Consider the following 288,358-nt stretch of genomic DNA (forward strand, 5'->3'; position numbering starts at 1 on the left):
GTGTGAGGTTGGAAGCTTACCAGATGATGACTCCTAGGGCTAACAGTGCATACTGTTCTTGTCTCACTGTCCTTGGGGGCAGATAAATTATATAATGTGATGGCAAGAGGGGTCTGTAATATGACAGGCTTAACTCTTCACCCTTTTCACACTTGTACTATATAGGTTTTTAGCAAACCTTCTTTATCAGCTGATTGGTGTATGCCTTCTGACTGTATCACCATATTCTGTATAAGGGGGCCATGCCCGTCACTGCCCCTTGGCTTCTAATTCGCCCTCGCTGTGCCTGCCGCCAGTGATGCTGGCAAAGTTCCAGCTATGCCGGGCTAGTTGAGGACCATTAACTACAAGCTAGGGCAGATGGGTAGAGTTTGGCATCACTTCATTTTCACCCAAAACACCGAGTGTAGCTGGTGCTATTTCAGATGGGACGGTACCCTTTACATCCTCCACTGGATAATGGCCAGGTGACAGCTGCATCCCAGCCCAGTCTTTCTATTATCCAGCAGAGTTTTTGGGTGAGGGAGCCAGCACCTACTTGCGGGACCATATTGTTTTCCATTTTGGAGATTCCTAAGCTGAGTTTAGGACGAGAAGGGCCTTATCAGGAATGCTGTACCCACTGCCCTGCAGCAACAACAGCATGTGTCTGCCAGAGCTGCTGTCAGATTGCAATGAAAACGGGACAGAAGCCATTGTTTCCTATGGAGCCCAGCCAGTCCAAATGTCTGCATTTTAGCTGCAGGCTACTTTGGTGGCAGTGAATCCACTGCTGCTTTATAGCCTTTGAAATAATTTTAAAGCCCTCCAAGGACACACATCACCTCAGAAATGAAAGAAAATGTATAGGTAGGTAGGTAATTAGAATACGAGATCTATGCTATGACATAGGCATGTCACTATGGAGATACCTTTTTTTTGTCTGCTTCCTTCCTGTCTCCTTCTTGGTAGTGGATATTTGAAAGGGAATATAAACCCCTTAATAAACATGTTAAGAGAGATGTTGTGAGTTCAGACCCTGCCCAGCTGCAATATGACTGGAACCCAGGGTTTCCCAAGGTCCTGGGTAAGCACTCAAAAATTTGGTCTTTACGTGAAAGACCTTCTCCAAAGACGGCTGGGTTTTTTGAATCCTGAGTAAATGAAGACACTTTAAAATGGGAATTAGTTTTGATGTCTGAAGCCATTAAAATAAAGTGACACAGGAGAAAATTTTTTAGGTACACTTTTTTCTTTGGCATTTGTGATTGCCTTGTTCAGTCATCTGCAAATCCTGACTGGGGAGTGTTACTCTCTGCCTACCTCTGGACCTTTTCATATGTAAGATTAGGCAAACCATGAAGTTTGTTTTGTGACCTCAGTCATAGGCTTGGGCAGAGAAAGAAGATGAAAGGTGGACGTCCAAGGGAGATCTTGCAGCAGGGCCCCTGCATGCACCCCCAGGCTCTGCAGTCTCTGCCCCCCACGCAGGGGCTCGCTGCCTGGGCTGGAGGCCAGCTCTGGTACAGGGCAGCTGTGTAAGCTGGGATTGGGCTGCTGGGAACTGAGAGAGCTGTGAGATGCTTCTCTTGGGGATCTCTTCATTGTCTGGGAGCTGCATTTAAGCTCAGGCCCTCAACCTTGGTTCTCAGTGGAGCCACATTAGAGGTGTGGCTCTGCCTGGCCCCGATCCTGACCTGCTGACTTGATCTCAGACCTGCCAAGTCACCAGGGCTTTGCCTGGGCTGTGACCAACCCTGGTTGCTGTCACTGGACCTGCCCTACTTTCCTTGCTTTTGGAAATACCAGTCCAAGAAATCAGATATCACAGTGCAGGGGAAAAAAAAGCCTGAACCCCAGGAACCTGTAAGTCACTCCTGAACATCAGCTCAAAGACTTACTTTTCCTGTTTTCTCTCACATTCATACATTGCTTATTTATATTGTAAGGCCAGTTACAGCTGAGATGGGGTTAGAGGTCTTACCTCAGTATTCATTTCAGATGTTGTGCATTGCCAGATTAATACAAATCTCAGGAAAGCTCACGAGTTATTTTCCCAAAATGCCTGTCGGAGTCAGCTATATAACTTAACCTTTCCATGGAAAATATACATTGGTAAAATTGATGTCAACTATAAAATGTCACTGAAAAGAGGAGGAAATTACTGCATAGCTTTTCATTGTGAGGCACGGTAACCTGGTAGAGCACTGCAGCTTGCCTTACACAAGTAGGTTGTCTATAGCTCCTGTCAACAGAGGGATTGACTTTCTCTGCCAGCGGCTCTGTTGAAATGAATACAGGTCACACAACTTCCTAGTGGCATGGTGAGTTTTTGAACTTCTACTAAATGAGCAAACCATAGTTTCAGAGGAAGCTGTAACTAACTAATATGTGGAAATCCACCACTGACTGACTGACATGTCAAAATAATTTGGGCTGAAAAAAATAATCCCTCCTCCGGTATCAGTTGGGTTAGGAATTGTATTTAAACAAGTGTAACTATATGGCTATTTTGCTAGATTAGAAATGAGATTTCCTTATCTTGAAAACATGAGGGTTTGTACATGAGGATATCACCAGCTCCAAATTCCATGTCTGCCTCTTAGCAGTTCATTTGGGGATATACTGCGCTTCCTAACTTCTCCAAAGTCCACAGGAACACAGCACCCAGATGATGTTGCGTATCTCCACTACTAACAAAATCACCTTTGTAAATTTTGCTGTCAGAAAATTGAAAGAACCTGTTCTTTGAGCCCAAGTTGTATTTTGAGATCCTACTGTTATGCTAAACCGCTTTCTTCTAACATGGCATGCATTACATGAGGAGTCTGAACAGCTGGGATAACTAATCTGCTTTCAGGTTTGCTTTTAGAGCAGGGGTCCTCAAACTGTTTAACCAGGGGGCTGGTGCGCGGATGAAGTGGCAGAAGTCATTTGCAGCTGCTTGGTTCCCCCCCCCCCAACCCCCGGCGGGGGGCAGGGGGGTTCTGTAAATACCGGGGGCCGGATTGAGGACCCTGGGGGGCCGTATCCGGCCCGTGGGCCGTAGTTTGAGGACCCCTGGTTTAGAGCTTTGCTGCGATAGAGTCTTCAGTAATAAAAGCAACATTTTAAGATCCATATATAAAATCTTCCCCAAAATCAGTAAAATGTTCTTCATGAAAATACTTTTAAATGGGCAACTCTAACGATGTTATACTGAATATCTCCACACCCCCGAAGGAAGAATAAAAGGTACTACACAAATAGCAAGGATCAAGTGCCCAATATATCTCTTTCTTATTATATGAGGCTTGTAAAAGGTGACCGGGAGACTGGGGAGTGCATTTTTACTGTAGAGTGGCAGAAGAAAATTGAAAAATGGCTTTATTAAATGTTCTCACTAGCTTAATTAAGAGACATATAATGAGGCACTTCATCTGGCTGGTTTTTATAGCCAATGGCAATAGTAAGTCTTTTGAAAAGAGAATAAAAGAGAAGAAAGGAAGTATTGCATTCACATGTTGTGTGGGGAGAAGCTGTGGCATAAAGAGGATCAATTATCTTGAAATTTCATGGGTAGAAAATTAAAAAGATTATTTCTGGTAGCTACTTTACACTTAGAACTTTGCTATTTTATCTTGCAATCACAATATTTTTTGTGCTGCTTATTTTCATGCCTATTGACTGACACTTGATATCTTCAGGTACGTATCGCAGTCTCCCTTGGTAATGTCCTTGTGCTTCCAGAGTGCATATTCTTGCTTGGCACTTAGACACCACCCACTAAACATACTCATTAACAGTATCGACTGTCCCTTCACAATGATTATACATAAAGAAGAATCTTTGACAACTGAAAAAAAATATTTACATCACTTTAAAGACCAGTAAATGCATTAGAAATAGTTAAAGGAAGTTATGGCAGGTTGTGGCATGCTTGTAAAGAAAGAAATCAATGAGTTGCATATATATGATAGATTAAAACAAAAAAGGCATTACTCTGCAGGAGGTGGAATTAGGAAGGTGGTGTAGGTAAGCTTAACTTGGAGGTTCCAATTGGTTAGGAGACCTTAGTTTTCAGTATCACAAGGCAGAAGGGAAAACATGGCATCTGAAGATCTCTTTTCTAATATTGACTCTTGCTCCTGACAAAAGGTTTAAAACAGAGTTTATGTATCTAGGTAAAGTAGATTTAGACTGTCATTATTACGTAATTATCAGTTGGAAAAAGACCACATTAAAAAAAAAAGAAAATATAAAAAGATTACAGAAATGCAAAAAGGTATTATGAACATGCTAATAAAGTTATTTCATTGGCAAACCCTTTTTTTATGTTTTGTAGTGTCAGAGAATGAAGATTTTGTTAGTCTTCCTGGTGTTTAAGTAAACTGAGGCCTCGTAAAAATAAAGCATATGTGAGACAGAGAGCTTTTGCTTTATTTAAATATTACGAGGAGTGTAACAAATTATTCAATCATTTACTTGAGGATTTTCTTCTCTAGCATACTCTAGAGAAATAAAGGCCATAATTTTGATGATCTGACAGGCTATGTTTTTCCTGTCATTATGCAGAAGCTTAAATTCTTTCAAAATCAATCAACCTTTGTTCAGTGGGCTGATAAACACCATTAACTCATAGGGAGGTCATTGCAAGCTGAGCAGGGACTCTGCCTCTGAAGAGCTGTCTGATATGTGTGTTCTTCATCCCTTGGCCAAGATTCATCCTCTCCTGCCCACAAACACGGACACCTAAACTGGGAACTCTTTGTACAGGCGTCAGAAAAAGGCAGAAAGACAGACATATAGGGAAAGAGCAATTCCAGTAACATTCAAAATTGTTCTGTGGGCCTGCCTACTGCCCCTATTGATTACAGAATCACAGAATGGCTGAGGCTGGAAAGGACTTCTGGAGGTCATCTGGTCCAACCTACCTGCTCAAGCATAGCCACATAAGCCGGTTACCCAGGACCATGTCCAGCTGGATTTTTAATATCTCAAATAATGGAGACTCCACAACCTCCCCGGGCAACCTGTGCCAATGCTCAGTCACTTCCACAGTGAAAGAGAGTAATATAGATAGATAAATATCTCAAAGATGGTAAACATTCAACATGTTGTCTGAAAATTGGCAATTAAATAGACAAAAGAGTCCTAGATAAATGAGTGTGCTCACCTGAAGCAAGACAGCAAGAAGTCATCTGTTACTCGATAGCTGCTACTTAGCTAATCAATGTCCAGCCCATGTACTCTCTTCTGGCAGCGAAGAAAAGAAGGGCCTAGGAAACAAGAATGGGGAAGTGGGTGAGGTTGTGTGTGAAATGGAGCAGAGGGTTGTAGGCATGCTAGGGGAAAGAAAAGATGGTGATCCATAAAATCCAAATTGTATGTATTCTTCTAATCATAGAGTAAGTGCTGTACTTCTAATGCCATACAGAGTTCAGGAATTATGCTAGGTCCCAGGTACTTCAGGGGGATCATCTTTACGCAATGACCTGTTCCCACAGCCTGTGTGGGTCACTCTTCCATTCCCAGCTGGAACAAAGCCACTCGGAAATCCAGCTTTCTACACCACAGCAGGCACTGCCAGCTTTATAGCTACTCAGAGCTGGAATTAATAGTTTTGAAACTTTTGCGTGGAGTAATGGGGACAAAAGGAATGGATAACATGGCTTGTTATCTTTTCCCTTCTGTTTTTAGTTTATTTAAATTCTCAGGTGGATCTAAAATTCCAGAAATAGTGTTATAAACCTCCGTAACAAATAGAAGATACACTGTCTTGTCAGATTTGCTCTCCTGAACTTTTGGTCTGCTTATCTACAATTATAATTACAATGAATAAGCTAAAAACTGAGGCAAGAAACCAAGCAACCATATCACACTCCAATGAGCTGAAATGGTTTTAGATATCACTAGCAAAATTTCAGCCTGAATATGTGAGTGTTGCCTCAAAATGTTCTTCCAGCTGACTGCCAAAGGCTTTTTCTGTATGAAATGAGACTCCCACTGCTTGATCAATTTTTTCATAAAATTCAATCCTAAATTTTTGTGGCTTATGTAGTACTGCTGTTATGATCCCAGCTCTGTGTCTGAAGTACAGAATTGTATAGTTTGTTTATATTATTTCCTTTTTTAAAAATGTTTTCATTGATCTTCTATGTAAAAAAAGAAAATTCCTTAATTATGTTTCTAAACTTACAGGAATTATTAAAATGCAAAGAAATGGAAAAATGGAAATGATTCACAATTAATTTGTTCTTTGATTTTCTTTCAGCCTTGACAATAAAACTAGGTAACATATATCCACTGTAACACTTTGAGGCTCTTGCTGCAATCTGTGAGGAATGTTTCACTTAGAAGTAACTGTTTTTATTGGTACAGCCAAAAAAATTAAAATTTGTAAGACCTTATTTTTATAAAATATCCTTCAAATTCAGTATTTAATTTGACAATATTATCTAAAGACATTTAAATGCCCTTTTCCTTAAAATAATGTGTTGTTCAAAGGTTAGAACTTCAATTTTTAGGATGTTGATGAAGAAAGCATCATAATATTATTTACTAGTTAAAATAATACCAACCAGGAACTAACGCTGTGCTTCTTAGGCTTCTACCACTATAAATGCATGCATAAGAAATATCAGTGCTTTGCCTCCCAAGGTCAGGATGTAGATGTTTTTACAATAATAGTCACAGAACTTATCGCATACCAAACTATTATTTGTGCATTTTGAGATCTCGATGCTATGACATCTTTCAGACATGCTGCTTTGTGCATGTGTAATGAATTGTTTCTCCAAAAGCATGGCTCCTACACTCCACTGCAATACTAACAGCAATAAGGAAGAAAGATAATTTGCTTCCTTTATACAAATATTCTCAGCTAAAAATGTATCCAGCATACATAAAGCCTATTCCTTTCTTTAAAAGAAGCAAACCTCAGATAGTTGAAGAAATCTAACTCAGCCCTAGTCAGGCTTGTGCAGCAAGCACAGCTGGACTCCAGACACTGACTCATTCTCCAATTACCACTATCCATCTTTTTTTTCCAACAGGCTTGCCTCTGGCAATAAATCTTCCAGCTTCCCAAACGTACTGTCAGGCTGAGATCATGTCAATGTAATCATAAAAACTAAATCTATGTCCACGCCCATAAGGAGGAAAATAAGACAAGAATTTGGAACTAACTAGCACCAATAAAGGCATTAAAAAAAAAAAAAAAACTGGGAAAAATACAGACAACTTTAGAACTTCTTTGTACAGATCACAGTGGAAATACTCTGCATCTGTGTTTACCAGACCACCCTCTGTAAGTCTTCTGTATTTCAGTTGAAAGCAGGACAGGAAGGTGATTTATACTTAAGAAAGGCTACCCTTAGTTAAAAGCAATAAGACATCAAAATTTGATGTTGTAAGACGTTATAGCTAAACTATAGCAACCCCCCCCTATGTTTTAAAAACTATAAGACAATAAATAGTGGTCTCTACCAGCCCCAGTCTTGCTGTTATATGTAAGTAAATAATTATTGATCTGAAGGACTGTTTGCAACATCTAGCTGCAAATTTCAGGTATGTAGTACGTTGCATGTTCTTGTGAGCTCAGCGTGTGGGCTTTACTGTTTTGGCACAGCAGATCTCCCTTCAAGGTTACTTCAGATAATTTGGATTTGAGTTTAACTGAAAGATCCGGAGATCCACTCTTTCCTAAGTCAGTTATCTTAGACCAAAGTTAGTTGTACGGATCCATACAGTGGATGAAATTCTATGGCCTGTCATACGTAGGCAGTTTAAATATATTTCCTTCTGGTTCTAAAATCTATTAAAAAAAAAAAGCAGAAAAAGTAAATCAAAAAGCATATTCTATTTTTACTAATTGTATGACCATTATCTTTCTGTAGACCACCAGCAAGCACCTTACAATCAGCCCATCATCAGTAGACCACAATTTAAAACAGACAGTTGTCACTGATGGAAAATGATCTGTCAATCACAAAAACAATATAGAAAAGGTACTGTTGAATTTCCAGAGCTACCTCATTTTTTAAGGAGTTTCTACAGATATCCAAAAATTCTAGCCAACTGATTTCTTTGACCTACACAGCACGAGAAGGATAATATCCTGAAGTAAGTATGTGGCTGACAAACTGGCAGGTAGAGAGTCCCAACACCAAAAACAAATGGATATAAAAATTTGGTTGGTTTTACAAAAGCTCAGGCAGGCATTTTTTCCAGTCTTTTCAAAGTTCAAAAATGTCAGGGAGAATGATTTTCTGACATTTTCTTTGGCTGCCACTGAAAACTTGTCTATATTCAGGCTATTACACATGAACTTTAAAGAGTCTGTCACAGCAACCTTAAAAAAAAGCTAATGAGCTCAGCTTTAGTTTACTGAGGGAGACAGGAACCTTGTGAGTGAATTCAGGTATTTTTATGACAGGCTTTTAGGAGAATGCTCAATAAAAGTCACATAAACCACTATGAACAAGGATAAACGAAATGGGAAGTTATGCTAGTCTTTTGGCTCCAAAGCCAATAATCTGTAAGAGCAAATGTTTCTGTAATTATCTAAAATGCTGTTACTTCCCCTGTCTTCATTTATACATCACATCACTGAATTTTCAGAAAAGCCCTTTGTCTGAGATGTGCCTTTGAATTTCAGTCCTGTCAGGAGACTGCACCAGGAAGTTGCAGCTGTGCTGCTTCTGCCTACTTGGCCTATGCCTACATTTGGAGAGGCAGAGGGCTTGGGAGGTGGGAGCTCTTCTCCTCTTCCCTGGACAGTCTGAACTTCTTGGATGGCAAGGGTGAGATGGAGACAGGATGAAGAATAGGGTGTAGATCCCTTCAGCTGTGACTACTGAATGGGGAGCGCCTGGAGATGCAGAATAAGCAGGTTAGTAAGTCTGATGCTGGTGAAAAGAAGTGTGGGAAGAAATAGGGCTGGCTCAGGCTGCCAGTGAGGGGAAGAAGTGAACTATGGTGGCATTATCCAGGACACCAGGCTGGTTGGGGATGGGGTTGCTGCTATTACTCAACTGCTGAATTATTGCTGCCTACAAGTGAAGCCACATATTTGGAGCTGGGGAATCTGTGCAGGCAGTAACACAACTACTTCCTACGCAGGAAACAGAACAGGGGAAGGAAATAGTGGGGGAATGGGAAAAATAAGCATCACAGGTTTCTGGGGCCCTGAAATTGTCAGAGTGGACTGAGATGTAAGTCAACTGGGATGGGAGATGAAGAGACTGAGGAGATAGGGATGGCAGCCTAACCAGCATACTTCTGAGGACATCTGGGACTGTCCCTCTCTTTTTGAGACTGCCTGCAGTGTACTCCCCTCCTATAGCTTTGGCTTTGTCAGTGCCCTGTATAGAATGTGCAGGCTGCTGTGGGCATACAAAGCAGAACCAAGATGTTCCCAGGCCTGTAAATAAATTAACACTCTTGGCTCTGTTCCATAAGAGTATCACCTGCTCCCTCCTGCAAGCCCATGAGATCAGTCAGCATGGTATGTGTGTATCATGGAGGGTGTGCTGCCTGCTCACCACTTGCCACCAAAGGGATACTGGCAGCTCTGCCACTGCTATAAAACCGTGCTTTGTTGTAGGAAATTCTCTGTTCACCTCCATGCAAGAGGTCCCTGAGAGATGATAACAGTGGACTTTTAAATCCTAAACATGAGTTACTGTCACATAAAAGCTTATTTCCAATTACCTAATTTTCTTATTGTTCTTCTCATTCCATCAAATCTTTAACTAACTGGACTTTTAAATCAAAACCAAGTGTAGTTTTTATTTTATTACTCTTCTGGTATATATTTTTTTTCTACTAACCAATATATTATTGTTATGTGGTACCTCTTTGTACACCGTATAGGGGTTTGTCCTATGTAAGTTTTTGTACTAGCCTTGCCTCTCTACTGTGTGGACAACTTCTAGAGATACATGCAATATTACGAATTTGTCCCAAATGGTTGGTTCTTTCTCTCATACTCTTACCAGAGGGAGAACTGTATGTGAAGTTTAGTGCTTTGCTGCTGATGCTCTTCTGTTTATTTAACAACTTTTATTTATGATAAAGAAAGGAAGACAAAGAAATTCTTGCATTTGAAATGAAAGCATGGAAAACTGGCTCCTCAAGCCCCTGTCATCTTTTACATTGTTAGAAAGATGCTTAATTCCCGAGGGAGATAATTATTGACCTTAATCTTAGGTGACCCTTTGGCCATGGAAATTGTTTGTCCTCAAGAGTAAGAGAAAGACTTTGCATTCAATAGAGAGCCAGTACAGGGAACAAAGAAAAGGCAGAAACTTTTCTTAATCAATAAAATAGCAAACAGATCTGGTATTGTTGAAATACAACAAATTCAAAACTAAAGCACACAAACTAAACAAGTCTGAGAGCTGTTTGTGCTCTGTGACTCCCCAGGGCAGACTTTGTAGGAAAAAATGTCCTACATTGACTTGAGACATCCAGCCTTCATAACTGCTGAAAAGTTCTCTGAAATAGTAGGTGATTTTAAACTACAGCAGCACCAACACATGTGAATTTCCTGTTATTGTAAAACGAGACTTGACTGTCTCTGAAATGGAAAAATCAGTATTTTTGCTCCACAACTGACCATTTTGCTGCAGCTAAACTATATCCGTTTTATTTCCCTGCCCTCTAGAATCTGTCTGTAGGTGCCCAGTACTTGGCCGCTTTCCTCACAAGGTGAAGGTAGATGAGTGTGCACAGTCTGTACTACGCAATCAAGAGAGTGAGGAATCAGGAGAGTATTCAGGTTGCTAGAGAACAGCAAGAAGAGCCAGGAGAAATGCCAGCAGTGATTTTTAGCTGTGATGACTGCCATTGTAGCTGTTGCACCTGCTTTAGTGATTTTTGCTTTGTTCTACTTTCAAAGTCTACCTTTGTCTAAAGTCTGGTCTAGAAGACCTCAGAAGAACTTTCTTCCACTAGCATGGAATATCAAGTTATTGCAGAGATCATCATATTCATCATATATTGGTGAGGCACTCAACATCTCTACATGTACTCAACACTCAATATATAATTACATATCTACCATCATTTGTATCTGTATTTAACTGTATACAGTTCACTGGGAAGGCAAAACTGCAGGCACTCGAAGTGTGTAATACCATGCACTACATACATAAGTAATGGTTCCATAAAAATCAAATACGTATAAAGAGAACACAGTCACTTTTGAAAGCATTTGGCACCCTATATTCTAGGCAAAAAAATAATTTGCAGTTCTGCTGCTTTTTTTTGCAATGCATCAATATCCCCTAAAATATGGCAGTAAGGTATACTAGCTGGATTCATTTATATTCATTGTGATCCACCCTTGCCATTTAACTGTTACTAGTTCTGTTATAAAGATGTTAGGTCTTTATATCTAATAACCTTGTGGTTTTGAAGGCAATATGTTAATAGCTGTGCAACAGATAAGCTTGGTTTCCTAACTGGAAGTATAAACATAGTAATCTTTTCTTAGTGTGTCTATACTGTAGGCAATTTTAATGGTTATTTAAAAGTTAGTAGGATGAATCTCAGTTTCTGAAATTTATTATGTAAAGGTGCCATATAGTTTTCAAAACAATAATATGTGTACCAGATTTGTACATATTCACATAGGTGACCTGAAATAAGATTGCAAGATATTGGTGCCAATAGTTATCCTAGCTCTGTAATCTGAAAATAAATCAACAGTTTTACCAGCAAGCCCTGAATTTTAAGGAGTGTTACAGTAGGAACACGTCTACAGTGCTGGAGGATGGGGCTCGGGTTTTACATTCTGAGGCTACATTCTGCTTCCAGTGAAACCCGTGCAATTTTAGACAAGACTTAATGGCGAGAGAAGCCTTCATTTGAATTTTGCGCCATTACTTTTTGATAAACTAGTCGGTGTTGCTTCTTCAGCTCAACTTCCACACAGCCTCAGCCAAAGGAAATGCTATAACAAGGCAAAAGTAATATAAAGACAAAATACTAAGAAATAAGACAAAGTAGTATTTTTAGTTTCTAGTAGGAAAGTGGCTCAGAAATTAGCTAGTAAGTTAATAACCTTCATCTCATGTCTTGCTCAGGAACTTCCAGTTAATCTGGAATTTTACTTGCATAAGGAATGTAGGAGTTACCTCTAATTGCTTATGCTGGTATAAATTTATAACTGGGAACAGGACCTAGTATTACATACAAGGAATACTCTTTTTCTCTAACTTGCAAAAATACTGAAGTATCCACTCCTGCACATGGCTTACATTTCAAAAAGACCACAAAACCCCAACCCAGAAAACAAGCAAACAAAAACCCAAACCCAAGCAAACTTGAGGTAAACAAATGGAAAATAAACCAACTACTCAGACACCTAAATTTAGGCAGGCTGGATGTCCTTTCTGAGGCCAGCAGGATACATACCTCTTTCCAAGTATTCCATGGGAAACTGTCCCTTTAAAAGAAGAGCTTAAAAGGTAGGTGTGGGTTCAGTGGCTAGATTAGGCAGACCAGATCCCACCTAGACGTTTATTTTGGGTTTTCAGTTGTAATGGTGGAAGTGCACCGAGTAAGTCTAAACCAGAGATTTATTGGCAATTGGAAGGTGGCTAGCCACTTATGTTTAGGTTGGAATTTTGCAGAATGTTTTACACAGCGACTGGGTATTTGAAAACTCAGTGTGTGTCAGTACTGAACAGGACATTTTTTCACAATCAAGTCATAGGCTTAAAATGGGAAATCTGCCTGGGCAAGTCTGTATCATTCAATAGCCCTAAATAAACACTGAAAAGGCTGAAGAAAATCATTAAACTGCAGTAGGGTTTTTTTTGATGGAGACAGCATAGTATTTAAAAAATTTTAGACAATAAGAGATTTTCCTTGTAAAAAATATTTTAAACACTTTTTGCATTATTCTGAATCTTGACAATTAATTCTTTATATGATTAATAAAAGGATAAAAATCTTAGATACATATGTCTAGGTTTTATGTTGGATAGCAATACTTTTTGGGGTTAAAGAAATCTTTCAATTATGTACAGATTACTTGACAAGAAAGGATCCCATTTTCTTACTGCTATACAGGTAGAAATTCAATTCATCTCAAGAGAGTATTAAAAATGCCGCAAATCCTAAATGTTACATATAACAAAAGCATTTTCTTCTTCTAAATTAGTTTAGTGTTAATAATTTCCAAGAAAAGAAAACATCAGTATCTATACAGATAGACAGACTGAAAAGCTTCTTTGCACGTTTCAGAAGCTCACGATTCAAATATAATAAATACAGACATACTGGGGAAAAGAAGAAGGAGATCCTTATACAGCAGAATACATTAAGTTTACAGAAGAATTCTGTTTTCTTAGTCCTGATGCTCAGTAGTTCAAACCTTCCCCTGTCCACCTTTTTGGAGATGATGGAGCAGTGGCTGAACTCAAGTTATATTTACACTGATTGGGCAGCATGTTTGTGTTAACTGGCTGGTTGCTGCTGCTCCACACACGAAGGAGGCTGGTACCCATGGCAGAAATTTGAATCTCTTTCCTTTACCAGGATCTAATTTCTCAAAATTGTGAGTAGTTCTTATCTTTGATGCTTCAAGCCCTCTCTCTAACATTGATTGAATGCTCAAAAATTATCACAGGAAGAATAACAAGAGAAAAAAACCACCCAAACAGGTCAACCTGCCCCTCCCCCCCCCCCCAGCCCCAGCAAGTGGAACATCTTGTAATGGAGTACAAGAGTGGCATCCATTTGGAGAAGCCTAGCACAGGGACAGGACAGACTCTTCCTTGATATGTAGCCTGAAAAACTATCCTAAGGATTGGAAATATGATCTATAACAGAACAAGGATGCAGTGAGCATATTTGCTACAGCAGCCTAAACATACTGACGAAGATGCATGCAGTGAGAGGCAGAGGTGGATGACAGACCTACCTGTCAGGATAAATTTCAGAAGGTTGTGAAAATGTATCTAGATTTCCTCTGCCTGTGTACTAAAGTCTTGGGCAGGGGTCTTGGGGGATAAATCCAGGATCTGAACGCCCTGTATGAGTGGAGCCAGAGAGTCTTACAAGGGATATGACTGTTGTCACTCCCCACTTAAATTAACACTGAGAGACTGAGAACATATTCCAACTAAAATAGCCCCCTGAACCTCTCTTCACTGCACGATTCACAATTTACTCACTTCAGAGCCTGCAGAAATTAAAGGCCAGCTCAGAATATTTACCCTGCTATTCATAGTAAGTACAGAGATACCTGTGCATCATGGTCAGAAACAAAAATCTTGGTAAAACCTGGATGGCAAACATTTAAAGATGTAATAAAAAGCATGAGCAGAGAACTACAAAACAGACATACAAAGAGAAGTTGGTCTAGCAATGACACAAATACACTACAAGAAAAGTATAAACCTGTCAAGACTTCTGAAAAAGCCAGACCAGTAAAGGGATTGAGTTAAGTGATGAAAAAAATCTATAAATAAGAGGTAAAAACATCAAGTAAGCAAGTTATGAAGGCAATTACATCTAAAGACTGAATTACATGAGAATTCACTCAGGCTGATGATAAATGCAGTAAATAAGATTGTGGATAAATTAACAGTAAGAGTTGAAAGGGAGCTGGAAGCAGAGAAAGGACACTTTGTGCTAATCCCTGCCATCCACAGAGATCCAAACATGCCAAACATGATGGATGAAAGGAGCAGGTTGAAAGAGAGACTAGATATTGGCATTACCGTATTTACCCTTTTATTAGCAGTTGTAGTTACTCAAGTAGAGAAGAACCAGGCTCTGACAGATTAGCATCAGGCACTCCGCTAGATAATATAACAAAAGTGGCAGTAGAAACTGTGTAATCATTTATATTTAATGCAAATAAGGACTCTGGTTTTTGTTAATTAGGTAGCAGAACAGTTTGGAGTATGCTGAATTGGGCTGTGTTTGGATGTGATGATGGGGACAATTTCACATCTGACCATATGGATGTTGTTTTAAAACATTTGTGAGGTGGGTTGTTGAACATCAATGATTCTCTTAAAAAAATACTTAAAAAATCAGACCCTACTGGTAACGTTACTGTGGAAGTGATGCAAATATAGGTTTCAATAAATGCATCAGTAAGAAAATTTGGGTTATGAAATTTGGGGAGTTATTCCCCAAGGTGTTACCTTTTAACTTCTTTGTCTGTTTCCTTTTCCCAGTAAAATTAGTTTTGTATGAAAGGGCTGACAAACCCCTCTAAGGTTTTGCATTGTAAGATTTATTTGAGACAAGTAATATAGATGTTAATTTTGCTTCTTAATTTCAGCTGAAATAATGATAGTGTAAGCAGTTAACTGAAATAAAATAAATGGGGTAAGTCTTGATTTAATTACAGACAATTTGATGAACAGTATTCAGCCTTAGAGGAAAAATGACTACTATTAAAACAAAACAATAAAGGACAACAGCAGATGTAGACATAACCTGTTAAAAATCAGCAGGACATTGTTCAGGAGAAGAAATAGTGATGTACAGCAAACCGCATACCATGATTTTAAAAAGTGTGGTACTGCTTTTGTGCTAAACTCTAAAACATCAATTGAAATTAAATTAAAATGAAAATCATTGCTGTTTTCTGCAGAGTGCTCCTTAGCATTGTCACACCTCTCCCCCTCTGGTCCAGTCCCGGTACAGCACTCAAAGCAAATGTACCTACTCTTACCTCACTCCTCAGCCTGCCCTGGACGCTGCATGGCCAGTCTCAGTAAGCTCTCTTGGGTATTAACACACTGGTCAAAGGCAAAAGCTCTGCCTTCTTGCAGCTACTGGGTGGATTTTGGCAGATGAACTCCTACTCCTGAGTCACTTACGTAGCAGTCAGGTGGAGAAGGGAAAAAGCTGCAGGGATAAGCACTGGCTACTCGAAAAAAGTTGCTTTGGGTTAAATATATTACAAAACTATAAACATATAAACAGATATCGATAACATGATTTTTCCTGGAAAAGTACAAAGCAGCACTGGAGAGTGAAACTTGATTTTCTATCCTGTTCAGATGGTTCCTTGGCAGAGGTTTGGCCCAGACCAAAGAGCACACTTCACAGTTTAAGAATTAGCATAAGCACAGGAGTATTCTCTGTAGGTAATTTGGATGCGGCCACTGTTTTGAAGGGTGACTGGAGTGGATTATCTCACAGCAGTTGAACTCTGAGCCATGTTTAATCTGCTAGTACAGAGGCAAGCTGCAGTTTAAGGCTGGTGGTGTTTATTAAAGCTGCAATCAGATCACTCACTCAGCAATGTCCTAGGTGTTGCCCACGAACATGAGACTAGCATGTGTCGCTTCATTGTTCTTAAGAACTTGCTAGCCTATGCTACTGATTTTCTTCACTTTGTGGGCATAAACTGAATGTCAGTTCTGATTTTCCATCCCTTTACACTCTGAATTTGTTGCAAGATCATTAACCAATTTTTCTGGTTGGGAAAAATTGGCAATTAAGTGGCATTTTGAGGCAGGGACACAATACAGAACACAACCTCTGTTGCAGCAAAATGGTCAACCCAGTGGCAAAAATAGCAAATCCTGCAGTTATCTTGGAAAAATGACAAAATTATACAACTGTAGAATGGTTCAGAGTTTATGGGATCATGGAATTAAAAGGAAGTTCCTCAGTGTTTGAATACTGTGCTGAACGTTTCACTTTCAAACCAGCTTAACAGCATCGTGAAACTTAGTGATATTGTGATCCTCAGTTTTGGGTCCTGGAGTTGCCTAAGATTCGGATGACAGTGCTGCTGCTAAGGTGAGCAGGGGGCGACTGTAGATGACCGGTGAAAAACAGCAGTTGTGCCAATCTTGAGGACAGACATTGGGTGCCATGGGAGGACAACTTGGGTAGACACTTTGGAGACAGCAACACAGGTGCCTGGGCCACACGGGGTTCACGCATGGTGGCTGTGCGGCCAGGCCCTCCACATCGGCAGTGAGCCACCGGGGCTGGCCGCGGCCTGCTGCCACCCACAGGCTTTGCTTCGGGCCCCAGGGAACCGCTTTCCTGTGGTAACGTTCAGTATTTCAAACAAGGAAAATGCCAGCAGGCAGGCAGATGGTGGAAGCCACTGCCACCCAGCCACCCACCAGCCTCCCGGAAATCCAAAGGCTGGGGGGAAAAAACAAGCAAAAGCGGCTGTTTCATTTGGTGGCAACTATTTTTAAGGATCTTCAGCCCCGAAAACCACAAACTGACAGAAAGTTGGTTATAAAAAGCCATCCCGCGCTGTCTAAAAACCCATGGGACAAAAAGACCCGCTATAATCTGTTCAGCTACCTGGGCAGACCAGGCCGCCCGGCCGCCGCTGGGGCCGCCGTGCTGCCTGTGCGCACTGTTTGCTGCCTCGCGGGCGCCAGCCAATCGCCACGGGGGGGGCGTGGCCGTGGGGCGTGGCGTGGCGGAAGTGGGCGGGGCAGGCCGTGCGCGGGAAGCTGGGGAGCTCGGCCGCGGCGCGGTAGCAGGTGGGAGTTTCTGTGTTGCGGCGGCGGGCGGGGGGAGCTGCCGTGGGAAGGAGGGGGTTGGTGACCGCGGGAGGGGGCCAGCGGCAGCCCCGGGGCGGATCGGTGGCGGGCGGGCCCCGTCTGACTCGAGGGCTGGCGGCAGCCGCCGTCTTCCCCCCCCTCCCCCTCCCGCCATTGCTCGCGGTGCCGCCTCCCTGGCGGCTGAGCGCGCGTGTCGTACCCAGGCCCGGCGGCGGCGGCGATGGAGTTCTCCAGCGGCCGAACGCGGCTGAAGCAGGCGCGGGTGGCCGGGGACCGGCGGGAGCTGTACCCCCACAGCCTGCAGTTCTACCTGGAGCCGCCCACTGAAAGCATCTCTCTGGTGGAGTTCGAGAGCTTGGCCATCGACCGCCTGAAGCGTGAGTAGCGGCTCCACACCCCCCCCCTCCCGCCCCCCGAAACTTTTGATTCCTCCTGTCATGGCTGTATGTATTTTTGGCGGGCTTAGATGGTCTCTTTGCCTGCTGCTGATGGGAACTGGGTGCCTGCTCGTGCTGAAATGAACCATCTTTAAAGGCAAACGTGTCGCTTCAGGTATTTTTGAGAGCTCTGAGTGATTTCTTAACGAGTGTTCGGTATGTAGCAGCCGGGACTGTATAGTTTTGGTTTATACTGGTGGTTTTCACGAGCACCTTTCATTTTCTAGGTGTTGTGACATATCTGATGTGTCTCAGTACAGCGATTGTGGCTGGGAGTAAGGGTTCCCTTGAGCTCCTGAAAACTGCTGAATCCAGGGTTTCCTTCATTACAGTGGAAACCGATGTTCGAGACTGATCCGTCAATGTTAGCTGTTTCCCTTTCCCTGTGGACTCCATGGGTCTCAGAGTTGAGCAAGCTGCTCTGGACCTGTGGGCCAACTTTAATCTTCCATATTTCTTACCCTTTTGTTCCCCATACTGCTAAAAGCGATTTCTGTGGCCTTACCACAGTTTGTGCATTTCCCGAGACATGATATGGTTAGATTTTTTTTCAATATGTTGTCTCTAATGTGGACTTTTTCTTTTTTTTCCAAGTGCTCAAGGTAGTTGAAAACCTTGGTGTGAGCTATGCTAGAAGTAGTGATTTTTACAAAAGCAAGCTGGAGGCTGAGCTCCGGAAACTTAAGTTTCCTTACAAAGTAAGTAAAAATAAAAAAAGTGAACTCTCTTGCACTTTATCTTGTTTACACCATTCAATAATTCTGAATAAAAGTAGAGGTGATAAAGTACTATTCCTAAAACTTAAATCCTGCCATTTTGACAGAGAAAATGAGTTTTTCTTTGAGTGTATATATTTATTTCTTTAGGATAACCCCCTTCTTCAATAGTCTTACATTTATTGTCTTAAAGATGAGTATTAATACACTGTTGAACACCAATGATAGATAAATTGTGGATTTTTAATCTGGGAGAGATTATTTTTCTGAAATAATATGTTCTGTAGGCTTTGGCTGAGGATGACTATGAGGCAAGAAGAAAAGACCATATCTCCCATTTCATACTGCGCCTTGCGTACTGTCAGTCGTAAGTATTTTTTGGATTGTGCTGTACTCTTAATTTGAAATGTACACAGATATATTGCTTTATTATAGACATAGATATTTTAGAGTTGCCTGGGTGCTAAATAAAAAAGTAGGCTCAAACAGCGGGTTTTTTTTTTTTGGTAGGAACCTGATTTCACCTGTGATGAAAAGAGATACTTGGGATCAAAATTAATATATAGATTTTGTAGTAATCTTACACCGTTAACAACATGGTAGGTGCCTGCTACAGACCATAAGATCAGAATAGGAAGTAGCAGAGGCCTCAGAAGCCTCCAAATGGAGGAAACTTCACCGTGACAGGCCCTGGGTGTCTTTAAACACCCTGACATCTTCTGGGTTGTTCACATTACATCATGCTGCCCTTTCAAAAGACATCTGGGCTGTGGTGAAGGCGGTTTGTGGATGTACGTGATTGATGAGCCAGCTAGGTCTGGGATGCGTGTACAGTGAGGAACAGGTTGTGGATGTGATCAATAGCAGCCTTCACTGCAGTGACTCTGATAGTACAATTTAAAATCCTGAAAGAAGGGAGCAAGTTGAGTAACATTAGTACAGCTGAAATTCTTTCTGCCCTTTTCTGGTCTATGTATATTATTTGCGATTATGAATTAACAAGCATAATACTGGTTTCTTTCTAGTGCTTACGTTAATTGTGTATGTTTTTATAAATTCCCTTAGTCATACTTCTGCTTATTTTTACAAGAAAATACCTTGCTTTATCTATATTGTAAGTTTCTACAACCACCCCCCTGCCCCCGCCAGAAGGTAGTATCCTTCAGTAGCCTGGGACTGAAATGGCCTTGAATATTTAGAAGTTTCTTATTATACAGTTAGTGGCATTTTGAATAGTCAGTTTGGCTTTCATTGTCCTCTCTTGTAAAACTTTAAGTATTTAATTATTATTTAGATGGAACCATTGCTTTTCTCTGGGAGGCAAGGCACTTTGAGGGTGTTGGTAGTGACACATTTGAAGACAAAAGTTCTGCCATTCTGGAAGGTAGAATTGTCTGTTTGCAGGAATCTGATCTGGAATTCAAGAGGCATCTATTTTTGATTGGTCTGTGTCTTCAGGAAAAATGAAGACAGATTGGGTCAGATTCACAGAAGGCAATACAAGACATCTTGCAAAAGCCTGAAGGTTAGGTATTTGGTTCAGGAGTGGAATCCGCTGAGCTTTGTCTACTGTACTGAGAAGGGAGAAAGGTGGAGGAAGGCATATGTGAATGACAGGGGCTAGCATGCTGAGTGAAAGGCTGCCTCAGGCAAACATTTGCCTTTGTGACTGATGTGGTATCTTTCCCCCACTGCCCTGCATCTCTGTAATGACTCTGGAATCTCCTGGAATTAATGATAGCTCTAGATAATCAGACTGCTTTCTTTCCGTATGCAAGCTGTCTTTCTAAAAGAAGATCCTTGGCTTTTGTATGAGAATTTACTTGACTGCAGTGCTTGCTTAGGATATAAATGGGAGACATGGTTCAAACCCTGTGTTTTAGGGAAGTATCTTAAGAATTAGGGTATAGGTATGGCAGAGGTGGGCAGCTTGTTGAAGGTGAACCACTGCGCAGAAATGAATACAAGGTATTTCGGGCCACAGAATCAGCAGGAAAGAGCCTTTCTTTGTAGTCTAGGGGAAAGACCCCCTCTTAGGGAGGAGAGACCTTGGATAGAGCTCCAGGGCACTCTTTAAACTACTTGCAAATGTGTTTTTATGTTTCTGTTTATATACAGATGGCTTGATTCAGTGTTTCAATAAAGCAGCTTGATAGCGTCCACTTAAACTAGCTTTTGTTTGTTTCTTTGAAGAGGTGGGCCTAGTACTTACTGGTAAAATAGAAAATAGCCTCTTAAGCACGGTGAGGTGACCGTGTACTGAGCGTTCTTCATTCTCTCTTGAAAAGCAGCTATTTCAGGAATGAGAGATTTCTATGCTCTAAAACTGGCACGTTTCCCGAAAGATAAAATTGGGAGGCAAGTAGAATATACTGTTCTCTTAAGTTTTTATCATATTAGGTCAGAAAAGTAAACTTGGCACAAATAATTAGGTTAATTGATGAAAGCTATTAAGGTAGGATTGTTCGAAAAAGTGTACTTAAATGGACATAACTGTAAACTAGATTGAATTCAGTTCCGTTAGATTGAATTCAGTTCCGTGTGGCAGTTGTGTTTACCGTCTTGTTCTCCTGTGACACCATGGTTTTAAGTTTCCAGTTGACCAACAGTGCCACCCAGGGGTACAAGTTCACATCAACTTGTTTTTCTAGTCTGCATCAGTTCTCACTTATAAATTGGATTGTTTTGGTTTGGGTTTTACATGGTTTCACAGAAGCATAATCTTCACTTAAGATGGAGGAAATAAATCTTGCCTCTGGCAGCAAAACTCGTTTGTTCAGGAAACTTTCAAACATACTTCTGTGCCTTTTTTTTTTTTTTTTTCCCCTTTCTGTCTGTGAAACTTAGCATGGCCTTTTCTCTAATTACTGTTGTTTTTTTTTCCTGTATGATAATTTAGACTCATGTGGTGAAATTGCTGCCTCTTACATTGACTAGCATTTACTTTTGTGTGCTTTCTGTATCCATGTTCCCCTTGCTATATATCTTTTGAAACTTAAACTGAGGAATTTTCTGGTGTTAGTTGCTTGGTAGAGTAGAGCTCTGGCCCATGCTCAGGCTTTTCAGAAGTTAACATTAAGTTGTTGGAAACTGAACTCTCATATTTAATCATGGAATGTGAGCTACTAGTCTTAGGTTCCAGATTTAGGAGCATTTTCATGTCTTCTACAGTACTTCTGTGTTGATGCTTCATAACAAATACATCAGTCTTCCCTCCCACTCCTTGGGGGGTGAAGAGGACTTTTCCCCTGACCCTGGGTGTTGTTCCCTGTCATGAAAGAGCCTGTTCTTTCATATTATTTTTCTAGTCAGGAATCTACTGATGTGATTTAAACTGTTGAGTATTCTGCATACAAAAAAATTAAGTGACAGAAGACAAGGAGACATTCCTAACATCTATACTTCAACTACCTGCAAGTGTCTCATCTTCAGCAGCAGCAGCTTGGTTAGTTATCTAACGACAGTGACATTGCTTTTCAGTTAAGCTTGTGGTTTTGATAGTAAGTGTTATTACTAATATGTTCTGGAATGAGAGCGTACAATTTTTAAAAATGTAAAAAATGACTATAAGACGTGATTTAAAAATTGATGTATTAAGAAATATGTAAAGATATAAAAAAAAGTGTACATAGTAAGAAATGATGTAAAATTTTCCAAAAAACTTAAGGAAAAAAAAGAACATAAATAATGCCCTAATGATGATATTCCTAGGAAGGTCAGTTTTAAAGTATATGCTGGACATATACAGTAACATAAGCCAACTCATCAGTTAGTTTGTCAACTGTAGGAAGAATCTGAGTGGGTTGTGTGTGTTGTCTTAGAGGTAACAGTTGTATTATCTTGTTTTGGTAACTTAAGTGGCTAGATGGGATTGTAGCCTTTGATCTGCTCTTCTGAAGGACAGGAAGAACAAGACTGGCTGGGCTTCAAAGTAACTATATATGCTTGATTTTTTTTTTTTCCTCTTTTTCTTTTTTCCCCTTAGGAGAACAAAAGCAATGTAAAACTGATAAATTAGGAAAAGAGTAGCATTGTCATATCCTAGGATTTTGTTACAGTCTGAGATAATCACAGAAGAACTGCAGGAGATCAGTCATAAAGGCATTAACTTCCATTTTAAGTTGCACAGACTAATAATATATTCCAAGCGCTGAAACTGTCCACAGGGTTGTACTTTACAGGTTACCGTAACAGAGCCTTTCCATCTGGAATTATAATTTGAATAATAATTACTTTTCTCCAAGCCATATTTCAAGCAGAGGTTTTGTCCACAATAACACAAACAACTCTGTAGCAATTCACTGGTCCCCTGTGGGAAAAGATGCTTATATATTGTAAAGAGATCATGTAAGACTGCAGTATTTCAGTGCTCTGTGAATTGTCATGGCAGTAGCTTACAGCATGGCTCTCAGAGGACGATTTAAAAGGATACTCTCTAATAGCGAGATACATTATCATCTATATTCTCTGCTTGTACGTACAGGGTGGCGTTTGTTACTAGTATTGTGGTACGTGCTTGCTGTAGTCTTAAGTAATGTGCTGATGCCTGGGAATCTGCGTGCTGGGATGTAAAGAGTAACATGATTACATAGAGACTGGTGTCAGTGGTGTTTTTCTTTTAGGTTGTCTGCTGACTCCTGTCCCTGTGCTCTTGTTTATGCTCACCTGCAGTTGCTAATCCCCTTTTGCTCTTTTGACAAGTGTTAGAAGTTACTTGTGTTCCTCAGCCGAGTTTATTGTCATGTATTTTCCTTTGGCCTGCTTCCAGGTGATTTGTTGCCTTTCATAGAGCACTGTTGTTAGAGTATCAGAGATATGTGTGTGTTCCGTCAGCTGGAGATACATTATGATGCCTACTTCCTTTAATTCTCACTTTTTCGGGTAGTAGCCTTATTGGATTGTGATATTAATTTTACGATGAAGAAATACTGTGCTGTGTGAACGGAACCCCCCCCCTGTCCTTTAAATACTGAAGGAGAATGCGATCTGTAGTCGGTGTTCTTACCTAGAACAAGTAAGAAATTGTGAGTACCATTTAAAAGAGACTAGCAGCTTTGATACCTACAGAACAATTTTTAGTGCTGAGATTGACTACCTCTGTTCTTCCAAAACATGTACAGTCATGCTTCTTTGTGTATTGTCTTTTCTGATTGAGCATTCCTTCGTGAAGGTTTCCTGCCTTCTCTTCCAAGCTCCTCAGTTTGGGGGTCCCATGCAAAACTCGGCATTAATTTAATGCTGTATTTACTAGGTTTGACATCTAGTTTATAAAGAAAGAAAGAATGCAAAATCACCAAACCTATTATGGTTTTTTTGGTTGTTTCTTTGCAGAGAGGATCTCAGGCGTTGGTTTCTTCAACAAGAAATGGATCTCTTGAGATACCGCTTCAATGAACTAACTGACAGTTTAAGACAGAAATTCCTGGAACATGTTCACTTATCATTTGAAGCTGTAAGTATGTTACTTTCTGTATTTGTGTTATGTTGCATGTGCCTCTTATTTTTTAAAATTCTCATTAAGATAGTTTTAGTACTTCTGTCTAAAAAATAAAAAGTGCAGTTATGGTTTTAAAAAACAACCACACAGAACTTGTGAATTTGGAGAATAGTGTGCATGCCACAGAAATGTGGATTAAATGATGTAATTTTGTGCTGCAACAAGAGAAGCTCAGTCTGCTTCAGTCAACCAGTCTGCTTCAGTCAGCCAACAACTAAAAAAATGTGTAATGACAAAAGTAAGTTAACAATGTTTACGAAAGCTGATAGGAGGTATTTTTGAATCAAGATTCTGGATGGGCTAGCTCTGGTCTATGTTCTTCAGATATGACATTTGTATGTCTCATCTGTCCATCAGGGGGAAAAAAAAAGTATATAAAAAAATTTGCTTTCTTTTACATGTAAGTGATGAATTATGTGATAATTCTCTTAAAGGTTTCAGTGATAAGAAAGCAATGTCTGTGTGTTTTTCTGACCTGATGTGTGTGTGCAATCCATTCTCATCAGATTACTGATTTCACTCGGGAAATAGTTTTGGTCAATATACGTTTTTATGAATAAACTTTGCCCTGGAACCTTTGCAGTCTACTAACTACTTTTAAGATGGTGGCTTCTTGCTATAGTAACCAAACCAAACCACAGTGACCTGGTGACTTTGTACACAGTACCATTTAATGAATACTGATGCCTGGAAAACGATGTGAAAATTAAAAAGACACGCATTCAAGGAATACTTGAGATAGCTGTTGAGAACGTAATTAAAATTTCATAATCAAAGTTATGAAAATCCTGTATGGATTGCTCAAGAACATATCTTATTGTGTAATTGTCACTGTGGGTTAAAAATAATAAGCTGCTACTTTGCAAGTATATTTTTGATGCACAGTTGTATGTTTTTGCATGCTAAAAATAATTTTGATTCTGCTTGTTTATGCATATTATGTGAGTTACTGGAGCTATAGGTGTGTAACCAAGACTGATTAGCTTTAAAAAAAAAAAGCTGGTATTAGATACAATAGTTAAAAAATTGCTACTGTGTTTATACATTTATATGTAATTTTAGAAGAAATGATGTACAATTAAATAACAGTTTTATTGTTACGTAGACTTCATACATTCACATACATGTAAATTAAACTTTTTAATAGCCCATTTGATTTTGGCCTATTAGGTACCTGCTATGGAGAATGCAGAAGACAAGTTGTGTCCAAAATTCTGTAAATGCTCTTATTCCACAGTTTTTGCATTCTTGTTAGAACTTAGATTCAAAGCTTTTTTCCCTTTTAACTTAAACTCTTTCTAGTTCTTTATGAAACTTATGAAATCCTTTAAAAATATCAAATTTGTGTAGACAACTGTTTTGAAGTGCTTTAGGGGTATTGCAAAAGAGTTCCAGCTGTTACATACCGCTTCATTTTTCTGAGTGGATTAAAGGATTAAAGGAAAATTTCTATTGTGGTTTCTATGTTAATGATTTCAATAGTTTTGCATTGCAGTGATGAACTAGTTTGTTAGAAAGCTCCAGCCTTGTCTGTAGCTCTCAGAGTAAACTTAAATTCATAAAAATTAATGTATAGTTATCACTCTACTAATAGACTTTCTCATAAAATACGGCTTAATTAGAAATAACTTAAATGTTCTAAAATATGTGGGTGACATGCATTCTGTGTTGCTGGATTGAAATACCCGGCACCAATGCATGCTGCTGCTGAAAGATGATCTATGTAGTGTTGAGAACGAATTTGTCTAGCTAAACAGTAACACATGGGCCTTCCTAGGTCTATAGAGAGACTATCGGGAATGTCATTCTTCGGTTCAGTAGACCTTGCAGCGAGCAGTGTGTTTGTGCAGCTGTATTTCCGTTGCTTATTCCCCAGTCTCACATTGTCCTGTCACAGTTTCAGTATTCAGGCTTGTGAGAATAAATTAATGTTTGTAGGAAATAGCTAGGAGTATGGCTTGGTTCTGTGCTATTGAATGTGCCTTCAATATATCAAAATGATTAAGAAGGTTTTACTTCTTTACGTCTATTGAGGCAACAAAGCATAATTTCATTGAAAATGACTTCCCTGTTTCTACTTTTTTCCTCCCTTTTGATTCCAGTGGGAATTCAGGCAAAACGAATCCCTACTTGCACTATCATCCATGAAACATTTGAATACTAAGGAATTCCATACGTATCTGAAACAGGTCTAAACTTCATGGTGTTATGTAGGAGCCACTAAAAAGTAAGGCCATTGTAAATGCAGTATTATTTTTGTCAATGTATTTGTAAGAGGTTTTAGAAAGGAAATGATCTATCCTCTTCATACTTCTGTGTTGGAAGTTACAATGTTTTCAGGCCTTACTGTGCATAAAACAAGATGGAAATCAAACTTTGTGCTCCACCTGTTAGAAAAGGGTATGGTCTTCAGGAAAAAGAATTAAGTTCTGATACTACAATTCAGTTTCTATATTGGTAACTGGATGCACATTCTACTATGGGATTTTAATTCCTTAGGATATCCTAAGAAAGTTACTTGTATTTCTTTAAAGAGAAATGCTTTGCATTTTCTAGATAATCATTCTGCATTTCAGAATTGTAACCTGAGATAGGCCTGAGCTGCTGGGCTATCAAGACTTTGGTGTAGCTATGTCTCTAGTTAACAATTCTAAGAACCACTGTCAGAAGCAATTCTCAGTGTTTAATAAAAGAACTGGTCAACTTTTTGTGGGGAGGAGGAATAAGTGAATTGTCTTGTATGGTTTTGTCACAGTTGTCTTAATTTATAGCACTGACAAAGTGAACCTAACATTGAGTATTCAATCACTGTCACTTACCTCCTTTTCATGTTTGCTTACATGCATGAGAAAGTGAGACGTATTCATATAATATTTTGCAGACTAATTCCTGAGGTTTTGTGAATTATAGATTGAAAATGATTCTTTTATAGAATCAAGAACTCTTCAGTCCTATCAAGGATAATACTTAAGCAGCCATTAAAGTTCTTTGACGACTTTAGTGCCGAAGATCTTATCTAGCAACTTTTTTGGAAGAATGAAGTTGTTAACAACTAGAAGAAAAAAAAAAAATCAGACTTTTTGAATTTTTTTTTGTATGACAGTTGGCTGTGGAGAGTTTGAAATGATAGTAGTTCTGATCTCTTGATTAAAGATAATTTTAATAAAAGAGCAAGAGCTTTCTGAAACTGAAAATAGAAATGAAATTTAATGAAAATGAATGTTTTAATTTTTATAATAGGATTTCTCATGTCTTGGGACTGACATTTATATTGCTGATGGAGCAAAATGCACAGGAAAGGGTTTATTACAATTAAGTAAGTAGTTCCTCTGGGGAGTTTTACCTGTTTATAAAGATGCCCTTTATGTGCAAAAGGAGGGATATAAACTGTTCAAAGTATTAGATTAAAGATAATGACTTCAGTATAATGAATTTGTGTTTGAACATGCATTGGATTATGGTAATTCAAAATCTGTACAATGTGAAAATAAGCTTCTCTACATTTAGTATAAAGTACCGAAGTTTGTAGCTTATGTAAGTTCTTCCTTGAAATATTTTATAAAGCTGTCACTGGATTAAGTTAGTGCATCTTTAGTATTTCTGAGAGAAGCCTCTGGAACCTGGACTTTCTGAAAAAAATGGGAAGTTTGCTTTCAGTTTGTATTTGAGACATTTTTTTGAACCACTGAGAGGTAGATTGCATTTTAGTCACTTGTAGGAAGTAGCTTTGGCCAATTTGTTTTCTGGCAAACGAAGATGCCTGGACTGGTGCTGTGCAGCCTAATGAAACATTGCTGTGGTGCGCAAAATTTTACAGTCCTCTGAAATGTTAGTGTTTATATTATCCTACCAATTTATGCCAGCATGGGCAAGATACAGTGTGTCATGTTGAATAAAATATCAAGAAAGAAGAGTGTAGAAGGAAAACAAGAATCAGACTGGAGGAGCAGCAATGATGGACAACCTTGCCTTATTTATTTTTACTTTTTTCTGTGATGGTGAGGTGTTAATTGTACCGTAATGTGAAACAACAGCCTCATGAATGTACGGATTTCCCTTGTTGCAATTTCTGTACATTTTTAATTATTTACACTTTTATTTTGAACTCTGATGTAGATGTCTGTAGAATGTTACTGAGATTGGGACTCTGCTGGAGTCTTTGGCAGCTGTTACTCTTCTAGTTAGTTGTAAGTGGTGGTGGTGTGGTGGGGAGTTGCCTAAATTAAAGTGGTGTTTTCCTTTTGTTTAAGCATGCATATGTTAGGTTGGATAAGAAGAGATTGTCACATCATGGGTGGCAAGGGCTCATGTTGTGCTCAAGAACAGAGACTGATGGGGATTATTTGAAATTTTATTATTGTTACTTCTCAGAGTGAAAAAACTCAATGGTCTCAACTTCTGAGGGGATGTATTCAGCATCTCTGACAATAACTTGCTTCAGCTTTTGCTTTTTGGCCAGAATTTGGGACAGCAGTGAAGCTATTTTCTTTTTTCCTTTCGGTTAAAGCATTCTGTGTAGTGGAATGAGTGTCTGGCTCTGAATTTGAACATCAAACCTCAGACTTTTTTTTTTAGGGGGTGGAGGTGTTTTAAAGAAGTTTTTGCCTGCAAATAGTATAAAAAATAATATAGACTGTTGTACTTTAGTATCTGAGACTAGTTGTTAGTTAATTTCGATCATTTAGTTTCTAGTGTAATTTTCTAAACAGGTTAGAAGCTGTTGGTATTGAATTAGAAAATAAATTATTTAAGATTTGTGCTGTTCAGACACTTCTAAACTGTTTTAGGTATCTTTCTAAAAATTAAAACATTCAGTTTTGCAGGTGATTTCTATCTTCACAGTCATTTATACACCTTACATGAATAGCTTCCCCCTCAAAATTGTAGTATTGAGAACTTAAACAATTCAGAATTTAGCATCTTTTCTCAGAGATAAGTTGTGGTTGAACCATGGTGTCAAAGGTAATGTTAACAGTATAGCCTCCTTTCCAGTAAGCAGAAACACTGAAGAAATTTAACTTTCAAACTTTACATTTGACAGTAGCTAAAACTTTTAGGGGCAAACAGAAGTGATTTATTCAAATATTTAAAATCCTGCTGTCATGCATAAAGCATCTAATTGTTCATCTTAGAGCACTGGACTTAAAGGAACATTTGCTAAACTTTCTAATCAGTGCTTCTCCAGTTCTCTTGTTCAGTGAAACTTGTTTTTATCCTTATTGCACGCTGGACCTAGGTCTGTAATTTTGTGTGTCTTGACTTTTTATGAAATACTTTATAGATAGCTTGCTGTCAGGTGTCCATCAAATTTTGGGAACTGTTTAAGGGACAGCCTTTTGATTTTAGTGTTACGTGGTTTGTCAGCCTTTGAATATGTTCAGATGTGAGAGTTTCCTATTTCTGATGTTTCCTTGTCCTGAAAGAAGTGCTACATTGCCTTTCTTGACGCTTTGATGTGGGACATTCAGTATGAGAAGAAGATTCTGCTGTATAATTGTTTCTTTCTTTTTTTTTCTTCTTTTTTTTTTTTTTTTAAATAGAACAAGAAATACTTGGTAATCTGTTCCCTGTTTCTATCACAGTAACAGGAGAATCATGGAATGGTTCTGAAGGTATTTCAGAATGTTTTCAATCTATTCTGTACTTAAAAAAAAATAAATTAAGGGACAGTGCTGTCATAATCCAGATAAATAGTGAAACTTTTTATGTATGGCATGTAATTTTGAGCTCCCAAGGCACATTAAATAGTCTATGTGCAAAGTCAGTCATGTAGGGGGCACAGGAAATCCTTAAGCAGCACTCAAGAAGTAAATGCTGACATTTAAGATTACAGAGCCTATGAGAGAGAATATGCAAACACAGGTGTGCAGTTGAGATTTACATTAATTCAGGAAATTAAAGCATTAAAATCTTACTATAAATGAGTAATTACAGCAATGCTGCCTTGACAGTCTCTGGCAGTGAAAGCTACTAATACAGATTTTTCAGATATTTAAAGGGAAATATAATGAATATTTAAAATATTATAGTAATAGAAAATATTTAAATCTCAAAGTAAGTTCTTCAGTACTGAAGGAATTATATAAAGTAAATGGTTTTACAGGTAAGTGATACTCGGGGGTTTAACTAGAAAGTAGTTTTTCTTGCTTGCCACAAGCTGTGGGTTATCTGCTGTTTCCCTTTGTTTAAGTTAGGAGTGCCTGATTTTGTGTCTGCCAGTTTGGAGTTGGGTGACATTACGCCCAAGCCCCATTTTGTCATATAACTTTATCAGTGAGATTGGTTGTCTGTGTGGTTTTTCACATGTCCTGCTACATACGTACCTTGCCATTCATCCCCCTGTTCCTACACCAGCCTTTTCACTTGTCCTTTTTGCTTTTTTTCTTGTTGCTGGTTATGCATGCTGGTCTCAGAAGCCTTTGAGAAATGACCATACTTACACTTTTTTGTTATAATAGTGCTTTTAGACATTCATAGTGTGAGATAAGTCCTAGTTCATTGATTTGATATTCTGATAGCCTATTTGACATAATCAGAATATTTATGGTAACTGCCACAAGTTGTTACTGAAAAGCTTTCAGCGTGTCTGTAAGTTTCAGGAAAACTGCAAGATATCTGGGTCATTGGCATTCCTAGAAATTCCTGAATTAAGGTGTCAAGCTTGCTATATCGTTCAGTGTTTGGTCTTACACGACCTAACACTGGGAAGCAGTTATCATGATGATGATGATGATAATCTGAAGCCATAAAAGTGGAGCAGATTTATTCTTTCCTTCACTCTGCTGCTTACCTTTTTCTTGCCCTTCAAGGCTGTGTCTATGTATGTTACATTGCATAGTAACTCCTATATCTTACGCTGGATTTTTGCATGCTCCTGAAACGTAAATAGGCAACTCTACTGTATTTTGCTTCTTTCAGCAGTTGTTTTAAGATATTTATGAAAAGTGATGATAGTATTCTCTTTAGAGTTTTATTTATACTTTTTTTTTTCCTTCTAATATATGCCAACTTGTGCTTTATAGCATTAAAGGAGAAACTGGGTCAAAAGTTACTTAGTCACTGGTATCTTCGCTTTTGCTTAGTAGTGGAGTGCCCTGGATTGGCAACTAACATGCCAGTTACTGTAAATTAGTATTTGGATTAATGTTTCCTTAAAAGGAAACTCCACTAGCAGAAGTCTAAATTATCTTTCTTTTCGTTCCTTGTGAATTTAACTTATATGTTAATTTCTGTAATTTTTCACACTTCTTTCTTTCCATGAATTTGACTGTATTTCCTCAGCTGTTGCTCAATCCTTCTGTTTCTTAAAATGACAATCAACAGAACTTTACTCTTCAGTGCCTTTTCATTGAACTTTTCGTATAGGAACTGTCACTCCTCTAATTTATCTTCAGACAACTGCCACGTATTCTGGGACCTTTAACTTAAAATTTTGGGAATAGCTCTGACATACTAATTTTGTTGTTCTGTCCTGTTTCTCAAATCACTCTAGTCCTCCTCTTCTTATCACAAAGTAACCCTCTAACTTCCCCATCTCAGCATCTTGCATTTCTACTTTCTGTATACCCATCTCGGCAGAAGCAATGCCTAATTTTACTCTTTAAATATTGGGAGATTCTTCCACACTGCTTCAGTGAAACTAATAATGTAATTAAGCTGTTCATAACCCTTGTTTTAACAGGGTTTAAATTTTGAAGAAAATTTAACTATTCATTGTCTTTTTTCAAGGAATGAGCTCTCCTGCCAATATTATATTCAATACTTCATCACTAAATTAACTGCATGTAGCATTTTCAATGCTTGCTTCTTGCTGCTTCTTTGTCCTAAGTTCAGCTTCAGGTCTTTCTGGTTTTTCTCAGCTACAGCTTTTACTTCCTCTACTAAAACTACTTTCTAGTCTACTCAGTCATGATTCTCTTCTCTCGTTGTGTAAGGCTGTGGATATTTGAATTATTTTCTTTTAACTTCCTCTTTCTGTGTTGTGGTTCTGTGGTGAGTGCGATAGGATTCAGTTCTTCAAATTTTCTTCTTTTTCATGGGTGTGGTATCACTATTACTCTGGTCTCAACCCTTACGTGATAGCTAAAGATACTTTTTTGCTACTAGCTCTTTGTTTTCCGTTAGTTTTGTCTTTCCCATTTTCTCTTTTGGATGTTCTCCTAGCTTATGTTTGGTGTAGCAAGGCTGTAGTTTTCCTTAGAACACCATTTACTTCTTGGCATTGTCACAAATACCTGCTTTGAAGACCTCATTCTGAGTTTTAGCATTTTGTCTGCTTTGCCTTGCATAATTTTAACTGCCCAAGACCTCCCACTTGTTCTTAGGCATCAGATGAAAGATCTGTGCTTTCAGCTGCAGCTGAAGGTCTTCGAGTAGGTGATAGATCTTGTGTTGATTTGGAAGATCCAGTGAACTTCTGGTTCCTTTGCACTTGGTTCTTGTGAAAACTTGCCACAAAACTCATTCATCTTAACCAGCCAGACTTTGTCTCTCTCTGGACACTGTTCAAGTGTCTCTGTTCTTCCCACGTGGACCAAAATGTTCTGTGATTGTTTTCAAAATGCTGTGTTTCTTTGCTTTTTGCCTTTGCCTCTTTCAATAGCGCTTTGAAGATGACAGTTGTTTCATTTGCTGTGTGCATGAACACTTCACAGCTTTGCTTGCCAACTCCCCGTACCTGTATATTTGTGTCTCTCTGTGGTGGTCATCGTTCTGCTGCTTTACTTTCCTTGCAACCTTTTTTTCCTAAAAATCCTAACTCTACCTTCCAGTAACATAAGTCCATTTCTTCTTGTTCTGTCCACTAATTGAGAAAGGTAGGGTTTTTGTTTGTTTGGGATTTTTTCGTCTTCTTTCTGTTTGCCTTCTACACATAAGATGACTCTAATTAGGCTTTCTTGTTGTTTCTTCTTCTAGCCTTTCTTTGTGTGTGGTGGTTTGTAATTTTTGCATGTCCTTTGCCATTTTTAGTGGGGCAATGTCTTTTTCCAAATGCGGTGTCTGCTGGTCAGAATACTCCTGACCATTACCAATTCTAAGATGACATGGAGATCAAATAAATATATTCTTCACACTTCACCCCCATGCCAATAGCATGATACAGTGACTCCCAAGCTGGCGATGGGGAGGTTGCACAACTGCTTTTGTCAGCACTCCTGGTTAGTCGGGTTTTCCTCTGTTTGTACGGGACTGGCTTGGATGTAAAACCATGAAGCGTCTCTGCTGAAATACAGCCTTCAGTTTTAGACCAGATTCTTTTGTCTGATTCCATTCTTTAGAGCCCTTGCAGTGTCTCCAGTTTCCTGGCATTTAAAGGTGTAATCTGCCCCTATTTTAATATGCACGTTAGGAACAAAAATACTGGATTTTAGTTTAAAATTACATAATTGTGGAACTGAATATGTCCTTTTATTTCTGAGTTAAATTCTTCCATGCATGGCTTTTCTGATTGGTTTTGCACCCAGGTAATAGGAGTTTCAGTGGAACTGTTTGGTCATTTGCTCAGAGTGTCTTATGAGAGTGACTTCAAGGACTTTTGACACAATATGACACCTGCTTTTTTTTCCCCCTATCCCTGAGATCTGTTTCACTGTCATAAAGGCAGTGAGATTGGCTTAACACAGATTTTTTTTGACAGATCCATGTGGGCTGTTGCTTGTCTCCTGTGGTTTTTCCTAAGTGCTATCAGGTGCTTTGATTTGTTGCTGTACCTTTCTAGGAATTTAACTTCGTGTGATGGAATGTGGAGTGGAGTAGAATGTAAAGGTTTACCCTAAATTTATGTTTCAGTTACGTTCTGGTTATCATCTTGACTGTTCTGATTTCCTGGACCCGGCCTTCATCTTATCTTCAGATAGTTTGTTCCTTGAAATAGACATATTTCTTCTTTGTTGCTTTCACAACAAATGAAAATTAATAGTTATTATCATGTCTTTATCTGTGGTATAAGGATGATTTATAATTGAATTTAGATTCCTTGCAATGCTTCTGTTCTGTGCTATTTTTCTGCAGAGTGCAGAAGAAATAATCTTCAAAGTGTAGTATATTTCTTTCTGTGTTGCTGTTTCCTCTCCACAGAGCATAAAAATCTTGTGTAAATTATCCTAGAACTTCTTCATCTCTGAAAAGCCTCTTGAAATTTAAAAATAATGATTTTTTTTGTAACTTCTAAGTTACATGCTTTGGTTTTGGGTAACTGTCAGTTGTCTCAAAATTTAACCATCTTAATTTTTTTTTAATGCTGTTACAAAGCACATTATTTTAATAAAATGCTTTGGATCATAGTAATGGGGAAAGAACAACAGATGGGAATGAATAGTCAGTTGGGGGAGCTAAAGCTCTGTAGTGCATCTGCCAGCATTTGAGAGGAAATAGTAAGAACTGCAAAAATAAAAGGAATGAGCAAAATGCATTAGAGTTAATTTTTTTCCACAGTAGCCCTTTGATGTTGAGGTTGAAGTGCTTTTTTAGCAGTTTTAAGCAGTAGAAATTAAACTTCTTTAATTCCCATTTTTATGATCACAGCACTCCTATGAGAGACTTTCTGATATCATTATTACGCTTTCTTCAGAAGCATTTATCTCAGTAGTGGGACAGTTGTATAAATATTTGTAGTTTAGCATCTTGAAAAAATGTTTTATGGCCGCCTTTACTGGGTATGGAAGATCCTAAAGTCAGATTTGGATTAGTGAGAATGGGACTAGTTTGTGTCCTTAGTAAGGACAGATAAAGGCAAAAGAAAATGCTCAATACTGTGTCTGGCCACTAAAAGGCTGTGACTTCGTAATTATGTATTTTGGTATGAGGTGTATAAAGCAAATTCTTCTGTTTGGGTTTATGGTTTTGCATTTCAGAGGCATCACATAATATTTCTTCCTTTTCCAAACAGGATAGGGAAAAACCTTTAAAATTGGAAGCTGTCTAGAGCCTAATTTTACTGTGTGGAAACTTATGCCAAGCTCAAACAGTAACTGTGTCCAAGTAGGCTGCAGTTTGCATTTGTTAAGGAAATGATGCTGAATTTTATCTTTGTTTTCTGCTACTTGAATCTTACATTTGCTTGAAAACCAATGATGCTTGTCTTAGAGGTGACAGCAAAGGTCAGAAGTGACGTGTGTCTAGGTGGCAAATAATGCCTTATTGCCAAAGTTAGCTATAAATATGTATTCTGTCACTTGGCTCCATGCTTAAAATAACAATAGAAGTAAAATTATGGAAGGGCTTAGAGTAGGTCTTTTGAAACACGTATACCATTGGCACTTTAAAAAAACATGGCCGGGTTACTCTCATCCTAAAGTGTTTAATTTCAAAGGAAGTAATAAACTCAGTCTAATCATTTACATTTCAGAAGATAAATTTAAGTGACACCAAGTGGTGGCTTTGTCACAGAATTCACTGCTCCTTTTTATAAAATTGTCTTTTGTTCCTGATAAAGAAAAAAACCTCCACTGATGTTTAGGTTTATGGCTACCTCTTGCAGTTAAGTGTAGTTACATATTAGGGGAAGAAAATCCTAGGGAGACCTCTTTCTTCAGAAGTATTAGCAAGGAATCCAGTTCAACCAGTATGTAGTACTCTTTAGGCCATTGTACTGCAGTCCCAAGGATTTGGTAGGCCAGCTGGTGGGTCTGTTTGCATATTAATGGATTTCACAAAGCAGTCTTACTACCAAGCTACAACCCAAAATAATGGGCTTGATTGCAAAACAACCTGAGTATTGTAGTGGGCTAGCATTGTAGGGGATGGATAGATGATGTGAATCTTGATTAAAACATTTAGGCTTTAAATTAATTGTAGGATTCTTTTACAGACTTTTTTAAATAAAGCTTGATTCACAGGAGAATATAAACATAAATCTGAGAGGGAGAAGTGTTGCCTGGAAGGAGGGAAGAACATGCACTTGCCATTTCTTTGTGCACTGACAGGGTGGGTGAGGAGGGGTCTTTATTTACTCTTCTCTAATGGGTCCTTGAACAATAAGCATGACTTTGTTACTAGTCATGGAGAAAACTAGCATTTTGCTGCAGTAATTCTAGTTGCGTGTATTTATTTGCACATACGGTATTGGACATGTTCTATAAAATTGTGGAATTAAGTAACAGATATGATTGAAGAATATATAGCTACTGGGGATGTCCCTTTTCACCTTCTTAAACATAATGAACGACAGTTTGTAAATGATGCAAAATGCTAATTAAAAGATTTAATTTGGTAATCATCTTGGTTTGATTAGAAACAGATGCTGGTTACCTGCAGAAGTCTAAATGGACCCGTAGAAGATAGCTTTTTTTTCTTAAAATTGGCTACTGAAGCTAAGTAAAACTAAACCACAAACTGTACAGTTACTTATGCCCCCTTTAATGCATCAGAGCACTACGATTCTTACTAAATAGCTTTGTGTGGCGCATTATTTGAGTTAAATAGGACTGTTAGAGTCCACTGTAAGGTTGAATCCTTCTGTACTGGGTACAATACATGCTCTTTCTTGTTGGAAGTCCATTCTCTTCCTGCTTTGAAAAAGTTAGGGGCTTTAAAAAAAAAAACCTGCAAAAAAGGCTGCAATAAAAATGAGATGATGAATGAAAGTATCCTTCCTCCTAGTCTAGCTGAAAACCACCAGGCAACATTTGGAATAGAGTCTAGTCTGAGGCGGATGTTCTGCAGTAACCCTGAATTTCTAAAGTAATGTGAAATGGCAGCTATACCAGCAATGCAGTGGAGAATAGGTATCTTCTACACCATGTTCCTCAGCTTATGATAGAAAAGGTGGGAAGGGTAACCACACTGCTTGTGTGATAATGTGTTCTAGCACTCAGTAGTTAACCAGTTCACACTTGACTGCCACTTACCTAATGGTTTGGGAATGGTGAAAGAGAAGCAAGACCCCTGTAGATCCTCAGTTCTTAGCAATTGATAGTTTTGGATTCCTGGAAGAAACTTAGTATAGACAAAGAGAATGGTGTCATCAAGTTTGCCCTCTTTTTCTGTAAGCATTTTAGACATTCTTTTGGGGCAGAAGAGAAGAGAAAATTGGGAAATCAATAGTTTATTTTTTCAAATGTTATTCAAGAAGAAAAAATTCTTTGGATAATCAAAGTGTTAAGTTCTTTTGTAGTGGATGAGGTTAAGGATGTTTCCAAAACGAATTTATTCTTCACACAGCAGTGAATGCAGCAACTTTGGAAATGTTTGTATTGTTCCTTGGTACAGCAGCATAAAAGATGAAAGAATAGTTTTTGCAGGATGTAATTACATTGCAAGTAGAATTTACTAGCAGCTGTTTTGGACGTAAGCTTCATAAAATGGTCTGCCAACACTGAAATGCTCTTCCCTGCTAATCCTGTGATTGAGTCTAGAGAAACATTTGTTAACAAGTTTCTGTAAAATTGAGTCTGAAGTTAGCATCCTGATTTGTAAATGCAAGAAAACTTCTTGCTATATTTCTCATAAGGATCTTCTGTCAGCTCTTCAGTCATGTGCGACTCTAATATGTATGTGGTGATGTTTCTGGAGTAATCTTAAATGGTTTTGTTCAGTTTTCCTTTTCATGAACGTAGGGAAATTTTTGTCAGGAATGTAGGAAACTGGACCTGTGTCACTGAGTTTCTCTGTGATTAGGGTAACCATGAGTTAGCTGCATAGTTGAGGAAGATCTATAAAATGTCCTTTCTGTGCCCACTCCTGACTTTTTTTTTTTAAAAAAAAAAACAACAAAAAACCAACCCCAATCAGTGTTTCAGTTGATGGATAAGAATATATAATAATTCCAGGTGCAGCCTTTTACATTTTTAGGGATGCCAGCAACCTGAACTTGAGCTAAAATAGTAAGTTGTAGTACCGTGGAAATACAGGTTTTTTTCTTAATTAATCTGTGCCTGGCCAAAATAGAATTGTTACCTGTTAAGAAATGTCATCAGATTTGTTAACAACAGATTTGTGGGCCTCTGGAATGTTTTATTTATGGCCTTTCATGCTTTTAATTGGTAGGACAGCTGGGAGTGATGTCCTTCCCTAATTAAGCTAGTATTTGCTTAACTGCCTGAATACACTTTACATTTATATTCTTAAATGTAATGGTATCTAGGTTAATACATTTATGTTCTAGTTCTAGCTTAGTTTGTACTGTGATGTGTGGCAATGCAGAAGATTGACCAGGAAATTATCATTTTGTCCATTTCATACTTAAAATGGCAATGGAGTAGAGTGTTGAGAGATTGATGCTCTCTTTTTGAGGAGGGTGGTGTGCAATTTGAGTACCAGCTGCTCAGCTGTTTTAGAAGTTCGCTTTCTAAGGACGTTAGTGATGTGTGTACATAAATACCTGAAGCTGAATCTTGGAAAAGGAAAGGACTTGTCCATGGAGTTCTTGTTCCTTACTGGGAGACTTAGGAATGGCAAAATTAAGTAGTTGTGCATAATATGTGTGTGCATCTTTATCTCTTCATTAAAGCAGAGCAGGGATATCAAACTTACTTTGAGGTTGTTGGACTGCCTTACTGCCAGTGTTTGTTTAACCAAGCATTACATATTAAATTATTCATATTTTAATCTAAATGTATGTGTCTTTGTGTTTCTAGGACAATTCTGTGATTAAAAATCAATGAATAAACTGCACATAGAAAACAGGAAAACTAGAAATAATACAACTTGTCCCAAATTCTTGCTTGCTTCCTTTCCTCTTATGCCTTCCCTTTTGATGTCTTGATTTTTGTAATTCTTCTAAGTCTCAAAACCTTACGATGGCGCATTGAATTGTTTCAAGCTATGGTAGGTGACCTGCTGTCACTGAAAAGGGAAGATCCTTTTCCTGGTGGTATTGTTCTTTGCTTGAGTGAAGCGCAGACTGACTTGGTGATTAGCAGGTTCAGTTTACTAAACTGGCAACAAAGGTATTATTCAGGTATTAATGAGGCAAAACCAGTGTGTTGTTTTCTGTGGGGTGAGTTGAATCGGTTCAGCGAGGTTGGTCAGATGGGCACCAGATGACACCCTCAGAAGAATTCTGTGGGTTTTTTTTTCTTTGTTTGTTTTGTGTTTAAAACTTTTGAAAATCACAGTATTTTATGTGGCAAACATCATTGAGTGCTGTCAAAAGTTAAGTCTGTTTATCTTTCTGATCTTGATTAGAATCCTAAAAGCTGTATTTAATTGTGTCTAATTTTTTAATGATTACCGGAATGTGTTCTTGCAGGTGCCATTTAGAGATGAAATTACTAAATGTACAAATTGTTCTTTGTACATTTATACTAAATGTACAAAGTGTTCTTATTTCAATATAAGAAGAAAAGAAAAAGCTTTTCCCAGCTTCCTTGAACCAAGAAAAATTGGGATACATGTTTTATGATGCTTTGTATACAGAGGTAGAGGCATGACCTAACTGAAGGTCTGAGTCAGAGTTTAGACTATAAGGAGTGTATTTTCATTGCACTGCACCTTCAGTCAATTTTACACAATTTTATGTGAAAATGGTGAAATCTTTATGCCAGGTTTTTTTTAACATTCCAGTCTTTAGGAAAAGAAGTTTTATTTTTAAATGTGTTCTGGAGCCATCTCACAGATTTAGTTAGGAACTAGGGATATCCCTGTTTCTTCTTCCTCTGTCTCCATTAGCTGAAAACATCAAGGCAATGTGAATTTAGTGAAAAGGCAAGGAGCAAAGTGTTTGTAGGGCTGCTGAAGGTTTGCCTTAATCAATAAGGTGCTTGAGGATGTAAGAAGAAAATTATTGAACAGCTTTATAAGTATTAGGTATTTATATGGTAAATACTCTTTTGCAATAATATTTGTTTGTTTAAAATATACAATTTCTGATGAAACTGTGTTTTCAGTAACACTGTCCACAGTCTTATCCAAATCTTTACTTGTGGCCTATTAATTTGTTTTTCTGGAGGTTTCATCAGGGTCTTGTTTTCCCCAGCAATGTTAAATTTTTTTTGGTAGTGAGATGCAAGAAAATGTAAAATCACTGTGATTTTACATATGTACAAGTTCAATGTGGTCAAGTTACTAATGAAGTAGGATTTAGACATCTTGTGAAGTTTGGAGTCAGTATAACTATTGTATATTAAACTAAAATTAATATACAATATTAAATTAGTTGTAATTAAATGTAATACTGAATAAAATGGTTTTGTTGATGAAAATGAGCTAATTGTTTTTCAAAAAACAAATAGGCAAGGAATCCTTGCCTTTCCATCTTTTCATTGTCCCCCCAGTATTGCAAAGCCTGTCTGTAAAACAGTCACTGGACTGTTTTAATGGCTTTCTGTAAAAAAACCCAAATAGCTATCCTTGGCTCGGTTTGATGTTTTTTTAGTGAGATACTCTAGAAGTAGTAATACAATTGTAACCACCTAATAGCTATACAATATGTTGGGCTGTTTTTATTTGAAGACGGTTTCACTGAGGGTTTGGAATGACTTGGTAGACTGGGCTCTCCTAAGCAATTTCTATTGACAAAGCATAAAACTGTTACATTTGAAGAGTGGAAGCCACTACTCTGGAATTAAAATTAAAACTTTGGTCTATACAAGGTGAAAGGCAAGCCTGCAGGCTGATACCAGTGACATAGATTCCTACTTACTTAAAGAAGAAATGCATCATCTGGGAGGGAGTAGCACGGTTCTGGTAGCTCTGCATGAAATTCGTATATAGTTCCTGTGTGTCACATTTGAAAAGCAGGAATCTTTCGAAGACTTAACAGGAATAAGATTGTTAGTGGGAGTATTTTATAGGAGGTGTTTTCTTGTATCTTTTACACAAGCACATTTAGTTGTTTTGATACAGCTACTTTGTTAAAGAAAAATGGTTTCCTTACTTTTTTTTTTTTGGTTTTCCCTGTTTGTGTTTCCCTGCTGTTTTTCCCTGAGTATTAGATTTTCACATGCAGAAATACAATGATGCTGTGTATTTCCTCTGTCTTCAAAGTTACAGTCTTCTGACTTGCTGGCAGCTTTATTATTATTGTTTTAAAGCTGATTTTCCAGAGAGAGTACTACAGAGGACATCAAGATGTGGACAGGGTAACCATAAGCCTTCTAGAAATCACTGCTTTGGCTATTTCATATGCATCTATCAAATCACTTTCATAGGGGATTTGCTGAGCTACTTCTCCAAATTTGAAATTAAATGGTCCTTCATATGAGTCCCAAGAAAAGTATTTTCCTTCATTTTCTCAGTTTTTTCCAACTGAGAAGGAGGAAAAAAGTTTTGTGTAAATAGTACTTAACTGCATAGAAGTGTTGGTCAATGAATTTAGACGTACAGTGAAGAGACTGAACTGCTTACACATATCCTTTTTCATGGAGAGGAAAGCCACTGAGTGTCATCTTTATATCTTGCATTTGGACTCTGGATGTCTATTGCATGCAATAGCCTTCGCGTGGTTGCTGACTAGTCCCTAAAAGCTATCTTGACTGCAGCCTTGCATTACCTCTCCATAGGTTATTGTCCAGTTTATGTAGAGCAGTGTCACACAATGTGTTATATTTCGGTGACATCTGTGTTTTGGGAAGATATTCTGTGTGTTCCTTGATGCTTAATCCCTTTCAGTCAGGGACTATGTCCGTTATACTTTATCAGGAACTTGGTGTGCAAATATTTAAGACTTGTATGTAATGAAGTTACTAGGTATCATTGCTGGATTACCATCATGTATGATCTATTTTATCACAGTGCATTATTTATAATTTTATTAATTTATTACTTTTTTTCAAGTTCTAAACCCTGAGCTTAATCATGATTTAAAGCAGAACAATGCAATTTCAAATACTGTTAACTGTTTTCTGTTGAATGAAACCCCCAAATGATTTATTTACTAAAATCATAACAATATGCTAATTTTAAGTGTGGCTTTTTGACTGTATTTGGTGTGTTATTAAATAGCCAAAAAGCATAGTAACTATCTATTTATGTAACAGAAGTATTTAAGCTTTTATATTAGGAAGTGTAACATTGTCCATGATTTTTCAGGCTAGAAATTTTGGTTTAAATACTTTAAGCTGTTGAATTAGAGCATTGCTGCTTAACTTACATGTTTCAAGAATTAGGAAAGCACTAACATTTAGTGAACAGAAAGTATAACACTGTTCTCCTCAAAAAGAAAAAAGGGGAGAGAGAGGTAAACCTGTGACTATAAGATGATATGTAATTTTTTTTAGAAAGTCTGGATTTAAAAATGAGCTGAAACTGATGTTAAAAATCTGATGATGTTAAGTCCTTACTAATTGCTATTGGGTCATCATGCTTTGTTTTAATGCATACAGTAAATCTAGATATGAGCAGGTATTGTCACATTTTATTTTGAAGGGGTTGACTTAGTGTCAACACATGATAGCATATTTTATAGTTCTTGTGTTAATGTTTGAAAGTAGTGCAGATTTTAAAATACACTAATGCTTCAGAAGGAAGGCTGTTTAACACTATTGACCCACTAGTGTTTTGCTGGTTTCTGCTTAATAAGTGATCAGTTGCTGAATATGTAATTCTTTTTCCCTTGTGAACTAAAGTGATGATATATTTACAGATGAGTGATGATATATTTACAGATGAAGTAATCTTTTAGCTCATGTTAATTAAAAAAACCCACCACCTAAAGTATTTTCACAGTTTTAAAACAAGCTCTTAATTTTAGATTAGTGAAGACCTGAAAAGTGAATTGGCAAATGAGCTGTGTGCATCAACCCCTGGCCTCACTGCAAATAAAATGAAAGAACAAATGTTCTATAAGGTAAGTAGAAATTGCCAGGTTCCACAGGTTTGCATTTATTCTCTTTCAGTTAAACTTGGAGTTGTTAAATTTGCATAATACTATTGCTAATAGTTAATCTAAGTATCTAAATTAGCTGAGACTAACGTGAGGTTCTCTTCATATCAGTTTAAGGGTAGGGGGAGGGACTGGGAGAATGAAGGGACCTTTAAACTACTGTTGATGTCCTCTGTCCTGTCATCCCTTGTTTTTCCACAAAAATGGTCTTAAGTTTTAATGTTTCTCAGACAAATGACTTAAGTTACCTGGCTGACAGTTTGTTTAGGATTGGAGGCCTTCTCGAACATCTGTTGTTGAAACTAGGTTTGACCTGATTGCGTTAGTCTGAAATTCTTTTTGCAAGAGAACAAAGGAAGAGGAAAAGAGGTATGTAACGTAGCCCACTGATTCTTCTTTGGAGCTAAGTTGGTTGGGTTCGAGCTCTGTTTCCAATACCTTATGTACGTAGCTTACATGAATCAAATATTTCAAGATGTGTGAAACAGAAGGTCAACACAAATCCACTTTCAAATATCAGTAAGTGATGCAAAGCTACATACTTGGGCTAATAATCATAGATGCAAAATTTAAAGTAGCTTATTTTCCCTTTTAGTGTGACTTTTTGCAAGTAAACAATATTTTTCCATCAAAATACTTATCAGATATGTCAAAGTTAGCATTTAACTTCGAAGTCTTTGTTTTGCCTGGATAGAGTATTAAAAGACAGAGAATGACTTAAAGCTTTACTGGTCCATCTTGAATCTTAGGGTTGTAAACATTGTTACTGCATTATTTTGCTATTTCACAATGTGGGTTTTTTTTCTTTCTTAGGTTGGACTTGCAGATGCTGTAGATCTATTTAGAGCCAGAAGAGTGTTCATTAAAGACGGATTTGCATATGTGCCACTAAAGGACGCTGATTCAATTGTTTTGAGTAACTATAGAACAAAGTTATCTAAAGCACTGGCGGTAAGTCTGATAAAGTCTGATTTTTAACAACTTCTGTTGCATTGTTTAGTGACACTTTCGGATAGCAGCCTTTTGGATTTTTAGATTTATCTGTTTTCATCTGGAGAATACCAGAAACCTTATCAAAAGTGCTGTAGCTCTAAAAAAAAAGGTCATTATGAGCTGAAAATTCATTAATTTTAAATGGAATTTAGCATGTGATGTGCCTTGTGAAGAAATTTATGCTAGAGGATTTAAAAATGTTTCCCACATAGAGAGTAACATAATTTTTCATTGAAAATGGTAGGCTCATAGACACAACTGGGGTTTTTTTTCCTTTTCACATCAATCTTTTCTTCCACAACGTTTTGTAACAGTTTTTTGTTGAAACAAGTGAAATAGTAATTTTTGGCTTTTTTCTTCTTTCATTTGTTAGTAAGAACTGAAATGACGATAGGTCAAAACACGTCAGGCAAAAATAAAATTCTTCGTTGTACGAAAGTCTGAGGTATCAAATCTAGTTAGGACACCTATGGTAAATACTGCATGTGAATGTTCTATTAGTAATTTGGTGATCAATTTAGGAATTGCTACTTTTGCAATGTTAGGCCCCTCACAGGGTTTAAAAGTTGGTCATCGTGTATAATGTACAGAATTTTAGTCCTAGAAATACAGCATTGAATAACATGAAGGCAGTTTGGATTGCTTTTTAAAAATGTTTTTGAAGATTTATATTACTATGTCACATTAAGATCAAGGTTGACCATGAGTGTTGTAAACAGTGTAAAGTAAAAATGCAGTCCTTTAAGAAGCTGCCAGTATGCTAATTTTCTAACTTGTTCATTTTGAATATGCCTGGATTCTGTGGAATTATTTAATGTGCAGTGAAAATTGTGATACTCTTACGTGAACATTTCTGTTGAAACTGTTTAATACAACTGCAACTAGAGACATGCTTATTTTGGTTGATGCATAATGTTCTTGCTGAAAGCTGATAACACTTGTATGGGATTTAAAAATGATGAATGTATTCTATAGAAATATGCCTAAGTACGTAGGCTTTCTGCATCTATTTAAAATACTTTTGAGAAGCTTCATGGGCTTCTGGAATTTGCCTGTTGTGTGCGTAGCTGAGGAGAAGTCTGAAAAATAGTGGGAACTGTAGTAAGTAGACTACCCAGCTTTTCAGTTTGAGGAAAACTCCAACATTTTCTTACAAACACGTGCTATCTTATATATAATTCATTTAACCCAAATTACTTTGTTAAAGCCAATAGCCGCTTTGTAGTAAAGTACTTATGTTATCCTCTGTAATCATAGTTTAGAAATTTTAACACTCCTGTGAGCTTAGAAAACTATCTTCTATAGAACTGCTATGTCTTAAATTAATACAGTATTTCAGGTTTGCATTAGTTTTAAGTTTTAATACAAACATTTTTGTTTGTTAAAATTCACCATGTTTTTGGAGTAAGGAATAAAAGAAGATTAGTGATTTCTGTCCTAATCGAAAGCTCGTGATTGAAGTTGTGGGGTTTTGATTACTGAATTTGAGAAACCACCCTTAATAAGCTGTTTCAGTTAATTTTAGCCATCACAGCTCACTGCTGAGAGATGCTGGGAATATTACTAAATTGAGCCTTCTGGAAATGAAGGCCAAAAATCCAGCATGTCTTACAGAGGTCAGTCTAACGTTATTCTGTTACACCAAACAGAAGCATAACTGCAGCGTGACACTTGGTAGCTGGATAATTAATGTAGTTTTTTCACTGGAACAAAATATAATAACCAATTAAGTTTCAGAAACTGTAAGAATACACTTTTAAAGAAAGGATTGTACATAAGGAATCTTTTTAAGATCTAAAGATGGTAACGGTTGCTGTTTCACAGCATGCAAATTAGGAGGATAACCTTTAATGATTTTCCTCAGCCTTATTTGGAGTGCAGAGGCACATGTCAATAGAAGTTACGACACAGTAGCACACTTCCAGTATTGTTTGTGAAAAGTAGTTGTTGAAATACTGTTTGATTTAGGCCTAAGTTCTGCAAGTACAGCTGTTTTAGTAGTGCTTGGTAATGCTTTTATAGCACATGGATGTTTCTATGTGTCTGCTGCAAAGGAGAAATAAATCAAGGTAAATGTGCTGAATTTTAGGCACTATCATAGTATAGAGGTCTTCATGAGTTTGCAAAGTTGTGCATCAGGGCCAGACTTAATTAAGAAGTAATAGAGTCTTTAACAGCATCACTGATTTGTTATTTAATTTATCTCTTAATGAATGTATTTGATAACATTACCACTTTGGTAAGCATTACTTATGTGTGCTTTTGGGAGTATGTTTTAGTGTTTTGCAGCATCTGGCTGTTTACACTTTGTTCTCAGCACTTTCTAATGGCCAATCCTTCTTTTATTAGAATTTGAGAATTAAAGATCTTAATGGTGTGATAACCCAAATTAGGCTGTTTCTAAAGGAGAGGTTTGTATCTTCTTAGGGTCGTAAAATTAGGCTGAATACCTTCATCTCCTGTGGGGTAGCTTGACTTTGGCCAATACTTCTGGCTTTGACAGTGTTACAAGCTTCTAAGGCACAAAATACCTTGAATATAGGGAGATAGTGGAAAGATGGTCTTTCAGGCATGTAGCTTTGTGGAATCCTTCTTAGAGCTCTTGCAAGTGATTCAGTTCTTCAATGTTAAAGCAACGTAGTTTTCCAGTGTGGGTGGTTTGTGTGGTGTTATTATTTGTGCTGTGATGCATGTTTTGCCTCTCAGGTTATTTGGTGCTATTCCAAGCAGTTGCACACACAGGCTTTTGGAAGGGGTTATCTCTACGCAGGAATGATTTTATGATCAAGGTCTGCCCAGTCTTTTCCAAGGTGTGCTGAAACTGTTACACTTCATGGGAGTGTGCTTTTGCTAAAGCTACTCTTCCTCAAAAGCATTGAATGATTTGGGTGGTTGCATAGCCTTGTTATGTTGCTTTGCTTCGTTGTAGACTTGGGTCACCACTGTAACCCTGACTTGAATCTCCCTGTAATGTAACAGGACAAAGGAGGAGTACAAGAAGAGTGAACTGATATGTTGATACTGAGCTTTAAGAGAAGAGTAAATAATTCATAGCACCGACTTTTAAAAACAGTTTTATGTTGACACTGGCACAAATTCAGTTTAGTCAGAGTTATGCTTTAATCACTTAATGGGTAAGCCCACAAAGCGGTCGTATGTTTTGTTTCATCATTTCAAAATAAATTTGACATCTTGACTATGTGTGTATTTCTTGAGGCTTGATAATAGAGCGAGTTAATACTGTTCAAGCTTTCTTGACAGTTACAAATGCAACTGAAGAAGTTAATTTTATGCGCAAAATCAATACTGCAAGGACATTCTTTCTGTATTCTCTGACCCATTAGTTAATAAATAATTTCCTTTGTCCCATTAATGATGATTAAACTGTAGAAACCCTAAACATTTTCTGTAGTTCATGTAAGATGTAGTATTAGCTCCACTATTGTTTCATAACAAAACAAACTTTTATTAATTCAAATTGCACTGTATTTTATTCATTTAAACATTTCTGTAGTAATCCAATTTAAATATTTCTGTAGTAATCCAATGCTGCATTTTAGTGATTTCAGTTATAGGCATGTAGTGGACTTAGGCAGTATTGGATCTTCTTTTTTTTTTTTTTTTTTTTTTTGTGAGGATAGTTGTTTTAATTTTTGATTTCTTGAGATTGGAAGCTTTGGTTTAGTGTTGTGGTTCAGAGCTGCAGACCCGTACCAGAGCTGTGTTGTACTTGGTACTGCGCAGAGGAGGATTGCTCCAGCGAGATCTGAAGCAGGACAGAAGAGGCTGCCGGAGCATCAGCTGGGACTGGCCTTTATCAGCAGCGACCTGAAATAATTGGGAAAATCACTTAATGTTGCATTAGCAGTTGCCTGCCTTGTTTGAATATGAGTTTTCATCAGACAGCAGTTTGCCTCCACAATTCCCACTCGGTGTGGTTAACTGTGACAGGCATAGGGGTGGACAGCATCTCCCACCTGCTGAAAGTGTTGCAGTGTTCGGTGTGAGCATCCCTGTGATGTCTGATCCCCAGAAATGATGTAATTTCTGAAGATGCATTTAGGTTTTTGAACTACTTTTCTCATAGTACTGTTCAGTACTAAGTGTCTGATACAAATAGTCTTCCTGTGTGGTTGATCAGAAAATCCTTTATATAGAGATTATGGTTTCAGGTTGATCACATAATAATCATTCTCATCTTAATGAATGTTACAGTTCAGAAGATGATTTGTTCTAAAGTTTTAGTGCTTGTTGAACGTTACATTTTAAAGCTGGAAGCAAATGCTTGAGAATGTAAAACAAATGTAGGGAGAAGAGTCTGCCGGAGTCAAGAGACTACTCAATATGAGTTATGCATCTTGCTCAATTTTATTAGCTTCCAACATTTCTTATATAGCCTAATACACTATCATGCTTTCAAAGCTTAATCATGATTGGAACAAGCATTCGATTCATGCAGCTGTTTGCATCATGAATGAGCTGTTATGTCTCGGCCTTGCGGTTTGTTACTTCTTCTGTCTACCTCCTGTTCTTGGTTTTGCAACAGGATTCAAGAATAGATCAAAGTTACTTTCTTGTTAACTTCAGCACAATAATTTCAGCACAGTTCTAATTCCTGTACACTTCTAATTCCAGGCCTGGATAGTGCACTCCAGGCTTGGATTGTGCAGACCCTCAGGGGTTCCGTGGCCACGCTTCTGCAGCCATTCTTCTACAGTTCCCCCTTCTTTCTTTTGCACAAGCCAGGCCTGATTGGTTATGTTAAAAACTGCTCTCTTTAAACAAGAAAGAGCACAGCTAAGAACGAAGAGCATTACAATAATGATTACAACAAATAATATTCCTTCCAGTTTCCCGAGCGCTGACAGGCTTGAGAAGCAGACTGGCAATGGTCACACCATACAGACACCGAACAGGTATGGTGTTGATGACCTTTTTCACCACAGCAGAAACAAGCTCCGAGTGGACCCTTGGGCTTGGTACTTGGCCATACCGCAGGTTTGAGGGCAGCTGCCAACGCCTGGGTATGGGTTTTCATGGCTGTAGATACAGCAGAACTCACAGCATCAGAGACAAAAGCAGCCTGTTGGGCAGCTGCACTGTTTACCATTCTGTCTAACATTTCCTCAATTGAAGCGGTTCGAGGGAGGGTAGACAGAATTGTTTTGGCCCTTGGATTAGCATTTTCAAAAGCTAGCATTTGGAGCCTTTGCACTTTAAGGTCCTCCGTCATACTCGGGTTTTGATCTAAGGCTTGTACTAGCCGGTTCACAAAGCTGTCAAACGGCTCTGTTGCTCCCTGCTTGACTGTTGTGAAGGAAGGGGCCTTGTGTTCCGATGGGACAAGTGCAAGGGCTTGTTTTGCAGCCAGGGCGGAGGCATTATGCATCTCCATGGAAAACGTTAATTGCACTTTAGGGTTGGCATAGACGTTACGACCCAACGGCATGTCCTCATTTACATCACGCAGGGGGTGTCCCTGGGCCTTAGGCGGCATCAAAATCATCTGCACCTGTCATTCCCACTCTTTTTCAAAAAGCAAATACTGTGCTGGTGTAAGAAGCAATCTGGCTAGTGAGGTACAATCGCTGGGTGTCATGATTTCGGAGTCAAACAAATAATTCAGCAAGTGCTTGGCTGGTTCTGATTGCAAACCATATTGTGTAACAGTTTGTCGCAGCTGCTGCATAAACTTCAATCAAAAGGTTTCCACGCTGTGGCTGCTGTACCGTCTGGTAATGTGGTGGTCCACACCGGGCATGCAACAGCAGAGGCAGCCTGCCACTTTCCCTCCAGTATCGCATCCCGTGTAACCCCAGACCAACGATTTTGAGGGACAGCTGGTTGGAAGATGACACCTTCCCGAGTTTGAATTTGAACATTGCGACCACCGGTAGGCAAGTGGCACTCTTCCGTCTGCTGAAGCAAGCGATTTAAGGTCCAGTCGGAGGGTTTTACCCAGGGATGGGATACTGGAGCAGTTGGTGAGCCCTCATTCTCTGTCTCCCCACTCACATCCGGAGCAGCACTCGGTCTTATTTCGGTGCCCTCATCCTCCTCCAGTACAGGGGGTGGTTCCCAGTAGAGCTTTGGTCGGCACTTTGGACCACCCGCTGCAGCGGTGCCCTCAGATATCGGGTGTAATAGTTCTGTCGCAGATTTCTTAATAGGCACAACTATGCCTTTTGCAGACGGGGTGCCTTGACCAAATAAATCGGGTAGATGACATCGACTTGGTTTCCCGACCGAGGAGTTCTGAAGCAGCCATAGCCATCTTTTTCTCCACGACCATTGACCCTAAATGGTTCATGACCTCCCGCCAGGTTGGTCCCAACTCCTTGGCCGATTTGCTGCCTCTAAGGGTCGCATCCCAAAGGGAATCCCCAATCTCTCACCACTCAGTCACACTAAACATCAGTTGGGGGTCCTTTAAGTGTCCTTTTTCCTGCGCCCATCTGCATAGCTCTTGGAGCTTCTTTGTGCTCATGCTAGCCTCTCGCTTAGCAAGAACCTCAGATAAAAGTGTGAGTGCCACCTTCCTTTCCATTATCGAGGGAAAAGACGGTCTTACTGGTGCAGGTCTGTGCAGGAGCTCAATGCCGGATTCAGACGCCTTCTCTGTCGCGGGCACCTTCCTGCTCAGACTCCTCTCCCGAGTCTCCCAATTCGCAGTGCAAAGGCAGAGTTTTCCGCGCTCCTGAAGGTCGTCGGGGTCCCTGTTCGGGCGCCAGTTGTAGGGAGAGGAGTCCGCCGGAGTCAAGAGACTACTCAATATGAGTTATGCATCTTGCTCAATTTTATTAGCTTCCAACATTTCTTATATAGCCTAATACACTATCATGCTTTCAAAGCTTAATCATGATTGGAACAAGCATTCGATTCATGCAGCTGTTTGCGTCAGCAATGTCTCGGCCTTGCGGTTTGTTACTTCTTCTACCTACCTCCTGTTGTTGGTTTTGCAGCAGGATTCAAGAATAGATCAAAGTTACTTTCTTGTTACCTTCAGCACAATAATTTCAGCACAGTTCTAATTCCTGTACGCTTCTAATTCCAGGCCTGGATAGTGCGCTCCAGGCTTGGATTGTGCAGACCCTCAGGGGTTCCGTGGCCACGCTTCTGCAGCCATTCTTCTACAAACAAACTCTTCAAATTCACAACAAAAACGCTCATGCTACACAGGAATATTTACACAAAGACTTGTAATTATTGTTGATAGCACAATGAACTTTCCCTTCATAGTCTAATGTTGATTTGTCATACTTCTATTTAAGTTCAGCCCTTTTTCCGCCATGTTAAGCCTAGCAATTTCAGTTGTAACTTGGCTGGTCTTTGAATTATAACTTGGCTGCAAGAAGTTGCTTTTGTGAAAATACTTTGTTAGAACATCACGTAGGTTTTAACTGTCTGCAAATTAAAATGTTAGCTGAAAGTAATGCAAACTGGCGCCATAAGAAATCAAGATTCCGATGTTAATATCTACAATGTTGATAGCACGTGCTGCTTCTTAATTTAATACCTACACTTTTTTTGCTTTGCAGTATGACCTTGTGTAATCTGCTAAAATGTCTACAAATCAAATTGTTGGGTTTTGGGGACTTAGTACAAAAGGAAGACCTCACTGGTGTGTTCTAATTTTTTGTTTATTCCTTTTCCTATTTGGGATGTGATCTTCAAAACTGTTAGGAATGTGGATCAAGTAAGTTGCTTCTAGCTTTACTAATGTTTGTAGTAATTTGTCTTTAAATATATGCTATTTAGGTTGATTTATGCTATATGTTCAAAGAACCTGCTAATTTGAGGGAAGTATACATAACACCACCTGCATAACATTTTCTTCCTAAAATGTCTATGTCTTCAAGCAGTGAAGCATAAGGCTTTATGTAGTGGCATTAATGTTGAGAAAATATGATTGATGATGGTCTTATCACTTGAAATTCATTTCAGGTGTTGTGTTCCCAGTGTTAACTTAAAGTAATTCACTGTAACATAAATGGATGATTTTTATAATATGCACATACAAGGTTAGTAAGGTAATAACTTTGGCAGTGCAGGGTAAAATGTGATTACAGACTTTGTCCTCTGAGTCTCTCAGGTGAAAGTTTGCAGTGAGTGTTGCAAAGAAGCAGCTGCTCTTCATTTCTGAGTAGCATTATTAAGGCACAGGTCTGCTGAATGAAATGGTGGTATTTTGAGTGGGAGAAGCTAAATTGGGGAAGTGACTTCGTGTGTATGTCAGAGAGGACTCAAGCCTGTATGCAGAATGGTTACCTGCAAGACAGGGAAACTCCTTGGACTTTTCTTTGTGGGCAATTTTTTTGGCCATGGCCCCTTAATTGTTCTAGTGTTGGCTGTTCCCTGAAATCCATTGTTCGGTGTTTTATCTTCTCTGTGAATTGAAGTATGTGTGTTTCTTTTAGAGGCTACATGGATAGCTAGCAAAAAGTAATTGTAAATAATATTAGGAGGCTAAATGAAATTTGACTGTATTCAGTAGTTTGTTTCTTCTATCTGCTTCTTGCTTCTGCTACTAATAAGTTTTTATTAAATACTAAACTTGCAGCATAAACAATTGCTGTGGTCTCTGCATGGTCCTGTTTGATTTGTATGGAAATACTTCCAACTTCAAATCAACGTAGGTGTTTCATCATAGTAAAACTAACAGAGCAAGAGTACAGGATTTGAAGCATGTGGAAGACTTGCTTAACTGTTGTGATATTCCCCAAATGTCAGAAAAAATGTTGGAATAGAATATATTATCAGAAAATACAATTTTGTTTCTGTCTTGTATGATAGATAACCTGGAAATGTGTCAATTAAAATAGCACCTGTTTAAATGTCACCTGACAACAACTTATTAACATGGTGGTAACAGTAATTTGAGAATGATGCACTATAGTCGGTAAGAAAGAACTGGAGTAGTATGCAGTTGGTAAGTAAACAGAAATCTATTTCAGGATGACACTGCTAGAAATCTGAGTTTTCTGATTATTTTCTGATGTCCTTCTGTGACCCACAGGCAGTTGCTATGTAATAGCTGTAGTTGTATCTGTCTGGAGTTGGTTTACACTGGAATTAATGACAAATCCTTTCTTCAGCTGTGTTTTGACTTTTTCTTGGAGAAAACTAGTTAAGTTTCTCGAAGTTAACTGATGAGTGATCTAGCTGATGTTTACTGTGGACCAGGACCCTAGTGACATAGGGAGTCATCCAAACTGCCAGTGAAGATATAGCTATCATGTTTCTCAGCCTTCCAGTGTTTCACTGTCAAATGAGACTGCTTTGTGTTGTGCAGTTGTCTTCTGGGGAAACTTGATTCATGTATCTAATTAATGCTGGCTGAATCCCTTCTGTGATAGTGGGGACTTGGATTTCTAACCCACCTGTAGATTAATAGAGGTTCATTATTGAGATCCAAGTTTCAACCACTTACTAATTTTATGTGTGGTTCAAGAGAGCACGATGTACCTACCGATGCTATGTACAGTAAATCAGAAATTTCACTTGAATTAATATATTGAGTCTTGCCTACAACGTTGGAGGATTCTGTAAAGGAGCATAACTCTTAGATGTGCTTTGTCTAAACCAATTCTTTCAAGTGATGTAGTTGCTTTTAGAACACGACAGTTATTCACTGGGCTTAACAAATGGATTCTTAAATTCAGGACTGTTGAGAAGCAATGTTGCTGCCTCACTGACACTTGAATGAACATGGTCAAATCCTGATGGTTACATTTTGGTAACATTTCTAAATAGCATGCAACTTTCCTCCTAACTTTCAAATTGTTTATGACTTAAACTCTGCAAAAAATGATGCTAAATTTGCAGTTCCTGTAGAATTTAAATAATATGCTTTTTCATGCTTGCATCTTTGTGTAATCACTCTAGTAACTAGTTTCGTCACTTCTGTTAGACAAATTAAAATTTCTTCTATTTGAAAGCTCCGTTGAGTACATGCTCTTACCCAATTCTTAAAATTGGACTTTTTCTTGTTCTAGTTCATCCTTTCTGCTAAATCTGAAGCCTTGTGTGTTGAAAGAAATGGAGGATTTTGGGGTTCCCCCCTCCCCCCAATTTCTTCATTACAATTTAGAGTGCCTGCCTTGTATTTGCTTTTCAAAGTGATTCTTTTCTTGCTTTGCTCCCATGTTAAAAGCTGTTTTGAAGCTAAAGGGGAGAGGAACTTTGTGAAAACTTTGCAATGTAATCCTAAAAAATTCTGTATTACAGAAAAATCCCAAACAATGCGGGAGTAAACGCACCTGCATTCACCATGGTGGTCTTTCATTATCTCCTTTGTCTGTAACCGTTGTCTCTCATGATCCTTGGTTAGATGTTAAATTCTGGCTAGCATATTGTATGCTTTTATAAACCTACTCTATAGATATCCAAGAAGTTGCACCTTGTTTTTTAAATAATAAATCTTTTATAGCATACCAAATACAGTGCTCATAGGACTTGCTGTTGTGAGTAGTCACCATGAATGAAATGAGTAGGTCTTGTGGCTGTTGAAAGCAGCGAGTATAGCAGTTAGTGTCAGATTAAACATTCAAGAAAGAGTTGGGGTCATGCAGGTTATTCTGAGACTTAAATTAAGCTGTAGTATCTTAAATTATGATTACAGTCTGAATGAACAATTTGGATTAACAGCAAAAAAGGCTGCAACAAATACAGAATGCAGAAGGATAGGAAGAGGGTATGTTGTAAAATGTTTAATGCAAGTTTATGGAGCAGGCAAAAATAGGTTGAATCACTAAAAATTATGATGATTACTTTTCCAATTACATGATTTTTTTTTTCCCCATACATTTTTCTATGAAATAGAGGGAATGGCTATTCTCCCGAGTAAAATTTTACAATATCCTGAGCCAGTGAATGTACATATTCATGTGTACATATGTGATGTTAACACGTTTTTGCCATTCCTGCTAATGATAAACGTTGGCTGATGATTGGGAAGGACTAAATCTTAAATCCTTCCTTCAATTAGAAGGAAAAATGTGAAATGACTGTCAGTAGCTCAAAGTCAGACCTGGAATAAATTGAACAACTTATAGTTGTATGAGATGACACTGGGTTAATTAATGTATAGAATCTTCCTATAGGTTGGAGTACCTCTTTAAGCAGCAAGTTTAAGAATAAAGTATGCACAAGTCTCGTCAAGAAATGCTTTTGTCAAGACATCTTTAAAAGAAATTCTGCTGTAAGACTAATGTGTAATCAATAAAATTAGTGTCTCTTTCACAACTCAAGTGTTTTGAACTCTTCTAAGAAAAATGGTAGCAATATGCTTGTTGAACTTACTGAATATTTATTTTTAAACTTCTAAATATAGATTAAGTGAGTATTTTTAGAAGCTCTAATCACTGTCACTGCTGCTTCAGCTGATTTCTGGGTGGTCTTACTGCATGATGGTCATTTTACTGTAATTTCCCAAAGGGAATTTCATCTGTAACGATATTTCTTCTGCAATTAATTCCTAATCTGCATATTTATGCTAGCAAGGTACTAGCCATTTTTTGTAGTTCTTGTAAATGAAGATAGTCAGAATTATTTTTCCTGTTAATAGGCAAGAAGGGTATGTTTCAGAGGTAGTATAATTCAGCAGAATTTTTGCAATAAAAACACCTGCTACTGTTTTATGGGCAGTCTGTACAGGCTGTCACTGAAATAGTGGAGTCCTGTCTTCCTGAAATCTTAGAAACATGATTTAATTAGGCTGCAAAGGCAGAGTTAGGGTAGTTAAACTTGGCTCTAGTAATACTGAGTCTGTGGGTATACCCTGCCTGGCCCGCTCCCTTTCCAGCTGTGACTTCATTTTTGCGCCTCTGGCTTGTGAAGAGGCAGCTCCTTATTTGAACAATTGCTTGTCTCCAGGAGAACCTCAGGTGCCTTCACATTGCCTGTGCTCTGCTGCCAGGCTCTGACTGGATCATCACTTGCCTGGCCACCAGGAGGAAAGAAACTTAACCTGCCTGAGGAGGGTACTACTTTATCCCTGAATATCTTGACTGCAGGGATACATTTTAAAGTTGGGTAATCAATGTCTTACGCTCAACTGATTTCACACACACCCGCCCCCCTCCCCAAGCTGTTTTATTGTTAATACATTTTAGAGTTGGGTAATCAATGTCTTACGCTCAACTGATTTCACACATCCGCCCCCCTCCCCAAACTGTTTTATTGTTAAGTTTCTCTTGGGTACCTGACATGGATTGTGAAAGGCTTTTGTTGGTTGATTTGGGGTTTCTTTTGCTTATATCTCCTGCTGCAATATCTTGGGTTATTTTACAGTTTACTCCTAATTTTTTGTTAAATTCCTGAATTTGTAACCTATAGGGAAATATTGACCTACTGATAAAACCTACCTCCTGCTAGCGAGCATACTTTCTAATTAATTTTCCGTTCCTTATTGAGGAGTATAGCCTTGCATTTCCATGAGAGGTGTGCTATATTGTATTTGCATATTCAGTTATCTCATGTGATCTGTTCAGCCTGAAGAAAGGTATGAATCAGAAGCTGGGTGTGCAGACATTACTGAGTTAGCTTTCTTTGAGAGGCCTCGTGCTGCTGTGTTCTACCTTTACAGGTCTACCTTAATCTGCCAGTGTTTCAAGCCTGCATGGATTTATAAGCACTGGAGTCCTGAAAGGTGACAGTTAAATTTCTTTGTCTGAAGTGGCTTTCTTTTCTCTTGGGATATCTAAGAAGGAGGTGGTTTAGTAAGGATAATTTCTACATTAGTAGGTATCTCTCTATGCCCTTGCCTGAGCTGGTTTTTTGTTACTCCTTCAATCTCCTATTACTGTGAAATAGAAAACCAGCGAGGCTTTCCATAGATTCTATGTGAGTTATGTATATTTGGTAGTCTGTCAAGTTAAAGTATATATGTAAATGTTTTTGTATAACTTCATCTGTCTGAGGGAGGATGCAAAAAGTACTGTAATATAGATGTCTTGTAGTAAAAACGGATTTTTGAAAGGTGATGATGGATTTATTCAGCATCCAGGGTCACAGGAAGGTCTCCAGCTCTAAGTGAAGTTTTGTAAAAGCTTCTATATGCTCTGTAGATTTTGAAAGGACGCTGATTAGCTGTTCGGTGTCTGATTTGTAGAAAGGCTGAAAATAAGATGAAGTATCAGGGAAAAACAGACCAATGAGGATAGAAAGTTTCAATTTATATGTAGCTTGTGAAAGATCTTTTTAGCTATAATTTTTTTCTGTGTTTATGTAAACAAATTCCTTTTTATGTAAATACTACTATTTTTCTGTTTGTACGGGTCAATGTTTAAGTTAAATAATCTGTAGTCTTGAACAAATACTGGAAAGCAAAGGGGTTTTTTTATTATCATCTGTCACAAGTTAAGCAAAATGACATGATTTATTAATGACTACACCCTTTGTTTATATTTGTATATATGAAAGAAATAGATTAAATCTGGATGTAGTGCTTAGAGTTTTGTAAGTAATAGAAAACCCCATGATTTTTCCCTGTTATTTTCCTAGTTACGCTGCCAAGATGAGTTGAAGGTTGTTCTGTTACCAGCTTTGGTAATCCCAAAGGATTTGTGTTTCTTTTTCCTCCATCCTTTTGATGCATAGACAATAAATAAAAAAAAAAAAGAATAAATGTGGAAATCACACCCCCCCCACACACAACACACCCCCAAATTGAATTGTGAATCAGAAGAATCCTCTTTGGAGTACATGAAAATGTTGAATTACTTCTTTAAAAAGTGGGAATAATCCCGCCAGTTGTTAAAGTGAATGGATAAAACTGTTGGATTGGTTTTTATTCCAAATGAAAAGCTCTTAACTAATTTTTGGAAGAGTTGAGTTTCCCAGGCACTACTGTAGAATGCTACCTGTGTAATACCCTCTAGTGATGGCAAGCAAATATCTCTTTCTGAATAAAAGTTGGTATTTCACATTGCGTGAACAAATAAGTAAAAGAAATGTAACAGAGAATGTAGGGTAAAGAATAAGAGCTATGAATTAACTTAAAATATATTTAAATTTAAAATCAGTCTCTTATCTGTCACATACAATAACATTTTGCCTTGTTAGATATTGTAATAAGTGGAATTTCAAAGGAAAATTACACTATTTCTTTTGAAACACTCTTCTAAACTTTACTGAAATTGTTTCTCTAGGTTGTTGTTACTGAACAAATTAAAATCTTGGGGGTTATCCGTTTCTAAATTCGGTATGTTTTCTCGTGCTCCTGTATAAGAAACAAGGGCCATTGGAGAGAAGACATCTTGGTGCTGGTAGGTCTCTTTCCACCTTACAGTACTACTACACTCATTGTACAACTAGGCAATTTTAGAGTACTCAGTTATAAATAGTAAGTCCAGACTTTTGATCTGAAGCTATTTTGGGAGGAAAAAAAGAGGGGAGTGTTGTGGATCATCTGATGATGTGCATTTGCCTAAATGTAGGCTGGTGAGTAACCCCTGATTTTCATGATCAATACACTTCCTAGTGGAAAACTATTAGGTGCTTCTGTCCATCTATGTGTGTTTCTTATGGTGTAGGATAACGCTGGTAGAGCCTGCAATGAAAGCAGAGAGGTGATTGAAGTAATAATTAGAGAGGCAGTAATAAAAAATTCTTCCAAGCTGCATGGTTTTGAAACCAGCACTGTGTTTAAATCAGTGACTTTGGGGAATTTGTTCAGAATATGGTTCAGACAGAGGCAACGGGTAATTCTCGTGAAGTCCACAGCTTAGTACCTGGCTCTTAAAAAAAGTTGGATTGTTTCGTGAGAGGCTCTGGAGATACCTGAATTTAACTGATGCGAAGTAGAATATGTCAGATGATGCATGAACATAAACTTGTGCTCTGCTGCTGAGGGATTAAAAAGTAGCTGCAGGGTAGTGGAGAACAAAAGCTCCTGGCCTGCCCTGCACAGGGTGATCTGCCGTCATTGCTAGCAAGTCTGTGCGGAAGCGGTATAGGGCTCATTGTGAGCACTTTCAGGTGGAAGCCTTTCCTCTTCCTCAGGCATGAATATTATTATGAGTACTAGAAGGATATGAGATATTTGCAAAAAAGAAATCCATTTTTTTTTCTTACTTTTTTCATAATCTTTTGCCTTTGTGACAGTGTCTAGAAGCCACAGAGAAACCTTCCAGGAATAGAAAAGGAGCTTTTGCTCGTGTGTGTGTTTTTAAAGATAATGGTTCACCATAGAAGTTTACTACTTTGTATAGCAGGTGGTGACATGCTCTCGTCTAGTAAAGTGATTGCTCCAAGCTCAGGATTAGTCCTTCAGTGTTTTTCTTATGCTTTCTTGTGAACATTGGGTAGTAAAATTGAAATCTTAAGTCATAGTGACCAAGAACTTCACTGGCCACTGATGCGTGTTCCTTCAGCCACTTAAACGGCTTAGCAAAAGCAACCACAATGGGATTGTGTATCAGAATTTAATGATACAACTTAATTTATGTGATTCTGTTGCTTACACTTCTAGTGCAAGATTACAGTTTGGATTTAGTGTAGTTCATCTAAGCAAACAGTAGGCTCAACATGAGCCAGTGGAGCACCCTGGCAGCCGCGGTGGTCAACGGTGACTTGAGCTGGTGTCCCCCTTTACCAGACACTCATTAGACCACATGTAGAATACGATGTCCAGGGTTTGAGGGCTCACAGTACAAGAAAGATGTTGATAGACTGAGGCAGGTTTAGTAGAATTCTACCTTCTATGTTTTCTGCCTGTCTTTACTGACAAAGTTGAGCCCACTGTTTGCCAGATCTCCAGGTCTTTTCCAGAAGAGCTATTCCCCAGTGAGCTGGCCACCAGCCTTTACCAGTGCAGGGATTTATTTTGTCACAGGTACAGGACTTTTCAGTTGTGCTTTGTGAATTTCATGAGGTTCTTGTTAGCTGAACCCTCCACCCTCTTCAGATTCAGGGAATGACAGCATTGCTCTTCAGTGTATTGACTGGTTTCCTCAGACTGTTGTTTATGAACCTGATGAAAAGGCATATTGTCTTCTCTGGGTAATTGGTAAAGATATTACAACATAGCTCTCGGGATAGGCGCTTGAGGAACTCCACCTATAACTGGCCTCCAGGTAGTGTACAAAGCATTTACCACTATCCTTTGAGCCTTGTGACTGTTTTTCATCAGGAGTTGCTGGTTTGTTTAGATCGTGATAAGAAAGGCAATCGGACTCAGTGAAGTGTTGTTTAAAATGCCATTTATTGGAGGCAGTGTGATAGAGGATAGTACTGATCATCTTACTCCCTTTGGGTTCTGGGAATCCAAGAGTTTTGAAACATCAAATGAGCCACCAACCAGGGCACATCTCGCTGTGTAGGTCCTGTCTGTGGAAGGTTGCCCCATTTTGGTCTTTTGAGCTCCTAAAAGGATTCATCGTTTCTACATGTTCACATGAAGATTTCTTGCCATGCTTTTAAATAAAGGCAAGGATGTGCAGATGGTGCTGCTGCTGCTGGGAGTTGCCTACAGGCTCCTTCATTAGTTAGCCACCTAAGTTTGTCCTGCGGCCAAGGGATATTTGTGGCACAACACAGGCTGGAAAGCCAAGTTACACATGCAGTATAGTACAGCCCAGGCTTGCACCTGCTCCACTTTACTGTTAAGGGAATCCCTAACTCCTTGCTGTATAGTAATCTTCCAGTTAGGATCACTAAAATGATCCAATGGGTTTTCATTGATCTAGTGGTCAACTTACCTGGACTATAAAGTTGTAGCTTAGAGAGATACTGTAGAATGCTGTGTGGAAAGCCTTGTTAAAGCCAAGGCAGATGGCATCCACTGTTCTTTAGCTGCAGATGTACTCATTTTGTCCGAGAAGGCAGCAGAGTTGGTTAAAATTAAATTAATAACAATAAAAATTACTTACCCTTCGTAAATCCATGCTGGCTATTCCTGATGACCTTCTCCATTGTGTTACCCAGAAATGCATTCCAAGGCAACTTGCAATTTTGACTTTCCCAGGGTCTGAAATGAGGCTGACTGGCCTGTTCCCTAGTTATCCGTGTTGCTCTGTCAGGAGATGGGTGCAAGACTTGCCTTCAAGGCATTGGGAACCTCTCCTGATTGCAGTAGCCTTTCAGCAGTGATAAAGAGGAGGCTCATAACATCGGCTCTCGGCATCCTCGGGTATCATCCCGTTAGGTTGCATGGACTTGCCTGAGAGATGTCATGGTAGATCCCTTATTCAATCCTTTTAGACTACTTGGTAGTTCTTTGTTTCCTTGAATAATCTTTACAGGATATGAATGTCCAGAAACATCGTCAGTAAAGATGAGCAGAAAATGTACAGGATAGAGTGGTTCTCTAACTTGCATTTGTCTCTAATTAGTATCAGTACTCTTTGAAGCTAAAATACTTAAGATCAAATTTATTTCTGTTTAGTTCTGGAAATTTGAAAAGGCAATATGTAGTATTCTTTTTTTTTTGTTTTGTTTTGTTTACTGTGTCCTGTCACTGAGCAAACATAATTAAGCTATGCACTTTTAGTATTATTTGGAAATGGTATAGCAATTATACTTCATTGCTTGCATAATTGGACTCAAGGTAAAGTTCTCTGTATTTGCAGAATTCAAGATACAAAGTATGGAAGTGGCAAAATACTTCTGGGCAATTATGTCAATATTTAAGTTAGTGTATAAAATTTTGTTATGTTTTCTGTCTTTGAAGTCTTTATTCAGCTCTTTATAGTGAGCTCTGTGAAAGCGTAGTTTTCTGTGTTGGGCTGGAATTCGAGGAACCTTTTGCTTTCAGAAAAGCAAATTCAGACAAAATACTAAAAATTAAAGGCTATGTACGAGCCTTCTCCCCAGGTTGCTGCAGCTCAATCTTATATCACGCAGTATAATTGGACATTTTGCCTACTGAGTGTGGAGTTTGGAGCAACTTCGTATTTCATAAGCTCTTTGTAAGCTATGGTGGTGGTTTTAGTTCTGGTCAGCACACAGTTAACGGGGGTGAGGTTTGGGAGGAAGTGCTGGCTTGCTGTTGCATCTAGTCTCGCTGACAATCAAATTGTCAATGCATTTTTCTTCCAGTTCTTAACTGACATGTGATGCTTAGAATGTTATGTGTCCGGGGTACTTAATTGGTGTGAGGCTATAGATGCACCTTCTGGCCTTGGCCGTCAGAGGGCACTGCAAGAGTGCTGAACGCGTTAGCGCAGGAAAGTGTGCCTGAAATGCAGCCTGAGAAATATAGCACGGGTATTACTTTAAGGAGGAGATGAAGACATGGTATTAAATTCTCGATTTTAAAGAAAAATGTGTTGTATTTTGTCTAACGTGGAATTTACGTAAATGAGGTTGATTTTATTCTCTTGGTATACACCAAATGCAAATAAGCATTTTGCTAAATGCCATTGATTTTTAGTTCTGTGATTATTTTCACTGTATCTGTCAGTATGAACTGATAAGAAAAAGTTAAGAAATGGTCACCATTTAAAAATTCTGATGATATCTTAACAGTAGCCTCATGAATCTGCTTGCATATGTCATTCAGAATTACTAGGCTTTTATGTATTTGTGAGTTGTAGCTGATTCTGTTTGTTTAATCTGGTGTAGCAGATATCACCTGGTACATTCGAAGTTTTCAGTGTCTGCAGTAGCATTATGTTTTGTTCATGACATTATGACTATATAGGTTAATCTTTGAGTCATTAGATTTGATTCCATAAAATTTAGCATCAACTAAACTGAGTATCTGACCATAAATGAGCAATTATGTTTTTTCTCCTAATTATTGTCAAGAATGCTTAGCATTTATTTTATGGACAATTCCTGTTCTTGTTTTCTCTTTTTAGTGTCCTAGTTAATTTTGTTCCTATATGTTATGGTATTCTTATTAAATGGACACTTCTTGTTCCTTCTTTTAAGAAGTAGATTATTAAATAAAAACACTTTGTATCATATTTAGGTGATCAGTAATTTTTTTCCTCTCAAAATATTTTTTTAGTAACTAATGCTGATCTTGGAAGATGATGCTATTTGGACTTATCCATAAAACAGAAAACTGTTATTAATCATTTAGCTATTCATCCATTTCAAAACTCTGCTTCTATTTTCATGTCTTTTCAGCTTGGGCATTTTCCTTCAGCATCCTTTCAGGTTCCCTCAAGTCTTCTATAGCTTGAAATACTGCAGATGTATCATCATCAGTAGACATCTGGCTGTAAAAGTCATCCTGTGTTCAGAGCTTTGTTCTTGGCCTTGATGTGGTTATATTCATCACACCTAACCTTAATCTAAGTAGCATTCTAGACATTCTTTGAATAGTTTAACATCTGCTTGTGTGTTTTAATTTTCCTGGAAATGTAGCTTATTGGATCTCTGCATTTTACCAGTTGGATATTTAGAGGGATGTCCTGCATTTGATATTGTATGAAGAGCACAGACTGTTACTGCTGCACTGGAGTCACAGTGGTACTGTTTCCAGTCCCAGATTTTTATTCTTGTCAGCACAGTTACAAAATTGCATGTCAGGTTTCTTATAGAAAAGACATATTTCAGGTTTTAACTAATACTGCAGTTATGTCTAAAACTTTTCAAGGAGAAGATGTAACATTCACACCCCTAGTTCTGAGCTGTTCATATATTTTATTTTTTTACTGACCTGACCTTCCCAGACCCCTGTCTTCGACACATCAAGGGGAAAGGATGAAAGGATCTCACATGCAGAGTTTGCAAAACGCCTTAAATTTTAACTATATTATACTGGGTTATGCAGGCAACTAGGAATTTTTATTAGAGCTTGCGATAGCCTCAAGCTCTGTGTTTTCATTGAAGGGAGAATGTACAAATCTCACTCCTTATCTAGATCTCTCAAGACTGGATATTCTCTGGACATGCTTTACTTTGTCACACCGATTTTGGGTTTTGGTATTTTGATGGAGCAGGAATCCTCATTACAAAGTGCAAATCCATCAGGTCTTTCAGAACAAGCTGCTGGGAGGTGTTCGTGCATCCTTCTCACCCCGTCAGCTACATGTTTTCTTACGGATGAGTCTGGACAGGGGTCTTGTTTCATCTTTTCATGTAGAACAGGGCGAACTTATCAAGAACAACTGGTCTTACTATTAAAGACTGAGACAAAGACGGCATTAAGTGCCTCAGCCAGTTTTCGTCCCTGCTGGCTCATTTTTTGGTGCATGGGGATGGCCTGTTCCTGCAAAAGCCTTTAAGACTTCCTTCTTGAGGAATGTTTAGCCTTCCTGGAGCCCTTGGCCTTTCGGGACTGTCTCCGAAGGGGCTCTGTCTCCCAGGCTCTTAAACAGGCCAAAGTCAGCCCTTCAGAAGTAAAAGGTACCAGTTCTGCTGACCCCTCTCCTTACTTCTCTGAGAATTGAAAACTCTTACCATTTTGTCATCACTATGCCCAAAATGGCCTCCAACCACCACACCACCTACAGGCCCTTCCCTGGTCACAAACAGCAGGTCCAGCGGGGCTCTCTCCGGGCTGGCTCCCTCACCAGCTGTGTCAGGAAGCTCTTGCACACACTCCGGGAACTTCCTAGACTGTCTTCTCTCTGCTGTATTGTATTTCCAGCACAGGCCTGGTAAGTTCAAGCCCCCCATGAGAAGAAGGGCTAGCAACTGCGAGGCTTCTTCCAGCTGCTTATAGAATATTTCATCTGCCTCTTCATCCCGGTTGGGTGGTCTGTAACAGACTCCCATCAGGATACCTGCCCCGCTGGCCTTCCTCTTGATCCTTACGCATAAACACTCAACCCTACCATCACCATAATGAAGCTCTAGACAATCAAAACACTCCCCAACATCCAGGGCTACCCCACCACCTCTCCCGCCTTGTCTACCCCTCCTGAGGAGTTTAGAGCCATCCACTGCAGCACCGCAGTTGTGCCAGTCATCCCACCATGCTTCCATGACGGCAACTGTGTCACAGTTTTCCTGCTGCACAACGGCTTCCAGCTCCTCCTGTTTGCTGCCCATGCCGTGTGCACTGGTGTAGGTGCACTTCACTTGGGCTATTGGTCCTGCCACCTTTTGCGAGGGGGGGAGAAGCCCTAATTCCTACGTGACTGTTCTCAGGCGCTTCCATGGATTCTAACACATCACTAACCCTGGTGTCTTTGCTGCTGCATGGATCTGCATCCCCTGCCTCCACTGAGACAGCAGACACTTGCTGGCACACCATCCCTCAAACGTTGATGTGCTGCCCCCAGACTTACTGTCTCTAGCAAGCCTTGTTTTCTCCCTTTCTCCCTTCAAATCTAGTTTAAAGGTTTTTCAGAGAGCACTGTTAACTCCCGTGCAAAGATATTTCAGTATTCATGATGGATGTACATTCTTGTATGCAACAGTATGTTTCAGTGTTCAACATGATTGCATACTGATATGATCACCATTCCTTGCTCTGACACGTGGACACACGTGCAAGAATATGACATAAGTATGTCTACATAGTACTCAAGAGCAACATTAGAAGTTTTACTTGAATTCACTTAATTTTAATTTGTTTTGCTTTTCTGTTAACATTCTGTTATTCAGTCACTTCGGTTGCTTCCATGTTTTCTTAGCAGCAGGCACAGGAGAAAATCTGAGGTGCCAGATTACTTGTTGCAGCGGCTTTCCTCATCCTCAGTTTTCTGTTTGCTGCAGTCAGTGTTTGGTGTCCTGCATACTTAACTAAGCTGTCTACTGTTCTAAATACTTTATCACCTTATTTAGATCTATTACTGAAACTAGGTATTTTGTTTTTCATTGGGCTAATAGTAAGATTTGGGATCATCTTACCCAAGGCAGTTTACAAATAAAGTGTTAATATTACAATCTTATTTCCCACAGACTTGTCTTCTATTTGAATTCTGCTCGTTTTCAGATCTGTCTTACATTGTGTTGTGTGTTCCCTGCCTGGCAACAAATCCAACTGTGCAGGAAGCTTAACAAACCAAAACATAACTCTATTACAGAGGTCTACAATAGAAAAAAATTATAAATAAACCGCACTGCTTACTCTTCGTAGAGCCACAGCTTTTTTTTTAAAAAGTTATGCTTAGGTGGTAACTGTGCAGCGTACTGCAGAGATCACAGAATTAGCTACATGTGGCTCTCTTCCCTTTGGCTCCGTATCTGTGTTATGCCATGCTGTGACAGATAACTCTGAGAAGTGGATGAAAGTAATAACAGATGCAGTTTTATGCTAACATAATGATTTTATCCTTAGGATTTGTGGTGGTTTCTCTAGTGAAGGCTCTACATGTCTAGCACACGTGGCAGCAAATATGTTCTGAACGTGATTCTGCATATTATGACTTTATTGCATGTGAACTTGAATATAGCACAAACGTAGTTCAGATTTGCTTCTAATTTGGCCCAGGTCTACCTGATTTAAATGGCAATATAAATTCAGGTTGTCTCACGCAACAGCAATGGGCTGAAACCCTGTTACTGCTGACGTTCTGACTGGTAAACCAATGAAGAAGTAGAGGCTTGAGTAACAAAATACATCAGTTCAAAATGTGGTTATCTGCCTCTGCAGTTGTCTGCTCTTGTGGTAAGATAAAGCAATAAAATAGCCTTGAAAAGTATTTGACACATTTTCTGACATGATTTGTCTGTAAGCAGCACTTCTTATATAGCTCACTTTTGCAGTTTGCAATGGTCTTTTCTCAAAATAATAGAAGTAATAAGAGAAGTAGTACTTCCTCAGTAGTAGAGATCTAACTATCCATCAGATAGGATGTGATAGTGATACCTTAGTAATAAAAGTTGTCTTTTCCTGTGTTTTTCAGTTGGCTACTTGCATTTATAAGCCTTGTTTGTGAATTTTGAGTCAGAATAGCAGTGTGCTGTATATACTTGTGTACTGCATTGATTGAAAATATGGTTTAATCAGCTCTGTTATGATCTAGTTATGCAATGTTAGCTTAGAAGTCCCCACAGGGTACATCTGTTTAGAAATAGGCATTTGTTTCTAAAAAACATATATCTGAAGATACTTTGAGCAGTTGAAGGGATTTTTTCATGCCTCTAGTTGTCCATAGACCCATGAAACTGCAAGTCTTTCTTGAAGAAGGGCAGAGTCATGTATGCTCATTTTATTATTTGTTATTAGAAAGATAAGTTTTGTTTATCTGCAAGATGAAGTGAAAGATCTTTGGCATACAAAATGATTCTAAACCAACTCTAGTACAACATTGTATGAGTTAAAGCAAAGGTATTCTAAATTTTGCAAGCTAGTCCTAACAAAATATTTTTCTTTCTCACAGAAATGTTAATTACTGGTTTTTTTATGTACCTTACAGTGCATTTACATGTTTGTAATCATTAACTGAAAGAGTACTATAAATTATATATATTTTAAATGTATATGTTCAGGTTTTTTTTAATTATCTAAGACTTGAATCAAAAGAATATGTTAATTTAGGAAAATGAAACAGACCTGCCTGTGTAGTCACTGAATTTACTATTAATTTAATTAAATTTGAGCATATGTATCACTGCTGTAGTCAGACAGTCGTTGTGGAGGAGGCAGATTCATTTAGCCTTTGAATAGTGAAGTTCAGAACGTGTTATTCCTAAACCAAGATTTACCTCACTAATGAATAAGGTGGATGGTGAAAATGGTTTAAATTTCTGTTTGCTTATTATGCTTTTTCCCTTTACTGTAAGTCCTGAGTACCTTTCTCAAAAAGGTGAAGAGTTACCAGGTGTTCTCTATGTTAACTAAGTCATTTATGATTCTCTGGAACACATAAGAAAGATTGAAACATAAACAGAATTTCTCAAATAACGTAAAACTCGTGAGGTTTTGATAGTGCATAATAGGCTGTCATGTAAAGCTCTTTGTTGTTGGGGACTTTTTTTTGTTGTTTTGGGTGGGGGTTTTTTTGGTTTGTTTAGGCTTTTTTCTGGGGGGAGCTGCTTAAGTGTACTTGGTTAGCCATTAGGACTACCTAAAAAAAAAAAAAAGTTGTATTTTTATTGAAAACAGATGTGAGAATTAGCAGATTCTTGTTTATGAGTATGTGGTAACATGCAAAAAAATAAACATGCTATTTTAAACATCTCTGTTATATTTTACTTCTAGAAGACCATGAGATGTCTTACTTGATCACTTTATTAAGTCTTTGAAATGTTAGAGTTAAACAATGATGTTTTATGAATAGTATCTTGGTTTTTTAAAGGTTTTATTGTCTGTAGACTTGACTGATTAGCTTGTATAACTTATGTTTTATCACCTGTTTCTACCCAGAAACCCTGGTGAAAATTTGTGACTTCCCTTGCATGTTTTGTTGCTTCTGATCTCTCTATTTGGTGCAAAGTTGGCATATCTCATATATACCAATTGTATTACCACAGTGACCATTGTTCTTGAAAGATCTTGATCCAGCAGGAGGTTAGTTCACTCTGTTGAAAAGTTATTTAGAGATTGCCAGCTCAAGATCAAGGCAAATGCTCCTATAGCATCACTTTGTGTTAAAAATAAAGGTGGACTGGTTTTGAACCCTGGACTTGTGGGAACTGAACCTTCATATTCACAACTTAAATTGGGAAGATGATCTGGTCTGTGTTTCTGCCAGTGGTTCAGGAAAGGAGATGCATTTTTATCACCTGCAGGATGCATACTTTGTCATTGCTTGCTCTACTATCATCTCTGTGTTTGGTGAAGGCTGTTATCCTTGTCTTTATCCAAGTTTCAAACTGTCTCAGACAAACTAAGTTACTAGTAACCCGTGTTTGTTCAGGAATTCAGTCCATGTGTACATTACCTTCTTCATCTGGAGTACTTTACAGATGTGATGTTCAGTGAAGAACAACTGAAATAGCAGTGGATGGCAGGGATAGAGCTGGAGTGCCTCTTTCTGAAAAGGTACTGTGCGGCGAATGAAGAGACGGGATGCAGCTTGATGCAAGCAAATGTCAATTTATTGTACAGAAGCACAAGTTTATATACACTTACAGAAGCTGCGCGTTTTAAACGGATTGGTTCTTGAAGCTAAGCATTGCATACTAGGCAATCCCTGATTGGTGGTTAACTACCAGCAATTAACAGCAAGGTGTTACCTTTCTGGCGCCATCCGTCCCCCACTAATTGTCAGCTAACTGATAGCCACGCATGGTCCTAGTTTCCAGCCCACTCCTGCAGTACTGGGCCTTACATGGAAGAATACCTCTTGCTAGATGACACAGAAGAGCTGCCCATCTTCAATACTGCTTCTCTAGTAGTAAGGTTTTTGTACTTTGTGTTTATATATAGATTATTTCATTGAAGAATATAGTAAAAGATAAATTAATCGGTAAAATAGTAACCCCCTCCCCCGAAACCCAAATAAAAACCTAAAAAACCTGCATACAGCATGACATTAATACACCTTTTTGAGCACATAGTTAAAGACATTGAAATTTGTTAAATAAAACAAAACACTGCACATTGATTTTTTTCCCTTGCTGTCTTCATTTTGCATCCACCCTGCACCAGTTGGTAGAGATGGGCAATGAAGTTGGGAACACAGGAGTGAAACTGAGCCTGGGAAGAAGAGAGGAGTTGCGGGAAGGTGGTGTTTGGGTTTTTGTCTGTTTCTTACCATCCAGACCTATTTTAATTGTCAACACATTACATTACTTCTCCCCAGATTGAGTCTGGTTTGCCTGTAATAGTAATTGATAAGTGACCTATGAGCTTTTCAGTCTACTTTCTTCCACTCTCCTGTTAAGGAAGGGGAGTATGTGAATGGCTGGGTGGGAGTTTGGCCCTTAGCCAAGGGCCACCCACCAAACTGTTTCATGACCTGCTCACATGTTCTGTGAAGAGTCACATCAAACAAGTCATCTTCTCTTGTCAGGTTGTGACTGGTGCCATGGACTCTGGACAGGGCACTCCAGCTGGTTAAGGGGTTCGGATCTTGGGCAGTGGCCTGGCTTCTGTGCATGGTGCTTCCCCTTTTGGCTCAGCCTTTTGCAGTGTTGGATGTTCATGGATGTGTCACCTCCTCCTGCCTGGGGCTATTATTTTTCACTTATTTATTGTTTTCTAATTTAGACACTTCGCATAAGCTATCAGTGGCCTCTTGACCTTTTTGACCTTCTCCATATCTAAAGCCCACTTGCTGTTTTTATGTGAAGTGCTGTCATTGTTTGTCTTTCTGGCCCAAATGTGTTGTAAGAATGTAAAGCTGTTATGAGTTCATCCATGCTTCTTTGTTTTTGCCCTGTGCATACCTAAAACATTACAGCAAGGCAAAGGTAGTCTTTTGTGTAAGGTTACCCCCATAACAATTATCTGTGCTTTCCAAGTTTTCCCAGTGTAATCAAAGTCTTGTTTCTGAGTGAGACTTCCAGGCATGCTTGGACAATATACAATTCTTTTCATCTGTCACTTATTAAAGGCATTGGGTGCAGAAAGTTTGAAATAATAAATAAGTTAGAGTTTTGTTGCATGTGCGCTTCTATTTTGACTTATTGAGTTGACCTTAAAGAGCAGAGATAATCTTTTAGACAAATAATTTTGCATTAAACCTTGCTTTCTAAAACAATGTTGTATATGGACTATGGGGTCACTGTGATTGCTCTGACATTTTATCGGAGCCGTGTTCTGTTTTCTCCTAATCTCTTCCATTGTCTCTTGTACATATTTGAAAACAATTCTATTTTCCCAACATCAGTAACCTTATTGTCCTTGTCCCAGGTAATTTCTCTCCTGCTTGAATATTCTGTACAGGTTTAGTCTTGGTGAGGATCACAAGTTAGTGTGAAAAGGACCTGGTTTTCTTATGCAAAATAGATATTGGTGTTTCACATGATTTTCAGTAACTGTTAGAGAAAATGTTGTAAAAAGCAAAATAAAGAATTTTGCAGATTTGGAGTCAGGGTTTTATGGTCATAGGGATGATGGAATATTTTGAGAGCTACAGGAGGTACGCTTAGTAGGACTTGTCCTCAGTGAGTTTCAGGAAATAAAGTATTTTTTTAAAAAAGTGTCACTCAACACATCTGGTCAGTTTAGTGAGAAGATCACCGGAGCCTTTTTGGTGTCCAAGTGTTATGCCAAACCAATGTGCAAAAAAAAAAAAAGTAAACTGACTCTCATTGACGTTTATTTATTATTATTTCCTATTGTTGTGTTGATATACCACCCAGAACAAGACTGATCCATATTTGGGTCTAGTTGCTTCTAATTTTGTTTATAGACCTTATTTTACCTTATTTTTTTTTATAATGTATTTAACAATGGCTTTGCTGAACTATGTAGAAAGTAGCTGTTGATGTGTTTTATGTAATCTTCCTCCACACAGGCTGTTTTCTGTCATGAGAGCATGCTACAAGTAGTTGTGAGCAGTTTAGGTCCTGTAGGGCTTTACAGCCGCTCAGCTGCCACAGTGAAACAGATTTGATGCTAGCAGCAGGAGTTCCTTGGGTAATATAAATACCTGAACTAGTAATTACAGCCTCTGATCTTCTCTGGGTAGTAATTGTATCTTCTATTCCTCTGCCCCAAGGGTAGTCATTCAGGAGGAATGAAACCTCTGCTGTCTGTTGCCATCAGACACCTGGCCAATACCCTTTGTGTATTTTCATGGCTCCCAATGGATCTTAAGCTGCGGTTTGAAGACTACTAGAATAATACAAAGAATATTTCCTCACAGGTTTTGCCTAACAATATGTTGGTCTTGCTTTAGAAAATGGATGCTGGATCAGTTCAAAGACTAATGCTTGGGGATTACATTCTTCATAGTAACTTATTTTTAATGCCCCCTTTATTTGAGGACATTACTGTTAAGTAGCTTCTCTGAAATGCAATGGTAATACCTGGTTTGGCACTTCTTGAAGTTCAGTATTTTTCTTTTACATGTTCAGCTGACTTCAAACAGCCACTTACATCTTCCAGTCCTGTACACTTTTGGTTGCTGGACTACATAGTATTTTTCAACCCTTGTGCTGTGGTCGTTATGTGCATTTGTTTGTCCAGTGTCTAATTACTTTATCAGTCATCTCACAGTAAGTCAGATGCATTAGCTAATAGGAGCAGCTTTCAGACTTTTTTCCAGATGACCGGTAGTCAGAAAAAAATATGGACTGGTGAGAGTCATGGTCCTAATAGTGCCCTCTGATATTTTCCTAGTGTCCTGTTCTTTAAATCTGTCCTTAAAAAGTAGCAGACACATCACAGTTACTAGTTAATTGTTCTCTATTTGTCTGCTAATCTTTTCACTTGTATTGTTACATGAAGAGGGGTCTAGTTTCCTGTGATTATTTTGTTGTTTGGATACTTCAGAATTTAAGAAGCCTTTGAAAATTCTTTTGTAATTGACATGTAACACGTCTTCCTTGTAGGGTCTCTGGTGTTCTGTACAGTTTCTATTCTTTATTTTTTTTTGTTTTTGTTTTTATTTGGTAGTGTTTTGCTTTCTGAGAGGTAATACTGTCTCTCACCTATTATTTCCCCATGAAACTTGTTAGGACTGAGTGTCTTTCAGATTCTTTTCTCTATCAAATGTGGTGAGATGAGCAAAAATTATTAATTGTAACACTTGAAGATAAATGTAGATAGCAGGCTCACTCTAGCTTCATTTTCTCTGGGAAAAATGTACAAAATACTTGTCACTAATTATTTACCTTTTGATTTTCTAGACCTATATTGTTTGAAAATGAGTCTGTCCTGTATTGGGTCTGGCTGAGCCCCATAGCAGCCCCCACAGCGCTGTGCTTGTATCGGTAGCTAAAAGGTGTTGGTAACACACCAGTGTTCTGGCTGCTGCTGAGCAGCGCTCGCACAGCACCAAGGCTGTCTCTGTCTCTCCAACCTTCCCCCTATCACCACCAGCAGGGTGGGTGTGAGCAAGATCTTGGGAGGGGACACAGCCAGGACAGCTGGCCCAAAGTGACCAACGGGATATTCCATACCATACGATGCCTACTCAGCAATAAAAGCTAAGAGAAAGGAGCAGGGAGGGGGGCATTTGTTATTTACAACATTTGTTTTCCAGAGCAACTGCTACATGCACTGAAGCCCTGGGAAGTGGCCGAACATCACCTGCTGATGGGAAGTAGAGAATAACGTCTTTTGTTTTCCTTCACTTCTGTGCGTGCACAGGACTTCTTCTATTGTTTAATTAAACTGCCTTTATCTTGAACCACAAGGGGTTTTTTTCCATCTTATTTCCCCCCCTTCTGCCAAGGAAGGGAGTGATAGAGCAGCTTGGTGGGCACTTGGCATCCAGCCAAGGTCAACCCACCACATCAGTGAAGCTGTATGGAGTTATAGTCCAGAGGAGGCATGGAGGCTGAAAGATACAGTGTCTTGATAATATTAGATGTAATGCTTTTCATAGTATTCATCTTTAGGAAAGGGCTGAATTGCCTTTATACTCTAGTTAGGAAGGGATTTGCTAGCCTGTATAGAAGATTCTCATAAGGGAGGTCATTCTGTATGCTTCTGTGTGCAGTCGCCCTTTTTCTTGAAGAGTCATTGGCTTTCAGGTGCAGATTGTTTTCTGTTAAAATATGTATTTGAATGTAGTAAGAGGCTTATTAAGAAGAATATGTGTAGGATGAGGATATCATGTTGGATGGCTAAAAATAGTTGACATCTTTGCTTTATTAAAGCTCTGTCTAGGTAAAATTGAGTATTAGCAATGTGTCCTTGTGGCAAAGAGTTCTAATGGGAACGCACTGGGAGGACTGTTGCTGGCATGTCAAGGGAGGTGGTGATCCTTCCCCCCTGCTCATCACCGGTGAGGCCATATGCGAAGTACCATGTCTAGTTCTGGGCTCCCTCAGTACCAGAGAGAGATGGACATACTGGAAGAAGTCCAGAAAAGGGCTACTAAGATGATGGATTAGAGCATCTCTCCTGTAGTGAAAAGCTGAGTGAACTGGGACTGTTCAGCCTGAAGAAGGCATGGCTCGGAGGGATCTTACCAATGTATGCAAATACCTGAGGATGAACCAAACCCATGAGCACTGGCACGGGTTGCCCAGAGAGGTTGTGGAGTCTGCCACCTTGGAGATATACAAAACCCAGCTGGACACGGACCTAGGTAACTGGCTGTAGGTGGTCCTGCTTGAGCATGGGTATTGGACCAGATGACCTCTAGAGGAGGTTCCTTCCATCACCTCTGGAGATGTCCCTTCCAACCTCAACAGTTCTGTGATTAGGTGGAAAAGTAGCAGAAAGAGGCAGCAGAGCCAGTCCATTTGAGGGACTAAATCTGCCATTGCTATTATAGCTCATAACTTAATAGTGTTTTTTACTTTCTTGGCTTCTGTGCCATGGCTTCAGGCGGTCTTTAGCAGGTGTGTATGGAGTACAGTATTTGCCACTTCAGAGCGTTCTTGTTTGCATGCAAGATCTCTCTTCTATACCAGATGTATTCAGGAAAGTCATCCTAGTGGGATAGCCATTTTTTTTATGTGTGCTCCATGTTCTGCATCTCATTACAATACCATTGCATGCAGGACTAATTTAAACAAGCCAGGAGAAGTTACTGTCCAAAATTAGTGCTTTTCCAATGTTCATGTCTTGTTGCATACATGCTTTAAGATCCAAGATCTTGCCAAAATGTTTGGTGAAGCATTCTCAATTTGTCCTAATGCTTCAAGAGCTATAACTGAGGTTTTGTATCCATCGGGCCTGAGCTGTGCTGTGATTTCTTTCTGTTGTATTCTCTTCTTTACCTCTTCTGTAAGTGGTCTTTCTTACTGGTTCTGTAAAATACAGTGTTATTGCTGTTGTTATTGTTTAACATCAAGGGGTAAAACACATCTAATTCCTCAACACGGTGGTGTGGTTTAACCCCAGCTGGCAACTAAGCGCCAAACACCTGCTTGCTCACTTCCCCCGCAGTGGGATTGGGGAGAGAACTGGAAGAGTAAAAGTGAGAAAGCTTGTGGGTTGAGATAAAGACAGTTTAATAAATAAAGCAAAACTGTGCATGCAAGCAAAGCAAAGCAAAAGGAATTGATTCACTGCTTCTCATCGGCAGGTGCTCAGACATCCCCAGGAGAGCAGGGCTTCATCATGTGTAGCAGTTACTTGAGAAGACAAAATGCCGTAACTCTGAATATTCCCCTGCTTCCTTCTTCCCCCAGTTTTAAATGCTGAGTATGATGTCATCTGGTCTGGAATATCCCTTTGGCCAGCTGGGGTCAGCTGTCCTGCCTGTGTCCCTTTCCAGCTTCTCGTGCACCCCCAGCCTGCTCACTGGTGGGGTGGGCTGAGAAGCAGCAAAGGCCCTGTAAGTGTTGCTCAGCAGTAATGAAAACCTCCCTGTGCTATCACCCCTGTTTCCAACAGAAATCCAAAACATAGCCCCATACTAGCTATGGAGAAAGTTAACTCTATCCCAGCCAAAACCGGCAGGCATGGGAGGCAGTCTTACATTCCACATACCCTTATGCAGGCATATCTGGTTAATGGCTATTCCACCTGAAAAACTAGGACAAAAGACAGGACAAGTAATAAATTAAATGCCCAGATATGCAGACTCTGAAGAGTGGGAGATAATTAAGATACCAAAGACCAATACTGTCAGACTACTGGCTTATGAACCATTGAAGGAGCAGCTCAAAGCCTTGATGGAAACAAGATTGTCACATGTCTTGTGAAAAAGAGCAGACTTACTATGGGGCATTTGAGGGTGCTTGTGGGATTGTGTGAAAGTTATTATGGATCATCTAGCAGAAGATCCAAAGGCAGGAAAAGGGAGTAGATATATTGTAGTCCTATTGATCTGCTGGTAATTAGGCTTGTGCCCAGTGCCTTATTGCTGCAGTAATAACTTAATAAGAAAATCTGTCTTACTAAACGCTATTTCTAATTATTTTCCTCATCGAGGGTTCTCTCTGTTCTCTGTGTGTGGTGCTACTGAACTTCAATTGAAAGTAGCTGGTGGGTAGTTTCAGAGGTCTGAGAGCCAGAGCCCACGGGTCTGGGGGCAGGATACTGGAGAGAGCAAGAGGGTTTGAGAGTTGGTGGCTGGATGGGCTGATGTCCAAGCCAGCTTCCAGAGACAGAGTCATGGCTTTGAGAAACAGCCTCTGAAGAGACCACAGTGTGTGGCCAGCTATGAGAGGTTCATGAGCGTGACATCAGCCAACATACATGAGAAGATGAGGCCATTTGTATAGTTTGTATATGCATCTGCTGTTTGTTTGTGTGTGCGCGCGTGTGTGATGCCTGTTCTTGTGTTTGTCATGTTCTTTTGGTGGCTTGTGGTGTCTGTAAGTGTGTGCATGTGTGTGTATTGAGGGCTACGTGGTTCGTCTTGCAGCCGGCTGGGGCTAGGGTCAGGGGATGGTAGCAGCCTGGCTGTGGTGGGCTGGGAAGGAGAACATCCCTGGGCCTTGAAACCCACCAGCTTCAGCTTCACTTTAGCAGCTTGCTGTGTGCACTTCAGTTTTTACTTAAAAGCACCAAGGCACAGGCAATAATAGGAAGCCAAATGGAGGTCCTGCTGCCATAGTTAGGTTGTAAGGCAATAATATTATGTTTTATAATGAAGTAGTTTTTTTGTTGGTTTTCTGTTTCATGAACTTGAGTCCCGAGGGAAGTGTTCTTATGTCCAAGTGTGTTTTTCTTTGGAAGTAAAATATTTGTAATAATTGCAAATGCAAATAATCAACATTTTAAAAGGGAGTTAAAAAATTGCATGTTGTTGGAGTTGATAGTAGTTTTGCTTAATGCAAATGTCCTTTTCTGTTTTGGAAAGAAAATATTTAAATATTAACTCTTACTCGTATTTAGGAAGTATCATTGCTGTTGCTGGCAATTGACACTTGAGATTAAGTAAAATATTTGAAAATTATGATAAGTAGGCTCAGATTAATGCTGGTTTTTAGCAGCATGGAATTTGAGTGCCTGTCATGTTTTTAGCTTTATTCACTAAATATAAAAATGAATCATAATCACTCATACTTGAACATATGGGAAGCTGGGACTTAAAACTCTTTCAAAGGTTGATAAGATTTGAGTTTGCTCCTTAAAAAAAAAATTTAAAAAAATTGTAAAATATGCATAACTGAGCAAAAGGATTTTAAATAACTTTTTAGAACATGGTTCTAAGTCTTAGCAACAAAACAATTATTTCCAAGCAGTACCACATATTGAGAGAATAAACCACTGAAATTCAAATGCTTTCTGGGGTTTGAAAGTAAGAGGTTGACATCACACAGGCTGTTGCAATAAAATCTTTTCTATGTTTGTTGTTACTAAAGGTCAAGTATGGAATTCTTAAGGATTGTTTAAATTTATTTAAAGTTTTATAGTAACTTTCTCAAGGGAAGAAAGTGAGTATATGAAGATTTGAGGAGCTCATTAAACAGAAAATGCCTTGCAATAGAATCCCTTAGTTGTTAGTGTCTTTACCCTACTGTTTAAAGACTTTGTAGGAACATAGCCTTGGGCAGTGTTGAGTGTGGTAAATAATCCTGGACCTCAACAGCAAGTGTATTTAAGTTTTCTGTTAATTATTTCTCTCTGAAAGCAATCTAAGAGTAAAATGATCTTGTTTCTAAAAAAATTACTTAGTTTTGTCCTTAACTCCTGAAAAGGGATTTAACAGTCTTGCTAGAATTTGCGTCTAATTGCTGTTCACTAGTAATTTTGAAAATTTCACTACATTGCAGATGAAAATGTGGACTTTTGAGAATGCTTAGAAAATGGAAGTTCTCGTACAGAAAACAGGAATGCTAGTAGTTCTTCAGAATTATTTGGTACTGGAGGTCTGTATTATGTGTTGTGTATTTGGAACCTTCTGTGTGTTTTGGTTTGTGCCCATTGCCTCTCGTCCTGTCAGTGGGCACCCCTGAAAAGAGCCTGGTTCTGTCCTCTTTGCGCCTTTCCTTCAGGTATTTATATGCATTGGTAAGGTTCCCCCAAGCCTTCTTTTCTCCAGACCGAACGGTCCCAGCTCTCTCAGTCTTTCCTCATAGGAGAAGTGCTCCAGTCCCTTGATCGTTTTTGTTGCCCTGTGCTGGTGTCTCTAGTACGTCAACCTCTTGTACTGGGGTGGGGGTGCAGAACTGGGCTGAGTAATTGATTACCAGTAGTAAAATCCTGTTAAGAAAATTAAATATCTCATCTGAAGTTCTATAATAAAACAGTTTTAAAACTGATTTTTATACAGTAACAGACATACTTATTTCCCATAGCACCTTCTGAATGGCACAGAGTTTTAGTAATAGGGTTTGTCAAGGTAAATAACTACATAACAGCTTTTTAAACTTAAGTTTTTAAGCTTAACTTAAGCTACGTTGAATAGATGAAGCCCTGTAGTAGTAATGATGGCTGTGGTAAATGAGATTTTAATCAAGTGGATTGGATGGGTATATAGATGCTTGTTTCTTCTCTTTTTACTACATATTGTCTTCGGCATTGGAGAAGTTTTGCTAGCATTGGTATTGTTACTCTTAAAGCAGTTTTGGAATATAGCGTTAGTATTAGACTGATGAAGTTTGTGATGGGAAAAACCTACCATAGTTTCTGACCTTGTCTTTGAGAGTGCTTAATGAAGCAACAACAACTAATCTTTCATGCTTTCTAGCTGATTGCTTCTTTTGTAGTATTGACTAGTAACTTCTACTAAATTATGCAGAAGTGTTGGTTTTCTTAATTTTCTTCTCATGAATGAAGGGAAAAGAGGGGAAAAACTTGAAAAAACATAACATTAAAACTTTGGGGAAATGTCTGAGTGACCTTCTCTCCCTCCAATAATACTCCATTGATCCAAGTTAATTAAAGCAGCAATGTATATTTGAACTGAAGAAAAGGTTCCAGGTTACCTTGGAGTACTCAAATTTGTATTTAGTCTGTGAACCTGGGAGAAATACAGCAAGACAAAGAATCTTCTGTTCATAAATAATGCGAGAAAAAGAAACAAAAGATCTTCATACAGCTAAAGAACAGTAAGCTATATTGAAGAGATGAATAAATATTTGCATGTATCAGAAATTAGCAGTGAAACACAGTAAATTATTTCATTTTCCAGGCTTGCTGTGAAGACAAGTGTTCCAGTACACTGTTTACTTAGTTTTAAAATTGCTAGGCATCTGGAACTAGATACAAAAAAAGACAGAGGACTAAATTATAAGTTGAGAAAGCTATCAGTAAAGGGCAGGTCAGTGGTGAAACGGTCAATAAAATCACTGAAGAACCTTCACTGTTATGGAAAGCAGTATTAACAGAACGTTTGGATTTTGCTGACAAGGTAGTTTTCTAAGTGGCTACTTCAGTCTGCGTATAATTAAAGCCTGAAAGACACTATATGCTATTGTAAGAAAGATGGAATTAATAATCTGTTTTGGGAGAAAAACAGCTAATGAGCATCTTGGTAACTGTCAACTTTAGCTTTATGTTAGAATGCAAAAAATACAAGAGATGAGTTCATTTACATACTTACACCCCAACGTGTAAGCGAAATGTGCACAAGTAATAATGATGCAAAATCCAGCAACAGTTCACTTACCAATTAAACAAGGTAAGGTTAATTACTAAAAAATTTACTTTAAAGACTAAGTATTAATCTTCAACCCAGATGTTATTTATACCTCAAGGTGAATATGAAAGCTAGACATTTCCAAATGGAAAAAAGGAATCAATTACTTTCAGAAGCAAATGCCTCAGGAAAACATTAATTATTATTCTGAATGCATTTGACAAATGCTGAGCTGAAATTAGAGGAGTTTGGTGTTTTCAAAGTTCTTAAAGTATTAAGTAAATATTTAGGACAGGCTAGCAAGGAAGTTCTTTGCAACTGTTAATTAATTTCTTCTGCCATGTAAGATTTGCCCTTTGGCAGCTTCAATTAACTGGCTAAATATAAAACAACAATTATATATGTAATTTTTATAATTTAGAATATATATTTTATATTTTTATATAGCTTTTAAATTGTTAGATGGAGCATTTAAGCAACATTGATAATAAGTGTTGTGCCCCCCCTTTGAGTCAAAAAAAGAAAAAAATACAGTGCTAAGAATATAACTTTAATTCCTTTATAAAAAAAAAAAAGTTAGTGGTTGCCTTTGATTTGCTTTCCTTAAAACATAAAAGGCCACTTTCCATTCTCTTGATTTTCTTTGGGCTGATTTGTGTTATTGTGAAGGAGGTGTATGTGTGAGAAGAGTCGTGGGGAGTTTTATTCCATTAAAAAACAGTCCAAACCAAAACAAAAAAGAAACCTCAAAACCAATCTCACAAAAACAACCTCAGCCTTATATTGACACTTCATATCAACTCCTAGAGATTTGTGCTGGAATTCTTTTCCTGTCCTTTGAAAATGTCAGTTGTTACATTTGTACTAAGAGCACAGTAATGCCAATCTGTATTACTTACTTCTGCTGTATGAAAATAATCTAGATGCTTTATGCATTAAATTATATTAGCCCATTGCAAGAAAACATTTGGTAATGTGAAAAATATTTTGGTTAAATAGTTTCGTTAGTTTTGAAAAAATGTTATGTCCTGTCACATAGATCGTGTGCAAACAATTAATGTGGAATAAATGTAACATTAATTGTTTGCTTTAGTTTTTATTGAGCATATTTCAGTATAAGTGCTGCTGAAATAACTCGTAATAGCTGAAAAAGCCTTGGCAAAATTAGTTATTAATTTTGTACAACACTTGAGATTTGTAACATGCTCTGAAAGGTTAAACCCCAACTTTTTTCAAAAGAAAATTGATCAGCACTAAAATGTCAACTGTCTAAGTACAGCAGCATACTGGCATGCAAACACTGTTCTCTTATTTCAGGTTCCCTAGCTGCATAGCATTTGCATTGTGACATTTTGTTACAACATTAGCAAGATAGCTGAAGTTTCAAAATCAATCAGTTTTTGTTGGTATGAGACAGCCTGCAACTTAGTTTGATGTTGAAGGTGTTTCTCTGAAATGTAATTAAATTGGATTCTTGAGTTCTGGCAATATCTGCATCTCATGACTACTTAGTGGTGGCTGCAAAACTGTACAGTTTTGAAGACCACATTAGGCTCTCATTCTGAAGTATCTTGAGAAAAAAAAAGGCAAAAGGCAGCAATGTTAAAACTTTCTTAGAAGTACAAAACTTTTCTAGACATCATGTTTTAAGTTTAATTTAAGACAAGTATTTTTGTGTCTGGTGCATTTAAATGCAAGGTAGAAAAACAGGCTACCCTACTGGAGAGTTCATATTCTTTAAAACTACTTTTTAGGGAATTGCTAGCTAAAATTCAGGTTCTGTTGAAAACAAAGTTGTTTTAATTTTTAGACTTCTTATTCATCAACAGTGCTTCTAATTGGAGAGCAGTGTATCAAGAAATTTTTTGTGACTATCACTTTCCCCATGTAGGCTGTATTCTGGAATAAAAGGTAACACAGAAACTAGTATTAATCTCTGAAGGCAATCAGATTGCAGTGGGATAAAGGTTTTACCTGAGCGATTTATTTTTGAAATAAGATGTCAGTATATAGTAGAGTCTCCTTTTTTAAATAATAGCATGATCTTGATTATATGCATTGAGAAACACTTGTAGTTTGACTCATTATAAAGGGAACTGAGACATGAAGGCCTGTTATTTACTGTAACCATGCTGGGTTTGTGCATGGTTCGTGTCGGTCCTGAATACTGTAAAGAGTACTTTGATGTGCACAGAGTAGCTATAATGATATAGTGAATGTTACGACATAGTCCTTAAGTAAGTAGAATGTAGATGTTTCTACAGCATTATTTTTAACCTGTTCTGTATCTTAAAATGGGCGTGAGGGGAGGAAAGCCTCCTAAATGCTTTTGTAGCATCTCCTGGAGATTGTTTTTTTTTCTGATTAAGTAGAGACTCTAGAAAGGTAACTAATCTGGATAGACTAGGGATTAGGAGAAAAATTGTGAATTCAGGTAAAAAAACTTTCACAGAAAACAGCTTGTTGTCTCCTCTCATTTTTCGGATATCCCTGGTGAGGAGGGAAAGCTGGGATCTGTATTTCTAACTCTGAGGTATGTTGTGACTATGGTACTTTCAATAAAAAAAAAAAGTGCGTGTCTGGTTTTGGTTACATAAAAACTGATTCTCTGTAAGAGAGGTTACATCTGGAAAACAATTTAAAATTTTGCAGGCCAACAACATCTGTGAATAAGGCTTGTCTTGCATTAAGGAGTGAGTTGGAATAAGTATTGTGCCAGTAAGTTAAACAGTTATCTCTAAATGTAGTGTCTCTCAAAAAATTCAAGAGAAAGATATGAATAGGTAAAGTAGTGTTGTACTGACAGACTAAAACATGATTTTGTTTCATTCCACTAAAGGTAATTTCTAATTGCATATGGTTACTTTGGATGTGTTACTACTGCAGGTGCTACTACAATGTTGTATTTTACTCATATCTTTGTTTCTATTTATCTTTTTCTTTAGGTCCCTCTTGCACTTCACTACTGTGCAGGGTCATACTCAGCTGGGTGATGCATTTAATGGGAACAAATAGACCATAGTCAGAGGTGTAAGAATGAAGGCTTTCTGTTTCCAATAGATTTACAGCATAATGATTTTTAATCACTATCTAAGAATTGAATGGTTTGAGGAGCAACACAGTTAATATCACTTCTGTTTTCTGCCAAAGTTTGTTTGTTAGATAGATAGTTTTTAAATTCCTGAAAATAGGCTTGTTACTTAGTCTTTGATGAAGATGAATTGTTCATATCGGGACCTTTAACAGCAGGTTTGAAGAATTTCAGGAAAAGCTGTGGCTTGTGTGTGTGCTACAAATGAAAGAAGTTTCCCCTTTCTCTGTCTTACTGGTCATCAGGTCAGATCCTACTTTAAATCAAAGCTAAGCTAAGTTTGTTTCTGACTGATCACAGAAACATTCTTGAAAAAAGATTTATTAAAACTTCTAGTAGGATGCAGTCTTAGCACCTTTCACTTAAAATTACAGTAATCTTAACCGTGACCTTACAGAAACTTTGTGACATAATGTTGCCTTGAGAAGGCTCCTGTGAAGTCTACATCCCTAGAACTACATCTCTCTTATTTTTATCTAGTTCATGTATTTATTTTCTACTTGTTAACACTGATTAAGCTATGGTATAATTGCTATTGTCTACAAAAATAAAGTTGTCAAGTTTATGTTAGCATCTGCGTTTCCACTTTATTTTGTTTTGCAGAACTGTTGGGAAAATCCACTAGAGGTGTAAGTTACTGGTATGTTTAAGCCTGCTGGATAATAGTTGTGTGGTGGTTTGGTTTTTTTTTAAGTGTTGTTTACAGGCCATTTAGAAACAGCTCACAAGTTTAGTATCTTTTTTCCTGTCTGCTCCAACCTCAGTCAAAAAAAAATTCTCTTGTATAACTTTGGCAGTGTCCTGGTTTTGGCTGGGATGGAGTTAATTTTTATCTTAGTAGCTGGTGGAGTGCTGTGTTTTGGCTCTTGATGTGAGAACCATGTTGACAGCACAGGGATGTTTTTAGTTGTTGCTGGGTGATGTTTATACTAAGTCAGGGGCTTTTCAGTTTCTCAGGCCCTGCCAGCTAGAGGGCTGGAGTGACACAGGGAATTGGGAGGGGACACAGCCAGGACAGGTGACCCGAACTAGCCAGAGGGGTATTCCTTACAACATGATGTCATGCTTGGTATATAAACTGGGGGGGGTGGCCGGGACCTGCTGGTCACTGCTGGGGGCCTGGCTGGGCATTGCTCAGCAGGTGGTGAGCAACTGTACTGTGTATCACTTGTTTTCTTTCTCCCTTTCCCTCTGGATTTTATTCTTTTCCCCACCCTTTCATTATAACTGTTATTGACGTTATTGTTATTATTGTTCTTTCGTTTTTATTCTATTTCAATTATTAAATTGTTCTTACCTCAACCTTTGAGTTTTACATTCCTTTCCAATTCTCTTCCCCATCCCTCTGGGTGAGGGGGGAGCGTGTGAGCAGCTGCATGGCGCTTAGTTACCAGCCAGGGTTAAATCATGACATTCAGTAAGTTTGTAATACTGCAGTTCATACTAATCAAAACCAATTCCAGCAAACCTAGCAAACAATATAAACTTTAATGCTTTTTTTTTTTTTTTTCTTTTCCCTTTTAGGCAACACACCAGGCCACTGTAACTCTTTGGGCTAATAACTAATGCTTTTCTGAACCGTCATGTATGTATTGTGTCCTTTTCAGAGCAAACAGGAATTATCTAAGGAAATATTTCAGGGGAACAGTGAATAGGAAACTTTTTTTAAAGGTTTTTAAGATGAGCTAATGAAAAGCAAATGTCACAACTAAGTTTAAGACATTTTAACAAGAAAGGCACATTCTGTGAAGTGGCATATTACAAAACAAATGAAATAGAAAACATGTAAGTTACAGCTTATTCCTTAGGCAGCAATGAGAGACTGAAGTAGATTCTCTCTTTAAACTTTTGAAGTCCTAACTGTAACAATTTAATGTCTGTAATCCATACAGCATTATTAAAGAAGCATTTTTGTGATGTGTTTCCTCTGAATATGTTGTTAACATTACATAGACAATGTTTCTTTCGTCTCTTCATAAAAATTTTTCTTAGATTGCATTAAAGAAATAAAGAACAATCTAAAGCCTTCGCTGGAAGGCTGAAGTTGAAGTTCTGATGTCCAAACTGATTTTGGTTTTCTTTATGCTCTGTCCTTTCTTATTGGAACAACTCGGAAACAAATGCAGGAAAGGGTTGCCTGTACCACCAAAGGCATTTAAGTGCATTTTAGGAACAAATTGTTGGTGGGAGAATGGACTAAGAAGTACATAATACAATAAAAGAATATGCTAATCCATGGTTTGTTTATTTGCTTTCTAAATAGAAATTTCCTCTTTATACTTAAACTTTTAGCTAAATCCTTCATTTTTCTTTTCATCAGTAAACATAATGGGAAGACGCTAAAGGCTTCACAGTGTAAATTTTAATCCTCATAAAAATGTTGTCTGTAACCTGTGGTATAAGATTGAAAACACGTAGGCTTTTGTTTCTTTTCTTATTTCTAATTTCTGTGTTCTTACTATTTTCTAAAATTTGCTTGGTAGTTATCTAATTGAAATATAACAAAAGCCTGACAACTTTAGTTATTCTATGCTGCATCAAAATCACTGTTAAAGAATTTTTCTGCAGATGTTTTTCACTAATGTATTAATGACTTAGTTAAAGAGTTAGAGCATGGAATATAGGAGTGTTATTTCTACACTCTTACAATCAGCATATAATACTTGTCATAGAGGTTTTTACTTTGCTTAATCTACTGATTTTGTTACTGCTGCTATGAAGATGGAAAGACTTGGAATTGAGAAATGAAGTTTTATAAGGTAACCACTTTGCAACTCTTCTGCTTTTCTTTTGTCATCTTAGCTGTGTGCTTGGTTGCCACAGTATCCTGTTATTTCTTGCTACTGTTAATAGTGTAATCGCTTCAAGTCTGCCTTTTTTTTTTTTTTTTTTTTTTCCCCCTGGGGTTAGGAACAGTTCTTATGAACCTTTGTTGACCGATTTTTTCACCAAGGCTTAGAAACTGTTATACTAATGGTATAAAACATTTGTGGATAGTGTAAATACCATGTAATTATCTTGTCAGTGTTGTCCCCAGTAGCATTTAAAACTAGTTTTGGTACCAGTTTGTTTAATTAGAGCAATTAAAAATAAAATGGAAAAGCAAGCAACCTGGATGTGATCTCTCCAGTTTAGAAGTTGAAGCCCAGTAATGGAGTAATGAAGTATTAAGATGGTTGTGCAGGAAGATTGTAGGGAGATGTGCAATTGTAGGGAAGAATTTTCCAGTATTTTTCTTCGACCTTTTTGAGACAGTATAAAAAATAACTCTGAATTAGTATATTAAATTTGATAATTAAAAATACTGTGATTTGTTAGTACAGTTTCAAATGGATGTAGTGACTATACTCGTTACTTTTGGAGGTGGCTTCTATAGGTCAGGTCTCTAGATTGTTGGGTAAACAGGAGTAGGGGTTGAAGTTCATTTTTTTTCTGTCTAGATGGGATCAACTTTCTGTGTCTTAAAGGGATATAAGAGACTTAGTTTATAGTGGATTTTGACCCTTTGCATTTTAGTTTCTATTTAAACACATGTACTCTTTTTTATGCCCCCCCTGCCCCCATATTTGGAATATGATTTTTATTTTTTTTTATTAAATTTGCCTCTGTTAATAGGAAAGAGTTACTGTTGAGTGTAAAAGGTAAAAGGAGGTGGTGTAGAACCACCTTCAGTAGATTTTGTACAAACCAGTAGCAGCTCTTTTTGGATTCCTGTAAGATAGATGACTAAGCTTTCAAAATACTGTGAAATCTATCATTAATCTGAAATTTGCCCATTTCTTATTGGTGCAAAATGATTTTATATATGTTGTTGATTGACCCTGGCCGGCAGGAAAGCCCCCACCCCACCCAGCCCTTCCCCAAGGGCTGGGGGAGAGATTCAGAAAGGGCAAAAATAAGAGAACTCATGGATTGAGGTAAAGATAGTTTATTAAGCAGGGAGGGCAGGAGGAGGAAGAAGAAAAAAATCAGGAGTGATTTTTGCCACCAGCAGACTGATGCCCAGCCAGGCCCTGAGCAACGGCTACTGTGGAAAAACTGCCCCTCAGTTTTATTGCTGAGCATGGTAATTTGTGGTCACAGGTGATGGTAGACTTTTGCAGATGACTTTTTTTCTGTATATTGGTTTTGGGTGTTATTGTTGAAGCCTTTTCTTTAGTTTTTATGGCTGCCTTGATTAATCCTACTTGAACCCTTATTTCTTCTTTGCATTTGGATTAGAGCTGTTCCTTCACACCCTTTATTAGTGACATAACTTGTAGCAGAAATAGAGAAAAATATTCTGGGAAAATCTTTGTATCTGTTCTGCAGAAGGCTCCCAAACCTATGCCTGGTCTTAATCCAGACCTTGTTACACTGAGTAGCGAAGCACATATGGAGGTGGTTTGTTTTGGAGCTGCCAGTGGAGGTATAGGTTAAATAATTTCAGTAGCCCCTGTAGAGAAGTTTCTGTATTTCAAAGAACTCCAGCGTGCTTGTTGGGAACTGTGGGCTTGCCTTTAGAAGTACTATGTATTTCAGAGGTGCGTTTAGCACTTGAAAGAGCAGTCCTCTATTCAAAGTCTCTGCAAGCCTCCTTCAAGTAAATGTTATAAAGGTTGGAGTTACGAAGGAAGAAATTTTAGGAGGAAAAAGCAAGGTAACTTTCCAGGGACTGAGCATTCTTTGAGATACCCTGTCCCTAGACATATTCACAGTGCAGTCACCCTCCCTTTTAAATGATGTAATCCTGCCTGCCTGGGTTTAAAAAGAACTGAGGAGGCAAAAGCACACTAAGCCTGCTTGTACAGTGTTTGTTAAAATACGAAAGATATAGCATGAATGCCAGAACAGGTGAAAAAAACCCAAAAGTTGGGCTTGACAGATGGTGTAGGGGCAAATCAACAGGCTGTAGATGTGGACAGCATGCCTTCAGGCACTCCTTGTTGTTCTAGGAGTACTTGGTCGATAAGGAAATACTCTTGGTGGTAATTTACATTTTATGTTCTCTAATGAAACCTCCTAAAGGAACGTACATTTCCCTACACCCCCGCCCCCCCCCCCCCCCCCCCCCCCCCCCCGAAAACTGTAGAAACAGCCTGGAGTAATTCAGTAGCCTGCCTCAGCTAAAAGTAACCTTCATCACAAACCCTCTCTTTCTGTGCTTTCCTCCTAAGCTTTCCATGTAATTTTTCTCAGTGACATCCAACTCAATGTGATTTTTTTTTTCAAAAAGGTATTCATCAAATGGTCTGACAGCATATTAAATTTTTCTTGTGCTATACAGCTAATTAGGACATCTCATTTAGAAAGTAAACTCTTTGTGAAAATTAAAATTCTCTTATCTTTTGTGCAGAAAAACACTTAGAGAACAAGTAGCTCTCACATGATAACCTCAAAATCAAGAAATTCACGCACTCCTAAAAAATTGAGAAAAGTTAATTGAGCCATAATAATCTTGTTCTTAATTGCCATGTATAAAAATGTCATTGCCTTCCTGATAGCATGTGGAGCTGCTACTTCAGGCTTTGTGTCAAGTTAACCTTTTTTTAAGGTTTACAGTAAATCTTCAATACCTTGCAATTTCATGTACTGGTTTCACGTTTGGATGGGGGAAAGAAAAACAGACCAATTCATAGACATCAGCCTGTTAGTTGTCATCCTTTTGTCTTCATTATTACGTGAAGTACCACTGCCAATCTTAAATAATTCCAATGTTATGTAGTTTTCAAATCAATCCGTGCTTTCTTTGTTCTGAAATTGTTACCTTCTTCATGACATATGAAAATGTCCTGCAGCATAGTGAACGCTAGAGATGTGATTTTTGCATAGAGCTTGACAGAAAAGAACAACTCAGCTTCTTGCTCTTGTACAAGATTGTGTAAAAATACTACAGAATTTTGTCAAAATTGTAGAAAGCTTTTGGAATTCTGTTTATTTCAAATATATGAAATACCTGATAATATCTGGTTTGATTTTTTCCCACCAATGCTTGCGCTGCGATTTTTTTTTTAATTATTATTTTTATTTATTTTTGTACTGTTCACAATCTAAATTGCAGGAAAGACAGCTGGTGACTCTGGTACTAAAGCTAGTATGAAGTTGGACCAATGTATTGTCTCACATTTCAGTTTTTTTATTCATTTTCCTCATATTGTTAAGCATTCTTCCTCCTTTCTCAATTTTAAATGTTGTGTGATATTGATAACATGGTGCTCAATTTGCCTTTAACGATCCACATCACTCACCCCAGCTTTCACCATCTCAGCTCAAATTTGAGGTGTCTGCATGTTCTGTCTGCAGCTCACTTTGCCCACTCCTCTGACCATCCAGGCCTTGGGACAGGAAATACCTGAAGTCTGCAGTGGTTTGTGATCTCTGTAAATCAAACTGCTTCAGCATGATTGGAGTTCGGAGCTATGCTCCTTAATTGACAACATTTTGACATCTTTCATGCATCTAAAATATGTTGCTTTTCTTTTTTTTGGTAGGATGATCTTTGTGTTGAGTACCATATAGAGGTGAAGGCAAGGCTTGTGCCTTCATTTCAGAGTGATTGAAAACAATCTTCAGAATCTGTTTGGATTCTGTAATTGGGATTATCTTTTCCTTTTAGAAGAATATTGTTAAAAAAGGACATAAAATTATTCGCTGTTTGAAAACAGTAACATTAATTTACCACCACCTTGTAAAAACCAAGTGTGGCTCATGAGAAAAAACACAGCTGTGAGGAAAGATTTAATACATTAAAACTTTACCTTTTGTTTTTATAATCCAGGTAAATTAAAGGAAAATGTGCTCTTTCAGTTAAAATATTTTGATGGGCTGTCCTCAGCTGTGTTGAGGTCTCCTCAACTGTGTTTAAGGAAAACTGTCCATAGTTTTGGATTGAAAAGACCAGTTATGAAGATCCCACATCTTCCTGACAATAGACATTTGAACTAACCTAATTTGTTGTAAGGTGTATGATCTTGTTTTCATAAGAGCATTTTCTGTAGAGAGCTTTGTCTTCTCTTTCTAGACAATGTGATGGAGGAAATGGGGATTCATTTTACTACTAAAATTTGCATAGTTCCATAATTTTTGGTGAAATACAAGGCGGTAAGAAAAAAAAATGAAGAAAAACATTTGCCATATGGATTCTCCTGTGATTTCAAGGGTTTACATTTTTTTCCCCTTTAATGGTGGTTCCCAAAACAGCCAGCATAGGGCACTACTTCCATATTCTTTCATTGCAACAGCAGGAAAAAACTGGGGTAAGATCACTAGATCTTGGTTCTTCCACAGCTCCTACAAGTCTCCCAAATAAGTTTTAAAACAGTATTTCTGTTCGTTGGTAATGTTTATGTAACAATGTAGTTTATTGTATATATAACTTTGACAATAACATCAGTACTTTTGCAGGCTTTGAATTTTATTTTTTCCTCCTTTACTACGGTCCAGTGTGACTTTCATAAACATCATCTTTTTGTGAATGCATTGTTTATAATGGGGAAAAACTTGGAGCTTTTTCTGATTAAATGTAATATTTAAAGTACTGTATAGAGAAAAATACTGTATACTTGTCTCATGTAAAAATATACATATGTATGTGAGTGTGTACACAAATATTGTTTTCTGTATCAGTTAAGTTATTAATAGAAAGAGAAGAAAATGGTATTTCAGGTAATTCAGGCTCTGTTCTGATACTAGCCAAGTGGAATAACTTGGCTAGTATTTGGAGGGCTTCCAGTTTCTCTTCAGAAATAATTTCTGATTTTCTGGTTGTGTTTAAAACAAAATTAGAGGGTTACTTTATAGAGGATGTGAATATAGGACAATATGTGTGTTGGCCTTTAATGCTCAGGGGTAAGAAAATGAGTTTTTTATCAAGAGAAACTTCTGAGTAAATACAGAACTTACTGAATTTTTAGTATTCTGTATGCGTCTCAATCTAACTCCATAAAATAAGAAAATGTGGATAACGCTTTAATTGCCAAGATAGAAGCCTTTTTAAAAAGAAAGATGACTGGATTGCTGAGACTACCTGACTTTTACTACAGCAGTCAGATTGGATGAGCACACTTGGTTACCCAGGACAGAGAAGAGCCGCGTTCTGAAGCAGTGATTGCTGCAGGTCAGGGCTGGCTTAACAGCTGAAATGGCCCGTTCCTCCTTTCCCGCTGTCCTTGATTTCAGTAGCTTCAGCTTTCACTTGACTGACTAGCTGTTTTGAACGTACTCTCATTTAGGTGGTGGTTGATACTGCTCGCTTGAGGCACGAGTCTTAAAATTTGGCCCCAGTCTGACTTCTGCCTAGCAGCAAAGGTGATGAAATGGATGCGATGAATGGGTGATCTTTCAGGAAAATATTAAACTCTTTTCATATTCGCACAGTCTACCTATGTGCCAGTGAAGTCTGGCATGGAGTTTCTTACGGTTACAAATAAGCCTCCTGTACCCAAACACTGAGTGCAGCTTTTTCTGGAGTATATTTATTTGTGGGTGATAAATAGAAGTTGCAGCCTGCTAGTTAGTCCTCCTTCAGTGCTTGCCTTTACTGATGTGTTGGAGCCGGCAGGGTGAAGCTACACTGTTGGTGCTAAAAGGTTTCTGGCCTTGGTTTTGGATTTATTTTTTTAAAATAAGATTTTAAAAGAGTATGTATAACGATGCATGCTATTTTGAGACTGTCTATTTTAAGTCTGTCAAATACTTGAGAACTTGATGGTAATTTATACAATGTGAAATATGTTGAAATTTTAGATTTATACAAAGGTAGTTTTCAAAGTGCAGCCTAACTTGGTAGCAATAGAATCATGAAATGCACATTATATTATATTAGATGTATGTCAGCAGTATTCAAAGTGCTATGCTTGTAACTTTTACAGATTAAAGGTAGACGCCTATATACTGATATTAAGCAAATTTAATACATATAGTTTTCCAATCATTTTAGGGAATACACTAGTTAACTGGTATTATGCAATAGCGTGACATGTAGTTATTAATTTATAGACTACCACATTTGTCTTTCAAAAAAAGTTTAATCTTTTAACTAGTCAAATGAAAGAGGTACCTGAAAAAAAGTATGTATTTAGTTTAGAACAGGCCAATGACAAAATACAGGTTATGCCTATTTAAAAAAAAGTGTACACAGGGGAATGTCTATATAAAAGTAATATAGTGATAAACATGTAAATTTTTCTACACAAATATAAATTGTATATATTATGGCTTAATGGCCAATATTTACATTATGTGATTGCTAGAAGGCTGGCTGAGTGGAGTATGACTTCTAGTTCAAGTATGTGTGGGGAAAAAAAGTGTATCGCTTTCAATGATGATTTGCTATTTAATTAAAATAACATTGTAATTTTTTGTATAATATTTTTCACTGTTTGGCTTTATTAACTTGTAAATATTTCTGCAAACTTCAGATTCTGGAGGGTTGTGCTTAGTTATTTTTGATAGGAGGAAGTCTGTTTTATCCAATGTTGTATAAAGTTGTAGCAATGCAGGATGATTTCTTATATCATTCCTGCTTTGTGCTATCAATTTTTTTGAAGTTAATATTTTATTAATTGAACTTCTGTTTTCTTCTAGCTGACAGCACGATCGCTGCCTTCCATACAGTCTGATGAGAGACTACAACCTCTCCTTAATCATCTCAGGTAGCATAAACGGGAAGCGTGAATATATTCTTTCATACAGATTAAAAGAATTGTATTAGTAGAATGTTTTTAGCTACATTTTTTTTCAGACACTTCATCTGTGTAGTTGGCTTTGACTGGAAAAAAAACACCCTGGTAGTATCCCTTGAACTTAACAAAAGCTTTATAAATGATATGAAACATAATTTAGAAGTCTGATGTTGCATCTATATAACGAGAAAATATTTTAGCTTTTATGATTTTTTAAATAAATGTAGTAAGTGCAGAGTTGTTAAGCTTTTTATAACTAAGACAGATTCCAAGTTGCACTGCTCAGAGCATGTGCCTTCCTCATTGCAAATATTTTATTCTCTGTGATCTTTTTGGAAGATTTCACTGTCATTCACTCCATTGACATATGGAGTCCTACTTTATTCTTCTAATGGATCTATGGAGGGAACTGAAAATGTGAACCATTAGTGTGTTCTACAACACATCTGAAATAGTCATTCCTCTCTCTTAGTAGTATACAGTATATAGAAGCTTTCTACTTTCTTTGAACGTGTTTGTGGATGAAGAGTTAAGAAAAGATACTTTTCTGATGTTCTTCAGCTTAAGCATAGGTCTGGTCTCTTTCTTATATATGTGAGTGCTTCCTACCCCTTTATATTGTTTGGGAGAGTTTTCTTACTGTGGTAGTGTGCAGGAGAACAAGATCTGTACAATTAGAGGGAGATGCATTGGCTTAGAACCATTGAATAATTTAGCTTGGAGTGAACCTCTGGAGATCATTAAACCCAGCCACCGCTCAATGCAGATATGGTTAGATTGGGCTGCTCAGGTATTTATTCAGTTGAATTTTTAATATCTCTAAGGGTAGAAAGTTACTTAAATATTGAACGTCAGTAATGAAAGCTCTGTTTTTGAAAACATACAGCTTTGCATTAAGATCACTGTTTCCTGTGGCACTTTACTGCTCAAGGCACCTGTACCCAAAACCTGACATTTTATTTTGATTTAAAAAAAAAGTAATTCTTGTAACTTTTATTACATAGGAGCAGTTTCATCTTCTGTTGCTTTTAGTGTAAATCAGAAATGGAGAAATAGCTTTCATTGCATCTCTGCTTATTTACGTATGGTTGAACTTCGTTCAAAAGCAATGAATGAAAATATTGCAGTGTAACTGTTACGTAGCTGGTTAGGGGGTACTTCTGAGTGCCAATGACTTTCCTTGTCTTTGTTGCCATACATCTCACTGGGATTTTAGCAAAATGTCTCAGTGGCATGCCTTTCTCCATTTGAAGCTAAAGAGCAATTAGGTTAGCTTTTTATAAATTGTGCTTTCTAGCTGAGAAATTTGAAATTTATTTTGATACGTGCTGTGCACAGCCTTCAGTATCACAGCAATCACAGTCCTTTCTGTGTGTTTTGTTTTGTTTTGTTTTTGATAGTATGGGAAAAGGAAAGGTTGCAAAAAAAGGTAGCTTAATATCAGCTACTTTAACAGGAATACTGTATCCTACATTTATGCAAAAAGGTATTTTTTGCACATTCTTATGTTAACTTGCGTGTGTGTATGTGTGTTAAACATCTGGTAAGTTACTTCCATTTTGATTTTGCGAAAATGGAGGGGCTGTTCCCAGTACTTTTTGTCACCAACTGGAAAAACTACCTAAATGCTTACAAGCTGCCTTTTTGGAAGTTCCTTTAAAATAAACAAAATATGTCAAACTTTACAGCTTGAAAAACAAACTCTGTCAGTGAGCAGACAGATGACTGAACAGGTGTTTTTTATTTCTGCAAATCTGTAATTTCTTTTCGCTTCATCTTGCTTATAAGAAAGGAGGATATTGGTTAGTTGTACCGTCATTGTATGAATTCTTAGAGCAGTATTTTTGTTTTTGGCATATGTTAATAGAGCTTTATCAGGGGAGCAAAAGCTTAGACAGAAATGCATGAAAAGAGCATACAGTTGAAGGTTACAGAGCATTGTTTGGTTGTTAATGCCCCACATATTTTTTGGCAGCTATTCATATCTGCTTGTGACTTTAAATTAGCTAGTCCTCCAAAAAGGTCATTTTACTGTGGATTATCTGTGCACAGATATTTTAATCTATGCCTATTTTTTTAAATGGACATAACATATATTTTGTAATTGGACTTTTCTGGGCTAAATACATACTCTATCTGTGACTTTAGTCTTCTTTTTTTACCCTATTCTGTTTCGTTGGTGCTTTCTAATAATTGTACTAGACCAAAAAAGAGAACATTTTTAGTTAAAATGTTAAAGTATTTAATGCATGCTCACAGTAGGCTACAAGGAGATTTAAATTGCTAAAACTTCAGCAATGTAATAGAAATGGAAACTTTATGTCTAAGTGCATGAGAAGAACACTTGCACAACTCCAGTTTTTGAAGGAGTTTATATGGGTTTTGTGATGAAATTACAGGGTCGTAACACTCTACTGTTTTAAATCTTCTGCAGGCGTATTTTCGAAGATAGACAAAACCTGTTGTATGCAGTCCCATCAAACTACTCTAGGAGTGTCTGTACATGAATTATAAAAAGCAGAGTTGATTTTTAGTGTGGTGAAGAGGTTGTTTAGGGATGATCAAACAGCAGCCTATAACTGTTAGAAGGAAAACATCATGGTATTGGAATTCTCAATGGTGCCAGAGGATATAACAAATGACAGTAGTTACATACAGCAGCTTGGGAGGTTTAGATCTAATATTAGGAAAAATACCTTGTTAGAGTGATGGTGCAGCAGACTGCCAAAGGTGAAGAATCTTGGTTCATGGAGATTTTTAAGATGCGGCTAGAAAAAGCCATGGCTTATCTGACTAGTGTTGGCAGTAGTCCCACTTCAGATGGGTTGTGGGACTCAATGCCCTTCTTTTAATGTCCTTTACAACCAACATTTATACAATTCTGTTATTTCTGTCTTCAAACGATAGTTCATAAGGTTGATGCAGAAACCAAGTGTTTTGTGAGATGGGATTTTTTTAATGGATAACACAATATTTGTGCAAGCGTGTTCACTCTCCTTCTCACTTATGCTTATCTCACAGGCAAGTAAAGAAGAATGCACACCTTAATAGACTGGTGTCATTTACTGTCCTCAGCACCTATAAAGTGCCCTTCATATTCTCACTAAATCCCATTATATACTAGCACATCTGTGAATAATGCGGTATTTATCAGAACGATCCTACGGCTGTTCATTTGAAAGACAAAGGTCCCATTCTTGGAAACATCGATGTGGTGGAGGTTTCTTCTTGGTCAACAGTGGTGTGAATGTGTGTATTGATCTTTAGTTGCAAGATATGTTTAGAAAACTTCTGGTCACTGAGATTTTTGGATTTTAGAAAAACAAGTTTTGAGTGATTTAGTCAGGCTAAATGAAGAGAGACATGAATTTATATATAGAGGTAAAATCAAACAGGTTTCTTAAGTGAAAAATGAAGACGCTGCTGCTTGCATTCCAGTAAACTAAAAAAAGAAATTATGAAGAACTAGATATTTCTAGGTAAGAAGTTTAATCGGGAAGTAACCTCAGAAGCTATGTGGAATAAAAGGAAGGATGAGTCCAAAATAAGAGCTAGAACTGGAAGAAAGAAATAGGAGAAGAAAGTGAGGGTGCTCACAAGCCTGATTGGTTTGTGCTATAATGTGTTTTCAAACCAGCAGTGGGAAGCTGTTTGGCAACCTTTACTGACATGAAAAAGTGAGGACCATTGTTCACAGAATGAAGGATAGTCTTAATTCCCCACCCCCACCCTCCAAGGTTGCTGAGGTATTTAAATAGAAATGTGGAGAAAATAATGGCAATCTATGGAGAAAGCAGCGTGATTTTTTTGTGATGAAATCAAGGGACCTTAGGGAATCTCTAGTGTGGAAAATCAGAAGACCTGGCACCTAAATTTGCAAACCCCAAAGCTCTAGTACCTTAAGCTCCTTGGTACAAGAATCCAACAGCTTAGTTACCGAAGGCCACATGACTAGTGCTGGGTTTTTTATGCCCAGCTGCTGTCTACCACATATTCTGGATGGATAAAGCATACTCTTTTTCAGAGCACCACGTTTGAAGGTGGTTTGTACGATTCAGCCTTTTTAAGTAGTGTCAGGTATCAAGACATCTTGACCTTGCAAAGTTCATATGCTACTTTTAATGTAAAACTAAGGAAACATTAATGAAAAAATTTTGCTGTTTGCTTACCATACTGAGAATATTTGACCTTTTGAGAGTCTGAAAAGAAGAATTGCTTCTTCTCTCTCTACCCTGCCCCACCCCCCCACCCCCCACCCCCCCCCGGCATTGAGTTTTCTGTCCTCGCTGTAAAGTTACCTACCAAGTCCAGATGTAATGGTCTGCAAGATTCAGAGAGCATGCCCTCTTTTTAGCAGTTGCTCCTTAAGTCACACTTTGTTCACTTATAGGAAAACTTGCGTGTCTTCTCCTTGGACCTCCTATTTCCAGGCCAATCCTTTCTATGGATGATAATAAGAGGGTTTCTTTAGCTTAGCAATTTTTTTCATTATTGGTATGATTTTAATAAATACTATAGGATACAAGCAGATAGTCTGAAGTGATTATAGTAGAGGAGCTTAAGAAGTTACCAACATTCATCGGGGGATGTCATAACTGGCTGAACGGTCATTTTCCTAATTGGTTGGTTGTTTTTTTTAAAAAAAAAGCCTAAGCATCAGCTGGTTTTTGTTGTTCTGTGCTTTGATTCTAATATTTTGAGGACTGTAATTTTTCTTTTGTTTGTAGTTTGCCTAAGTAAAGTTGTGCAGATCTGGTTCTACAAAGGAATTTAGATACTTCTTCAGTAGAATCAGTAGTAATAGACACACACTGCTCAAATACTTTTAATTATTTATCCATTGCTGTGTAGTGAAACAAATCTGAGTACAGTAAGCTTGCCTAGTGCTCCAGTGTGTGCCAGATATAAGGCTAAAGAATAAAATGACTGCATGTACAATTAAACAAACTATTTGTACTGTAGTAAAATCAACTCTTAGCTATATGCTTTTCACACTTTACAGTATTAAAATGTCACAAAATGATCTGGAGCACCTAATATCATCATTTAGCTAAATTCCTTTTTCTGGAGTTAACTTCTATATGCCTTCAAAAGATTTACGAAACGATCCTTGTAAGTTAGTTGCAAAATCCTTCTTGCACAAAGAAATTTGCTCTTACCAAGACTTTGCAACCTGATTTTTGGATACAATATGCCATATCCAAAGCCCCCGTTTGCTTTATTGCCTTCTGTACTGTCAAGTCTTGAGTTTGGTTGGGTTCTGCTGTAAGCATTTCTCTTGGCCTGTTCTGCAGCCCTGCATATATCCTCATTCAAGAAGTCTGTATATTCAGAAGTAAAAGCTGGGCATTAGATGCTTGTACTTGATTTGAAATTACTTTTGTTGCAATGTCTGTGTAACTGTCTGCTGTAGTGTAGGGTAACCTGAACTTAGCTCAGGTATCACAAGCAGCTTTGTTGCAGTGTGAATGAAAGGTGAGGCAGCACATGCAAAGTCCTGTGCTAATTTGGTCTGACAGCTACTGTCAGGAGTTAACATGTTTGTATCTCAGTACTGCAGTAAAAGCCTTCCCAGCTTTTTATTGGTACACTTAAGTAGTTTTTGAGGTTTTACTTTTCCCCATGGTAGATGTTCATAGTGGTACATCAGGTTTTCTGTTTGTTAGTTGGTTGGTTTTTGTTTTTTTAAAATGCTAAACAAATAGCAAGTGGAAGAGATTCTTGATTACTGGAAGAAAGCAAAAGTGAAGCCTGCCTTCACAAAGTGTAAGGAGAAGTATCCATGGAACCATAGGCTGGTCAGCCTCATCTCAGTTCCAGACATACAAAGGACAAGAGCATGATCATGAATGGTCAGCTTGGATTTGTGAATGGGAAATTATGGTTGACTAACCTTGTAGCTGGTCATCTTATCATAGAAGGCTCAACAGACTGGGGCGGGGAGGGAAGGAAGGCAATCAGTGGATTTTATTTATCTTGACTTTAGCAAGGTTTACGACACTGTCTCTTGTAACATTCTCACCAACAACTGATGAAGTATGGGCTAGGTAAATGGACAGTGAGGTGGACTGAAAACTGACTGAAGTGCTGTGCTCAGAGGTTTGTGATCTGAGGCATTAAGACCAGCTGGAGACCAATCACCAGTGGAGTACCTCAAGGATTGATACTGGGTCCTATATTGTTTAGCTGTTTCTTTAATGTCCTAGGTGATAGGGCATAGTGTGCACTCAGCATGTCTCAGATGATACAAAACTGGGGGGAACGGTTTACACCAGGTGTGCTGCCTTTCAGATGGACTTGGATAGGCTGGAGAAATGGGCTGACAGGAACCCTACAAAGTTCAATAAAGGGAAGTACCAAGCCCAGCATCTGGGGAGGAATAACCCCATGTACCAGTATACACTGAGGGACGAACAGCTGTGAAACAGGGTTGCAGATGACCTTGGGGTCCTGGTAGACAAAAAAGCTGACTGAAGCCACCAGTGTACCCCTGAAGCAAAGAAAGCGAACAGTATCTTGGGCGACATTAGGAAGAGCACTCCCAGCAGGCTGAGGGACGTGATCCTTCCCTTCTCCTCGGCACTGGTGAGGCCACATCTGGAGGGCTGTATCCACCCTTGAACTCCCCAGTGTGTATGAGGAGACGCTGAGAGAGCTTACATTGTTCAGCCTGGTAGAGATAAATTTCAAGAGGCTCTGTCTTACCAGCATGTATAAATAGGTGTCTGATAAGAGGGAGTAAAGAGGCAGAGCAAGACTCCTCTCAGTAGTATCCAGAGATAGGCTAGGAGGCATGAACTGATACACAGGAAATTTCCACTTCAACATAAGAAAACATTTTTAATGCCAGTGTGGTCAAACACCGGAACAGGCTGCTCAGAAAGTTATGGAGTCACTGTCCTTGGAGATGCTTATAACCTAACTTGATGAGATGTTAAGGAACTTGCTGTAGTTAACTCTGATTTGAGCAGAGGGTTGGACTTAGATGATCGTCAGAGGTCTTTCTCAGCCTCAACAGTAGTGTGATCTTGTGATCTGAATTCTAAATGACCTCTCACCACTCCTTTCAGGTGAAAGGAAGAGAGGGTTTCTTTACCATGTTGACTCTAATAGTTGGTTTTATAAATCTTAATTACTTACATAACTGTCAAATATGGTTTCCTTGGTTTTGCCTGATAGAAAATATTTGCAGTCCTTAATTGGAAAAATAATTTCTTTCTAAATTTGTAAGTTTAAAAAACATCTTTGAACAGTTTTAAATTATGCTGAACTGTTTGCTTTGTTTTTCAGCCATTCTTACATTGGCCCAGATTACAGTGTGCAGAGGAACACTGGAAAAATTTCTCTAGAACAGATTGATGCTGTAAGTCCTCTGTGTTTATTGAGTTATATGTTGATCTATAACTTAAAATTCAAGTACTCTATGTACATACAACATATAAAGCCTTTATCTTTTTTGCTTTGTAACACTTGGGAACCACTTGAACAAAATTGTGATAAAGTTTGAAATAAAGCAGAATTAACTGAAAATGCATCTAATCAGGATTTAGACTGGAGCTATTATGAATTGCTTAATTTGCTACTTAATTTTGTGAACTTTCACAAATACCTAACATAATTATGAACAGTGTCTAACAGAATTTTCATATTAAATAATTTTGCAACTTATGATGTTTAGTTTATGATTATTGCATTGCAGTATTAGTCTTTTCAATGCTATTTTTTTTACTTTTGAGTTACAGAAGGGTTTTTCAAAACAAGGAAGTAAATACAAATGATTGTAATACCACATCAGTGGTGCAGAGGCAAAAACACATTACAACTACTTTATCTGAACTTTATAAATCATGTGTGTTTTCAGTGTCCATCTTAACCATGATAGTGGTTCCTTTGGTAGTGAATTCCATGGCATAACTCAGATGTTAAAAATGAAAATGCAAAGCCCAAGTAAACTTGAATGTTTCGGGTTTTTTAGTCTCTGAAACCTTGCTTTATAAGAAATAATATTCTTCAGGGAAAAAAAACAACCTGCAGATCAGTTGCAGTGGATTTTAGTCCTGCTTGTAGTTTTTCAAAGACATTTCAAGAAAAATACCCATCCCCGCCTGCAACCCCCAAAAACTCTTCACAAAAGTCACCTTGCCATTCCAGAACCTAAAATAAGGGAGAAGCAAGAAATACTGTAATGGAACTGTTGGTATGTTTTTCCTGACAGCCTTAAATCTGTGTTACTTGTAGCTGAAGATAGTCTGATACTACCACCTGTATTACTCTGTTATTGGATTTGATGGCTGCCAGACACGCTTGTGTTATCGGTCCCAAGGCACTCTGCACGTGCATGTCTATTCTTCCAGCCATTGGCATTTTCAAGTGGAGCTGATTAATAATCACAATAAACATATATCCGACAAATTAAAGGATCAGTATGCCTTAAACACGTTTTTTCTCTTGACAGCTTTCTGTGAAGTCATTCCCTCTTTGCATGCGCCAGTTGCACAAAGCCCTACGTGATAACCATCATCTCCGTCACGGAGGCCGTATGCAATATGGACTGTTCTTAAAAGGCATTGGCTTGACTCTGGAACAGGCACTGGAATTTTGGAAGAAGGAATTTGTCAAAGGAAAAGTGGATGCAGACAAGGTAATTCATGAAATGAAAAGTATCTAAATATGTGAATGTGAGGATGTGGTTAATGTGTACATTGTACTACACATTTGAATAGGTGCTTGTTAAAGTAGATAACTGGGCAAAAGGCATAGTAATGTCTTTTAAAGGTGGGGGAGTAGTTCTCTTTGTTTATGATTTTATTAATTTTGTTGGTCATTCTCCTGAAGCATAGGGAAAAAAGGCAAGCCCCAAAGAGGCTTTCTATAGATGAGGACTAGAAAAATCTTACTTTACCACTAAATCACTAGGAAACCAATGTCCTTTGGTGAAATACACTTAGTATGTGACTAAATTAATACACCCGGCAGGTAAGTGACCACAAACAGTACTATCTGAAAGGCAAATTATCCTTTTTTTTGTTGGTTAATAAAAAAAAATTATAAATTGGACAGCTGCATATGAGGTGAGCTTGCCTTAGCAAATTTATAGTCTAAGAATAAAAGAAGAAACTGGAGGTGAATGAAGATGGAAGAATATGTTCAAGTGAGAAAATGCTGTTCAGTGCAGTAGGCAGTATTATATTAGTCATTGTCCTAACACTTGCTAATATTTTTGAGAGTATCAAGAGTGTGGAGAGTGTAACATACATGTGCTGTCTCTTTGAGAGTGTGAAAAATGTATGCTAATTTTTTCAGGTTTGTGGCCTGCTCCTTACCTTGAACGGTGTATGTAGAATCGAGCAGGTTTTCTCTGTCATCAAGCCTGTGGCATGCGTTGGAACAGAAGTTTCAGACCTTATATCAGTTTTGTTTGGACTGTGATACTTTGCATTTATTTTTGCGAGATCTCGGCTTTCTAGAGTTCTGTGAAGTATTTTGGAGTGTTTGGTAGACACTCTTTTGTTAGTTTAGGTTCTCTGGGGCATGGCTATTTATAGAAGATACAGGGCAAAAAGTAATGCTTGCTACAATGAATTATGGTACGTTTGTCTCTTTCAAGTCTCAGAAGATATATCAACTGTCTGCAGTTTTTTTGGGAAGGCAAAAGGGATTTGAAGGTATGATTTGAGTTGAGTACCTAAATCTCTGTAAATCTAGCTCTTTAATTTGGATATGATTTAAGAGTAGATAGATATTTTGTTAAGAAAGAAATCCAAAATCTGTTCCCTGACAAAGATTTCAGGTGAGGTAATAAATTTTGCAGTTGAAAGCCAGTTAATTACTACTTGTATTAGGTTTGTGTGGCAAGGTTTTGGTAGCAGGAAGGGCTACAGATGTGGCTTCTGTGAGAAACTGCTAGAAGCCTTCCCCCATGTCTGACAGAGCCTGTGCCAGCCGTCTCCAAGATGGACCCGCTGCTGGCCAAGGCCGAGCCTGTCAGCAACAATGGTAGCACCTCTGGGATAACATTTAAGAAGGGGGAAAAATAACCTGAGCAACTGCCTCTAGAGAGAGGAGTGAGCAACAACTCTGCAGCCCCCCAGGTCGGTGCAGAAGGAGGGGCAGGAGGGGCTGCAGGTGCCGGAGCAGAGATTCCCCTGCAGCCCGTGGTGAAGACCCACGGTGAGGCAGGCTGTGCCCTGCAGCCATGGAGGGTTAACGCTGGAGCAGATCTCCACCTGCAGCCATGGAGGACCCCATGCTGGAGCAGGTGGATGCCTGAAGGATGCTGTGACCCTGTGGGAAGCCTGTGCTGGAGCAGGCTCCTGGTGGGACCTGTGACCCCATGGAGAGAGGAGCCCGTGCTGGAGCAGGTTTGCTGGCAGCACTTGTGACCCCTTGGGGGACCCACACTGGAGCAGCCTGTGCCTGAAGGGCTGCACCCTGTGGAAGGGACCCATGCTGGAGCAGTTCATGAAGAACTGTAGTCTGTGGGAAGTGCTCACGTTGTAGAAGTTCATGGAGGACTGTCTGCTGTGGGAGGGACCCCAGGCTGGAGCAGGGGAGGAGTGTGAGGAGTCCTCCTTCTGAGGAGGAAGGAGCAGCAGAGACATCTGATGAACTGACACTCATTCAGTGCTACCCCCGTTTCCCATCCCCTTGCACCATTGGCAGGGAGGAGGGAGAGAAAATCGGGAGTAAAGTTGAGCCTGAGAAGAAGGGAGGAGTGAGGGGAAGGTGTTTTTAAGATTTGGTTTTATTTCTCATTACCCTATTCTGGTTTGGTTGGTAATAAATTAAGCTAATTTTCCCCCAAGTCAAGTCTGTTTTGCCCATGACGGTAACTGGGGAGTGATCTTTCCCTGTCCTTATCTTGACACCCAAACCTTTAGTTATATTTTCTCTCCCCTGTTCAGTTGAGGAGGGGATAGAGTGGTTTGGGTGGGTACCTGGTACCAAGTCAGGGTCAACCTGCCTAGTTGTGTGTCAGGTTGTTGTTGCCTAGGTCAACTAGTATGCTAGTTGAGTTCAGGAAAATGCAGATTTTTCAGTTGCAATTTCCTATTCTTAAAGGAAACTGAAAGAATAAAACCAAGCTATCAGAAACAGTAACAATGTAAATATATACATTTACTATTTCAATGTAAGTATTTATTATTTCTGTTTTTAAAAAGTCATTGTATGAACAGGTGTGATTACACCATAGGTATATGCACATGTAGGACAACATGTATGCACCTTGGGTCTTTTTTTCAGTCACAGGGTTATAACTTTATAGCATCTCCCTTGATAGGCCCTAGAAATAAATGAAATTTTATGATCCTGTGTCTACCTTTGACAGTTAGAAAGTATATTGTGAATGAAGTAAGGAGTTGTAATTACTGCATTTTTCACAAGCAGGCTGCTACTTCCATGTAATTTTCATTCTTCTTAAGTTCTAGATAAACAGCTTCAGACTGGGGTAAAAAATAAGCTGATTTTTCACACCTGTACCTGAAGTCAGTAGCCTGTAGGTTTTCATAGTAAAATGTCATATAAGGTTTAATGTCCTGAAAAAATGAAAATTACTAAAGTTCTTCTTGGTACTTTCTTCTTTTGACATTTTCATTTTTTGACACTCATGCCATTGTTCCTTTCCTGTAGAGTGGAGATAATTGTACTTTTTTTGTCTTAACAGAGCATTGTGAAGATATATGCATTATACTTGCTAATTATTTGTTCCTGGCTGTTGTATTGCAACAAGGGAGTGTTCAATTTGCTGCAGTTTCAAAATTATGTGTTTACATTAATCTTTAGTGGCTGCAACATTTATGTCAGTTCTGAATCCTAAGAATTCTTGGCAGACAACTTCAGTCTTCAGCAGGGAGTGAGTTACCTTGAACGCACCAGTGGTGCACTGGAGTGCTTACCAGCAGGCTAAGCATAGGCTTAGCACAAGGAAAATTTGCACCGAAAAGAACTCATCCTGTGCCGTGAATCAGTGATGTGAACATACCCCTAGGCTCATTGATAAAAACTTTTCTACAGTGTTTTTAAGAAACAATATTTTACCTTTAAAAGTAAAGTGTATTGTAAGCGAAGTGTGAAACCATGTATTCAGTGGAAAAAAAAATTAAAATAGTGCCTACGAAGAAAGCACTGAAACTAGTGGAGATCCTCTGTTGGGGGGCAGATGATCACGTACTGGCATGTTCACAACAGCGACAAATACAGAGCACAAAATAAAACATTTTTTTCTGTAGGCACTGTAATTAAAATTACTGTGTGAATTGCTAGGCTAAGAGTGCCTAAATGGTAAGTTATTGTTGTTGAAATGATAGGATCAGCTGTGAAATGGTGGTAGATGTGTTGCTTCTTACTGAGTGGTTATGCTAGCGGGCTTCATAATCTCAAGTGTTATTTTAAGGCTCTTTTGGTTTTTTTTCTGTAACATGTAATCTTACTCTAAATAGATATTAATTCCCTTAGGTTCATTCACATCCTGTTCTTCTTGCTTAAGAAGCAACACCACCCCACCACCCCCAAAATAGGGAGGTAGCTCCAGTATGCTTTTAAAATACTTGAAAAAAAGAAAGTAATAAGATGAATGAAGAGAAGTTAAATAGTTACAGTATAGTTAGTTGTAAAAATGCTCTGGTAAGTTGAAAGTAAAATCCTCCTATAGTGGAGATGATTATTTGGCTGTTACTGTTTGTATCTATTTGTATGATTAGCTTGTGAATGTGAAATCAGAGACTTGAAAGATAATGTAGCGTTTGGAACAAAGGAAAGAATGAAAGCTGTATCAGTTTCTTTAAGGCATTATTCAGTTACTTCCTTAGCAAATAGCCTGGAATTAAGGTTTTGATACAGATGGATGGGTTTAAGGCAACCCACCACTTTTTTGCTTTCCTTTGCTACATATATACTTGTTGATATATATTCTTTTTCTTAGCAGTATTTGATGCACAGTGATGGGAAATGTTCTCTTCTAGTACTCTGATTATTTACCATTTTTTACAGAAGAGACAGTTGCTAGTTGTGCACTTCTGTGTTGAAAAGTAATTCCTTTGATAATTGCAATTTGAGATTGCAGATTTTTATTATTGTTGCATATACTACTGAAGAGCATCTGAAAATTGCACAAGAGTTTGTCTGTCTTTCTTTCTTTAATAAATCTCCAAAATTATGCATTACTATATTTACAAAATTATCCTTGTGACATAACAGCTGTCTTGTCCTTGTGACTTGTTAATGTGAGTGAGACGTGGCTCTTCAGCTGCTGTGTTCTAGCACTCTTTCCTGGGGGATGTGGTGGCATTCAGGCTAGTGAAGCCTTTTATTCATCCTGACTTAGCTTTCCAGATCATCTTACTGCAGTTTCATATGGCTTGTTGTTTTCTGTAGCGGTTGGTCGCAATGGCAATGAGCAGGATGTTTTCTAGTTGTCAGAGGTTCCTGTCTGAGGTATGCCTCTGCATCCCTTCCTGCTGGTAAAGGTCCTCATGACAGACATCTTCCTGGGAGACGCAAGAGGAAACATTACTCACTTAACCTTGCTCAGCATCTGTGACTGGGGAAGAAGCAAACCATTCACAGTGAAGCTTTTGAGCTTCAGTTGATTTTTAATATATTCTAGATGTTTCTTACACACGTGATGATCATGTATGAATCTGAGGACAGACAACTTGCCAGCCATATACTGCATCAGGAATAAGTCTCTACTCTGTTAAGAAGTGATGAGGCTTCAGGATGAAGATACGTCCCAATGAGATAGTTTCAGTGACTGGATTTTCCTGCCTCTTCCATTTCTTTTCCAGATGATCTTAGGGAGGTCCTTGAATCTGGATTCAGGAGTGAAGCTTTACCTTGACTGCAAACAGCTGGTGGTGAATGTTTCTACCAGGGCCAGCTAGAAATTCCATGAGGGGGAGCCTGGACTGGAGACCTCCTGAGGTCTTTTCTAGCCTGACTTACCCTGTGATTCTGCATACAGGTCTGAATACAGGTAGAAGTACATTTCTGTGAGGGCCAGCCACTAGGGGGAGACAAGATCATAAAGAATAAACAAATATAATGTAGAGATGTAAATTAGAAGTGCTTATGCTATAAAGCTTTGTAGGTCTATACAATTATAAAATAACTCCGTGTATTTAAATGAAAATAGAAATAGGCACTTCATAATCTGCAAGGCAATGCTTTTCAGCGAACAGGACTATCCCCAGTGCAATTTATAATGTTTGGATGATATGGTGGTTCTTTGAAACAACCTCCACCTCCTTAAATCCCTAGGAATATTTTCTTTATCGGTCGGTTGGTTACATTTGGTTTTGCTATTTTACTCTCTCATTTGTTTGAGACTTGGGGGTTGGTTTGCAGCTAGATTGTTTTTTTTACTTGCCCTCTTTATGTTGCGTAATGGTGCCTACTGTTTCGGGAACATATTTTGATTCATAAATCAGAGAAAGATCTTTGTTCTGTCACATTCTTAATTAGAATTCTCTAATTGAATGTCATTTGCTACTTCTATTATTCAGTTATTTAAACTTTACAAATCTGCAGCCTAAAGTGACATGTTGAACAGCAAGACACAATATTTAACCTCTAAAGGATAAAGATATAATCAGATTACAATCTGATCTTTTTTTAATTGGACATCAGTAGTACTATAATGCAAGTAGATGGCCAGGCTTGAATTTTCCTGAGATGTATAAAGGCTGTTATAGAACTTTAAGAAAATGTTTGCTGTCTTCGAGGATATAAAAAAAAAGTAATAAAAATGCAGCATATATTACCTGTAAAATCTTATCCCTCTGAATTCTGTGGAAGTGGAAGAGTATGTCATGGTACCAAGGCATTAATATAGTTAAGCATATTGCCTTTGTTTTCATTGGTTATCAGGGGACTTAGATAGTCTTGATTAAATTCTCTTTTTGTGTTAAACTTATCATAAAAAGAAATAGAAATTTTTTTTGCATTCTACCAGTGAATGTAAAAATTAGCTTCAGTAGAACGACTTGCTGTCTGTATTTCTCTTTCGTTATTTGGAAATTGTCATTTCATTCTCTAGTTTTAGTGAGAAAAAAAAAGTGAATTTTAAAGACTGAATCACTTTTATTTTGTATTGGCAAAATTACATTCTATTCATAACATTATTATATGTTGAATGGCTATGCTTACCTAGCTTACCTTTCTTTATGCTCAGAAAGTCAAAATACTTTTATGATATGTTTCCAGATGTTTTTTGTAATCTACAAACAGCTCAGGCTAGAAGTGATTTAATTATCAGAAAAAACATGAAAATGCATTTCCATGTACATGACTCATTTTGCTTCCCAAACTTACTGTTGAATTTGCATTAAACCTTTTCCTTAAATGCAATTTTGAAGAAAAAAACAGTAATGTGCAATTGTTACAGGGGTTTCAAAACAGTAGGTGGTCCAAGTGATCCTAGGCATGCAGGCTTGAAATAAAAATTAAGATTTAATTTTAATTTCAGCCGCGACGGCTAATGAAACAGACTTTCGGATTTCACTATTCCCAAGTTCTTTTGTGTGGTTTTGGTTTGGGGTTGGTGTGTTGGTTGGTTGTTTTGCTGTTAGTATAATCCTTTGTGGCATTCCTCTGAACAGCCAGGTCTATGCAATCAGAGTATTTGTGCAAAACTGAAGTGACTCAACCAAGATGCTAGTTGTTAGGAGTTGAACAGTCTTAAAAATGTCCATAATCTGAACTCACGTCAGTCACATTAGTTTTGAGAAATCAGCTTTATGGTAGTGAATCAATCATCATGAGATCTACTCCTTTCATATAGTTTCCTTAATGTTTTGTTTGCATAGAAATTGAAGCTTGGATGTTAACAGGTGCATTGTTCAAATGGGACATAACTGTTGTTGAAACTGGTATTTCATGTGAAGAGATGTCATGCTGAGATCAATTAGCTTGCATGATCTTGACTGAAGAGGATAGTCTGTGGTTTGTTTTACATTTTAATAAAAATTATGCAGAAGAAGTTTTTGAGTGAATTTGTTTTATAATCACAATTTATACAACTAGGCATGAGAATGAAAAGCATGACTTGAAGCCGTAAATGCATGGATTGTTGTTGCATCTGAGTCAAGCTGAATTAGTTCAGCTTTCTTGGTTGTAGCTGGAAAAAGATGTTTTCTTTCCTTTGGCTATGGTAATTTGCTAATAAGCAGCAGTGTGATGTTGGATGCAAATAACTGAAAATCCTGAGGACTTTACGCTGTGGACAGCTATTATTCTTCTCCATTTGGTTACATATGAATGGTTAGAGCTGCATCTGAAAATTAGGAATTTCCTGCAAAACCTCTGTGATCTGGCCATGGAGTTTAGTCCAAGTAATAATAATATCTGTCCTTAGCTGAACGGAAATAACCTTCAATTGCTATTAAAATTGGGTTATTTTTGGCATTAAGTGTATCACAGTATGTATGTTAAGTCTCTGCAAGATTCTTGTTATTATATATTATCATTTTGATTTAAAGTTGTCTTTTATTGATGGGAATTTGTCCTTTTGTGTCCGTGTGTGCATTCATTTATTCTTGTTAGCATTGTATTCCCTTCTCTTGTGGAGCACTGCAGAAGTTTGAATCAGATGAGTAGTGTTGGCATATTGCTGAAATACTAGTTTGCTTTGATTTCTTCGGTTTTGTATACCTATTAACCAAAGCAGTAGGAAAGAGATCTGTAATGGATCCTGGAAATGGGAGGGCTGAGAAAGCATGCTTATAGGAGTTGTATTTGATTGTATTCCAAGTGTGGTACTTAGGGATATGGTTTAGTGGTGGACTTGGCAGTGCTAGGTTAATGGTTGAATAACTGTCTTTTCCAGCCTAAATGACTCTGTGATAAAATGTGAATAACTTCTTCCAGAGTCCTGTTAAATTCTGCTAGGTCGTAGGAAGGAGCTGGGATAAGATTCCTCACTGACGGTATCAAATGTAGAGAATACTAGCAAAGCCTGTAAACGTATAACCCTCACCTGTGGCTAGGGGCAAGTCACTACCAGCGTTGTCAGTGTTAATTCTCTTTAGTGTTGTGGACACAATCATTCTGGAAAGGCTGCAGAAAATTTGCTCGACTCATTAGAGCTAGATAGAGATAGCTGTTTGCTTCCTGTTTAATTAAGCATCGTGAGATCAAATCAAAATAGTTGGAAGTTGTTTGCATCAGACTGTGATTTTTTTATTAGGACTTACAGTTAAATAATAATATGGAATTGCTGTCACTAAAAGTAACATGCCATCTTGTATTTATGGACATTACTGCATGATGTGATTAGTAATGCAAGTTTTGCAAAGCAGTTGGTACTATTTCTACTTTTCTGCCAGACAGGAAATCCTGACTTTGTTGCAAAGGTATTTACCACAAACATCTATGTTGTTCACAATACTTGGAGAAATGTGTGCAAGTTTGTAGATAATTGCTGCTCTGACCTTTTTATTAAATGAAGAATATAGACATGTGTACCGCGGCTGTTTCTCTCGTAGTCCATTTTAGGGTTTTTTTTTCAAATTAAGCAAGTAAATGAAGCATATCATAGTTCCAGTTGACATATAAGAAGTCAGACGATGAGAAATCGTATGTGAATGTAGATGTTCTTTGCGATACATGGTAGAAATGTCCTACCATTTCGGCAAAATATGAAAGTAATAATTTTTTCACAATTTCTGCCCATATGCAATGTATATTAGTAATCACTGAAAAGATATTGTTAACTTACAACTTTATACAAATATATAAATGAATGAATAGATATATATACTGTGTGTATGTACCTGTATAAATCATGTGGAGGCTATATATGCATAACTGTAGGCAGAATTTTTAAAAATTGGAGTAAGAATAGTAATACCTGGTAAGTGGTGCATAATGTTGTGCTATTGAATTGAACTAGTTAACTTGGGTGGTATTTAACCTTGCAGGTAGAATATTCACTGCTAAAGGGAAACTGCAACTTTACTTGGTTTTCTTTCAGTGTACATTAGAGTTTTGTTTTGCTTGCCACATCTGAAGTTCTGACCACTAGAAGGAACAAAACCAAACCAAAACCTTAACATTTTTTTTTTTTACCTTTTCACTTGTAAGGATGTATTTTACTTTAAAACAATATTGCCTGACCTTTTAAACCCAAGGTCCTTACCAGTTTATTGGTAAAGTTAAGGATACTAAAGAGAAATTATCTTTGGGACATAATTATGTAGATTTAAGAGAGCACTGTAGTTTATTATACCCTGTAGCTAATGTAGATGCATATTAAACTCAAGCATATTTTTGTGTATTTCCCTCTGAAACTTTCTTTTCTCAGGCCTTAAATTACTAATCAGCATACCAGCGTATCTTACAGCTAAGCATACTGAATATTGACAAGAATCTGTTTCTCTGTCATTTTATATAGTAACTTTTTTCATAAAACAGTATTTTTGTTACAGAAACCTTTTAAAAAACCCTTAGAATTTAAAAAAATGTTAATTTTTGTATAACAGATTCAAAACCTCAAAGCAGTATTTCTTAAATTAAATATGCCTAGTATAAAAACATTATTTTTCACCGTAGTTTTGTTTCATGGGTGTTACTTAGACCACAACTGATGATTATGTGCTAGAAAACATAAAATGATTCTAGACTATGATATACTGGGAAGTTACTGCCTGGGCACATAAATATTCTAGGAATCGCAGTAATAAGTAATATATGATATATATATAAATATAAAAAAATAGTAAGTGCTCTGTGTGTTGCTCTTTCACTGCAAACACAGTCCTTTTTTCGGTTGCTACCAGATTTCTCAATTATTTCTGTTAAAACTGGAATTCTCCAGTCTTTGTTTTGAAGCCAAAGTTATGGTGGTGTTTTCCTATGATTATTCACTTTAAACCAAAGTTATGGTGGTGTTTTCCTATGATTATTCACTTTAAAGTACTTTAATTTGTTCAGCCTTTTTTTTTTTTTAACCTGTTAAACATGTATCTGTCTTTTTGATTTTCAGTTTTCATCATCTGACTTACATTATAAGGGAAAATTTTGAATGGTCTTTCATCCTGTGGCATGTCTTAGGGACGGAGAAGAGCTCTAGCTACATAATCTCTCTTCCAGGACATTCATTACAGTGCTGGCATAATTTTAGTGATGTTTTTTAATTGTACTGTACTACCATAAAAAGAAATAGGAATAGTTTCCATAGTTGTTCCATATTAGGCACTGAAATCTGTATTTAGTAATCTAGTATATGAGCAGGTTAGCGATAAGGTTCTTGCACTGAGAAGAATGAAAGCAATAATTATCTTTCCTGTACTAAAACTAATCTGGATTAAGAGAATCTGCTCTCTTATGACTTGTTTCATTCCCAGCAACACACGTTCTCTTCCCATACTTTAGTATCTTTTCAGAATAGAATGTATAAAAATGGATGTTAAAGCTAGACTTTCAATTCTCTAAGATTCCCTTTGTACTCTTGAACCGCTTTCAAACTTGCACTTTATTATCACTGTAGAAAGACCATGTACTTGTCAGAAGACATTTCTGTTTTATTAGCCATCACAGCAGCAGCAAGGAAGTCTGTGACATTTAAAGAAAAGTAATAGATGGGTTTGCCTATCTGGTTGCCAGATTTCTGTGTCACTAAATGTGGTCTTTAGCAGGCTCTGTTGAACGCCTTCTTAACCATACGGCCCTCTCTTGACAGCCATCTGCTGAAAAATGCCTGCTGTATGTTGCCCCACACACCACCAATAATGTATTTAAGCTCTTCAGCTATTTACCCCAAGTTCTGGGGCAGGGCCTAACTGTTTTTGAGATGCAAGTCTGTTCATCTGTATCTTTTTGTTAACTTCCAGAACAAGTTGAATGCCACAGCACGTCTCTTTCAGTTGTGTTCCTGTGCTTTTTGAACAGAAAAGTTTTGATAGAATGGTTTATTAATCTTGATATAATTGTTTGAAAGAATATTTTAAAATTACTTTAGTCAATGTTCAGGTTTTCTGTAATCGCATAAACTGGCTTTGAAAACAAACCCCAGAATGCTGTGTACTTGGTCTTCTCTTTTGATAATGTGCAAGTAATTGTTGTAATATCATATAGCTGTCATATTCCATTTGTCTGTATTCAGCCAGTAAATTTCATATTCAGTCATCCAGAAAAGCAGCATGTTGCATCAAATGTGCACTCCGCTGATATACCGCATAGCCACGATGTAAATAAAAATGTATTTTTACTTTCAGAATTGGTTTAACTTTCTGCCGCATGTCTTTGAAATCTATTGAATCTCATGAATAAAGACAGGGCAGCTCTTTTATATGTTACTTGTGCTATGCACAATTTATGTTTCAGAAATTTAATATATTGACTTAGGGAAGTTGAATTACTATGATAGACCTTAAGTATTTCAACATTATAGAGGTTACTACTTCTTGAAAGGAGGTTAGGTTCTGATCTTATATTGAAATGTACAATGCTGTTTAGCTGTGAAACTGAATTCTGCATGATGTGGTGTGCTCTGAGCTTTTCCTGTTCCCGATGTCCCTTCTTAATTAAGTCCACTCACACAAGGAGAAAAATCTGCTGTACACTGGGGAGCAGAATTTAGTGGTCTTTATGGCAAGTTTTGCTGTTTAAATTTCAGTGGTTTTTTTTCTTTCATTTTCTAATTAATCTACTTAATGGAGTTGAGTTTGGGGCATGAGGACTGGGGCAGTACCAGTGAAACTCTGAGGAATTTTTTTTGTAAACAAGAAAGGTGATTTTTTTTTTTTTTTTCCTTAGGTGGACTACAATAGTTGGACTCTTTCTTGTATTTTGTTACCAGAGTTATTTCCCTATTTTTAGAACCTTACAGCAGGCACTAAAAAATGGGGTGCACGTTACTTTTCCTGAGACAGTTCAAAGCAGTCTGGCAGTAGAGCTTCTTTATTTTTGTTTGCCTTTTCCCTGCAGTTAATCGTCTTTTAATTAATGATGGATTAACAATAGTTTTTTTTTAAAAAAGCAAAATAGTCTTGTGTATTTAAAAAGAAGCTTTTTTCTGGCATTGAATGCAGAAAGACTCATGTTGTACTTGCAGTCAAGAGTTCAAATATGTCTTGATTATGGTGCACTCTGTGTATAACATAGACTATAAAAGGGTCTTTAACAAGCAGTTCTTATTATGACAGCAAGGACTAACATCTGGTTTTCTGCACTTCCATTTCCTTTGATCATCATCTTAAAATGTGATTTTGTCCTTTATTTTGCTGTTAATAGGGAAATTTTTTTTTCCAGCAAACTTTTTGCAGAGGGAATGCAGGTGTTCTTGAGCCAAACTGTGCTGTTCGGAGAGCTCTGATACTTGGTTTATGTTCAAAAGGGTAGGCAGACATCAAGTGTCTGTGTACAGTTTTGTGTTTTAATACCTTGGTTTTGTCATTCTTTTATGACTGCAACAAAAAAGTGAAATGTACCTATTTCAAGAGTAGACTTCAGGAATAGTTATCAATCTGAGGAAACGTTTTCATTACTCAGCCTCCTTACAGTTTTGTTTTAAAAATTATTTGATTTTTTTCTGTTTTAAATTTTTTTTTCTATCTATGCTTATATTGGGGATTTGTTGGTATGGCGAGACATTATATGATTGGAGACTTAATGTCTTTCTGTTCTGACCATGATCCTTGTCCGAGAGGTTTAACCATTTCTCAGTAAAAGGCAAGTTTTTTGCCAGAGTTGTATCACATTTTGATAACTTTGTCACTTGGATTGTTTGAAGGGATATTCTTCAGCTCAAGATACTTTTGAGTGATCTCTTTGAGTGATGCTGCCGCTTCTGCAAATCTGAGGCTTAGGGTAAAATTGAATTTCTTGGACATTACTGTATCTTGTTACAGACTAGATTGGGTCAGTCACAAGATTTCTGATGAAAGAGGACTGTTTTACTGGTGGCCTGTTAGAACCTGAGGGTAACAGCAATTTACCATTCGATCTTGGTGATCAGTGAAGAAGGCCTGCCTGTGTTTTTTTAATTCACCTTGCTTCTTATATACTTTTTGTCATCTAGTGCTGGACTTGGTTTCAGATGTGATTCTGATCAGTGTGTAGATTAAGAAGTAACAATCTGTAAAGGATTCTTAATAACATTACCACACTGCAAAGGTGCTTGCAAGGGCATGCAGTAATAAATTAATGAAGTAATTCAGTAATATAATCAGTCAAAGATAGGGAGCTCGCTCAGGTAAACTCCCTATGCAATATGCATGGTTTTAAAAGGGAAGAACACTTCTGTGGTTTAAGTAGTCCAAATGGTGTGCAAAACCTTCCAGACTCTGCCTCAAAGATTGCATATTTAGGGAATGCTGCGTAGTTCAACCAGCTTGTAAAATACAAACAGTTCAGTGAGCACATGAGGTCTTCCACTGTGTCAGGAGATGATTGTTCTTTGAAAACAAGACACTTCAGCTCTTGTGGTGAACTTGCTTAGATCTTTTGACTCTCTGGAAAACGTACCAAGTAGCACCAGAATATTGGATAATAAGACAGACTTCCTTGGATTAATTCCAGTATTCTGTCTTTGTCCAGAAGTCTTTGAAATTGAGACCACCCTAGCATAGGTGAATTGTAGCCCGTGCCAGCAGCAATGCTTTTCAAGAGCAGATCAATGCACTGTCCTTTGGACTCACTTCTGGTGCTGTGGTTGAACAGGTGTCTGTTGTTTTAATGCCAAGAGTCCTGTTCAAAATGAGGCAGGTCCGGCTAATTTTGATTGCCTGGAATGGCTGAGACAGTTTTTCCTCAGGACTTCTCTCATTTGTGAGTTTCTCTTCTGCTGTTCCAGCAACCTGGGAGTCGTCATACCCTATTTAATTTCCAGTTTTGTAGTATGGCTGGTTGGGTAGCTTTGCTTTCTGACATGCTCTTTCTCCTTCCATATAGGAAAAATTATCATTACTAGAATGAAGGAGCCTGCTATGCTAGAGTTATATGATAATAATTAGACATGATAACACATTGGACTATTTTCTGTGAAGCAGAAGATCCCAAATATCTAAGGGACGAGCTGGAGCCAAGTGTGGTGGCTCTCCTCTAAATCTCTTTGAAAGTCCATTTGGCTGCTGCTGTGGCCTATAACAGTCTGGTCTGCTGAATGCCTCTGTCTTTTCATCCACAGCTTTAAGGTGATGTGACGGGCTATTGAGAATAAACCCTCCGTCAGCATGCAGTTTGAACCTCATGTCCCAGTCCTGCATTTTATTGCTGATTGGTCTTATAACCAGAGGCCGATTGGATATATTTCAGGATTCTTCACAAAGCGACAACATGTCTCCATGCTGACGTCAGTTTTCTTTCCTATTCCTTCCCTATATGTTACATTTTTATTGTACGTGCTGATCTAGGTTACAGTACAGAACATCATATGTGAGCACTCTTGTTTAGAGTACTGATAGACTTTGAATAAGCAGTAGGAATTTAGGTTTTGGACTTTGCAAGACTCTCTGGCCAGTCTTTGCCCATCTTCCCTGAAAACCTGTATAATATGTGCTGCAGTGTTATGGATGTAAATATGGATTTCTCCCAATTCTGATACACTTACTGATTTTCTTTTCTCCTTGTTATGTGTATTCTTTACACTGAGATCCTAAGCTGCCGTTACAATCAATAGAGATCTAGCCTAGCCTATACAGTCAATAGTGTCTAGAGAATGATTTATTTAATGAGCCTCTAGGTGCCTACGTTAGGGTAAATTTAATCGCTCCCGAGGCCCCTCTGATTGCATTGACCTCCATTGACAATAATGGGAGGTGTCTGGATTTAGATGCCTGGAGCTGAATCTTACTTCTGTAGATGTGCACAGTTAGTTACTATTCTACTTCTGTTTAACTTTGTTAGTCGTTTTTTATTCTACCACATGCCACATTTCTGTCTAGTTTGCAATCTGTTAACACAGTTAATCTCTTTCAGTGATAATGCTTTGCGCTCTCCTTTGTCTGTGTATGTTTTGGGGACTTTTATTCTGTCTGCCACTTCTGATGAAATGAGTAGCCCTGCTAATTTACTGCTTATCTTCTACTGAAAGATACACTTCCCTCAGTTAACTTCTCTGAATATTGAAATGTGAGAAACACTGATTGAAAAACATCAGCAGAACAATCTGAGAGGTGTTGGTGTGCTTATAATTGATGGAGTACCAGAAGTATGGTGTGGGTTTTTTACCTAACTGATGAAATCTCTTGGTTTAGAAATTAGTTATTGGATATTTTTTCATCTCATACTAAACTTTCTAAATGAGAGTGTTATGGAGTAAATATTTAGTTAAGGATTCAAGATTGTTCTCTGATGTTAGAATGACTTTTCCTGAGCTCCTTAAAACTGTAGAGAATGGTCTGTAGAAATCTGTTGAAAATAAAACATGTTTACAGTAATCGGATTTATTGTTTATTTATTATTTGAAGGAAAGTGCCAATGTATTTTTACAGATACTTAAGAAAAGCACATACCTCTTATGGTGTTGTCAAATATTGCCATTTTAATTTGGCCTTTGTTTTAATTTTGTTTAAAATAAGAATAGTTTCTTCTATTTAAAAACAAAGTGACAGAAGTTTGCATCACCTGTTCTAAATACTTATTTTCTTGCTATAATTTTCTTACACATCTTGATTATAATTCATAAACATGACTGTTTCTTTGTGTAGTTGTTTCATTTTAAATGACGAGGAATTTACACCTCTGTGTTCAGTAACACTGAACTGCCATCAAGAAACTTGCAATATTTTCAATAAGATGGTGTATTAATTTGTTAGTGGAATTCTGATATGGGTGAAATTGTCACCCACAAACTGATTTTTGTCGTAAAATGGCAGTTCTTTTTCTCAGATTTTTCTTTTTTTGGTAGTCTTACTCCCTGAAAATTTTGCAGTAGGTTAAGTAAATATTTAGGAAGAATAATGATTCTTGGGAGGACAAAACCAGTGATATTCATAGCTACGTAGCATTTTTATCTTTTTCTAAGTTTGTATTTTTAAAAAAATATTAACAATATTAGAGAAAATGACTAGTATAGTTAGTGGAGTACTATGTGAAATGACTTGCACGTTGCAATCCCATAAAAATTAGGAGATTGGTGCAGTGTAATATGGAAAGGATTTATTTCTTTCAGATACATCTATTGTTTTATTGAAGAAAAATGCTATGTATAGGTGATATTATGCCAAGGAGCTAGGACATTATGCTAAGGGAATCAGATCATGTTCTGTAGAAACAATCTTCAGACAAAGACTGCTCTATAATTCTGTAATCACAATGACATTTCAGTTTACTAGAAGTATAAATGAGTCAAATATTATAATAATCACTTAGTGTTGGTATTTTTCTACTCTTAACGGTGAACATTAAAACGAAGTCATAATTTTACATGCTCTAAAGTGTTGTTTAAAGTAGTTTTTAAAGTATCTTTCACCTTTATGACCTCCACAAGCTGTTACACCCATGGAAACTTTATTTTAGTGTCAGTCCACAAAAGAACAGTTTGTTCAGTGCCATTTTCTTGTTCAGAGACTTCAGTTTGAAATCAGCTCCTCCATTGTTTGCTCCAATCAATCAAATCTGAATTGAAGTATCTCCTCTTTGGACCTGGAAAGTTTTGAAATGCCTCTTCTGTATCTGAATAATTTCAAATAATGTACATGAACCATTAAGAGACTAAAAAAAAAAAGTATTGATAACTTAGATACAGAAAGAAATACTGCAATGTCTTGAAGTAGCTAATACGATCTTTCATAGATGGCAAAGTATGTGTCTAAGAAAAATCACGTTGTTATAGGAGAGATGGCTTTAAGATGTGTTGTGCTGGTAACTTTATGCAGCGTCTTCAGGCAGAAGACAGCCTGCTGTGGTTTATTTTATGCGTTTCCTAGTTCAAAGTCTTGGTCCATGTAAATGCATGGAAAAACAGTGTATGTAAATTGTATATTTAGCTAAGCTATATTAAGGCAATCTTAGACTGCTGTAAATAAAAGCCTACATTGTCACATTTTTGCATGAGTAGTCTGGGGTAGCTGAAAAACTAGTTCATCGGCCACGCAGTTTACACTCCTGTGGGTAGTATACAAGGAGATTGTTAAACCTTTTGATTTCCTTATGGTAGATGGAGCCATCACCAAGTTGCCTTGCTTCATGTGGGTTGGAAAACCTGAAATTGGAGAGGAAGAGGGATTTTTTTGTACTTGATTTGAATCGGTCTGTAATGACCACCGTGCAACTTATTAGAATTTTCTGGCTCGATTTTAGCTGATATCTCTGAGCTGTATCTTTAAGGGGAAACTGTGCTATGGGTTGAGAACTTAGGATAAATTGAAATTTTTTGTTGTTGTTGGCAGATAGAGAAGCATTTATTTGTGCTCCTAAATGACAACTGTGCTTGGGAAAAAATAACCTTAAGATGAGGTTATTTTAAGAGTGAGCTTAAAAAAAAAAAAAAAGTTGCTTGGAAAAAGATATGCCAACTAAGCAGTGTCAGCAGTAATGATTTGAGCCTAGGAAATGGATGAAAAAGTGAACCAATTATTTCAGAAGATACACAAGCATGTGCGATAAATTTATGAGTTTGAAGCAGTTATCCATACAGGCTCAACAATTTTAGACAAGAAATTACCCAATGACTGTTTTTTTAAAAAAAAAATGGTTAAACCATTACTTCTTCAAATTTTGCAGAGTTGGAACTAATCTGGTGGCCAGCCAAGAAGCTAGACAAAATTACTGCAGTCATTTTGCTTAGTTGTTAGACTTTAAATAAATAAATCTCCCAGTACTGTAAGGAATAGAAGCATAAAAACTTACATGAGTATATAAAAGTAGTTAATATGAAACATGAAAGTTTTGCAGAAGTGTGAACCTGAGCACACAGGGCTTGGATGACCTGTCAGCAAATTATTTTCCACCCTAATATGCACACTGAATATCAGAATTGGTAACAAAATTTATGGAGGACCTAGTTCTATTTCCAGATACTAATATGCAAATATGATGAGTGATAAAAGGAAGGTAACTCTCACTGGTGACATGATACTTATTCTGCGGCGGCTGGAATGCCTCGGGAATGTCACTTGTTATTGTTCTCTTTTGAAAGTGTATTCAGTTGTATGACAATTACGATTCACACATGACCTGTCTTTTCTGTTTTGTTCAATGAAAACTTTTCTTCAAAGGAGAGCATATACCTGCCAAGTGGCCCATTTGATGTACATCATAATTCCATATCCAAAGATCTTGTGGGCATTTATGTGATCAGAATTTATTGAAAGTAACATTTTTCTTAAATTCCTATCTGGAACATAGTAATCTGGTATTAGGCTATACCAGTTGCAAATTTATAGCTTATATATCTTTCTTAAAAAATACCTTTTTATTATACTTATACCTTAATTTATAACTTGCATGTCTTCTCGTGAAGGCTGTCTAATACAGTATGTGTGTCTTAATGGTTATAAGGCAAATTAATCTGCATTAGTCTGATACTCATGTAGATACACCGCACAAAAGCAAAAGGTGAGTTCCTTGCTACGGTACTCTCATCTATACCCTGTGAACTGTCCCCCAGCATCCTTGATTCTGGTTTTGGCTACTGGTTCAGTGCTAAGAGCTTAGTTTCTTATAGGGAGAAGAAGTGTTAAGAAAGCCTCAGTGCTGCCTGTTCCGGGATGCCCAGGATCATCATTAGTGCGTTCAGTGTAATATACTGGACATCTTGGTTCATTACAACAAATACCGATGCATTAAAACTCAGAACTACCCACTCGTCGTCAGCAGTATACTTCAGACCAGGCGTCACGTGCATGCTACAGCCACGCCTGGAGGAAGGAGAAGTCCTCAAAAAACCTTGATATCTTCAGGGATCAAGTTAAAGTTCAGACAGTTGACTTGCAGTCTTTTACAACAAAAATTTACACTGCTGATAGTCCCAAGATTTGCACATTCCAACATCAAAGTGACAATTTTTGATAGAGATGCTGTTAAAGGGTTGTCTTTGCCTCAGCTTATTGGCTTCAGTGTGGGCCATTTCATTGCTTATGAGATCTGCCTCTTGATCCATTTCTCCCTGACCAAAGCTGTGGACCATCCACCCAGCACATAAAATAAAAATGTCTTGTAGGTTTTGGAAAGCTCGGAGAGCTAAGCAGGGGCAAAATAATGAAAATAGTTGAGATGTGGGCCATACAGTTAAAGAGCTGCCGCTCTCAAGTATTACCAGCAGTAGGTGATCTAGTACATGTAAATACTCAACGGTATAATGATGTTGCTTTAACATTGATGCTTTATTGTAACTTTGGCAGTAAGTTCCCATTGATACTTAGCACAGATTATGGTGGGATGTATATGCATACAGTTTTTCTATGATAATAGAATAATTTTTTGCCTTTGTATTCTTTTCTTTTGTCTTAATGGAAACTGGTACAGAGTATGAGGGGAATGTATGCACTCCTGCAGCATCATTATTATTGAGCAAGTTCATATCAAGCTTCAATAAAACCTTCAAAAATTGGTACAGGGCCATCACCAAGATTTTTCAAATCACTTAATTTGAGTTTTGACCTTTTACATTTTTTTGCCATAATGACCTTACGGTAGATTGCAGTTAAAATATACTGTAATAGTTTTACAGGTTTTTAAACTGGTTTTCTGAAGTAGTTTATAACGAAGCAATTTGTAAGCAGTTAGAATGACCCTGCAAACACCTACATGCATGATGTGTGCTGCACATAATTTTGTTCAAAGAACTGTGAAAATCCTACCACCTCAATTTGGGGCATTAGAATGGATAGGAAGGGACAGTTCCCTACCTGTGTCATCTTGTTTCTGCATATTTCAAACATGTCTAATTATACCTCGGTGGTTTTGCTGGCAAAAGGGATTGCTCTCGTGGGGGACTTTTTATGTGCACATCCTAGAGTAATAGTATTAGGAAGGAATGAGTCTGATCATTGAGTTCATCCCCCAATGTACAGAGAAGGCTGTTCCGCAGCGTGTTTTCTGAAACCAAATGCTGCAATTCATGGTTTCTTCCCACGAAGGATGACCACACAGCCTGTTGGATATTGGCACTACTAAAATCCTGTTTCCTTGATCATTGGTAAGAAACGCTGAATCACAAGGGTGAGAGAGCTCTCAGTGAAGCATGTACCTGCGCGTATGCTAACTTGCACCATGTAGCTGTGTTAGTTGCCGCCATCTGCCACTGCGAAAACTCTTTGAGATCCCAACAGGATTACAAGAAAGCAATGAGAAAATATCCAACCTGTCCCAAAGCTACGTTGTGTTATTATGTATCTGTTGATTCTATTTACTGCAAGAGCTGCTTCTCAGCATAAAATAATGAGTTAGTAAAAGTAGTTTCTGGGGGCATTAAGGCAAGTGATGTGAAAAATACAGCTCAAGATTTTGGTATACAGGACTTTTAAAGAGGGGTGTTGATTTTCTGGCAAACTAAGCAATACATCCTGAAGCATTCAAGATTTGCTTTTCCCTTACAAAAAAATAATTTAATTTAACTGCTTGCTCAAATAGCCTTTGTCAAGTAAATGAATTATGCTTTCATTCGTCTTTTGCAAAGAAGGAGGAAAGTTTCCAGAGCTGCTGGGTGGTAGAATAGGTAGCTATAGGAGCACAGACTCCATCTTCAATTTAATAGGTTCATTCAATGGTTGGGAATTAAAACACCCACATCTTTGTATTTGGTGTTTGCTGTATTTCAGTAGATACCCCGTTTACAGCTCCTGCAGGAGCAGCAGCAGAACTCGGCCAGCAGCTGCTGCTTGCCCTGCTAAGGGGAGGGTGCCTGTTGCCCCAGCCCTTTGCGGGTATGTGCACGCACCTAGAGCAGATCCTCATACAGTCTTAACCTTCTTTCTAAGGAAGAGTTGGTAAGCCCAAGTCTGTTGCTAGCAAAAATAGCGGTCATTTACTATTCAACCAAGCAGCTCTTTCCTCTCCTGAGCAAAAAGGTTGACTAGATAGGAATATTCTGATGTGCTGGATCCTGCCTGTGGCTATGCTGGAAAACAATGTTACGTCTTCTCACTCTCTCTTTTCTTCCCCCCTTTTCCTTTTCCTTTTTAATCTTTTCAAATAAAGCCACTTTGTCAAATGCTCAGGAAGGATTAATTAGGCGATGTTTGTTCAGAGCTTTGGATGTCTTAAAGCTTATTTGGAACGAGTGCTGAGTATTACTCTTGATACATTGACTTGATTATCACCAGCATCTTGATAGAGGAGTTTCTTTTTTACCCTTTGAATCAAGTGCAGTTTAGGATTTTATTAAAGGTTGTGTATATTTTTATATATATTATATGTATTACATATTTGCATATCACGATACGGATTTTGCATTATTTATATTTAAAAAAAAACATTAAAGTGTTTTATATGAAGAAAAATACACTTCATTTTTCTCTTACCTTGATCTGCTAAAACAAGTTGTATTTCATAGCTATATGAATATTTTGAATTACTATGTGGAAGTCCACAGGCCAAACAGGGAACTACTTTTATCTGTAGAAATGAGAGTATCCTTGAAGTAGCAGTGTTACCAGTTATATGCTTGAATGTTTTTTCTCCATATATTACATTGTCTTACATTAGGAAAATACCAGAGTAAAAAAATTACTCTAAAGTGGTTTTGAGAAGAAAACATAAATTTTTATGGGAATTGTTTTTGTTCAGACACAGAACTTTACATAAGGTTAATGCTCAAATTTTGAACTGAGCAAGAGCACAGTTGTTCTTTTATGTATTGTTATAGCTTCTTTGGGGTGAAGAGAGACTGAAGATGTGTAATTCTAAATATGATGCCTCATTATTTTACCCTATTTGGGTTTTTTAACACTATAAGTATGGTATTTGAACAAGTGTTGGTGTCTTACTAGTAGCTTATGCAACTCAATGGAATACGTATAATAAATTATCTGATTCTACTACAGATTTTATGTCACCTATTGTCATGTATAAAGTAACATGAACTCATGTCATTGAATGTTCTCCATGGGACTTAACTAAAATGATAGATTGATAGCGCTGTACTCAAGCTGCCAAGACAAATGTTTATTTACATCTATATTGCTTTAGGATATTTCATTTTATTGGAGGAGTTGTTAGTCTATCAGTAGATGAAAGAAATTTGCTAAAACCTTCGTCTTTTGTACAAGTGAAGTATACTCCATTTTAGAATTTAATGAATTGAACTTCAGTGCTGAAATAAAGTATAGGTGAAGCATTATGCTTTGGGAGAAGAAGAGTGTGAATCTGACTAAAAAAACCTATATTTCTGTTCTTTGTCCTGATAAAGCAATCAATTTACGGGCATTTATGAAAGATTTTAAATGACTCTGTTTCCTCCATTTACTAACATCACAGGGTTGAAAATTTGATCTTTAAGTCATCTTATCTGTAAAGCAATCGCCACATCAGCTGAAAAGGCTTTAAATCCATACAGTTAAACACTTTTCCTGTGATGCATCTGTAAAACATATACATGTGCATATACAAGTCTATGTAATATAAAGATCAAAGCTAGCAGCAAGCAACTCTGTTTTTATTTTTCTCAGTTTTAATGTTTGGAAGATTTATTTTGTTACCCAATATTTCTATTTGTAGAGCAGATAGAATCACTGGCACAATATATTAGAACTTTTTCTTTTGTTTTTATTTAGTTTGACAAAGGTTATGCTTACAGCATTCGCCACAGTTATGGGAAAGAAGGAAAGAGAACTGATTATACTCCGTACAGCTGCATGAAGATTATCATGTCCAATCCACCAAGTCAAGGGGATTATCATGGTGAGTTCCTTGGAGGGGGGTGTGTGGGGTGTGGAAGTTTTACAACAGTGGAAGTCCTTGGCTAGAGAAGTTACTCCCTCCCATAGTCTCTTAAATTATGTATTTAATTTCAAGGCCATAGTAGTCTTGCACTGTTGTCTTTAGATTACACTTGATAGCTTCTGGTTTTATATACATTGTGTCATGTAGTGCTAGGGGACTTTAAATGTACAGATGCTTTAAAAAGTGACCAATTATAAAGGTGTTTTGAGGTATGAATTCAATTGTACAGAAATTCTGAAGATTGCTAGGGTACTTTAAAACATTCTACCTCTGTGTGACTAAACATGAAAAACCTGCAGTGGCTTCACCATTGATATTCTATTACTTAGTTGTTTGTTCGATGTGTCTCAAAACTGATTTTGGGGGACACACACACACACACACACACACCCTCTTATTTAAGGTGGTGGAACTTTCTAAGGTATTTATAAAGTAATATTTTTGCTAAGGACTGTGCTTTTAAAGACCAGTTGGTGCTTATTACTTGTCTTTTCATTTTTTCCCCGCAGCTATTAACTGTACTAGTGCAATGGTTGTTAGTAAGGAACTAAGTAAAACTCTTTTCCTGTCAGTGAATGAGAACTGTGGTTCGTTTATGTTAGGATATTTTCTGTAACTCATGAGCCCATTGTGCCTCGATAACCATGCAATGGAGTAATTATTTAAAAAATACCCTGCAAAACCTCAAAATTAAAAAAGTAAGCAATTGTACACGTGGGCAATTAACTTTCATATTAATAAGCTGTTAGATAATTAGGAAGAGCTTAGCTAGTCTCTTGAGTGCCTTACTGCTCTAACTCCTGGGTAAACAGCCTTGTTTGTGAGCTTGCTTGTTTTTTACTGCCAGGGTGCCCATTCCGCCACTGTGTTCCTGAGCTGTTGAGGCAGAAGCTGCAGTCATACAAGGTTCCTCCCAGTGGAATAGCTCAGGTAAGGCATATTTTGTTTGGTGCTTTCATTAATAAGGCACTGCTTTTCAGTTTTACTTTCTCTTTGTGTAGGAATGCTGTATGTGATTTGTCAGTGTGTATTGTGAAGTATCTCTCCTAATAAAAGGTTTAAGCCAGAATATTGACTTAACTGGCTCCAGTGCTCCCACTGATATGTTGATTATTTTCATTACCTTTTATTGTTTAGTATCATGAGTCAGTTTATTGCTATAGTCGATGCAATACAGAATTTTGTTTTACTTCATTTTACTGCACTGTGATAAAACAAATGTTTGAATCTGGTAGTGTTTTAGAAAATCTATTTTTGTTTTTGCAGTGACTTGTTGAAGACTCCACTGTGTAGTCAGTAGACATAAGTGATTATTTTCTGTAATAAACTTCTAAACCCGTACATTTTTAAATAATCCATTGTGCTAACTTCCCCTAAACAAAAGCACATCAAATACCTAGTGAAATTAAGCAGAGATTTTTTTAGTAGCTTTTTAAAAGGTAACACTAAATTCAAAACCTATCTTATATAGCAAGGACAAGGCAGGAATTGGAAATTTTTGAGAGGTATACGGAAGGAATGTGGCTGGCATTGCTTGATGTAGCAAGAGGTTAAGACTATAAAAGGGTGACATTGTTTTCATTGGAGGAAGTTGTAGTGGTTAGAGTTAAGCTGAGACAGTTCAGCAAAGAGTCGTGAAAACTACTTTAGGTCTGTAGGAAAAACCTGCTTGAAGTTGTCATCGTTAGTTTGTGTGGAATGTCACCGTTGCTTGTCAGGCATCAACAGAATGTTGAACTAGATAGAAAAGAACGTGAAAGTTCCACTTAAACTAGTCTCCCTTGGAAAGAACAAGTAGAATTAAAAAAAAAAAATAAAATAGTTTTAGAGTGTTTGTTGTTCATTCATTATGATTCTTGACAAATTCTTGAAATACCCAGACTTTTTCCTAGGAATGTTGTTTCTTTTGTTTTTTCTTCTTTTCTCCTGGTTGATAGGAATAAGCATTTGGCTCTCTTACATGTATCTGATAGACACTAGAGATACTTTCCTTTGGCTTTTTTCCTTTCTATATGCATCAAAAATTGATGCTACTCTAGGATTTTTATCCTGCTAATCATTGGAAAGATTGGTGAGTATTTACTGTTTTAGCTGCCTTGCTATGTGTGGGTAGGATTTAGTAGAGGTTACTCCTTCAGTGAATTTGCACAGTAGGGCAGTATCTTTATATTTAACATAGTTCCTTACTTGATGTGAATTGGGTTTTGTTTTTTGTATCTGTGTTTGTGTGTTTGGGGTTTTTTTCCCCTTGTAAAGTAGGATTGCAATGCACTAGGAATCTTAAATTTTCTTATCAAAAGTGATTAAGAAAAACAGTTTCCATCACTGTCATCTTTGCCCAGATGTGGATGCCATCCTGTTCACAGATTTTGTGGTGTCAGTTTAAGTACAGTTGGGGTACAGGGCTTTGCAGTGGCTGTTCCTAGTGTTAAACCAAACTAAATCCAAAACAAAACACCTTCCACCTGAATAATAGTAATATTATTATTAATAATAATGATAATAACGATAATAATAGCGGTAGTACTAATAGTAACTAAACCCAAAACAAATGAACCTCCACTCAAAAGCTGCTGCTGCTAATAAATAAATAATAATACAAATAAAAAAGAAGTTGGCTATGGCTGGGTTTTCAGAAACTGGTATTTTGCATCAGACAGTCTTTGAAATATTCAGTAGGATAAGAGGAAGAGACATCTGTCTCCAAGATATCGTACAGACCTTACTGCTTGTTGCTGTTTTCATGGTCCAATAACATTTGCATGACTAATAACAGTTCAGGATCCTTCAGTCCAGACTGTGGCTTTTTAGAGTCTTCTCTGATGCTGGTGGTAGTTGCTGAGTATCAGAGATGTTGTTTTTCCTTCAGCTTAGTGAACGGTTATCAGTGGTGGGGGGTTTGACAGTCTCTTGAAGCCTCTGATGTTGTTGCTTTGCACAACTCTGGGCCTCAAGACTGACATTCGGTTCTCTCTGCCTGGTTTCTGGTAGAGATGAATGCCTTGTTCTAGACTGAGGGGACAATTAAGTGGCCATGTGCACAGGACAGCAAACAAAAGGAGCAGGCATTTTACATCAGTTTTCCAGGATTCTGAGGTGCCTGCAATGAGTGGAAGTCTCACATACACTTAATGAAAGACAAAATAGTTGAATCATCAACAAATGTGTGTCATGGTGTCATGGGTGAGACAGGGAATGACAGCTTGTAGTGGATCTGGATACTGGTTTGGTTTTGGTTTTGTTTCTTTTTTTGTTTGTATGTTAGTTGTAAGAATCAAGGAGGATAGAACTATACCTCTGCTTGATTGTCTCGTACAGTCCCTCATTTGCTCTCTGCTCTGGTGGTGTGTTTGCTGAGGTCTCAACTTTCCTTCCCGGCAAGGGAATCACTACCAGTCTGGGAAATTGGGGCAGAAAGTCATGCCAACGCATGCTTTGCAGCTGCTTGCAGTTAACAGTCTCAGGCATTACAGGCTGGTGTCCCAAGGCATTTTCCAGCATTCACCTCCATTCATCTCTGATCTCCAGGATCATCCTCAGCTTCCCAGGATCTTCACCCTCATTGTTCTGTGCTCCAAGCCCCTATTTTTCTTCATCTAAATAATCTATCTGCAAAACCTGTGGTCAGGTTCCTAACTGGTAGTTCTGCGTCACGTCTCTCTATTAATGGGACGATCAGAACATGTCACTTCTGTTTAGTCCAAATGTTATCAAAATTTACAACCAGTCCATACCAGTTGCAGCTAGCTAGCAGGTTCATGTTTGATGGTTTGAATATTCAGTTTGGGACATTTTACAAGCCTCTATATGAAATCTGTGCAAAAGTAACTAGAACCAGCTGTTGTTTGCTCAACTGTTTCTCAGCTTGCTTCTTAATGGGTGATTCTGAGGGAGTTATGAGACTCCCTGCAGTGGCAGCAGGTGTCAGATCATGTGAACAGTAGACTTTTGCTTTCCAGGTTAGTAGTGATGCATGCTTCTCTGTGGCTAAGGAGGTGCTTTAAGGAATTCAAATGAAAGCTCAAGACTTGCAGTCCCTGTTGAGTGCAAATTACAGTGTTCTGGAAATCACATTAAAAGGTAACGCAGTGGACCTTCTGTTCCTGAATCAATTAATCATTTCAGCCCTCCCTGCTTACAGCAGATATATCACTACCAAGTTATATTATATGTGTTACGTACACCAAGTTATATTTTTATATGTGTCTATAAATATATATATATTATAACTTGGTGTTCAATGTATTTTATATATCTAATATACCAAATTATAACACAAGTTCTGTATCAGCGAAATAAAATACTACAGGATCTGTGAAAGTAATGCACTGAGCAGTGAAAGCAAACATATATGTGAGTACATAGATTTACATATTTAATGGACTGCAAACTGTGGAATGGTATTTTAGAAGCCACCTTTCATCAATGAGGCACTCCAAAATGGAACTGTCCATCTTAGAATCTAACGAAGTGCTGATATTTCTGTTCCTGGGATGGATAGGTTGTGGGACTGCTGTCAGCTTCTCTAATGGGGAAAGTTATTCTGTGCTTTTCCCCTGATACTTTTCTTCAGCAAGAATGCTCCTGCTGCACAAAAAAATTAAAGATGGCTTGGGATCAGGCTGCTTCACTGTGGGATCCCGGGATTTGATCATGATTCCAGAATCTGGTCAAGTTTACTGTCCAATCCTGTTTGAAGTACTTCATGTTTGACTTTGAAAGATAGAGTATTCCTGCTCATTTCTTAAGAGGGTACCTTTGATTATCATCAGGAAACAATCTGCTGGGCAAAATTTCCATCCTGGTGTACTGGGTTTTTACTTTGTATATGTCAAGTTTGCTATGCTCCTAATAAGTGATTTTTTTACCTATAATTTATAGTATTTTACTGGACTTGAGAAGATAGGACTTTCTGAACTGACTCAGCTAACAACTGGCTGCATAAAATCCTTCCCCTTCAGACATAAATGTTTGTTTTTATTGCTTTTTTCCAAAAGTTTAGCTATGGCATTTCCTCTCTGAGAACCCACTCTCCCAGCAGCATATCAACTTAGCCATTCATTAATTTTTTGAACTAACAGGCACTTGCTTTCTTTCTGCCTTTCTAGGATTATGACCTTCAGTTGACAGTAATTGCAACAGAGCAGTAGAATCCTTCTTTTTTTCTTTCTTTTTTAATTCACCAATTCTATCCATTTGGAGATCATACTAGTTCTTAAAATGAACTGTAGGTTTTTGCTTATAGCGCTGTGTAAATTCTGGGTGATTAATCTTGGTTTTATTTAGTAGTATATTTTTCACCTAGACTAAGTGTTTTCAGGGCTACAGATTCCTTGTGTCCTATAAGCATGTATCTATAACTAGGAGACCTCTTGGGTAGATGGTTTCTGCCCTAGATTTTTTCCTACAATTATCTGACAATGTGTGAATCTGTTACATAGCCATTGTAATGGAAATGAATGAGGTTTTTAAAAGACATCTTCATGCTAGGTCTCAAGGAGCATATCTGTGCCCAAGATCATGAGATCTTCAGAGCTCACACCTACAATTGTGTTTGTGTGCTCACCAAGTGTTTTGTTCTTGTTGAAACTTGTGTATAGTCCATAGTTTTTGCTGAGCTAGATATTCCAGGGTATTCTTCTGGACAAATGGCATTTGTGAGAGTACGTCATGCTGCTTTCTTCAGATAAGCAGTAATAATTTTTTTCTCTCCTAAGCTAAGAAGTCCACTTTAAAGGTTTCAAAGGTCAACAGTTTCTATTCCTTACTAAGATTAAATTCTCATTGTGAAACAGAGATTGACTGGAAGCTCATCAGACCTCCCAGAAGCATCAATCAGGATGTCAATGCTGTCCTGGCCAGAGGGTCCAGAGAAGCGGTGGCAACTCAGGCCACACACTAAGGATTTTACTTTGCGTGGCTACTTTAAATCTGTTTCATTTGGGGTACAATTTCTGCAAGTGTGAATGCAGACACGCAAGTCTGAGTTTGGTGCAGGCTTAGAACATGTCTCTATCAGCAGTGCCTGGAAGCCTGTGTTTCTTGTTCAGGGGACTCTTGTTTTTTCATAGCATCTGTTGAACCCTTATCTGCAGTTCATAAGCAGTGATCTGAATCAGAACTGTTACTGTTTGAGGGTGTTTCCCTTCCATTTGTTCACAACATTTTTTTAATATTCATCAAGGTCCTGCTGACAAACTAACCTTGAGGAATTTTTTTTTTTTTTTTTTCTGATGAGAGTCCAGGGGGGTCTCATGGGACAATGCTTTTTTTGATGTTTTATGTGTTTCTCTTCAATAGTCTTTGTGCCAGCTGTCAGCACAAAATGCATGGCTTATTTCTGAATATATTGTATTCATCAAGGGGATATAGATGTTTGAGTGGTGGTGGTTTATCTTCCATGAGGTTAGTTCACAGTGCTTTAGACCATCAGAAAATTTGGATTACTCACATGAGTAATTCTTTTTCCTAGTTCTCCCATAACTTTCATAGGTTATCTCAGGAGGTCCTTGAGTCATGAAATCCAGGCCACTGTCTTAGTTGATTGGCAGTTGCTTCAGGTGGATTTGGTTGTTGCAGAAAAGAATTGCAAGCAGCAACTGCTTGGTTTGTATGCGTTTCCCTTGCTGTGTTTGCTGTTTATGCCATCTGTTTCTGTGCATTCTTTACAAATCACCTTGTGCTCCACCTTGATTTCAGGTCTGGTTTCAGGCTTGCCCTGTCTGTCCATTCAGAACCTGAGGCCATTTTTTGAGGAACATTGAGGTTCCTGCAAGTTATTGTTGGGACTTCGATCAAGTACTTCAGTTGTCCTTGAGACTCTCTTTTTTCCAGTATAGGTTGTAGTTGGTTCTCTGTGGTAAACTACATTCTTCTGTGGTCAAATGTTTATTTTTATTTTTATTTTTTTAACAGCAAGAGTATGCTTCCATCTGACGTTATCAAGATACGTCTATTAATGTTATTTTCAATCTTTTTCAGTGTTTTTACCTTGTTTATTTTGGGATATTTATTGGATTTGAAAAATAGCCTCTCAAGTACTGGACTTATGCTCAAAATTTTTAATTTCAGACCTGTCCATTTTTGTGTGAATGATGCATAGTTTTCCAAATGTTTATTTTGGATTTAGCTACGTGGTTATAAATTGTTTGTAATCTGTTGGCTTAGAGTACTCCTGTTTTCCCTTCAAGCCCACGAACAAGCTCCTTTCTTGTTTATAAAGCTTCTTCCTCATGGCTATTATGTGAGCCAGAATGTGGGCTAGTGTCCAGCCCATACGGTTGTGGTTTTACCCAAGATGGTTAGTTTTCCAGTGCTGTTCTCAGTCTTCTGTTTCTAGGGCTGTCCTTCATACTTGTGAGATAAGGAGTACACCTTTTGCTTTTAGGTTCATAGGAGAAAGGAAGACCTTCCTTTGTTGGACATTTTGTGAGCTTTTACTGGGGAAAGAATTCTACCACAAATTAACTAGTTAAATCTCAAATTATAAAATAGGGTGCTGTCGTGGTTTAACCCCGGCCGGCAACCAAGCACCACGCAGCCACTTGCTCACTCCCCCTCACCCAGAGGGATGGGATGGAGAATCAGAAAGGAATGTGAAACCTGAGGGTTGAGATAAGAACAATTTCATAGGTAAGGCAAAGGCCACGTATGCAAGTGAAGCAAAGCAAGGAATTCATTCACCACTTCCCACGGGCAGGCAGGTGTTCGGCCATCCCCAGGGAAGCCGGGCTCCAGCACGCGTAATGGTTACTTGGGAAGATAAACACCATAATGCCGGATGTCGCCAGCTTCCTCCTCCTTCCCCCAGCTTATATACTCAGCATGACATCATATGGTATGGAATATCTCTTTGGCTGGTTCAGGTCACCTGTCCTGGCTGTGTCCCCTTCCAGTTTCCCATGTCCCTCCAGCCCTCACACTGGCAGGGCCCAAGGAACTGAAAAGTCCTTGATTCAGTATAAACATCACCCAGCAACAACTAAAAACATCAGTGTGCTATCAACATTGTTCTCACATCAGAGCCAAAACACAACACTGTACTAACTACTAAGAAGAAAATTAACTCCATCCCAGCTGAAACCAGGACAGGTACCCTTACACATTTTCTGCCAGAAAATTTATAGAAGCATTGGACCTTGAATCCAGCAATGGGCATTCAGATTTCTGAACTGGTGGCCAAGACACCTTGTTCAGTGTCCAAAATCCCTCAGATAGTTATTGTCTTTATTACATCAAAACGTGTAAATGCTTTAAAATGATTAAGTCTTTCAAAGTATATAGTGTGAAAGTCTCAGAAGTAAGATTATTCAAAATAAATCTTTCTGACACTCTGGTGTAGATTTGTGTGCTGGAAGTTTCCACGTATTTTCTATAGATGAGGAACATTTAGTGATAGGAGACAACATTCAGCCTTTCCATAATTTTGAGAATAATAGTTGTGTGCTGAGGAGTATGTCTTCCCTATTTTATCTGACATTATACTTTCTCTAAGTTACTCTGTAGACCCTGTATCTTGACACTACACTTGTGTGGTTTCCCAGCTAAAATATGTGCCTTGTGTAATTGTCTTGTATTTGGGGTTTTTTTTCCCAGCACAAACATGCTTATTCATTTCAGTAGGACTGCTTTTGCATAAAAGCTGAACCAATACAATTACAGATTTAACTAGCCAGATCTAAGACTTCTTTTCTGATATTAAAATTCCCACCTGAATTTTTTAGTGTGTGTTTATTCGTGCTGTGATGTTACCATTACTTGCACCATCAGTGAGTAGAATATTGTAAAGTATTAACATGATGTGGCTTAAAATCTTAAGATGACATGACATCTTAACATGACGTGGCTTAAAACTGATTATTTTAAAAATCTGAGTTACAATATTTCTGACTACTATATTTTCCCAATCTTCAGTTTATTGTTGGTAAGTGGAGACAAGTATTAGAAATGAGAAGTTATATCAGGTTATTGTCAGGTGAGATTATAATGTTAAAAGGCTGTATGTGATTAAATAAGTGGACTGTTCAATAATCCAATTTAAGTACTGGTAAGAAAAAAGTGTAGACGTTGATTAATGAATGGGCTTGTGACAGTAAAACAAAAAAAAACAGCATAGGAAAAGAAAACTTGATAGAATGCAAGACATACAGAAACAGTGAGAAGCACAGCTAACCTGTTTGATTATAAAAAACTAAGAATACAGAAGACTTCTAGTGTATGTACACAGATGTTACTATACATAGAACACAGCAGAAAGTACATAAGGTAAATAGTTGAACTGGAAAATGTATTTCTTAAAGTTTGGATTTGATATTCTAACTACCAAAAGGACGTAATAAGAATGTACAGTCAGGTGCTATATTTATTATTGAACCACAGTGTGGCTGAGGTTGGAAGGTGCCTCTGGAGGTTATCTTGTCCAGCCCTGCTGCTCAGGAAGGGTTGTCTAGAGCCGGGTGCCCAGGATTGTCCCCGGATGGGTTCTGACTGTCTTTGACGGTGGAGACTCCACAACCTCACTGGGCAACTTGTGCCAGTGCTCAGTCAAATGGGCCTTTTAGAACAAATAATATGACAAGTAGAGTTAAAATGCATATTTTTTTCCTCTTGTTAAAGAGGTGAATGGCATTAATTTCAGTGTGTCCAATTTAGAAGTATTTAAATTCCTTACTCAAATCTCAAGCTGCAGTTAATTAGCGTAAATGGGCCCTGCTGGTGTGGAAGGCAGTTGTAGTTTGTTCATCCCTGCCTGTTGAGTTTCCATTCCTCTCCTTATGCTGGCCTTATGACTACGTGGTAAAATAATTAAAAAAAAACTATCCAACTATAGGCTTACTTGGGGAACGTGAGGAGGAATGGGGTTCATTTTCAGATGGCAGGAATGGGTAGACAGAATTAGGGGCTGTGTCTTCACACTTCGTCAGCTTCAATTTACAGTGTATTAAACTACTCGTGAATCTTTTATTTAGAAGAAGGAAAAAAGAAGCACACAAAAAAGTCTAAGGGATAAACACACAGTTCAGCATGAGAAAACAGGAAAACAATGAATGAACATCTGAAAAATATTTCAGGTCATTGTTCTTGAAACTGTTTTGTTGCAAACTTAGAATGTATATGAAGCAAATGCTTCAAATTTTTTTAATGTTGTAACTTTTATTTTTTTAAAGTATTTCAGGTGCTTGCTTTCATACTTGATAAGAATCCAGGCTTTGACTTAACCCACATTCCTCTGTTGCAATGTTATCTGTCATATCTAAAATCAGCTATGACTGTCTTTAAAATAGGTGGCTGTAAACTCATGCAGGACTTGTCATTTAAATGAAAACATGTCACTGAGAAATAGCCAAAAAAATTCTAATCATAAAATGTACATTTTTATAACGTTATTTTAAAACTATGTGAAAACAGAAGTGGAATACTCAGGTGCATTAACCCTTCTCCCATTTGATGCTCACACCATTGGCTTTCAGCAGATGGCTGTATATAACTTAGAAAAATAGCTCACAACCAAGCAAACAAAACCAACTAACATTAGAGCTGTTTCCTTTCAAAATTAACTCAGTTTAAATTAACATCTGTCTTCATTTAATAAGCTGCCCAGGGTTTGCTGCAGCAAATGTGGGCACATATTGACATATTCTTTTCATTCAGATACTCACTCTGTTGTTAAGTGTTTAATGAGTTTCTTACTGACATACATGAAGTAAGAACTTCAGGCTAGAAAGCCTATACATGAAAAATGGAGGAAAAAGTACAGGTATTTTCAAGACACATTAATAAAATACCACCCTCTGGATCATGACTGCCTTTTACTTTTTTGAAGTGTGCTAGAATATAATTAAGTTTTGTTGTTTGACAGTGTGATGGAAATTGCAGGGGAGAAATTGGTCTGTTACGGTGCCCTAAATATTACCATATTAAATGCTAAACACTGTGTGGTCAACTACACTACAAAAGGCAACTCAAAGAGTCTAAAAGGAAAAGGAGCTCTGGCAACGCTGAAACAATGATTTTCTAGCCTTTCTGTTTTTTCCTTGAGGGAAAACAAATCTGAGAAAATTGTGCTATACATGCATACATTATGAACATGAAACCTTCAGTATCAGTTTTAAATATAAAGGAAATACCTGAAAGCAGCAGAAAGAACAGATGGCTGTACTGACCGGGAGGCAAAGGGCACTGGGGAGTCCTGGGGCAGGACTCAGTGCAGAGATGGTGACAAAGTGACCTGAAAGAGATGAAAACTGGAATATGTTCAGATACGCTCCAGCAGTTGCTCCCAGTCATATCTTCAGTCACCTCTGAAATAAAAAGAAAGTTAGAAATTAGTTATACTTAACTGAATCTATAGTAGATTTTAATTTTGAAAATGTACGTTAATTCTGCAGTTTTCAAATAGAACTAACTGTGAGTAACTGAAAATAACAGTGAATAATCGTAGAGACCAACTTGTCGTGCTACATCTTAGCTTTGAATGCGAGGATCTGTAAAGCAGGAGGCTGCATACAGATGCCAAACATCATCTTGACCTCATTAGTAGTCCATAAAGCAACATCAGAAAAGCAAGTTGCAGATGGCAGTGAAAGAAAAGGCACATAAGAACTAATAAAAAGAGTCCTTGAGTATGTACCTTTAATTGCAAAATAAAGCAATTCAGTGTGAATGTTTTAATATATAGAGAGACAAGCTGCTGCTGTGAATTAAGGCAGTTTTAGGTGGAGATCTGTTCCTGGGTAACACTACTGAAAAACAGCTGTGAGCTTGTTTTCATTATGTGCATAAATGTAGTAGGAAAGATAGTATTTATTATGAATGATAATTCTGTTTTATTGAAATAGAGGATTGTTAGTTTCTCTCGCACAGAGGATTCCTTTCTAGCTGAGTTCCATCCTATTGCAATTTTTAACCTTCTCTTGTTTTTTCTTTTAGCAACTTGTTCCCTATTAAAGCCAGTTAATCTATTAAACCTGTTCTTTGGATATGTTTAATGTCCCCCTTATTCCTTAGCCGTGTCATATATGCAGAAGGTGAACCTGGTCCCCTGTGCTGTGGCCAGTTTAAACTTACATATGTGCTAAATATCAGGCTCATCATTTGGCTGCCTTCTGTCTGCCTCTCTGAGTAGCAGCTAAGTTATAACTGCTTTTGGCTGAATGAGCCACAAATGTTGTTCTGGATGGTCTACCCAACCACAACTTTTAACCAACATGTAGGAACTGTATAGCTTTGTCATCTCTACTTGTCAAATTTGGCTGAAATCGACTAACCAGTCAAAGCTGGGGAGGTGGTGCGGTGGAGATGATAAAGGAGCACAAGTAAAATGATGACTACCAGTGCAATCAAGTACATTGATAAATTTAACAAACTGGATGAAAGTCTCTGATCTGTTCTGGTGGGCATCTGTTTTATGGAGCACTCAATGCCTGGAAAAGAAGTGGCATGAAAACCTAGTTACCAGACTTCAGTGGAGAATGCTGGTAGAGGCCCTTCTAACAGCTTTTCTCAAAGATACATGTCTTGATAGTAGTACAGCAGAAGAATCTATGTCGTGACCTAATAGTCTCTGAGAGGTCTGAGAGGGGTCTCAGGGGAGTGGGACCGTATTTCCTTGGTGAAACAGCAATGTAGCTGGGCAACAAAGGTTCAGCTGCTGCACAATAACATGGTTGCTCTTACAGATTTTAAAGTCCTTCAAGGCCAGCTCTGATAACGTGACCATTATAGCTTTCATATGTCAGCAGCATTGATTCAATGGAGTCCTCTTCTCCACCCTAAGGGTGGGTCAAGATTTTCCCAAGGATGGGTCAAGGGCTGAAATGGGCTTGGTTTCAGAATAATTTGCTCAGAATAATTTCTCCTACGCAACTGGAATTTATTTTTAAGTGCCTCTTTATTCTGTGGTCTTCTGTGCTGTGTTGGTCTGTGATCCCTCTTCTGTCACTTGAAGTTAGGATATTTCTGCTGAACTGTCAGAGAACACAACAGTAGCTTGGTCTTTCATCCTGTGAATCATTGTGAATTAGTACATCGAAAGCTAGTTTTGATAATCCTTGTCTTTTCCACTTTTCAGGTTGGGTTCAGTTGGGTAATGACATCTTTGCTACAAAAAGCAGCTATAACTATGGTCAGTGATTCAAAAGTTGAAACAAACCGCAGAATGACTACTAGCCTTTTAACTGATCAGCTTTTTCAAAAAGGTCTCTTTAAATTACAAGAGGACTTCAATACTTTTGAACTTTTGGTGGTTTATACTCAGAATTTGTCCATATTGAAGTTTTTGTTTGCTCACTTAAGGTTCTGAGAGTTAAAATATCTTTGCACCTGAATCTTTATTTATTTATTGCACCTGAACTTTTTATTTATATAATTTCTATTAGGTGTAATCTTGATTAAACGAAGAATAATTTTGAGAAAACCCAAAGTATTTATGGGCTAGATTAAATTATTTAACTTATTTCAGATGGAAAATTCAGATTAGAAAAGTCTGAATGCTACAGAACATTACGAATGTTTCTTTTAACTAACCAACAGACTTATAGGTCTTCTGATCATTACTCCAAATTGCATGAAAATACTTTTTAAAAAAGTGCATACATACAACATGGTTAGCATTTACTGTAAAATAGGGATCACTCTTTTGCATGGCACAGATTTTATTGTAACGAACAAACAGGAAAACATAAGGCAACATGTAACTGAAGTGTTTAGAATAGACGAGTTTCTTCAATCCTAAACTACTTAAGGTGATGCTGATTTTTTTCAGTTAATTTTCAAAGGAGGAAGAAGAAAATAAAAAACCATGTATGTATACAGATAGTGCAAGATTTCAAACTTCATTGCCTATTGGCCTTGGCCTTGATCTTTTACAGAAGATTTAACAGGAGGTGGCAAGAGGGACAGAAATGTAATCAGTTGGGCTATTACAGTGGAACAGTGCCGCTAAGTACTTTCTTGGCAGTGTGTTGCTGGTTTTATCCATTCAGCAAATGTAATTTATTTATACATCTGTCAATAAATTCAATAATGAGTACAGCAGGGATTTAAGCTGGAGCGTATCACTGTGTTTGACACAAAGGTCAACCTTGGGAAAGGGGCTTGAAATTAACGTTTCTTTAAAACTATTTTTCCTTCCACTGAGGCTATCTCTTAATTCCAGCAATTTTCTCTGTTTGATAAGCAGAGGAAGCATGCATTTTGATTATATAAAGGAGAGGGGAGGTGAACAAACGAAAAAATTTCAACTGGCATTGCATTCTGGTGATAAGAATGAGACTTTATGCAGCACAGAAGAGATTACCTGAAGTAGAATTGGGAAGCAAATTGTATTTACAAAAGATGGCATGATTTTCCTAATAGGTGTTCAAAACAGGCTATTCACTCACATATTCTGCTGAGCTTGACTAGAAATAACTTCATTTCAAAAAGGACAAATCTGATTGACGGTAAAAGCATTCCCCTCTCACAGATACTTGTCTAAAGGATTTGCATTAAATTTTCTTGATGGGAGCACAGTAGTATTTTATTCTATATCTGCATGAACTGGTAATGTGGAAAATAAAAATACAAATAGTGTCTTAGATTGCTTCATTCTTCAACCACTTGAATTACTAGATTTATGTCTGCAATTATGGAAGAGATATTGCAGTATGATATATCGTTTGACAATGACTGTCACAATTATATTGCAAAAATAGAGATTCAACTTATTCTTGAAGTTAAGAGTGTTGAAATTATGTTTTAAGGACTAGGTGTGTCTTCCTGTGGTTTTATCTTGTTTTTAATGTAGCCAGGGTAATTTTAAGCTATAGTTGTCTAAACGTTGTCAGTTACTAGTAGGATATGCAGATATCAAAGATGTCATGTGCTGCAAATTTTCATGAGCTATTATACAAGGCTGTTGTGAAATACCTTGTCATGGTAGGTACCAACAAGATGTACGTGTGCTACTTCTGAATCCGTTACATTTTTCTCCTTCTGTACAGATCCTGGAATTGGTGAAGGGCATGCATTACCAGCTGGCCTGTCAGAAGTACTTTGAGTTGGTGCATGATGTAAGTAGCTACTGATTTTTATTAGACTATAGGCACCGTCTTTGTCTTGAGGAAGGCCTTGGAAATCATGCATAAAGCTGAGAGGCTATTTGCAGTTTTCATATCCATCGTTAACTGTCTTGCCTTGTTTTTTTCCATTTCAATAATTTCAGATATTTTGTAGTTTTATGCATTTATATATTGATGTTGTCAATACCCCAAACATTACAAGATGTAGTAAAAGATTATGCTTTTTTCCTAAAAAGGTCAATATTGTTGAATTTTATCTATTGCAAGGCATTTAATTTTTTCAGAATCCTGTTTTTAATAAAATTTGTGGGGTTTAACCCATTATGCAAGTTTGATGTTTTGAGATATACCTTGAAAAATAAACAAAAAGGATCTAAAAGATGTAATTAAAACTTTAATCTCCCAGCACATACATAGTTAATATTGTTAATTTTCACTTGATATTTTTGGACATCTTTAGTCATGTGTGATTAGTTTTCAAATATAGATGAACATTCTCAGAGCTTTCCCATTTGCTTAATCATAGGCAAAGTTAAAGTAAGATCCTTCACAAAACTGTAAGATTGCCACAGTCCTCCTCCTATGTGATTTCTTAATTTAAAGAACCAGCTTTTGCATTGGTTTAAGACTGCTTGTCATCAAGAAAAAACAACGAAGCACAGCCCTTCTTACACCTTTGTTCTCTCCACAACTCAAAAAAGGAACCATCCCTTTCAGACAGCAGGCTAGGGAACAGCCTTGCTGAGGATTAGAGAGCATGAGGATTAGATGACCCACCCAGAGACATTTACCTTTGATTTCTTTCATTCTTACTGGTTTTGACATTTGATTTAAATGGAACTGTGTGTCTCCCCAAATTTCCAGCAATCATATGAGTCAATGTATAGCAAAGGCATACTCAGTGTTGTTTTGGCAGTTGTAATTTGCGAGGAACACTGTCTTACAGTCTTAGAAAATGATAAAACAGTCCTAATATTCTGGAAGGAAAACAAAAAATATGTACAAATTTAAATTTAGATAACACTTGCCCTGTGTAAGGCTAAGTCAGTGGAAACAGTATTTGTCGAAGATGACTATAGAACCCAAGATCAACATTCACCAAAGGATAAATCAGCACGGTGGCGAAGAGCTGTTGTGTTTTAGGACAGCTGCCTTTCTATTGTTCTATGGCAAATTCCAGAACAGCATTATTTTTTTCAGTCTTGTGGTAATACAGATATCTGTCTTTGCTGCTTGCACTAAGAATCTTCTGCTTTGCTTTTGGTAAGTCTCTTACTTCAGTGGGAGAAAGCAGAACATGCAAAAAGGCACTTTCTGCAGTTTGAATAGCACATGCTTACAACGGTATGTTTTAAGGAGAGTTTAGCTGCTAAAGTTGTTACCAGCGTGCTCAGAATGATTTTTCTGTCCTATGACTATGCTTTAGTAGTTTTTTTCATGGGGTGATCAAGAGATGTGTTTCTGAAGCTGGTGTGGTGACAACTAATCAGACAGTCAAACCCTTGCTTTCCTGTATCACTAGCAGAGCTTTTCAGTGAACGAAATTTCTGAAGAATCAATCAGCATAACATTCATTGTTATTGTTTCTTCAAATAGGTTAACAATCTTAAGTAAAATTTTCCTGGAAATAATGGACTAGCTCACATGGACGATTTCAGCTTCAATTATGTGAAAATTTTACCGAGGAAGGGTTTGATATATGTTGGGCAGAGCTCTTAGTGTTACCTATAATTCTTGAAAGTTGCAGAGCATGTGTGGATTAGATCTACTATGAATGACTTTGTTGTGGGGACTTACTTAAGATTATGATATTTTTCTAAGTTCACTGGGTCAGTTGCATGCACACTGTCTCTGCTTAAGGGCTCTCTGCATTTCCTCCCCATCATCCTCTCTCAAATTTCTACTGCATCTTATGCTCACACTGGCAGCAGCTTTGCTTCAGTTGTCTAGTGCTTGGCACTGAGACTATGCCAATAAATCCAGCGGCACTAAAGTGAGAATGTTTAAATAAGTTTTTTTGAGGGGTTTGGGGGGTGTATCTTTGCATCTCAGTGCTACCGGTTCAGATAGCACAAATTACCTAAAAGCTGCTTCTCTGAATATTCTGTGGAAACTGGCCTTATTAGTTTCAATACTACACCTCTCTTGGACTTTGGTTTCACTGTCCTACAACCACACAACAAAAGCAGCCATGATATATGTGGTCTAGTACATTGTCTTCAGGCAGGAACTAATGTGTTAAGGAAATGTGCGCATCAGCAATTTGTTAGGTCTTTCAATAAGTGTAGGAAAGGAAAGCATGAAGTATAGTTGTTGTGGCTTAACCCCAGCTGGCAACCAAGCCCACACAGCTGCTCGCTCGCTCCCCATCCCCGGGGGATGGTGGAGAGATTCAGAACAGTAAAAGTGAGAAAACTCATGGGTTGAGATAGAGACTTTTTTTATCTAGCTTTACTAGGGAAAGCAAAAGCTGCACACGGAGGTAAAGCAGAACAAGAAATTCATTCACCACCTCCCACTGGCAGGCAGGTATCCCCAGGAGAGCAGGGCTCCATCATGTGTAGCGGTTACTTGAGAAGACAAACGCCATCACTCTGAATGTCCCCCGCTTCCTTCTTCCTCCCCCAGCTTCATATGCTCAGCGTGACGTCATACGGTGTGGAATATCCCTTTGCCCGGCTGGGATCAGCTGTCCCGGCTGTGTCCCCTCCCAACCCCTTGTGCACCCCCAGTCTCCTCGCTGCTGGGGTGCGGTGAGGAGCCGCAAAGACCCTGGCTCTGTAAGCCCTGCTCAGTGGTAACAAAACCTTCCCTGTGCTATCAACCCGGTTTCCAGCACAAATCCAAAACATAGCCCCATACTAGCTCCTGTGAAGAAAATTAACTCTATCCCAGCCAAAACCAACACAATAGTGCATGAATAGTTTTACATATTTTTCAAGTTCTGGGATATTAGGGCATACTCATTTTTGGGAAAGCTATTCTAAATAATAACGATGTGATTCGATCAAGACAAGCTGTTTGATATATGTGAAGAAAAGAAGGTCTTTTGACTTGATAAAAGACTGAATGGCCTGTAGGGTAGATATTTTCAAACGTTATCATATTTTAATAAGGATCAGGAATAAAGTACGCTTATGTGGCAACTAGAGTAAGCATTTAATCAGACACTACCAAAATATCTTTCTTGATGGTCAGATTTGGATTTTAAGCCATATGGAAAGCATCATAGCTCTTTGATGTTCTAATATTTGTACCTGAGTTTGCAGTAAGTTATTTCATGTTGGTTATCCCTTATAGATAAGTTTTTATTTTCTACTGAAGTGAGGACACAAGGCAACTTGCATAAAGTGGAAATGAGACACCCTAAAAATGTAAGCAGTGTAACCGTAACCCAAAGTAAATAGTCACATTCATGAGGAATGCCTTTCATGGTCACAATAGCAGCAAGATTATATTTTACTTTAGTTGGTAGAATTGGATGGCAACTCAAGAGGGAAAAATATTTCCAGTCCAAACAGTTTGGAGATCTTGGCTACATATATGCAGTCAAGTAAAACAGATTGATGATATCAGCTGTGAACTACTAGTAGGTTAAATAAAGGTCCTTGTGATGACAGCATGCCTGTAGGAATAATTAGTGTTTTCAAATCTGATTGTTTTAAGAGCCCCTGAGCATTATGTATAAATAAGAAAGCTTAACTGGCTAATATTCCAAAGGAACTACTGATGTTAATGTTGTTTACCTGAATATTGCTGTATTAGTTACTTTTTACAGATACAGCTGTAACAGATGTTACTTATTAATATTTATCTCTAAATACTTTATTCTTAGTACTGGTATTTTACAATCCATATGAATTTTTAAGAAGTAAACGAGATCTGACACATAGCAAACTTCGTTGTACAGAAGAATCACTTTTGATTAATTTATTTAAAAACATATGCAAAACCTGTTTTTCTTAGTCTTTTGTGATCAAATCACAAGAATACTGGATATTTTTTTTTTAAAGGGATGTGCTTAATTGATATCATTTACTGTAGCACCATGATCGCTCCGCATGGGGAGAGAGCAGTTTAGAACAAAATTAAGAGTTACAAAGCGACTTATAAATTGGTGTGATGAAAGCTGAAATTTTAAAGTAAAAAAACCCCAGAACTAATTAAGAGGAAAGCCAGCATTTCACTGTTATCGCTTCTTTTTAAGCCTTTTTGGTGTAAAGAAGTAATTTAGCTCCCACATAATGGAAATTGGAGCATAAGACTGAAATGAAATTCAGTGGTGGCTTTGGGTTTTCTGTTTGGTTTTGGGTTGGGTTTTTGTTGGGGTTTATTTTTGTTTGTTTGTTTTTCTTTGTGCCTTTGAGTACCAAATTAGTGTGCTGGGCCTGTCACTTATTTTTACGATTTTCAAGCAAGGTCACTTACTACAGTTGCTAATGTCTTCGTGTCTGAATTAGATTGTGTTATACATGTCTGCATTTTCTGATGGAGCTAAGCTAGGCAGCGGTAATGCGTTTAATCAGGATTCCATTTAGAGCGCACATTGATCCTTTGCTTTATGATTTCTTACAAGTGGCTGAAGTTTAAACTGATGGGTTTTGGCACATTAAATCAGCCACAGTATATACCCTCATGAGACACTGTGTGTGTGCAAAGTTGCTTGTTATGCTTGGAGTGGCCCAGCCCTTCTGGGAAAAAGAGGAGATAGTGGTAGCAGAAAATTACCAGTATATGGCTCTTAGACTTCCTTGGTTTTTTGTATCCCAGGTTTGTGAACCTTTCCAGTATTTTTTAAGAGCAGTATTTTTCTTACGATGTTCTTAGTATTCACATAAACTGACAGGCAGATAAAAGGTGCAGATTGCCTGAGTAGGAGGTGGAAGCACCTTTTAAAGTAAGCATTTCCAGCTTCTGAGCCCCTGAGAAGAGATACAAAGGTTGTAACTGAGACTTGTGGTGAGCATGTAAGAACAGCTTACTTTTAAAACTGAAAGCTTTGTTGATTTGAAATATTTGACGAGCATTAATTGAATGTTCATATATCTAATAATTATGGAGCTGAAAGAATGCACCTGCCAAGTAGAAAGGAGCAATAAAAATATGCCGCACCTTATGCTAGTTTTCTGTTTTCTTTTCCACTGAAGACGAAATGTTCTTTTGTATTCGTTGTGCATCTGAGTTTCAGGATGCTGATGCTGGCTGGCACTGATGGAGCAGAGATCAGCTTGATCTATGGGGCTGTTGCATTGTAAACATTGCATTTGTACCTACTGGAGAAAGCAGGGAAGTAGGTGAACCTGCCTGTTTCCATTCACAGTTTCACACTGATACTTAAGATCTAGATTTATACTGTACTGTTGTTACAACTTCTAGTAGTACTCTCTACCGCTGTTTGCAGTCTAGACTTGTCTCAGTCCCTCTTTTGGGTAGGGAAATGCTGTTTTAAGGTGTAGGTTCAATTGTCCTGCATCTGTAAAGGTATGCCATTTTACTTCTAGTGTTTTATATGTTTTGGGATGTTATTTTTACTTACTACAGCAAAGACAGTGTGAAATACTGTTTGAATATGCCGAAAGCACTAATTTTATTTCTAACATGAAGGAAGAAATTTTCTGATGAAAGTAAGTCTGTGTCATGCTAATACTTACTGGGATAGTATTTACAAACTGATGCCTTTTTCTTCAACAAAGTTGGAACTTACTAAATTGCTAATTAATTTGTGCTTGAGTGTGAAAAAGATGACTTTAAAAAATAAATATAATAACTCATTGTTCCTTTCCTATGCAGGTTGAAGACATTGGGTTTTCTCTGAATCATCCTAATCGGTATTTTACAGAGAGTCAAAGGCTGTTAAGTGGTGGTAGAGAACTGAAGAAGGAATTAAGTAATTCAGGAACCTCTCAACAAAAAAGTAATAGTCAGGAAAACATGAATTCGAATACTACTCCCACCTCTTCAAATACAACAGATGATGCAGAACTGGAGGGACTGGAGGCATACTTCACTGAGGACTGAGCAGCTGTGTTACTTGCGTTTTTTCATTCTGGTTTGGTTTTGGTTTTTGTGTGTGTGTGTTTGGGATTTTTTTCTTTCTTTCATTTTTTCCCTTCTCTGGCCGAGTTTGTCCCTAAACTAAGGAATATGCACTTCACTACCTGGAAGACACAGACATGTAGTGCTTTCAGTAGGCTGGAGAGAGAGATAACTGTAATTGCACCTAGTACTTACTCTTACTGCTTTGGGACATTGTTTTATGTGGAAGGATGGGAAATAAAAGTTCCTTCCCAATTATTAAATGATTTTTGTCTAACTTACCTTTTTTGGTTTTCTTCAAAATGTTTAAATATTTGTATCCCATTTTATGGTCACTTTTATATGTTTCTTCTTAATAAATAAATTGCGAAGCAGATTTTTTTTTTGTGTGTTTTCTTTTTAGTTGTATTTGGATGATAATTAAATAGAAGTTCTTATGATCAAAATTACCCTCTGGAGGAGTCTGTCTATCTCTCTTCTACATGAGGAGCTGAGGGAAATCAGCTTCCTAATTTGTGTATCTTGACACGACATTTGGAGAGCTGGTTTTGGTGCTTGAAATAGAATATAAGCAGAGTTTGGATACCTGTATGTAAGAAGGTAATCCAAAAAGCCGATGCATCTTGAAGAAGCTAAAAACTTACTAGCATATGTTCCTTTTAAAGTTTCCTTAATGTCTGAGTGTGGCTGGAGTCTCCTGTGTCCTACTAAGCTAAACAGCCATCTGAACGCAGCTTTGGGTTGCCCGAATTCCACCCATTCCTCCAAAGCCCACGTCATCTAACACAGCAGTGGCATTCAATTGAGCAGCAGCCACTGTCCGATGCGTGGAAGCTCTAAATAGAGCTGCTATTTTATATCATGCTGTAGAGTATTCTCCTGGGGATCTGAAAGGCTGAAATTTTATTTTATCTGATGCCTAAGGAGTTTCAAGACAGCATTACCCCCTCCCTGGAGAGTGACCTAGCTACTGGTATAGCCCTGTAACCACCTAAGCACAGAATTGTCGTTGCTGGTATTAACTCTGCACGGCCTTAGTATGAAGATTCACTGAGCCTGATTTTTCTGGGCTTGTCTTGCCCTACCTGAAGCTTTGTTTTAGCCATAACAGCAACTGTCAAATGACAGCCTAGCTTTGTACAATTGCATGGTGTACCGCCTGTGTTTATAATGATTTTGATGTATTTCTGTAGCTAATGAGTCATAAGTAGTTATTTTGTGTAGAATGAATTAATCTATGATCTTGGATGCCAGATGCCCCATGGGTATAAACGAATCATCCATGGCCGAGTGCTGATCCTTAAAGAAATACAACCTAAAGAATAGTGCAAAAGAAGTATTTAGGAATAGGAGAAGAAAGAACAAATATGCAACACGAGTAAACCACACGCTATAGATATATAATTATTTGGCTGCGATGTGGAATTGCCAGAGCATTGAAGAACAGCAAGGTTGGTTTTGGAAACGTGTAATATTACGCTAGGTGGACTCTAGGGAGAAGAAAGAACAGTTCTCACTGTCAAATGTCCTACAGCTCCTGATGAATGACTTGGGACCCTGACTGTGTGCTGCTGATCCTGGGACGCTGAGTGTATGAGTATGTAACATTTGCTAGTTGTATTATGTTGAAGGTTTTATTTCTTCCACAGTAATTGACTGATTTAGACTATTGTGACTGGTCTAAAGACTATTCCATTACTGTTAAGATTTGGGGCTAACTGTAAATTTTTGGCTTATCTTACGTAAAGCGTTCCTTTAAGTTCCTTTACCTCACATGGGGCTAATGCAACACCAGGCTTTAAAAATAAAACGCGTCATTTGTTGTTAAAGAGAATCTGCCAGGATTCATTGTTCCTTTTCCTTGAATTATTCCTAAATTTATTTAGGGACTGCTTTGTGTGAACTACGAAGCCTCTTATCTTTGGATATAATATAGTCAAAGGAGTTGTAGGAATCCACCCTGAGCAAAGGCTCTGCGTCTGGACCTGCAGGGTGGTGGTTGTTCTGGGCCCAAGAAACCAGGAGTTGCAAGAGCTGTCAGGTTGGTTTCTCCTGTTGGTGAAGCTCCTGGCAGCGCCCAACCTGATGTGTGGAAGTCCACTGCTTCTATCAGGTGGTTAAGAGACTTAGCCTTTTGAAGCGTCTTTGCAAGTGGTAACTCTCCTCTACTTCTGCGTTACTGAATACCTGAGTTGGAGGCACCTTGGTGAACATCGTGGATCTTTTTAAATAGAAGTGAAACTGCTTCAGACCTGCAGAAGAATGAGGTGGTCGAGGCAGTGAATGAAGGTAATATTTCCCAGCCAAGGGAAACTGTGAATTCTGGTTCAGTAGGAAAGTTTCCGTTATGCCCTAGCCCTGCTCGTGTAGACATTGTCACTGGTGTGAATAAAACTCCTAGCTCTTCCATTTCTGAGCTTTACATGTACCTTGAAATCTGTTATGTTGGGGATGGGCTGCTTGTTCACGTGTTCTACAGTGGATTGCTACATTAGCAGAATAAAGTTATTTTTAGGAATTCAAGCATAAAATTTTAAAAAAATCTCTATTACAAGGAAGAAAATATAACCGCACAAATCTGCTGAATGAAAAATCTTATCTGAAATGCAACAAACATAACAGTATGTGACAAAGCCTTTGTCCTTCAGTGGTTTACTTCGTTATTGTGAGTTTACCTCTCTTGATTAATAGTGCTACGAATTGCTTTAAACTGTATTTTTGTCTCTCTTATTACTTGTCAGGAGTAATAATAAACTATGTAACAGAAAAATGTACAAATTATAGCACAGAGTTATATGTAACTAGCAAAAGATTGATAGAGTTATATGTAACTAGCAAAAGATTGAAATTAATGCTTTTGTTGCTATTCAGGGAAAATGAAAATTTATTTTCATATTTCACAGCTTTTGACCATTTTAATCTTTCTTTAAAAGTGGAATATTTTATTTTAATAATATAGAAAAATCCAAAATGAGAATCCTCCTTTTAAGCAGTTGGGCACCAACTCCTACTGCTTTGTAAATTGCTTAAGAATCACTTGTTCCTTGATTACAGAGCTATTTGAGATCAGAAAGGTAAAATCACTAAGTATGTAAATCACTCATTTTAAAACATTTCTTGCATTGTAGTAGCACTATTAAAAATTGTATTTAGTTAGAAGATAAGGATTCTGAAAACCAAGTGACCCTGATATGATTATGCAGTAGTCAAAAATAACAACAAACCGGATAACCAAATAAAGCAATAACCAAACAAACACCCACAAAATCTCAAACCCTATTCTTTTGCAAGTTGAAAAGAAAATGAACAGTAAAGCATTGCAGATGGATCTATTTGCAAGCATCAACTCTCCTGCGTATCTTTGAAGAAAGTAAATTTTGTTATACTTTGCTACTTGGAAAACAAACGAAAAAAACCAACCAGGAGACACACAAACACTTAAAGCTTGAAACTGCTCTGGACAAGACACATCTGTATTCTGGGTCAGTAAAGGAGATACTAAGGTAATACCTGGTTGCATTTCTGAGGGGGTGCACTGTGCCAAAAGGTAGCCCTGTGCCGCCACGGTGCTGAGGTAGGAGCTGCTCTTCTTTACAGCTGATCTTAAATGTACCGCGGTTAATTCAGAGGCAGATGTTTGAAAAGGAGCGCTCTGATCTTTTGAAGTGCTAGCATCAAAGACAATAAAACAGTCTCCGACTTCAAAGCCTTTCAAGATGTCACGAAGAAGAGAGCTTTACTAGTGGGTGTGCTGCAGAGGGGCGGGCGAGGGGCTCGCGAGCTGGGTGTGAGATACAAAGTGCTCTGCTGAGATGTGGAGCGCTGCCCTGGCAAGGGGAATGGCGAGAGCGGCTGGTACCGTCATGGCACGGTAGGAGCGGACCCATGCAGAAAACAGCTGATGCTGAGCACACGGCGTTCCTCCTGTGCGTGCTTCGGGACTTCTACTTTGGGCTGATTTTAGTCTCACAGTATGGCTGGGGTGGTCATTAGACAGAAGAACATTGCAGAGCATGCTTTTTGGGTGAATTTCTTCCAGAAGGAATCCAGGTTGCATATGCTCAGGCCGATCGGCAGTGCCAGCCAAAGCAGAGCAAGTGGGGGTGACTGAGAGATTTCCTTGAAGATGCTGAACATCTCAGTTGGCCTCAACCAGTGTAATTTGTCCTGGTTTTGGCTGGGATAGAATTAATTTTCTTCCTAGTAGCTGGTGCAGGGCTGCATTTGGGATTTAGGATGAGAATAATGTTGATAACACCCTGATGCCTTGGTTGTGGCTGAGCAGCGCTTGCAGAGCCAAGTGCTCAGCTCCTCACCCCACCCCAGCAGCGAGGAGGCTGCGGGTGCGCAAGGAGCTGGGAGGGGACACAGGCGGGACAGCTGGCCCCAGCTGGCCAAAGGGATTTTCCAGACCATATGACGTCTGCTCAGTGTATAAACGTGGGGGAAAGCTGTTTGGGGGCTGCTGCTGAGGAGCAGGCTGTGGGTGGTGAGCAGTGGGTGCTGAGCAATTACTTTTCATTTGCATCACATGTTTACCTTGGGTTTGATGTATTTATCTTTTAAAAAAAATTTCTTCACGGTTTATGATTGTGATTATTTCAATTATTAATATTGTTACTACTTTTTCAATTATTACACTGTTCTTTTCTCAGCCCATGGGTTTTCTTACTTCTATCCTTCCTACTCTCTCCCCCACCCCGCTGCAGGGCTGCGAGCGAGCAGCTGCGTGGGGCTGAGCTGCCAGCGGTGGTTAAACCCTGCCAGACACCTGGCAGCAAGAATAGTTTAGAGGATGAGGCAGGGCAACATCTTTGCCATGCAGGTCCTTGCTCTGTGGTGCATTTTCACACGGTTGTGAAATGTAAAATTTCTTGTGGTTTCTACTATTGAAATACTTAGGGAAGTTTAATGTATCAAAGTTTGTACTATTTGAAAAAACTTTTTTCCCACAGATTTGGTGATATGCTAAATACAATAAAAGGATTCCAGAACCCCATGGTTAGTTCCTTGGGAGGGGGCGGGTGGGTGTTGGGTTTGGTTTTTTTGTTTTGTTTTGTTTTATTTGTTTGGTTTGTGGTTGTTTTTTTTTTTACTTAGACCTGTTGGGCTGGCAAGGATATTTCTGTTACCTGGGTTGCTATCTTCTTCTGGCTTCCTTGCTCAGATCTGTTGCAAAGATGTAAAACTTAGAGTTCATTTATGCTTTTTGTTTCTTCCCTAATGCACCTGAACCCCTAGGGCAGGGCAGGTGTAATCCAGAGCTTTTGGACAAGCTTATCTATCCCGATATAATTACTGATGCTTTCCTTGTTTTCCCATGTGCATATCAGAAACATCTATTGAATTACAGCTAGACAGATGTAGTCAAGGTCTCAGTATCCAAGTGGTTCTTTTGGGTAGATTTCACACCACGATTTCTATGCTTTTAAAAAAATTATATATATATATATATATAAAATATTCTAAAATCTGTCTATTTCAAGTCTCTTAAAAATCCACAGAAGAATCATGCTGTCCTTTTATGCCATTGTATGGGTTTTGTTTTGGTTGGGTTTTTTTAAATTGATTTAATGAATTTTCTTTTTTTTTTTTTAAAGTTTCTCTTACAACGCTGTAGGTCTACTGAGTAACTGGCATCTTTTAACTAACCTCTGCTGTTCACAGTCTCCTTATTTTACTATTCTGTGTATTCCTCCTTACCTGCTACATAGTGGATGTTATTGGCGGTGTTTTTTAGAACTTGTATGAAGTCAACTGCTTAGTTCACATTAGCAGAATAACCTGTCCTTGCTGCCGTGCTTGCCAGTTGCTGCCTTTCATGTTTTATTATCCCTTCTACTGTACAAAATGTTACCATCCTTCACTGGCCCGTCTAGTTCATGTCAGTGGATCCCTGTTTTGAACAGACAGTTTTGAGAATATTAACCTTTCTTTCCACCTGGATCTGCACTCTTGAAGTACTGTTGGTAATGGTATTACCTAACACTAAAAGTTTTACCTTTGGTATCTGGTTGAAAAAAAAGAAAAATAAAGGCTTTCACCCCTTAGCACACTTACCTGCTAAGATTCGTATAGATCCCTCAAATGCTGAAGAATCGAAGGCATTTGAATCAGGCAAAGGTTATGACAAATGGGTGTAATTGTAGTAAAATAGATATAAAAATGGTTGGATAAAGTCGAGTGAATTGTAGCTGGGAAATATGTAGGAATAGATACCTAAATACTGTTTTGTTAATAGAGGAATCACCGGCAGGCTTTAGGAGTAGGTTAGGGTAGGTGAAAAGTAGATTAGTGGCAGGTAGATCTCCTGAGGGAGAGCAGGACTTGGTGACTGGGCTTCAAAAAGGCAGGAAGATGTATGAAATCTCAACATCTCTTAAAACAAAAATGATAACGACAATGAAAGCACCACAAGGTGTGTTTCTAGCCAAAATGAAAGTTCTCAGCCAAGTTGAAGATGTTTTGTCATATAATCATAAACCTTAATGAAGATGGTTCACGAACATAGCATAATGAAAAGGACATTAGTATAGCAGAAGCAGATATGGCACAACTTTAATATTTAATTTTTAGGAGAATATGTGTTGTGGGAGGTGTTACGCGAACAGCCTGCCATGCTTAATGGCAGCACTTAGAAAGTGAATGTCAGTAAAAATCCAGTTAGATCAGAAGAAATGTCTTTGTTCAAACCCTGCTGGTCAAATTGATGCATGAACTACTGGATGAAATGTAATGGTCTGTGTTTCACTGTTCAAAGTAGATTATCCGACTGGCCCTTTTGGCCATTAAAGTCTATGACACTTGGATTTATTTTTATGTTTAATAAGAATTTAATCTTCCAAGCTGTGGAGTGTCCTTGGTTCAGATAGCTGCTGTAGTGCTCCTGGGTAGAATATAGAGGGAATCTAAATATAGAGACCTAAGAGTTAGAAACGTGTGATTCAGCCACTCATTGTTCAGGTCTTTGGAGTGTCAGTGGTTTGGCCAGCTACAGTTTTTAGAGAAATGGTTGGCAGTAGAAAAATATCAAGAAACATGCTGAATTACATTAATTCTGCTGTGATCTCTGGTGTGAGAACATAATTAAAATTATGTAATGTTCTTAACATGCCGTAGGTAAAAAAAAGCTGCAATTGCTGTTGGTATATGATTTTGAATGGGAAAAAAGAGAATCCTTTTCAACTGTGACTTAGAAAGGAGGCTAGGGGTTTCTTGCACTGTCTCTCTGTTAAACCAGGAGGCACTACTGAAGGTAATGGTTTTATTTACGTATTTATTTATGAACACATTTTTTTTCTTTATTATGATGTTCCAAGGGGTGACTGTAAAACTGCATTTTTCAGGATCTAGTATTAATAGAAATATAATTTTTGATAGTTGAGGGAACTTTCCACTTGGATTTAGGCATTCACCTAAGGTCTTGCTTCTCACAGTTTCAAACTATTACAGCATATCAAGAGTAACAAGTACAAATATCTGTATCAATGTACAAATAGCAAAAGTAAACTCTATGGTTTGAATATTGTTTCAAGTCAGTTGTAGGATGTGTAGTAACACTTACAATGGTTGACTGTGTCAACCATTGACTATGTAGTGCAGCTATAGTAGTCTGCTGAGCGCAAGCATATGTGAAAGAAGTGCAGTACCCCTTTCCCTGCCTATTTCTACTCAGTACATATAGAAATGAGCCTGAAAAAAAATTCTCCCCCTTTTAACATTCATTTAAAGGATATTATAATTCTGTTTTGTAAAAGTTTCAGATGTATTATGCAGTGGAAAAAGACATTTGAATGTCCTTGTAATTTAATCACTGGGTTTTGTAGACTTTCTACCTATTGTCTCTATATTTTGACTTAAACAGACTTCTATGAGATACGTAAGGCCTTACCTTGAAACCTCAGGGTTTTGCAACTTCGGATTAAAGAATGCCACTTGATTTATTCTCTCTCCATGCATCTGCCAGAAAAAAGTCCCTACACAATAAAAATTTTAATGACCTTCGCAGGCCATATGAAATTAACTCCTTCCTTTGCCTTTCTGAAGTTCCCACCAAACGAAATGATAAGTGCATATAGATAAAAAGAAAAATCTAAGTAAATTTTCTTCTGAACACATTTGACCAACTTACTGTAGGAGTCCCCCTATTACACCCAGGTCTCATGACAATATATTTATGGTAGTTCTAGATACAATGTTTTTCTTTTGATCTCCAAGTTGTTCTGGAGGATATGTAAAAGGGACTTAACCAAATCAACCTTACTACCTTTATTAGAAATAAAAAATGGTAGAATATTCAGCCTTCTTAATTGCTTCTAAACTGATCTGAAGCTCAGCCACCAAGCTGGCATGACCAAATTGATTATCAAGCAGATTTGATGGGATGTTCACTCTTTAACTGCGATGTGGGCTCCCAGCACATGCACATACTGAGTTAGATGGCAGAGGAGAGTCACTTTTTTCCTGTAGGTAGCCAAAAACTATTTTAAAGCAGTTCACCTGTGTGACACTTACTTAAGGTTCTTAAATACAGATCTGGGAGGGAAAAATTGCATCTCTATATATGATACAGCTGTATAACTGGTTCTGCTAAAGCGCTTTTGATAGATGTTTTTTGTGTCTGAAAAAACAATAGCTGGAGCGGTAACACACCTTTCATATTTTTGCAAGCGATGTTCTTGACAATTACTTCATTACATGATAAGCTCAATATTTATTAAATTGTCTGTTGTGCAGAATTTAAAACACCCTAAACTCAGTTCTCCAGGAATGCAGCTCAAATCTCTGCAGTAATCCCAGCCCCCAGCACTCTCGGTTCTCAGTTCAGATCCAGTTTCTCAAAAGGCTAGTTGGTAGTTGTTCTTATTCTTGAACATGTAGCAAAGCTTTTTTCCTTGTTATAATTTAGTGTCATTTCAAAAGTTTTACTTCCCCTCTTCAACTGTAGCAATCCAGTATTTCTGGGTGATGTTAAAAAAAAAATAAAATTTAAAGAGCTTTTAATCACCTTTAAGCTATTTGGAAAACGCTGCATTTCTTAATTACAATCTTTTACTAAAGTTTCTTAGAATCAGTTGGAGCTTATTGCCAGTGATGAAGTTTGTTCCCATTAAGTTACTTTTTTCCCCCTTCTACCCTCTGAAAGTGTTTTTTTGCTTGTGTGGATAATTTGCAGTGCTTCACTGAGCAGAATCTACAGCATGAATTAGCTGTATGGCCAAATAAAAATTACCTGAGGAGTGTTTCTGTAGCCTGCAAGAACAATATCTTAAAACAGGAAAGAAAGTAGTACCCCTATGTATAGTGTTATTTGTTCAGTTGTCACCTTCTTAATCATCATAACTGTAGAGAACATGTAATTACTAAGACCTGATGTTGTCCATAAACCTCAAAGGAATGTCTAAATGAGTGCATCCCCAGGACTTCACACGGACCATTTTTAACAGACATTGTTAAACTGACATTCTAAAGAGGTGGATTCACTCTTTCTACTTCACTGATCAAGATTTATACTGCAATTGGTAGGTATCAAGCAATGTCTTAAAAGAGCTGCAATTCATAGTGTCAGACTAAAGTTTGTTCTTCATGACTGTTTTCAGCCGAGGATTATGGACTTAGGTCTGCCAGGCAGGTGAATAGTGCAGCACACCTTGACCAGCAGCTTAGAAAGCTCAGAGGTCTTACATGAAGCGGAATGCTCAACGTATAGTAGCTGCACAAGGAGGTAAGTTGATTGGGATGGATGTTTTTAATCGTGTGAACTAAAGCGAAGTGGTAGGAATATACCAGAAGTATCTTATTTCCTCTTTCTACTAGTAAGCTGAAGGTTGTTGACATTTCCTTCAATTCCAGACATCTATATATTTTTATTAAAACCAAGCAAACATCACCTCCACATGCTATTCCTGGGTACTTTTGAAGCGTTTTAATTTTCAAATGTCGGTGAATGATTGTTCTGGGAATGAATAGCTGGCTCTTCTCTGTGTCTTCATGGTTCACTGTGGTGAGGGTCTTGCATGCAAATCCTTGAATGATGCTTAACCTAAATCTACCCTCTGAAAGTGTTTTTTTGCTTGTGTGGATAATTTGCAGTGCTCCACTGAGCAGAACCTACAGCATGAATTAGCTGTATGGCCAAATCATGCCTGCGGAGGGAAAATTCTTAAAGCCATGGGTTACTCTGCATCTGTTTGTTCTGCCAGGTGGAAGACTGAAGTCTAATAAATATATACTTCTAAAATAGTCTCTATGGGATGTTTGTAAGTAACTGGTAAAATCTTAGCTTCCCAGGGGTGGAGGAAGGATTGTGAGGTTTCCTTTGGCGGTCGCTCCTGATGTTGATCGTGACTCAGAGCAGTTGTTAGCACCGAAAGGAGTCAAACCGGTTCCTTGGGGTCACAGGGTGGCTTTGGGATGGGGAAGGGAGGGATAAAAGCATCAATATGTTTATTTTCTGCATGGATGAACTGGTTGTGGAACAGTGAGCTAAGCAGGACATGGGCTTTTGGCTGCATGTGTCAAAACCAGCCATCAGGTCCCTAGAAAAACAGGAGGTCTTGTAGGTGACATCTGAGGGACTTTGTTTATAACTCATAGTTATTGGAAGGCAAATTTCTTTAAAAAAAAAATCCTATTAGATTTGCATTTCTATGAATGCACAGAATCACACTATCAAAAGAATTATGACATTAAACCTGGTTGTTTAGCGTAAAAAAATTAAAAATATTAAGAACATCCTTGCCCATAAGCAAAATAGTATGGAGTGGTCATTTTGGGGCATAGTATTCATGATTGCAGGCTGCCGTTAGTATTCACAGCTACTAAAGGAGGAGTGATTGAAGCCCAGGAGCTTTTTCCCTCTGGCAGACAGCAGGCCTTTCCATTTGTGCGTGCTATCTCTGAGCAGGGTTTCAGTGGAAAATACTTCCTAGATGGGTTTTTGTTGTCAAGTTTGCTCGTTGAAACAGATTTGGCTTAATGGAAACATTCAGACGAACTTCACGCTGTCATTGTCTTGTTCCGTGTGTTCCGTGTTCAAGGAATTGGGGAAGAGAGAAAATACGCACCAGGAACACATGAAGACCTGCCTGCTTCCTTCATCGGTCTGTAGGAAGCTGAAGGTTGCTTAAATGATAACAGCTCACCGGAGTTGGCGGCATTTTGGTCAATAGATGTTGTATGAAAGATTGTTTTTTCCCACAGAACACATTTTCCATTTCTAATCTCCAGCGCAATACTGAGATGCCATGTACTACAGATTGCTGTCCTGTGACTTTTTAGAGCATCAACAGACTGGAGCATGACAAAAACAAGGTGCCTTTCCCTGAAGGACAAAACCTGTCTGGATTAATTTAATCTGCTGCTGCTACAACACACTTTTCTCTATGGAAGAAACATGCTGTGAGGAGCACAGGGTGCAAAGTGCAAAGAGGTGCAGTACTTGGCATCTTCTTCATGTTTGAATGCAAATCAGACAGCAGCTTCCATTGTTCTGCTTAAAAAATAAAGGAAAAAATATAGTTTGAATTCATAAGGAAATGGTTGGAAGGTTATAATAATATTATTACATGTATTAATTTCCAGAGGAGCTATTGTGGCAGCGTCTCATTGTTCATGGTCTCATTGCACAAGAATATGGAAGACAGAATAATTTTTGTCAACAGCTTAGAATTTAAATTATGAGATGTTGTGATGAGAGAATGTAACAAGTACGAGGGGCAGGTGATTAAAAAAAACCAACAGAAAGGATTGTGACCAGATGTTTTTACATTGATGTGTTGTTGTATAAATTGAAGGTTTGAGGTGGGTTGTCAAAATAGACATGTTAATTATGTCCATAGTCTCAGCTGGCCACTTGCCTATCCAACGTGGGCTGGCAATTTACCATAGCTATTGTGACAGAAATGGATACTGAGGAAGGCTTTGAAATCAATGAATACAAAGCAGGAAAACACATTAAATCAATTTACATGCTAAATAACCCTGAGCTGAGGTCTGTGCCTCCCTTACTGTCTGAGTTCTCTTGCCATCCACAAACTTCTCAGGATCTTTGGCAACGCAGAAGCTCTTGTTTGAATAGGGACCCTCACTTTCTGGCTCTTTGTTTTGCATTATTGATGTGACATTGCAGCAATAACAAAAGGTACAGAAATGTGCCTGTTTCACATCTATATCCATGAGAAGGATGCTTTTGTATCCGACAAGACCTCCATTCATGATGTTGCTCTTCTGAGAGTCTGGAAAGCTCAGTATTCCATTGCCTGGGACTTCTGGATAAGAACAGCCTGGGTCTTGTTTTATCGTTGCCCAGGTCTCCTTTATTCAGCTTTGTAATCTTTTTGTCATCTTATGAAATATCTTTTTATTAGCCTTTATGGTTTGCTTTCTAAAGGAATGCTTCTGTCATGTGAGCATTTTGATGCACAGCAGCCCTGCTCCCATGTCTAATATGAATGGCACATGCAGATGATTTATGGATTGCTCCAAAAGAAAAGCTTGAGAGTCAGGTTTGTCTTTGCAGACCTTTCAGCTGTGCCTTGTTCAAGGAAAAAAAAAAAACCCACAGTCACTGGCAATTCTAATTCGATATGAGTAAAAATACATCGGTTTTGAGTGACACTGGGCTAACGCGCATCATGAGATGACATTTCTAATTTGTCATTTCAGCTATGTTAGCTCTTAGGTGTCAGTTCATAATTATTTATAAAGATTACTTTAATGTATTGAGGTTTGGTGCACTAAATTGCATTTATGAGTGATCGCAAGGGCATCTGGAGCCTGGATTTCTTTGCTTGTTTCAATCCAGATAAAAATAAGTATTATGCACACAAACTAGCCATGATACCTTCTGTTTTGAAGGACCGTCTGTTTGCAAGAAGCTCTAATTCAGATGAGAAATACTGGAGCTGCTTGCAATGTCTCAATCCCACCTCTAATTCTCATAGCACCGAATGGCAATAACAAGCTTGATATATACTTATTGTTTATTCGGTATATTGTTTATTCTGATGGGCAAATCTTAAATTTTCATTGTTATTGCTGCTGCTTTGAACTCCCTGAGCATTTTGAATTGAGATGAGTGCTTTCTACCTAATGAAGCGAAGTGAGTGAGTCCTGTAACTTCCTAGTCCATATCTCATCCCTGGCAGCTGTAACTGTCTGGATGCTCAGGAAAAGGAAGAGGACAAGTGGGCAGTGATCCTTCTCTGGGTAATACATGGATTTTTAAAACAGTTTTTGAAGTAATGTATATTTTTTACATTTGCATGCTTGTGTAGCAATAGTTCCCACGATAGGGTTATGTGTTATGTGAAAAAACGCTTCCTTTTTATTGTTTTAAGCTTGGTGCCTGATTGTATCATCATGTTGTATGATGAGAAACAGCAACTAACTGTTCTTCTCACCTTGTCAGTGTAACAGGTCCTAGCTGTCCTTCCTCAGTTATTACTTTCCTAAACTGAAGAGTCCTCCTGTGTTTAATATTTCTGCGCATGGATGTTCTTCTATGCCTCTGATATTTCCTCTTCCTATGTCTTTTTTGTATGTGGTTTATCTCTACCCCAGACTTCAGGTTGTGTTTTCAGTCCCAGTGCTCAAAAGACTTCCTCGGTCACGGTGACAGTGCAGCTAACGAGTCTCACTGCACAGCCAGAGCCACGAGCTCACATCTCCTGTCGAACCTGCACGAAGGCTGCTGCCAGCTAACTCGTCTGTAATTGGGTACCTGGCTGTTTTGGCTGGTGGTGACCAAAGTTGGATGAACATGATGCAGAGAAAATGACCCTCTTGTGCTTTCTTGGTCTCAGAAACTGAGATGCCTCAATCACATCTGCCTGATAGAGATCTGTGCTGGAGACTGACCTGTGTGAGTATTTGTTAGGGTATATAGATCAGTGAGTTATCTAGGCAATGCAGTGAAAGCAAGTAATTCTGTAACTAAGAGTTTGCAGAGGCACATATTTTTTCTAATTTAGTCTCTCGTTCTAATATTTACCAGTAAAGAAAACAAACATTTGTTGTAACTAGAATATATGTGTAGGAGGAGGTAGTATATTAAACAGATATAATAGGAAGGATTTTTCATAATATTGTTTTTCATAACAGATCTAAGGCGTATTAAACTTTGTCATACTTCATGATGAATGTTGAGATTAATATAACAACTTAATTTATGTGAAGTATAATCTAGGCCACTCCATGGAGGCCGGAGTGCTCTGTTTCAAACACTTCAAACATCTTCTGCCTCAAGCAGAGGCTTCAGCTGTGGTAAGAAATCTACCACTAAAAAAAAAAAAAAAATGTCTATTAAAAAAGATGCTTATTGGGGTGGGGGGAAGGCGAGGTGGATTCTGTCTTCATTTCAGGCTCTCAGAGAAAGGATAAATATAAGGCATCTAGGATTCTGTAAATTGTTACATTTCTTGTTTTCAGAAAACTGTTTGTAGGTGTGACAAACGTGATTTGCCGGCCCTTTGGACTGCATAGAGATACTTGATTGATTTCGGTGTTGTGAAAGCCAAAGCCAGCCCCGTGTTTTATCACCGTACTCCTCTATGGCAGATCTTGAAGATGAGATTAAATGCCCCTAATATAAACTCTTGTTGTAATTACTGATCAACCAAAGAGTAGGATTGTACATACTTTGTGAACACTTTCTCTTGCTCTGAGCGTCACAGATCTCACAGTCTCTAAACACAGGTATTTAATGTTCATAAATGTCTTTCTATTTGAATGCTGTGTTTTGTATTCCAGTCTTGTGATTTTACAGCCAGAGTGCAACTCTGGCTTCAGCAAATTTGATACACCACCTTATGTGCTGCAGCAAATGATTTTGGATTGATGCCATAAAGCTGGTTTATTTTGCATTTTAATAATTATTTTATAATCATAACTAACTGTTAGCAATTTGTAATATGCAAATTATTTCACAACCAAAAAAAAGCAACAAAAATACCTTTTGCTTGGCAGATTTGGTTGACGAAGGAATAAAAGAACTCCTGTTCCTGTTGACTTACCTGTTTAAATGCAACCTAATAATTTATGACAAGCAATTTTTGGATACTTGATATCAAAAATGGATGCTTTATTCATCTTTGACATGATGACTGAATGGTCTTCCCCACCGTAGATATGTTCCCCTAAGGTGTTAGGGTTAAAGAGACATGTCTGGAGCTAATCAAGAAGCATAATATGATCTCAAAGGTCTTTTCCAACCTAAATGATTCTATATTCTGTCTCCCGTTCAGCTCTTCCTAGCCACAGAAGTTTTTATTTTCAGAGCTGTCAGTTGATTATGTTCAAGATATTTCACGAGCACTGGAATATACTCAAAACAGTACTCTGGTCACTTAATTAATTTTTTTCTGCTATTCCAGAATTGCTTTAAATAAAAGAATTTTTTTAAAAAAATACTTTTTAATAGTACTTTCAGGAAGAAGCTTGTTAGAGGAGTGGAATTGCAGAAGGAAATTTATGATCCATGAGCAGGCTTCCAGTTGTTTGGCTTTTACCTCATGTTTTTTTATTTGGAATGGGTGTTTGAAGTGTTACTTTGTGTTTCTCCACAGGTACTTCAGTAAGCAAATGCTTTTGTTCTTGACAAAAGACTTGAGAAGAATAAAAATTCACTTTCCTGTAGCTACTTTTTGAGCTTTCAGTTCCAAGGACACAGTATCAAAGAGCCTAAAAAGATACCAAACAAGAAAGTCAAAAAGACAAAGTATTTTTGTCACCTTACTCCCTTAAATCATGCCTGAAGTCTACAGGGGAGGGAAGGCATGTCCATCATCCAGGAGCCTGAGCCTTTGTGGGAAGACTCCTCTGCCTGCTGAGCAGCACCCGGGCTGGGCAGCTGCCTTGCCTTGCCTGGGGATGCTCTTGTGTGCAGAGTCAGTCACTTGCTTTTCCTTTTCAGAGTGGGGATATATTCTTATAATCTCTTACGATATGGAAGCAGTAAATTTTCTATTTTCGGAACATGTTTTATTTGCTCTCCACTGCTGATTAACATACAAAACACATCGTTCTATGCCAGATGTTGTGTCTTTTGCCTTATCCCTTGAATTTTAGTTGTAGGGAGAGGTGAACATTTGGGAGCTATTCCATAGTAATTTCTTTTTCTTAAATGATAGGGTAAGAAGCTGTACTAACAAGGATTGCGTAGCAGGTCACACCACCAGTGGCAGCTGTCAGGTTGCACAGTGAGCCACAGATGGGAACTGAATGCAGTCAGAAATAAATGCTTTGTCACCACGGACTGCAGGCAAAACTTACTACTTCTGTGTTCTGACATACATATTTCTTATTAATGCACCACAACATGGCGTATCTTAAGGTGTAAGTATAGGTAAAAGCAGCCACTTAACATTATTTTTTTATTTGCTTTACTCCATATTTAAAAAATGAAAATACCCTAGGGCCTGGAGGGGGAAAACAGTATTATCTACCAGCATTATAAAAGGATACAGAATGGTTTGCAAAGAGAATAATGGAAATCTGTGGAGTCACACTTCAGGCTGTGTAAGCAGGTACAGTATTCAGCTAGCATGATGGAGTATGGTGAGTAGGGGCTAGGTGGGTAATCCTGCAAAAAAAGAAGGTTCGCATCCCATCAGAGGTAGCAGGAACAGGGTTTTGCCTTGGTGAACTAGGCGATGACGGTGAGCCCATTAACATATGATGAGAAAAATTTTTCTTGCCCGCTAACCAGAAACTGCCAGGTTAATGCCAGGTGAGAGCCTGTAAGGCCAAATATTTCCAGAATTTCAACCTGATTGCAAACCCCCTCTATTTGTTTACAACAAAGTTTTGGTAGTGCTGAGCCTGTATCTAGACTTCCCTGGTCATACCTCCAAAACAACCTGCTCTCCCTGGGAGGTTGTGGGGAAGGGCGCAGATAAACAATGTGCTGCCTAAAGGTCTGAAGTGCTGCAGCTGCAGCAACAGATTTTGCTGTTGACACTGGCTTTCCCTGCTCCATCAACCTCTTCACGTCTCTGTGACGGTTTGAGAGGACGCCCAGCTCTGCTCTTGACGAGCTTGGCCATGGAGGCAGGGCCGCACAGCCGCCCGTGTTGTGCTGGGGGTGGGCAGGGGACAGCCTCCGACACAAGCAGTCATGTTTTACTTCCATTGCCTCCCAAACCAGAATTACACGATATTTTCTGCGTAACAGGAGCGAGTAGGAAGCAAAAGCCTCTGGTTGCATAGCCCAGGGTGAGGCTGAAAACCTTGTGGCTTTGGTTGTGCATGGAAAGCTGCCAATTTTGCAATGCTTTCGCATGTGCCGGTTTTGCATCTGGAGTGACAAATTTTAGGAAGAGCTTGACATTGTTAAAAATAAAGGCGAGTTGTTTGCAAGGCTTTTCAGAGGGAAAGGACAATGCCTTCCTACAAAGTGAGGGAATGGGAAGTGGCTAATGGAGCTGACATCTCCTGTGTGCCAGCAGCCGGCAGAGAAGCCCTTGTGCGGGGACATGCTGGAAATGTAGGGACAAGAGTGAACGAAATGTGTTACTTTTCCCTTCTTAATGAACATACCAGATTCACACTGGCTTAACAGGCACAACCCTGTTGCTGCTGTTAGCATTGACCCACTGAAGATCACCTTTCTTGCCACTCAAAGACCATGCTGCAGATGCCAGGAGAGCTTGTGTTCAGTTTGAGATGTGGCCATAGATTTTGCTGGTGACCTGTGGCAAATTGCCTGCCTGCCTCACCTGCAAGGCAAAGGGAACCATTACCCTTCCTTATCCCGGTTCTGGCCCGTTTGCATCGGTCTATACCATGTGTATTATGTCTCCTACTTTGTATAGCATATTGAGAGGATTGCCTGAGGTGGATTCTCCAAGCTTTCCTGAAATGACAATGAACAGTGATAAAAGCTCCCTTTCCAGGGGTTTGATGTGTGAAGGCGAATTTTACTTGAGCAATAACTTTGGATTATAATAGAAACAAATATTCCAGGTGACTGTCTCTAGCATCCTGATACTAAAAGTTGTGGATGTTTGAAGCATTCTTGCTAATTCTGTAATGTTTTGGATTTCACATTGGTCCATGGATGCTAGATTTCCATCTGCCATGTGATATTTCCTTCAAACCTCCTGTGCTTCTGGCAGCTCAACTGGAACTCTTCCCACTCCCCTGTCACACTGTACCCTCTGCTTCGCTCTGAAGGGCCGCGTGCTGTCTGTCTGTAAGGGCTGCAGCACTGTGCACATCAAGCAGAAAGCAAAAACTTCCTTCTACCTGCGTGGGTGCTGCGGGCTGCTCTTGACCTGTGTTCTCTCTTCTGCTCTGTCATTTGCTTTAATAGTCAGTTCAGATCCAGCCATGAAAAGTCTGCCATGAACAGCTCCATCCCACTCCTTCAGAGTGTGGAAACCTCTATTGAAGTCATTTGCAATGTTGTGGGTATCTAATTATTTTGATTGGTTTGTTTTTCTGTGCTTGCATTCCCTCCCAGCACAGCCGGAATGACTGTGTCTGCAGCTTAGGAAAGAGGTTCCTATCTGGATGCTTTTGACCAGCTCAGCTGTTCTGTTTGTTTCTGTTTCCAACACAAAAGCTCTGTAAGCTGGTTAAATACTTCATGAATTTCTTGCCTGCCTTAGCGAGGCAATGCAGGGACATGCAGGTCCAAATAAGAGCTAGGCTTAGTGTGTGGATGCCAGTGTCTTATAAGTGTTTTTTTTATATGTGGATGCCAGTGTCTTTTTTATATGTGTGTGAGATTTAATTACTTCAACTAAGTTTAGTTTTACTATGTAAACTGACCTACCAGCTAGGTTTGAGGGAATTCACAAGGCAGAAAGGAAGACTGGTTTTGTACGGACTAGAAAAAATTATAGTGAAGAACCCCAGAAGGAAAAGTGCAATAATCAACCTGGGACATGACTGCCTCCAAAGAGGAAAAGAAAAATAATAGATGGTAACAGATGTGACTGACACAGGCTGTAAGAGAGGGAAGGGGGAACTGAAGATGACCGTTGAGATATGGGCCCAGAAACTACAGCGTTGTGGATGTGACATTTCTAACAAAGACCTGGGAGAGAAGAAGACAGAGGATGAATTAAGCTTTTGATTTTATTTGCACTAAGCTTGGGATGTCAGGGAACCTTTCAGAGGGAGCTGCCAGTGAGACAGCACAACCTACAAATGTGAAAGGAATTCAGTTTTTTAATGGCTGGAAGATTTCTAAGTCTTAATGAGATGGCAGCAAGGTTGTTATTTATGATGTCTCTGGTGCATAGTTCAAAAGGAACTGGAACACAACTATGAATCCACTGCACTTAGCTCCCCCCCACCCCCCTTTCCCTCTAAAAAAAAAAAAAAAAAAAAAAAGCCATATGGCTTCCTAAAATGATGATGCCTTGGGGCTTCTTGGCAGAGCTTGTAACTTGTGATCCTGCTTTTTGCCTATTTTTGTTAGGAAACACTGAGTGTGGCTGTCACCTTGCAGATTGCATGGTATACTCAAACTCAGCTTAGGTCTGCCTTGCTCTCCCCAGCCCAGTGGGCACCTGGTACATTTCAGAGGTTTAACTGGCTTTGCATTTCTCTTTGGTGGCTCCTGAGCCCTGTAGATCTGGCATAAATTCATCCTTTTTCTCAGTCCTACTCAGCATCTGTTCTGCTCAGTGGGACAACAGGAGGATTAAAATGGATTAAAGTTGGGTAAAGTGCCAAGGTGCCAATAATAAATACAGGAAAGAACAAAACTTTCAAATCTAACTGATGAAAGGGTGGGGTGGCAAGGAGGGAAACACAGCTATATTTTTGGATGGAAATCCTGACAGCTCTATCAGTCAAGATGACGTCTCACATTACAAAGTGCTTGTAGCCCAGAAATTCCCCTAATTGCTGAAATCCTTACAAATTGATTTGCAGATTGCATTGAAATTTTTTCTACCTAAATGTCATTTTTGCTAATAATGGATATTTTGAAACAGTAAATGAATAATGTACAAACCCTTTGAAATTTTAAAGGTGGGTTCATGGAGGAGAATGTAATCTGCCAAGGAGAAGTGAGGTCATTACCTGTGCTTCTCTGATAAATGTTGCAGGGTGTTGAGCAACTGTGGGAGGGTCGGTCTTTGCAGCGAACTCATCCTTGTGATTTGTTTGTATAACAAATATATAAATGTATAAATACCTCGATTTGGAGGTTTTTGCACCCGTGTTTGTCATATTACGGATTGAAATTCATTGCCCTACAGTCTTTGGGCAGGCTTTCCTCATTCCTGTCAGGGTTTACTAACATCAGGCTAATTGCTTTCTTACTGCTGGAATAGGGAAAATGATTTTTTTTGTTGTGCTTATTATTATTATTATTATTATTATTATTGGTAGTATTAGGGTTTTTTACACAGCTTCCCGGAGCAGGACCTGCTGCGTGGGGTCTGGAGGGACCCACTGCTCTCTGACCTTCACCAAGATCTCTTCAGACAAGTCCTATGGGAAGTAAAAACAGTCAGCCAGGATTTTTAAGTCCAAACTTCCAAATCTTTTAATACAGCATGTGTACTAGTAAAGCTATATGCACCTATTGCAAAATGTGTTACTTTATAAAATGCATTTCAGGAGATGAAACTTTTTTCCATGATTTCCAGTAGATAATCAGAAAAATGCCTGCACCATTTAATTATGCCACAAGATGTTTCAGCTTTAGTGAAATGGCAGTGTAAAAGCCTTAAATATTGCTTACATTAAAGAGATGGGCTGTTGAACTTTTCGATAACAGCAGCATCAACAAGACTCACAATATAAGTAATTAGTTGCATTTGCAGACACTTGGCTATGTTGCAAATTTAATATAATTTCATTGATTGTCCCCATAGCTAATACACATTTATATTTATTTGAGCAATAAGGGGGAGAGAGCAGAGCTGGGAAGCCCTTACCTTAAAGTAAATCAGATTGATTTTTACTTAACTTTCTCAAGGAATACTGGATAGTTTAACAGGAATTGTACCCCAGTGATTATGATGAGAAAATAATTGCACTATTTAAAATAATTGCCATCTGGGATTTATATCTGAGTGTTTGCCTTACTTGTTCATATAAAACGGTCTAAACAATGAACACCAACATGTAATTATACGTATTCAAGTGCTGTTATGAAAAAATGGTTTAAATGTGAAATCAGACTTTACAATGTTTAAAAAGAATATGTATTTATTCTCATAATGATTTATGATAATTCTGTTTGGTTGTAATCTCTCACCACATCAAGGCTTTTTTCAGTTTTCCAGTTGAATTGTTGACTCTAAGCTTACAAAACCCAAGGACAGAAGCGCTTTGTGCAACTGTGTGTGTCAGTGTTTACTACAGGTGTTTGGAAAGTTTTTGATGTAGGGGAATCCTCATCTCTTGAAGTTAAAAGTTTTGGGCAAACATTTCAGGGAGACGTCTGTTACAAAGGCTCCTCAGGTCCTGGCCTGGTGCAGGTATTAGAAAGGTTGAGGGAGCCCTTGATGGCAGTGGTTTTATGAGACCATAGCTCAAGCCTCATGATTTCGGCTATTACCACTCCTGTTAGCCTATTTAAAACTGCATTTAGATAATTTCAATTTCTAGCAATCTGTGGCCATCAAAAAGCTCCCCACCCAACCATACGGAGAGTATAGGAGCTTGCTTTTGCAATTCTCTTTCTTGGGCAACTTAAAGTCACTCCATGGACTCCTTAGGCGTCTAGAAGCTGCAAATTGGAAACCAGTCATTTAATTTACACGTGCAGTGTGGAATATTGATCGCACAGTACCATGGCTGGGGAACTGCTGGGAAATCAGACATCTCAAGGAATGGTGATTTAACACTGGCTATCTGCAGCAATTATCTTCCCACCATGTTTTTCTCCTGCCCCTTCCTGAAGCCATGCACTGTTGTTCCAGCTCATCCTTATGACGGGCAAAACTTAGTGGTGAAATATGAATCACTTTGTTAAGCAGAATTTTTCTTTTCTGGCCAGCCTAATTATAAATGTCAGATGGTGCATATGATGCACCCAGTAGCAGGTACGTAAGAACAGGCAATTGCTCACAAAGAGATGTGTTTATTTTTGTGGCATTGCAGCTGGGCGATTAGCATGGCTTGTTTTCTGGGTAACACCAGAGTCACAATTCTAGCCTAAGGGACATTATTAGTTACTTGCTCATATTTGTTTTTTTTTTTTTTTTTTACTGAAAAGGATTGCAACTTGAGCTCAAAATGACAGATGAAATTGTTGTTTGTATATCAAATTGGTCACATTAGTGTCTGGAAATTAGCATAACAGATATGAAATCCTGCTTGAATTTCAGAAGGCAGCTTCCTTTTGCAGCCCCCTGTGGATCACATTTGAGGTCGTTAAGTCATTAGCAGGCAGCAGGGAAATTGTAATTTTGCTTTTCTTCAAACTAACTATTCCTCTGTGCAGCCCCTTTTCTACTCATGTTGCCACTTCTACTCGAGTTGATTACTAACACAATCTCAGAATAAACCTACTAGTTATACAAGAAAAGATGGGAATCTGAGTAAAGCCATTAAATCTACATTTATAAATTTATCTCCCTGGACTTAATTAGCATTATCCTGCTGGATACTCTGATTCTACACTTGCTTATCCCTTGACTTTGTTCTCTTGTTTGATAATACAACTCCTCATAATCCACACAAGCCTTGCAATATGTTTCACTCTCTGACATTTCACTTTGTTGCTGATATTCATCACCAGGTATCCCAAAAATGCCTGTCAATTAATCAGTCATCAGTCTGCAGAGTGTTATTAGAGCCAGGGACTAAGCACCCAGCTTCCAAATAAGGCATAATTTCTCAATTCATGTGCCTCTCACTTTGAAAAAAAGAGAATTTTACTATGTTGTTGCCAGCAGCCTTTAGGATGGGTAATATACGAGGCAAACTCTGGGCCAAAACCTACTGGATCTTTTGGAGGTATCTTTCAACGTCAGTGGGTTTTGGCTCCTTCTAGCCTTATCTGTTGTGATCACTGATTATTCTGTGTCATGATTTAAAAAAGTCTGGAAGTCGGTGTGGCCTTTAAACGCTGGTTTGACAATCATGATTTCCATGAATTTTAAGAGCATGAGCTGGCTGAAGCAATTGCAGAAATATTATAGGTTAAATTTTCTTCAGACATTGGAGGAAATTAGTAACTGAAAAGCCACTTTTTGGTAATCCTGCCCTCGCTTTTTCTGCACAATTTCATGCTTTCCATCTGTTCTACACATTGGAGGTAGTTTTTTAAGGGGAACAGCCTATTTCTGTAAAAATGAGCAGGCTTCTGAAAACAAACAGCAATGGTGACCACGGGGGGAGTGTGAGCTGCACAGCACAGCACAGCACCTGGGGTAGCGTCCTCCATCTGCTGTTGCCTCCCACCAGACTTAGCTATGTCAAAGGAGAAGCCAAGAAAGCATTGCTCTCTCCTGTAAGAAACATCAGTGTGTTCTGCTTAACAGAGAGCAGCTTCCTAGACAGTGGGTTGCTTTCCAGTCCCACTCCATTCACCCATTCGCTATCAAAGCCCCAGGCTCACGAATACTTGAGAAATGCGTAGCAATACCTGAACAAGGGTGTCCCTGTGTATCAAATATGTTTTTGTAAGTCATCTAAACATTGGTGTTCTCTGTCTGTGTCCAAAAGCAGTGTCATAATTAGTGGTAATATATTTGCTTCCCAAAAATGCATTCCCAGATGTGTTCCATCCAAGGAGTCTTATGGCTTGGTGTAACACGTAGTCAATGAAAGAAACGCTGTACTGGATCTGTCCATAAGGTAGAATTTAAGGGATACTGAGAGTTATGCAGGACCTCAGATTTATGAACCCAAGGGAGATAGTAAAGCTTTTGTTAGCACCAGTAGCTTGTGGTGTCTAAAAGTGTCTCCTCCATGACAGGGAGGAGCAGCCAGATCCTGGCTCCAGGGAAGGCACAAGTGACATGGGAGGGGAGACTGGGGCTGCTAAGAGCTTCATTCTAGTGCTGCTGTTTGGGGGATAAAGGGGCAGGGTCTAGGACATGCCGTTTGCACGGGCATGGGCACAGGCGGGTGATGGTCAGCTCTGCCTGCACTCAGGGCTAGCTCTGCTTTCAACAAAAGTTTACTTTAAATATATGTGTTTCTAACCTAAATGTGAGTTACTATCATTTTCTTCCTTATCTGATAGTCCAGAGCAGAATTTTTATGTTGGAGGTAAATTAAAGAGGCTGCTGATTTTTTTTTAAACTTATTTATGAAACATGTTGCTCAGAGAGAATGGGTTTCAAAGGAAAGTTCCTGGTCTGAAAGAGGCAGAGGGGGGATTTCATGCCCATCTTTCTCATTTAAATACATGTTCTGATTGGATTAGTAGTAATTTTTGAGAAATATATGAGCTCCACTTTTTTCCCAGATGCCTTTTCATCAACATGCAAGGCAAAAAACCCAAACACAAAACTTTTGAATTTTTTTTGCAAGATAAGAAAGTCTTATCCAGACTTATTTGGCTATTCACAATATCACTTGAAAGTCTTTAATTGATATAATCTTTCATGGATCCTTCTTCATCCCTTGTTTTTGACAACATGGAACAGTTACTCTCTGTGGTATTTGATGAGTAATGGTATTTGATGAGTACTCGAGCACTGGTTGCTGTAGAGATGGAAGCTCAGTGCAGAAGTCAGGGGCAAACAAATGCCAGTCATGAAGCTGTCAAGTGAGAAAAGTGAGATGTGTAATTAGCAGAGATGTAATTCAGATCCCCACAAAAGCTTCAGTGCTGAAGTGTCCAGTTGAGATGTGCATAACAACTTTGTATCCATTTGTACTTAATTGATCTGGTTCTGGGCAAGGCAGAAGTGTAGAGTGAAGGGAGGTGGCAGCGGGCAGTGAAGTGACTGTCACTGCTTTCGGGAGCTGCTGGGCTCTGCGTGCCCGAGAAGCAGCCAAAGGCCTTGGCCACAGCTGGAACCAGGACTTGAGAGTCAGGGTATGTACATACAGGTGCACGTTATCTATATGTACGCGCACACATGCATGCGGTTTGCATCCCGGGTGATGTATTGTGGAAGCGGCGCTGCATTGCTGCAGCAGCTGTGCTGGCATTGCATGTCTGCTGAGCCCTGCAGTAAAGATGCAGGTATAGATGCTGCTTTTGTTACGCTGTTTCCTCAGACAGCCCAACTCAGCTGATAAAAGCATATCTGTACCTACTCTAGGGGTTCCCCTGGCGGAGGTAAGCTGGCTTTGAGATACAATTTGTGTTTGTTTATTTATTTAACGCTCATAACCAACATAGCTGCTCCAGCAAAGCTTTACAAGGGTAGCTTTAACCTTGATAATAAAATGACCACTGTACTGCTAACCTTTGCACAGTGTCGTATTTTAGGCAGGGCTCACTCCATTTTTAATGGGATGTGTTCAATGTAACGTAGTACTGCAATCTGTCAGTCAATAAAAATGCTATTTCCTCCCCAGGCTATACGTGTGCTCACCTGTTACAACAATATTGAAATGATGCCAGTTGCATCGTGTTTGTAAACAGTGCCAGATTGGGAATGCATGCTCCATTCTGCAGGATCATGTCTGTCGGGGGATGTGAGCATCACTCAATTAACCAGCTCCCTTTGTTTTCCCTGAATTTCTCCTTGGCATTTACTCCTGGGGAGGCAGACCCTGCAGGCAGCTTTATTTGTAGCTCAGGAAAAAGACACACTTTAATACGCTTACGCCGTATTTGTCATCATCTTGCCTGCCTCCAGAAGGAAGCTGCAGACACTGTGATGGATGGAGGATGATTCTGCCAGGTTTGCTGTGGTTTCTGTAAGTGGCGTTCTCCATCTTTGGACAGAGAGACATGGTGTAATTTCTTGTGGCTGCGCCACGCAGCCGAACCCTGATCTCTCGCTCCTCACTCTCTCTGCAGATAACCATTGCCTTTTAAAGGAGGTTTTGCATGATCAAGTGCTGGAGTTGCTGTACCATGGTACTTGGCAATGGTTCAGATGAGACCCAGCTCTGCAGCCCCCAGCGCCTGGTTTTCTGCGGGTAGAGGTACTGCAGCATCAGGTCAGGGCTGTGTGTAGCAAAAAGCCCCCTAATAATTTAGTTGCAAATTAGGTAGATACATCCAGAGATGAGGATACTAATGAATTCACATTAATAGAGAGCTTTGTCATTTAAACTGAGCTCTGGTAACGGCTACCTCTTATTTATATTAATATGGTTTTGAATTGATTCCAGTGTATTATCACTAAAGGGACATATTGTTAGATAAGAATATTAACCTGCTTCCTGGATAACAGAGTTCAGCGTTGTCATCTTATTTGTTAACCTAGTTCGCTTCTCACCGTGGACTTACACTGTCCCCATCTGCCTCGTGTTCCTTTTAAACAAAGCTCCAAATAAATGACTCCAGATAGACGTAATTTTCCTCCGGCTTGTCCGTGTTGATGTTTCCTCGGTGCCTGTGGTGAGGAGGGCTTTCTCAGCCCCTTGCTGCCTCCTGGCTCTGTGGGAGCGGCGCTTGCTGTGGGGCCAGGGGAGCTGGCAGTGGCTGGTGCCAGCTCTGGGGGTGGTGGCACTGCGATGGCTGGGGTGCAGCAGTGCGGGGCCACGCCGTGCATGTCACTGCTTGGAGGGCTGAGCAGGGCTGATGGAGGCAGGTATGGCCCTGATGACTGAGACCCCTGCTAATCTGGCTAATCCCCCACTGAATGTGTGGCACTAGGAAATGACTTTTTCTCCTTAATCAGATGAATGAACACAAAATGTGACTGTTCCCTACTGGCTATGTTGTATTAAGTGCTGAAAAAACCCCAGAGATTAAATAACAGCTCCAGAAATCAATCTCAGTAGCTACTTATTGGGCTTCCCCCCCTCCCCCCAATATACAGTGGAGCTATAGAAGCCTTAAAACTGCAGTATAAAAAGTCAGAAGATGAATATTCTGCTTTCAGACATGGACTTTGTTTTTTAGAAGGAGGAGGAAATTTCTGTATGTAATTTAGAGCATTTTGTATTATAAAATGACAATGAAGTAACTGTGGCAGTAGAAAAATAACTGGTGTGTGTTCTATTTGTTCTTTACTATTTCTGGCTAGGGAATGAATCTTCTTTTTGCACCATGAGGCTCAGCTATAAGTTTTAACAAACATAATTGGGGATCAGCTCAGAAATGGCAATGTCTGCTTGCAGTAGGGGAATATCTCCTAATCAAGAGGCAGAGCCATGGTAGAAATTCTGCTTTTTCCAAGCTAGCAGCTTTAGGAAACTTGCCTTTCAAGATGTTTGATAGAATTGGTAAGTCTAGGGAATTAGCTAAGGAAGATTATGGATTTTGGGTTAGGATAGCTTCCAAGATTGGTCTAACCTGAACCTGCACCAGAACTGGGCACAGCCCCTCTCTTCCCCAATGTGGGCTGCGTTGCCAGGCCTTTGTGTGTCTCCGTGCCCCAGTGTGCCAGGCAGATCAGGGTGGTGAGGAAAATGAAAGCCAAGCTTTCTCCCACCCCTATTGAAAAGTTACTGCCCCCCCCAACACTAACTGGTGGCTGTTAATTAGGAGTTACTTTTACTTCCCACCCCCTCAAAAAAAAAAAATCAGTAAAACCCCAGGCTTATCTGAAGAAAAGCAGAAAAATGTCAGTCTTATTGTGCCGAGAGTAATGTTGGAGAGATGCACCGCTTGGTCGATTTGTCCCACTATGTACAGCCAGGCTTATAGCTACGTGCAGGCACTGGACTCGTCCAGGCGGATATCCATTAGGTTCAGCTGCTCCGCGCTGACACAAACTCGAGTGCTCTCAACAGGGGCTTGTTGTGCTGAGGCTGTCACCTTGAATAATGGCTGCTCATGTGATAACTCAATGTAACTATCGGATAGCGAGTGACTTACCAAGGCTTTTTGTCGAACCACTGTACAGCACAAATTCAAGTTTTTATAAATGAGGACCAGTGCCTATTACAATTAATCAGAACGTTGCTCCCTGTACTTACAGCATATTTAATTTACACCCGTAATCAGACAAACCTATTGTGATAACAGACTTATTTTTGCTGTTGTAGGTGGTGGTGGTGAAATGCACTTCAAATGATCTCGTCTTCAAAACTCTACAAAATTTTTGCCAGCTGTCCCAGGAGAAGCCAGCTGGCCAGCATGCTGGAGGACATGGGCTCAGCCCTGCTGTCCTCAGTAACAACATATCCGCTCACGTGGAAGGATGCCAAATTATTATTACAGCTAAGGAATGACTCTCGCCTTGCATGGGTATGTCCTTCATGCTATGCAAAGCAATAGGTTGCACTGCCGATTCCGGAGCTTTCTCCCTAAGTGTTGGCCTTTGGGACCCAAAAAGCAACGAGGAGAGAACTGCAATGAAGAGAGGTGAGAAATGGAGCAGGTTTGTGGTCACGGAGGGATGGAGAGGGTTTGAAGAATGACAGTACTGGTGCTCCCAAGGAATACTGTCTGATCCTAGGTTTTGAGGAAGGTTTATTGCTCTGATACAGTCAGCAATGTTAAATGAACATTTTGTTACACAACTTTTTTTTTTTTGGGATGTAATACAGTATCTTTTTCCAGTTTTACTAATGTAGGTTGGATACCTTTCTTTAATAGCAGTCAGGATATATGGGTTTGCTTTCTCCCTTCAGCTATGGCCTTTTCATGGCGTTCCTTAAACTCATGTGGAGGGAATTTGCCCAGGGCATTGTACAAAGTATTCATATAGTGCAGCCTTCTTGTGATTGTGGCTGGCAAGTCTGACTTGCATGGACAGTGATAAAATAGCTCTGGTGTCTCTGTGACACTGGTGATGGTGGAGTCCCCCAAAATGAGTAAGAAACCTAGGTGCTGACTGCCTTGGTTTTTTTCCAGAGTGGACCAGCATGTAGGCTAATTTGTAGCCTTAGGTATTAATTTTGCCACAGACTGTGGTAACAGCTACTGTTGGTCTCCCATGTTTCCAGGCTAGTGGGGTACTGGAGCTGGGCATACTGGCAGCAGCCTCTCACTTGTAACGTTGTGTTTGGAGAGTGTTTGCTCAGTGGGAATTTTGGGAAAGGAGGCCTGGACAGTCTGATGTGCACAGCTGCCATAGACTAATGAGGGTGTGTTTTGCTCACATGCTTATTCTGACTCCATAGAAATGATCCTGCTCACTGGCAACAGAGTGGGTTAGGCAGAAGAGGGGACAAATGTTTGGTCTTTGAGATTATTCTAAATTTAATGGCTTCTGAAGAGCATTTGCTCCCTCCAGGCTTTCTCCCTTGCTTCACTTCTGTTGTGACAAGGGAAAAGATGGATTTTCTCTTCTCTTCTCTTTCTCTTTCTTTCTTTCTCTTTCTTTCTTTCTCTTTCTTTCTTTCTCTTTCTTTCTTTCTCTTTCTTTCTTTCTCTTTCTTTCTTTCTCTTTCTTTCTTTCTCTTTCTTTCTTTCTCTTTCTTTCTTTCTCTTTCTCTCTTTCTCTTTCTTTCTTTCTCTTTCTCTCTTTCTCTTTCTCTCTTTCTCTTTCTCTCTTTCTCTCTTTCTCTCTTTCTCTCTTTCTCTCTTTCTCTCTTTCTCTTTCTCTCTTTCTTTCTCTTTCTTTCTTTCTCTTTCTCTCTTTCTCTTTCTCTCTTTCTTTCTCTTTCTCTCTCTCTTTCTCTCTCTCTTTCTCTCTTTCTCTTTCTCTTTCTCTTTCTCTTTCTCTCTTTCTCTCTTTCTCTTTCTCTTTTCTTTTTCTCTTTCTCTTTCTCTTTCTCTTTCACTTTCTCTTCTTTCTCTTTCTCTTTTCTTCTCTTTCTCTTTCTCTTTCTCTTTCTCTCTTCTCTTTTCTCTCTTTCTCTTTTCTTTTTCTCTTTTTCTTTCTCTTCTCTTTCTCTTTCTTTTCTTTTCTCTTTCTCTTTCTCTTCTCTTCTCTTTGTCCTTCTTTTCCTTCTCTTTCTCTTTCTCTTTCTCTCTTTCTCTTTTTCTCTTCTCTTCTCTTTCTTTCTCTTTCTCTTCTCTTTCTCTTCTTTCTCTTTTCGCTCTTTCGCTCTTTCGCTCTTTCGCTCTTTCTCTTTCGCTCTTTCTCTTTCTCTTTCTCTCTTTCTCTTTCGCTCTTTCTCTTTCTCTTTCTCTTTCGCTCTTTCTCTTTCGCTCTTTCTCTTTCTCTTTCTCTTTCGCTCTTTCTCTCTTTCTCTCTTTCTCTCTTTCTCTCTTTCGCTCTTTCGCTCTTTCGCTCTTTCTCTCTTTCGCTCTTTCTCTCTTTCGCTCTTTCTCTCTTTCTCTCTTTCTCTCTTTCTCTCTTTCTCTCTTTCTCTCTTTCTCTCTTTCTCTCTTTCTCTCTTTCTCTCTTTCTCTCTTTCTCTCTTTCTCTCTTTCTCTCTTTCTCTCCTTCTCCTTCTCCTTCTCCTTCTCCTTCTCCTTCTCCTTCTCCTTCTCTTTCTCTTTCTCCTTCTCTTTCTCTTTTCTGATTTACAATGGGAGATAACTTGGTTATAATGTAGTGTTACTTCTCTCATCTCATATAGTGTTTAGCAGAGGAACACTTACAGCAGCACCCAAATTCCCACCACACAGGCCCTGGATCTGGCAATTTCAGCAGCTTTAGATGAAACATTTTCTTCCCACCCACACAGTCTTTCTGCAAAGCTTCACCCATTTTGCTCCAGTGTGGATACCAGAATGGTTGGTGCTTCGCAGGTGTAAAGCACTGGCTCTCCTCAGCTCCACCTCGGAGATGCATGCAGAGAAGTGCTTTTGGTACCCAGTACAAAGTATGAAGCCTGCATGTAAAGTTCATTGACATTCCTGAGACTTACTGATGGCCACCTGATTCCCAGCCATTTGTTTGACACAGGTAGCGTGGGGTGAAGGACAGCACAAAAGGCTGTAAACCAGCTTTCATATTTTAATCTGGCTTTTCTACAAGGGGAGGGAGATTGTTTCCTGGCATTCCTCCACAGCTCTGCACAGCCTAAAATTAAATTGCTAGAACACAGCCCTAAGAGATTTTAATTTACATTTCAATAGTCCAAAGTAGCAGTTAGTAAATCTTCATGGCGTAAGCTTCGGCTTCTAGTTAATCACTGAAGTTTTTGATACTGGGGAGAAATAAGTGTTTACTTGTGAGTGTTAAGGTATCGTTTCCTTTGCTGTGGAAGGGTACGAGCACAGGAACGCTGCCCCTCTGTTAGAACAGTTTAAAAAGTATCAACCCATAGCTTTTCATTCCTTCCACCTCAGCCGAGGAGTGACACAGGAGGAGCAGACAGTACAAACTAACGCTGCTCACCCCATGTGCAGAGGAGAACTGCGGTCCCTCCTCCCCTCCCACCCCTACCCCACCTCAGGTGATTTATTAACTCACTGGAGACAAAAAAAGGGGCCAAAAAAGGTCAAGAACGTAGTTTCATGCTTATCAGAGGAAGCAGATGCTCTGGAACTCAGTCGTACAACCATGACCTTGTTGCCAGGCTCTGCCCCTGGGGCTCTGGGGAGCTGCTGCTGTGGCTCCCGGGCTGTGTGAGAGGGGCAGCCACCCTGGCCAGTTCTTCCTCCCCCTGCAACTCCCTCGTCCTCTTTCTCGCTAGTGAGTGGGGGAAGCTCTCCAACGCTGCTGCTGCGCTGATCCTCCATCTCATCACCAGTTCCTTTCTGCCCTCCTGCCTCGTCCCTGGTTAGTCCTCTATCCTATAGGACTGGATTGCCCACATTGCTGAAAGGCAGCAAGGCAGCTCCACACTTTTGACAGCCTGGACAACCTTAAACGGTGAGTTTTATGCTGAGGTTAGTGCAAGAGAGGCAGCAGTTGGTGAAAAATACCGAGATGTGTTCACAGCATGGGAAGCACAAGGCATCCTGTCCTGTCTGCTAGCCAGGCAGCTGCGAGAGGTGATGCTGCAGTGAGGAAATGGATCTATCGGACAAGAGTAAAAATCCAAATTACTGTAATGGGGAAGGAAATCTGTTCCTGGCTTACTAATGCATGAAAGAAGCAGGACTGCTGGTTTCTGCAGATCCTTTTCTCTTTTCAGCTTCTTCCCTTTCACAAGGGAAGCTTTCCATTGCTATCCAGACCTCCCTGGCACAAGGAAGATGCTGGGGGGAGTTATGTTCTGACCTGGCAGTGACTTTTCCAGTCTGTGCCTGTAGCATCCATGCCAAGGGAGGAGGAGATATGTATGTGGCCCTGACAACACCTGGCAAGGGCACCCTCAGCTGTAGGGCAATGCTGTGGTGTTTGAAGCTGCTGCACCTTTATCTTTAAAAGTCTCCTTGGACTGTGGCACATCTGGGACTTGCTCCTGTAGGCGGTAGGTGCAATGGGTGCCTGTCCCATTGAAATACCAATATCTAGAGGTACATGCAAAAAACCAACAACAAACCAACCTGAAAAAGAAGAGGGAGGGCATCCTGGTACAAAATTCTGTTACTAGGTTAGTCTGAAGAATCCCACTGAATAGCTGTCTGCGGAATTACTCTCTTTGTATGTTTGTTGCATTCTTTTTTCCCTTTGATAGGAAACACATACTGCAACTGTGGGAAAAACCCACCTTCCAATAAAACAATGCTGAGCAACTCTTATCTAGCATCAAACAGACTTTTGACAGAAGCAGCTGAAACATTAGAAGTTGCATTTCCATAAACTGAAAGTGCATGCTAGGCGGGGGACCATTCATCTAAGCATCAGCACAGAGTTTCCTCCAGCAGAAACAAAAAGGTAAGCTCCACACATCCAGCTGATTAGAAGCTAAAAGGACCTGACTCTGTCACTGAGCATGCTGTGAGGTGGCCTTTCAGGGTGTCCCACTCTTCCTCCCCCCTTTACCTCCCTTTATACTTTCTCTGTTATGCTCTGTTGTCCTTCCTTAAGATGTGCTCTGTGTCTTTTCTGGAAAATAAAAGCCCCAGTTTAATTTCCCAGACTCCCATGTGTACCACCTGCTCTGTGAATCCCACAAGGCATTTCTCTGTGTTGGAAAAATCAGCTGGGCTGACAGATACAAGTGTCATGTTTACCTTCAATCTGAAATCCAAAGCCCTCAAACCCAAGAAGCTGCTCCCTGAGCAGGACTATTATTCCTTGAGGATCACCTCCCAGGTTACCCTGGGAACAGCTACAGATGCTGACAGGAGCCATAAGAGCTGTATGATGTTACAAGAAATGGAGCCAGGTACTATATGTGGGTTACTGTAAAGAAATGCCTTAGATTTTTTTTTTTTTTTTAAATATAGCAAATGGATGTATCAGGCAGTGGGTGACCTCAGTAGTGTGGATCGGAATCCCCTAATGCTTGACAAATGGTTTAAACTCAGTGGCTGGCTTTGGAGGAATGGAGCATGCACTTAGCTCAAGCGTAAGCATTTTTTCCGGAATAACACAGAAGGTAATGTGCTAAAATAAAAGCAGCTGCATTATTTAATGACCCATTTCATCAAGTAATTCCCATCTTTAGCTATGAAATGCCAGCAGTTTTCAAGAAGGCTGGGAGTGTCCCAGCAATGATGTGCTTGTTATCTTATTTATGAGGGAAGGAAAGAAGCAAACGAGAGCTGTAAATGATTTCTGTCAGTGCTGGAGGCATCCTCTTCTGACTGGGCCTGGCATGGTGGGAGTCGGCTCCTCTCTATCTCACGCCAGGCAGAAACCTCTGCCTTGCCTCTTTCCCCGCTCCCTACTACACAAAACCATTGTGTGTTTACAGGTAAAATGGCAAAAAATATTTTAGTAGTGTTTTGGTGTTGGACTGCAGACTCTGTGAGCGGTGCTGGAGTTTCCCTCATGCAGTGCAGATGGGGGTCACTCAGCGATGCTGCTCTAACATTTGCCACTCCTCTTGTCTTCATCCTCTGCCACTGGGAATAAAAACTGAAGAGCTCTGCTTTTACCGTCCAGCAACTAATCTAGTGAATAATAGATAGCGATTGTACGTTATGCTTTTGGAATACACTGGAGCAGATGTGGTCAGTGCCTACAATCACACATGCTCCTTATTTCTCCAGAAAAAGGATATTAAAGAAATGAGATACAATAAAATAGAATTATTCAGCAAGTGTTACTAACTATAAGATAATGCAATGCAGTTGTATATTTTGTATTTAAAAAATGAGAACAATTCTGCACTTCATATACTTCTCTAGCTGTTCTTCTTAGCTGATTCCTTCAGACACGGCTTTATGGTTCTGCCGGACATGGGCTCAGTTCAAAACGGCCATAGCAGAACTCCCAGCAGGTCCAGAAAAAAACATGCAAAATGTGCAAAGCTACATAAAAAGATAAAATCTGCTAAGTTAGTTTTCAAACTGTAGCACACCTAAGCAGTCATTACAGATCTAGTTTTGGGGGGGCAGGGCAGAGGAAAAAAAAAATCTTTTAAACAGGCAATTGGTAGTAAACTCATGGCCTGTCAGGCAGCTCATCTGGAGGGTTATTTCAGTCTGGACCATTTCTGGAGTCCATTTCCTAGCTCAGTCCCACGAATGCCTGTGCTGTGCAGGTGGAGGGGCAGCAGCAGGGGCGGGAAGGGATGGCCTTCGCCTCCCAGTGTCACCAGAGGCCTGTGCTGTGACCCAGGTGTCAGAGGCTCTCCAGCTGGTGGGACCCCTGAGGACTCATTTGGTGGTTGGAAGTGATTTGCAGCTGATCCTCGGAGCTGTCATATGTGGTCAAACCCATACTTTTTCCAGGTGAGTGTGCTCATAGAGCTGTGTGTTAATAGGTGAGGTAAGATGTAGGTTGGCTAAAAATATACAGTAATCTCTAACCTAGTTAAACATACAACTTTCTTGCCTGATATGCTTTTCATAGTTTAACATTTACTCTGGTAGCTTTTATGATGTCCTGTCTACACTCTGAGGAATCAAACTTCTTTTTTTCTCCATTAACGCATTTCTATGAAACAGGCAAATATTTTTCCTGTATGCTTTTCTCCCATATAATGTCCTCTTTTTTTGTTGTCTTCTAGCATGCTGCAGTCACCATGAAAGTCTCTTGTGACTATTGCAATGGATCAAAGTTCAGAGTTGGTTGCTTTCCACCTTGACCTCTTGCTCATATATGTTCACTTGTTGACATTAAGTAGGTAAGATCTCTTTTTCTTGAGTCATTGTTTATGTTTCCCAGTTTGCCAGAGTCTGATAATAGAACTATATTAGGTTACTCTTCATTTGTAAGTAGCAACATAACCTTTTCTGCAATGACTGGAGGTGGAATAGCCCCAGGATAAAGGAAAAGTAAATGACGGCCCTATTATGGTGACATGACCTTGACAGTGTTTCTCTTTGTCACAAACTCTCTGCCCCTTGGGTGTGGGTAGGGCTGCTAGGGACAGTGTGCTGCTTTTCTGAGTTTTTCTCTTAGTGCCCAAGGTTATTAATTGGAATTTCATTCTCTCATTGCTTATGTGTGATGTCCAGAATTCACATGTTGAAGGACAGTTTATCTTTGGAGTGCTAATATATAAAAGTGGTGCATTCTTATGGAGCAATTTTATTTCCTGTGTGTATGCAGGTTTGGATTTAGTTTTGTTCATTGCAGAGGAATTTCCTGATTTTTTTCTGCTTATTTTCTTCTTGCTTTTGGCCCTGCAGATGCACCTGGAAAGTTAGGTTTGTGGTGCTAAGTTGAGCCCCCACTTAAATCTGTGGGAGGACACTAAAGGCACAGAGAAAGGATGTAGCCTGTGAAAACTTCGGTGATGGAGGTTGTGTATGATGCAGGAGTACCACAGAGGGAGCTCTAGGTTGGCTGGAGTCAGAAATACCCATGTCCTTATTTGTGAAATGAACAACTGTCTTGTAAATCATGAAGACATGATGAACACCTTGACGCTGTTTATGCAGAATTGGTTTGCAAAGTTGAGTTGTTTTTGAAACAAGATTTTGCTAGAGACATACCACTGAGACCCTGCCCTGAAGATAAATAAAACTTTCAGGTACGTGGAGGACACTACTTCATGTATGACCATTTCCTCTGCACCATGCAATAATGTTTCATTGTAGAAGGTAGGTCAGTTTTAAATGTTTTTTAAATATGTTGTGAATAGCATCCATCAGTAAGAGGAAACACAAGGGGCAGCATGTTTCCCCTTGAGTCCAGCTTTCGTGGTCACAGGTCTGTAGTTTCTGGGTAAGAGATGTGAAGGCAAAGACAGCGAGTGTTACTTTATATACATCAGATACCCTTTTCTTTTATTGGTCAGGTTTAATATCATCCATGTCAATGTCATGCCATTATTCCAGCAGGAAAAGAGCCTCCACTGCTCTAGTTTCACTCCTACAGGGAATGAAACAGTAAAGCAGCACTAACACCACAAAGCAGACCTTTGGTCTTCACACAAAGTCTGGTGGTATGCAGGAACTATTTGGCAAAGTTATTGAGGGAGGAAATTAAATCTGCATAAGCCTCTGGAGTTTTGGTTTATTTCAGGTTTTTGAACAGCACAGACTTACTAGGAAGTTTGTCAGTGTCTAATTCCCTCAACAAGCAGCTGGTTTGCGCCATAGCATCAGAAAGCAGGTATGAAAGATACCAACAAACATGGGTTTCGTTAGCCAGGAGAGTGCATGTTCAGGCATATTGTTTAAGGGTCCCTTAAAAAAATATAAAATGTGTTGTTTAAGCTCCTTACAAAATCGTATCAAATCACAGGTATTGGATCTGAAAAATGGGAATTTGTAAACCTTTCCAGGCTTACCTGCAAACTCTCAAAGCATTAGTGAGCTGAGCAAAACTCCTGTCTTTTTGACAGAGAAATTTGCTTACGAAATTTGTTTATGAAAAAAGTTGATATTAGAAAACTGAAATGCTTGTAGCACAGTCCTGTGCCTGGGGGAAATGGTGGCTTCTCAGGGCCCCAGATTACACTCATAAGAAACATTCTTCACCCAGTGATAGCGGGCTGGTTAATTCAGTGGGCACAGGGCGGGCTGAGGTGCCATTTTGCTCAGCTGCCAGCTGCAGCTCGGCAAAGCTGCTCCTCCCCGGTCCCACACTGATCCACCCGGACAGGCTGCGGAGTTGGGGCAGCCACTTATGGAGAAACTGCAGGCTAATCTTCTGGCAAAATGAACCTTTAATAACAGAAAGTGTCATGGAAACAGAGGAGGAAAGGTGGGAGAGGACACTGTGCGCCCCTTCTCCATCAGGCTGGGATTTGGGGCTTTCCTGCCTCCCCTGGTGGAGGGGCATGGGGTGGCTTCAGCTGCGTATCAAGAGCTGTATTTCTGGCAGGACATGCTGAATTTGTCATAAATGTTTCTCAAGAAGAGAAAAACTTGTGCACGGATTAATTTTCTTTGTCTTGCCAACCCCAGGCTAAGCTTGGCATTGCAGCCTCATGGACATTTCCAGGCACGAGTTTCGTGAGGCAAACATAAAGTGCTTCTTTGAAAATTACAATCCTAATCCATTTTTCTTCAGCATAACACCTTTAATAATTGATATCTTCTCATCAATTTTCGTTGTGGAGAACTGAAGTAGATAAATCTATATTCATCTGTAGTAACTACAAATTGGCTACAAGTTGCCCCTACAATTTCTTTAGAAAAAGATTATTATTTTTGTAAGTTTAAACTACGTGGACTTTGCCTTGTTGAAAAGAAATGGTAGATACCATTCTGGTTATTCTTGTCCATGTGGATATTGTACTACAGCACTATCTGGTAACACTGCTATATATAAGGTTTTCTTGACATTTCCTTTCTCATTCATCTTCAGGTACATTGCGCATAGTTGATGATAGCTGACACTTCGCTGCTTCAAAAACAAAATGAAAAGCTAAAATCTCAGATGTTCCATATCTGTTTCCAGTGCCTGAAATGACAAGGACAAAAATTACCCTCCTGCTCTGAACCACTGGACAGTGGTTGCGTCAAATAATTACCAGAACTTTCACTGCTCAGTTTATTGGAGCTCCTGAAAATGCTTGTAGGTAATAGTGGCACAATAATGATGGGTATGACAGATGAAACCCCACCTTATCATTAAATATATATTTATCAGGCAAAACAGCAGTGATAATGGACAATTTTGAGTTTGGGTCTCTGTTCCATATCTTATTGCAAAGAATGCATAGGTGTTCTGTCAAGCACTAGGTTGTATAAGGGTTTGAGAACATTGGCTAAGGAACAATGAAAAAAAGGTAATGTAATTTTTTTAGTCAAAATGTTGTATAGACTCTCTGAAGCAGCTGTTCATGATATAATGTCACTCACTAAATGCTAAAAGACAGAGCAAGGTGCTGAGAGTGTCCTGTACCTGCGTTATATGTAGGGGAATAATCTGTGTTCAATAAAGGCTACTGGTGGGTGTGTATGTTCATATATTCAGGATGACTTGCATAAAGGTGTTATTGGGTGTGGTGTTTTTTTTTTTTGAGTAAGAAGTCTATCTGTCACTGCTTTTTCTAACAGCGTATTCCAGCAGGGAGCCCTTGCCCCCACAGAGAAAACCCATTCCCAGGAGATAACCACAATTTCAAACAATACAGGAGTTTCAATACATTACGGAGTCCTGCACATCGTCTGGCTGCTTCTCGTGTTAAAGATTTATAATATGTTTAATATGGAAGGAAACTGCAACCATGAGTTGTAAGCTATTAATGGAGGAGCAGTAAACTTGTGCAATTGGGTAAGGTCACCTGCTATGCACCGTTGGGAAAGAATAGATTCAATATCATTCAGATCAATGCACTTCAGTACATTCTCTTAAAATCCCAATTTCCAGGCAGCCTGTAAACAATAACCATTTCCTGAAGCAATTAACAAAGTATAATGCAAAAGCAAAGCAGAAATGAAAACAAAAATGAAATATCAACTGTAAAACACGGAGTAACCCTGATGTCACTTCTCGCTTAGTCAGGGCTAAGTGCTCTTAATCTACTCTTTGTAGCGTTGACAGGTGAATGTCTGAGATTTTAGGTGATTTATATGCCAGTTGTTCGCTTTGCAATTCAAATGACTGGAAGTGCATGTGGTGTGCTGCCAAATGTCAGCTCAGAAGAGGTAACCTGCAGCTTTTTGTGCTCTGGGAGTACCTTGAGCTCCTCTTGAGTCATTCCCACAGGTTGTACAATCTTTTTCTAATTTGATCGTATACACCTGGTTGTGTAAGTACCACAGTGCTATCAGAATATCTCATCTTTCCAAATCCTGTAGCATAACTCTTTGGGCTGTAAATATTTACGGTACAGATATGACCAAGCACTGCGGTCATGCAGCTGGTGGTATTGCTACTGGCACTTACAGACCAAGGGCTGAACTTAAGCACTTTGTAAAGCTAAAGTAAAATGTGTTTGCTATCAATGAAACAAATAAAATGAATAAAAGAAGAATAAAAAGTAGACAATTACTTTTGAGTGGACAGACAGGATAATAGAGAATGCTCCTCAAAAGGAGAAGACAGTTCCAGTCCTTTAATTTTTCTTGTACAAGCACTAATTAAACCTGCTGGGCCAAATGATTCCCTCTCTGACTCTTCCAAGGGCAGCAAGTACCCTGAAGATCATATCTCTGTTTCAGAATTATCTATAGCAAAGTTCAAAGCAACGCCCAGCTTGAAATGTGGATGTCTTATATACGTTTATAAACTGTTAGATGTAAGGTCACACTCAATGCTGACAAAAGGATCTTGCCCTTCATCCTGCCATGGGGTAGGAAATCCCTGAAGGTGTTGGGCTGAAACCTCATGGTGCAACCCTCTGGTGCTACAGAAAGGCTTTAAAAAGATTTTTTCTTTAAGAAACCAAAAAACCTGTATGAAGTTAAAAAAAAGAAAAGGTGAAACCTTTAAGCAGTCATTATTGTTCAGGTGTTTTCCCTTTAGGTATTTCCCAGGACATAAAGGTAACTTTATGTCCTGAACCTGTGTAAAACCCCAATCCTCTCCCAATATCTGTAATATTGATTCAGTTATTTCCGAGTACCTAAGGACAAAATTTGTGGATCACAATAAAGCCAGGAAATACCTACTTGTTTCTCACCAGCTTTTTCTAGCATTGTGTTCTCTTCAAGCTTATAATTATCTAGCAATCCCTTAGGTAAGAGATAGCAGTTTATGAAACTTTTTACAGAAGGGAAATCTGTACATGTCTCAGTTACCGGGTTCAGTTTGGCACTTGACATGTGTTGTCTTTTAAGAGAAGAATAATACATTTTGGCTGTTACTTTAATGGGGGAATGTTGAGCTGCTGTTGGGTAGAGCTATGTGTTTTTTGTTCTCTCAGTGTAGTGGTAGTGTTGTCTTGCTGTTATTATTCACTTTTTGGGTTGCATTAAGTTATTTGTTAAAGGCACTAAACTCTGTTTGGCTGGAATGGCTATTTGACTACTTTGCTTTATCTGAAAAGAGATGTAATGCTATGAAATCCAAAACCCATTGCTGTCTGGAACAGTGATGGTCCCCAGAAGAAGAAATGTGCTCTAAATAGTGCCTTTTTACAGTTCACGTAGAAAAAATATTGTCATTTAATTTTGGAAAAATGCATATTCACATCCTATTGTGCAATTGTAAATCTTCATGCTTTTATGAAGATTCCTGACAAATTTCTGCTTACCTTTCTGGATTTTCAATTTGCTGAGCAACCAGAAGGTACATGCTTGTAGGTTTTTTGTAGTGAGGCTCTCAATGACTTGAGAAGTTTAACTTCTGTGTGTGTGTGTGTATATATATATATATATATATATATATATATATATGGATGCCTGCAGATTTCTCTGTATCTTTTCAGATATTTTTCCCCTCTCCCAAAGCTTTGTCAAACCTTCTTTTTGTTAATCTGTGGTAGTTTTTCTGTGTTCTTTAATGTTTTGTAAGACTATTTAATCAGTCCATTATACAGCAGTATAAAAGTCACTTGAATGATATGTTCCCCAATAGCCATAACTTGGCTTAATACCAACAGGATAAACAGCTCCATAGATCTTTCGACATTACCACCTATTTATTCTTTTCTCAGACTTGACTTATGGGATAGACTTTACTTATTTCTCTATATCTGAGCTGCGACGTCATGTACCTCTATGTAGTTAACAAGTCTGTGTGACTGCAGAGCTCTTCGGTTATGCTTTGATTATGTTTATCTTCAAGTTTTTCACTTCACATTATTTTATCATACACATTAAAGGTGGATCGAGAGGTGACTGAGGTAAATCTGAGGCTTTGCGCTGACTTTAGTGAGCCTCAGTTCTGTCCCCATGGGAACACCCAAACTCTTACAGGACAAAGATTAGTTGGAAATATCTTTGTCTGTTATCTGTTAAGTAAATCTATAATTAACGTTTATTATTCAAAGTAAAAGCATGGTATCCTGACATCTAGTGAATTCTGTGTCCTAACAACAGAACCTTTTATTAAGCTGACTCGTGTCATTCAGAAAAGCTGTTTTTAACTTTTAAATTGGTTCTAATTCTTCACACAGCTTCCTGAATGGTAGTAATACATTTTATGAAAATCTATTTTCTTCACCATTGACTGCTGGGATTCAATGCATTAACCTGTCACTAGACATTTCAAAACCTGACAAATTCATGTACCATTTGAAAGGCTACTTTCCCCAGTTCATATATATAGGAGGAGTTCATATTTGTTCTGCAAGTAATTTCTCACTTCTGAAATTCATTTCCTGCTGTGTGCAAAGGTTGTGTTAGGTTTCTGCATGTGGCTTCAGATTTACAGCTGCAGTGGTATTGCTAATCACAGGAGGCAAGTCTGAGATGGAGAAAGGAGCTCGGAATAGTTGGCAGTTCTAAAGTGCTGTAAGAAAAAGGTTAGCTAAAAGCATATTTGAAGTCTAAAAAGAGCAGATGTGGAGATTTGGTCAAGTTACTAAGGATGAATTGTAAAGAACAAAATGGGAATAAGAGAAAAAATCAGAAAACCCAAGACATACAAAGATAAGCAAACCAAGAATATGCAGTATAAAATAAATCATTATGTAAGTACCACAGCAGGAAGTGAAACCTTCCACTCAGTGAAGACGGAAAGCTGTGGACAGATCAAACCTTAAATACAGAAATATTTAAAGCTGTCTTGGCTTCGCTCCTTAGATTATCACTTGGCCAACTGCTATTTAGGTTGGCATTAAGTGGGTGAAAGCTCAGGTCAGACCAGTGGAAAGACAGTTGGGAGAACACTTAAAGCAGTTTAACAAATTAATCTGGATCATGACATCTGTGCCAGGATATTGGAAGAACTGGCTTAATCAATCATTAGTCATTATTAGTCTTTGCCAATTTGCGGAGGGTGAGTGAAATTCTGAGGGAATGAAAACTTGGTACCTATCTTTATCTTCTTAGGGAGAGAAGCTTTTTATTCTTTATTCTGAATAAGAGAAAACCAATCCCTCCAAACATTAATTTTTCTTCTCTCTGGATAGGACAGAAGGAAATGGGCTTTCAGTGCAGCAGGGCATATTTGGATGAGACAGTAAGACATTAAAAAAATCCACCAAACCTTTCTTATGTAAAAGGGGGACTTATTTGTGGAAACAGGTTGCTTAGAGAGGTTTTGATAGCATGATCGTGGTGCATGGTTAAGATTAGGTTAGACAAGCATCTGCCAGGAATGGTGTAGATACATTTGATACTGCTTAAATGTAAGAAATTGATCATATTGTCTCTCAAGGATCCTTTCACGTGAAATGCCTGTTTCTTATAATGTCATTATTAAAAATCTGTATTTTGAGTGTCCCTGTACCTTCTTTTATTTACCAATATATAGAAATCCTTGCAGATGAACGCTGTTGTGTTTTCACATCTGATACTGCCTATGTGAAAACCAGACCTTTTTAAAATGACAGTTTGTTGGTGTGTCCCCCCACCCCCAAATTGTATGAAAACATACCAAAACATTGTGGGAAAGCCTCCTCTGAATGACTAAAATAAAAAATATTAAAAATAATCCATGAAGAATACAGGGGAAAAAATACCACAGAAATGTGTTACTAGGCAGAAGGGGATTATCAAACAGGTAGAAACAAGAATAATCAGCAGTGAAAGCAGGCCAGCAATTAAAAGCATGTTTCCAATAAATAAGTAGCTAGCACTTTTACCTAGTATAGTGTCTCTGCCTGAGTCTGTAAGATGAACTTGGACAGTATAAATGCAAAGTGTGTCAGGGAGGATGAGTGGTAGCACCTTGACCTGCTCTCCTCAACAACCTTCCAAGGGCTGCATTTCATACAACAAGAGAAAGTCAGCCAAATATAACAGGTCGTGCAACCATCTTTTCTCTTTCCCCTTTCTTAAACCCTTGATACATCCTAAGCGCTAGTCAAAACACCTGCTCTGCTGAGGAAACTATCTTCAGTGTATGTTCAATTAGACAAATGGTATAATGCCTCCAATTATAGGTGTGCAAAAAAAAAAAAAAAAAAAAAAAAAGAGATTATGCAAATGGTGAAGATCTGATCATCCAACCTGTCCGCTGTCACCTGTGGGGACATGCCTCTGCTACTAGCATGGAGAAAGTGGCAGCAGGCAGGGCAGTACCCTGGCGCCAGGTGAGTGGATCCCATGGGACCTCCCCTGTCTCTCCGCTCCCTAACACGGCACAGACCATGAGCTGGCCGTGGAGGCAGAGTCTCCCTCCTCTGCTGATTACTGTAAAATGATACAGGGCTGGTAGTTTCCATCTTTTTTCAATGTATTAATGCTTCTGTGCTTTCCAGAAAAGCTGTGGATTCCTGCGTAGCCTATTTAGTAGTCTGTTCATAACAGAATGTTTGTTTTAGTTACTTTTTGTGGACCTAGACATTTTAATTTTCTGGGAGTCTGTAGGCCATAGGAGGAAAATCATTGCCTTAACCGTGCAGTGTAATTGGTGACTGCAGAGGGCTGCACAATTTCTGCAATTAATAATGGTCTTTGTGTTGCGGAACACCTGAGTCAGAAATCGTTGTTTCATTCTGCTAACTACAAAATTACCAAATCTTCATGTAAAAGACGGTCTCTTTTCTGAAGGGTTTATCATCCATGTTTTAAGCCAGTGGAAGGACTTGACAAGCAGGCAGTGGGCAGTGTAACACAGATGTTTACGTGCAATTAAGCTGACAGCGGCGGTCACAGACTGCCTTCTGCCCTCTCAGCTTCTGCTTCGCCGTTGGCTGCGGCTGCTCTTAACAGTGGGTCTCAGATTTTCTTATCCCTCAGGCCTTCTCCTTTGCTTTCTTCAGAGCCTTTAATTTCTTTTCTGGACCTCTCAGTTTCTTCCTACATCTTCATGCCTCCTCGTGGCCTTTTTACTATTTCCCTCTGGTATTTATATCCTTCTTAGTGTTGGTTTGCCAAAGTAAAATACCTTGCATTTCAAACAACAGTTATAGGAAATAATCGCTATTAACCTTTCATTGTGTGCCCTTTCTTTTTTGTATGTAACATGCTTGTTTTCCTTGGCTGCTTGTTATCTCTTTATGATTCTTATGGCAGAGATTGGGATTTTTTGCAGCACCTGCTAAACTAGGATTTAAATCTGTTGGCACCCAGATACCTGTTATAGTCCTTTGTTGGATGATATTATAAATAGAATCACTAGAAAGCTCTTGGTTTTGAATACACAAAAATCAAACTGTCTGAAGACTTACTGCAAAGAATATGGGGTTTTCTGGAGAGAAGAGTAAAAGAAATATTCTAATTTTGCTTGAAATTTAGTAGAAATTTAGAGAATTTTCCCCATTATTATAAACCATTATGTTATGTTTCCCTAAGCAAAAAGCTGAACAATAGTTTTAGCTTCTTTTATAGTAGAAAAGTCCTAGGAATGGCCAGGGTATATTCCAGTTCGAATTGCATTGATAAAAGCAGGACCAGCCTGAAACTTTTCTAAATGTTGAATTTATTTCACCTTGTGCGAGTCTTACACAAAAAACACTTACAGGATTCATGCCATGCAGTTCAGGCAATATATTTTGGCTAAGTCAAAGGTATATGTATGTGAAATAATAGTCACCTTCCCTGGAGGTATTTAAAAGATGTACAGATTTGGCACTTAGAGGCATAGTTTAGTGGTGGACTTGGCAGTGCTAGGTTAATAGTTGGACTTGATGATCTTAAAGATCTTTTCCAACCTAAACCATTCTGTGCTTCTATGATTTTGTATGTAAGGGCTTCTTTTTCTCCTTTGGTTTAACTTCTGTCTCAGCAACGCCTAACTAAAACCAAAACTTATGTCTTGGAAACATCCTTATACATCTGGAAACACTGCTGCAGTTGCACTGTTGTTATCATCCAAAAGATCAAACCTTTTAGGACAGGACAGACAAAAATCAGTAAGGGCCTTTGTACAAGTTCTGGTAATGTCATTCTGTCTTTAGAGGCTGGGCCAACTTCCCTTCCTCCCTTCCTTCCTTCCTTCTTTCCTTCTTCCCTGCCTGCCTGCCTGCCTCCCTTCCTCCCTCCCTTCCTTCCTTCCTTCCTGTTAAATTACTTTATTATTCACATATTTCTCACTGCAAGCATATTAAATGTAACGCAGGGATGATCAAAGCAGCTGAAGTTTAGATACTACATTTCCTTGCCAACAATTTATAGGAAAGCAGATGTGCATGCAAATTATACCTATCTTAATTCCAGAGATCACTATCTCAGTCAATTACTTTAAAATAACTTATATCTTTGAAACATAAAATGTGATAAAGAAGCTTTAATCCTGGATAAGGAAGGTGTCAGTAACTACCCAACCAAGTGCAAGACTAAAACATATGGTCACAATTTCCAGACTTTCATTGACCTCATGGGAGCTTTCAGTAACAAATCAATTACGAGGTCTATGTATAAGAGGGAGAATTGTCCACATGTGTGTCAGAGGTAATAAGGCATATGTCTTGTGTTACAAATTGTTTGCTTTTGGGGTGGATATATTCTAAAGAGCACGAAAACCATTGTTTTCTCTACCTGAAAAGAGCAGTGACATTTTAACTGAAAACGCATCAAAAGAAAAAAATCCATGATTCTATGCAGAAAAGTACAGAGACATATGTCCATGATACTTCATACAGTTGATTTTCCCCCCTTTTCCTTTGCTCATGTATGCCAATTTTATTGCAGTGCTGTCTCTGTAGAAGCCTCTTGTATTCTTTTACTTGCACTTCTGCCTTCCTCAAAAGTTCGTACCACCTCTGTTATTCTCAAGAGACAGACTCTCCTAAAGAAACCTGTCAGAAAAGGCACTCAGCAGTTCTGACAAATAACTGTCAAGAGTTTGATTTCACAGAGTGGAATAATTTGTAGTCTTAGCCTTTCATTCTGCATGTCCTGTTGCCTGCGCCCTTCTGTCCACAGTTGTTAAGCACATGTATTTAACCCATGATTCCTCACGTGGCAGAAGGTGTGGTTAAAACCATGCTGAGCACTAGCTACTTTCAGAGATCCCATAAATGCTTCCAGTCTTTCAATATCTTTTTTACCCTTTTCTCGAGGGACAGAGAAGTTCTGCAACTAGCACCATTGGCTGAGAAGGGGTGCTAGAATACTCCCAGTGAAACAGACCTTTTCTTATACTGGGCTGCTGGTGCAATGTGGATACATCACGAGCCTAACAGAGTCTGTTTAATTTTTAAAATTTTCTTTAAGTCACCACTTTCTATCTCCTTTTAATTTGGTACTATCTTTTCTCTGTCCTCTCCCTTTCTTTGTTACCATAATTACAGCTGGTTCTACAGCAACATTTTTAACATCCTGCTTTTCTGTTGGACATTGAAAGTATTGATTTAACATGTGCCTTGTGTGTGTTTCTTTTCTTGTTCTGGGGTTTATTGGAAGGCAGATTGGTTGTTAAGGCATGCATTTCTTTTGTTCTCTGTATGTGAGACCCTGACAGGACACCTAAACAACTGCTCCATTTCTAGTGAAACCAAAATAAAGGTTACCAAGTCATATTCCACTTCTATCTCTACCCTTGAGTACGATAATCTTCCTCAGGCATTTCTATTTGTTGGCAAGATGCTGTGAGTAGGAAGCATTTTTCTCCCATCATTTCTTCATATCCTCTCTTTTCATTCCCTGGGTTTTATTTGCAAACACTTTGACATTATGTTCTCCCCAAATCTGGAATATTGTTGCACTGCTACTTTTAAAAACCACTAGGTTCTGGTGGAAAAGATACATTTAAAAGCCCAGTCTGGTGTCCCCCCAAAAGTGGGTCTTTCCACTGATATGTCATCAGCCTCTGGTTCAAAAATGGACAAAACAGCTCCCAGGAAAAGGTTTTTGCATAGGAAGAATCCTCTCTATATGTCTGATAGAAACCACTTCTGAATAGTGAGGATATGATGCCTGATGATTTACACATGGTAATTCTCCCTTGAATAGTGTGATCAGAATTATGCCTCTTTAGCATTAAGCAAACCAGTAAAAAAAATAGTTTCAGTTTGCTATGGTATGTATACATCCTTCTAGTAAATCTGTTTATCTTTGATATTTTTCTCATCCTATTGTTCTCTAGTGAATTTATGCATGTAATCATGCATTGTCATAATGGCTTTGTCTTGCCCACTCTGTTTTGTTCTCACATCTTGTATGTTTGAAATGAGTTAAATATAAAAAGAGAGAGAAAACCTCTGTGGTAGATTTTCCTTCACATTATCTCAGAAGGGAGTAGTTCATTGCTATGCTAATAGGGAACACGTGGCACAGGGTAATTGTTACAAAATATTCCTTGCAGACGTCTATCATCTTTTATTGTCGAACACTAAATGTTCTGCCCACAGTAAGGATGTAATTTACTCTGGGCAATAAGACCAGACTGCACGGTACTTAATTATAACAAACCTCTGCAGCGTTTAGCCATGGTGGTGCATGAGTAGAGTCCACTCTCAATAAACCACGGTGCTGCAGTGTGGGTGCTGTCAATAACATGTACTCAGCTGAGGAAGGTCAGCTGTGAAATGAATTTATATAAGAGACTGTCAGGTCACAAAACCTCTGATTTGATTCTAACAGGACTGATTTCCTTAGACTGTGTGTATGGCATGTGTTTATTGAGTGTATAATATGTGTAGTAAGGGTATGGATATAATACTGCTCTACAGAACTGGAAAATTTCCATATTCTAGCTAGAAAGAACAGTCTTGTACTACCCATGAGGTCAGACTAGATGATCATAGTCATTCCTCATGGCCTTAAAATTTATGAGTAAAAGGCAGAGTGGTCCACAAAACCTATGAACAACTTAGCTAGGCAGACCTGGTTTTCCTTGCAAATACTTAGATGAAGCAGTAACGGTTGCTATTGAAAAAAAACCCCGACCTCTTGAAGCTCATTTGTAAAATAAAGGAATAATAATCATTCTGAACTACCCAAGGGTGTTTTGTGGCTTATTTAGTGCTTTCACTGCATGTTCAAGATTCTTCTATAAAAGGCACGGCTATATGTAAGTGCTGAGTATTGCTATTATTAATAAAGGACCATAATGGTTCTAAATTTAGAGTTATAGTTCAATATAGAGCTTAAGCTCTTTGCCTGGGTTACAGCCATGAGGGTCTGCAAGTAAGCAGTCCCTGTCAATTACCGACAATGACACGTTTAAGATAGTGCCTGCTTGTGTCTCATCATTTTGATTTGAAGACACTGTAGCAGGAACATTCAGAATACTAAAACCCCCAAGAGAAGATGAACATGCTGATAACATGTGCATAAAGCTGTCAAAGGCAGAAAACCTTGAGTATGTCTCCAAGCAGAGCTTTTGCAAAAGCAGAAGCTGAATGTGCCCTTCCAACACTGTAACGTGTATTATACTTTACATCTTAAACATACATGTGCTAGCAAATAAACTCCACCACCCTATAAAAATGCTAAAAAATGCTTTCTGTTCTGTTTTTGTATGTTATATGTTTAGACTAGCCATCATTTGGAAAATGTAAAGGTTAGCTTATATAGGCATTTAATGCTGTCCAGAAATGTAGGGGCAGCATTAGGAATTTTCATTAGTTTGTAATGGGCTATTAAGTATTTATTAGGCCACATCATTGCTTGTTTGGTTTTAACTCTGATGTACACAGCTGCTGGAACAGGTTTGGAGCCTGCAGTTGCCCTAGGGTGTGGAGAGGTGAGAAGGCCCTTGAGAAACACAGGCAGCAGGCAGGCAGTGGTGGCGCAGTGATCCAGGTGGAGTAAGAGCAGCAGGAAAGGGGCACAGTCCCTGTGGCTGCCACCATCACGCCTGGTGTGGTGGTCCTGCTCCTATTCTTGGTGTGAAGAAGGATGTGTTCAGGGAAAATCTGCCTGGTGGGTGTAATTCTGTAGAGCAATTCCTGCCCTGCAGGGACAAGAGTCACAGAACCTCCCATTTAGCACAAGCTGAGGGATCTCTCAGGATCTCTTTCAGTGTTCTTTTCTGCAGATTTACTCTAGAGTAGCTCATATGAATTTGGAGAGCTAATCAGAGAAATCTTGAGAATATGGTTAGCGCTGAAGAGTTGTCATCAGCATTCCTCCACCAAGTACTTTCAAGTCAATTTGCTTAAGGGGGAATTAAAATGACCCTTCCATGTGTTTATGAGAAATATTTTGTTTGATGGGGGCTAACATACACCAGATGTAAAACACTGCAAGTACAGCTTCTCCTGGGAAAGATGTCAATGAGTCCATGTTTAGTGGTTAAATACTTTTCGTGCTGTATCAAACTCTTGCATAAGAAGAGACACCTGCACATCCATCGTCTGATTTGGAAGGGGAAAAGAAAAGGCAAAAGTATTTGAATAGCACAGATACCCTTCTTTAGTAAAGGTTAGACATGCTGTTAACTTACTCGTGTCCTCAAAAATAAGTACATGTATTTGACAACCACTATTTTTCCCCATAAAAGAAACATTTGTGCTTTTATTTTTGGAATTCACACTTTGACTTATTGAATAAAATATAAATAGGCACTACTGTGGCACACACTCACAGCAAGAACAAAACTCTGTCACAAAAGTGATCTACCACACAGGAGCCCACTGCTACCATTTCTCTACTCTGCAGGCTCATGCTGCTGAAAAAAACATGAGTCAAACCTAACTCTTTGCAATCAGAAAATAAGATAGTTGAATTATTTAACATATGAGAGACTGAAGTGATATGAATGCAAAAGGCCAGCAAGCAAGATCAATTACAATGTTGAGGACTGTCAAGAGTTTCTAGTCTCTAGAGACATCTGTAAATCCTGTATCCACAGAAATGATACACTGTTTATCTAGGCCAGGCTGCCAGATGAAATATATATTTATATATTTTCCATTCCAGGCCAAGCTTTGTGTTCAAAAATGTCGTCAGGAAGTATGAACAAACACATGGTGATAGTACCCTTCAGCTTTGTGGTTTACACCAAGTTTTCCTCTCAAGGCAGTTCATTTTCTGTGTCAAGGTATGCCCGCTCGCGTACCTCATTTTCAGGTGCATGTAACTGGCTCTGCTGAGGTGTGTGGCTGAACTCATCTTGACTCTGAAGGTGCTGGAGTTTTGATAAAGGGCTTTTTCAAGCCAGGCAACTCTCATTTTCTGGAAGATTCCTGCGCTTCATGATTTCTTCACACTCGAACATTACAAACAACAGCCATTGCAAAGGCTCCGGCCTGGAGGGTGGCAGAGGGCAGGATGTTTCAGGAGGGAGCTTCAGGTTGCTAATGGAATGAAATGTACATTTGTGTGGAGTTTGCATGGCAAGGTTTTGGTAGCAGGGGGCTATGGGGGTGGCTTCTGTGAGAGGCTGCCAGAAGCTTCCCCCATGTCCGACACAGCCCGTGCCACCCAGCTCCAAGATGGATCCGCTGCTGGCCAAGGCCAAGCCCATCAGCGACAGTGGTGGGACACTGGGACACGACAGTGCCTCTGGGACAGCATGTTTCAGAAGGGGAAAAAAACCCTGCACAACTTTAGCCAGAGAGAGGAGTGAGACTATGTGGGAGGAGCAGCCCTGCAGCCCCCCAGGTCGGTGCAGGAGGGGCTCCAGGTGCCGGAGCAGAGATTCCCCTGCAGCCATGCAGGTTAATGCTGGAGCAGATCTCCACCTGCAGCCTGTGGAGTGTAGGGGCCCTTTGTGAGAAAAAGCTTTTTTCATTGTCTGGGTGCCAGGTTGCAGAACAATTATGCCTTAAAACGTGGTGAGGAAACAACCAGCACTAAAGTGGCTCTCTGAGCTCACCTGCAAATCTGTTCTGTGCTCACCTGTCTGCAATGAGGGGCTGCCCAAAGCCTCCCACACTTAAGTACTGGGGAAGAGGAGCCCTCCTCAGATGAGCCTGGAGGGAGCAAATGGCTCGGTGGGGTGTGAACTGGCTCAAAGGTGCTTTGCTGTGCAGAGGCATATTCCAGGGCAGAATTGGGTGGATAAGTGATTGTGTATAACCAGCCCTGATGTATGCAATAAAGGTCTCACTTGCGGTCCGTGCCCTCGTATGCCACAGCAGAGGACTTCATGCCTGAAGGTGGATGCCTGAAGGAGGCTGTGACCCCGTGGGAAGTCTGTGCTGTAGCAGGCTCCTGGCAGGACCCGTGGACACATGGAGAGAAACCTGCACTGGAGCAGGTTTGCTGGCAGGACTTGTGACTCTGTGGGGGACCCACACTGGAGCAGTCCATGAAGAACTGCAGCCCATGGGAAGGACTCATGTTGTAGAAGTTCATGGAGGACTGTCTGCTGTGGGAGGGACCCCAGGCTGGAGCAGGGGAAGAGTGTGAGGAGCCTCCCCCTGAGGAGGAAGGAGCAGCAGAGACAGCGTGTGATGGACTGACCACAACCCCCATTGCCTGTCCCCTGCACTGCTGGAGGGGAGGAGGGAGACAAATTGGGAGTGAAGTTGAACCCAGGAAGAATGGTGGGGTGAGGAGAAGGTGCTTTTAAAGTTTGGTTTTAATTTCTCATCATCCTACTCTGATTTTGATTGGTAATAAATTAATTTCCCCAAGTCAAGTCTGTATTGCCTGTGATGGTAACTGGGGAGTGATCTCTCCCTATCCTTATCTTCGACCCACCAGCCTTTTGTTATATTTTCTTTCCCCTGCCCAGCTGAGGAAGGGGAGTGATAGAGAAGCTTGGTGGGTGCCAGGTGTCCAGCCAAGGTCAACCCACCATTATATTATTATATTACATTAAAATGAATGTCTTTAAAGGGGAGGGATTTTTTTTTTTTTTTTTTTTTTTTTTGGTCTCAGACCTGGCCAGGGACAGAAAAAGACAGTCCTGCTAAGACATGGACTGAGGTTCTTAGAGGAAACTAAGCATGTGATTTTCTAGAGATCTTGACCCCTCTCTTGACAGCCTTGTCTGTCTCACTGTTTTCTCAGACTGCAATCTGATCAGCTCTCCAGCCTGCTTTTCCATTGTTACAATGAAGATGGTAAACACCTTTGAAATTGCTATAAAACCTCTGCTGTCTCTGCAGAGCAAATCAACTTTGGCTGTTTGATGGCCCTCCGGAGGTCAGCTGCAGCAGTCCTAAAGCAATCAGGAGTGCTTTTGCATGTAATAACAGTGAAGTAGCCTTTGTCTTCCACCCCCATACCTTTGTTATGCACATGCACGGCCTACATCCTAAGGGTCACCGAGTTGCAAAATCACCTAAAAATAGGAAATGCCAAAAAGGAAGCTGAGAGAGCTGTACATTAGGGAAAAGAGAAATTCTTAGGTGAGGGGAGTACTATTGCCTGGAGGGAAAGTCTTTTTTGGTCTTTGCCACAAAACTCCTGGTCACTGTTTGTCCACTGACTTTTTTTCACATAGTCATTGTCTGGAAAGGTCTCATATTTTAGTTCCTGACTGACTACATCCAAGTTCAATGCTCAAAACTGTTAAGCACTCAACAACTGCCACTGAAGATATCAAAACCTTGATATTATGCTTAAGATATGCATATGGAGTCTGGAAAAAATATAGGGCTATAAACATGGGTTTATCCAACTATGTATTGATATTTCCACCTTGGCTTCTTCTGAAGGTGAGGAGCTGACACCTGTAGGACATGATTTATATTATCATAAAGCAGGTGTTTCAACTGGTCTCAATAGTTACTTCTTAAAACTACCTATATCCTCTTTATTACTTTATAGAGAAGGTAGTTGTCCAGCTCAGAAATGGATGTCTACTACGAGGGCATTGAAAACTAGGTAAGTCCGAGCCCCTTAGTCTTGGTAAACAATATTGCAGCATGCAAGGTCTGGAGCATCGCACTGAACAATGAAAGAAAAATGTGTTTATTCAGTTGAGTACTGATTATTTAATTCACTAATGATGTGGGAGAGCCTGGAAAGAACATGATGTCAAAGACTCTGTAGTTATTAACTGTATCATTGTGAATTTGCACAACGTGATGTTGTCTGTAAAACCTTAATTCTATGATTTTTTAAGTTTTAAATCCTTGATTTTGCAACCTTACCAATACTTCAGAAGAAATGCCTATGTATCCTTGGGTCTTTAGAAGTCAGACTGAAATCCCAGAAATTTTCTCATGAGAAATTTTCTATTGAGAGAACTGGAGCCCTCTGTCACACAGATCTTTGTCAGTTCGGAAGCAGAATAACTGATAGCAGTATCAGATTGTCATTGCCTGTGTTTACCAGGACTTAAGGAGAATGAAAAGTGCCCTTTCCAAGGTGCTTTATAGCCCATGGCTGATATTAGAGGGGTGGTGAGGTTTAGGAAGTTGGAGTTATGCTCTGCATTTTGAAGAGAAGTTCCTTTGGTGGTCAGAGATCCTTCCTGACTATGTCTATCGTAGTCTCTTCCTTAGTCCTCTTACGTCAGTCCTCTGAAGTCAGCTAATCTTAGCCTTACCAGCTTCTCCTGGGTCTTAGCCATTTCTTGTCTTAACCTAGTCCCTCCATCTTTTTCTCCTTGTCCCCCGTTTTTGCGTCAGGTGGCAGCCTTATCCTTGCTGCCTGGGTGCCAGAGCTGGGAGTGTTTGAGAGTACTGAAGGCCATGTCCTGAGTTTTTGTTCTTGTGAAAAACATTCAGTAAGGTTTTATAAGAAAAGCAAGACACTGCTACCTTTGTATATGCCTTGCAGCTTGTAATGCTCATACAGAAGCAGCCTTTGCCCCTTTCCATCGAGCTGTCTCTGCCTATGTGGTCTCTGCAAGGATGGAAAGATGTGGGATCTGGCATAACAGCCAAAATCTGTGAGAAAACATAATATGTTTGAGGGCTTATGTCTTATATTTGTTTAAATGTCAAGCTGTTCAAATCAGCTAAGAAATCAAATTGGTCTGCTCTTGCCACTGGCTTTCCTGAGCATCCTCATTGGTGCAGCACTGTGGGAGGAAGGGCAACATAGTGAAGGGAATGTTCACAGTCTTTTTTTTCAAAATAAGGCACAGGAAACCTCAGAGTACAGGAACCTCAGGTTGTGCTAGACCACCCCAAAGGAGTAATTCCCAAAATCTTTGCTTTAAATATTTATTGTTCTGTGCTGCAAAAAGCAGTTGCCAAACTGTACACAGGCTTGGTGTCAAACAGTGAACTTACGCTGGGAAGGGGCAGATCATCTAATAGTGACACCACATAATTTGTTGTTACCAAAGTCCATATTTATCCTATTAATAAAGATTTTGTCATTAACATTTTGTGTAAATGAGGATAATTTATTAAGTGGGGGGAAAAAAAAGAAAGCAAGGAAAACAGATTGCTCCAGAGAGCAAAGAAATATATCAGTGCAAACATACATAATGAATGCAATTTGTAAAGCACTTCTAATTAAAAGTTTCAAACTTGAATTATTTCATTTGGTTACAAAACTTGAGCATGCTTTAGTAAGCCCGACTTCTCAGATGATCTTTAGGCCCCTTTTAAGAGAAAATAACTATTATGTTTATATTTGTCTGTTTGTCATTAAGAAATTGTTTATTTATAATTCAGCAGTGGGTTTTAAGGAAAATATTTGGGAGTTGTGCTTTCATTCATCAGTGTTTCCTCTGAATTTATTTCCAGCTACCTACGCCTTTTAACAGTGATAATTGTTCTTCTTTATAGGACTGATGACTAATACCAATGCTTGCATCCCTTTTTTTATAACAGACTTAAATAACTATCCCCTAGCTTGGGATAATGAATGCCTACTGACCTACACTCCGAACATATGATATACATTATTATGTGTTTAAATACAGACATAGAAAAGATGCATCTGCTGCAATGAGGTGACTGGTGTCTTCAGATGATTGTTTGCTTTGCGCATATTAGTGGAGCAGGTTGTCTCAGCTCTGTTCCACAAAACCTCTGGTTTTGCATAAGAGCTTGTTGCACAGACTGAAGCAAGACTGCAATCCCAGCTTTTGAAAGCATTAGGCAATTGGAGATTAAGTTGGGTATGTATGGTAAAGACAAGTGTTTTCTGCCTTGCAGTCTTCACTGCTACCAACAACATGTATCCACATGAGATGGAGCCATGGACAGCTCTAGGAATGATCCATCCTCTCCTCCTTAATTTTAAGGTTCAGAATCAACAACACAGGAAAGCCTGGAGCCTGAGATACAGGCTGGATGTCCAGTCAGGGAATTGGCTTTGAGATATTAAGCTTTAACGGAAGGTAAAAAAATATTGTACTTAAGCAGAGGTTGACCTACTTGTATGGCTTTATGTGGCTTTTTTTCATGTACATGTGCTGTGTAGCCTCTCCCTGTGGTTCTTCCTGACCAGTAAAACAGACTTGTTCAATTCATTTTTGGGTAGAAATGGTACACCTTGTATTTAGTATGCTTGGGAAGTGGTAGGTGAGACACAGAACTTCTGACACATCTCACTGATATTCCCTCCTCCTGATTCGAAGCAGATTTAAATATTGATTTATTCCCTACTCAGCTTAACTTTTGGAGTAGGATCTGTGAGATTTAGCCTTAAACCAGGGAAAAAATTTCTCTCCCCAATTTTAATGGAACATAACATTCTTGCCTATCGCAGCACCGCAGTGAAATTTGTCCAGGTGACTCTTCTTTAAAGGCTGAAGAGCAGAGGGACTCTGTCCTTGAGTCTATCCTTGGACTGTCATTCTGCACTCCCATAGAAGCCAAGTTCACTTGTGACACTTTTTTTTTTTTGTGACTGATCACATGTTCTCCTTCAATAACCTTTTAAAATTACTAATAAATTGACTCATTATAAAAATAAAGACTTTGCATCTATGTCAGGAAAAAAAAAAGGTGCTAGCCCTTGCTAATACCTGCAAATAGGTTTTCTATTAATGTATATTAGAAGTTGCATTTGGCCATGAGAAAGTGAAAAGAGCTATATAAACCAGAAAAAGAAGAGGGCTCTTGAGAATCTTTCCACTGAAGTTTAGGAGTGAGAAAATTAATTTTCTAACCTTCAAATCTGAAGCCCTTAGTGCAGAACCTGAGAGTTTAGTGTTCAGCTTTTGTGAAATGCTGAAGTGTGCAGGTTTTTTCCGAGACATTAAATCAGGATTTCTCCCAAATTCTTTCTTTCTTTCTTTTTTTTTTTTTTTTTGTTTAGTTTTAGTTAAGTATGATGAGGTTTGTTTTCCCTCTGTTTTAGGACCTTAATCTTTCCCACAGACATAATCATGTTTTGATTTGTCAGTTTGCCCTCCTCCTGCTTACCAGCAGTTCTGCTTGAGTAATCTCACAGCTTGAAAAACTGGCATAAGTATAATATAATTTCATTTGATATTGCAAGAGTTTATTTCCTTTTTTCTCCATGTAAGTTTTGAGAGTCAGGAGCATTTTATGCTCAGTGATTTCCCTCCTACATCATCATTTTGCACTGCCAGGTGTGCAAACAAAGAGCTAGGAAACTGTCTTGGCCTTTCTTGTAGTGCTGATAATCAACCTGCTACTCTTTGCAAGGCCGTCATGTTCAAGTACAGGATCTAACACCTTGTGAAGGAAACTTTCAGCACTTGTCTTTGAATTGCTTTTTCTCTGCTCCAGACAAATGTTGACATTGCTTTCCTGGCTTTTGTAAGGATACTACAATCTTGGCTGCAGTGATGTGAGGAGGAAGCAAAACATGGATGTACTCAGACTTTCTTACTGCAAAGACTGCTTATATACATTTCAAAACTTCTTTCAGACTATTGCGCTAACATTTCAGAGTGCTTTAATTTTCAGATGAAAACATGTGATGTGGGGAGAGATTTTGGGCTTACTTCTTCACCCTAGTCCTTATGTGTCAAGGATGTGTGTGTGTGTCTTGGTGTGTTTATGCCTCATCCTGCTCCCTGCTGTGGTGCTCTGCATTAGTTCAAGACATTGGTTACCATTGAGACCATCACTCCCAAATAACAGGGACATATCCTGGTACCAAAAGATTGTTATGGGAGTTGGAAATATTATAATTAGTGCACAGACAGCATGATTTTGTTGGTTTTCCCAAACGGTGATCAGATTTTTTTTTTCTCTCCTGCTGTTCTTTATTTCGTAAATCTCTGGAGTTAAGCGGCTGCCAGGAGGTGGTGCTGATGTACTCCTCTTGTGCAGGAGCTGTGCGACACCTCTGAGCTCACCGGGGTGAGAGACAGTTTGATTTTGGCAGGGATGCGCGGGCTAAGAGTATTCAGTTACATTTTTACGTCAGTTAAATTTAATCTCACTGAAGCTACCTGCAAATACTGTGCTGCTGTATTGACTCTGCTGTGAGGGAGAGTTGGACTTTGGTCTGTATTCTGATTCTAAAACACACTGCACAGCCTTCCAGGTACCAAGTTCCTCATCTGCAGGATGGCAGTCTCGATATCTAGACACTTCCTAAGAAAAGCACTAGAGATTAAGCAGCCAGTGCTCAGACCAGATAATAAAGATACAAACTGCAAGTGTGAGTTGCTCATTTTGTAATTGTAAATGGTTTGGGAGAGGGACTCAGATGTATGTCAGTTTGGATTGCGTTGCATGGGAAAGGCAGTGATATTTCCTTTGTACTTCCCTGTGTTGTCATGTTCCCATGGGACCTGGAAGCTCCATGGAGCCCATTTCATCTGGTGAAGTAGATGGTGTTTCAAGTTGCTGTAATCAGGACCAGCATGATCTTTCACTCACTTTCAATAGTTCAAACACATCCCTGTTATAGATTCGCCCTGGAAGAGTTAAAGCTCATTTTCTCCATGACCACCTCACAGCTCCCTGGCCCTCACCAGGCTGCTGCTCCAGGCCCAACTAGTCTGTTACAGTCCCTTAGTTTTCTGCTGTGGCTTCAGGCGATATCTGCCTCACCTTGGACTTCTGGGTGATGATCAGACTTTTGAAGCTGCCCTTGTTTGTGTTTTGAACACTCAGCATGGCCCAGAACACCAGGCTGCGACCCTGCTGCTCCCATGAGCTCCTGCTTGCCCTGCTACCCTGAACATCCTTCTTGCTGCTCTCCTCTTTTTCGCCCTTTTCTTTCTTTGATAACTAATAAACGTATAAAAAAACCCCAACTATTGTAGAGCTTATTCTACAGAAATCTGGCTGCCAACCTACAGTTACGCTGGCAGGTAGAAGCTGAGGAGAACTGATATTGAAGAGCCGGTGATTGCCTGGTGTATCAGTTCTTTGGGTTCTCCTTAGATGGTCTTCAAGTAGACCCAGCTTGCATTTCTTGGTGCACAGTTACATCATTGTTGTTCCTCTCTGTAGCTTTCCTTCTCTTTGTTGTTTAATGTCTGATGTACAACAATTCTTCATCTAAGTATGTTTTCTTGTGCATCTTTTCCTGTAGGCAGAACTCATCTTCTGGCTGAAGGTCTGCTTCATACTCGTGCTCTAAGGCTTGTTGTCTGTCTTCAAAATGGCATAATCTGTAACAAATGTACCATGTAAGTATGTTAAAAATACATTGATCTTTATTCCTACTCTGTCTGTGAATGCTTGATAGGCAAAGAAATGTTCAGGAAGCCAGCATCATAAAACTCTTGTGAGCACAAAACCTAAAATCCTACTGTTAAGCACTGGTATAAAAGACTTGACTCCATAAAGACAGATAAATCTGCGCATCACATAAATTCCCTCTCTGGACACTAATACTCAGATTCACTGCTTCCAAGTACTTCAGAATTTCGCATATGTATTTTTTTCTTTCACATAAAGGTCTGTCTGAGCATGACATCATAGCATTTTCTCCTTCTCTCTGTTGCAAGTCTAAAGTTAACTGTAAATTCAGTCTTGTAACTAAGTTTAATTTCCAAAAGAATACATACTCTTCAAGGAGGTTTATGTCATTTTCTGAGGTTTAGTTCTCTTTCAAATGACCTCATTTAAAATACTAGACTATAAGGCAGTCCTGAGCAGTGAAACTCATAACCTTTCATGTTTGCACGGATGAAAAGAAGCTGATGCTCTGATTGGTTTCCTACACAAGTCTCTGGAGAGATAAATACAGCAAGGGAAATAGCAAAGACCTTGCTGTACAATAATCTGTTTCAGTAAAGTCTACTCTATAAGAAGGATTAAAGAACTGTGACCAGGATCAGTAAAATGTAAGCATACGACTGCTAGATAGGAGAGGGGCAATATCGTTGTGACTGGTATTCTGCTGCAGTCTGGAAGAATTCACAATATCCTCTGGGCTTCCATTGCAATGACCAAATAAATTCCTTCGTGGTGTGTTTCGTTTCTTTTTTAACCTTATTAATTAGCTTAACCTGACGGTTACTCCTCTGCCCCTCCTCCAGCCCCCTTTCTCCAGTAGCATTAAAGCTTTTTTCATAAAGGTAGTTTACGATGAGTTTTGGTTGAATAAGTGCAAACAGCTTCATTCCTTTTAGGTCTGACTCACTGCTGAACTCAAATATTTCTAAATAGTTACGTCAGGGAGTATTTCCATTAAAGCAGACTTACTTTCTCTTGTCACAGATCATCACCAGACCAAGTTTTCTATGTCATCTTCTCAGGTTGTCTCTGACAATTGCTACTAGTTATTCACTTGTATCTCAGCATGACCCTAAAAAGAGGTGTTTCCAAGCATCTTTCTCATTAAGAAATGGCAAAGCTTTCTATCTGTGCCTTCTGGCTGGATTATGTTTATGACAGTCCTATTTGAAAAGTATGTCTCAAAATGCTTAGGGACAGGCTTTATCTTGGAGTATGACAGGAGCCTGAAACAGGATCTCTCTGGAACTAGTAATTTATACTGTGGTTTACTTTTTGCTGAAACACTAGAATAATTCAGTCTAATTTACATCAAGAGAATATTTAGTTTAGATACTAGAGAAAGCTTTCTCTCTAGGGTAAATGTAGCATGCGCAATTATAAAGAGCCTTGGGTTAAGTTCATGCAAGCAAATTGGATATGTGGGGATCTGGAGACAGGGGACTGTGTCTAGGTGCAAGGGGGGATGGGGTAAATGAGAAGTTTTCAGCCAGGTGTCTGTCTCGGGCTTGCTCAAAAACTCATTCCTGAGGGTGCTAGGGTGACTTACTCTGGTGCAACAGTGATCTGCTCTGGCCAAAGTCTTCCTGAGCTCATCTGTACCACATGGTCCAGGGCTGCTGTAGGGGCAAAGGACGTGCTGGGTGGGTGCAGCTCATCCCACACTCTGACAAACAGTTTTCTGCACCTGCAGCCTTGGTCTCTAGGTACCAGGAGAGGTGTGTCAGGATACTAAACTCCCTTGTCCTTAGAAGATGAAGTTGAATGTCTCACTGAGGGCTGTCCTACATGACCCTTGGATGCCTTCTGGTTCTGCATTTCAATGATTCCATTACACAATAAGCCAGGAAAATAATAAAACTCCATAAATACATCACCTATGACCCTGGAAATGGTGGTTTTGTAGAACTGCTTTCCTGTGTTTTTCATTCAAGGTGTATTGTGCTGTTCATTACAGTATGTCACTGTGACAGTAGCATTATTCTCTTATTTACAGTTCTTCCTTTCTCTTAAGCAGTGAAAATAAAAAGGAAATCAATGCCATTAAAGAGAATAATGATAAATACACCTCATGCAAGGTTTGTGCTCATATATTTATTTTTTTCTGAATTCTCATCTCTGAATGTACTTGTACAGATGTAATGGAAGAATGGAGGAAAACTCCAGGAAAAACACCTCTGCAAAAGAGGGAAATACTGTGACAGGCTGCTGCATTTACAAAAGGTTGAAAACAATCCAGTGCCCTACACCCCCCTCCGCCCCTCTGGCCTTTACACAGATCTGCTATATGATTAAAAATGTCAGGGAAGAAGCTCAAGAAAGATCAAATTAAATGACACAGGAGACAAGGGGAGTCAGTGCATTTCTGTACCAGTCAAACAACACTCAAACTTCAGTAACATCATCATGTTTTTCAGTCAATCTGTGCATCACACTGTGAAGTCTCAGATCAAAGACCTGTTAAAAATCCACTGAGGAAGTTCTCCATAAGGCAGGAGCCTGCGATCTCTCAGAATTTATTGTCAGAGCAGCACCTATGTTGTGGAGGGAGTGATGCACTTCACTTGGAAGAGAGAAGTAACGATATGTTTATTGATATAAACCAGTGATTTAGCAAAGTCTGATAGTAAACGATAGTAAACACTGGTTTAGTGAGATCTGATGGCAAGGTACACCTGATTATTTACTGCATGGAGGACAGATAAAACTCAGGGAACCTGCCTGTTGAGTCATGAGGTTCTGAAAGGACCGCCTTGCATTCTAAACTCAGAGAGGATTCTAGGTGCAGCCGTGTCCACTCCTAGTCCCAGACATCGTCAACAATTTATGTCTAAAGGATTACAGCTACATAATCAATCCTTTATATCACTTAGCTAAGATTTCAAAGTTTCAGTACTCTTATTTACTTACCGAGTATCTCTCAGCCTTGAGGAGTAACCTTGAGAGGCATCCCTGTTCAAGGGGAGATCCTGGTGTGCAGCCCGCTGCCATGTAGGAGAGCTCCATGCACCCTGGGCTGCACACTTTATGGAGTAAGACGATTGACCCATAGTCGTATTTGCATCCTGACTACAGATGTTAGTTTATTTCAGATTTGGCTTGAGTCAGACATTGGCCAGCACTGTGGTTAGGTGGGTGCATTGCTCAAATTAGCTCCTGGCTATTGTGTTGTTGTCTGTCTCCCCTGAATCCACCTCGAGACAGATGCAGCCATCGTGACCAGACACATCCATTACAGCTGCCACTGGTGTTTATCGCTTGAGCAGTGTTATGGGAAATAAAGGTCAGGTTGTGGTGCGGGGAGCACACCATCGCAACCTAACACTGAACTGCACCAGCAAGACAGTATTTCATTACCCTTTCTGTGAAATTCTGAACTAAAACCTTTTAATGAATTTCCAGGTTGTGAGGAGGGTGTGCAAGGAAAGGCACAACATTTGGAAACCTCTTGGGCTTTCAGAAGTGAGGAAGTTGTGGTGTGACGCTATATTCTCTGCAAGAGCCTTGTTCCTCTCTGCTGCATCACTCAGTGAACTATATTGACTGCTCAGTTCTTCCTGAGTGTGAATTTTGCTGAGGAACAAAGTGACAGGGATAGAGGGTAGTGTGTGTAGCCAGCACAATGCCTTTGCTCTAAGGAGTGGGGCAGCCATGCAGCATTTAAAGTTGCTGACTATAAAGGAAGAAACGAATCCCATTTGCATACTCCTCTCAGGGAGGGTTTTTCATTAGTGAGGTACACCCTCTTTGTACTGTACCAGTCACTACTTCTGAAACAACCCTGCTGGGCTGATGGGAAGCAATTTAGATGGACTCAAAAATGGTTCAGTAAGATGAACATTTTCAGCAGATCATTACTGGGCCAGTATTTCATAGGTCTGACTGCTTGTTAATTAACATACCTTGACTAGATCTGCCTGCAGCTGGAGTAGAGCACATTAAAGAGTGAGCTAACAAATTATCTAATAAATACTCTGAGGTAACTCCATCCAAAGAAAGGCTGCCTACGTGTGATATGGCTTGGAGGTGCTATATTTTGACTGGATGAAAGGAAAGCTAAGCTAAGCTAAAATGAAGAAAGGTGCAGCAGGCAGCTGTGAGTATGATCTGGGCTGGAAGCTGAATGCCAGTCACAGAGGAGAACAACATCAGGGTAGACAGTGATGGTGTGGGCTGTAGTCTCAGGTTAAACATGGAAAAGAGCACCTAGAGCAAATGGCAGTACTGGCCAGGAGCAGAAGGTGATAGGTTTTGCACAGTTCATAAGCATTACAGCAACGGAGCTGCACAGCAAGGTCCTCCAGCTGCATGCACTTGTGGAAGCAGAACATCTCTGGTTCTATGGTCCCTAAAGGAAAGAAGAGCATACAAAGGGCCGTTTTATGCAAAGTGTGTGTTTGTTTGTGTGATGCAGAGAGAGAGAGAGAGAAAGAGCGAGAAAGGGCTTAGTCTTTCTTGCTGTGAAGGAAAATTGCTGTTGGCTTCCCTGTTGAAAGCATAGAGTCTGCAATTGTCAGTGCAATAATTTCATTACAGCACGCTCAGGTACCTGGTGGTGATGCTCCCAATGTACAGAGGTTGCACCCCTTGCAAGGGAATTTGTTGAGACTTTCCTAGTAAGCACTGCATCCTATATCCTCAGCAAATTTCATACATCATGGCTGGTTTCCCTGGGGACAAAATATTTCTGTTTCAGCTGCATTACCTAAGAAATACACCTGCTCCTTTATGTAATCAGCACCATCTCTACAGAAGAGTAAATAGCTACACATTTACCTGACACGGCAGATGTTAAACATGCTTGTAAAACGGCAAGTAATGGCTGAGAATTAGCTTTGCAAAATCCTCCATAAATGTTATAAAGAAATAAAATAGGTAGAAGACACAGCTTTGTGCATTTTTCTCCATTCATTTGCATTTGTTCTGCTTGCAAGTAGCAGAGTCCTAGATAGTCTGTGAGCATGTAGAAGTGCATATGTTTTTACATGCTTTTATCCATTTGTTCTAAACTCCTGTAAAACCATTCTACGTTGGGCATGAATGTACACATGCATTAGAGAAATACATTCATAAATACAAGGGTAGATAATTTATGTGTGTGTTTATGTGTGGTATGTAAGGTTGCCAAAGGAGGAGGAGAGAAAGTAGATCCACTGCCACTTTACTGCTGTTTTTGAAATGTTTTCATTGCTACTTTCAAAATGCTGCCTCTTCTTCAACTTGATGTAAGACTTTGCTGAGGAGCAAGATGGGAGTCACCAGCAGCTTGGTGGTTGGTGTCTTGTTTGCATGAAAGGGAATGTCTCCTGGTTTGCAGTATCTGAGCTCAGCAGTCACTGGCAGCTGGAGGAAAAAGTATATCCTTGCCTTCTTCATAGCCTTGCAAACTTGTGTCTTGCATACAAGTGTGAGATCATACCATAGTCTTATTTCCTGCCCCCCTACCTCAAACATTCTTCATGTGGGCAGAGGAGAGATGTGCTTAAGGACCTTAGTTGTAATTTCCCTGGAAACAAGCTGTAATGTTCTCTTATCACATAATGACACATTCCTATTACAGAGAACATGTGTGTATATATATATATATATACACACAACGTGTGATTTTATACATACATTGTATATACATATGTGACCTTTTAGATATATGCACATGGGCTCACACTTGTGTGCATACCTGCATCATTTTCTAAAGACTGGACACATATAATTTAAAATAAAAACCTATAAATGTTTTGTATTTAAGTAATACAAAACCTCTTTCTGTTCTATAGTATATAATGTCGATATGGATGATTCTACAGGACTTTAGAGCTATGTGTGTTGGGATGCCTCATTTAAATATGCTTACCTTATATAAGGCATGATTGCATTAATACGTGTGTGTATAACATTATTCTGTAATGCAGGAGTATATACGCATTTACATAAACTTACAGACTAACCCCACCAGAGATCAGGCTAAGCTGTTCTCAGCAGCTGGATGCTAGCTGGAAAGCTAAGGCACTGCACGTGCCATTTATGCAACACAACTACTATAGGAGAGACAGCTGCTGTTTAAAATCTGTAAAAAGATGCTTCAGCAGCTGTGCTATCAGCCAGTGAGCGTGGCATTCCCTTGCTGCTCCCTTCAGCCACAGAAGACTCTAATTCAATAGCATGCGAATCCTTTGCTGCCTGAAGCATCCAGGCAGCAGGCCCAGAGGTCCTTTCAAATCAGGGGTTTCACATTTCTTCCTAAGCCACAGGAGATGCCGGTGCTCTTCTGCTTCACAAAGACAAGCAAAAGTGGAGCAACACAAAATTGTGGGAGGAGCAGCTCAGGAGGAAGCTCAATAGAGCAGAGAAACGGGGACAAAAACCCTGCTTATCACATTACTATATGTAACACAACTACTAGGACAATCATGGGGACTCTTACCCTTTCTTTACCATAGAGCAGTTCCTGGTCATCCTCACACATGATCCTTCCTCAGCCCTTCCAGGAAGAGAGTTAATACCCTTTCCTGCCATCTCTGCCCTCAGACAAGTATTTATCTGTGTCTTGTCTGGGGGTAGCACTGGCCACCCAGCTCTCCTGTGGCTGAGGAGAGGTGGGAAACCTCTTGGTACAAGAAGTCCTCAAGGAGAACCTCACCTTCCTATGGAGGCAGGAAGGAGCAGCCCCACCAAGGCAGCATCACAGAACTCCTTTCTACCTCCAGGCTGGTTTTTTGGAAAGAAGCCACCGCTGTTAAAGGTTACCCTGCTGCAGCTGCCCGCATGTGTGTGTTGCAGCCCCTTTCAGACTGGAGAGCCGTAAGTACCTGTTCCCTACCCATGTCAGCTGTTCTTCAAGGGAAGTTAATAAAACTTTTCTCATCATTGCCAGGGACCTCTAAGCAAGTTGCCTGTCTGAGTCCTGTAACCATGGGTTCAGATAGGCATGTGCAAAATTAATTTGCCTCCCCCCTGTTTCCTACAGGTTAAATTCCCATTGCTAATGAAATGAGCTTTTCTGCCAGCTAGACTGAACCTTCAGTTTGCAACCTGTTTACTTAAAGAAGAGGTCAAAATGGTTATTTAATAGAAAATTCTGTATTTTCCATTGTCTTGTATGGCGGGTCATTCTTTACGGCCCAATCCAGCAAAGCAGGAACTCTTGCTACAGTGTTGGGAAGTTAGAAGTAGCATTACACTGCTTGCATGTTGAAAGTTGTATGTGCTCCTAAATGATCTGCCTGGATAGGTGCCTCACTGGTGTCACCGGAAAGTGGATGAAAACCTCTGCTTTTGTTTGGCTGCATTACATTTTGTATGTAGGTAGAAGGCTGCAGGATGCAGAGCAGTGTGGAATCAGAGCCTTTCTGCTCTGTGTTTCAAAATCTTTCTGGTGTTTGAACTGTAAGCTACGATGCTCTAGCACTCGCATGAAATCTGCGAAGAGTGCAGTCTTGTGAGTCCTATTTGTATTTCAGCATGATTTAAAATCTCTCCTCTACCAACCAGCTGAATAACCAGTACCATCCATTAGCTGAACTTAAGTATGGGATGACCAATAAAACATGAAGTTCTGTAGAGTATCTAAGGACATAGCAGATGAGGTGCCTCTGATAAAAGACTGTATTCTTATGATGAGAGTTTTTCAATTAATTCCTTTCCCGGCTCCTTCATTCTCCTAAGAGCCGGTGACTGCTAGATACAGGGCTCTTAAGCCTTTATGGTTGTTTCTTTTTTGGTTTTGGTCATAACTTCTTGCAACAAACTGAGATAGTCACATTCTGGTCCCCTCAACCTCAGCACTGTTATGAAATAGGGGGGGGTGCTGAGCCAAACCAAGCACAGAGTGATCCATCCACCACCTACCAGCAGAGAGCCCAGAGGGTCTCTTTCTGCAGTGCTCAGGGGCTCAGTCACACTGCTGTTAGACAAATAACCATAAATCAGGCCCAAAGAGAAACTTGTTTTCTAGGTTCTCTCATGCTCTCCCCCATGCTCATCCTAACTCTGGCAGAAAAAATATACTTTCTTGGTTTTCTAAGGAGGTTTTGTTGGGTATGACAGTGCTGTAACTGCTTCTTGTAGATAATAGGTTTAGATGTGCAATAATCTTTGTATTGCTGCAATGTGCTCCAATTCTTTACAGGGAGATTTTAAAGATGCACCTCAAATAATTTAGTCCCCTGGATGATCATAGACATATGAATAAGAATACAAAAAGGATTTCTGAATGTTGGTGCTTTGCTTTGGTAGATATTGCCTGAATAGATACTGCCTGTTTCTTCTCCTCCAAGACAGGATTTCTTTGTTACGTTAGCATTTGGATTGTGTACTGTTTTGAGTTTGGACTTGCAGGACTCTTTAACAGCAAAATCAAAACACCTAGTGGCTCTTCTGCCCAATTAAAGAACCACCATGAATATAATGCGAAACAAAACTATTCCCCAGTCTGCATTTTCACCAGTATGCAGGTGTATTTTATAAACCAGTCCAAAAATCTTATGAAGATCTCTGGTCGGATACTGACTTTGCAGACCATTTCTCAGACTCATGAAAGTGCCAGAGTACACCAACATCTTGCTCTGATAGTTTGTGGCTTCTTTGAATAGAAAACAAACCGCCTTTTGTTGCACTGGGACAGAGCTCTGCGTGCCACCGCCTGGGGTGTGCTCTGCCCCTCAGCTCTTCTCCCAGCCTCACCTTTGCAGCACGAGAGCTCGGCAGCTGCCCTGCAGCAGGAGGGAAATGCCAGCTCCAGAAGGGCTCCTGCTCCTCACTCCCCACGACCTGTGGGTACTGCCTGCTGTGTTGCAACAGTGTTGAGATGTACCTGGTGATAAAATGACTAACACGGACTGTAGAGCTAAAATTAAGGCAGACACAATTTTCTTCAGCTCTCACCAGAGCACACAGTCTCTACCACCGGATGTTGGCTACTCGATATTTCCAGCCTCTCTGAGTGGGAGAAAGAGTTTTCAAAAACGTGTCTGAGTGTCACTAGCTCTGCTCCAGACGAGGAAGAGTGCTTTCAGTTTTTAGGCAGTACTTCAGTTTAATCTGAAAGGCCCAACAAGCTATCGCAATGTCATTTGTTCAAAAGTCACACCAGCCATGCTTCCAGCTTCTACTGGAATGCAAACACTTCCTCTATTTTACAGGGGAAAGGAAAGAAAATCTATCTTATTTGTTTTTTTTTTCTTTTTTTTTTTCTTTCTTAAACAAACTGACTGTGAGATTAACCTAAAAAATGAGTGTGGCTTTGAAAAGCATTAATTCACCATTTTCATTTTGTGTTTGGAATATTGCACAGGCTCATCAGCAAACAATTGCTCTTGGATTTCAATTTCTGTTTTATTCAACTGCACAAGTTTTATGAAAGTCACACAGAGCTATGTGTACAACACGATACCTGCATGACAGAAAATATGAAGCATCAGAAAGACTAATGTAATGGTAAAGTATAAAACAGTGCCAAAAATAACAGTTCTTTGAATGTACGTTTAACAGATGAGTTGCTCATTCTACAGTAGTTGACTGTATAAGGCTATTTATGCATAAATCACTTAGTTCAGCCTGACTTCTGCATTGATGGGACATAATTGGTCTTTAAAAGTTTTATGAAAGAATCACAGACTGTGAAATTAAAGGAGGTTGTGTTGTTCAACTTTGCATTTCTGTCAACAGCCAGGAATATCACAACAGTAGAAAAATACCTATTTTCTCCTGAGAAAGAACATTTTATAGATAGTATTAAATTTGTAATTATATTAATTTATTACTGCAAAATATTTAGTACCATAAAATTTTTCACTTTGTATCTGGAATTTCTGGAATAAAAGCCAACAACATTGTGATAAATTGATTCACTTTCTGAAGGAATGATGTTAATATTTCATCAGCATCATACCTGAGTTGCAAGGCTCTTCTTTCAGAACAGCATTAGACAGCTGAGGCGTTGAAGGGATCTGAGTTTTGTGCCTATGGGTTACCTGCCTTGCAGGCTTCATATGGTGTTACTTAGGAAATTGGGTCTGGTCAGGTTGAGATAAAGGGGAAAACATTTTGCTTGTCCCCATGATTTGGGAGCAAATGGACAAGGGAAGAGGAATGGGTAAAATGACACTGCTCTTCCACTGGCCAACGTAGGTGTGATGATGTAGCATAAATGTATTCCATCAGTGAATCCATTTCTGCTGGGAGCTAGGAAGGAACAACAGTGTCCTGAACCACAGCATCTACCTCACAGTATTCATGCCAGTACAGCAGCACCTTGCTATTGCCTGCATCTTGTAACAAAATGAAGGCATTAGTTGTTGCTGTGCTCGAGACTGTACACCATTAACTATTAAACTACTAATGTGCTGCCAATAGCTTGATATTACCTGTAGTTTCATTGACTGTACCAGTTTCCTCATCTCCTTTTGCATCTTGGTTTTAGAATAATCACTCAACAACTTAATCTTCTTTGTTTTCTAGGCTTTTTGTAGGAAGGAGTGTAGTGTGTAGTCACTGCACACCTACCCCTTTATTCCTCCAGCTGTTTATTTTTCAATATGTGTCAAATACTTCTGCACATTTTTCAAGTTGGTTAAAGTTTTGAAACTGGAAAAACAGGCAGAGAACTGTGAGCCAGCCTGGCAAAGGCTTTAGTGGTATATTATGTACTGTAATGGGTATCAGGGCTGAACAGAGGCGGAGAGGGAGACGGAAATTATTCCCAAGGCCCATGTACTTTTGTGGACATGAAAAATAAATTGCTTAACCTTTTCGAAGAGCTTCGTGTGCTGCAGTGGCTTGCCTCAGACCCCAGATGCAGATGAAGAAGCCCTTCTGTGGTTGGAACCTGCTGGGTTTGCAATGGCTGTGCACAAAGGCCTCCAACGATCCCGTCTTACCCTCCTCTGATACTCACAAATCCCCCTGGGCCCTCCTGGTGGCTGATGTCCTGGTGACGGGCTAGTTCATCCTTAGCCCTCTGTGTAGGGATGGGAAAGTCAGGTTGAGGAGTCTGAGGAATATCTGCTGTGCGGCTGAAAGAGAGTGTCTGTGGCCATATGTCCTGCAAATGGATGTTGAAGGAGCTGCATACAATTACTATGGATTATTGAAACAGAATAGGCAAAACTACACTTAATGCATCAAATAGAATGAAAATAGTTGTATCCTTCCCTTACACTTTCTTTCTTATTCCTGTTACAGTCTGCCATGAAGTTCTCACTGCAGACAAAATTACAGCAGGACTATTTAACCTAGGCAGGGGTGTGTGTATGCAAACATCGCAGCACGTGATGCAGGGCAATTCGTTGTAATGTAGATAGTCTGCCTGTGGTTAAACTTTTATCCTGTCAGATATTTCCCTACTTTGCATGGTAATTGTCTTCTAATGTTGTTAGGTGGCTGCAATCCCCAGTCTGATAGTTGTGTGATTTGGGATGCTTGCTATGTTGCAAGAAAGTAATTGTATTTTGGTAGGATTCCTGCAAAGGCTTATTCTGAGCAATGATCTAGCCAGGCATACAAGGAGCATGCCTTCTACCTTGCTCTCCCAATGAGTCAGTGTTGGTTGAAAGAAGAATCAGAGGGTTTTCCATAGATCTCCAGAGAAAGTCACACCAGACCTCCTCTCAAAATTTGTGCAAGAGGCACAGAATAGATGTCAGTAAGGGAGTTCAAAGAAATCTGAAGTGTAACTGTATTGGGACTGGTGAATCATCTATGGGGGGGAAAAAGGTGATGACTCTGTAAATAGATGGGATGAATTATACTGAAGGCAGAAGCACGGCTGTAGAGGTATTGGCAGATTAATAGGTCTAATTAGCATAATTCTATGGGAATCAGTTGAGTAATGACAGTATCTGTCAGGTGAATGCAGAAGATCGTTCCTAAGACATTGACAGGGATCCAAGTAGCCTGTAAAGAAGTGTCCAAAAAGGAGGAAAATGTGTCAGATCAAAGAGAGGTTTCAGTACAATTACACTTAATTAAGCGCACAGTTATGCATAAAACATTTTTCTGAAAATCTTCCTTCCTCCTTTGATTAAATCCTGTGGCTCTGTAAACTGTGGACTAGCTATTTGCAATAATTCATCACAATGCATTTCAGCCTTCCCTCCAATAACCAGCAGAAAAAGAAGTGGCCTGTCACTTTACAGTTTTATAAGACCAGGCCATTAAAGATGGGAATGGCCAAAACAGATGTCAATGCTCAGGGTGCATACCTTGCTCTTAGGTCCATGATGCTTACGGCTAGCTTCCTAGTAAGAGCAGAGTGTAACACACTGATATTGCTGTTTCAGAATGATTTATCAAAATGGACAGGCGGTGTTTAAGAAAGCTAATGAGAGGATTGACTTGGCAGAGAATGGCAAAGTCAGAAGACATACTGCAGAGGTGTCCTGTTGCATAGGGATGGAGAATGGGACATACGTGTCCAATTACTGCCCAGTACTGCAGCTGTAGGAACACCTTCTTACCAGCCACAGGTTCCAAGCAATGATCATGTACACCCTTCATCTGCTCAAGTGGGTGCTTTAGAATAGAGGAGGCCGAACATTATCTTGTAAATGCATTTTCCTTCAGCTGCTGGCATTGGCACACTTTATTGTTCACCGTGGTTGGGACTCACTTAAAATATGACAGGCTTTGATAGACTGCCTCAATTGTTGTTTTTTTCTTTCCTTGATAAGGCCTGTTGCATTTTGTAGTACTCTGTAAAAAATGAAGGCTGCTTTCTGATAGTAAGAACCAGTCAGAAGAGAAACATGACATACACAGAAAATGGATATTGTTTATAGATTTGATAACGTTGGCTCGAATGTCTGCATAAAAAGTTCCCTTTTGATTTTTGTCAGAATCAGTCACATTAAATGGCTTTTAAGTTCCACCTCAGGTAAAATATTCACTTTGCGGACTTTGCCAAAACTTTTAAACAGGGGTAGAAAAAGCAGAATTTATGATCTGCCAGAGGAGGCTCAGTAAATCTCAAAGGAGCCAGTGCCTCTTTTAATGCAATACCTTTCCAGCCTCTGCTTTCTGCTTTCTAATTTGGTAATTTCCTATACACAGGTCTGTTTTTGCTCCACTGAGCTTGCACCACAGGAATGAACTGGCTTTGCTTTCTGCATGAGCAGAAAGTTTCCTTGGAAAGCATGGCTGGGAGGCACTGACATCACTGCAGCCTGCAGTCACAACATCCCTGCAAAGTGCATATGCTGTTCTCACTTTACAGATGGGGAAAGGAAAGCAGGGGAGTGAAGGGATTTGCCTAAGGTCACGTAATGAATCAGTTGCTTGTGTTGGATTAATTACAGCTCAGGACTTCCATGCTGCCAACCCTGCGCTCTCTCCAGCAGACTGCACTGTTTCCAGTGCCACAGGGAGACACAGGATCGCTTTTGCCCTACTAGTTTAGAGGACAGGTGGTTTTACTTAAGACAAAAAATAATCCTACTGCAAATGGCTTTAAGAGACTTTGCTCTCCTAATGCAAGGTGGCAGCTCTGGAGCAAATGGTTTCTGCTTGTGTGGTTCTTGGCACCACGGACTTTACATCATTGCACAGAGGTTTTAGTGTCTTAATTATATTTTTCTGATAATGTTATATGGGTCAACAAAAATATGCAGGTTTAGCCACGGAAGTCTGGGTTTGTTCCCATATTCTTTATTCAGACACAAAAAGTAGAAGTATATGTGTCTTGACACACAAACCAAGAGCTAGGTAAAAGTAGGCCTGTCCATCATACAGCATGGGATATCTTATCATATCATGTAACTTTACTGAAGGGGACTGACAGAGCAGGGCAATCATCCTGCAAATGCTTCCTCTTGTGCACATGCCCACATCTTGTGCTTTGGTGGGATGACAAAGAATAGTAAATATGACAGCCAGCAGCGAGTGTTTGGAACACCACGCTCCCGAGCTCTTCTGTCTCCACCAGGTCAGCTGTGTGCTTGCTCTAGCAGCTGGGAGGCTTGCAGGAAGGGGTATATCTAGGCACTTGAACATGGGAGCACTGCTGTGCTTAGACAAAAACAACAGAATATGTGAGGCGTACATGTTTTGACAAGAAAACCAACAGCTAGAGTGTGAGCAGAGCTGCCTATGACATGCACTGGAACACTTATCAAAATAGAGCATGTTTTGGGAATAAGGAGGTAGCAGGGAGAAGCCGTAGAGGCAGCAGAGAATATCTGAAAGGCGGAGATGCATGACAAGCAGAGGAAGGAAAGGTTTTGCTCCTGCAGGGTGCTGAGCACCCTTAATGCCTGCTGAGTTCAGGGGAAGAAGGAAAAATCCTGAAGTCATGTCTATGCCGTCTGAAGTGCCTTAAGTGCTCCTGAAATTTCCTTCTTAGAGTTACTGCCATTTCACTGCAAGCAACCTAATGTGAGCAGAGCTACTGCACTTTTTTTTATCTGATCTTTGCAATGCTAAATTGTTATATCTTTCTGATCATGTGTTCTGACAAAGCTCATCCAGAAGCGTATAGCAAAAAAGGTGACTTTTGCTGCTGTCACTTTTATTTTCTCAGTGAATAATGCAAGAGAGAATTTTCCATCCCTGAAACCCTGTTTCTGGCTGGCCCACATAGTAATGTCAGCTCTATAATGTTTTGCTCCCTGAGAATGACATTATTAAAATATTCAGTGCTTAAGTAGGATTGTCTCCATGGTCGGGATGCTGTGATAAAACACCATTTAAAAAAAGTGCTTATCTTTAGGTTCATATTAATCTACTATTGTTTGTACACATGAAAAACACAACTATTCAGACTGCATGATAATTTTATATCCAGGGTATAACAGGTGAAGTGTTCTCCTACGTCCATAAAGAATAAAATCTGCTTCCCTTCAGGTTCTTCCTCGCCTCTGTTTCAGTCAGTGGGATGAGAGCCGGGAGGGTGGGATCAAGCCCTACAATAGCCATGGGAGCGGCAGTGCCACACGCAGGAGTTTCATTTAAGTTGTTCCCAGCTGGAATAGCATGTATTCCTTCGTGTCTGCAGATGAGTGGTCACCCTGAAATTGCCTTGCGCTACTTGTGGCCTTTTTCAGAGCAGTGAGATAAATCAGAGCTCTGCATGGAAAGCAGCAGTCCATCACACCTGTATAGACTTGTGACACTATCAGGATGGGTTTTGTTTGTCAAGCAGCCACTGCATTGCATGGAAGCAAAGATACATCGTTTCTGGCAGATGTAATCTTGGTCTGCAGTCCTATTTTATGCAGAAACAAAACCAGTCTTCATTTCTATTACTGCACTGTTATGAAATATCTGAAAAAAAGTGTAAAACAACCAAGCAGATGAAAACAGTGTTTACAAAGGAAACATTGCAGATGTTTTCCTTTTGCAGGGACGTGTATGATTAACTGCACAATAATTTAAGGTATTTATTCAAAAGGGGATTGAAGGACTGTTTCTTCTAGATTCCCTTGATGTGCACAGGTTTCTGATTTTGCATAGCTGGACTGCAACATTGCTGGCTGCCACTGCTCTGACAAAGTGTAAGTTGTTAATCACAGCCACTTCCATGGTATAGGTTCTCTGTGATGCAGAGACATGACTTCTTTAGCAGAAGGTCAGCTGCCATTAAATATATGAAATTAGCTGACAAAAATCCTTTTAGGTAACATGTCTTCTACTGCATAAGCCTGAAGTGCATCATACATAAGTGCGGTGTGTTTATATGTAATAATAATGGTGATGAAAATAAAAAAAAATAGAAAATATGTGTATATGCAGCTATAAAATGCCATGTTTGGTAGTAATGTAATTATTGTGCTGCTATGTTAAAAGTCATGCAACTTTAGAACTTTACTGTAAAAAAGTAATGATGACTTCAATATTATGTCAATTAGATATCTTTCCTGTCATATATTATTATCTCTGTACTGCATACAAAATATTTTTATGAAATTATGCTAATTCATGGTGGGTCAATTCAGCTTATACATGAAGTACTATTTTAGCACAATCCCTGCTTCATTTTTTGTTGGATAGGAATTTCTAGGGGTCCTACTGTGTAATTTTTTGCTTTTAAAAAAATAAAGTGCCTTCACAACTCATTTTTTTGGTAAAAATTTGAAATCAGGATTTGGGCACAAGCCACCTTCTAGCCCCACCTTCTAGACCATGGCTTTCTAGAATATGATGATATGAACCATTCCCATTATCAAATCTCAACATGAAATACATGCTGAGGGTTGAAGGCAGGCAGTCCTCTGACCATGTACAGAGCTGCTGATGTGTTTAGATTAAGCCCTTTTTTCTTCATAGTTAGAGCACTGTCTTTCCAGAAAATGCTGTGTTTTGCCATGGTATCTCACTGCTGGACTACTGGTTTAGGATGACAAAGCAGGGAGGTCAGAAAAGAGCTGAACAAGTGAGTTGCTCTTAGAGCCCAGAGCTCTCATCCATCACACATCTCTGTCTTGTTATTAGCAGCAGCAGCAGAGCCATGGAAGTCTGAGGTATATACCGGTGAACTTGGTGCTGTACTTTCAGGGGCATTAATACTTTTCTTGTCAGAGGCACTTTTCTGTCAATATAATTGTCCTCATGGTGATGAACAAGCTGCAGTCAATGTCTTGAATACTGGACACACTGAAATAACAAAGTAAAGGAGAAAAGGAGTAATTGTTGTAAGTGAAATGAAGAACTGATTAAAAAATTGCACAGACTTGTTGAAAAGAAAAGAATAGCATAGAATAAAATAAAATGGAATGGAATGGAGTAGAATAGAACAGAAGAGAACAGAAAAGGTGAGTGAACATCACACACATACTGTTTTAATACCATATCCACCTGAAAGGACATGCAAACGAGAATATATAGTCTCTCTCTCTGTCTCAAATAATATTGTTGCTGTATTGATAATTTAAGAAGCCATGGTAACTTGGAGTTTTAAGAAGCCTGAGTTCTAGCTACTCTCTCAGAGAAGGTTTTTTGGTTTGGGTTTGCTGGTTTTTTTTCTTTTTAGCATTGGAAGTGTAACATGAGTTTGGTGGGTTGCTGAAGTGGAAAGTTATTGTCTGTGGCCTTTTATTGTAAGAAGCAGGGTCTGAGATAAGTAATATGGGAGAAGTAATGCCTGATAAAGTAAACTTCAGTTTTATAGCAGGGCTGTTACTAATATTTGGAAGTGAAAGTTAAGGGTTAAGAAGCAGGAGGTACTGAGTGTAAGGCATCCCACTGTAGTGTTTAGGTGGTTACCAGGTGGCTTGATACTCAGAGACATTGAGTTTTGAGACCTGAGAAATGCAAGGGGTCTGGAGCAAGCAAGAAATATATAAAGTGAGTCATCTGTTGTCTGTTAACATTTATTTCTAGATTTTGTATGGTTAATGTGGAATACTGTTTCCTCTTCTGTTCACAGTTTCTATGTGTTAGGTTGAATGTTATAAGCACATAAAGAAACCTGTACGTATAACTGTTTCCTATCAATAGATTTTTATTTGCCAGTGTGTGTGTTCTTCTGTGGGAAGAATTGCTTGAGAGTGTTTTTATGGGAACATTTTTGTTCTTCTTCAGTACTAAAGTAATTATGATTATTGCTGGAAACTTCCTAACAATCGATTTATTTAAAAGTAATGCATTGTCCTTGATGGGGTTTTACACAGGCTCTGAGAGATACAAATGAACCTTAAGTGCAGCAAGTGAAAAAGGTTGATCTGCATTCCTGCGATTTCCTGTTACTCGTAGTGGGTGTTTGCACTGGTGCGATACGTGTATCCAAGTCATAGGACAGAGTCCCAAATAATGCAGTCTTTGGGGACATGTTCAAACCACCTTACATGGCCAACAGTCATTTTAGGCATCTTCTTCTGAAGAATAACCATGCTTGAACTCTCAGCCTTCTTCCAGGTACGTAGTGCATCCCAGAGCCTTGGAAACTTCCTTGTATAGATGGTGTTATGGAGAATTATTACAGAAATGTTCAGGCTGGGAATGTCGGGGTGTGGAAGCACTGAGGGAAAGTCAGGACAAGGGCTGTGAGAATGGCCTGTGTTGATGGATGGCAAGATCCCAGCACACATCTATCTGCAACTTCCCACCAAGACTGGGAGACAAAGGGCAATGAGCCAGTCCTGATGGAGGCGGGGATGGGGATAGAGAAACTGACAGTTCCTAATGGGTACAAAAGGGTGTATCTAAAGCCAGCTCATGGTCACCAGCATAAGAGGAACCCAGAAGATGTGAGAAAGGCTTGATAGCTGGTGTCCCTCGATCCCCACATCATTGCAAAGACTCCTAGACACAACACCTGCATGTACATGGCTTCTTGCCTGAATGCTGGGCATATGAATTGACTTGGGCTCACACATTTTAGTGTTGTATGTGGATATAAGAAGGTGAGTTTCAATGACTGAAACTGTTTTTTTTTTTTAAATAAAATCATCTCCCCCTCCTGTAAGGTCCTGCATTGTGATTTCCTATGTGGCTGCAGCAATACTGCAACATTATTTCCTACAGTGTTACCTGCTGTTCTATGGAATTAACGTATTCTGTAAAAGAGAAGAAAATCAGGCTCTATATTTAAAACAATGCACTTATCGTGCCTCTTGCAATTTATATATTGTAGTGAACATGCAGTGTATTTTTTTTGTTTGGTTTTTTTTTTGTTTGTTTGTTTTGGATTGTATTTATAGAGAACTCTGGAGGAAGTCATAACAAGTGTGGGTTGATCCTGTAGGAGGTGAACCGAGTACATCTGGTTGTGGAAGAGGATGGCAATACTCTTCAGTACAAAGATACAAAGGGTGGAAAGCAACCTGAAGAACAAGACAAGTAGAAAGAAGGTGCAGGATCAAGTACAGTTGTCTGCCAAGGGGTCACACAGATTGTGGCTGGGTTGGTGATGGGGAAGACCATACAGAGATCTGCTTGCCCAAGGGGTGGCAGGAATACACCACACTTGTAGAGGAGGTGGTATTTCACTGTATAAAGGAGTGACAGGAGAATACATGGCAGGAATGACTGAAAGGATGAAATGGTCTGAACTGGATGAGATTCCATGGATTGGAGGAAGGAGGAGATGAGACAGCTTTTCAGAATCTCTTCTGTGTGGTGCCGTGAAATAGACCTGCCTTGGTGTTGGGCAGGAGTGGATAAGATCCACAGATGGACAGAAAGAGGCAGAGTAAGTTTTCTGTTCCCAAGAAAAACATGCCGGAGAATTAAAGACCACTGAAAGCATGATCATTTCTTTGGAGGAGAGATGAATGGAGGGGGAAGTCACCCCTTAATGTAGAAACTGGTTGTAGGTTTGGGTGTAATATAAAACAATGATGCCTTACGCAGATTGCATTACAGAAGTGTCAGCCAGTTTCTGATTCATAAAGTTGAAACAGAACAAGGCTTACAGGCAATACTAATGCTTCCTTCCTGGAAGGAAGGAAGGTTTACTCTGCTGAGTAAACGCTAAGGTGCTACCATACCAGGATGGACAGGAGTAGCCTGCATGTTTGCTTCTGCACGTGGCTTCTCATTGACATAAATCTATAGCATGCCACACAAACATCTCAGGCTTTTGGTCATTCAGAAGCATTGTGAAGCAGGGAACAGATTGGATCACATGGAGACAAAAGTCACTGCTGTTTTGGCAGCTGTAATATTCCTGAACAATTTTCTTTTATAGTAAAATGGAAAGGTGACATATTTTTGTTTTGAGATGCTTTTATGATTGTGCTGTCTATTCCTACTAATAGTCTTCAAATCTGCTAGCTAATTTAAACCGAACAGAAAAGGTGTGGAAGTTTCAAAGGTAACTACTTTATGTCTAAAAGGATCTGAAAAAAGGCAGTCAAGAAAACCAAGCTGTAATAGGCTTAAATTTGCTTTGCAAGGGTCTGCACAGTTCTCTGAAAAGTTTTTAGGGCTTTACAGGTTGAAAACATTTGACTTAAAATGATGCTAGGGAAACCAGGTGACGTGTCTAATTTTCCCCTGGCATTTGTGAAAGGAGTCTAAATGAGTTTGGTAGATGTGCATGCTCATTTTGTGATGACAGGAGATTTTATTTTTCATTGGTGTGTCAAGAAGGATTGAAAGAGAATCAGTGTAAGTAAACCTCCAAAGCTTCCTATATTCATTGTTCTGGATAAATAACTGAAGAATAATGTGTCTTGGGCTTCTGTTCTTTTCAGTTACTGCTGGCTTATACCTAGTATCATGGGAAGAACTGAATAGTTAGCAAAAATATTAAAATGTTGTTTTTTAGATCTCCTGGTAGAAGTGATCAAGCTGGAAGGGAAGATGCAGGTCATTTACTTTACCCAAGGCAATTTGTTAATTTCTGCTTTTGTTTCTTTTCTAGTTGCCTTACTCTGCAGCTGCAACACAAGAACATTCAATTTTGCCACTCTCTAATTTGGTTTAATTCTTTATAATGAAGAAAAGCTTTTATTTAAAATTATGAACAGGTGTATTGCTGTTCTGGCCATTGGACAGATCCATGTTCAAGTGCAGCTAGGTGTCCTTTCATGTAATTAGAAAAGTCAGAAACTTCTGTTATGGTGCTGCCTTTTAAATCTGTCCTCTGGGGTTTCTTTTCTGTTGCAGTGAATGTAAAGCCTACGGCAGCTCAGCTATTCCTAATCCAGACGAGTTTAAATCTAGCTGGGTTAGTTTAATTTATGAGTGAAGGCAGCTGAAATGGAGCTGGGTGACTTTGTCCTGAAATGGATTATTAACCCTGTCACGGTTTGCTTTGGCATATCCATCTGTGGGGACAGGCACCTGGGCAATGCTGTAGACTACTTATGCTGGAGTCACCAGAGGCTGCTTGATTACAGACTGACTAACGACAGTGCATTTGTAAGCACAGCTTCCTGCAGTTCTACATCAAAGCAGTTTACAGACACTTAGGCTGTGTCTATACTAGTAAATTGTGTGCAAGACTGCTGTATGGCACTGAGATGGACTGACTTTAAATGACCTCCTATTAAAATCTTTCCTACATTACCCAGTGTGCCCAGTGAGCACCATTTCTGGCCTGTGCTAATTCCTAAGACCAGAAATTGTCTGGGAGCAGGAGCCTGTTCCAACAATTCCCCACAGAGATAACTGAGTGCCCAGCTATATTTTCTGGGACTGTTCAGTTTATTAGCCTAAATATAGTGTAAAGGGCTACAAATACAGTGTAAAGGGTTACACAGCTCTCCTTCGAGGTGTCTGTTTAACAGAGGAATAGCCAAACTGTGCACCCACCACCACAGAAATAAAAAAAAAAAAAAGAAAAAAAAGAGCCATATCTTAGCATAGGACTCAAGTCCCAGCCATAGCATTGAGTTTAGTTTAAGTGTTTAGCTCAGTGTGGTCCTAGACTGCTTGCTTGTACCCTGTTCATGGTTTACAAAGACTTTGTTTGATCCAGCTGGAATTTAGCTGGGAATATGTGTGAAGACATGTTTCTGCCATGCGCACAGGTCTCCATGCCATGCACAAATTATTTCCTTCTATGTGATGTTGCAAGTCTTGTATTAAAAAATATATATATTCTTTTTACATAAAATATCTTTCTAGCACTGCAGTTACTTTCCTGAGTCTCTTGTGATGTTGGGGATCAGACACAGCTATATCAAAGTTTTGCTCGTTTTTCATTCTTTTTCTGATGTTTTTGTCAGGATTCAAGAACACTTTCACTGTGTCACTTTTGACATTAAAAAGGTAAAGGAATGAGGGAATTAATCCTTTAAAGCCGAATAGAATTATAAATCCCATAACTAGTGAAATGACTGTTCTCATAATTATGATGTTTTTTCACTTTTGAAGTGTTTGAGGTCTGCATGCACCACACTGCTCTGCTCCAGTGGATTGGTTTTGTATCTGGGCTTAAGACCTCATCAAATACGTGCTTCCCTTTCTGTGTGATGTTGGGTACTGGGATGTCGTGAGATGGAAACCATTACGTGTGGATGGTTTCAGAAGCTGGTTTCCTGTGGGCAGGAGTTTCTGCCCGTCAGCAGTCACAGCCTGCCTCAGGGAGAGATGTCCTCCAGGTGCGACTCCTGCCTATTGGCTTCAGTCAGCCCGCAGATGGCACGTAGATGTGTTTGTGTGAAGCAGACACCCTCGGACCGCGTGGGCTGCCTTGAGTTCTGCTGTTGACCTCATCTCCAGCCTGGCTCCCTAAGCCTTGCTCCTCTTCTAGCTTCAAAACTCGCTTTATTTTGGCTGTGATTCCCAACCTGTTCTTGCCTGTTCACCCATTCCACAGTACCTCTGCTTACTGTAAACAAACCCTGATTTCTTGAGCTTTGGCCAGGCCTTTGACTATTCCCTTTCCTTGACTTGCCACGTGTTGTGGCTCCTGGGCTGCTGCTGGGGTCTGGGCTCCCAGCCACAGCACTTGCCTTCAGGTGGGGTAACCAGCCAGAAGCAGGGACTGCAGCCTGTCACCTACAGCACACCAGCCTGCAGCCTGTCCCGTATGGAATCCTTCTCTGGTGTGCTGCATAGGCAGGATGGGTTTGCTATATCCATTTTGTTTTGACTTTTGCCATCTAGGATGGTATGGGAGAGACGGCAGGTGAGTGTGTCGGATGGGCTGCGAGCCATGTGTGATAAGTAGGTTTTGTGAATCCATCTGGCTGTGTTAAAATTTCCCGTCAGGAAGAAATGTGACCTTCCATAGCTACAAGTAAATTATTTTTCTGACTTCAGAGTCAGGAGTTTGCTTTCCAGTGACACACTGTTTCTTTTACTAATCTGGCTGTGTGTGGCACCATGGTATATGAACAGCATGGGAATTTTACATCAAGAAAAATCTGATGCCAGGCCAACACTGAATCTTATCTGGTCTGGACACAATACGAAGATAACTATACTGAGGGGCTGCAGCATTTAATCTGTTGTTGACAACAGAGGGATTTCTCAGGATGCCTTGAGTTTAAACCAAAATCAGAAACCTGAATTCAAGCTATAATCTGCTTTTTGCTCAGTTTTTTAAATTATAATTTATGTATAATTTGTTTGTTTTATAGAATTTTTCAAAAAGGCTATGAATTCCCTGCTTATATGGGAAGTTTTGACATTTGGTAAGGTATTTGGTGAGCAGATCCCAATACTGGTGAAAATTTTCCTGAATGTAGAAATCTTTTCATAGAGACACGAGCTCTTTTTCGTGCTTTGTGTCAATTGGTAACTTTGGACAGGGTATGATCCAGTCTGAAATTACTGGGATTTTCCCTTGAGGGCCTCCTTTTTCTGGGGGAAACTAATGTCAAATATCAAAAGTGAGCACAGCAAGACTCCTCTCTCCATGCTCCCTATGTGTCTCCTGAGAGTATCTGACTACGGTAAATGTTACAAAGTCAGGATACGGAATACCAGGGATATGGTTACCCATACAGCTTCTGGTCTTCCATACACAGACACGATCTTTAAGTGCATAACCACCCATTAATGCTTCAGTGAGTAGAGCGCTGGTTTGGAAAACTGGGTTTTGGTTTTGCCTTTGCCAGAGAGCTGCTGCATGGCACTGGGTCAGTCAGTTAAATCATAAGGCCATGAATGTGTTCCCAGTGTTTTACACCGAGGGATAAACCTGCTGAAGCAGATAACGCTCAACATCCCCAGCTATGCCTGCAGGATCTGTGCATTGAGCTTGCTTAAGGTTTGAAAGATCACCCTCCTATTTAGCTAAACTTGGGAATAAGCAATTAATGAATGCTTTTAACAATTTTAACTTGACTATCTGTGCCTCAGGTTCCCAACTATTCAGTGAAAAAAGAATAGCATCTATCTCACAACAGCTGTATCGTGGAAAGAAAGTAATTAATGCTTCTAAAGTGCTTAAATGCAGTGCGTCTCAAAGGAAAAAACCAGAAGGAAATAAATAATTCTGTGATGTGGGCAAAGCTTTTGTATATATGTTTAATAAAAAAAGAAGAAAAAATCTGAATCACGAGCTGAACAAGAAGGTTAAAACAGAATGCTGAAAAACAACTCCTGTACTGAATGAATTTGTGATCCCATGGAGAAAATGCAAAGTGATAATGTAATTAAGGATTAGAAGAGAAGATCAAAGTAGCATGCTAAAGATTTTTGGATTGAAAGACTGATGTAAAACCCTATTTTCACGTTGGGATGACAGGACAAGAAAACCATGAAAAATGCAACAAGGGAGATCAAGATTGGTATGGAAAACTTCCAGGTGAGGAAAATTTTCAAACACAGACATGGGGGATATACAGTCCCATTCTCCATGTACTTTGCCATTTTCATCCCAGATTGTACCTTGTATTTTCTCTCTACTTGTCATGGTAAAATTTAGGTTTTTGTTTTTGTTTTGGTTTTTTTTTAAGCTGACCTTGTCAGCATTCCTGTACACCTCCTCCTTGCATTTGAAATCCATAAAGCACGTTAGCAACATCAGGCTGTTTGCTATACTTCTTTTCATTCTTCTGTGGTGGGATTGTTTATGTATTTACTCTTAATGCAGTTTCTTCAAGGAACTCAGTCTCTTTAACAGGTTTCCACCTTGATCAGCCTTCCAAGGGGCTGTATCTTAAAATTTCATCAGTACCTTGAAATCTGTCTTCTTAAATACCAATTTTTATTTGCCTGTTCTTGTTTCCTCTAAACATGTAATTTCACTTGTTTTTTTCTAGATGCCCTTTCCTTTGGTATTTGCAATAACATCCCCCCTGTTGGTTAGAAACTACTAATGGCTTTCTGTGCTATTTAATTTCAAAACAATTGTCAAAAGAATAATAAAAATGTAAATTTTCAAAAGAAATTGTCTACCAGTTTTTCCTGGCTTGGCTCTGCAGGGAAAGTTCCACCATTACAGCATCCGTGGTCTTTCCCCCTTTGAACAACACTTCCCAACAGGTCAGTTTTTTGGTGGACTAGAGAGCTAACATATGCTCCTTGACATCTTCCTTGATGACGAGATAACATCTACATTATATTGAGTAGTCCTGTGATATGAATTAACCCAAAAAATCTCTTATTTCAGTTGAGTGATATATATCGATGGAATAGGCTTGAGTCCAAATTTATATATCTTTCCATTTTTGGTGCAAATTGTTATTTTCTTTTTTTAGTTCAAGTACATTTTGTAATTCTTTCATGTTGTGAAAGGTGACCTTTAGTCTACCAAGGAAAGAAAATCATTAATCGTTCTCTGATTTCTTCCAAGTAAAAAAGAACAAGAAAAAAAAATATTGAGAGAATGAAAATGTGGGTGGCTGGGTAAAAGTGTGAGGTGAGTAAGGAAATATGGTGATGACTAGTTCTTGATTGTGCCAAGAATATAAAGGAAATCATAGAAATGCATGTCATTTTAACTCATATTCTTGTAAGTAAAATGGATCAAAACAGCATCTGCGAACTCCTTCATTTGAGCTCATGGTTTGAAGAAATGCTCTGATATCAGCAATATGAAATAAAAGCAAACACAAAGTACAGTTCTTCAGAGGCAAGTATCAAACACAAATACTGAAAGGTGGAAATAAGTAGACAACATTACTTCTGATAAGGGCAGGGGATTATAATGCAAGATGCATATAAACAAGGCTGAGAAACAGTGCTGTTGCCAGGAACCTAATCTCATTCTGGAATTAGTATTATAAGGAAGAGGATAAGTCAGACAGGAGGGGTAATTATTTAACTCCAGTTGGTGTTAGTGAGGTTACCTGGAGAACTATGTCCAGTGTTGTGTACCAAGCCTCAGGAAAGATGTAAACAAATTGCAGACCATCCAGAAAAGAGCATTAATAATTATGAGAGATTTATGAAGCCCAAGCAACAACAACAGCCAAAAAATGTTTGAAAGAGTTGTAGCTGTTTTGCAGAAGTATGAAAGACTGAGGAGGGACTGGAGCTGTTTTCTGAGATGTTAAAGATTTTTATAAAGATACCTGTGATCAACTATTCCACAGAGTCACTGGGAAAAAGAAAAGAAGAAAATATAATTTGAAGGCAAGATAGCTTAAGGTGGATATGAAAAAAGCCTTTTTCATAGTTAGAATTGTGAAAGTCCAGAAGAGGCTGCATTAAGGATCTTGTGGCATTAAAGATTGTGAAGAACAGCTGAGATGAACCTTGCTAGGGATGGTCTCAGATTGTTTCATAATATCCCACCTTGTTCAGGTGCTTTCCAGCCCTCTGTTCTTATGAATTTTTACTTGTCTGTCATTTGTAGTTACAATCTATAACTGTAAAAGAAGGATATGATATCAAATAACTTGCAAACAAGACCCCACTGCATCCAACAGTGCAAGACTCACCATCTCAGCATTGGATGAGCTCGTTAGAGTCCCAATTTATTTTTGAGAAAAACAGCTTCAGTACTCTCCAGCTGTTTTTCCTGTTTTTCATCCCAGGTTGAATCGTTCTCGGAGCAGGGGTTGAAAGCAGGATCACATTCCCCACATGCCCTCCAGAATCAGAATTCCTCTCTCCTGCTTTCCATATTGTTTCTCTGCTCTTGGGCACACAAGATGTGGAAAGCGCCTTTAGTGTTATCTAGGTGTTTTATAGAGAAGTGTGCAGCTTCTCTGTAATGGAGAGCAGCAATGACCAGCACCCCTTTAGGCTGGTGACTGTCAGAGGGGTGTCTCTTTGCTTTTGGGAGGTATCCCAATTATGGAGCTGCAGCAAAAGGAAGGGAAAGCACCACTCCTTTTTTTTTTTTTTTCTTTTTTTTTTCTTCCCATTGTTTCCCTATTTTTAACAGCTGTTCTGCAGCACAATGGAGGAAAAACTTACTGGACACTTATTAGATCAAGTCTCTTCTGGGCTTGGATTCAAGCATATTCACTTTGGAAGAAATTCCCTCAAAAAGAGACAGACCAGTTCAGTGGAATAACCTGTTCAGCCCCAGTGACAGAATTTCTAAGCAGTGAAAGAAGTAGGCATCTGTGTACAAGAATGTAGTCAGGAAACTTGAGGGCTTTATGGCATTTCAGGCATACCGGTTCTAATGACACCCTTACAGATTCCTCTTTCTTTTCTGTAGTTTGCCGAAGCTAAGACAGCATGCCCTTCTGCCATTTTATGTAGAATGCCTGCTCATGTCTGTGAGCTAAGGGCTGTTTGGATTTTCCCTTTTCCCACATTTATACAGTAGCATGCATATATCCACCTTTCTAGAATACAGTGCTTATGTCACCCTGTGTCAAGCTGCATGAATATATTCTGCAGAGAAGGGAAGGTGACAGCTACAAGCAACCTTTTTGTACTAAAGTATAAAACAGTCTATAGCCTTAAATGGCTTACCTTAGGGGTTGAGAAAGCATTCACAGTTTTGCTTAATTTTTCAAGATTAGTGAGTGTTCCATAAGCGTCACTTGTATGTGGAATGAAATAATTATTTTAATCTTGGAATGATTCAAGATATTCTTTTATCTCATGTAAAATTCCTGGTTTTGATTGTGCTGAAGGAATGTTCATTATTGTTCTGCCTCAGTTTATAATAATTACTATATTGTTTTAATTGAAAAGAAAATCCATTAATAGCATAAAGGGCTGTTTTCTGTTTCAAATTGAGCGAGAGAATTCAATCCCAGATGAAAGATAGACAAAATGAGATATCTGTGAATCAGTTCCCTTTATCTCTGAAGAAGATTTTAGGTGTTTAGATGTTTAGAAAATGTGTACCTACAATACTGCCTAAATAAAATGAATGGGAATAAATATGTTTTGCTAGGAAGCAGTAAAAGTTTTCTGTGTTTAAAGAACAACTTTCAGTTTCAAATAAAAATAATAGCTACAGCAGAAGAAAGAGAAATTGGAAATGCCTTGGAAAACTAAGTAAACCTAATAAAATAGATTAGTCTTGTTTGACTGTTTGGGTAGAGTATAAAGACCTAAACATTGCAAGTAAACCACTATTGACAGACAAACCCCCTCCAAAGCTGTCAGACCCTGACCTACTAGCAGTAGACTGTGGTCCTGCATTCAGAATAGCTGGTTGTGGAAATATTGTTATATGCAGAAAGAACCTCTGTTATCACTAATCTCTTAAAAATCAAAGTCGGCAGTGCAGTATCATAGTTACAAATTGTGCTATTTCTGTAGATGGCTTGGTCAGGTTTTTTTCCACAAGGCTTAATGTCTATTCTTGTTAGGAGCTAAATCCTATGGTTTCTAACTGTGAAGTAGTTCTGGGATGAATTCTTACAAGATTAGAGGACTGCTCTGTTACAGCATTTTTTCAAATTAATACAATGACTATTGTTTCTGTTAATGTATTGCATTATTTGCTTCACTTCACTCCCTAACACTTCTTTCTCTCTGAAAGAAAGCTAAGCAGTGTATTACATCAATTACAACATGGCATGCACCGTAGGCTGGTGTATGGGATTTGTTTATCTCCTTGTTTTTCAATACTTAACCTTATGGCTCAAGAATCATTATGTGCCCAATTAACTTCGGTTTATATGCTCCATGTGTTTTAAGTCTGCAGAGTTGTTTCTCTAAAAAAATTACTTTTCTACAAAACTCTGATCATTTCAGCCAGCACAGGCCACACTGAGATCTGGAAGTTTATTACCTTACCATGGGTCAAAAGAGAACAGATGTAGCTACTAAATAGAGGGTTGAGAGGGAATAGATTTGGTTATGGAAGACAGATGTACCTTAGTTTCTCTGAGACCGTACCAGATACTTGGATGTTATTCAGGGACCATTAAAAGACAGAACGATCTACATTATTTTGGCCTAGCACCTTTAATAATTGCAAGTACCTGTTAAAGGCTCTCAAGAAATTAATAAATTTAGTGCCTCTAATTTCTTTTAACCAAGGAACTGTTGAGAAATCAGACTCCAGAAAAGCACCCTGTGTATAAATCTATCTATCTATCTATCTATCTCTATATGTATTTTCTTGTTTGCTGTGGATGAAATTTCTTGCTAAGATGGTAATGCTTTAAAAAAATATCTTCTAGGAATCTGTAAATACAACTTCTGGATTTTTCAGTTTCCGCTCTTTCAATGCAGTCTTGTGAAACCGTCATTACCTGACCATTACTTGGGTTTTAGTGAAATTGTCATTACTTGAAATATAAATATAACTTTAAAAATGTACATTTATTTTGAAAGCTACAGTTCATTATAAGGTCTGAATTTATGTATTTAGGCTTCTGGAACACTAAAAGGACATTTTCTGAATATGTACCCAGAACTTTTGACATAATATAAAGCTTAGGAATCCTAAGTGCAGCACTGAAAGACACCCCTGCTGAAAAATCATTCCTTAGAACATTTTTAATCTCCTCTATCCTACTACGTACAAAGTTCAGGAAAAATGAGGGCTGTGCAATGTAATCTGGAGGTCATCAGAGCTGGGCTGTTTCAAGCAAAGAGGAAAGTATGAATTTCAAAGGTGTGGAACCCCTACTAAGAGTGGGCTGCAGCATCCCCCTTTAGTTTCCATCTATAAAGCTCCAGTCTGAATCCCCCTACTAATTCTTAGTGAGCAAAGGTGGCTCCAGAGAACTGAGAGTCTCCTCAAGTTAGCCTACAGTTGGCAATTACTGTGAATGCCCAGCTTAACCTAGCCAATTGCAAAGCTCTACCTCTAGGCTATTCCACCACCACTATTTTTGCTTTTGGCTAGTGGTAATTAGAATGACTCTGTGTATAGCAGTGCTTTAGGATTCGTTCCCAATAATTGCAAGATTCTCTCCTTTTGAGGGGAATGGTGGGAATGTAAAGACTGTCAGTACTCAAGTGAGTAGCCGTCCACCTAAGAACAGACCCATTCCAGTCAGAGCTATAACAAAATTTGACTACTAATCTGTAACAAGACTCCCTGCTGGGAAAAAATAACCAAGTTACAAGGCACCTCTAGACTTTTTTTTTTCCCTTGTGGGAAACATAAGGGTACTTACACCAAAAAAGTCAAAATTATATGTAATGATACTCTCAGCTAAGAATATGATAATCCTTTTAATGCAGCAAAGAGTAAGCACATTAAATGGTGTAAAAGTTTGTCATCCCAAGAGAATGTGCGTGAAACCTCATGGAAATGTAATAATGGATTCTGATGCTGATGTGTTAACCTCTTCCAAAACATATAACCTCCTCCCCTGCCATGTAAAGGAACTAGTGATTATTACATGCTCATGAAACAGATGTGAGGCTTGGCAATAGCACACTTTTTAAATTTGGTTAACTGCTTATATACATAGTGATTGGTTGTTTTTTTCAATATATTGGAAAAGTCTTTCTGAAGCTACTGTTCAAAGTAACAGAAAAAACGGTTGCTTAATAGAAATTGCTTTTAAACAAGGGCTAAGCAATATGGTACAAAGAACAGTGGGACATCCTCCAGTGACTGTCCCAGAAAGGATGGCATTTCATACTGTTTTAAGCTGAAAGGTTCTAATGGCACAAATAGGTCTTTGTTCTCAAACTACGAGAAATCTTATTAAAAGTAATAACTACAGTAAGGACCCCTGTTCAATTCAATGAAGGTGACTGAGCTCCTTTTTTGCAATGAGGCAGCTGTGCGGAGTAGAGATTACTGCCAAGTTTATTGAATTGCACGGTGAGCTCTGGGCAGAGCTCTTGTGTGGGCAAAAGGGCTTTTGTGCCTGGATGGCCTGTGTATAGATGATGTAGTTAAAGACCAGGAAAAGGAGTTCAAAATGTGACTTTCAAAGAAAGGAGGTGGAGATTCATAGGCAGTGAACTCACTGTTGAGATAAATGTCAGGGTTTCTCTAAGGAACAGCCTGTTCACAGTTTTTTTCCCCCCAGTGTTCAGTGAAGGAGGATTTTTTTTTTTGAGGGGGGTGGGGGTAGAGTGTGAAATGAATGGGATGACATCAAAGACATTCCTGAGTCAAACAGTAAAGTCCTCTTCTTAAATGCAAATGTCTTTTCAAGGTCATGAGTGCTGATAAATAGCACGGGCCAAAAGGACTCTTTTGCTAAATCAATTTCTAAATCTTTTTTTCTGATGATGACAGAGTATCAGATTTTTGGAGCCCTGCAAGACAAGGGTCAGGCTGTTGATAAGCACCTTTCTGCTGCCCTATGTTGACAGGCTTTCCTGGGATAGCCCTTGGTTTGTGTTCCTGTCTGCTCTGGCGCCTCTGTGCTCCTCTGGCCTGTGGAGATGGGCCTGGAATGGGCTGGTGGCTCCTGGGATGGGGCTGGGAGGAGCTGGGGCAGGGTGGCACTTGGGCTGCCTCATCTGCTGTTGTCTGTGCTCCTCTGTGGGTGTGTAGACAAGTTTTTACACCATACAACATGACATAGACAAAGTATTTGATATTTAAAACATTTTTTAAAAGTAAATACTATATTTAGAAGCTAAACATCTTACAGAAATGCAAATCAGACCCATACAATTTCCCTATGAGAGAAAGGTCTATGCCTAGACCAAATGATGAGATAAGATGATAGCTAGACTATGAGTCTAGAACTTATCACATTGGGTCTTCAGTAAGAATGGGTGTTGAAGCGTGCAGGACCATTCATACTACCTCATTCCAATTTAAGCCTTGGACACTTGTTTAGCAAGGGGAAGCTACCAGGCTCTCTAGGTGGCTCATCCCCTTTAGGTAAGGAAACAACAATGATCCATATCTTTGGGGTGTGGGTGTGTGCGTGTGTGTGTAAAAAAGTGGCACTAAAGAAGTAATTTTTTTGTGACATATGCTGAATTTTGAGGAATGTTTGTGGAATGTTTAACATTTTCACTGAATGCATAGAAGGACATTTTCTAATTCTAAACAAATAGGCACTTGTGAATTTTAAGTATGAAAAATTATTAAAAAGTAGTTAGTGGTAAACTGAATTAAAACAAACAGGTGTGAAGAAAGGGTAAGCAGGAGGTTTTGTACTGCAATCACCCTACATGGCAAAGATGGCTTATGGTTCCTCAAGGACTGATTAGGCCTATAATGATTTTCACACTAGCAGAACACACATATTATTAGTTACAGGTTTATTTGAAACTCAGCTCAACTGGTGGAGCTTATTTTCCCAATTTTTTTTTATTTTTTTTTAACATCTATAGGGTCTTCTTGTCCAAAATTGCTATGATGACAAAACAGGTCTCTCAGCATAAAAGCATTTCTGCAGTAACCCAACAGAATAGAAGCTTACATGCTCAGCATGGAATTTCTGACTCCATGGGAATGCCTTTACCATATTCACATGGCAGTATAGGCTGCTGTAACAGTAGCAAACAAGGTAAACCATGTGTGCCTGGCCTGTGGAGCCCTTGGTCCTCAGCACTGCAGAAAGGAGAAGCAGTCTTACCAGCAGCACTTGTTAAAGTCTGCTGGAATGCAGAAATGTTACAAAATCCATTAATAACTGTGCCCACAAAGAGAAGGTGACTTAGCATGTTTTATTTCCTTTAATTTCTCATATTGGAGAGGAAGACAAAAAAAAATATACATGGAGTCACAGATTTTGACCTCAAATTGGTCTCTATTAGACATGAAATCTACTTTACTATGTAATCCGCAGCATACCTGCCTATTCAGCCAACAGTTGCTGTGGGGAAAATTACTTTGTTAGCTTTTGCCACTTTCAAAGAAAAAGTTACTTGTAGAGGAAGGCAGGCAGTGGGTTGATTAGCATTGATAATATGCAGCTGCGGCCTTGCCTCAGAGGCAGTGGGTTGATTGACATGGACAATGTGCAGCTGTAGCTCCTTCTGCTAAGTAGTTAAATAGCCCTGAGGAGTGTGTGACAGGTGGTTGGATGAAGGAGAAGCAGTGTGGCCTGACCTCTGGAGGAAGGAGAAACAGCATGGACACTAGAATCTGACCAATGGTAAAGGCCTTGTTGCAACCTACTAGTTTGTGCTTGACAGTTACTGAGCCTGTTTTCTTTGGTTGAATGGGTGAGCTTATCGCTCACAGGATCAATGGAGAAAAGAGTCAGAAAATGAACTCAATGCCAATGAAACTATTTAGCTGGGCCCCCACTTTATGTTTTCCTCCTCTTTTTCCTCTTTCTGATGGAGACTTTCTAAACTAAGTATGTCCATCCCTAGGGGGAATATTTCTCAAAAAAAGTAATATAGATAATTCATCAAGTTGAAATAGAATAGCATAATAAAAGTGGGGGGAGACTATACTGTAATAGAATGAAGGATAGACAGTGACATGTTGACATTATTCATATAGACGGATGCTAGTGAGATGGAAGTTAAAAAAGCTGTCTCTTGCAGTAGGCATGTTTTAGTTTCCTGTTCAGTACAGCTTTCCAGTGTTTTTGTTGGTGTTACTGAAGAACAATAACAAAAATAGCCATTAGAAACATGGGATAAAAAGAAATCTCCCCCTGCCCCTTAACAGCCTTACCATGCCTCACCCTGAATAGGATCAGTGAGGCTGTGTACCTAACTATTCATCACCCTGTTGCAATTGTGGTTTATTTGAGTAATTGTGGGTTCCTGCAAGGGTGGATGTGCATGTGCGTAGCTGTAGTGAGTTTTTATTTTTTTATTTCTTCAGATGCCTAGGTTCTGACTTTGCTTTGACTTTCACTTGCAATGCTGCACTATTGTCCTCTCAGCCCCTTGCTTTCTAGCAATATGTTTTCAAGCTCCTTTATTAGGTTTTTGTCAATGCACAGTCTAGTATTTACCCCAGAGGAGAGGTTTTCCATTTGCTTTTGCTATTTTCGTTCACATTGTGACAAATGCACTAAGATCCAATGGGAAAAGTCTTACCATCCTGTTTCCCGATTCCTTGATCAACCTCTTACGTTACTGTAGCTGTAGATGCTTACAACTTCTAGATAGCCCACTTCTTGCTCCACTCATTTTTAATTCCTTTTTCTATCCTAGATAAATGATGGCAGAAGACCTCTGAACTCTCTTATTGCATCTGTTCCCCCTTTATGTTCACAGGCTCTCCTTTCAGGACTGGGCAGGCTTGCAAGTTTGTATTTAAGCCCCTTTAGAAAGCTCCTTGTTTGAGTTTTACTTCTGCCATTGCCACTGGTATTCTTTAACTTGCTTTTAACTGCTCCCTTTTGCTGAGAAAGTTGGAATTTTTGCCTTCCTAGATTTAAGGGCTTCACCCCCATTTCTACACTCTGTTTTTTTGGATATTGAGAAGGAGGGAAGAAAGAACCAGAAAACAACACTTTTAAGTCGAGTGCCCTCTCCACCTCTCCAAAGGATCTGAAAGCCCAGAAAGACAGCTCTGTTATTTCTGTGGAGATTTGTTTTCCATTTGATCATGCTAAGATCAGTCAGGGTGAGCAAAAGGTTTTTGAGAAGTAAAACAAATGTTAAACCATGCTTTTATGTGAGCTTTATTTTTTTTCCTTGAGGATTTATTTTCTTTCATATTATGAAGCACCAATAGTGCTGTCAACTATAAAAGATTAGATCTTGTGGTGCGATGTGCCAGGGTTTATAGGATCAGGCAGGGCATGGTGAGAGTTTTTCTGGTCACATTTTATCTTCGTAAATTCATAGCATCGTCTTTCTGTGCTTGGCTTGAGCAGCGAGGGCTCACAGCTTCCACTGCATTTTCTCTAATAGCAGAACAGCCTACCCGTTCAGCATCCTTCTGCCATTTCCCAGTTCACAATTTCAGGTGAAAGACAAGTTCCTGAAAGGCTCTATGACCTCTCCTGGTTGTTTGGGCTTTACTGGAATTCAATACCAAGAATTTGTCAACTTTACTGTTGTTCAGTTATGGAAAAGCAAAATTAATTCCAGGTTCAATGTGATAGCATTTCTCTGCTTGGAAATAATACAGCTTTGATCAATACTGTGTTAAAGGAACTTGCCCAGATACTGAGTGCTGGCTTCTACTAGTTTTACTGAAGATTTGAAAACCAGGACAGTTAAAACATGATAGACATGGAATTTGGGGTTCTGAGCGCAGCAGCTTCACTGGCATGTATGTAGTTTGGTGGCAGCATACCATGTGTCACGGCATGATGGTATTCCTAATCTCAGCGCTGTCCATCTCTGTTATAAAGGCACACATTGGCTGGCCGTGCAAATCGCCACAGATACCAGTGTTTTTATCAACGTGAAAAACAGCACTCATGTGGCCATAAAGCACAGATAACCCAAGTCTGTTCCTCCTCACTTGCTTGTTGGGGTTGAAGTTTGCTTTGGACAGACACACACTGAAATGCTGTGCGTCTCTCCAAAAGCTGGTGTTTGATGCTTGCTCTGTCTAGAAACTGGCCCCCAGGCCCTGGTCGTCTCTAGTTGCTGACCCCAAGACTCCTGAGCCCCCAGGCTTATGGTTCTACCTTGGTGACTGGCACTTGGACCTTGTACGCTGCTCAGTGTCCAGTCTGATTTGGAGGTTGCTAGGGCTCACCCAGTGGGCTCAGAAGAGAGTGCGCACCCACACAGAAGACAGAAAAGAGGATTGAGTAGGAACAGAGGAGAGATTACAGCGATCATGCACTGGGCTCAGACACATGCACTGAACAGCAGCTGGCTTTTGTGCAACTTCCTTCTTCCATTCCCGCTACTTTCTGCTCCCTCATGCTTCTTTCTCTGTGGTTTGCCCCCGTTCCTGGAGGAAAGGCAGGAGCACCTGATGCCTGTGCAATGGCTGTGGTCTGAGAAAACTACAAAGTTCCTGTTTTTATGGTCACAGAACTAATTCCCATCCCAAACTCTTATTTTTCCTGCCTGGTCAAGCAGGCTAGGAACTAAGTGATGTCATGGTGTATGCTGCCATTTCTGTGCTGTGTGTTAGCTGGGATAGCCTTAGCCCAGAGTCCATTATACCACACAGCTGGCCGGTGGTAGTCAGTGGCAGTCCTGTCAACATGACCTCCAAGTTAACCAAACCTCTTGTTGCTGGCAGGGTTCCACTGGGACAAAGCGGTTACTGTGTTTTGCTGAGTGTGTCACAGTTCCTTCGTCACCCTGCCTCCTCACCCTATTTGTCCTCAATATGTTTTGTAGAAATGAACTTACAGGATTTCTAGATGTTTCCTCATACAGGGAGCACCTTCCACAGAGAGACTTGTTTGGGTAAAGGGAACAAAATGAGGCTAAAATCACGTTGTCTTAATCTAAAACAGTAATCACAAATAAACAATGATGTCGATGTATGGTGATAAAATTCTGTGGGGAGATGGGAAGCAAGTGCTGACCCTTCTTTACAGTGTAGCCTCCTCTTCTTGAAATAGAAGTAATAACTTTATACGGGTCTACAAGGTTACAAAATGGCATGACACTGTGAACTAGAAGGCATTCATGCCTGTAAAATAATGATACTTTTCTCAGACATTTACAAACACTTAATAGTAATGCCTCATGATGACCCTTTGAGATGCTTTCATCTGTGTTTGATTGAATGGGAAACAGGTAAGAGAATATGAAAGAATGGAGAAGAGGGCAGAGAGTGAAATTTGTGTATGTTCCTGTTCTGTTTTTCTAAGAAAATGACCTTCCCTGTGTCCTTCAAAGCAATCCATAGTTGTTTTACTTGTATCTTTAATGTTTCATGCAACATAGTGTAAGACCATGAATAATGAAATTTACGCTATACAGGCAGGATAGCTATTGATTTACACAAGGTATGTCTCACTTATTAATCTGTAAATACTATGCAAATATATGCACGACAAGAAATTAAATCAATGCCTGTCACTTATTCTTTCAGTCTGCATGCTTTTATGAGTATAAATTTGACATTAATACCAGTTTACAGGAATGTGCTTGCTGAGAAAGCAATGATTTACACTGGTGTGCAAATCACTCTTATAGTCTGAAAGAGCTTTTGAAAACAGAGTGTGTAACCTGGACCTGCTGTCTCTTGAGTGCCATTTTGTAGATGATTGTAGGCTGATTCATTATACAGATTATTTAAGTATTACATTGTAATTGTTTGCTTTTAAATTTTAGAATAATGTGATTTCGAGGCCTGGGCCTGGAGAACAAAACTGAGGGTAAGAAACATCACAGAAATGAGGCAAGCAGCTGACCACTTTGCAGATGAACTATTATTAAATTCCACTTGGGCTTTCAAGCCCATCTGAGACACAAACAGTGTAGCTTCAGAGGATGTCTGAATCCTAAACTGAAAGGTGTAACAACATTGTTATCACGTAAAGTTTGCAAAGGAAAGAACCCCGGTAACATCCTCTTTACGTGAAGCATGAAGATTACTCTCATACTTGTACATCAACTCAGCAGCTCTTTCCTGCAACTGGAATGTGAAGTGGGAGACACACATACCACCCTGCTACTTGGTACAGGAGTAAGTCCTGTCTCAGCTTATGGGGCCTGGGAGTTCTCTGCTTTTCTCTGCAGTTGCTCTGTGCTCAGAACTAAAATTTTTAGTTTGATGTTGGAGAGGAAACTCTTATGAATTTAGTGTTCTCAGGTGAGAAGAAGGTAGTGTACTAAACCTAGGAAAAATTACTTAGATAACTTACTGGTTACTGTACAGCAAGGGAGAGGAATGTTGTGTCCTACTTTGATTGATGGCTAAAGGCAAACAGCCTTTAGAAAGGTGTAATGAGAGATGAGTGAACCCTAAGCAGAGCTTTATGGACAAATGGCAGAAGGTCCAGAAGTCCAAAGGTTGAAGGATGATGCAGAATAGTAGAAGATGGAGACAGGCTCCTCGAAGTGCCATATAGCAAGAAGATAGAAGACAGCAGGCATAAGCTGAAATGAGATAGCTAGACCAGGAATAAAATAAATAAACAAAAAGAATAATAAAAATAACAAATAGAATAAGAATTAAAAATAAGTACATATAAACTAAAAGAAAAGGTTTTTCACCATGAGAACAGCTAAGCAGTAGAGCAGGTTGTTCAGAAAGGTGGTGCAGCCTCTGTCTGTGGAGGTTTCAAGACCCAACTGGATAAAGCTCTGAGGAACCTTGTAACTGATCCTGCTTTGATCAGAGGCATGGACTGGAGACCTTCTGAGGTCTCTCCACACCTTATTTTATGGTACTGTTACCTGCTAGGGTTTCCCAACAGGCTACCAACAGCAGCCCAAACCACACAAAGCACCTGTTTGCATGAAAAGCTAGTGAGGTTTTATATGCTGAGAAGAGAGTCCCTTGCCATCTGGATCCTGTGGTGACAATAATGATGACAAGAACAAATATTATAATGAGAGAAAGGGAAAAAACTCACCTAACTTTTAAGATCTCATGGACTGTCCCTAACTGAAAAGGGGTAAGAGTTAGATGTTATGGTTGGGCAGGAGACATGCTGGACAAGAGAGCTTTGGCTGGAACTCGGGGGAAAAAGGAGTTTATGACCTTTGGATGAAAGGACAGGTAACTCAGGAGGACTACCAGGATGTTGTGAGGTTACGCAAGGAGAAAATTAGAAGGGCCAAAGCCCAACTAGAAATTAATCTGGCTCCTGCCATAAAAATAAATAAAAAATATTTCTAGAAATATTTTTGCAACAAAAGATGGCTAAGGAGAATCTCCATCCTTTATTGAATGCGGAGGGGAAACATAATGAGGTTGAAGTACTTAATGCCGCCTTTGCCTCAGTTTCTTCTAATAGTAAGTCCAGTTGTCCTCCAGGTACCCAGCCCTCTGAGCTGGAAGACAGGGACAGGGAACAGCGTGAAGCCCCCATAATCCAAGGGGAAATGGTCCGAAACCTGCTACACCACTTAGACACACACAAGTCTGTGGGGCTGGATGGGATCCACCCAAGGGTACCGAGGGAGCTGGCGGACGTGTTCACCGAGCCACTTGCGATCATTCATCAGCTGTCCTGGCTGACCGGGGAGGTCCCAGCTGAGTGGCAGTTAGCCAGCGTGATGCCCATTGACAAGAGGGGCCAGAAGGGGGATCCAGGGAACTACAGGCCTGTCGGCCTGAGCTCAGTGCTGGGGAAGGTTACGGAGCAGATCATCCTGAGTGCCGTCATGTGGCACGTACAGAACAATTGGGGGATCAGGCCCAGCCAGCACAGGGTTATGAAAGGCAGGTCCTGCTTGACTAAGCTGATCTTCTATTTCAAGGTGACCTGCTTAGTGGATGACAGAAAGGCTGTGGATGTTGCCTACCTAGATTTTACTAAAACCTTTGACAGTTTCCCACAGTGCTGTTCTGGAGAAACTGGCTGCTCATGGCTTAGATGGACATACAGTTCACTGGAAAAAACACTGGCTGGACAGCCAAGCCCAAAGAGTTGTAGAGAAAGGATTTCAATCCAGTTGGTGGCCCGTCATAAGTGGTGTTCCCCAGGGCTCAGTACTGGGGCCAGTTCTGTTTAATATCTTTATCAGTGATCTGGACAAGAGGCTCGAGTGCACCCTCAGTAACTTTGCAGATGACACCAAGATGGGCAGGAGCTGACCTGCTTGAGGGCAGGAAGGCTCTACAGCGGGATCTGGACAGGCTGGATCAATGGGCTGAGGCCAGTTGTATGAGGTTCAACAAGGACTGCCAGGTCCTGCACTGGGGTCACAACAACCCTGTGCAACACTACAGGCCTGGGGCAGAGTGGCTGGAAAGCTGCCTGGTGGGAAAGGGCCTGGGGATGCTGGCTGACAGCCGGCTGAACATGAGCCAGCAGCGTGCCCAGGTGGCACCGGTGAGGCCCCACCTTGAATCCTGTATTGAGTTTTGGGCTCCCCACTACAAGAAAGACACTGAGGTGCTGGAGTGTGTCCAAAGAAGGGCAGCAAAGCTGGTGAAGGGTCTAGAGAACAAATCTGATGAGGAGTGGCTGAGGGAGTTGGGTTGGTTTAGCCTGGAGAGGAGGAGGCTCAGGGGGGGCCTTTTTGCTCTTTACAGCTGCCTGAAAGGAGGCTGTAGCGAGGTGGGTGTCAGTCTCTTCTCCCAAGGAACAAGTGATAGGACAAGAGGAAATGGCCTCAGGTTGTGCCAGGGAGATTTAGATTGGATATTGGGAAGAATTTCTTCCCTGAAAGGGTGGTCAAGCAATGGAACAGGCTGCCTGTGGAAGTGGTTGAGTCACCATCCCTGGAGGTATTTAAAAGACGTGTAGATGTGGCAGTTAGAGACATAGTTTAGTGGTGGACTTGGCTAGGTTAATTGTTGGCCTTGATGATCTTAAAAGTCTTTTTCCAACCTAATGATTTTATGATTCCATGCATCCATTAACTCATGCCAGATAGGAAGTCCTCCAGATATAACTGTAAATAATAAGTATTCCCACACAATTTGGGAAGTACTGCCTGTTGGTGGAAGGAAGTAAACATAAGAAATTCTAGGAGGAAATGTTTGGGGTTCTTCCTTGCTCTTTGCTGAGCAGCTTTGTGCATTTCACTGTTTTCAGAATGCCTAATGATTTCTTGATATAGGGCGGGATGCTGAGAATTGGTGGTGTGTGTCTGAGTAATAACTTCATTATTTTTGTGGTAGTAATTGTAGCATTTTGCTAACTGATAAACTATGAAAACAGACATTTTCCGTATCTGAATGTGTCCGAGTTCAAGCAGGGTCTGATACATGTTTTGTGTGAGAAAACGAATGTTTTCTCTAGATAGTTTTATGTAATGGAACATCTGCTAAAGAAAGGTATCGAGTCATTATGTGCTAGAAAGAGCATGAGCAAATTTTAAATATTTGTTCTTAAGAAATGTATGACTTTGTTTCTTGATGTTGTTTTTTCTTTAATTTTTAAATCACATTTCTACCTTAGCTATCTTTACATATCCTGAAACAAGTAAGATAAAGTGCTGACCTGGAGACTGGGCTCTGGGAATTTTTTGCATTACTATGAGGTGGAAGTGTCATAAGAAAAGAAAAATCCCTGTTCTCATGAAATGCATTTTTTCTAAAGCACAGCTTTGAAGACTCCAGAGGTTCAGATAAGCATCCAGCGGGAATATCTGCAGGTGTGAATCTCAGACTTCCCTAATGTGATGACCCCATTTCACTACAAATTGGTCTCTGTACTCAGCTGGTTGTGGGTTAGTTAAAATCAGGCTCTTTCTGCTATGAGTCCCACTTCAAAAATTCCTTCAGAAGTTTTCACACTGAATACATTTGCACCTGTCAGTTCACAGGAACCTATCACTGTCTTCCAGGAACAAAACCCATCTGAACTAACTTGATGGGATTTTATGACTCATTGAAGCCCAGAGATATGTGAAACGGGCTTTAATTTCTAAAAAGCAATAATACTTCTAAGCACTGTGTGCCTCTGATAGTCTTCTTACCTTAGTGAAGAAGCAAATGTACTCAATATAAAAGGTGAAAATAGATTTTCATTCAATTTTAGGCTGAAGTAGCGTTTCTGAATATAGCTCTGATAACAAAGCTCAGCTGTTGGGTTTAAGGGAAACAGTTGTGTAACATGTTGCAGGCAGCTGAGTCTGCTGCAGTAGAAAAGAAAGATGAACCTGACCAGGGTTTGGCAGAGAGGAATTATGATTTCAAAATAAAAATGAAGACTTTCTGGAGTTGAATAACTTCCTGATGGGCTGATAATACCATGAAACTTGTTTGTTTTAAATATTGCCATTCTTTTTTCCCCCTGTGATACATGGAGCCCATTGTGTGCCACACAGTCATTTGATGGCATGAGTCACAGCACTATTTCCTTCCCACTGCAAGTCTTTTCTGTTGGTCAGAGAAAAGAATAACAATCTATCTCTGGTTTTGTATTGTCCTGTTTAGACCATTTTGGAAAACTATAAAATGTCCTGGATAATACAGCTTGAAAGAAAAATTTTCATAGCTTTTTATCATAGATATAAATTTATTATCATAGATACTGCAAGCTTTTCTTGCAAGCCCATTAAAAAAAAATCACAAAACTATGTAATTGATGTTCTACCCTCCCTGCAATGACAAATACAGCAAGAAACATATATACACACATATACCAATATATACACACACGTGTCATTTCCAGAGTCTGTATTTGCAGTCCATTCCTCAGCTAAAGAAATGCAGTATGTTCTTGGTGTGCTTCCCTTTATCGATTCTCACAACATTGAATTAACATCCCTGTGGGCTGTGCTCATAGGATGGCTTTGTCCTTGGCTATCTCCAGGGTAGCTTTCAGCCTTTGGCTACACTTCCATTAAACCACCCTTCTTGCTTTGATACCAAAATGCAGTTTTCAATTTGCAAGGTTGTCAGTATTTACTTGCTAACCTGCCAATAGCTTTAACACTTTTAATTGATTTACCGCTGATTCTTCATTACCAGAGGAGTGATAAAAGATCATGTGAATACACTGTACAAATGAGTTGTGCCTCTCCTGCAGCATCACCTCTAGACAGTGTGGAGGGTCTTAGTTTGTGGTATGCGTGTTTGGTAATTAGAACGTGAATAATGCTAACAACAAAACCTGTTGATACAGCATGAAAGCATAATTTTTCTAAGGTATAGTAAATTTTTTAAGGATGTTTCAAATTTTCAAGCTAGTTGACATGAAGTAATCAAAGAAACAATGAGAAAGGTATGAAGCTAAGTATTATATGTTATTTTGAAATTATGTTTGGTTATGTTTAATCTCCAGATGTCACAAAAAGAATAATGCTGCTATAGCAAGAGAGAACTTGTGTTTGCTACAGGAAAGATGATACACAGTTTTGACTAAAGTCCTGTGAATATGTTTGCAAAGGAGTCACAGAAATTCAGTACCCACTGAAAGAGTCAGAAGATAAAACTGGTTTGGTGCAGAGTTAATTTCATTACTCCGTTAATCTTATTTCTGAGCTTGTTTAACAGAAGCAGATTTGCAAATGACTTTGAGTTCGGCAGGGAGATAATTTTAATTTTATGGGGCACTTGTACTCAGAAGTAGGCGTTTTGCAGATGAAAGCATATGGTGTTGGAATTCTCCCTGTCTGTCATCAGGACCGGATGATGCCAGCCCACTCCTGCCTTCAGACACTATGGTACTTTGCAGAGTTTCTGCCTATAAATAATACACTTTCTTACAGAAGAACTCACTAAAAGAAGTCAGCTGCTGTGAAAAACTTGTTACTGGATCACAAGGAGATTAATAACTACTCTCTGCAATACTCACCAGCCTCTAATAGCCACTAATGCTTAAGAGCTTTGACTAAGATTAACCGCTTTCACAGGGGCCTTTGAAAGCACCCAATCAAGAGCTGTATGCAATTTTCTGTGGTCAGAATACAAAAGACACATCCTTTAAGATGCTAGTATCTGTCTTGCAACAAATCAGCTTCCCCATCCGTTGCTAGGAGAAATTTTAATCATGGAAATACTCCCTGGAGCCTCCAGATCCGATCATTCAGCACCATATTTCACCTACTGGTTCATTCATATTTTTAACAGCAGTTAAAAACAAACAAACAATCCTCACAATCAAGTCCTTGCCATAATACCAGACCTTTCTTTTTCTGTTGGAGTAGGAAAATGTAGGTAACTAGCGCTGGAGGTATTGTAGCTTCCTCAGACACAGGGTTGCAAAGCAAGTTTATTCTTGCTCATATTCTGTGTAAAAGTTGCCAAGATGTGGTGTCGGGTAGTTTCTTACACAGTTCTGCATGTTCTATTTTTGTCTCTTCGGGACTGTGTAACATGGATGTGACATAGCAGCAAGTTTCTGCTATTCAGTTTCTTCAAATAAAAGAAGACTACTGAGATGCATTAAGTGCATCTTAATTAATCAAAAAAGCATGTTTTATGGATATGGTTACTGCCTCATTTATCAATGAAGAATTCCAGATGCTGTGAGAACTGTAGTTTATCCAATTTAAGGTTGTTCTTAAATAGGAGAATTTGTTTACTTCTTATATGGATATTTAATCATGGTAAGCTGATTATGGGATTCTTCTTTCCAGTCAGCTAAATCTTACCATTGTCATTGCCTCAGGACTGTAACAAAAGCTGCACTGGTAGATCCTGCCATTCATGAGGAGAATTGATTTCACCTGTATCTTCTAATTTTTAAAATCAGTATTATCTATTCTATTCTGTGCCAGTAAATATTTTCATTAATACTTTTTAAAGTAATGCTACAGTAAGGCAAGTTGCTGAGACTATGATTTAACTGAAAACACTACACGTGTACCTAGTATCTTGTTGAAAAAACAATGCCTGTATATTTTCCTTGATTCTTATGGAACCTACACCTGTCTACCACAAAGTCTGGTAGATGTTGTATTGCAATGGCCATTAGCTATTTTGGTTACTGGTACTAGGATGACTGATACAATTAGCTGGAAGCATGGAGCTATTCAGCTTATGTACTAAACTGAAAGTTTCAACAAAACCTGTGAATTCATGTTTCCTTTATGAAATAGATAGAACCAAATATCAAAGACTACCAAAGCGCTATTTTGTAAGGTTTAACTTTTATTATTTTTAAATAGCTCTTATGTATTCTGTCTTGAAAACAAGCAAATGAACAAACTCAAAATTCAAATACACTTTCTCTATAATGTTAAAAAAATCCTTTTTGCTCTGGCTTGGATACTCTTGTGAATACATAAAGATTCATAATGAAAAGTCATCTTTTTCCTGGAAGAGAACAATTTTTTTCTGTCTCTTGACTATATTGACTTTCACTTCTTTTTGTCTGTTGAAACCAAGGTCTGAGTAACAAAGACACCATACGTAGCATTTCAGTCATTATGGCTCCTGGTAAAACATACAAGATCAATTTATGACCATTTATCTATGTACTTCTGTCTTTAGTGATTTCAGTTCATCTTTACTCAAGTGAGATCTTTTATGCTGAGGAAATCTCTGTTGGAAGATGTTGATGTAGTTAAAGGGGCCATGTCAATCATTTATTGTGATTCATAAAACGGTTTGTGCAGCATGCATTAGAGCATGCTATGGCAAGGCAGGAGGTGGTTATAGTGGGTGCTGACCCTTCAGGTGTTGGTTTTATTAAGGGAGGCTAACAAAAGTCAGCTGAGATGTTAAAATGTTGAGTACAAAGTTGCAGGTCACATTTCACCAGCTAGAAAGATACACTGCTGTCACGGTTGCTTATTTCCATACATGCATACACACCCGGTGGGTACCAAGTAAGCACCTCATTATACAATGACAAATAAGAGATAAAGTAACCTCTTTGGCAAAAACTCCTGGATATTTTTCTCTTCTAGTTCATCTTTCCTAGGAATTCAAGAGATGTTTTAGCAAAATCTGTAGCATGTTTTCCCTGTTCAGCACTAATTATAACTCCCTGTCAGTTTTCTCTCCCTGTCTCCCACTCCATCCCATTTTTACCTGATGTGCACCTACCACTTGATTAAGATACACTGTGGTATCTTAGGTACTGTTGTATGGCTGCTGATGGTAGGTGTTGCTTGTTTAAACATTGTTGTAAATTAATTGGTTACTTTGGTCATTCATTGAAGTTTGTGATAAAGTTTTTGGTTACCAAGGAAACACTGTGGCAAAGGAAAAATTGAATTATAATGCAAATATTGCCTTTAAAGGGAAAAGGTAAAGCTATTTTGTAATTTTGTGACAAAATTAGTAGAATAGGAGCACTTACGTAGTTATTGTCTCATACTGTATTTCCACATTGAATAAAGTAGGCATGTTATGTGTTCTCTTCTGTGTAAAATAGTAAAATGGATTATTTGCCTCCTACATGGATTTCAGTGGCACTGCTTGCAAAAGACATTGATGATTACCATGAGAAAAGATGACAGAATCAAGCAAAAACCTATAGTTCCCATGAAGTTATTAGGTCATGTTACATTTTGAAGAGAGAGACTCTCCATTCAAGTGAGATTGGATTTTAAATTCTTTCTGCTATTTATAGTGATTCTTTTTACAGTATGGTGGGTTTGAAAAGAACTGCTTATTTAAAAAAAAAAAGACCATGGAGAGTCAGTACACAATCTGGAACAAGTAACTCCCAATTAAAATAAACAGAACCCTGAGTAGGAGGCGAAGAAATTAAGAGGAGCAACTTAAAAAAATGAAATGAAATGTCACTTTTAAGCAGGCAGTTACTAATGTTATTAAAATTACTAACCTGAAATAAACATTCTGTTATGGGAAATAATTTGAGACCAGATAATTTTTGGTCATATTAACAGTGTCACATGGTCATGAACCATTCCCTTATCTAATATAGTAACATTCATTCAATATGGAACATATTTGACTTTTTAATTACTTGGCTGTTAAAAAAAAATATGCTTTTATTCCCAGTGGATGGTTAACAAATTGTGATTTATGATTTGCTTCATTACAATTGGGTAAACATGACCTTGACATACTTCTTGCAGCTTCCTCAAAGGCACTCATGGCAGAGGAAGGAGTTAATGACTGTGACTTACTGTGTGAATTCTCCAGTGTCCCCCAGAACCTTGCAATGGGCAGATAATTTTACTTTCCCTGTCTCTGCCTGTTACTGATTATTTTTGACTTTCCTATTTCTGCTTTGTCTGGGGCAACTCCAGCCTGGGCACATTAAAGGAAAAGGTATTATGAAAAACAGCTAAGTATGTTTTTGAAACTGAAGCCATATCTACCTTGTGACAAAATAAACCAAACACACAGCATTCTTCTCAAACTCCTGTGTGGAGGTGTTTCTTAAGAGTACCAACTAGCAAAATAAAACCCCAAATGGCTTACGATTATTTGGTTTATGGCTTCCACAGTTTGCATAGTCATTTCCTATTGCAACCGAATAGCAGGAAACTTAAAAAAAAAAAGAATGCCATGCCCACTTACAATAGAACTATACATACCCAGAAAAAATCCAGGGGATGTAACCATCCCCTTAAAAATGCTGCTTAGGTATAAACCAAGACAGCAAGAGCTATTAGACCGTCCCAACAAAATGTGACACTAATGATCGTATGTAAGTGTGCATGCCATAGGCTTTCCAGATGAGTAAAAAGCCACTTTACCGTAACACAAGTTCACGTTATGGGGGCATATGTGCAGGGACAATGGAGTGAAATTCAAGCCCTCTGCACCTCATATTGACAGTAACAGCATATATGGATTTTGGGATGTGTCACAGGTTTGTCAGATCTGTCATCACTAAGGTATTCCTCCCAGGAGTATCCCTGGGTGTTACCTGGTACGGAGAGTTTTGCACTCTGCCTCTGTGGTGGGGTTTTGTGTTTTTTTTCTTTTGTGTTTTTTTTTTTTTCCTTTTCTGGCTTCATTGTAAGCAATGACATTTTTTAAATACAGGCTTTCATATTTCTGCCTTCAGATGTTTTGTGAGGGGGCATGCATACAGCCTACGTGCTCCATATGATACTGAAAAGATTTAACAAATGCAGACCTCACATCTGGGCACATATTACAGGCTTTATGAGGTGGTCCTTTAAAGACTGTGCTCCTAAAGGGCAACAATCTTCTGCCACAGTGGGTTAAGATAAAACAAAATTAGCAACTTCTTTGATTTCACCAAATATGAATGTATTGCCTCTTGATAGCGTTGAAACAAACATTGGTGATCTTCTGTAATAATTTGAGGACTCAGCTGGAGCAGCATCTAGTAAAGAGTCAGTGGGGCTCTAAATCTTAATTCAGTTTGACAGCTAGCAATAGGCACCTGCCCCTTTCAGAGACATGTGATTCATTCATCCTTTTATCCCATCACTTTACCAAAACAAACCCAACCTGTGTAACTTCTGCCGTGGAGTTTGTGTTGGGCTGTTATCATCTGTCAGCAGCTTCAAGCCCATTTGCTACTGGCTGTTCGTGCTCTCCTGCCCAACCAAAGCTCCTCTGTATACAGCTTTTACTTTTTCTCATTGTGGAGGGTTGACTTATCCTCTTTACCAGGTTGTTTTAGTGGTCTGTAGCACACCCTGTTATCAGACTCTCCTGACCTTTGTTATCATGTAGATCCATATACCTATAATGTGCAGAACCTGCTCCTGGGAGTCCTCATTTACTCCACAAGATATATTTTCTCTTTCATGTGGCACACCATACCACCCACACAGCTGTCTTTTTTTTTTTGTTTGTTTTTTTCCAGCCCTACCCCTGTGATTTTAACATTCTAATCACATGCATTATTCTTGGATTTAGTGTTGCCAATTAAATAACATTTCCTTTTATCCACAGGAATTTTCACTTCACCCTTCTTGTTACCTTGGCATTTGGTATCTAAGAGATGGAACAATTTCTTGTCTTGGAGTTTGTTGTCATTATACTTCTGTTGGTTGGTAACAAATTGATGGTGACATTATGTCCCTTTGCGGTCCTCTCCCCATGCGCTAGCTGTCTTCCAGCTAGCCTCCAGCTAGGACTATACTGCTCACATATATGATGCAAGCTGCACAGTTCATGCAGGCCTAACATGCATGCTTTCTTTTCTGCTCTGAAAGGAAAATAAAACATAGCAAAGACAGGTCACAGCAGCTGTCTCGCCAGTGGCAATTTATACTGACTAGTTTAGAGTGACACTTGCAGAGAAAAGTCCAAAATATCTTCTATAAATATCTTCTGTATCTCTCCTGGCATCCCATTCACCTGCATGAGGGACCTTCTGTGTATTTCTCATCATTACCATTCTTGTACATTAACAAACAATAAATTTGATTCCCCAGATTAATTTTCAGTAAGTTAAAAAAAAAAATCAAAATAAAACCCCCACAAGTAATAATAGTAATGTTTGTTCTGGGGGTTCTAAAATGTTCTGGTGTTCTGAAGTATCATTTTCAAACTTTCCCTTGCAAAAGAGCGAGCTAGAAATCTCTTTTACATACTGAAAATGAGACTCATTTCAGGAGCTGGAGTTAGAAGAAAAATATTATCATGAGAAAAATAGCAACAATGGGGGGGGGAACTGTCAAGCGTATAATGTTGCGTGCATCCCAGGAGTGAGTGATCTGTGATTTGGCAATCACATCCCAGGTCCTTGTTCAGAAAAGCGTACTAGTTGACCAAAACTGATCTTCAACCTCAGTGTAGCACCTGGTGGCTTGGCAAAATGCATTCAGGTAGTTCCTACCCGGGATGGTCTGGAACCATGCATGTACTCCAAATGAAAATACTAAATCCAGACATTTTCAAACTCTGAACTGCAATTCTTAGTTCTGGATTTGAATTTCAGCCATGATTCATATGTCCAAACTGGTGTAAGTCATAATCCTAGGCACAAACAGTTCCAAATCTATTGGGAAGAGAAAGACATACTTGAAATGCAAATGCAAATACTGTCTTTCTAATCCCCCTAATGAAAATTCATCTTCTGCAGTAGAAACCCACAGTTTCGGTGCTGATGAAGAGTTTCTTCATGAATCATTGGCAACTATTCCCCTAGAAGGGTGTTAGTTCAGTGACAAGACAAAGTGACTATCCAGCTTTTACTGAACTCTCCTTCATAATGGCACAACTTCACTGACTCCTCCTAGCTCTTTCCTTGTCTATTTTAGTTTCTGGAAGTTCTTTGCTGTGGCCGAGCAACATATATTACTACCGAATGATTAATTCTGATCTTAACAAACCGGCATGCAGATTACTTGTGGAAGTGTGAGTTCCGACTTCTTGGGAAATACCCAGAGGCAGCTTTTCTTTGCTCAGTGACAGTGCAAGTAAAAGAAACCAACAGACAGAATACAGGTCTTCTGATTTTTGGTGTTTGTGTGTGGTGTTTTTTTTTTTTTTTTTTTTTTTTTTAATTGTACTAGGTATCTGTAGCTATGACTTTGACAGCTGAGGGTGCTCAGCTGTTCTGAAAATGAGCCCCAAAGCTTCTGCCCTGAGCAAGCTTTTATTGCTGTAGCTCTGATTGATGGGTTCAGGGAACTGGAGCCTAAAGATAAGTCTTTAATGGCTCACTAAATTGTGACTACCAAGCGAATTATTGTGTATGTGCTTTACAAATTGTGCTACCTAGAAGACAGCGTATTTCAGGAGTGAAATTTTACACTGGAGGGAAAACAAAGCAACAGCACTTTCAGTAGTGGTTTTAATGGCTGATTTTGTTGAGAACAGTCACTTGCTGCTGTTTCCTTTCTTTGCTCAGTCTTCACTTAAGTGTCTCTCCTTTCTGCCATATACATGCTGAAGTTAGTGAGAAGGCCATTTTATCACTCTTATATTATTTTGCAACTACAAGATTTTGTTTCTGAAGCTATCAACACTAAAAAGAGTACAGATAAATTACTTTATAGAAAAGGAATATTCACATATGCCATATGAAGGAGTTGTTCTTTATGCTTATTTTTACATCTGTATTTTTGACACATGCAGAGATAGCTCGGATGCCTAAATTATGACCTCTTCCTTTGTCACTGTCATCTTCATGAACACTTACTGTGGAACATTTATTGGTTTACTGTGGCTTTCCTATACTGGGGTAACACTCACTAAAACGGTTTTTGCAACATGTTCATAAGTCACTCATCTGGACGTGGATCCTAATTTTATAACAATGTTAGTGTCCAACACCAATTTTTGGGTTGAGCATGCGTTGAATTGTCATTGATAAGGATCGGAAGCAATTTAGTCTAACAAACATGATACCATTTCAGGTATTGCTTGTATGTGAATGGTTGCTATCACTATTAATAACAAACCTGAAAATAATACACACCTAAAGAACTCAGTTATTAATTGTGATGCTAACAGGTCTGTTTAAAGGTTCAGAGGATTGCCAGTTATGTTTTGAGCAGGTTATTTTTTAAAAATTAAATTACTTCTTTGTATATCAAAGATTTATTCAGCTTTGTGTGATTTATTCCTGATGTAAACTTGAAGTGATAAGAAAAAGCACTGTTTCAGGGTTAAGAAATGTATATTAGCGTCCATTGATTATAATGCATAACAGACAATATGTTTTAATATTAAATTTAAAAAAATAAGAAAATTTATATCAATTAAATATGCAGGTAGAAAATTTATGGAAGGATTTGAATGAGAAAAGACTGGTAAAAATTTTAAAACATAAAAGACAACTTTGTCTCAAAAGCATTAGGAAATCAGAAATTGGCATTTGGTAAATAATTGTATATGGATTCTCAGTTTGACGTGAAATACTAATGGTAGGCGTGTGTAATGAAACACATGACAAATTTAGCTGTACAGGACATCATACTGCAAATTTTGGCTTAAAAATGGGCATTAACCTGACTTTGATTAGCTAGAGAAAGAGGACTGTTTTGCTGCTGGGCCTTAAAATATGTCACTTCTGTGTCACTATTGGCAATGTGAACTTGGATGAAAAAAAAAAAAAAGGGTTACACATTTACATTTCAGAATAACACACGTTTTCCAAGGGTAGGCTAGTAGATTTTTGGGTACCTTAGATGAATTTTAGTTTAATTTTGCTTGGGTAAGCATTTTGTGATCACCACAAAGCCCTCATTGCAATGAAAAGTCCAGAGCAAAATGAGAGTCTGAAATGAAAATCATTAGTTTGCCTGGGATGTCTCTAAGGGAACACAGAGATACTGAGATTTGCAATATGTTATCTTCCAAATTATAACATTTGTGTGTAACAGAGGAGTAGTAAGTCCCATTTATAGCCAGGAAAATGAATCAAACATTATTGAATGAACAGTGATGGATGAATACATCAGATACAATGGTCAATTTACTTCTGTATATTGTGCTTTTATTGTTAAATGAGCTGGGTCATGTTTTGTCTTTTCTGTGTCAAGCCTTCACAATTATAAACTGCTCTTTTAACTGAGGTAAGGGCTTTATAAAAGAAATGTTTAGCTTAACTTTGCTGACAACGTGAAATAGTACCAGAATTTGAAATCTTCATGTCTTTCAAATAGCCTTTCTGTGTTTGCTGTCTTCTGAAGTAGAATAAAACGTATTTTTAGTTCCAGGATTTCATAATAACACCCCATATTCAATAAGGGCTCTTGAAGAACGGATAAAGGAAGAAAGCCACTTCTTAGGAAGGCTTAGGGAGATGAAAACTCTAGTGGTCTCTCACAGACACATCTGTGCTAGTACAACACTGACTTGGTGTTAAATTCTCCCTAGCTTCACACACAGTATATGTAGACAGATGGAAGAATAAAATTCTATTAGAGCCAATACTGGAGAGTAAAAACTGGGAGTGCCAGAGAGGAATTTTTTTTTTTGTGAATTGTACTCCTTTGTTTTTTCCCAAACTATTCTAACGGTGGTGTTGTCGTCATTGCTTTAACGCTGTTAGTACAGTCTCATTCCTAGAACAGGCAGACAAGACTTACAGACTTACAGTCTTTAAGTGCCTAGTCAGCAGATTACTTGTATGAGGACACATAAACTTGAAACAAAATACATGTTGGGTGCACATCTGTTTTCTTCAAACAACAGGAAAGAAAGTTATAAATCCCAATAATGCTTATTTAGAAAAGTGTAGACTAATACCAAATGCATATAATCCAGAGAAAAGACTCGTCTGAAAGGAGGTATCTTGAAATCTGTTCCACATCCTCTGTCTGACAAGGAGGTTTAGATTTATATGAAACCTGCTATCAAAGACAGAAGATAAGGAGAGATCAAGAAGGGAAACCTCACAAAATGCAAGAGGAGGATGAGATGATGGTAATCACATATGCCTTCTTCAAATATAGCTAACAAGATTATGTTGGAAGAAGGAAAAATATGCCAAGGGGTTCGCAGTCAAACAATACTGGGATGAAGATAAAGCATGGCATAAGATGAACAACCTGACAAATCAGTGTTTACATGTAGTATGGTAGCATGCAATAAAAAGAGGGAGAAAGCTATGCTTGTATCTTAAGGGAGGAGACATCATATGGATGATAGATGGTGAGTAGGTTAACAGTAGATAGACCAAAGTTCCTGAGTAGATGCTGATGGCATAGTCTTCCAAATTTTACCATAACCTGATCACATCAAAGTGACAAGTTTTTAGTACAGTGATTCCTCTGTTCTCGTGATGATGAATGGGAGGTAGCAGAAGTTGTCCAACATAAAACGTATGAGGCTTGAAATCCTGATAGGACGGAAATTTAGTACCCATGATATTTATATTTCACAAACACAGGAGATTAAAATAATAAAATACTTGCTAAAAAGAAGCCTTGAGACAAATACAGCTTCAAGTCTAAAATTAAAAGCAGCAAAATGTGTGCTGTGAGAAACCTTGTCATTGTAGTTAGGATGTGTGATTGATAAATGTATTAGCAGAGACATAAGATAAAACACATAGATGAAATGTCACTGTTTACTAGCACATCAGAATTTCTGTGGGTCTTTGATAAGACATTATTATGTAGCAAATTCAGACCTGCTGTTTCCTCAGAAGGCCAAGTTCTTTATGAACTACATAAACCAGACTTTGTGTCCATCTGGGATAAATCACACGAGCATGCCTTTGAGGATTTAAAAAATGGATTGATCACATCTTCAGCAGTGGCATCTTATACTGTTTTCCAGTCCCCCAGAGGAGATGTCATTCTTGTTGCACTGAGATGGCAGGAAGCTCAGAGCACGCTGTTTCAGGTAGCCTGCAGATATTGATTACCAGTGTATCAATTCTGATGATGCATTCTTGGTTAATGTAAGGATTTCAGTGACGTTTTGCACCATGTTATGAAAAATATCTTAATTGCATATTGAGAAATGTTAAAAGACAAAAACCAGGCTGTCCTTAGGATGTCAAGAGTTTAAATCTATGCCTAGAAACCCACTAGTTTGCAGTAACTGTTCCTGGCACCTGCTTATCTGAGCCTATCCCAAAATGCAAATTTGAAGTGTGTGGGCAAGCACAGTCTCATTTGTTACAGGAACAGTATTATGGCTGGGTAGATATTTTACAGGAAATGATCCTCTCCTTTGCACAGCAGCTCCAGGTCTGGGCAGTCCTATACATTTTCAAAGGCGCTCAGCACCTTAGATCGATCTCACATCAGGTCATGGACACCAGAATGGTAGACTATTTAGGGCTTGCCCGCTTGTTGCGGCTTGCACCATTTTGCTGGACTGCCCCTAGGATACTCAAGGTAGCAAGGTCTCACCCAGTTGGTCGCACCTCCACGATGGCATTGACTGTGGAGCAGGCAGGAACATGTTCCAGTGTGAGCTCAGTGTTGAAACTTCATCTTGCCACCCCAGTAGCACCTCAGTGGCACTGTTCCCCCTTTTCCCCTGAAAGACCCACTTCTGGAAAGGACATTACTTAGATCCTTTTAGAGAACTGTTGTACTGCGTATGCAGAGATGACTATAGACAACAGGCTGGGGAGGTAATCAGCTCTGTAGCAGAACTTGGGGACCAAAACAGATCAAGAAGATCCAGTGCTGTCCACCGTGTCTCTGTCAAATGCTTATGGCTGGGCTAGCCAGTGTCTGCCCAGAAGTCAGCTATTTCTGTGCAGGGCTGTCATCTTCTGCTCCAGAAGCCTGCCAGCACTGCAACCTGCAGTAAGAGAAATGGTTTAGTCGGGAAGAACAGATCTGGCATGGAGTAATACACAAGCATCTGGATCTGTTTAGCCAAGGGAATATTCTGTATCCCAGTAAACACCTCTGTTGGTTGACTTTTGTGTGTTTGTATACAGGTGGTAAGCAACTGAAAATTGTTGCTGTTATCCTGCTGTGCCTTTGGCCAGTCAGGAAATCTGGTGTCAAGAGCACCAGGAGGGGCTTTGTTAACAGAACAGGCACAGGCGTTACGTTTGCGTATGTGGTTGCTCATCTCCTTGCACAGTGGGCTGCTTTAGCTTCTGTGCAGCACACTGGGTATGCACAAATAACTCTGAGTGATGATTAATCACTTTGCTTTGTAGGTCTTAGCTTTAGCTTGTTTGGTTTAAAGTCTCTCCATCCACATAGCACACAGACTTTCCAAAGATGTAGATACATAGTAACAGGTTATTTGTACGCTGAGCTGTTTTTAAATGACTAAAACCCCATCATCTTTTGTTCAGAGTCTAGTAACATCCAGAATTGAAAGGGCTTAGGTACTGCACTGAGTAGCTATAGCAATGGAAGAAACAAGCCCTTTTTTTTTTTTTTTTTAAGATGGAAAAAGAACATATTGCATACTCCATTCTGTTGGTCTTAATAAAATCAAATTGAGAGGGAGAATATGCAAACAAAACTACTTTACATGCTTATAAGGTATGGAAAAATGCATTTTCAAGAGAGCCAAACAGCTGAAGGCCAACTGTACTTTTGTCAGGCAAAATAATTACACAAATCCATGTACAGTGTGCGTGCACAAGTGAAAGTGATGGTGCATTTCAACCTAAGATTGTAATGCATTTCATAGAGTTGGTTATTTATAGATTGTCTTAATTAAAAGAGAAGATTTATACTGGTGCTACTGGAATGTATAGAGCAGGGAACCTGAAGGTGTATCTAAGTATTGAAGTAGGTGACCTGATTTTTGGAGAAGAGAAGCACCTGGAAATACTGAGTTCCAAGCCCCTCACTAAACTTATGAATGTGATTTTCTTTCATGTGAAGCTCACAGAAAATTTGGTGCATTTAAGGCTGGAAGTTTAAAAATCTGCAAAAAAATCTGTGTATAAAGTATCACAGAAACTTCTGAAATGCTACCAAAAAATCTTGTGTAGTTGGCAGTTTCAAAAGTCAGATCTTTGCTAATCCATCACGTTTTGAAGTTGGGAATCTCTTGATCAGCTATCTTGTTTAAACAGTGAATAATTTCATTTTGGGAGTTTGAAAATAAATGGAAGCTGTCTTTAGATAAGGCTGAATAAATGTTATCTTTGCACTTAGTAGAATCACCTCCTGCTGCTAAATAGGTTGTCTACCTTGGCTTTGCAATGGGCTTTTATCCTGTTCTCTTTTCATTAACAATCCGTAAGATCTTTTGCTTTTAATGCAATTAGTCTGGTAGTTGGTTTTGGGTAGGAAGAAGGAGAACCCAGCCAAAAAGGTCAGGCAACACACTGACAGAGAAATAAATCCCAGTTTGCTCTCTTTCCAGGGTATTATTTCATTAGAAAAGGCTGCAGTGCATCCTAGTCAACTCTAAGCATGAATTATGATCTCATCTCAGCAGTTAGAAATTTTCCTTTGATGTCCAGAGTGAATTTGTTAATTTCTAGCAGAGCTGCCAGTGTGAACGGTCTATGTCAGTGCCTCCTAGGCTGGCCCTGCTAACTCACATGTCAGTTATCAGTAGACAGAACTGTTGAAATCAGCTCCCTTTTGGAGTAAATCCACTCTGCTTTTCTTTTTAGGGCAAAATAATGCTGCTTGCCCTGTGAGGGGAGTGAAGCTCACTTCTGTGCAGCTCTGCCTTCAGCTGGATGAAATTCAAGTGGCTACTGCTTAAAAACTTAATCCTTTCCGTTGCCTGGATTCTTTGTTGCTCTGCTGTTAGTTTGTACTGTTATACTGGGTTTAGGTGATGTTGGGAAGATCACCTGAATATCTCTGGGAATCCTTTACCAGCGTAGCAGCAACTTCCTCGTGGTAGTGAGCTATAAAAGCATCAAGCTACACCTGAACAAGTATATATTTGTTTCCTTCAGTGATTTTTATAATTTATTATTATTTATTTATTTTCCTCCAATTTACAAGATTTAAGGGAGAAATGGGATTATAGTAATTACATGGAAGAGTTAGAAATGCCTACACATAGTACTCTGCCCTCGCAGCTGGAAATGCTGTCTGAAGAAGAATTTGAATAGACTTTGTTCTTTCAATGCCATTTACAATACTCTTGGTTTCAGTAAGCAAATCTATTTATCACTGCATGATTGTAAAAATTATTTTTTATCTGTCTTCAACTGCAAGCTCTGAAACAACCAGGAAACAAAAAGGATGTGTTTGGTTCTAATGAGATTACTGTCGCTGCTTTTTTCGCAGTAAAAAAAAAGGAAAAGACTTCATACTTCTCTAGTTGAGAAACACTAGATGCACAGATGGGGACAGAGATGATTCTCTCTGAGGGATACATAGTTGGCGTGAAGGCAAGAGAGAAGTTTGGGATTTGGAGTTTAAATTGATTCAGTATGAGCACTGCGGTTGCTTATTTGGTACTCTGGAGGTAAGTGTATAGTGTGAATCAGACCTCTTTGAGCTTGTTTGAAACTCGGGGAAGTTGGATTTCACATGCAGCCTTTTACAGTGGGATTTAATTTAAAATAAGAAATGCAAGTTTAGGTGTCTACGAGCCCTCCAGCTGTCCAAACTCCTGTGTGGAGATCCAGTGTGGGATTCAGCTACCTTATTAAAGCAACTGGTGCTAATTAAGTGCATGAGATTTACAGTCTGGGCCCCAGCTGCCTCTCCAGGAGACAAAGATCTGAGTCTGTTCATCCTGTGCAAGTGTCTTGGGTATCCTGTGGCATCTTCAACACACTGTGGTGTTGGCAGCTGGACTCTTCTCCCAGCCGAGAGCCAGGAAAGTAATTCCCCTCATTCAAAAGTGGATGTACAGGCCACCCTTTAATTTCCTGTCTTATAGGTCTGGCAGAATATTGCCAGTCTGTGCAGATTTTGGATATGGCAGGAAGGATCTATGTGCATGGGCAACTGTATTGATGCCCTTGTGGCTGGTCAGTTCAGTAACTTTCCAGGCAATTTTGATTGTATTGACTATTTCTATGGACTACAGTGGGGAATTTTGACAGTAATGATGCTTGCAGAACCTAAATCAAGTGTCTATAATTAAGGCCAAACAGAATCCTCGCCATTCTATCTGTTGAAAGGCCAGAATCTGGACTATAGCTTCCAATACACTGAATCTTCAAAGAAAGCTTGATCTTGGATACAGACTCATGTCTTGGAAAATCTGATCACTTGGGAGGAAACAGATAACAATCTTAAAAGTGTGTTTTTGTCCTCCTTATCAAATATATTTCTTCATTCTGGAGTTTTCATACGCTCATTTCTAACCCTTCTTTTTGGAAAGGGCATACCAATTCTTTGCTTCTGGTTTATTTTCCAGCAAGAAGTTAGGCTGCATGGGTAGAATAATTATGAAAGGTGAGCTACACAGTGGAAAAACAGTCTGGGAAAAAAATATTCCTATTGCATTTGTTTTCTTTTCTACCTAAATTGTTTTACAGCCACTTAACATAAGAAAGCTGAAGCACTGGACAGCAGCTCCATTTAGCTTCAAGCTCTCTTTCAGGCAGAAAAATTACTTAGCAGATTTTGATACATTCGAAGAAAGAAGAGGGAGAAAGAAAATGTACCACATCACAGTCAGACATGGTAAGTAGGACTATATTTTGTTTCCCATTAAGGATCAGCAAATTAAAATTAAGGGCACTGTGAACAGATGATGTAAAAGGGTAAGACTAGAGCTTTAATGTAAAACCAAAAAGCTTGATTCGATGCACAATTATCAGTGATTTCATTCTATATTCCACCATATGCCATCACATGTTGCTATTAAGTTTTGTTATCTGTAATGCTGTTTTGTTTCCTTGCAGTTTGGGTACTCACTAAAAGAAACTGTTGGCTGTCTCTTGTAAATCGTTAGAAGAGTTACATTATTTGGGTTTGGAGAAATTATCAATGATCTCATTCTCAGAAGTATTCTGTATTATGGGTCAAAACTTTGTACAAAGTGCTTTCTCCATCCCCAGCAATCTTCCCTTTTTGTACTGGGTCCTTCTCAGTTTTACCACAGTTACTCTTTACAAAATCACTCTCAAGCACTATTAGATGGAAATATTTTGTTCTTACGAAGAACCGTGCCCTCTGTACAGCTATTAGCTATTGCATTAGCTGAACATAGTTTAACTACAGTTTTCATAATCAATATTTTATTCTATGTAGTGTATTACTTTGGCAAATGAAACTACTGTGAAGTTAATTACTGTGCAGGGTTTTTTTTTTCCAAAGAAAATGAGAGAAATTCCTTTTGCAGCAAAATTTGTCTACAGAGCCTGTTGTGTCATTACAGGATAATGCCAACAACACACTCCAGTGAGCAAGCAAAAGCAGTTCACAGTCTTGTCCTATTGTTTCGGTGACTGATTAAGCACTCAGAGCTGAATCCTGGCAGGGCAAAAATCTGCAGCTTTGTAATTCAGGCTGCATTCAGTTGCACTGGTAGATTTCCATATTCTTTGAAATATCAAGCTTTTTTTCATGTTTATATTTTGACCTACTCAGGTCCTAACGCTCATTTAAAAATATGTGCTATCCACACATCCAGCCACTCCAGGCTGCAGTGGCTTTCTGCAGGCAAAATTCAATGGGAGAGGCTCATTTGTTCTCTGCAGCACTCCAGGGACTACTGATGTTGGTAGATGCTATTTTTTTGGAACCTTCAATTTGCTCATGATGCCTTCAAATGTCTTTTTGCTGAAAGCAATTTGAGTCCAATTTAAAACATATATTTCTGCCATTACAATTGACATAGGTTTTAATTTCAGACTGAAAGAACATTGATTTATCGTGTTGCTTTTCATGATGCTTTTATAAAGGTTATGTTCTGCCTGCCCTTCTAGGAGAGGGAGCACTTGCAAGGCTTTAGGGGAAAGTGCTATGATAGGTGGCTTTGGTGATGAACTGGGACTTACAAACCCCTGCCAAGAGCCCCTCTGTCAGAACACCTGAGCTCTGCATAGCCAGAGGATGGGCTTGGTTGCATCTGGACAGGGTCAGAGGGAAGGAAAGATTTTCTGGTCAAAGGATGGCTCCTTGAGACCCTGTTTCAAGCTCTATGTAAACTATTCTCTGTTTCAGTTCACCTAGCTCCAAGAACTCATTGCAGCTGGAAAGTTGCATGCTAGGAGGCCTCTACATTAAGTGGCAATGGAGAAGTGAAAACTTTCTGGCAGCATGGGTAACTGAATTGGGTCTGGTTGAGCCCCACAGCAGCCCCCATAGTGCTGTGCTTGTGTTGGTATCTAGAAAGGTGGTGATAACACGTCGGTGTTTGGCTGCTGCTGAGCAGCGCTCGTATAGCACCAAGGCTGTCTCTGCCTCTCCAACCTTCAACCCTACCTCTCACCAGTAGGCTGGGGGTGGGCAAGATCTTGGGAGGGGACATAGACATGACAGCTGACCCAAAGTGACCAACAGGATATTCCATAGCGTATGATGTCTGCTCAGATATAAAAGCTAAGAGAAGGAAGGGGTGGGGAGGTGGCATTTGTTATTTACAACATTTGTCTTCTGGAGCAACCCTTACATGCACTGAAGCCTTGCTTCCTGGGAAGTGGCCAAACATCGCCTGATGATGGGAAGCAGAGAATAACATCTTTTCTTTTCCTTCGCTTCCATGACTTTTGCTACTGCTTCATTAAACTGCCTTGATCTTGACCCACAAGGTTTTTTTCCCTATCTTATTTTATCTTTCCTGTTCTGCTGAGGAGTGGAGTGGCAGGGTGGCTTGGTGGCCACCTGATGATCAGCCAAGGTCAACCCACCACAGTAACCCTTCTTCTTGCATGTCTTAAAAATCCAGAAATTGAATCATCTTTTAGATAATAATCCTTGATGAGCACTCCACCCCTTTTTCCATTAAATGATTAACAATATTGGGTAACCTCCATTCTCATATATCTATTGCTTTTTGGTATTCAAGCAAAATTACTGGGTTTTTCTCAGTTAAGAGATAGATATACACTCAGTTGATGGTATTCCAAATATTATCTGCATCTTTCTTTTACAAGAAGGCTTCTTTATTAATGACAAGAGACCACTTTTTAATCTTAAAAGGTGATTTTTTTAATGAAAGAACCGTGTTTAGATTGATGTTTTCAATTGAAAGATGAATTGCAATAATATTGCACTTCATCATGTAACAGATCTTTACAACATCAAAACAAGGAAACATGAAGTGGATGTGACCATCAGAGAACTGTATATTTGAGTGGCAGAAGGCAAGATAATGATTTTAGACTCTTGACAACACTTTTGCAAAACATGTGTGAGGATGTGGTTGGAGTCTTTCTGCTGACAAAGCCCAACTACAGAAGATTTGAGAGGCCATGGGGGTCTGGCTCCCAATTTCTTGCTGAAATTTCTCTGCTGCTTGCTGAATAATGAAAAAGAACAAGAAAAATTGCCCCAGGCTCTCCAGTTGTGTTGCTTTTTTCCGCTTAGAATGGGAAATCAAGCCTGAAGTGTTCGAAAGCTGGACTATGTCAAGATATAATGGCAGAATTTGAATGCACTTAGTCAAAGTTCTTCTCAATCACGTAGCATGCATCCCCATTGGTTTGAAGTCAAAAAGCTTAAGTTGTTAAAAAAATTTTATGCAAGCTCAATCAGCTCCAGTTTAGACTTTGAATAGCCAACAGACCAGCTTCCAGTGATTTCAGACAATTGCTTGGCTCATACTGGGACAGAATCACCGATAAATGTTTCCAGTTGTACACTTCATTACAACCTTTCAATGCATCTTTAACTTCTTGGAGCTAGAATTCACTGCGTGCATTTGATTACACCCCAGCGTCCAGTGCTGATAAATACTGTTTCTTGGTGTAAAGATGCTCAGGACATTTAGAGACTATTCACAGCAGCTAGAAACACAAATCTTTTTCCAGATTTGGAACTTCCACAGCATTGCTTGTAATATTTTTTTTAAACGCCGTTTGTTGCATCTCAAACTCAGAGACAAGACTTTTACAGCTGAACCTGTGCTCTGTTGCAGCAACCTTCGCCTTATTATAGAGAAAGTCTTTTGACTGAATTCTTAAATGGCAAATAATTAGGAAAGGAGAGGTGGAGAAAATTCAGCTAAAAACATTTGTTGATGCTTTGCATCTCATTGCTCTATTCTAACTAGAAAGTGTGTGAGGCAGAGACGGTATTGATGCATTAGGCAGGAAGAAATAACATTTTTCAAATATTAATAAAAACTTCGCAAAACTTTCCCCAGCTTAAAATATGGATTCTTTCAGCAATTAGTCCCCACATCCTGCCAAGTCTGTCATGATCTATTGCAGTGTTTATAGAAGAAAAGTTCCACACTAGAATGAGGCATGGGCGACCTTAGATACTTCACCTAAGACCTCTCCATTTATGTTGTGGATAATTGGGATGATAAAAGCAAGATCCCCACCCTGAAAATTGATGAAGAGCTGTTCCAGTTTCTGCAGGGCCAGGAATTGAAGTTTCTTTTATCAGTTTCAGGTATTTCTGCTCTGCTGCAAGCAGCAGTCTCTGACCGAGCATGTCAGTGAGAAGGGACTTGCTGCACAGGGAAATCATTAACGTAGGGTACAGATTGAAAGCATCACAGATATTCTATAGTACCTCTTGTCTATATAGGTGTAGTGCACAGGGGGCAGAAGTGGGTGTGTGGGGAGAGATGGTCCAAGGTTCTTTCTGGATGTCAGTAAGAAAGGCCCAACAACAAATGGCATATTAAAATAGCTGCTTCCGGAACTCAGAGCAAAAGGAGGGATATAGGTAGTGAGAAAATCTTACATCCCTTCAGGTGCTGGAAACCCCAATTTCATGCAACATCAGATGGATTCCAGATGCATTTTCTCACAATATGCCATGCACGGAGAAGTTCTCAGCATTTGAAGGGATGTAGGATTTACTTTTTTATCTATAGTCCTCTTTTTATTCTATTTTCTTAAAGCATCTATTTTAATGTCATAGAATCATAGAAGGCCAGGTTGGAAGGGACCTCAAGGATCACCTGGTCCAACCTTTCTTGGCAAAAGCATGGTCTAGATAAGACGGCCCAGCACCCTGACCAGCTGAATCTTAGACTTGTCCAGTGCTAGGGAATCCACCACTTCCTTGGGGAGATTATTCATTCTAATGGATGATTGTTCTCATTGTGAAAAATTTTCTTCCTATGTCCAATTGGAATCTCCCCAGGAGTAACTTGTACCCATTACCCCTCATCTTTTCCATGTGACTCCTTGTAAAAAGGGAGTTTCCATCTTCTTTGCAGCCACACTTTAAATACTGGAACATGGTGGTAAGGTCTCCCCTAAGCCTTTTTTTCTCAAGGCTGAACAAACCCAGTTCTTTCAGCCTTTCCTCATGCGGCAGGCTTCCCAGTCCTTGGATCATCTCTGTGGCCCTTCTCTGGACCCTCTCCAGCCTGTCCACATCTTTTCTGTATGGCAGGGACCAAAACTGAACATGGTATTCCAGGTGTGGCCTGGCAAGTGCTGAGTAGGGTGGGATACTGACTTCTTTATCTCTGCTGGTGATGCCCTTGTTGACACAACCCAGCATCCTGTTGCTCTCTTTGCCCCGGCAGCACACTGTTCACTCGTATGGAGCTTGTTGTCCCCCAGGACCCCCAGGTCCCTTTCCACAGAGCTGCTCCCCAGTCAGGTAGACCCCAGCCTGCACTGCACTCCTGGATTATGTTTTCCCAGGTGCAAGACCTTACATCTGTCTTTGTTGAACTTCTTAAGGTTCTTGTTAGCTCACTCCTCCAGCCTGTGCAGGTCTTCCTGCAGGGTGGCTCTCACTTGCCCACTCGGTTAGGTATCATTGGCAAACTTCATTTGGGTGCACTTGATCCCACCACCCAATAACTTATGCAGATATTTAACGGTGTTAGGCCCACTACCGATCCCTGGGGACCCGAGTTGTGACAAGCTGCCAGTTTGAAAAGGAGCTGTTCACCACCCCCCTCTGGGCACTGCTGGCCAGCCAGTTCCCCACCCATCGCCAGAGCACTTGTCCAGGCTGTAGCACATCAGTTTCTCTAGGAGGAGGCTGTGGGAAACCATATTGAAAGCCTTGGAGAAATCCAGGTAGACAATGTCCGCTGCTCGCCCCACATCAACGGAGCAGGTTACTTTTGTCATAGAAGGCAATCATGTTCATCAAAACACGATTATCCGTGCTGTTTTTTCCCAACCATGTGCTTCATTCGAGTTGTCATAGCCCTCAGGAAGATTCATTCCATAACTTTCCTAGGGACTGAGGTAAGACTGATATGTCATTTGTTGTCAGGCCTTTCTCGCTGACATGCTGACAGAGCCCTACACTCTTTCTCTGTTTCTCTCCCTCCGGCCCCTGACCCACACCCCACCCAGTGCAGAACAATACGTTTATTCTGGAAAACAACACTGCCCCTGTAGTGAACTCTCTTGATATTCCACAATAGCTACCCTGCAGCTTTCTCTTTATAGACCTTGAGTAACAGTTCTCAGATCTCCTATATGATAACTCGGAATTGCCACACAGAGAAAAATTACTGATAGTGCATACTATAGTTATGAATATGTTTTAAATACACATTATTAGGTACTGAACTGAGAACTAATTTTCATAACCATTTTCAGTGCTCTTCTGTTCTTATGTATGAGCCAGGACAGGACTGCAACCTGACATTGTACACTTTGGTATGTTAGCATCTACCCTTAAATTCACCCCTCTGTAATCTTCTTTCATTTACACTTTTGTAGATTTTGTAGGGCTTTCATACTGTGAATAGGCCTGTCATGTGGAGCTTTTAGAGGTTAAAAAGGGCACCTTGCCTTCCTTCTAAATATTTGGTGGTGGTGGGCACTTGGAAGTCTGAGGAGCATCACCTCCAGTCACCTTCTGGAGTGGTGGGACAGCTCCAAAAGGTGATTGGGCACTCTGGTATCTGCTGGAGAAGGAACCTGCAGCTTATAATGGGGTAATGGGAGTCAAGCCTGGTGACTGGAGCACAAAAGGTTATAGAAAAATAGAGAACAAAATCAGAACAGATTCTATGGTGTGATGTAGACAGGAGAATATGAGCACCAACTATCTGCAGAACAACCTGATAAATAAAAAATAAGAGTATCTGCTGATAGAACAGAATTTGCCCAGGCATACAAACAACTTCTGAGACTTCTACATCAAAACTGATCACAAAATTTTTTAGCCATCTCCTCAATGATGTAGCTTGATGCTGTTTTGTGCTCACAATGTAGCAGGTTTGATATGATACACAATTCTTTTACCGGGCTTCTGAGGGAAGACTTGTATGGGAGGGATGATGTCACAGAGTCAACCATCTTGGAGAGGTGACTCAGGGTTTATTGAAAACAGGCTGCTCTTGTGTCTTTCCAGGTGCCAGGAGCTGTCTGAAATCTGATCAGCACAACAAGCTGCTCGTGAGGATCTGTCAGGAGTCCCATGTACTTAGTTATCTCGATTTGCTGCATGTTTGGATTCCAGTCAGCAATTTGCTCTGCAAGGTGGTCTGCTGTTGAAGGAATATTGTTTAATCATTCCTGTGAGCATGCAAGGTGACATTACCTATGGGTTTTATGACAGATATAAGGATATCATTACGTGTTAGGCTTGGGCTTGCCAGGCGCTCAGATGGTGGCAGTGGTATGGACTGATCACATCCCTAAGAGTCTAACTCTTGAGCTAAAATGAAGATGGTGCTGAGACGCAAATAAAACATATTTCTTAGAGACATGTGGAATGTGCCAAGAACACCGCCAGCCTGGCTCAATGGCCTGCTCACATATTGGCTAACCGTGGGGGAGAGTTGTTCTCTGAGATCGTGTATCACCAAGGCAGCATATGGACTGCTACAGAGAAGCCACAACTTAACAGTCCATGCAGAGCAATTAATAGGACTCTGGCAGGTTATTAGCATTTACAATACCACTTCTCTCATACCATAAACTGAACCACTTGCAGCTTGTTGGTAAAATCTCCTAAGAACCTGATTTTCTTTTAGACTGGGTCAGCTGGCTTTTGAAGTAAGGAAATGTATAATAGCTACAGAGCATTAACTCATAAGTTTCTGGTTTTCTGTGGAATATATTGGAGTGGGGAGTTTTCAGTGAGCTTTGCAGACAGTTCACGCTTGCTAAGCACACAGTGAATGAACACAGACTCCAGAAATTTGTGAGTGACTTCTATTTAAGCCAGAAAAACAGCAGCCTTTGCAGCATCGCTCTTAACATGGTGTTTGTAACTCCCACCCTTGCCCTGTGCTCTGACTGGCTCAGTTCTCAAATGGTGTCTGTGGGGGACTGCACACTTTATTTCTACCACAGGTATTTTTCACTGAAGCTCCTTTATAGCATCAGAAATTCCTAGGGAATATCTCTAGTAATTGCTGTGGCTTCTTCCTGGAAGTGTTTCCATCTTTCTGGTGGGTGGTACTTTGGCACGTGTGCCAAGAAAATGATGATTTATGTGAAAATTCTGGGACTTTTCTGAAGGGTTTATTTCTCCTCTTGCTCAGTGTGGCCCAGTATAGTAGAATAAAGCATTGTGCTTTTGCCTCCAGAAGAAAAAAATCATCGGCTCAGCTGGGGGTGGGGTGATGTACTAAATACACTGACACACTTCTATCAAGCCTACAGAGGTATCAGGAGATGCTGTGGCTCTGTTGTCTGCAGCTGTATCCTCTCCACCTTTCTTAAAACAGGAGTGCTGCCTTAGCCTATGTAAACCAGTTTGAACTGTGTAGCACTGTGCATGTATCCTTACTATAGGGGTGCATCCCCAAGGAATAAACCAAATTCTTTTTTGGCTACAGGACATCAATATGGGACTGACGTGATTCCTTCCTTAGCTCTGAAGAGTATGGGTGGGTTCCTCTGTGCCAGTATATGCTATGGTGAGGGACTCGCACACATGGGAAAGGACTGTTTCTCAAGAGAATGCATGCCATATAAAGCGGGAGTTTCTGCCTATTTGTAAGAAAATGTCATCCTGAGATTATGTAAGGCTTAGTGTTTTAACTGTTTATGTAGCTAAGCAGACAGAGGGATGTCGAGAGATTGTCACTCTAAAAATTGCAACATGAAACTATTCTCCAAAGCAATCATTGCTGTTCTTGATTTTTTAAAACTTATACAATGCGTCGAAACAAGAGGAAAAACCCAAATGCAGAATAAAACTGAAGCTATAAATCTACTGAAGTTACCAAAGCTATTCTGAAGCTAATTATGACTGTATGCAAAGCAAATGAAGTGAGAACTGAATTAATGAAGACTAGCTACCTCCCACAAACTAATGAGGCATGCTTTATATCAATAGCTCTTCAAATTGAAAAATTAACCATGCTGCAGGAAAAAAAGGAAAAAGAAAAAATAAAGAAAGGAATTAAAAAGAAAGAAAGAAAATTATTTAAAAAGTTGAGGTAGTTTAAGAATAGTATGGAAGACAAGAAAAGCAATAAGATACATGTTGCCTAGCTGTTTAACGTTCCTCCTTGACATGCTTTTCTAAGAATCTTTAGTTACCTTTCTCTTTTTCTTCACTGCTTTGATAGGCATTTTTAGTGCCACTGGGCTAAAGAAAATAAGAAAACTGTCGATTTGGGGCAGGGTTTTTTCAGTCTTTCTTGGACATTTTCCATGGTATTTAGTTTTAAGAATGTGCCCAGTACTCTGTAGTAAGAGAGGCAGTTGAGTTGGCTGAGGCTGATTGTCTACCTCTCAGTATGAAAAGCAAGGGTTATTTTCAGCTGTTGTTCTGTGGTCCATTCCACCTGCTCCCCATTAAGCTTTTATTTCTTCCCTTTTGTAATCTTCTATTTCATTTTATCTGTCTGTTGTACTCTTTTACTTTCATAAATCAAAATCCCCATCTTCAGCTTATTTCTTTTCCCTGTTGTTGTGCATCTGCAGCCATATTTTTGTGTCTGGTGAAATGGGGCATCTTTGCCACTCACTAGAAGAAATAATAATAACAAAGTGTTTGGATCAATATCTCATCTGTTCAGAAGAAATGTGTAGATCTATGCCTTAAAGGGGCTATGTGCCATCTGTTTCGTTGAACAGCATATTTATCTGCTAGATTTTATTTACATGGAGAAATTTAATTTCAGAAACAAGGAAACTATTACATAATCTTATTTGATAATGCCAGAATCTAAATTTGGAATATTTCCCTGAAATGTATACACATTTTAAAAGGGTCCTGAATCATCTGCAGCCCATATTATTGTGTTACAGCTTTTGTTAAACCAAACTGAAAGTTAAACAAAAATGAAAAAATAGAAATGTAAAAACAATTGAAAAGAGATACACAGTGCAGCAAGGAGGTGAACAAAGTGTTCCTGACTACAGCCTACCACAATTCCCTTTCTTTAAATATGTGTATCATGGGTAGAATCTAATAGATTAGTAAAACCATCTTTGCAACAGAAATCCATTCCATTTCTCACCATCAATGAAACAAATTTTAACAATTATAAGATGCTGAAAAATTACTTTTTCTATTAGTATCCTTAAATAACTGCTTAAAACAAAGAAAAACTATTTCTGGAGTGAATTTCATATAGGCAACAGGGCTTGAAAGGAAGGTCACAATTCCTTCTGATGGGCCACAACTGAACTACCTCTTTTAAACAATTCCCGTCAGACTTATGTTTTACTTGTTCCTGAAAACACAAAACTAAACAACCTATCACCCTCTACAATTTATTTTATCAAAATGTCCCTAGTGAAATAAAAAATTATACTAGTGCTTGATTATTATTACTTGTAGAAAGTTTTCTCAGGGTTTAAAGCGTTAATACTGGTTTAGGTAAAATAACTGACCTTTTGGTGCCAAATCTTCTTTCAAATAATTAATAAAATGTGAATAACTTGTGAAACTTACCAGTTACTTCTCCACCCCGTTACTTGCTTATTTGCTCATTTGTGCCCACTACAAGCTTATTTTGTGCTATAACCATAGGCATGAACCCTTGGAAGTTCACCAGGAAAGGCTGGCCAGCGTTCCCTTGTTGTGCAGTTCCAAGAAATCTGTCTGCTTAGACAAGGCATTTGAAATGTGATAGCTATTGTGAAATCAGTCAGTCTTTCAGAAGCATCTTCCTTACAAATAATAATAATTCTTGGCTGGACTTTGTTTGCTTTGTGGCTGGTATAAATTCCTACTTGGCAGAGAGCAACCTGGTAAGATGGACCATTTTTCAAGACAGTTCTTTTAAATGCATATGAACTTAAGAGGAAGATTTTATTTAATTTATTGGTTCTTACTTTTTAATTGCCACATTTTCCAGCAAAAGGCCAACAAAAGGGAGTTACAAAGTCTTCATCGTGGAATTAGTTTAAGTACAAATGTAATGTCAGTTCTCTAATCCTAGTGTATTTTAGTTTTAGACTTTAAAAACAATATATAGCATTAAGGAATGAAGTCCACTTGAGACTTCTGTGTGAAACTAGATCTGACTGGTTAAAAGCTGTGAAAATAGAAGTATTGTTTCTAGATGTTTGTGAGAGCTGTATTCTTGTAATTGAATCATGTCTTTGCATGGTTCTTTACCACATTACTTCTGAATTCATGCACAGTGACATTAATTTCAGTATAATGCACGACTTACATCTGTTTATTTATTCCTTTTCATCCCCTCTGTCACACTTACTCAGCTTTTGTGACATATTAAAAAAAAGAGGTTAACTCATCGTTCTGATGAGCTTTTTGAACAGCAAATTTACTGATGTTGGCTCTGACATATCAGCAGAGATGAACATGAGTGTGTTTCTGTTCTTTCACATTTAGGTTTGTTCAGGCTGTCAGGTTGAATGATTTCTACATTGCTAACCTTAGCTCAAGGGAAAGCTTTGGTCCCATCTATAGAGCTGAGAAAATCAGTTTCATATGAAGACAATCTTACTGCAAGAAAAAGCCATGGGTATACGCAAGTTAGTTTAATGAAGGGAAAGCATTATTTCTCCTCCATAGTAAGGATAGTTCTAATTGCCAGTGGAGCTGAAAACTTAGTCTAATCGCATACACCAATTTTCAAAATTAACCTGAAATATCAGTACAGCTTTTTCAGATGTATGCCTTCTCATATAGGGAAGCAACATATTTAGTGTTTAATAGTTCAGGGAGCAACTTTTAAATAATATCCAGAGAATGAAGGCATTTCTTTACTTTTTATCATTACTGGTTGCAAAGATATTATAGATGTATCTGTTTATATATACGTGCACATTATATACCTAGACAAACAGGATTATACTTCATTACACTTTCTTCCTGAACTTTACATGAAAACTAGTGTGAATATATTTCAATCCCATATCAAGTCTGATCTAATATATTGAATAAGCTATTGACTCAATTTTTTTCCCCACTGACTTTAAATGCACTTTATCTCAGAAGAAGGGGATACTAGGATTTAACCAGTATAACTTTTTGTGAACACTCTGTGTGTTGACAAGATTTACACTTGGAAAAAATAAAAAGTTACTTCTGATTGACTACCTGATTGAGACTTCTGTGCCTCTTGTATTAAGAAGGGGAAAAAAAATCCTTTTTAAGGTATTCATGAATCAGTCAGGCCTAGATTTATCCAACTTAATTTTTGGCAGCTAGAAGTTAGAAGCATAGATGTTGGGATTAACTCCTGGCTCTGAAGAGGAGCAAGATGGGTGCTTCCCCATTCATTCATATTAAGACTGGTAGGATGAATCATATTTTAAAAGAACATCTCTCCGAGTGTAGAGAGAGTCTAAACTGGTTGTTTAGACGTGATGCCTAACGTTTAGAAGGCTAATAGCAGGTGAGGTCAATTCCACCCTCAGGAAGCACGGCTGGGATCAGCTGCACTTAGTGTCTGGTTTCTAAATGATCATTATTATTTATGATAAGCCACAACACAAGTAGCTGCAAATGATTCCCAGACCTTGTAAAACAACAGTTCACTGCACTTTCTTTAGCTTATTTTTGGACAGTCCTTTGCTTCAAAGAAATATTGGCTTAACTGTGACTCAACATATCTCTAGTAATAGGGCTGTAAGGATGTTTAACATTTCTAAGTGGCACATTTTTGGGGTTATAGCCCTGGTAACCTTGTTTTCTCCTCAATCAGCTATCAAGACAATCTTCTCCACACCACTTAATGAAGAATAGCTGGAAAAGCATCTCCAAAAAGACAACAAATGTAATTTTTCACAGAGTAAATTCTTAAAAAGGAAAGTTTTAGAAATAGGTTAGTCTTGCATTTCCCCACTGTGCTAACTTCAATTAAGTTAATGTTGGTGGAGGGAGTGTGTCCACAAAAATGAAGGGAAAGAACAAAACCTAAACATGCTAAAGACTGTTCAAGATTGTCAGTCCAGGTCTAGGTAAATCCTCTAATACATTTTTTTGTAAAAAGGGTTGTCACACAGGTGCCTTTCTAAGCTTTATCTTCTTGCTGGCAAACTTGGATGGAAAGAATCATTTAATGTGTGTGTTGTGGTCTTGACTTCTCTGAGCTATGTTTTAATACCTTGACCATCTCTTCAAAGGCATCCCTGGAGAGGATCCTCTCACCAAATATATATTTGAAGAAGGATTTCGTACAGGTGTTCATGCCTTTTGATATGCTGTATTGAAACTTTTTTTTAATTTATTTTTTCCTCTTCTCCATTCTTTTTTCTTTTAATGTAATTTCAAGCTCTTGAAACGTGCTGCCTTATTTGAAATGCTCTCCGTTATTGTGTTGTTTAGACATGCTGGCTTTCTTCTTTGGGATGTTTCTAAAAACACTTTGGCAAATGGTGCACATTTGTTTTGAATTCCTAATGTGTTGTCTGCCATATTTTGCAGTTTTGGCTTCTCCTTTTACGTTACTCTCTAGAGGTTTCTCTAATTATTAATGAAATTCTTCTTTTGGAAATTAAATACTGCTACAATGGCTGTATTGCTTTTCTTACTCCTAAAAAGGTAATTGGTATGTATTCATCCAGGTTTTTGAAAGTAAATTTTAAACCAGATCTGCAAAGCTGTCATTCATTTTGCCTGAAAAAACTGTCTTGTTTTCACACATGAAAAGTGATTTCTAGTTAGTCTATATTAGAGTAGATGGAATCTTGTTATTATATTTTTCTCCTTAGCTTCTAATCACCTTCAGACTCTCACAGTCACTGTCACTGTCCTGACTGAGCAGTCTTAATACTATACTTTTCCTATCTGCGCCTTGAATTTCCATGCCTATAAAAATTTTATGTTTCTTGTTACTCACCCATTTACCTGATTTGACCATGATTTACAGATGACACTATCTCAAACCAGGATAAAGCATCTTGAAAATAAAACTGGGAGTGTAAAAGAAGTTGATTAATGATCTCAAAGTCCCATCATTTTTAGATGAAAGGTACTTCTGGTAAAAACTAGAAGCCTCCCAGAAGGGTGATTTTAGAATCTAATTGCTTATAGAAATTGTAACTATATACATATCAGTACTATACATAAATGTGTGTTAGTGTAAGATGTGTTCTGTGTACTGTTATTTATTGTAATCATATCTCTGGGTTAGGGGCTTCTTCAAAGCTTCTCTAATAGAAAATAACCTAAATATTGTTAAAGATATCTCTGCTATTATGAGATTCCAGGCAAAGCAGATGACAAAAACATAAGTGGGTAGACTGCAACAATAGTGTAGAAATCAAATCAGTGATGTAGGAGACACGATAAAGATATGAGACTGGTAAGCAATACCTTTCCTGTGCCTCAATTCTTTTTGGTTCAGATGGAAAATCTGAACATGACTGCATCCTGCTCCTCTACTAACTGGAAGAAGCAATTTTTCCCAGTTTGTTCAAAAATTCCCAGAAACAAAGAAATTAAATCCAGCAAATTAGTGAAAAAAAGGAGAAACTCTGGAAGAAGGGCAGGCCAGGAAAAATTCAGTCTACCTCTCAACAGTTGGAGAATTTTACAACAAGCAAGCATATGCTTAAAATCTGGGGGAGATAAGAGGAAAACTGAAAGGCTGAGAATACCTTAAGCTCTTTTCAACAGATAACAGTAATATTGCCTGCTGTTCCCAGCAAGAGAAATTGAATTGCTTTCTTGCTTTTAAATTTAGCAGTATTAGTGTATTACTCTCAATAAATTGAAGTTTGGATGATAAATCCCAGTGTAAAAGCTACTATCAATTCCCCATTTATTGGAAAGGAAAAAGCCTTTGTGTAAGACATGTCCATTAGAGTTCTCTGATTTGTCATACAGCTCTTAAAGGAGGATGTTTAACTCACCTTTAAGTTCTGCTGTTATCTTGTTCTAACAAAACACACAGATACAAAGAGAAAGAGAGGAAAAGAAGCTTTCTGGAAAATACGGCTTTTTGTTGATGTTTGCAAGGCTTGAAAGGACTAATATTTCTGTCAGAAATCCAGACTTTGGATTGACAGTGAGCCAAAACGTTTCCTCTGGATGCAGACTGAATTTATGTATCTGGCATAATCTCATTAGCCTTCCCTCCAATCCTTTTTTTGAGGTGAGTTCAACTAGGCAGCAGTCTCATTTGTTGCATCGCTTCCCTCTAGTGTCCTTGGCAGTTCAGTTGTGATGGTATCATGCTTGCTGGGATTCTAGCAGTACGCAAGGCTTGCCAGCAAAGTGTACCCTCTTTGGCTCTTTCTCTTTTGGTGCTGTGTCAATTACCATTTTCACTAATTGTTCCAGGTTACCAGAACATACTATGAACTTATGCCTGCTTATCGGTATTTGACCTCGTAGTCAAGATCTACCTGGTATACCTAAATTCCCACAGAATCTGTGCATTGGGGAAGTCTGCCAGTCCTTATGGGAATCAAAATCTCTGTGAACTTCATGGAGCAAAGCATTAGCTTGTTCTTTAGGTGGGCTGAAATATCCATTGCAGTGGATCTGCTGTGCCGAGTCTGCTAAAGGATATTACAAAAAATACAGTAATTCATAAGGAAGTTTTAGTCTTTCCTGCCCCAACACTTGGCTGTAGAAAATATAGATATATTCTAGTAGCCAAGCAATATTTTTATATTTCTTTTACAAATGAGCTATGGACTATCTGTTTATAATGAAGCCCAGCTTTCACTCAAACAGTGAATTATCATTAATAAGTACCTTTTCCCATTTCAGCCCAGAAACACCAGCTTTACCGGTCCCTTTAATTATAAGGGTGAGAAATGATCCCCTGAAGCAAGGAGTTACTGCATGACATTTGGTGATATACCATACAATGACTCAGATGAGACTACATCATTGTAATTCAGTGCTGCACATTTTCTGGTGCCTATGCATTGTGAAGTGATGCAAATTCATTCTTCACATTATCAGCAGAGGTAAAAATACTTTCATTAAGTTAGAAGAGAGAAAACATCAATAATTTAGGATCTGTCTTCTTAATACTGGCTTAAATTTAATGATATTTAAAGATGACCAGATTTTGGTTAAAATGATAAACTCACAAGGCAATGCTCTTCCGGCCTGCTTTGCTAGTCAAAATGGCCATGTTCAATTAGTATAAAAAATATATTATACTTTTTTATATGTATATTCTACATATTTATCAGTAGAGAAAAAGTAAAGTCCTGCAATAAGCTCAGGGAGATAAAAAAATGAAGTATCTATCTTTCTAAAACAGGATTAGCTATTGTGAAATCTAGAGAAAGAGCAACTTACTGAAACAATAAAGGTTATTTATGCTTCTATTCTGCTTTGTCAATCAAAATTCACCTTACTCAATAAGCTTCAGAAGAAAATGCATCACTATTTGGTTTCCATTTGCATGAGTTGAAAATCTCATGTTGGTACTCAGATACAAGAGGACCTAAATTAAACAAAGGTATTTGTCTCTAAATCATATTTTTTAGATTGTCAGAGCTCTTCTGCTGATCTCTGGCTTTTCCAAAGCAAGATTAAGTAGCAACATATTTCTTGCAGAGACATCTTAACTGGGCAAGTGGCTGTGGCAAGCAATCAAAAGCACCAGAATTTCATGTGTCTTAGAAGTGATGTTACAAAGTCACATTTTTAAGTCACTGAAATGAAGCACAGGAAAACAACAGACTGAGAACTGTGCCTCTGCTGTTGTTCAGGTGTTACACAACAGAAATTGCAGCCACTGGGGTGGCTGTAGCAGTTCAAATGAAATACAGGCTACATCTATACAAGCTTAGTTTACTTTAGACATCTAACAACTGTAAACTCTGTGTTAAACAGTAAAAACTTTTTTCCTAACTTCAGGGTCCTATGTATCCACTGTAACCTTGATGGAGAAGTCAGGAAGGTATCCACACTTGTTTAAACACAGTTCAGATGGAGAGTAGCTGAAATCTTCTATCAGCCTCCAGACTCTTTCATGTACAGTGCAGACAGTTCATGAGCATTCTTTTGCAGTCTCATGGAGGCTGGCTTGTCTTGTATAGCTTTCATTTTGGGATATCTGTAACCCAGGAATGAAGCAGTGAATGATTCTGTGAAATAGATTCTAAATTAATAAAAACTCAGCCACTTTTCTGCACATGATTTCTTTTCTCCACATGCTAAGATGCAAAGATATCAGAAATTAAAACAGATAATAATAAAAGAAAGCAAAACCTTTGGGCTTATTTTATTATCAAAAACTGTCCCCACACTACCTAGTAGGAAAAGTGTCTTATGCTCTGAAAAGTACGGTTTCTAAATACAATTAATATATTCAGAAAGTCTGCTAGAATGATAGGAGTTATGAATTTTTTCTTAATCTATAGGAACTTCAGAGGGGAGTATTACAGCTATAACAATACAGCACAGTGCCTAGCTTAATTAGTCCCAGTGGCTGCATCTATAATGCTAAGCTAAGAAGAGTTAGGGAATAAGGCAGAACACAAGTACCCAGCTCTGCAGCGTGCAGTCCCTGGTGTGGTGTTGGCCTAGGGCCAGCTAGCACTCTTCCAGAAAAACCCCAGACCATGTCTGAGCTTTTGTGGTGAGGAAGCGTTCTCAACAGGCAGTTTGGAAAAGCTACCTTGTTCTGCTGGATAAGTGAGCCTAGCTCTGGGCTGTTTCCTTTCTCAGTATAGGCATAGGTGGTGAGTCCTTACTGCGGCTGTACTGCATTTGGAGCTCAAACACACAAGTGGCTCTTTCCTACACTATGTAGTTCTACTTCTTGCATTGTTTTCTCTAGTCCCGCTGTGCTGTGTAGATCCAGGCTGAGATATCTAACTTCTTCCTTGTGCCAAGCTATGCATCTCTTTCCCTATCTCAGTTTACTATTCACAAGTTGTGCACTACAGCCGTTACATTCTCCCCCCCCTTAATTTATAATGTCAAGTGACAATGTAAATTTTTTTGGACTGAACTTGTCTACTAAAAAAAAAAAAAAAAGGCTCATTTAATTTGGTGTCAATCTGATACACTTTAGAAGCTGGAAGCATACACACGATAGCAGACAGTTCACTAAAGAGTTCACAAAGCAATCACAGCAAGTATTTGTGTAATTCCTTTCATAAATCTATCACGCGGACAATGAAATTGGTTTGTGTTCTCACTGCTCCAAGAGGAAGACTGCCCCAGAACTTTTCTTTCTGACCATTAAAACATTCAGATGCAAAGCCAGAATTTTGCTTACTTATTTGCTCACATACTTGCAGTATTTGCTAGCTCATATAGTTCCCTGTTCCCCACTTGGTATTTACTGCCTGCTGTGGTTTTAAAGCCAATCTCCGCAATCTCTTGTATCTTGTTGCCTAAACAGACTGAACCGTACATTTACCTGGGCCCTGTGTGAACGAAGAAGAAGAATTTCCTGTTATTGATTTCTTGTTTTATTTTCTAACTTAAATTTATTCATCACCAGCTTACTCCCCTTAGGGCTTGCACAGGGTCTGCCTTTCAGCATATTTTTCTTCCTTCGTGACCTATGTCCTCACTGTATATAGACATGGTGTGGAAGCACCTGAAAGCTCAAGATGTGTCATGAAGGAAGTTGCACAGTGCTTATGGTAAAAAGGGTCATAGTATTAACAAAAAATTACTTCTTGTCATCTGGTGTCCTGAATAATAAAATTCAGAACACTACTGGCTTGAAACTCTAGAAACGAATGGCTATAGTATTCAAAAGCAGATGTTATACCTGGGCTGCAAGATAAAAAATTACATTGGTAATGATGAAACTAATTTACTGGTAGCTGTTTACGTTTATTGGAATATTTTTCAGACTTTTATGCAATTGAATTGCCTCATCTGATTTTATTTTCTAAAATGTAGCTTAATTTCCCACAAACAGATTTCATTTTCTCTACTCAATAATGCATGGCATAAGTAGCCGAGTAGTTGCCTTTGTTTCCTAACAAATTTTACAATAGTGCTAAGATATCTGAAGTTTTCTCAGGCAAAAAACCAGCTGATCTTACATTTAGGGTTCATTAAAGGTTCCATTATTTTTTCATAAGAAAATTGTAAGTGATCTCATAATCGTCCTTTTGGAAAAAACCCCAGTGTACTACATGCAAAATAAAGGCAGAAATTTTTCTTGTTTGCTGTCTGCTACTCTGCAAACAATTTTAGAAATATCCATTTTGCTAACGTAGTTCTCTTTAGCAATGACACTTCCACATTCAGTGAAGGCCTAAGGTAACGTCTTCTCTTTAATAACAGATTTAATCCAGAAAAAGTATGGTAGCAAATACAGCTGAATACACAGTTACTGACAGAAAATAACCCTTCTTTTGTAGTGCTTGAACAGAATAGTATAAACATCTTAGACCCCTGTAAATAAAGACACCCTGAAATAGAAACATCTTTAGAGTACAATGCAGTGTATCACAGTTACCTACAACAAAGTCCTGAATGTACTTACAAAGCTATAAGAAGTGGTGTAACTATGTTTAGGGGTGTCTATATTTCCAAACAGATCCGCTTTCTGTTTTGGTCCATCACGGTACTGGTACTGTGGTTATCCATACTGCAAATATGCATCAGTTAATTCCCAGGCACTGACCTGGAGTGAATCAATTAGTGCCTTGGGCTGAGAAGGCCCAGAGAGAGGAGGAGAATCTACACCAGGCTTTACACCCTGCACGTACTGAGTTTCTTCACATCATGTACCTGGGAGTAAGGCTTTGCCCACATAGAGTACAAGAAAGATAGAATATATGTGATATATTGTTCTGTCCAAACTGTACCCAGAAGGCTTCTGTCCCAACCTGATTTGCCATTCCTACATTTTGCCATGCAGACCTGTCCGCAACCATGGGTATCACTCGTGCTCCAAAACTGGAGGCTAGGCAGGATGCTGCAGCTTACTCCTATGTTGGGTATGGCTATATACACTCTGCAGAGCACTAGGAATTTAGAGATTATTTCTTTGGGGTAAAATAACTGAGAATGACCTCCTAGAAGCTTACGTAAGCAGAAAAAAATTGCTGAAAAACTATGTTCTGGTTAGTTAGCTACTAACCAGTTAGTTATTAGTTGGTGCTGCTAACTAATAGCTAAAGGATAGGGGATGGCAGACATTTTCCCTGGCTCACATGTACTGCCTTGCAAATCGGGAAGTCAGCTCCTCGCTCTTTCATGGCCATTTTAAAAAAATTGCATTTGAGGTACCTCTACAAGGATTATTGTACACAATCATCACAAGCTTGCTTTGCTTTTTTGCCAAAACAGCAGGATACTAGCCTGCTTCGATCAAGAGAGGTGTAACTTTAACTAGAAATTGGTGCCATACTGAGTCAAAGATAACACACGTGCGCTTGACATTGCATAAGAGCATCTATCTGCTTTTTGTTGTTTGGCATGTAGGCAGAACATGCTTGTGGTACTATAGTGACCCTCCTTTTTCAGCTATACTATTAAGTAACATAGTTTTCAGGCAGTGGATATTGTTGGGAGAATATTACAGGCAGGTAACTAAGAAGAAATTGCTGTTAAATATGAATCAGTTTACCAAAAAATTCTGTCAGTTTGTCTATACAAAGAAGTTATACACAAACAAAGCCAAAATGTAATTCGATATTGAAGCTGTCCATTTCAGCACACGGTTCTGGAAATTCTCCAGAATATTGCCCCAAGACGCAGAGTGACTTTCAATGATGCAGATGGAAACCATTTTTGAACATTAGCAAATCTGGAATTCAAATATTGTTTGATGAGACAAACAGGCGAACATAAACGGCTGTTGTCCCTAAGCGTATAAAAAAATAGATGATAATATCTATCTAGTACTTTTCATCTATAGATCTCAAAGAGTTTGCAAAAAAAGGTCACAACAACTTCAAAGGTGTTTGGAGTTTATTCAAATGTGACAGAATGGAAGATTTGTCACATTTATATTCTACAAAGTGGTTTCTGAAGTGCTGTAGATGATAACACACCTGAGACTTGCCAGTGAAAAAAGTATTACAGCAGACAAAACTCACAGAAAATAGTGGAGAGAAATAATCTATTTTAATGTTGTTTTTCACAGCACTTTTGTGGGGTTTTTTTTGGTTTTTTTTTTTGTTTGTTTTTCAATTTAGCAGAATGTACCTGTTTGTATATCTCTGTTAAGAGAGATTGCACTCCATTTAAAATATAAGTTAAAATAAATATTCCTTCCAAATCAAGTTAGATACTGAAGAATACAGATTATGTACTTATTTTGTTGTTGAATTCTGAAAAATTCGTATCTGCTGAAAGAGTTCTTAAATGTTAGATAGTAACAGATTATAGCAAACCAAACGAGAAAAATTACTTGTAATTCAGCAGTGTGGTTTATGAGGACAGATACAGAAGCTTCGTCCAGGAATGAGTACTTGTTGGAGGTGGAATATTCAGTATTTGGATAGCTGCAGTCAGCAATCTGGTGTCTTACAATCTCAGGAAAATCCTCATAGTATAAATACTTCTGATATATTTTTAGTAGTAAGAGGTACAGAATTGCAGTTACAGAACCCTTTTCAGCCACGAGTGCATGTTTCTGCAGTCTTTCCTTAATAAATGTCTTTTAAAAATAAAATGGATGAAGAGCAGGCAGAGGTCTACTTGATTAGAATGGACTAAGCAAAACTATTTTTTTCACTCAGTCTTTGAACGTATTCATGGATCTGCATCATGCAAGGCTAATTATTTGGATTTACACAGGGGTGAAAAATAAGAATCACAAAATTATAGAAATGCTTGTTGGAAAGGACCTCTTTATGTCAAGTAGTCCAACCTCCTTCATGAGGCAGTTCTGTCGATATTAGATCAGATCAGCTTTGGCTTTATCTAGCCAAGTAATGAACTTGGCAGTTTTGCAGTCTTTCTAGGCAACTTGTTTCAGTGCTACATTATCCTCATGGTGAAAATTTGCTTCCTTAAGTCCAACCAGTACCTTCCAAGCCACAAGTTTGTGTCTCTATCACCTGAGAGTACTGTGAAGAGGTTGACTCTTTCATATTTTGCACTGCTTTTCAAATAGGTGCAGGCAGATGTCAGGTCACCAACCTAACTGTTGATGATGGAATGAACATCAAAAGGTAAGAAAAACTCTGTATAATTGCACTGTGTTTAGGTGACAAGGTACTGGCAGCAGACGAATGCATGGGTGGCCTCTGTGAGGACAGGCCAGGGCTGCCCATGCTGGACACAGCTGGTTCCAGGCTGGCTCCAGGAGACCCACTGCAGGACAAAGCAAAGTCCCTCAGCCAAGAGGGTGGTGTCTCTGTGATAACGTATCTAAAAAAGGGTAGAAAATACCTCACAGGCATGGGAGGAGGGAAGAAAAATACTGAGAAACAGTGGTGTGAACAACAAGGTCAGTTAAGAAGAAGAGAGAAAGTAATGATTTAAAACTTGTCTTTGCTTCTCACTACCCAACTCTGTCTTAACTGGCAATAAATTAAATTACTTTCCCCAAGCTGAGTCTGTTTTGCCCATGATGGTTACTGGTAAACAGTCTCTCTATCTCAACTTAAGAGTTTTTCATCCTATTTTATCCCCTGTCCTGCTGAGGAGGGGGAGTGAGTGAGCAGCTGGGTGGGCAGCAGGCTGCTTGCCAAGGGTTACCCATCACAACAAAAAAAGACAGTAATTATTTATGCAGCTTGGACAGGATTCCTACATTAAACTTACATTAAACCAAGAAATTAAAAAAAAAAAGGTATCTGTCTCAGTTAGTGATAAACAACCAATTTAATGAATTCAGTGAGCCACTGACTTCCACTGGCTAATGATTTGGTTCTGTTTCAGTTCCTGAGCCACTCCAACTTAATCACTAAGAAAATTTATCAATGGAAATCTCTAAGTCTTATGAAAACATAATCGTGATTTTAAAAACATGTCACACTGATTTGATGGACACAGATGATAAGAGAGGCAAAAGGTATATACAAATGAGCTTTCCACCCCGCCTCCCCAAAGTGCTTAGTGATTGCATTAGAAGTGGGGTCCATTATTAGAAGTGACTACAATGGAGGGTATCCTTCCTGTGAAAAATCTTGCTTTTTGATACTTTGTTCTTGCTCAAATCATTCTAAAACAATGGCATTGATCCCATTGATACTTACCCAGGTAAATTACCATTACTGATAGATGTGAGCTTCCCTGTCAAGCATTTCAGTAGGCAACTTCTGGGGTGGGATACCCTCAGCATTTCAGCTGTGACATAACTGTTCTATGTATTTTACACCTTAATTCAAAAGCTATGCCAGCAAATGGGAACCAAGCTTTCTTTAGAGCCAATGTTTCTGGACAACAGGGTAAATGGAAGTAGAGTTAATCTTAGCTGAGATTACGTGTTGCAAGATAGATGTTGCAGTCTGACTATGCATATCCATGTCTTCCTGTACAGTCAGAAGGGAGAACAAACATTTCTTCTAACAAAGGTATCTAAGATGCAGCAGATCAAACTCTGTGATTGCTCTGATTTCTCTGTTTGCTAGACAGACTAGTTCAAGGTCACACGCTCTTGTTGATAAATGAATGCAAGCAACATTCCTCCTCTATCATTTTTGAGTCTACGCAACATGTGTTGGCCAAGAGGGTTTGGCACATTCTCTGATCTTGAGCCATTCCAAATGTTACATTTGCCCCAGTCACAGACTTGAATCCTACCAGATAAATTGTATTAGGGCTGGAGACCATATGCTACTCCAAGCAGACCACCATGCCACACGGGTGGATTTGATAAACCGCATAAGGACAACGGATCCTGAGGATATTTGGATGGAAATCCAGACCACATTCTCTTGGGCTGCTTCCTTAGATTTTGCGGGGTTTTGCTGGGCTGAGAGTGTTTCAGTCAAAGCCATTCCTACAGCTTTAGTGAGTGACATACACACATACAGAAAGGGAGTAAAAGAGTTTCACATCCTCTGAAGTTTTAAAGTACCTTCCACACTTTCAGGCTTCTTGTCATTTTTCTCCCCAGCAGTATATAGCTACAGCTGCCAAAAATCTCTTCCCTTTTCAGCAGAAGTCAGTATGGAAACAAAGTGCAGAATTTTAAGGCCTCAGAATGTAAAAAAAAAATCCTGACAGTAATGAGGATGCCAGAGTAAATAGAATTGTTAACAATGGAATAATTTACTTGGCACATACCTCAGCTTTCTACACCGCAGCTTCTCCCTATTAATTGCAAATGTGCTTGACAGCCAGTTAACTGTTAGTTTACTACAGTGAAAACCTATGCTTTAAATACCAAACTGGTTCAAGGACCAAGATGTGTACTTTTGAATTATAGCTGTTCTGCAAGTTATTCTCTGCCCTCTTACTCTGATGATGGATGAACTAAGATCTGTAAACATTCTGCTTCAGAACAGTATACAAAAACTGGTGCATTTTTATAAGGGACTAAAGGTTAATTCAAACCTACCGTCTGAGGGATGTTGTCAGTTTGTATTTAACACAGGGATTTCTGGATTCTTTTCACATTTTTTATGCTTGTCAAATAACTTCCTCCACATGCAAAGCCTTCCAGCACACACATGCCCTGACTAAGAAGGGCAAAACCAGTTTGATTCTTAGAGTAGTTCTTGCCCCCTGTATTTTTTTCTTTTCTTTTTTTTTTTTTCATACAAACCCACTGATACTATTTTCCTTATAGCCAAATTCACATTCTTTCCCACCTGTGCACCTTGTAGGAGTAAATGGACAGCCAAAGTCATGTCACTTGCGGCGGCACTTCCCTCATCTTGGTCAGCTCAAATAAGTCACCTTCTTGTGTGAGGCAAGATCTCCTCTGATTGAAAACAGGTCTCCTTGTCCTGATTCTATGTGAAATGTCAGTGTGGTTTTATTTATCTTTTTAGCTGTCATCAATCATCATGTTGGGTGCCTTCAAAACATATTCTGTAGTCCATTCCATTCTTTGCCATATCTCAGACTAGAACTGAAATAACTATACAAGGATTAGCAATAGGGTGCACTGCTGTTAAAAATATTAATCTCCAATGGAGATCTGCAGTCAGATCTTGCTCTGATGACCATGAAGGATACCCTCCTCTTCACTGAATGCACAGAGAACTTAGGAATTTATGATATAGAGACTGACTCACAAAGCACCTGCAGATTAGGGAAAGGAGCTTTTACCCTTCGTGCTGAAGTATTTTTAACATCTTGGCTTTAGTATCTCAGTCTCATACGCTAAATCAACAGTCTGTCTGCTGCTGTTCCATATGCAGATGAAGTTGTAGAACCTCAAGAAAATGGTGCATTTTTTCTTACACCTTACACTGGGAAGGAGTAAAATATGTTTAAAACTTAAGACAGCAAGTCCAAGGTTTGCGAGGTCAGGAGACTTCTGGCAAACAACTCATGCGTCCACTCCCTGGGAGTTCTTTCTTTCAGAATCCTTAGTGTATCATGTCTTTGATCATACTCAAACTGAGATTTATTGCAGTTTTTATTTTTATTGTTGTTGAAATAATTATATTCCCTGGTATAAGATACATACATAGTGTTTGAGTTACAAGTAAAGAAAATCTTAGGGTATTGAACTATTTGACATGCAGTTTAGTCCCAGGACACTGCACCCATTCAGCAGTTACCATGCAAAAATATGAATATTGATAGAAAAACTGCATTATACTGTAGTCAGTCTGCTATATAATAATATTACTCATATGAGTGGACCTTTTAGATTAAATACTTGATGTAAAAAATCGAGCAAAAGGGAAAAAGGCTAGAAAAGATAATTTTCCTTGGAGTTTCCCTGATACTACATAGATACTCACACAGTTTCTAACTTGGCTGATTCAAACCCATTAAATTAACAAGAGCCTTGACAATGGTCTCATAAATTTCTAGCAGCCGTCATCAGCTCAGAGTGTGTCCAGAGTATGTATACAATCATGGACAAAATGCAGAGGTTTTTTGCACCAAACCTTTTGCATAGGTTTAAGCATGTTTTTAACTGCTTTCCTAAGCAGAGAAGGTCTTTGTGGTAGTGATTTTTCTCTATTGAGTCCTATGAGCCTTTGGTGTTGTTATCTGTCTTTTGACAATTTTAATGTTTAGGCGTTGATGGGAAGTCTCAATTTTACAGTTGCTTATTGACTGACACATTTTAGTCAGGTTGGAATGAATATATTGCTGTCTTCTGACTTCTTTGTCCAAGTTAAACATAAATGCTTTGCTTAATTTAGATTTCTAACTCAGGTGAAATCTCCAGGGGTCAAGCAGAGAAAACGTCCACAATAATTAAATCTTTCTGTGCCAAGGCCATTTTTATGAGTTCCTTACTAATATGGGGAAATGAAAAGGCACTTTCCATAAAGGACTTTACAGACTGTTCGCTTTGGGTCCAGTTTTCACATCAATCTGCGTTCTTAAACTTTACATATTGCCTGGCACCATTCATACCTAACATTTACTGGCCTGACAGAAATTTGCAAACAACTGCAGTCTGTTTTAGGTTGTTTCCCTTTAGAAACCTTCAGGGTTTTGGTGTTCCTCCCCCCCACCCCCAGCTTCTGGTGCACAAGCAGGTATGCCAAACCTTTCCGCACTTGCAAAGCATTTGTTTTTCACAGCTGTCATAATAAGCTTTTAGGTCTTTGAACACAGCTTCTCCCATTAATTGTTTGACTAAGAAGTATCTTTTTTCTAATTTTGCCTGTCTTTGACTTCTTATTGTTAAGCCTCTGCTTCATTTTATCACTTTTCCTGAGCAGCCAGAATGGTCAGGGAACGTGATGCTGTTACCCCATGCATGTGCGAAGGGCACTGCCAGCCCTGCCTGGCCTTGCCTGCCCCCCCCCCCCCCCCAAGCTCCATGTCAGCCCCCAGGGCCACCAGCCCCTGCCCCAGTGACACCACAGCAGGGCCACTCTCCAGCTCCCCACAGCCCAGCCACCGGCCCTGGCGAAGGTCCACGGCCTGGGTGGCCGCAGCCTGTGCCCAGGGAGGTGCCCGATGCCCGGGGCTGGGGCTGCCCCATTGC

At 39.1% G+C, this 288,358-nt stretch overlaps 1 protein-coding gene across 1 annotated transcript; it reads left to right on the forward strand.

The window, feature by feature from the left end:
• Positions 1–17,396: 17,396 nt before the first annotated feature.
• PRIM2 (DNA primase subunit 2) lies at positions 17,397–145,321 on the forward strand. The gene is made up of 14 exons (XM_037392130.1): positions 17,397–17,453; positions 17,678–17,851; positions 18,506–18,609; positions 18,915–18,994; positions 23,959–24,079; positions 42,756–42,851; positions 43,701–43,838; positions 91,929–91,996; positions 99,317–99,389; positions 100,482–100,667; positions 123,682–123,808; positions 124,698–124,780; positions 138,832–138,900; positions 144,700–145,321. Exons 2-14 carry the CDS (start codon positions 17,695–17,697, stop codon positions 144,925–144,927), a joined length of 1,530 nt encoding a protein of 509 aa, XP_037248027.1. The 5' UTR covers positions 17,397–17,453; positions 17,678–17,694; the 3' UTR covers positions 144,928–145,321.
• Positions 145,322–288,358: the final 143,037 nt, after the last annotated feature.

The sequence above is a fragment of the Falco rusticolus genome, chromosome 6 (genome assembly GCF_015220075.1).
Source record: "Falco rusticolus isolate bFalRus1 chromosome 6, bFalRus1.pri, whole genome shotgun sequence".
In the NCBI taxonomy this organism is placed as follows: Eukaryota; Metazoa; Chordata; class Aves; order Falconiformes; family Falconidae; genus Falco; species Falco rusticolus.

Bases quoted from the DNA above. Each gene is read 5' to 3' on its own strand.
- PRIM2 (XM_037392130.1), top strand. From the start codon at position 17,695: ATGGAGTTCTCCAGCGGCCGAACGCGGCTGAAGCAGGCGCGGGTGGCC. The intron at 24,080-42,755 runs GTAAGTATGTTA...TCTTAATTTTAG, and splicing joins TTCACTTATCATTTGAAGCT to ATTAGTGAAGACCTGAAAAG. The intron at 138,901-144,699 runs GTAAGTAGCTAC...TTTCCTATGCAG, and splicing joins ACTTTGAGTTGGTGCATGAT to GTTGAAGACATTGGGTTTTC.